The sequence below is a fragment of the Amblyraja radiata genome, chromosome 5 (assembly GCF_010909765.2).
Source record: "Amblyraja radiata isolate CabotCenter1 chromosome 5, sAmbRad1.1.pri, whole genome shotgun sequence".
Classification (NCBI taxonomy): Eukaryota; Metazoa; Chordata; class Chondrichthyes; order Rajiformes; family Rajidae; genus Amblyraja; species Amblyraja radiata.
The window spans coordinates 43,192,363-43,480,720 of NC_045960.1; the positions used below are offsets into that span (position 1 = coordinate 43,192,363).

At 42.6% G+C, this 288,358-nt stretch overlaps 4 protein-coding genes across 14 annotated transcripts; 1 reads left to right on the forward strand and 3 right to left on the reverse strand.

Annotated features, from left to right (window-relative positions):
- Window positions 1–13,584: 13,584 nt before the first annotated feature.
- ccdc25 (coiled-coil domain containing 25) lies at window positions 13,585–32,093 on the reverse strand. Of its 4 annotated transcripts, none has more exons than XM_033021097.1 (9): window positions 31,972–32,093; window positions 26,445–26,492; window positions 25,081–25,120; window positions 24,838–24,889; window positions 23,492–23,567; window positions 20,544–20,647; window positions 19,979–20,181; window positions 17,890–17,935; window positions 13,585–14,160 (listed from the first exon to the last, which is right to left on the reverse strand). In XM_033021097.1, exons 1-9 carry the CDS (start codon window positions 31,994–31,996, stop codon window positions 14,128–14,130), a joined length of 627 nt encoding a protein of 208 aa, XP_032876988.1. In that variant the 5' UTR covers window positions 31,997–32,093; the 3' UTR covers window positions 13,585–14,127. The 4 variants fall into 4 exon arrangements, with proteins under 4 accessions (XP_032876988.1, XP_032876989.1, XP_032876990.1 ...); XM_033021098.1 differs by having other exon boundaries at window positions 31,889–32,065; XM_033021099.1 differs by lacking the exon at window positions 31,972–32,093 and adding an exon at window positions 30,609–30,627.
- A 689-nt stretch (window positions 32,094–32,782) lies between these two features.
- Window positions 32,783–60,918, forward strand: esco2 (establishment of sister chromatid cohesion N-acetyltransferase 2). Of its 5 annotated transcripts, XM_033021089.1 has the most exons (12): window positions 32,783–33,523; window positions 34,789–34,842; window positions 36,983–37,047; window positions 39,466–40,474; window positions 48,092–48,158; window positions 49,756–49,813; window positions 50,975–51,101; window positions 53,897–54,028; window positions 54,563–54,652; window positions 56,615–56,758; window positions 59,092–59,276; window positions 60,536–60,918. In XM_033021089.1, exons 2-12 carry the CDS (start codon window positions 34,825–34,827, stop codon window positions 60,666–60,668), a joined length of 2,028 nt encoding a protein of 675 aa, XP_032876980.1. In that variant the 5' UTR covers window positions 32,783–33,523; window positions 34,789–34,824; the 3' UTR covers window positions 60,669–60,918. The 5 variants fall into 5 exon arrangements, with proteins under 5 accessions (XP_032876980.1, XP_032876982.1, XP_032876981.1 ...); XM_033021091.1 differs by lacking the exon at window positions 34,789–34,842; XM_033021090.1 differs by lacking the exon at window positions 34,789–34,842 and having other exon boundaries at window positions 32,783–33,470.
- A 1,514-nt stretch (window positions 60,919–62,432) lies between these two features.
- pbk (PDZ binding kinase) lies at window positions 62,433–78,026 on the reverse strand. 2 transcript variants are annotated; one of them, XM_033021096.1, is made up of 8 exons: window positions 77,940–78,026; window positions 76,482–76,590; window positions 75,656–75,755; window positions 74,741–74,883; window positions 74,088–74,257; window positions 69,375–69,504; window positions 66,143–66,304; window positions 62,433–62,800 (listed from the first exon to the last, which is right to left on the reverse strand). In XM_033021096.1, exons 2-8 carry the CDS (start codon window positions 76,540–76,542, stop codon window positions 62,598–62,600), a joined length of 969 nt encoding a protein of 322 aa, XP_032876987.1. In that variant the 5' UTR covers window positions 76,543–76,590; window positions 77,940–78,026; the 3' UTR covers window positions 62,433–62,597. The 2 variants fall into 2 exon arrangements, with proteins under 2 accessions (XP_032876987.1, XP_032876986.1); XM_033021095.1 differs by lacking the exon at window positions 77,940–78,026 and having other exon boundaries at window positions 76,482–77,050.
- A 23,263-nt stretch (window positions 78,027–101,289) lies between these two features.
- Window positions 101,290–202,821, reverse strand: scara5 (scavenger receptor class A member 5). 3 transcript variants are annotated; one of them, XM_033021104.1, is made up of 10 exons: window positions 199,733–199,982; window positions 191,367–191,510; window positions 182,863–182,994; window positions 162,732–163,406; window positions 153,863–153,943; window positions 143,054–143,158; window positions 139,016–139,069; window positions 121,245–121,436; window positions 120,269–120,325; window positions 102,914–103,037 (listed from the first exon to the last, which is right to left on the reverse strand). In XM_033021104.1, the coding sequence occupies exons 2-9, from the start codon at window positions 191,485–191,487 to the stop codon at window positions 120,303–120,305; spliced, it is 1,383 nt and encodes a 460-aa protein (XP_032876995.1). In that variant the 5' UTR covers window positions 191,488–191,510; window positions 199,733–199,982; the 3' UTR covers window positions 102,914–103,037; window positions 120,269–120,302. The 3 variants fall into 3 exon arrangements, with proteins under 3 accessions (XP_032876994.1, XP_032876993.1, XP_032876995.1); XM_033021103.1 differs by lacking the exons at window positions 120,269–120,325; window positions 199,733–199,982 and adding an exon at window positions 202,675–202,821 and having other exon boundaries at window positions 101,290–103,037; XM_033021102.1 differs by lacking the exon at window positions 120,269–120,325 and having other exon boundaries at window positions 101,290–103,037; window positions 199,733–199,981.
- Between the last annotated feature and the right edge of the window lie 85,537 nt (window positions 202,822–288,358).

Consider the following 288,358-nt stretch of genomic DNA (forward strand, 5'->3'; position numbering starts at 1 on the left):
TGATTAAAACAATTAATTGAATCCATTTTAGAATAAGGCTGTAACGTAACAAAATGTGGAAAAGTGAAGGTGTCTGAATACTTTCTGAATGCTCTAAGTGCTGGAGTAACTCAGCGGGACAGGATGCATCTTTGGAGAATATGGATAGGTGATGTTTTGGATCGGGACTCATTTTCAGACTGTGGGGTGAATAAAAGTGGGCTGGAAGAGAGGTGCGGCAAGACAAAGCCAAGGAAGTGATAGGTGGATACAGGTGAGGGGGATTTGATAGGCATGTGATTGGACAAAGGCCAGAGATGAAAAGACAATAGATAAGAATAGGAGAGCTGAGACTTGTGAAGCTGGTCCTAGTTGGTACAGAAACCGGGAGGCCTGGAAAAAAACTGTAAGCCATGTGGCACAAGATGATGATGCAGGCAATGAATATATACTGAAACATAGTGAAAATCTTTGTGTAGCATGCTACCTAGTCATATTGTACACTTACAATCAAATCATAGACATGTACAGCACGTAGTGCATGGAGGAAAATAACCAGAGAGCAGAATATAGTTACAACTACAAAAGAACAGATTTTAAAAAGTGCAAGGCTGCAATGAGACAGGTTGGGAGATTAGGACTACACCCTTAACATGGGAGCTCTGTTCAAGTCTGATAAAAGCAAGAAAGCTGTTCCGGAGTCTGGCGGAATATGCTTTCAAGCTTTTGTATCTTCTGCCTGAGGGAAGAGAGGAGGAACGACTGGACTGCAAGTGGTCCTTCATTATGTTGGCTGCTTTTCTGAAGCAGCAAGAATTGAAGATGGCTCAAAGGCTGGTTTGCATGATGGAATGTGGAGACAGATCTGATAGTGGGATTCAAGATGGGCACGTGGCTATGCAGGGAATGGAGGGATATGGATGACGTATTGGCAGGGAAGATTAGATAAACCTGGCATCATGATTGGCACGGGCATTGTAAACCAAAGGGCCTGTTCATGTGCTTTATGTTCCTGGGTTGTTTTCTATAGTACATCTGTACAAATTGGTAAGAGTCATTGGAGACATGCCAAATTTTCTTAATCTTCTGAGGAAATAAAGGCATTGGTGTGCTTTCTAGGCAGTAGAGTCAATGTGATTCTTCTGTGAGTCTAATGTGATTAGATCAGGACAAATCATTGGTGGTATCTCGGATATTGATGCTCTCAACCATCTCCACTTCATTGATGCTGACTGGGGCATGTGTATCAAGATTGAACATCTTTATCAGACAAACTCTCTCAAAAGAAGTTGATAGTAGCACTGTAGCAGGGTCTTAGTTTAGTAAATACACTGGAATACTGTTTAGTCCTACCCTGCAGAGCTGTGATCTATTATATTCTATTTGTTTTAAATGGTCTTTAAAAATGTAATTTCCTTTAGTTTGAGAATGCTCAATTGGCAGTTTACAAGGTAGCTTTTCTTACAGTTAGAGAAAGAAAAGGTGTTGCAGCCATACTACACTTGGGAATCATGCAATCCTCCGCATTGACAGTCAGGTTAATAAAAGGCTGAATAAATGTCCAACGGGAAAGAGCAGAGAATCAACATGTTCAGGATGTATGAGCAACTAAAGGAACATTGGTGATGAACGGACTTAACAACTTGTTTTGTTTGTATGCTTCCATGGGTTAATTGCAATGTATTAGTGGAGAGAATCACATTGATCAGCAGAGGGTTTGAATATTTATAAAACAAATAGTTAGATTCTTGAAGCAAGGAAGTAAAAAGTTACCAAGGTCTTATTAATTGAAGAAGCAGGTTTGAGGAGCTAAGTGTCTTGCTTCCAATTCGTGTATCATGATTTCTTTTCTTCCTGCTTATATTTATTACACAAAAAGGCACTTGCTAAAGTGCAAATTGCAACCATCTGCTATTATATTTACCAATCATTAAAACAAATGACATGCAGCCATTGTGTAAATCACATTGACAACGAGAACAAAAGGAAACCACGGATATGAAATACAAAGATTTTGTTCAAATAGTTTTGCAATATTGAATTCTCCTCCTGAATCATGCCCCAAAATTATTCTGAACCTTTCATCTTAATTGTCACTTGAACTATTATTGTCACAATTTTTAAAATCTTGGAGATTCAAACAAAATGTTTTAAAAAAGAACTTAAATCATGTATATTTGATCTCGTCAGAAATAGTACCCTACTGTGAAATTTGTCATTACTGAGACAGTGAAAATATTAAGACAAATTTTATAACCTCAAGACTGCCACCAGCAGAAACTTAATATTACTACAACCTCAATACTACGATTATGATTTCTACCAGTGCATATGTGAAGCTCATCTACTCAACTATTTGGGCGCAGATTCGCCAGGAATGTATCGTGCAAAGTTTTTGGGGGCATCTGCACTGCATGTTCTCAGCAAACTACGTTTTAGGAATGTTCATAGCTCTGATGCCCACTTAATAAGACTCTACTGACTGCATGCTTCAGATCTCATTGAAAAAATAGGTTTAAAAAGAGCAAAGATACTTAATCATATTCATAAAAACACATCCATGCACCTATACCCTGTACATGCCAGATTACCATTTATTGACTTTGTGGTTATTACCTAAGACACAGAGACTCTTGAACATGTTCTTGCATTAGATCTTTCATTGAATTCAACCTTGGCAGTTTCAACAAAATCTTCAATAGTGAACTAAAATGGTCTCTAATCTGAACCTTTCAACAATAAATAAATAATGTGAAAGCAACATGCTCACAAATATCAGTGTTTTATTTAAGTAGTATAATATTTGTTCTTCAGACACCAGAGAACCTGTGGTAGATAAGGCTGCAGAAACCAGAGTGATACAAAAAGGAAATGCAGATGCTGGTTTAAACCAAAGATAGAGACAAAAACCTGGAGTAACTCAGTGGGTCAGAGAGAATCTCTGGAAAAAAGGAATGGGGGACGTTTCGTGTTGAGACCATTCTTCAGACTTTCTCAGTCTGGTTTCAAAAAGCTGGAGTAATTCAGTGGCTTCTTCAGTCTGAAGAAGGGTCTCGACCCGAAACGTCACCTATTCCTTTTTTTCCAGTGATGCTGCCTGACCCATTGAGTTAGTCCAGATTTTTGAAACCAGAGTGATGTTAGCCTAATAAGCACCCATGGTCTTAACTTATCTACTGATGGACATTTGAGGTTAGTGGATCTTAAAAGGTGTGCATAGGGCAGGCAGTGTTGGGCTGAAGCTCATGAAGAACAAACTTGCAATATTATCTATCTGAGAGCAACTCTGACAATTTGATAACTGCTTATTTTCCAGAGCACAGATCAATTAGAGGAGGCAGGAGGTTTCCCCCTCTACCTGCCAACTGGGGCTCAGGGTGGCAAGGAATCATCCGTACTTGGAAGTCAACTGTTTTCTCTTTTTTTAAATTTTCTTTATTTGGCACATGTCCAGACATGCACAGTTCCAAGTTATCTGGAGATTTATGAATGTAATACAGGATTAGGTAAATTAAATGTCACGTAATACTATTAAATTGGTGTCACTCAATGTAAATGGGATGAATAATCCAGTGAAAAGGAGCAAGGTCCTGGCTAAACTGAAAAAGGAAAGGGCTCAGGTACTATTTCTTACAAGAAACCCACCTGCCTCAACAAGAACATGAGAAATTAAAACGCTTTGGCTTTAGAAATGCATTTTATAGTTCCTATAAAACTAGCCAAAAGAGGAGAGTGGCTATCCTTATCACAAATGCAATCCAATTTGAAAGCCATAAAGAAGTCAGGGACAAAGAGGGAAGGTATGTATTAGTTAAAGGAAAGCTGGAAAAAAGTAGTGACACTGATTAATGTATATGCCCCCCCAGAGAGTACCAAATGTTTTTTCAAAACTCTGTTTGACATTATTGCTTTAGAGACTGAAGGAATTTTGATATGTGGAGGGGACTTCAATGTGGTCATGAATCATAATTTGTATACAACAAGCCTAAAAAAAAAACCAAGATGCATCTGACCAAGTTTATTAACACATCAGTGCAGGAAATGGGCCTAATTGATGTTTGGAGAGAACTTCACCCTTTGGAAAGGGACGAAACACACTATTCAGTATCTCATTCAGTCTACTCCAGGATTGACTACTTTTTAATGAATACGGGTGAAAGCCACAGGATCACAGAGGGGTGCTATCGGGGTAAAATCGGGGTGCCAGATGTATCTGATCACAGTGCAATCAGCTTGACAGTACACCTGAATAGTAGAAAGAGAAATACTGTTTGGAGGCTCAATATGGGTATTTTGAATGGTAAGGCAAATGTGGAACAAATAAGGGAAGATTGAAAAGATACATAGAAGAGAATGATAACAGGGATGTGGATCCTGTAATACTGTGGGATGCTATGAAGGCAGTTATACGTGGAAAGATGATCGCCCTGACATCATCACAAAAAAAGGCCCGGCTAGCTATGTATGAACATAAAGTAGAAAAATTGAAATAATTGGAGAAAAACACAAACACGAGAATACAGAACTAGAAAACCAGAGATTCTGGATGAATGTTTGAATAAACACCCTAACACAGTCAAATTAATATCTTACATTTATAATACTTTTTTAGACAGTGAGAATCCGTCGATGGAATTATATAGACTAGCATGGGAAAAGGAATTAGCTCAACCCATAACTAAAGATATTTGGGACGAAAGCCTACAACATATACACCAATGTTCGTTAAATGCCAGACATTCTTTAATACAATTTAAAGTTCTACATAGACTGCATTATTCTAAAACAAAATTAAATAGAATTTTCCTAATATCTCTTCTATCTGTGAACCCAGGACTAGATGAATAGTTATGTTCTCTGACCTACGGACCTATCTCCGTAGTTGTATTATTGATAGTTTATCCTATTTTTCTAATTTCTTTCTTTCTTTATTTTTCTATCTACAAATATAAATAAATAATTAGAGGCAATGTTAATATGTAACCGATAAAGGAGGATCCCAGCTACTTTGGTAACTGGGTCCCTGGAAACCTGGATATTTAATATGTAACCGTTAAACAAAGTCTGTATTGGTTTGGACTATGTTAGCCAAGTTTTTAGTTTAGATACAGCGTGGCCCTTCAGCCCACCATGTCCATGCCGACCATTGATCACCCATACATTAGTTTTTGCCTACACACTAGGGACAATTTTTAACAAAGCCAATTAACCTACAAACCTGTATGTCTTTGGAATATGGGAGGAAATTAGAGCACCCCGACAAAAGGGAGTACGTACAAACTTTGTACTGACGGCACCCGTAGTCAGGATCAAACCCGGGTCTCTGGTGCTGCAAAGCAGTAACTCTACCGCTGCACCACAGTGCCGTCCAGAGGGTCATTGGGATCACCTAATGATCCTATTGAATGGTGGGAATCCATCAATAAATACAATTGCAATCATCTTTTGGACACTTAGAATTGCAAATCCAAATTTATTTTTACGTCAAATTGACAACATCTGAAAGAATGTGTTATTTCCAAGATTTATGAAAAGTGTGAGACATGCTATGTAGAAGAAAATCGAATAATTATAAACAGTCATCAAAGAATTGGGAAGTATTTGAACACAGTGCATAAAACCCAAGTGAAAATAAATGTAAAAACATTTGTATGTTCTGTGTACAACATGTGAATTCCAATAATCCTCATTGCAGCATTCCTGCTCAACTTCACATAAGCTGCACTGGCTTTGGAAGATAATCAGTTTGAATCAAGCCAAAAGTTCGAGATGGCAAGCAAATCATGGTAATAAATAGGAATGGATGGTTCGATGTGCAGGGTTGAGCACACAACATAACAAGTTGCAGTCAAGAGATTAACGGCACTTTATATTAACAAATTTCTGTGATCAATAATGATTTGATTTTCCTTTTTCTGGATGCTTTGTACATGAGTTTGACAAGAAATATATTACAAACTTATTAACATGATTATTAGCATAAACCTAACAATTCCATACAGTGTTATAAAGATCAACCAATAAAATAAAAAGTAATATATATAAAATTTAGAAATTTGCATTTTAATAAAATCTTCTAACTGTAGAAAAAGCCAGAATTTATGATGTAGACAATGAAGCTATCAGCATTCACTCTGAATGAAGGAAAATTGAGAGACTGGTGGAGTACACAGTTGAACATAAACATCCTAAAGTTGCTGTCACTGGGAATTTTCTTCTCCATGGGTCTCCTGGTGTGATATTGCTCAAGGCAATCTATATAGAATCTCATATGGCTTGAACCTCCACTCTAAATAAAATATTATTTCTGTATATTTGAAAGTGCTTCTGGTACCAGAGGAAATCTGAACCATGACCCCTGCTGAGGCTCTGTGGGAAAACATTGTAACTGCCAGTGAGATGTTGGCATAGATTGCCTTCTTGAAACATTCTGGTGAGACACCATCAAGGTGCTATTGAGTAGGGAATACCAGAACTCGGATGGCTTAGGTGTAAATTATAGGAGGAAGCTTCCTAGGTGCCTGCTTTTCTTGTCCTGCTAAGAGGCTGCAAAGTTGGAAGGTTAAGTTGTAGTAGTCTTGGTGAGCTACTGTTGTGTGTTTTATAGTTAACACAGTACAGCTACAGTGCAATGACAGTAGAGATGAACATTTAAAGCATTGTGTTCGCAATCAAGTGGTGGCTTTATCCGTGATGGGGAGGGGTGTCAAGCTTTTTGATCGTTGCTGGAGTCACACAGATCCAGACACGTGGAGAGCATTCCATCATACTTCTTGTGCCAAGTATGTCGTGGTAAATATTTGGGGAGTTAGGAGCATTTATGTAGTTAGCTCCATTTTTAGTTGACTTTTGCCTCTGGACTGTTAGCGGTGAGGACTTGTCAGTGGTAATGCTGTTGGAATCTATAAGTAAGAAATAACTAGTTGCTACAAAAAGCAATATAATCAAACCAGGTAAGTGTGATTTTATGAAAGGGATATCACTTGGCAAATTTCAAACAGGTCTTAGAGGATATAACAAGCAGTGTCGATAGGGGCAATGTGTGGGTGTTATGCAGATACAATGAACTACAGATATTGGTTTACAAAACAACACAGTGCTGGAGTAACTCAGGTCAGGCAGCATCTCTGGAGAACATAGATGGGTGATGTTTCGGGTCAGGACCCGAGAGTATTTGCAGAGGCATTTTATAAAAATATCACAGAAAAGACTAGTATACGAATGCTTAGAGTATTGGGGGAAGTTTGTGAACAGACTGAAGAGTGGTTATCACAAAGAGGGCAGAAAGTATGAATAAAAGTGTATTTTACAGACTGGACAGATGTATCTAGTAGAATGCCCAAAGGGCTGGTCCTTGGTCCTTAATTGTCTACCATTTGTTTGTGATTTGGAGGAAGAGGCAAGGTATCCAAGTTTGCTGATGAGGTGAAAAAAGTGCTGCCTTGAGGATATTGTGACTGATAAATAGGTTGAATGGGGAAACACATACTTGGTAAATAGTCTAATGTAGGAACATGCAAGGTTGTGAACTTTGGTGGGAGGAAACAAAAGGCAGATCAATATCTAAATGGAAAGAGATTGCAAATTAGTGAAGTAAGTGGAGACACAATGAAATGCAGGTGCTGGTTTACAGAAAAAAGACAAGGTGCTGGAGTAACTCAGCATGTCAGGCAGCATCTATGGAGAACGTGAATATGTGAAGTTCAGGGTCAGAACCCATCTTCAGACTGAAATAAGTGTATGGGTACAATTGTACAAGGTGTTGCTGGGGCTGCTCCTAAGCTGCATTTGGAGCATTGTGTGTAATTTTGGTCTGCTTATTTAAAACGGACATACCAGCATTTGAAGCAGTCCAGAAGAGATTCACGAGAATAGATCTTGGGATGAGAGAGTTGATCTATTGCAAACAGCCAAATTAGTTGAATTTTTAAATTCAACTTAGGAAGCTTAGGAAAATGCGGAGTGATCTTATTGAAACATAAAATTGTAAGGGGGCATTTCAAGATATACGTCAAATTGTTTCCACTAGTGGGAGGTGTCAAACAATGGGACATAGTTTTAAGGGGCTGTGTTTAAAACTGAGATGCAAATGGAAAAATATGCAGAAACTGGGGCCTGTTGAGGCCTGGGGCAGGTCGGCAGGTCACCTAATGATCATATTGAATATTGGGGCAGATTCAAGGAGCTGGGTGGACTACTCTCATTTTCTCGTCCATATTGGGTGACATGGACTGCTCTTTCTGATAAAGTAATGCTTGATTAGTATTTGGCCATATACACTCTCAAAATGAATAATGAATTACTGAAATGTCACTAGATATTTGGAAATATTTTGTTAAACCTGCAAAAGAAAACGATATTAACTCTGGTTTTCAATAAACCAAACTCAGGTTATTTCTTTTCCATTTTATGATGAATTATTTGGGTAACTTGCTATTTGTAAGAAATATTGTTCTATAATTCCAATGTATTAAAAAAAATATTCAAACTGATTCCAAAGTTGGTGCAATGGCCATATAATTACAGTGAAGAGTTCATACATGCCTAATGGTGTGTTGACGAAAGTAACAGAGTATAGGAAAGGGACAGAGGGATGACTTTTACTGTTAGTTTTAAACTTGAACTTCTCTGGATAGTATTCAGTTTGAGATCTTAATCTATAGAAAAAGCATTCTAACCATACCTTCAAACTTTCTTTTACTTGAAGTGTTTTGGTTTCTTCAAATTAAAACATGGCTATTGATTTTGGATAATCAGCCATGATCATATTGAATGGCTCGATTTTCCATGTGTCTATACCACAATGTTTCCACCTATTTTCCATGTTTCTATACCACAATTTTTGCAAAATGAGTAATTTTCTTGGCCCCTGCTGTGAGATACTGAAACTGATAGTGTAAATAGATTTTAGTAGAGTTTATTGCAAAGAAAATGTGTTTGATCTTGAGAACAATCCCGTGAGTGACTCTTAACTGCATATAATAGGATCTAACTAAATCTGTTGGATGGCTAATCCAGTGTGCCAGATCTTCTCAAGATGGCGCCTGCCTGCGGCGACTTTTGCGGAACTCCAGAACATAAAAGGCTCAATTACAACTTCCAACAACTCACCTGGTTCAGGAAGACAGAAATCGGTGCCATTTCGGACAAGCTGCTTGAGCACCTCAAGGCTCTCGCAATTTCGCGATCTCCCACAGCTGCAGGAGTCCCGGACTTTAAACGTTCCCACCTTGGCTGGAAATCACCCGACCCGATGGAGGAACGCAGGTACTGTACCTGGAAACCCCGGGATGACCTCCAGAGCCGACGGGCTGGATCCTCCAGGAACAACGGAGCTGGAGCTGCAGCTACCGACTTTGAGGGAACCCCCGTTCGTCCCGGAGCGAGAGCTGCCATCTGTGAAGGAATCCCCGTTCCAGCGCAGGTTCGCAGAAACAGCAGGTACAGTAAACACAGTACCTGGAAACAAAGGGGAAGCTTTCATTGTGTCCGGAAACGTGGCCGACGGGCGGGACTTCAGGTCAGACTGAAGTGCAGGGGATTTCGGCCCCCTCTCCCTACTATCCTACTGGCCAATGTACAGTCCCTTGAAAACAAAGTGGAGGACTTAAGGGCATGGCTGCTTTATCAAAGGGAGCTGAGGGAATGCTCTGTGTTCTGTTTCACAGAGACATGGCTCACCCCCAGCTCCCCAGACTCAGCGGTCCAGCCTGAAGGGTTCTCCATCCACCATATGGACCGTACACTGGCATCTGGGAAAGGGAGAGGAGGGGGCGTCTGCCTCTTGGTCAACTCTGAGTGTTGTTCAGACGTGGCAGTCCTATCTAACTCCTGCTCTCCGCACCTCGAACATCTGGCGGTGCAGTGCAGCCCCTTCTACCTTCCGAGGGAATTCACCTCCATCATCTTGACCGCGGTTTACATCCCACCCCAGCACTGGAGGAGCTGCACGCCGTGGTCAACAAACACCAGACGTCTTACCCCGAGGCATTTACCACCATTGCTGGGGACTTCAATAAGGCAAACCTAAATAAATCACTCCCTAACTTCCACCAACATGTCTCCTGCTACACCAGAGGACCAAACACCCTCGACCACTGCAACACCACCATCAAGAATGCCTATTGCTCTATCCCTCGCCCTCACTTCGGTAAATCCGACCATACCGCGGTGCTGCTTCTTCCTGCCTACAGGCAGCAATTAAAGAGCACACCCCCAGAGGTGAGGACAGTACAGAGCTGGTCGAGGGGGGGGGGGGTTTAGGGGGGAGGGGGGGGGGGGCAGAGGAACAACCACAGGACTGTTTGGAGTCTGTAGACTGGACAATGTTCAAGGACTCGGACTTGAACGAATACGCCACAGTCGTTACAGACTACATTAAGAAATGTGTGGAGGACTGCATCCCCACCAAAACCTTCCAAGTGTTTCGCAATCAGAAGCCTTGCATAAACTTTGAGATCCGCACTCTTCTGAAGACCAGACACCAGGCATTCATGTCTGATGATACAATGGTCTACAAGAAGTCCAAATACGACCTTGGTAAGGCCATCAAAAAGGTCAAAAGGGACTTCTGCTCCAAACTGGAGGATGAGATAGATGTTTGGCAGCTGTGGCGGGGCCTGAATGCAATCACCCCCTACAAGGCGAAACCAGGAGGCAGCTCGAATGTCGGCGAAACATCACTCCCTGACGAGCTCAATGCGTTTTACGCACACTTTGATTGGGAGAACACCGATGTGCCTTCCCGAGCCCCCATTCGCTGTGATGGTATTTCAGCCTCAGTCAGAGGCCGACGTCAGGAAATCCTTCAGAGGGGTGAACCCTCGAAAGCGCCTGGACCTGATGGTATACCCGGTCGTGTTCTAAAAACCTGTGCGGACCAACTGGCTGGAGTTTTTACAGACATTTTCAACGTCTCACTTCTGAGGTCCGAGGTTCCCACCTGCTTCAAAAGGGCATCAATAATACCAGTGCCCAAGAAGAGTAAGGTGACATGCCTCAATGACTATCGACCAGTGGCACTAACGCCTGTGGTGATGAAGTGCTTTGAGAGGTTGATCATGGCGCAAATCAACCCCTACCTCGACAAAAACCTGGACCCACTGCAGTTCGCTTACCGCCACAACAGATCAACGGTGGATGCGATCTCGCTGGCTCTCCACTCCGCTCTGGACCACTTGGACAACAAAAACTTATATGTCAGGCTGTTATTCATTGATTACAGCTCGGCATTTCATCCCCTTCAAGCTGGTTACCAAACTCGCAGAACTGGGTCTCTGCGCATCACTCTGCCATTGGATCCTCAACTTCCTCATTCACAGACCAGTCTGTCCATATAGGTGGAAATGTGTCAGACTCGGTAACAATCAGCATGGGAGCACCTCAAGGCTGCGTGCTCAGCCACCTGCTGTACTCGCTCTATACTCATGACTGCGTAGCCGGTCAAAGTGCGAACTCCATCATCAAGTTCGCTGACGACATCACTGTTGTGGGACGTATCACTGATGGGGAGGAGTCAGAATATAGAAGAGAGATCGAGCGACTGTCCATATGGTGCCAGCACAATAACCTGGCCCTCAACACCAGCAAAACAAAGGAACTGATTGTGGACTTTGGAAGGAATAGGATGGGGACCCACAGTCCCGTTTATATCAACGGGTCGATGGTTAAAAGGGTCAAGAGCTTCAAATTCCTGGGCGTGCACATCTCTGAAGATCTTTCCTGGTCCGAGAACACTGATGCAATTATTAAGAAAGCACATCAGCGCCTCTACTTCCTGAGAAGATTACGGAAAGTCGGTTTGTCAAGGAGGACTCTCTCTAACTTCTACAGGTGCACAGTAGAGAGCATGCTGACCGGTTGCATCGTGGCTTGGATCGGCAACTTGAGCGCCCTGGAGAGGAAAAGACTACAAAAAGTAGTAAACACTGCCCAGTCCATCATCGGCTCTGACCTCTTCCATCGAGGGGATCTATCGCAGTCGCTGCCTCAAAAAGGCTGGCAATATCATCAAGGACCCACACCATCCAGGCCACATAGATACAACAACCAGGTTCAGGAATAGCTACTTCCCCACAGCCATCAGGCTATTAAACTTGGCAGACAAAACTCTGAACATTAATAGCCCATTATCTGTTTATTTGCACTTTTATCAGTTTATTTATTAATGTGTGTATTTACGTATATAATGGTATATGGACACACTGATCTGTTTTGTAGTCAATGCCCACTATGTTCTGTTGTGCTGAAGCAATGCTTGAATTTCATTGTCCTATCAGGGACACATGACAATAAACTCTCTTGACTTGACTTCTTTGAGCTGACAAATGAGACCCATAAAGAACAGGCAACCAAGAAGAAAGATAAAGGCATTATTAAAAGTGGAGGAGGACAACCATCAACCATAGTGGTGCACAAGCTTACAGAGCGAATTAAGACTGAACAGTTAGAGTTTAGAAAGATGGTTGTGTTGTAAAGTACCTGAAATAGGTTTGCAGGTATGGGGAAACATGGATGAAGGGATGTTTGAGACTGTATCGTCAAGACCATGAATCCTCTTCCTTAAGAAATAGCCAGAAATATCAGTGGACAGCTTATTGAAGATAGTTAGCGTGGTGAAGGCTGTTGAAAAGGGCAAGGGAGATTGAAATGGCGGATTAGATTCTCCAACAGATAATTACAGATGAAGGAAGAAAACAATCTTGGACAGTAACCTAAATAAACAAAAGATTTTGCAACACCTTATGACAATGCTGGTTTCAAATAGGTTCTACAATTAAAAAAATTTTGTTCCATGTTTTACAATAAAAGTTGGCTTAATGTATAAATATGCACTGGCAATAGTCTGGCATCAACAAGAGACTTGTTTGTCTTTCTAGTAGGCATGTAAACATTGTTCAACTTGTTCATCCATGGCCAGTAGACCTGACCATAATTAGACTATGTAAAACCATACATGATTTCAAAAAAGTGTAAATTATGGCTCTAAAGACATTGCAGTTGTGTGGTGAAAATACTAGGAATCAATATGACCACTATGCAATAGTTATGGATATTCTGTTAAGTATTGGAACACAAACTACTGCATGTCAAATCTTACATGTACGCAAAATCCTATGTAGAGCCTTAATGCCCCCCAAAGAAATTGGGCTAGGGTTTCTCTATGATTTATTGAATCACAAAACATCCATGAAAAGCAGCTGGAATTTTGTGGAAGAAACCCAACAACCAATTAACACCAGGAAAGATCAAATACATCTCAAAATAGTTTTGTTTTGGGTGATCATTCTTATAACCGTTAGCCCTGAGTTAGGTTCAACAGAACAAGAGTTAAAATAAGATGCAACGTATGTACCATGTAACACATGGTTATATCATAGGATGACGATCAGGTGCAGTCTTGCCACAATAAGTCTTCTACTGTGGAGGGGAAGAGCGCATGCATCAAATGTACTGATTCTATGACAAGAAGCGTTAGTCCGGAGAATATTCATTCCTCAGTAACTTAGAAAAGCATACATTTAAGTAAAATATTGAAAGCCATCAAGTTAACCAATATCGATTAATCAATGACAGATGAACATTTCAGCTATAGGACACATTCTTTTTCATATCCTGATATTTATAATTAATGGTACATTTATACTTTTTACATAAATGCAGTATGATTTCAGTAGGTTACGTTCAGCATTGTACCTATTTGACTATTAAGCATAATCAAGTAGAAGATCAGAGACTTCCTCAAAGAAAACATTTCACTTTAGCTTTGTGCCCAGTACAAAATATCTTGTGGACATTGCCCCCCAAAAATTGACATTTTTCTTGAATGAGACTTCATTATTTTAATAGTTCATGTTTTAGGTATTTAAAAATTCCAGCAAAAGTGTTTCCAGCAATAAGCCATTCTCCTAAATAAGCATCCATACATTCCAAGCTCATCAAAATTGAGTTTGCCCATTTGAAATTCAATTGAATGGAACAAATGCTTACAAGTTTCATTTTCCTCTTAGAAGATCACAGGACAAGGCAAACATCTTGATACTCCAAAAAGATACTTGTCCCTCAAGCAGATGTCAAAAGCAAAAGGGATTTTGGCAGGCCTGAAAATCCTCCAATTTAAAATGTCTATCTTTTAGCAGTTAGTGGACTTTACATGAAATCATCAGAGTCGTAACCACAGTCCTAGAAAGAAAGAAAAATCAGAGAAATTATTTTCTTTACACAGGTCATTGCAAATTAATTTTCTACTTTAATTTCAGTTTGCAGGTTCAAGTGGCAGAAATGAGCAGAAGAAACACTTGAAATGATAAAGTGATAAGGAAATGTAATTTGGGTTCCCGACATTGAGGTCTGGCTGGCACTGGAGGTGACTTTTTGCAAGCTATCACGTTCAGATTCTCTCCTGCCATCAGTTGTAATCGTTATATTCCTACAAATCTCAATTCCAAGTCTACATTCTGTGTTTTTTCTCTTTTGTACTACCACAACACATGTATTACGTGTGTATTATAAGATCTGCCCAGCTGTTTCAATGTTGGCCAATTATACATGGGCATTGAAGATGGAGACAAAATGCTGAAGTATTGTAACTCAGCGGGACAGGCAGCATCTCTGGAGAGAAGAAATGGGTGACGTTTCAGGTCGAGACCCTTCTTCAGACTGAAAATCGGGAGTGAGGGAAACTAGATATGGAAGGGTACAAAGAACTTGTGAGATGTGAAAAGAACAGATCAAAGCAGATGATGATCAAGGAAGTACAATGGTTCATTGTTGGATGAGAGGAAGGTGCCGGTCCTGCTCTGCTGAGTTGCTCCAGCATTTTGTGTCCATCTTCGGTGTAAACCAGTATCTGCAGTTCCTTCCTATACATGGGCATTCATCTATTATCTTCCATGGTATTGATCAAATTGTCCTACATGATAATTGGTTGCGATAGCCTTAAAGAATCCTTGCAAGTTAATGGAAACAAAAGACTGCAGATGCTGGAATCTTGAGCAAAATACAAAGTGCTGGAGGAACTCAGCAGGTCAAGCAGCATTTGTGGATGAAAATAGACAAAGGAAAATTAAATGTGATCAGTCTAAAGGGTCTTAATTCAAAACTGTGTCTGTCCATTTCCCTCCGCCAATGGTGCAGAGTTTTTAGTTTAGATTAGTTATACAGTGCTGAAACAGGCCTTTCGGGAAATAGTAAGTGTAGCAGCACTCCAACATTATTAACCGCAGGACAATTGCACACTATATAATTCAATGGATATGGGAAAGGAAAAAATTAATATCTGGGACAATTTTCATTCCTTAAATGACGCAAGCATTGTCCTCATTATGGATATAAAAGTTCTCCGTCATTTTCACCACCTTCAACGTGACCCCACCACTCACCACATCTTCCCCCCGTCTGCTTTCCGCAAAGACCGCTCCCTCTGTAACTCCCTGGTCAATTCTTCCCTTCCCTCCCGCACCACCCCCTCCCCGGGCACTTTCCCTTGCAACCGCAAGAGATGCTACACTTGTCGCTTTACCTCCCCCCTCGATTCCATTCAAGGACCCAAGCAGTTGTTCCAGGTGTGACAGAGGTTCACCTGCATCTCCTCCAACCTCATCTATTGCATCCGCTGCTCTAGAAGTCAGCTGATCTACATCGGTGAGAGCAAGCGTAGGCTTGGCGATCGTTTCGCCGAACACCTCCGCTTGGTCCGCATTAATCAACCTGATCTCCCGGTGGCTCAGCACTTCAACTCCCCCTCCCATTCCGAATCCGACCTCTCTGTCCTGGACCTCCTCCATGGCCAGAGTGAGCACCACCGGATATTGGAGGAGCAGCACCTCATATTCCGCTTGGGCAGTCTGCACCCTTGCGGCATAAACATTGAATTCTCCAATTTCCGGTAGCCCTTGCTGTCTCCTCCCCTTCTCAGCTCTCCCCGAGCCCTCGGGCTCCTCCTTTTCCCTTTTCCTTTCTTCTCCCCGCCCCCCTCGCTCCACCCTACATCAGTCTGAAGAAGGGTTTTGGCCCGAAACATTGCCTATTTCCTTCGCTCCATAGATGGTGCTGCACCCGCTGAGTTTCTCCAGCACTTTTGTCTACCTTCGATTTTCCAGCATCTGCAGTTCCTTCTTAAGCATCATCACTATTCTTTCCAACTCACGCCACTCAAGAAATTCTCGCACACAATCTAAGTTACATTAAATCGATCAATTGTAATCATGTATTGTCTTACTGCTGACTGGATAGCATGCAAAAGTTTTTCACTGTACCTCGGTACATGACAATAACCTAAACTAAAGTGGTTGACTGTGAGACTGCACTTTCTCCATTGTTCCTATCAACATTAATCCCTCAATTAACAATTTTATGATCAGTCTGAAGGGTCTCAACCTGAAATGTTGTCTATCCATTCACTACATCAATGCTGCTTGACCTGCTGAGTTCCTCCACCCTTTTTAATTTTTGCTCAAGATTCCAGCATCTGCAGTTTCTTGTATCCTTAAGATTTTCCGATCATTTGCATGGCTGCTTGTTGGACTTCGCTACATGTACAAATTATCTGCCACATAGCTACTTTTAAAAAGGGGCTAATTTATCAGCTACAAATCTATGAGATCAACTGAAAAGGACTCGACCAGATCATTCAAATCATGCCAGCTACTGTCTTTGGAATTGCCAGCTGTCTGTTATATATAGCTCAGCCTCATCCAAACTCCCATTGCAATGAGGAAATCAGGAAGGAGTTTGATCTGCATCTGCCGCAGCATCAGACCTTTTATTCCACCACTGGACCTAGCATCAGGTCCAGGAACTCAACACAAATGGACTTAACACAAGGAGACTGATGCATTTTGCAGCCAGCACCTTAATTTCAAATAATGTGAAAGTGCATAAATTGGAATGTTCCACCAGAAAAAAAGTGCAATTATTCTTTTTTACTTACTTAGTTTTAATGGTCTGAACTATTTTTTAGAACTAAAAAGGTGTTATACAAATTTATTATTTTAAAGTTACTTCAACCTCTTGAATGTTTTTTAAGTATCTGTGACAGGAAACATCAAATTGTTTTTATACAAGATATATTACAAGATACAAGATATATTTATTTGTCACAAGTGCCAGATGGCACAGTGAAATGTGATCACAATACAATAAAATACAGAACACACCACACGATAGAGTTAAACATAAAACATCCCCACACAGCAGAATCAAAAGTTTCCCACTGTGCGGGAAGGCACCAAAGTCAGTCTCTTCCTAGATGTTCACCCATGGTCGGAGCCCTCCGCAGTCGCTGCTACAGGCAGCACACATCTCAGGCCCGCTCGCCGGGATGTTGGCTCTCCGACGTCAGGACTCGGAGAAATTGTCGCATCCCCACCAGGAAGCGATTAAGAAACGGTTTCCCCCCTCCCCCACATAGAAAAGCTAAAGTAACCCCAAAACAAACAGTTTAGACAAATTAAAATATAAAAAAGGGAAAAAATGGACAGGCTATAGGCAGTCGGCTACAAAGGCTGTAGGCTAAAGGCAGAGGCACCTTCAATGCAGTGCCCCTAGTGGTCTTATAAGGCATTTATGAGCAGAGGCACCTCAAAACCTACTGCCCAAGGCCCAGTAAACAACCTCATTAGGACCTGCGAGGCCGCACAATGTGAAAATAGTGGCTGGTTTGAACAAGATATAGCCCAATATATAAATACATTTCTATCTTTTTCTAACAGATTCAGTGTTCAACCGTAGCAACATATAGCAGATTTTGCCCTTTTTGCAGTTTTAAAAACATGATCTTTGACAAATGAATGAGTTGTATGCAAAAATTAAAGTACATTCATTTTGACCAAATGAACAATAAGAGACCCAAATTATTTTTGGGCTATGGTTTAATACGGTAATCTTTAACGCCCAATTAATTGACCTTACCTGATTGCTACTCATTTTTTCAGATTTCATAAGGGTAGAATAGCACCTAGGGAGTTAATACAAAACAGATTAAACATATTTTTTCAACTCAAAGTTAGAGCTAGTGATCAAGCATCACAAACCATCATCAGTCCCCACTCCAATATCCTTTTTTTATTCTTAATGACCAAATGACAATATTAGGTTTATTTTTTCACACATGGTATATTTTTAAAAATCAATAGTTTACCCCATTTCATGTCCAAGAGTAAAATCAAAATATTCAGACTCCTGAACAAAATGTATATACAGATGATACCTTTATCCCAGTTCACTTCCAGTTATTTTAAGCTATTAGGCCGTGGGCCGAGCATCAAAAATGTGTCTGGAATTTAACTTTCGTGACCCATGACTGGTATCTACTTGAAATCTGCAACAGATATAGATAAAATATAATCTTGCGAGTTTAGAAATCCACTCCTCTGTACCTTTGGTACATTACTTTCCTGACTTTTTTAATTAAAATTGTTGACCGATCTGACCTTTTTTTTAAAAATCTGACCGCTGCCCAGTTGCTGACGTTACAATAACAGTGAAATTTTTACATCTTCTGGTAGTAAATTTCCTTATGATTTCAAAAATCCAATCTATAAATTTGATCGATTATTTCCCGAGATATTTACTAAAATTTATCACCAAACTGACATTTAAAAAAAAATGAAGGTTGCCCAGCTGCTGACCTCACAATGCCTTTGCACCTGGCCTAACTGCCTCCTAACGGCACACGGTATATATATATATATATATATGTATATGTATATGTATATGTATATGTATATATATATATATCTATCTATATATCATCTATCTATCTATATATCATCTATCTATCTATATCATCTATCTATCTATATCATCTATCTATCTATATCATCTATCTATCTATATCATCTATCTATCTATCTATCTATCTATCTATCTATCTATCTATCTATCTATCTATCTCTCTATCTCTCTATCTCTCTATCTCTCTATCTCTCTATCTCTCTATCTATCTAACTATCTTTTTCTTCCAGATTCAGTGTTCAACCGTAGCAATATATAGCAGATCATTCCTCAGATATGGTGCACAAAATTGCTCACAATATTCCAAATGCGCTTTATAGAGCTCCAACATTGCACCCCTGTTTTTGTATACAAGCCCTCTTGAAATAAATGCTAGCGTTGAGTTTGCTTTCTTTATTACCGATTCGACTTTTTGAGAATCTTGAACCAGCACTCCCCAAGTCCCTTTGTACCTCCAATGTCTGGATTCTCACCCCATTTAGAAAAGTCTACGCCTTTATTCCTACTATCAAAACGCATGACTCCACACTTTCCTACACTATATTCCATCTGCCCACTCTCCCAACCTGCCCAAGTCCTTCTGCAGAGTCCCTGCTCCCCCTACACAACCTGCCCTTCCACCTATTTTCGTATCATCCGCAAACTTTGTCACAAAGCCTTTAAATCATTAATATACACCGTGGAGTAGCGGCCCCAGCACCAACCCTTGCGGAACTCCACTAATTACTGGCAGCCAGCCAGAAAATGCCCCCATTTATAAGCCTTTATACATTATCTATTTTGATACTTTCTTTCCTGAAAAATAACTAAACATGTCTAAAGTTTACCTATATTTCTGTTGTTGTATCTGCCAAGTTACAATTTCAATTTTATTCTGAATGACTGCATTCACATACAACACAATTCAGATACTTTAAATTTTGCAGTTAAAAAAAGCCTGCAACCTTTGCTCTCATGTAACTTCCTTTTTACCCTATTTTGATTTTCATTGTACTTATTGTTTACCATGAGCTTCATGCCAACTAAGAATTTCATTCTGAATCTGATCCAAATCTTATATTGGTATTAAGCCTCCCTATAATCTTATATTTACTAGCTACAATACTGCATCCATTATTTCCCCAGAGATACTGTTAATGGTTATATCTCTGTTTCAGCCATTGCATTATGCCGATTCAATGATGATTGCATGCAAAGGAACAATTCCTCCAAGTATAATTACATAAAGACAACATGAGTGCTTGACCACTATGTCCACACAAACCTAAGGTCTTCCATTTCTTTTCTCCTTTTTATCTCCTCCCTCTCCTTTCGCTTCATTTCTTGAACTTGCGCCTTTCTTTCATTTTGCTCGTCGCGGTCTCTAGATCCCTTTTCAGCTGCCAAATCTGGAAATCTTTCATCTTTGGTCTTCTCCAATCGGTTTAAAATTTCATTTATCTTTGTCTCTACTGCAATTACCTTTACCTAAGTGATAAAAATTAAATTGCATAATTAAAAATAATTACTCCATTGAAATTAGAGTAAGCCCTTCTGCCTTCTATCTTGATCCTCACATATCCAAAAATCAATTGATGTATTGAATATACCCAGCCAATTAAATCACAATTCAACTACTATTCCACGAAGAGTTAAGCTGAAATTTTATTTCTATTTAAGTACAGTAGACACAAAATAAATAATTCAATGGAACAATTCCTTATTTCAGAACATAAATATCTTCACAGCAGTTACATTTCTGTTTACTATTTATTTAAATGAAACCACTCATAAGTGAACAGTCAACCATGGGTTTAGTATTGCTCCTCTTGGTTCTGTGTCATATTTACCTCTTTTTGCCTGTGAAATCCTATTTGTCCCACATCCATATCACCAGTCTTCTTTAGATTAGACCACGGAGTGTACACAACATTTATATTGTTCATTTTGCTTCCTAATAAAACAAAATGTAAGCAATGATATGTATCAAAAGGCAAACAGCAATAATATCATTTATATTTTAGCAAGAGATCATCTTTACAATTGATCAAAAGCTTAACCATTTCTGTGATTCAGAACAATTATCATCAAACTATAAAGGAAGAAATATTTGACAAAGAATGATTGAAAGACAGATTATCCTATCAATACAAATGAATTGCAATATTCCCCTTCCAATATTAATCCACCATGGCAATAGATCTAATCTCATGTCCCCACCCAGTTCTTATAACTTGCCATTCCCTTTCATTCAATGACCAATTAATGATAACATTAGATATGGTCTTTGCTATAATAAAGGTTTATTTATGAAGAACTTCCAGGTTGATGAAGAGAGTGCGTTGCTGCGATTTAGATGTTTTAATAATATTATTTTAAGAATGGCAATATACCTAATAAAGTTTAAAAGGATAGTGTCGATTTTGGGAAGTGTAGCTAGTTGAGCCAGCCATCCAGGTTAAACAGGCATACTAAATTTAACACAAAAAAAAATCATTTTCATTATGTTTAAACCTGCCTCCCAAAATATAGCTTTACAAAAATAAACAAATAATCTAACTTAGCAATGACCACCAAACTAATTGACCACCATCTGCTTCACCTCAGAAGGCTGCAGAGGCCAAGTCATAGGATATTTTTAACGCTGAGATAGATTCTTGATTAGTATCAGGGGTTATGGGGAGAAGACAAGAGGATGGGGTTCAGAGGGAAAGATAGATCAGCCATGATTGAATGGTGTAGACTAGGCCAAATGGCCTAATTCTGCTCCTATCACATGAATTTATGAACCAATGTTCTTCGGTGAGGATATGGAAATAGGACCAGAAATAGGTTAATGCCCTTTGAGCATGCATCGCCGTTTGTCGAGACCGTAGCTGATCCTGCTTCTCAATACCATTCTCCAGCACTATTCAGATTAGTTTACTGACCAGGCAGGTTGAGCGAAATGGTTTTTAATGACAAAAAACAAACAGAAACCCGTAAAACCGCATACCCAGTCTAGCTAACGGACAAAGCTCCTGTCAATGGGAGGAGTGCTAATAACGAACTAAAAGCTCACGAACGAACCCCCGCGGTCACGTGACAGTGCCGACCAATGACAAGGGTTCTGACTTCCCAGCCCCACCACTAGGTGCCGCTACAAGGGTGCAATAGAATTTACAGTTCACATAAAGCTCATAGATTAAATAGAATACATATATAGTGATGATATTGCTCCTCAGAACTTGTTTCCCTCAATACCCAGAAATCCATAACTATTTTTAATGAATGTTGGCAAAACTTGCGACAGTCAGCATCTGTAGAAAAAGAAACAGTCATCGTTTCTGATCTGTGACCTTTCAGGAGAACTTGGAAAGAGAGGGATATGTGTTAATTTGCAATATGAGAGGTTGTGGTAAGATATGTGTGGGGAAAAAGGATATACAAACTAAACAGCAATTGAGTGAACACTTTGGGGAGCGTATGCATTGCGACTCAGAGGTTTTAATTCCCCATCTAATTCTTTATCTAGCCTTCTGCAATTTTCTAATGAGACTTAATGTAAAGCTGAAGAACAGCACCACATTTTCCATTTGAGCAATTAATAGACCAATACCAAACTTTACAACTTCAGATAACTTACCTTTTCTGTAAAAACTGGTCTGTTCTGCTGTAGGTCACTCATTTTAACAATGTCTCTTTCACTCTGCATTAGCACAGCCAAACCTTCTCCCTCTCTCATTGTCCTCATTGAATGAACTTGTCTGTAGCTTATCACCATGGAAACCCTAATTTCTCACAATGAGATATTACCTCTGTCCCACCCATCTTTCCCCACCCTCTTTAAAACTAACATATTCTCCCTTTCCTAGTTCTGACGAAGTCTTTAAACAGAAATGTTGATTCTATTTCCCATCCTACAGATGCGGCTGAGCATTTCCATAAAAAAAAAATTCAGCATAGTTAGAGTCATACGGCATGAAAACAGGCCTTTTGGCCAAACTGACCAAACTGTCCCATCTACACTTGTCCCACCTGCCTGCATTTGACCCATATCCCTCAAAACCTATCCTATCCATGTACCTGTCTAAATGTTTCTTAAACGTGCAATAGTATCTCCTTCAACAACCTCCTCCGGTAGCTCATTCCATACACTCACCATCCTTTGTGTGAAAAGGTTAGCCATCAGACCTATGTCCTCTGGTTCTCAATTCCCCTATTCTTGGCAAGAGATTCTGTGCGTCAACCAGATCTATTCCTGTCGTGATTTTGTACACCTCTAAGATCATCCTCCTGCGCTCCAAGGGATGGAGTCCTAGCCTGCTCAACCTCCCTCTATAGCTCAGGGCCTTGTGTCCTGGCAACATTCTCATAAATCTTCTCTGTACCCTTTCCAGCTTGACAACATCTTTCCTATAACATGGTGCACAGAACTGAACACAATGCCAGAAATGTGGCCTCACCAGCATCCAATTTAATTTTAACCAGCAAGAAACAGAGGGGCTGGATGCACAGGCCAATACCACCACTTTTAAGCTTCTCTTCAAGTCACACATTAACCTGACTTGGGAAATATATCACTGTTCCTTCAATGTCACAGGGACAAAATCCTGGAACTCCCTCCTCGACTATACTGTGGGAGTATTTGCTCCAGAAAGGCTATAGCTGTCTACAAAAAATGTTCACCACTGCCTTCTCAAGGGCAATTAGTGACAATTAATAAATCTGGCCTTGCAGGTGATGGCATTCCCATAAGATGAATATACAAAATAAAATATTTGATTTTGTAATGAGATAATTCCCATTTAATCATTACCTTGAATGCTATTAGCTTTAACTAGCTGAGCGCAGTCAATTAGTACTTCCTTTGGGATGGAATCAATCATTTGCCCCTAAGAGACAAAAATAAAAAAAATTATATTTTGTTTTTATTCTTCAAAAAGCTTCAGTAAAGTTCAATAGATTCTAAAGCAGAATATGTAAATAAAAGTTTTTTATAAACTGCATTACTGTCATTGTTCAAATGAAATTATCCCTTTGATGTATTGCGCAATGACATATTTACATGATTAAACTGCAGCAATTGACTTAGAATACTTCTTAATAGTCCATAAATTCTTATATTAAAAAGTTGCAATTAATGTTATAAATATATTCTTATTTTCCCAATTCTACTCTTCATGTTAAAGCATAATCCCAGCTGGATATGACTCCCTGTGTTTTAATCATTCTTAGATCGCTAAGCCAAAAGGCCATTCCTCAAGTTTGGAAATGTCAAGAGATATTGAAATTAAGAACTACAGCAATGGAGTCCAACATCTTTGCTCATACACAGTACACACTGTTAAAATATTATTTGAGTCTATACTTCTTACGGTATGCGTGAACCTCTGGATTCTCTATCCCATGAGGTCGTGAAGACAGAGTAATTGGAGCTATTTAAAGAGGGGGTAGATACATTTTTCAAAGATCGGGAAATGGGTACAGAAGAGAAGTTGAAGCCTGCGACAGGTGAGATTTAATCATACTGAATAGCAAGCTCGAGGGACCAAATGACCTACTACTTTCTTTTTGCTTCTGTTCCTGTATTCAGGTGATTATCCAGCATTAACAGATATAAATTAAAAACAGGATTGCCATTTCTCTTTATTATGTAAAGACCTGTCGACACAGTGGCACCAGTAAGAGAGCCACTCCTCTCAGCTCTGGCACCCTGGGTTCAATGGAAATGCTCAGCCTCTAGTGTGTGGCGAGAGGTAGAATATAAGAGGCAATTGATGGGAATGTGGCAACAATAACGTGTGTTAAGGTAGAATTAGTGAAAAGAAAAATGGATGCGTGATGATAGCCCAGACTTCGTGAGCTGAAGGGTCCGGTTCCATTCTGTCTTTTTCCATGACCCTAGGATTAAAACTGATTATAGCTCCCCACATTGCAAGATCAGCAATTTAAACATAGACCACCGGATAATAAGCCTGTGATAAAACATGCAACAGAAAATACAATTCAATCTAAAACTTGAAATTCATTCAACACAATGATATTGTAAAATGTAAATCGTAATATCTCAAAATTAGAGCAACATACATATTCTACCAGATAATTTAAAAGCATCTATTAAAAGCAAGTTACTTTAAAAAAGGTATTTAGTTCTGCCCATACCTTGTATAATCGAAGGTATACATGAGCTGAAGATAATTTATCTACATGAAACCTAAAAAGAGGAAAGAAATTGAAAATACAGCAGTAACCAAAACAAATAATGCATTTTACAAATTGGAGTTGCAAATATTAAATGCAAACAAAGGATTTAATCAGCAGATGTAAAATATTGTATTACGATTGATTCTTAATTTGGAAAGAAATAAGCAAAAGGACAACAAAACTATATTAACTGTAGCATACCATACATCTTCTGGCCATCCATACTTGATTAGGTCCTCATCTAAATTTAAAATAACAGATTACATAAATTGTAGAAATTAAATATTTAAAACAGCTCACTTATTCGGCATCAACTTGATTCAGACAATTTCCTTAAATGCAATTTAAAAATTAGAGACAAGTCTTGCGAATTGGCGATTACTATCGGATACACTCACATGAATCTCTAAATTCTGAAATAATTCATCACCCTCTATCATTAGGTATTGGTGTTCAATCTCAATTAATCTAAGGCAAAAGTCCACAATACACTAAAGCTTCTCAAAATGCAGCTGATTTGATCTGAATAGATCAAAATGATAGCCAATTGATCTATTCAGTGTACCTTCGAGGCTTAAAGGGCCTGCCCCACTTAGGCGATTTTTCAGCGGACTGCCAGCGACTGTCAAGTTAGTTGCCAGCTATCGCCTGAAAAACCGGGAACTGGAACAGCGACTGTCAGAGTCGAAGACGGACGGACCCACACACACCCACACCGCTTCCTTCACCAGCCCGTGTGAATTTTTTAAACAGCGTCCCCCGCCTAAAAAATTCACACGATGCAAAGCCAAGGTGATACAGACACACACCGCGATGAACAGGAAGGTTGGCGCTGTAAAAAGATGGCTAAATCATGGTGTACGTTAAGTCCTTTAAAAGAGGGGAGGGGGGGGGGCGGGAGGGGGGGGGGGCGGGAGGGAGGAGTGGAGACAACTTTTAAGAAGCCAGAGATACACGGCCGTGAAGCTCAGCGGACATTTAACATTACCGGTTGGTTATCCTTAATTCTGAAAGCTACTGCTTGCCTTTTTTCCCCCCAATTCACCGGTCAGCACCGGCTCCAACCTACAAGAACCTCTGCGAACCTTCGACCTCCTGGCAACCCACTAGGACCTCCTGCCGACCCACCTACAGCTCGAAAATTCTCGCTACTCTCCATGGCGGCTTCATTCTAGTCGCCGCTAATTTTTCAACATGATGAAAAATTCACGGTGACCATAATGAGGCCGCGACTAGTTCCCAGAATGCGGGAACTCCTCACAACCATGAAGGCGGCTCCCCGGCAACCACCCGCGAACATGTGGCGACTACATAGTCTCCTGCAGTCGCCTAAAAAGTCGCCTAAGTGGGACAGGCCCATAAGAGATACTTATCAAACTTGGCCTCAATACCCAGACTTCTTGTCCATTCTTAAACCTACAATGGCAGGCTATTCCAAAAACCAACCAGCCTCTCAACAATAATGTATTTTCTAGCACCTAAAATTTTAGACCTAAAATTTCTCTTGGATAGTGCGATTAAGCTTGTATGCATTAGCAATGAAGAGAAAAAAAGTGGTTACTTACTTTCATATTTATCTTTTCCCATGTATATTGTATATGGTGAAGATTCCACTGCAACAAAGTAGAAAATCGTTAAATTGTGGCAGTCCCTGGGGGCCACTACAAAATGGTAATTTATGTAGTACTAAAAATGAAAATCAGAAAAAAAAAATAATAATAATCGCAGATAACTGTCATACATACTAATTTCAAAAGATTAAAAGCTTCCCTACAGCATACAATCTGACTGAAGAAGGGACCCGACTCAAAACATCACCTATCCATGCTTTCCAGAGGGGTTTCGGCCCAAAACGTTGCCTATTTCCTTCGCTCCATAGATGTTGCTGCACCCGCTGAGTTTCTCCAGCATTTTTGTGTACCTTCCAGAGATGCTGCTTGATCCACTGAGTTACTCCAGCACTTTGCCATTTTCAGATAATATCGTACATGAATACAATCAAACTCAAATACAACAGGTCAAACAAGCAGAAAATTACCAGGCTGAAATACTGATAGATTTACGTGGAAAAAAGAGATTTGAAAGAGTTGAAAGATTTTATTTGATGATATTTGATCTTTATCAAGTATGCAAAGAGCTGTCATGCTCCACTGTCCACCAGCAAGGACATTTCAGCAAATCTACAAGATATGAGTGAGAACACATCTTCCTCTAATGTCCAAACCAGGTGAATCTTTGTGGGCATTGAACCTAAAGATTTAGATTACCCAAAGTCTTTTTTTTTTTTTAAGATTCAAAAAGGATTGAACTTTTGGACTCCCAGGTAACAGGCCAATAAAGACTTGAATGAGGCATGTGAAAGAAATGCCAATTCTGGAAACTTTATATGGTATTATGTACTCCTCTAACCTCATCTACAGCATCTGGTGTTCCTGATGTGGCCTCCTGCATAACAGTGAAACCAATCGTAGACTAGCCAACCATTTTGCTCAATACGTGCTGAAGAAGGGTCTCGACCCAAAACGTCACCTATTCCTTTTCTCCAGAGATGCTGCCCGACCCGCTGAGTTACTCCAACATTGTGTCAACCAATTACTTACCAGGCTTTGTCTGGCCCTTGCAACTTTCTTGCTGATCGCCCTACCACAATGTCTGAAGAAAGGTTCCATCCAGAAATGTCACCTACCATGTTCTCCAGAGATGCTGCCTCACCTGTTGGTTACTCCAGCTTGTTGTGTCTTTACTAGAGGTTATTCTTTGATTTTCTACAACGGCCGCAAGGCAGCACAGTGGAAAGCTGCAGCCTCAGAGACACAATGGCCCAGGTTTAATTCCGGCCTCCTATGCTATCTGTGTGGAATTTGCAGATTTTCCCTGTGGTTAGTGGGTTTCCTCCAGGTACTTCAGTTTTCTTCCATATTACAAAGACATGCAGATTAGTCTATTAATTAAACACTGTAAATTGCCCATTATATTTAGATGAATGGTGGAAAGGTACTTTGGTTAGTAGTTGATTAATACATGGGATTATTCTAAAACAGTGCTTGATTTTGATGTGGACCAAATGGGCCAAAGGGTGTAGGAAGGAACAGCAGATGCTGGTTTAAACAAAAGTTAGACAAAATGCTGGCGTAACTCAGCAGGATAGGCAGCATCTCTGGAGAGAAGGAATGGTTGACATTTCGGGTCGAGACCTTCTCAGACTTCTCAGTTATGAACACTGCCCAGTCCATCACCGGCTCTGACCTCCCCACCATCGAAGGGATTTACCGGAGGCCTTGCCTCAAAATGGCAGCCAACATCATCAGAGACCCACACCACCCTGGCCATACACTCATTTCACCCTATTCTATTGTGCAGCAGCAAGTAAGAATTTTATTCTTCTACCTAGGACATATGACAATAAAACACTCTTGACTTAAATGTTTCCATCCTTTATGACTCCATGAAGGTAAGCACAGGTTTCAGACTGTTTTGTTTACAGCCATCTTAACCAAAATACCTTCCAGCAACTTAACACCTACCTACACAAATGTATTCCTCTACTTCGGCAAGATCAAGGACAGAATAGTTACGCAGAACACCTGCGCTTGGTCTACAATGGCCATCCCAAGCTCTCACCTGCATGCCATTTCAACTCTGGCCTTCAGACTTCCCCTCTGCCAGGGTGATGCACATCATAAATTAAAAAAATAGCACAATATAGAGTACAACTCAATAGTAATGTCACTGAGTCACGGGTTAATGCAGCCCTTCAGCACAATTTGTCAATGTTGACCAAAAAACATAGAAACATAGAAAATAGGTGCAGGAGGAGGCCATTCGGGCCAGCACCGCCATTCATTGTGATCATGGCTGATCGTCCCCTATCAATAGCCTGTGCCTGCCTTCTCCCCATATCCCATCTCCCCAGATGCCCCATCTATGCTAGTTCCACATGCCAACGTTTAGCCCATATCCCGCTAAACCTTTCCTATCTATGCACCCGTACAAATGTATTTTAAAATGTTGTTATAGTACCTGCCTCAACTACTACTTCTGGTAGCTTGTTCCATATACCCATCACCCTCTGAGTGAAAAGGTTATCCCTCAGATTCCTGTGAAATCTTTTCCCCTCGCCTTAAAACTATGTCCTCTGGGTAAAGGACCCGGAACATTCGAAATGCTTGTGCTGGCTAAGCTGAAAAATATCACAAACTCCCTGCTGGACCCTCTGCAGTTTGCATATCGGGCCAATAGATCTGTGGATGATGCAGTCAACCTGGGCCTGCATTTCATCCTACAGCACCAGCATTTCATCCTACAGCACCTACACATATGCGAGGATGCCGTTTGTTGATTTTAGCTCTGCATTCAACACCATTGTACCAGAGCTACTACACTCCAAACTTTTCGAGTTGACTGTGCCTGAACCCCTTTGTCAGTGGATCACCAACTTCCTGACAGACAGGAAGCAGCATGTGAGGCTGGGAAAGAACATCTCGGACCTGCAAACATAGGGTTAGCATAGGAGTACTGCAGGGCGGCATACTCACCCCTCTCCGCTACTCTCTCTACACCAATGACTGTACCTTCACTAACTCCTGTCAAGCTTCTCAAGTTTGCGGATGACACGACCCTGATTGGACTGATCCAGGATGGGGAGGAATCTGCCTACAGACAGGAAGTGTCACAGCTGGCGTCCTGGTGCCATAGCAACAACCTAGAGCTCAATGCTCTTAAGACAGTGGAATTGATTGTAGACTTTAGGAGAGCTCCCCCTCCCCTCACCCCACTCACCATCAACAACACCACAGTCACATCTGTGGAGCCTTTTAAGTTCCTGGGAACCATCATCTTCAAGGACCTTAAGTGGGGGCTACCATCGACTCCACAGTCAAAAAGGCACAACAGAGGATGTACTTCCTGCGGCAACTGAGGAAGCACAATCTGCCACAGGCAATGATGGTCCAATTCTACACGGCCATCGTAGAGTCTGTTCTCACCTTCTCCATCATGGTCTGGTTTGGCTCAGCCACCAAGCACGACACCTGGAGGCTGCAGCGAATCGGCCGATCAGCAGAGAAGATTATTGGCTGCAACCTTCCCTCCATTGATGAACTGTACACTGCAAGGGCCAGGAAGCGAGCGGGCAAGATCATCTCTGACCCCTCTCACCCTGGCCACAAACTCTTTGAATTACTTCCCTCTGGAAGGCGACTCCGGACTGTCAAAGCTGCCACAGCCAGACATAAAAACAGTTTTTATCCATGAGTAGTTGCTCTACTCAACAGCCAAAAATCTGTAGCCTCCCTTTGATCTGGTATTTTGTTGGTTCACATGCTTGATCAATGGTGTTTTATCATTAATGTCTTATTATTATTAATGGTTAGTGTTTTCTGAGTCATTCGTAACTGTCACTGTATGTCATGTTGTTACTTGTGGGTGGAGCACCAAGGCAAATTCCTTGTATGTGAATACTTGGCCAATAAACTTACTTACATTCAACATATTTATTTTTCAATTTGTGATCACCCTTCCCCTGTGCTTCCTTCCCCTCCTTTCTTCCCTTTTCAACTCCTCTGGCTCTCCCGCTTTTGATTATTTTCCAATGCCCACTCCCCAACCCATTTGCCATTTTTGTCTTAGTCCTATCCATTCAAATACTTCTCACACACTGGATCCTCTCCCCTATCTGGTTCCATCTACCTTTTACTCCCTTGAATAATTCCTATTATCATCTTCCTTACTCATCAGATTCCAGCACTGGTAACCTTTATGTTCCCACTCATCACCCTCCAGCGAGTCTCTCCAACTTCATCCTTCGCCACTTTTTTTTCTTGTTGAAGCAAGGAAGTGCAGATGCTGGTTTACAAAAGAAGATACAAAGTGCTGGAGTAGGTCAATGGGTCAGGCAGCATCTTGCATAATTCACAACTCTTCAATCCTTTCACTCTCACCTTCTCTCTTTTCATCTCTGGCCTTTGTCCAATCATTGGTATCAAATCACCCCCCACCCCCAATCAGCCTGAAGGGTCCTGACCCAGAAAGGTGCCTATCCATGTTCTCCGGAGTTGCCTGACCTGGTGATTAACTCCGGCACTGTGTGTGTCCTTTTTTCGTTGTCTGCTTCCATCTGCCTTTGTCCATCAACTCCGCCCCTCCTAGCTGGCTTATCATCCCTCACTCCTTTTTGGTTCACAAATCGCAATATCTTTCCCTCCACTGACGTTGATTCCCCCCCCAAGTTCCTCCAGCAGTTTGTTTTATACTTTCTATTTCTATATCCCTTATATTCCTGGCAGCATTGAAGTGGAGTTCCAACCAAAAGGTATAACTCATTACCTATTACAGCATAGGTCTCAAGATTTGATTAATCAGTAGAAAATAATTGAGGTGTTCAAATATTTGAATACATCAACTCCATCTCTACTTCACGCTGCCTCAGAAAAGCAGCCAACATAATCAAAGACCTGTTCCACCCCAGTCATTCCTTCTTCTCTTGAGCCTATCAGGCAAAAGTTAAAGAAGCTTCAAAGCGTGCACCACCAGACTCAGGAACAGTTTACTCTCTGTTATCAGGTTTCTTTAGTGCTTCTACAAACTAGGGTACTGTCCGATTCACTTCTACCCCATTGTGGACTTTGTAATTTTGTCTATGGAACTATTGTGCATAGAAATTATGTTCTACACTTTCTATCTTCCTCTTTGTTCTCCCTATTGTAGATGATTTTGATATATATATGTGTGTGTGTGTATATATATATATATATACACACACACATACACACAAACAATATTATCTGAACATTGGATAGCATGCAAAACATAGATTTAACTCGCTGCACGTGGCAATAATAAACCTAACAAAAAGTACAAAATCTTGCCAGTTTACCTCGAGTCTATTGTTTAACTTCCTACAGACACAAAAAACAATAAAACAACTATGTAAAGATTCAATTCCAGTTACTTTAACCTCCACCAGCATTAGGCCGTGTTCAGTGCTGAGCTCCCACTCGCCATTGGGGGCCACAACAAAACATTTCTGAGCCGCTTCTGCCGACCGTGAGAGACGCAGATATACTGACAATGGTCAAACCATCGAGTACTCACCATTGCTGGTGAAATAATAAACCATTTCTACCGCAGCACAGCAAGCGCCAGCTGTCGTTACACAGGGTGACCAGGAAGTGGATGGCGAGCCACGTGACCGCCCACAGGAGCCTGGGAGATGTAGGAACATCCCCGCAAAGGGAAGAAAGCTGTAACCCTCACTCAAATAGTCATTACTGTTTATGCATATTTTTCATTTCTTTGTTCCGTTTTAGCATATCTTTCATTTATTTGTTTCTTTTTCGCATATCTTTCATTTCTTTGTAACTTTTCAAGATGTTTTTCATTTGTAACTTTTTTGCATTTCTTTCATTCATTTGTTCTATTATCTCTCGTTTCTCTCTCCCCTCTGTCAGAGCTGCCGCCTGTCCCGCTGTTACACCCCAAGCCCCCAGCGGTTTTGTGTCTATCTTGTCCTTCGTAATCTGAAACAATTGCATTGTCTTTTTTAGTCTTATTTGTATTCAAGAGAGCAGAGTTTAAAATGCACGTCACACATCTTCTCGTTTTCTCTTGTGCAATTGTCTCAATAATTATTTCTTTCTCAACTCAAATCACAATATTTCTCTAAAACCTGACCGTTCTTTTTCCATTTGTTTTATTTTTGTAATACATTAGTCTCATCCTAATTCAACAATTTCCCCATCCAATATCAGATTATTAAACGAAACAAAATGTGTAACATCAGGGGAGGGGAGAAAAGAGGCTGGCTGGGCCAGTCCAAAGCAAAGATCTTTTTCCGGAGCATCTTTGGTCCAAAGCTCCTATAGCTCAAAGATTATAGAGCGGAGCTGCTATAGGATCTCTGGGCCAGTCAGCGGGGCCCGGGGGCGGGTCCACGCGGAAGGCGCGCGGCTTGAACGCGCCAACTGCCAGCGCGAGAGATCGATCCAGGCCCGGAGCGGGAAAAACCCGGGGACAGCGGACAGAAGAGAGCGGGCAACCCGGGGACAGGAGCGGGCAACCCGGGGACAGCGGACAGAAGAGAGCGGGCAACCCGGGGACAGCGGACAGAAGAGAGCGGGCAACCCGGGGACAGGAGCGGGCAACCCGGGGACAGGAGCGGGCAACCCGGGGACAGGAGTGGGCAGAAGAGAGCGGGCAACCCGGGACAGGAACGTGGAGAAGAGCGGGCAACTGGGGGGGTGGGCAGAGATAGAGGCGCCAAGGGCGGTGTGAGCCTGGTGACCTGAAGGGAGAGAGAGAGAGACGACGAACACGGTGACCCGAGGAGAGAAGCGACAAGGCCTGGGTGAGCCCGGTAACCCGAGCAGAGAGAAAGGCGCCGAATGCAACATAAGCCCCGTGTCCTGAGGATGGCGTGAACCCAGTGCCCTGAGAAGAGAGGCGCTAAGCCCCAGGAGAAGGAGCCTGGTGACCTGAGAGAGAGGGCACCGAGGACGGGGTGAACCCAGTGACCCACGGAGAGAAGCGTTGAGGAAGTGAAGCCCCAGGAGGAGCCTGGTGACCTGAGGAGAGGGAGGGGACGTCAAGGAAGGGTGAGCCCGGTGAACTGCGGACGGAGAGAGGAGCTCAGGCTGTTGTGGGTGAGGTGAGGGCTGAGGTGCTTTGCTTTCCCCGCTGGGCCGCCCGCTGCAGCGATTGGGTGAAGTGTTGGGCGGGAGACCTGCAGCCTCCTGAGGCGCGCCTCACACGTCCTCCCATCCATCACTGCATTTTTGGCCGTCTTTTAGCATACTGCAGGTGGAAATTTTAAATTAAGTGTAACCTGTTGGAATAGTCACACAAAGCATCTTTAGGATACAGATGAAGAGTCCAGGACGTGCAATGCTAACTTTATTTATCTTTATTTAGGCGCTGCCAGACCTCTCGCGTATTCACATAATTTTATTTTTATTTCCGATTTCCAATATTTGCATTTTATAGATTAGTGAACTTGAAGGATAGCTGTTAATGGAGCTCGTGGGTAACCTTGTCAGGGAATTTACCGCGATCATTTCGGTTACCCTCTACACTTCATGAAGAACTGTCCATGTCCTCATCCGAAACTTGTACCTTATTAGATTGTGCCCCACGTGGGCAACCCTGGCCTCGCCCTATCAGATTCCCATTTTTCCAATCCATTCTCCCTGAATCTGTCAGCAATTTAAAACGAAACTAAATTGTCATCTCTTATTTCTAGTTCTAATGAAGTGTTTTTAATCTGTACCCTTTATGGGCCTGTCCCACTTGGCGATTTTTATTAGGTAACTGTCAGCGACTGTCATAGTCGTAGCAGGTCGCCGAAAAACCGAGGACAACCCACGACAGTACATTTGTCAGGAGAAGTCAAGCTACGCTCATTGGCGTCAAACCCACTATCGCCGAAAATTTTTCAACATGTTGAAAATTTAGCGCCGACCAGAAAGATGCTACCAATTTTTATACGACTGAGACTACTCCCGGCGAACATGTGGCAACAAACTAGTCGCCTGTAGTTGCCTAAAAAATCGCCTAAGTGGGACATTAATGTCTATGTGCACTTTGGACTGCTTGATTGGATTCATGTATAGTGTGTTCTTTGACTGGATAGCACACAAAAAATGTTTCATTCCACCATGTCAGAATAGTTAACAAAAACTTTCGGCAGATGTTGACTGACTGGCTGTGCATCATCAGCATTTTCTGTTTCAATTTCTGAATGGGCCTTCACAAAGATTGACATAAAGTGCTGGAGTAATTCAGCTAGTCAGGCAGCATCTCTAGAGAACATGGATAGGTGACATTTCAGGTGGGGATCCTGGCTACTTGTGTCTGTTTTTGTAAATCAGCATCTGCAGTTCCTTCTATATACTTGACAAATATATATTTTTTAAGAAGGGAAATTGGGATGATCCAGGACATTATAGGTGGATGAGCCTCAAATCAAAGGTAAGGAAGCATTTGGAGATTTGGGGTTAGGATTTATTTGCATTTGGAAGGAAATGGCTAATTGGGGATAGTCTACATGGTTTTACTCTGGGTGGGTCATGTCTTACAAACTTGAGTATTTTTGAGGAGATGACCATGATTTATGTGGTCATGGCAATGGAGGTTGTCATGTATTTCAGTAAAGCATTTGACAATGTCCCTCATGATAGGTTTATCCAGATTAAGGTGTGTGGCAACCATGGTGACTTGGTAAATTACTAAAAATGGCTTACAGAAGACTTGGTGGTGGTGGAAGGGTGTTATTTCAGGCTGTAGGTCTGTGACTGGTGGTGCTCTGCAGGAATCAGTGCTGTGACCTCAATTTGTGATTGACTGAAAATATGGACAGTGAAAGATGTCAAAGAATACGGCAGGATATAGATCATTGCAGATTGTTTAATCTGGAAAAGTGTGAGATGTTATATTTTGAAATGCCAATTTTAATGGGAAACTATACAGTTAATGGCAGGACCTTTAACAGCAACTTGGTGTCCATGTCCGTAGCTCCCTGAAAGTAGCAAAAAAAGTAAATAATGGTTAATAAAGGTGTATAATATGCTTGCCTTCATCAGACAGGGCAGTGAGTATAAAAGTCAGGAAGTCTTGTACCTTTATAAAACTTTAGTTAGGCTGCTTTTAGAGTATTGTGTGCCATTCTAGTTGCCTCTTTACTGGAAGGATGGGGAGGCTTTTGAGAGAGTGCTGCCTTTATCAGAGGATGTTAGCTCAGGGAGTTTGGACAAACTTGGATTGTGTTTTTTTTACTGAATCATTAGACTGAGAAAGACCTGATGGAACTTTAGTCCTATTCCCCATACTTTATATTAAAGTTTTGAATATTGTTACCTTTTCATTCTGTGATCTTTTCTGGTATCTCATGTTTAAATCTTTTACCAGGTTACAATCTTGGAACAACTGTAAAAAAAACTCGCAAATTACATTGCATTATTCCTCCTGGTCATTTAACATCCATGCAATCTTTGTTGTATTTGGACATGTCAATTTTCCCTAATACATCACTTTTGATGTCCAGCTTTGTTCAGTTGAGTGGTTCCAGCGAAAGGTCAAAAACTCTTATGAGCTTGTCCCACTTACGCGACTTTTTTGGCGACTGCTGGCACCTGTCATAGATCGTTACAGGTCGCCGAAAATTTTCAACTTGTTGAAAATCCAGCGGCGACCAGAACAAGGTACGACTCTTTGGGCAACTACTCACAATCATACAGGCTTCATCCCACGACATGTCGACGGGGTATTGCCTGTATGGTCATGAGTAGTCTCCTCATCAGCCTAAAGAGTTGTACCTTGTTCTGGTCGCCGCTGGATTTTCAACATGTTGAACATTTTCGGCGACCTGCAGCGATCTAAGACCAGTGCCGGCAGTCGATGAAAAAATCGCGTAAGTGGGACAGGCCCATTGGTCTCCATCATATCACAAACATTTGCTTTGTTCTCTCCCATCAATTACTCTGTCGTCTTTGCAACTTATAGCATGTATGATTTCTGAGTTTTTCTTTTCAATTCTAGTACAGGTCAACAACAGGAAATGTTGACTATAGATATTTTCTTGGTTTCCTCTTACTTTGACTGAACAAGAGGTATATACACAAATTTTCTAAAGAAATGAATCGAGAGATAATCCACCCAGTCCTGGGGATTTGTTATTATTTGGCACCATTATCTAATTTATTACATGATTTTGTAATTCTTAGTCCCATAATGATTCGGCATCAATTTTCATAGGATGTATCCTGTTGTGAATACTGAAGCAAAATAATGATTCAAATATTTCCTAAAATTTTTTTTAAATCACCTTTAACTGCTTTTAACATGATCACATTGATCTTGATCATTTTATTTCCATATTGATTTTGATGTCCATTACAAATGTTTAATGTTTATATTCTTTCTGTCCAACAGATGCATTTGACTTAAAAGTAGGCAGTAAAAATTTGTCAATATAAATAAAGTATTTCTAGAAATATAGATGATACCCAGTCACATTGAATGTTACTATACATAATATAATTGTGCTTGTTACTTCTTTCGCTCCAGCTGCTTTTGATTATGTAATTAATCATTAGTTTTCAATTTCTTTCAGTTCAAGAGGAAAATGTCTAAATACAATCCAAAAAAGAGGAAACTTAGTTCTTCTAAAGGTGATGGGTAAGCTGTGTTTTCTTTACATTGGGAGTACTGCACAGATACAGGCTAGCCAGTATTTATCCTCCATTCAAGCCTCTTGCTATCTTTCCTTTCAAGTAAAGGACAAATGGGAGATTCTGTGGCTGCAAACAAGACTCCAAAATGGTTTGTTGATTCCCAAGTGCCTGCATGTGGGATGCCTGAGCGGTTTCAGAACATTATTAAGGGAGAGTGAGTTACCAGAGGTGTGTGCCCTCATTGGTACAAACAACATTGCTAGAAAAAGGGATGAGGTTCCACAAAGTGAATATAGGGAGTTAAGCAGCAGGTTAAAAACCTGGACCTCAAGAGCTATAACCTATGGATTTGCTTGGTGCCACGTGCCAAAAGGAAGATGGGACAGTGAATGCATGGCTGAGGAGCTTGTGCATTGGCGAGAGATTCATGTTCTTGGATCGTCGGGATCTCCTTTGGGGCAGAGGTAAAGTGCAAGAGAAACAGATTGCAGGGGAAGAAATTGGTTTGAGTCCAGGTAAGGCATAGGGAAGAGAAGGGGAGAGAGAAAGAGGAGGTGGGGACAACACTGGAGTAGATGAGTTTAGAGGCGGTGTATGTGAACCTTTGTCTCACCTGGAAAGACTAGGAATGGATATTCCTGGGGGATCATCAGGTAAGGCTCTATGGTTGAACTCAGACTATGAAGAGGGTGATCACTTTGATGGGATTTTCACTATCTTTTATAGTTATGAAGTAAGATCAATATAATGGCAGTTTTTAAAACATTTTCAGTCATACAGTCAGAGATGATTTGAAGGTATAGCCTAACGCACTTACGACACACATAAGAGAGCAAAGATGAATCTTCCAGATGTCGTTTCTTGATTGATTGCTTTTTTATTGAAGTAATACAAAACAAAGAAATAACTCGTAACTTTCCGTTCATAATTGCTGTTCCATTCACATCATATAAATCACATAAAAGCTTCTTATAAAGGTATGTCGTCTCGTAACATGTGTGTCATGATCATGGTAGAAAACTGTTTCCCCCTCATTGTCCGACACCAAACTGAAACTTCTAATCTGATTAGACACTAACAAAAGAACACACCCCTACTACGTATCAAATCCCACCTACAAAAGTACAGGCAGATAAAAACTAAAACTAAAAATATCAGACATGATAATACTGACTTAAGCTTAATGGCTCCTACATACCAGCCCCTAATTGTTCTGTATATAACGAGGCAATTACCAATAAACATTAAAAAAGGAGCTATAAAAGCTTAACATATCTCCAAAAATAAAATAAATAAGCATTATACATTAGCATTCAGACTTCTTTAGCGATTCTTCCATCTTCACCTTCGCCTTCTAAAAGCAGACATATCTTGGTTATCGGTCTTACCAAGACGTTGTTCTTAGTCTGAAGTCGTACTGTCTGCACCAAACTCTTAACGTCTGGCATGATCTCCAGTATCTTTGCCATCAACCAAGAACCTAGTGGTGCAGTAGAATCAACCACCAAAACGATATCACCTGAAATTAAATTTCTTCTTACTTTCAACCGTCATTGTCATTCTTGAATTAGAGGCAAATATTCTTGTGTCCACCTTTTCCAAAAAAGATCTGCCGTATATTGTACTTGTCTCCATCTGCGTCTCATATAAATCTTTCACAAAGAGCCCAGGTGGCAGCATTGGAATAGTCTTCAACAGAAGAATATGATTTGGTGTAAGTGCTTCCAGGTCATTTGGATCATCAAAACTCCTAGTAATGGGTCAATCATTTAAAATTGCTTCAACTTCACAAAATAAAGTTTGCAATCCTTCATCGTCCAGAACTTGTTGTTTAAGAACAGAACTTAGCACATTCAGGGCTCAAAATTAGCAGTTGCCCGGGTGCCAATGGCAACCCACAGTCCCACCGGGCAACCTAAAAGCCATGCCATTTTGCCCGGCTTGGCAAGCACCCGGGACACCTGAGCGGGCCCCCTCTCTATCTTTCTCTCTCCGTCTCCGCTCGCTACCCGTGTCCATGTCTCGGGTCTCCGCCCGCTCCTCGTCCGCCGGCACGGCCGGCCGCCTTACACATGCGCACAACCACAGCCAGCACCAAAGATCCTATAGCGAGGATCTTTGGCCAGCACATCATCGGCCGTGATTGTGCGCATGTGCTGCCCTGCACACGCGCACTGCCACTGCAAATGGTCGGCGTCGGCCACTTTCTCCCTCTCTTTGTATGGTGGGAGATTTGGCCGCCATTGCTGTCCACTCGCCGCGACCGCTGAAAATCAACGCAGAATCACTCGTTCGAACTGGAGTAACTCCCTGGAGTAACTCTTGCTTCTTGATTTCCTGGTCCTCCAAAAATATAACTTGCCGGTCTGGGGAAATGTTTAGCTGTAAACAACTAATTTGTGTGTTTATCTGTATTTAAAAGGCAAGATTACACCCCCATCAACACTCCAATATCAGGAACAGCGGGAAGAAAAAGAATACTTAAGTTTGATGATGTTGACTGTTCATTAAAAATTACCTCGCCTAAGTTAACAACCTCAAAGTTAATACATTCTCAAAGTGATAGTAATTATAAAGAAAATATCATCAATTGTGCTTCAGACAATTTGTCTATTAATGAACATCAAGATGATTCACAGAAAACCTCCAGACTGACTTCTAATGAAAAGGACTGTCCATGCGAGTCTGTAATGTCTCCAAAGTCTTTTTACAGGATGGAAAAGCAGTCGTATCTCACCCCTCTTGAGAGAAAATTAATCAATCACAATAAGCTTCCTAAGTCGGTTGCTCCAACTCAACAATCTGAAATGGAGAGCGTAAAATATCAAGCAAAGGGAAAGATAGGAACAAAAGAAAGAATGTCAATTGTTTCCATTTCTAAAGTTCCATTCGCTTCAAAGGAATCACAAATAGATAAAGTCAAATCGAACGCTACTTCAAAACGGACCATTCTGAAAGATAGTGTGCATTACGGAACCATGGCCAAAACACTTACTTTTAGTTCAAGGATAAATGGTTTGAAGGTACAGCAAAGACCTAGAATTCAAAAAGGAGCAGCTTTCTTTTCTACTGGTAGAAAATCCCAGCCTTGCTTCAAAAAGAGTCTTCCAGAAACTAACAACAAATCGCTTTCATCTGATGGCGTAAGCCAACGAAGGGAGAGTAACGACAAAGACGAGTCCAATCTTAACAAACTTCTGACAGGTGATTACAGCAATAAATTGAATGAGAAGATCAATGACAACGCTTCTAGTATGAAAGCCAAACGAGGAAAAGTTGAAAAATCTACACACTTAACTGCACATTTAGTCAATGTTTTGCTTACTAAAGAATTGAAGGTGGTACTTCAGAGAATCGAAGTGAAACAATCCAATTATTCAACATTTGCAACCATGGAGAAGTCATTGCAACAGAAAGATTCAACGGCAGAAGTAAGATAGAGCCTGTATTAGATATTGTATCACATTTGCCTGCACTTAATTATTTCTAGAATATATGTTTGTTATTTCATAATCACTGAGTTCTTGCTTTTGTAGGTATCCTGTTTGTGCGTACAGAATGGTGTGAGTCAAAAGTGTTTATATTCATTAACTATGTTCCTGTGTACCATGTCACCAAAACCAGAGATGATAGATTAGAGGGCTCGTCTACGGAGGCTATTTGGGTGGAACTGAGAAATGGGAAAGGTGTAGCAACACTTATAGGGGTGTATTATAGGCCGCCTATTGGGGAGTGAGAATTGGAAGAGCAAATATGTAAGGAGATAGCAGATATTAGTAGTAAGCACAAGTTAGTGATTGTGGGAGATTTTAATTTTCCACACATAGACTGGGAAACACATTCTGTAAAAGGGCTGGATGGTTTGGAGTTTGTAAAATGTGTGCAGGATAGTTTTTTGCAGCAGTACATAGAGGTGCCTACTAGAGAAGGGGCAGTGCTGGACCTCCTGTTAGGAAATGAGACAGGTCAGGTGGCGGAGGTATGTGTTGGGGAGCACTTTGGGTCCAGTGATCACAATACCATTAGTTTCAATATAATTATGGAGTAGGTCAGAACTGGACCAAGGGTTGAGATTTTTGATTGGAGAAAGGCTAACTTTGAGGAGATGCGAAAGGATTTAAAAGGAGTGAATTGGGACATTTTGTTTTATGGGAAGGATGTAGAAGAGAAATGAAGGACATTTAAAGGTGAAATTTTAAGAGTACAGAATCTTTATGTCCCTGTTCGGTTGAGAGTCAGAGTGGACAGCTATCTGCAGAGCCAAAAGAGATGGGGGAGATATTGAACAATTTATTTTCTTCGGTATTCACCAAGTAGAAGGATATGTGAGGTAAGGGAAACAAGTAGGGTAGCTATGGAAACTATGAGGATCAAAGAAGAGGAAGTACTGACACTTTTGAAAAATATGAAAGTGGATAAGTCTCCAGGTCCTGACAGGATATTCCCTAGGACATTGAGGGAAGTTAGTGTAGAAATAGCAGGGGCTATGACAGAAATATTTCAAATGTCATTAGAAACGAATGGTGCCGGAAGATTGGCGTACCACGGATGTTGTTCCATTGTTTAAAAAGGGTTCTAAGAGTAAACCTACCAATTATAGACCTGTTAGTTTGACGTCAGTGGTGGGCAAATTAATGGAAAGGATACTTAGAGATAATATATATAATCATCTGGATAAACAGGGTCTGATTAGGAACAGTCAACATGGAATTGTGCCTGGAAGGTCATGTCTGGCTAATCTTCTTGAATTTTTTGAAGAGGTTACTAAGGAAATTGATGAGGGTAAAGTGGATGTTGTCTATATGGACTTCAGTTAGGCCTTTGACAAGGTTCCACATGGAAGGTTGGTTCAGAAGGTTCAATTGTTGGGTATTAATAGTGGAGTAGCAAGATGGATTCAACAGTGGCTGAATGGGAGATACCAGAGAGTAATGGTGGATAACTGTTTGTCAGGTTGGAGGCCGGTGAGTAGTGGGGTGCCTCAGGGATCTGTGTTGGGTCCACTGTTGTTTGTCATATACATCAATGATCTGGATGATGGTGTGGTAAATTGGATTAGTAAGTATGCAGATGATACTAAGATAGGTAGTGTTGTGGATAATGAAGTAGATTTTCAAAGTCTACAGAGAGATTTAGGCCATTTGGAAGAGTGGGCTGAAAGATGGCAGATGGAGTTTAATGCTGATAAGTGTGAGGTGCTACATCTTGGCAGGACAAATCAAAATAGGACGTACATGGTAAATGGTAGCGAATTGAAGAATGCAGTTGAACAGAGGGATCTAGGAATAACTGCATAGTTCCCTGAAGGCGGAATCTCATGTAGATAGGGTGGTAAAGAAAGCTTTTGGTGTGCTGGCCTTTATAAATCAGAGCATTGAGTATAGAAGTTGGGATGTAATGTTAAAATTGTACAAGGCATTGGTGAGGCCAATTCTGGAGTATGATGTACAATTTTGGTCGCCAAATTATAGGAAAGATGCCAACGAAATAGAGAGAGTACAGAGGAGATTTACTAGAATGTTGCCTGGGTTTCAGCACCTAAGTTACAGAGAAAGGTTGAACAAGTTAGGTCTTTATTCTTTGGAGCGCAGAAGGTTAAGGGGGGACTTGATAGAGGTCTTTAAAATTATGAGAGGGATAGACAGAGTTGACGTGGATAAGCTTTTTCCATTGAGAGTAGGGAAGATTCAAACAAGAGGACATGATTTGAGAATTAAGGGACAAAAGTTTAGGGGTAACATGGGGGGGAACATCTTTACTCAGAGAGTGGTAGCTGTGTGGAATGAGCTTCCAGTGGAAGTGGTGGAGGCGGGTTCGATTTTATCATTTAAAAATAAATTGGATAGGTATATGGACGGGAAAGGAATGGAGGGTTATGGTCTGAGTGCAGGTAGATGAGACGAGGTGAGAGTAAGTGTTCGGCACGGACAAGAAGGGCCGAGATGGCCTGTTTCCGTGCTGTAATTGTTATATGGCTATATATGTGTGTGGGTTAAATTGTTATCCCTGGTAATTTGGTTTGCTTCATTCAACATTTAGGATGAAACTAAACTAAGGGTGTAGCATATGTAAGTTATGGTTTAAGCATCACATGTTTAGATTTACTTAACTTTTAAGCATTGGGAAATTTTGGTTTATTTTATATTGTATCTTCAACCTCATTACTGAGGTTTGAGATTCCCACCTGCTTTAATGGAGCATCAATAATAATGATGCCCAAGAAGGGCAAGTGACGTGCTTCAATGACCACCAAACCGGAGGCACTAACATCCATGGTGATGAAGTGCTTTGAGATGTTGGTTATGGCACATGCCAGCTATCACATTGGCAAGAACCTGGACCCAATACAATTTGCATACTGTATACTGTACACAATAGATTAATGGAGGCTGTGATCTCTGGCTCTCCACTCTTCAATGAACTCCTTGGACAATATAAATACATAGAAAATTAGGGCTTTGTTCATAGTCAACACCATTGTCCCCTCCAAACTTGTAACTAAGCTTGGGGGACTGGGTCTCTGTGCACCACTTTGCAACTGGACCCTCTACTTCCGTAGGAACAGAACACAATCGATACAAATTGGCAACAACACTTTCTCCTCGATAACCATCAGCACAGTGGCAACCCTAGTCTGTGAGCTAAGTCCCCTGCTCTACTCACTCTATACCCATGTCTGTGTAGCCGGACATAGCACCTTTAAATTTGTCGACAACATCACCAATGGGTGAATTACAGGTAATGACATCAACTATATCGTCTGATTAAATGGTGCCACAACAGCATCCCTGTTCTCAACGTCAGTAAAACGTATGAGCTGATTGTTGACTTTGGAAGAAGGCCGAGAAACCACAAACCTGTCTTCATTGACGAGTCATTTGGTGGTGAAAGTCAACAGCTTCAAGTTCTTAGGCATGGATATCTGAAGATCTGTCCTAGATCATAAAGAAAGCCCATCAAGCCTCTACTTCCTTATAAAATTGAGGTGATTCACTATGTTGACAAACACTCTTGGGTATAATATGGTGTAATATACAGGTGTATGTTGGAGAGTATTTGACTGGTTGCATTATAGCTTGGTTTGGGATCTCGAATGCCCAGGAACGCAGGAATAGCCTAGCCACACTCTCGTTTCAATCTTGCCATCGGGTAGAAGGAATAGGAATCTGAAAACAGATGATCAGGTTGAGAAACGGCTTCTTCCCAACAACCATCTGGCTATTATTAGGGGTTTGCAATGAATTGCTGAAGTGACCACGAATAACCAGAGTCCAGCTACTATCAAATTTGTGAACAACAGCCCCTTATTAAGACTAAGGTGATGCCAAAAGACCCCCGAGGATCAGGACCAATTCGGAAGGGACACAACACGGGTGATTGGTTTTGGTTTTGAGCTAGTAAGAAGCGCCACAGAGAAGGGTCTTAACCCAAAACGTTATTCTAACTTTTTGTGTCTAGAAACGCCACAGAGGTTGATAGTCTTGTGTATATATAAGAAAGTATATTATATTAGCAAATTTCCAGATGACACAAAGCTGGGTGGCAGTGTGAATTGCGAAGAGGATGCTAGTAGGTTGCAGTGTGACTTGGACAGATTGAGTGAGTGGGCAGATGCATGGCAGATGCAGTTTAATGTAGATAAAAGTGAGGTTATCCACTTTGGTGGCAAGAACAAGGAGGCAGATTATTATCTCAATGGTGTCAGATTAGAAAATGGAAAGTGCAACGAGACCCGAGTGCCCTTCTACACCAGTCACTGAAAGCAAACATGCAGGTACAGCAGGAATTCTTCTTCTTCTTGCGTATGGCGTGCACAGCCTAAAGTTGTAGGACAACTTGTTCTATTTGATCTTATTTGATTGTTCATGCCAGGTTGATTGCATTCGTCGAAACAGGACGGACCACGTGAAGGTTGCAATCTCCCACCCCACAGCAGGCATTGAAGAAAACTAATGGCATGTTGGCCTTCATAACACGAGGATTTGAGTAAAGGAGTAAAGAGGTCCTGCAGTTGTACAGGGCCCTGGTGAAACCACATCTGGAGTATTGTGTGCAGTTTTGGTCTTCTAATTTGAGGAAGGACATCCTTGCTATTGGGGCAGTGCAGCATAGGTTCACGAGGTTAATCCCCAGGATGGCGGATCTGTCATATGAGGAAAGACTGGTCTTGAATTCACTGGAATTTAGAAGGATGAGATTGGATCTTATAGAAACTTATAAATGGGCTGGACAAGCTAGTGCAGGAAAAATGTTCCCAATGTTGGGGTGTCCAGAACCAGGGCCCACAGAATAAGAATAAAGGGGAGGCCATTTAAAACTGAGATGAGAAAAAACTTTTTAACCCAGAGAGTTGTGAATTTGTGGAATTCTCTGCCACAGAAGGCAGTAGAGGCCAATTCACAAGATGAATTTAAAAGAGTTAGATAGATCTCTAGGGGCTAGCGGAATCAAGGGATATGGGGAGAAGGCAGGCATGGGTTACTGATTGTGGATGATCAGCCATGATCACAATGAATGGCAGTGCAGGCTCGAAGCGCCAAATGGCATCCTCCTGCACCTATTTTCTATGGATTCTTCCGGAAGTGGCGGCGCTGTTGAATGGCTGCGGCTCGCCTGCAGTCTGTCTGTTTTTACTTTTTTGTGTTGTTTTTTTTGTCTTGTTTAGTAAAATTTTTGGTTATTAGGTTGTGTTGGGGGGGGGGGGGGGCTGAAACAGGGATTTCTGTCTCTCCCTTCGGAGGAATGCGACTTTTTCTTGTCGTATCCCCCTTCTCTGCCTCCGTCTGCGCTGAGGCCTAATGGCGGAGCTGGCGGCCTCCAACCTGCGACCGACCTCGAGGCTCCGGAGGTAGAGCCAGCCAGGACTCACCAACGCGAGGCTGGCCGCCTTCGAGCTGTGGCGGCGTTCGGGCAGCGGCACGACTCGGCGCTCCAGTGAGGGCGGCCTGGCGCGGGGCTGAGACGCTCCGGTGGCAGTGGCACAACTCGGCGCTTCGGTGAGGGCGGCCCGGCGCGGGGCTGGGATGGCGCTCCCGTGGGAGCGGCACGGCTCGGGGCTGGGACGGCACTCCGGTGGCTGAGGCGGCCCGGCGCGGGGCTCAGACGGTGCTCCGGTAGCTGTGGCAGCCCGGCGCAGGGCTGAGACGGTGCTCCGGTAGCTGAGGCGGCCCGGCGCGGGGCTGAGACGGTGCTCCGGTAGCTGAGGCAGCGATCTGAATCCGGGGCTCGGCCGCGGGCCAGTGGACAACATCGTCAGGAGCTCGCAGGTCACAGGCTGGTGCCTGTTTTCCGGAGCTCCCGCGGCAACAGCTGCGTCCGCTGGACTGGAGGGCGGCAGCTTCGACCACCCCGGGCCGCGGAGCTTGAACCGGCCCGTTCGCGGAGGTCGGTGAGCCGCAGGACTGACTTGCCATCGCCCGGTGGGGTATCGCCTCAGTGCAGAGGGAGAAGAGGAGGGAAGAGACAGTAACCCTAAGATCTTTGCCTCCATCACAGTGAGGAGGTGCCTGGTGAATTCACTGTGGTGGATGTTAATTTGTGTTTATTGTGTGTTTTGTTGTTTATTATTACATGTATGGCTGCAGGCAACGACATTTTGTTCAGACCGAAAGGTCTGAATGACAAATAAAGGATCTAAGTCTTCTATGGAAAGCCTGTGTAGTTCTTTTAGATCTTTTAGTGTGACAGGATTGGGCTTCTTTTTTCCTGGATATGTAACAACTGCAAGCTGTAAATAAAGAAACCTTGAAAGACATCACTTAACACTTGAAACCCACCACACAGCAGCAGAACGCTCACCGGATACGCTGCCGAGATGGCAAAGAGCTCCTGGGATGCACTGTAGCACCAAACAAGAATAGACCCGGCAGGCTGTCCTCAGCCACGTGTGGCAGCAGGCCTGGTTTGCCGCTGCAAAGAAGAAACTGGTGGGCCGCTATCTGCAGGCGAAGCTCGGAAGCCACCAAAAACTGGATGGTCAAGGAGAGCAGAGGACACGATGAGTGGGCCGCTAGGAGATGGACCGGGGTATTTCCTCCAGCGCCTTCAAGGTCGGCTGCAGGCAGTGCCCTCTGTGAGGAGAGGAACATTGTCAGTTGGCGGGCCGAGTTGGTCGAAGTCTACCGAGGAGGTGCTGCAGCACTCTGGGGCTTACTTCGGCTCACCTAGATCGGGGACACACCAGTACTCGGGGTCGCTCCAGTCCATCCAACATGTGCTTTGGATTTTTCTTCTTTTGTAAATGGTGCCAAAATATGATGACATGTGCAAGAATTTTACTGTGCAGTGCATGCGTGATAGTAAAACGCCATTGTATTCAAAATAAAAAATTGTGAGTGTGATTAAAAAGAGTGCCCTACTGCTATTGAAGATTTAGAACTACAAACTGTCTTGGTTGCACTTGGGACTTGTAAAGCATTGTTTACTAAACCAGCTTATTGGTGAGCTAAATATGAAATCCCAATCTTAATTGTAGAGATGGTCTTTCTCCAGAAAATTAGAAAGCTTGGTCCTGGAGGAATCAGAGCCTTGTGGCTGAATCCTCCTTCCACCTTTCAATTGTATATTAGAATGGTATATTGCTGAAAGACACTTGCTGGGAAGATTACCTACAGATTATCTAATCTTGCAATTTAGGTTAGGATAAACAATTGTGTTGGCTTCCTTCACCAGGCAGTTTGAAGTGTAGATGTAGTAGCTGGTTTGTATGGTTGGGCTTCATCCACAATTCTCTGCAATTTCTTGAGATCTTGAAAAGAGCAATTTTCAAGCCAAGCTGTAATGCATTCTGATAAGATGCATCTACCATGGGTCTATTTGACTGTCAGAAGTGGGTGCAGTATGTTGTTAGATTTAGACAATTTCACTTTTTTTTTTAAATCGTTTAAAGAATTATCAAGAGATGTATTAGAATTGGAGTTTGTACATGGAATGTACCTTTCATATTATCATATGCTGATTCCATTCATAAATTTTACACCTGAGCATGTTCAAATAGGATAGACTTAAAAAAACTATTGCTTTGTCACTATTTTATCTTGTATCTTAAGAATGAAAAAAATACCAGTTTGGAGCAAGAAGATGAAAGATCGCTTGGAAATACTGAAAAAAATAAAGGTGATTTTTTTTTTCATGCGATCGTGGAATCAGTGTTAATATTTCTTATCTTATTTAATGAGAATAAATTTATACTCTACATAATTGCTTGCCAAGACATCGAGTGAATAATGCACATTTCAGAAACAAAGCAAATGACAATAGACAATAGGTGCAGGAGTAGGCCATTCGGCCCTTCAAGCCAGCGCTGCCATTCAATGTGATCATGGCTGATCATCCCCAATCAGTACCCCGTTCATGCCTTCTCCCCATATACCCTGACTCCGCTATCTTTAAGAGCTTTATCTAGCTCTCTCTTGAAAGTATCCAGAGAACTGGCCTCCACCGCCCTCTGAGGCAGAGAATTCCACAGACTCAAAATTCTCTGTGAGAAAAAATGTTTCCTCGTCTCCGTTCTAAATGGATTGCCCCTTCTTAAACTGGCCCCTGGTTCTGGACTCCCCCAACATCGGGAACATGTTTCCTGCCTCTAGCATGTCCAAACCCTTAATAATCTTATATGTTTCAATAAGATCCTCTCTCATCCTTCTAAACTCCAGAGTACACAAGCCCAGTCGCTCCATTCTTTTAGCATAAGACAGTCCCGCCATCCCGGGAATTAACCTTGTAAACCTACGCTGTACTCCCTCAATAGCAAGAATGTCCTTTCTCAAATTAGGGAACCAAAACTGCACACAATACTCCAGGTGTGGTCTCACTGGTGTCTAAGTATTGTGGTTGTGAGCCATTAGAGAAAATGCATGGGTACAATATGTAGATGGCACCACCCAAAATTCCATACCTCTATTCAGAGTAAAATTGAGGATGGATTCATAATTGGTATAGTAAGATGGGCTTTAGTTTCTGGATAAGCTTTTAACATTGTTTGTAAACACAACAAGAAATGGGGCTATGAAGGAAGACAATCTAGGTGGCATAATCAAGCAAAGAATTAAGTGCTGGATGAGCTCAGCAGGCCAAGCAGCATCTGTGGAGGGAAATAAACAGATAACATTTTGTGTAGGACACTTCTTCAGTCTGAACTAGGGTCCCAACACAAAATATTATCAGTCCATTTCGCTCAAATGCTACCTGACTTACTGAATTCTTTCACCCATTTTTTATTTTGTTCAAGATTCCAGCATCTGTTTTCTTTGTCTGGCATAATTAAACAGTTGCAGGAAACCTGAAAATGCTGAAATTTGCAGACATTTATATTTCTGATTTAGAACTTCATTAGAACTGAGAACTGAGACAACCTAGTAGCTTAAAGCAAAAAAAAAACAGCAAGAAGATTATCATAAGAGAGAACAGATGTTTAAGTCAACGAGAGGAAACTAATTAATGGAATAATTTTCTGAATGCTAATGCAGAACTTTTGGATTATGTCAAAGATAGAAGTGTACAAAATATAGTGTCTCTAGTAAGTTGGAAAAAATGAAGTTTATTTTTAATTGAAGCATAAACTTTTCTTTCAAATTTAATTTAAAAAGCCTAATTTAAATTAAGACAAATTCTTTATAATTGTGACTACTGAAATGAAAGTATTGTTTTTTATGATTACACTATTATTTGGTCAGGTACCTGTGTTTTGAAAATGACCATCTTTATCTTTCAGGCTTGCTGTCGACTGCTGCTATCTATCCCATCTTTAGTATTCGTCCTGGCAGCAAAAGGTATGGATGGCAATAGGCCTTGAGTATGTATTCATGGCACCAAGCTTCTATATTGTTCAAATGATTTTGAATTATGAGATCTCCAGTCTCCACAATTTTATTGAAAGCATTTAAATAGGTTAAGTAGGCAGAGGCCAGAAAGGGAAACGTGATTACTCTTCCACTATGTCAGGAATGTTTTTTCTGGTCTTTATCAAATATATGCATTTGTTTTTAGAAAAATAATGAGGCCATATTCAATTTTGAAAAGCACTTAACTGGTGGGATGGCAGCAGGATCTTGGAATCCAGGTGAATAAAAAGTATGCAGGTTAATAAGGCTTTGTTTTCTTTTTAGAAAAGTAAAGCAAAGTATTATATTTCATTTTCACCAGGCTGATTTTTTTGATGCTACATGCACAGTAGCTTGATTAGATTATTCTTGGAGTGCAGGGGACAGTTTGGTTGCTCCATACTAGCAAAAATGATGTGCAAACATTGGCAACGGTGCAATAATGTAATTGGAATTTGGTGGAGAGAAGGGGAGCAAAGATGTAAAAAGATTGATCTTTTGAACTTTTAAAATAGCTATAAAATAGATTGACGACAAACAACGGGTGGTAAATCAGAGCACAGCCATGGAGATGTTTAGGGTTATTATTAACTGCCTCAATAATCTAATAGTTTAGTTTATTGTCATGTGAACCAAGATACAGTGAAAAGCCTTTGTTGCGTGCTAACCAGTCAGTGGAAAGCCAATATGTGATTACAATCGAACCATTCACAGTACAGATACATGATAAAGAAAAACATTTAGTGCAAGATAAAGCCAGTATCAAAGATTGTCCGAGGATCACCAATGAGGTTGATATTAGTTCAGGACTACTCTCTAGTTGTGGTTGAATGGTTCAGTTGCCTGATAACAGCTGGGAAGAAACTCGCTGAATCTGGAAGTGTGCATTTTTACACTTCTATACCTTTTTGCCAGAGGGGAGAAGAGAGATTGGCTAGGGTGCGACTTGTCCTTGATTATGCTGCAGCGTGAGGTATAAATGGAGTCAATGGAAGGGAGATTGGTTTGTTTGATGGTCTAGGCGGCATCCACAATTCGCTGCAATAGCAAAATTATTTTACTACAATGTTCATTTTCTTAGACGCCTCATTGTAATTTCTTTCTATTCAGATGTGAGCTACCAAAAGAAGAAACGACAACCATTGGACCCAGCAATTCTGTTTCTCTCCCCAAGTTGCCTTTACAGAAAAACAAAAAGAGAGATTTCGAAAAAGTACATAGTGATCAGTTAATAATAGTAAGTTGGAATTGGATTGATTTTATAGAAAGAACTAGCTAATGAATAACTTTATAATCTACTAGACCAAGTGCACACCCGTTGGGTCTGTTCCCCCAATGTGTGGTTGCGGGGGAAGTGGGGGGGGGGGGGTGGCATGCGGCGTCACACACACTAACTATCCCCCCCCGCACAAAACGCTAACTACCCCCCTTGATATTATATTAACATTATTAATTTGCTCCTTTTACCCCATAACCGCTCTATCCACTGACGCATAGCCCCCAACTCGCAGGCGCGTCTACAGAGGGAGGGGGGGGTGGTAGAGAGTGAGGGCAGAGAGAGAATGGGGAAAGACAGAGGGAGGGGGAGAGAGATGGGAGGAGAGGGGTGACGGGAAGGGGGTGGGGTGGAGGGGAGGGAGGGGGGGTGAGGGAGAGCGAGAGGGAGGAGAGAGAGAGGAGGGGGGAGGGAGACAGAGGGGGGGGGTCGCAAGGTTTATTTCAAAGCTCGCTTGCCTGCTCGTAAGATTTTTTCAAAGGAGTTCGGTTTGCAGCTGTGAGTGAGCAGCGGCTATGAACGGTCATCTCCGGATCTGCAGAACGCTCGTTCTTTCCAAAGATCCTTTAGCCGCTATGGGATCTTTGGTTATTTCTGCGCAATTTGAACAACGGGGAGGGGGGGGGGGTTGGAGCGGGCGGGCGTGGGGACACAGAGAGGGGCACACAGTGAAGACTCTGGAGTTCGGGGGGAGGAGCGTGTGTCGTCACACACACTAAGCACCCGCCCCCACAAACAGGTGAGAGTGTCTGCTTGAATGGAGAGCGCGTGCATCACAAACAGTCACACACACACACACACACACAGGCGGGAATTCTCCCCTGAAGCAGGTAGGTCGGGCAGAGTTGCTAGAAGTCGAAAAACTGCGGCTGCGGTTCTGGCAACAGCCGGAGTTCTGCTCTGTCTGGGGGGAGAGGGTGAAGGGAAGGATGGGGGAGAGAGGTGAAGTGGGGGGAGGGGTTGGGGGAGGGGGGTTGGAGTGAGCGGGCGGGCGGGAGTCGAGCTGCAGGAGGCGTGGCACGAGCGTACTTGACATGGTGCGGGCAGCGGGGGGGGGGGGGTGGGGGGTGGATGAAAGCCGGGCTGCCAAATGAAGAGAGAGAGAGAGAAGCGGCTTCTGACTCTAAACCCACAGCTGCAATGAGCACGCAAGGCTTCACGAGCTGCGCCAACAGTGATGATAAGGTTCAGCGCGTGAAGAGTCAATGCCCCGAGATGTGTAGAACAAAGAAGCTACAGCAGAACGGAGCTGTAGAATGTTTGTTCTGCAGAAGTTGCTCGATCTCTCTGTGCCTTTAATCCACAGCGGTGGGGGGGGGGGGCCTGGAGGCAGGTGGGCCTGGATTGGTCGGCATGTGGCATTGTGACGTCAAGCAGCTCGTGAGTCCGGTTTAGATTTTAAAATGAGTGAGTGTGGGGGAGGGGGGGGGGGAAGGAAGGATTTAAAAAATATCTGAAAATGGAATCTGACATACACCCGCACACGCACACACAGAGTTTTAATATATAGATAGATACTAAAACTCAACGTGTCTGTGAGCATGCGTGTCCGTCATGCCTTGAATTACGTCAAAACGGTACACGATAGCGCTACATTTTGTGGACCACCTTGCTCACCATTGTCCTGGGGTCTGGTGTATCAAGGTTTTCTTCAGATTGATGTTATATTTTACAAGTTATTCACATTTTTAATTTTACAAAATCCCAGTTTGAGAAAAAATTCTTCCATCTGCACTGGCAGTTAGCTATGATGTCACAATGGGATCTCATTTACATAAACTGCCCATCAACAGTGTTCCACCCATTGTAAGGAAAGTGGGGGCGGGGAGGAGGAGAAATGTTATTTAGACATTGTGTTTAGTGGCGGTGGGATAAGGGAGAGGTGAAGAGTAGGGGAGCAGGGAGATAGAGGGGGGGTGGGGGGTTATGGAGGGAGGGAGTGACTGAGGGTAGGGGAAATTAGTCCTTTCCAGGCATTTGAACTTTGGGGACAACCTGTGTGTATTGCCTTCATGCCTGCTGAGTACACGTTTGCAAACTTAGCCTTTGCAGAGATCAGTGGATCGATGTAAATGCATTTTTGATATTATTGACCATGTCTTTCGAAAATGTTGTAGCTTAGATTTTAGTGCCATTTCTCATAAATCAATGACACAATAGACCAAATGGTCATCACCTATCTCATGCATGTTTGTAAAATGTTCCCATTGCCAATTGATATTGAAAATAGGATATGCAGAATTTAGTGGTAAATGAGTCTAATACATACTGACATTATGATTACTACAGTTTCTTTTGGTCCAGAAACCATTTGTCAAAGAGACTAAATTTCTCGGTGGGGATTGAACTCAAAAGAATATTGTCAAGTTTAATTTGAAATTAGAATGCTGCCTTTTGACATGTGCTTAAAAACTGGGTCAATGCACATTCTATCTCTGTGTTAATGTGAACAGTTTAGTTAAATATTTTTAATTTAAAATTCAAATAAGTGATTTATTACAGAAGCTATTCATTGAGATAGTTCAGTTTTATTAATTAGAAACTGATTATTAATTAAATAATTTATTAATTAAAAGTTTAAATATAAACTTGCTCTTAAGGCAATCATACATTAAATATAAAAGGAAACTCTTCCAATTGTACCACTAACAAACTTTTAGGGCTATTTTTTTGCCTTGGGACAGTGCTTTAACTTCCAAGAGTATAATTTTCTAAGACCATGAGAGTAAAATTTTCTTGATGTTGTCATTTTGTAGGATGCGGGTCAGAAGCATTTTGGACCCATCATGTGCAAGTCCTGTGGCATGATTTATACAGCAGCCAATCCTGAGGATGAAGTGCAGCATATAAAATATCACCAAAGGTTCCTGGAAGGGCTTCGTTTTGTGGTATGAGTGATATTGTATTCAATCTCAAACTAGTTGAATGTAATTTTGTCCAAAGCTAATTTCTTCAAAGTATATCTGAAAGCTAAAAGTTATTTATTGACTTCCCAGGGTATTGCATACGGTTCCGGGTAACATATAGTCTTCATATAGCAATAACACATTTTTAAAATTCTCAAATCCCTCTCCTGGTATTCCTGCCATGGAATGACCCTGGTGGTGTAACTGGGTGAAAAATGGGGAAGGTATGTCTGCAGGAGATGATTAAAATCATAAATTCTGGACAAAGAGAGGGGGTACGTTAGCTATGTGAAGTACAAGACAATGCCTGAAATAGTTGAACTCTGTATTGACCCCAGAAGGTTCTAATGTGCCACATCTAAAGATGAAGTGCTTAGGTTGAGCTTTATTGGAATGGAAAATTCAAGAAACAGTATAAAATAATGTCACTTAGCTTGGGATGATTATTTTCTCTCATGAATTGATGAAACCTGAAATAAATGCACCATTACAGAATACTTCTTTTTAATACAACAGGGATGGAAGAAAGAGCGTGTTGTGGCAGAATATCTCGATGGAAAGATTATTATGATTCTCCCTGATGATCCTAAGTATGCTCTCAAAAAGGTAAAATGGTATAGTGATGGCTTTTTGAGCAGCATCCCCTATAGACCCTTCTGTTGGTAGGGAGATTAGTTCCTGTGGTGGACCAGGCGATGTCTACCACTCTAATCATAGAATGGTAGATATTAACACAGTACTCATAGATAACAATACAAAAAAAGTTCAATAGATTTTTAAAAAACTATTGTTTCAAAAAAAGCCCCAGCTCCCTTGTGCAACCAAGACAGTTTGTTGTTTAGTTGGTGTTTGCAGTGTGCTAGTGCCAGTTGTTGTGAAGAAGGGGTACTTGAGTTCATGGTTTTCAGACTCCTATACTTTCTTCCCAATGGTAGGAGTGAAATGAGAGCATAGCCATGGTGGTGTGGGTCCTTTATGATGTTGGGTACCTTCTATCGATCCCTTTGATAGTAGGGAGATCAGTACACATGATGACAAGCGATGTCCACTTTTTGTAATTGCCTTTGTTCCTGGGTGTTTGAGTTGCCAAAACAGGCCATGTTGCAACCAGTCAGCATGCTCTCTACCGTGCAACAGTAGAGGTTTAAGAAAGTATTTGACAACATGACAAGGAAGAGAATCTTGGTGAGTTTTATTTGTGAATGCATCAATGTTCTGGGCTCAGGAACGTGAAGCTGTTGACTTCACTGCCATTTCATTGATAAAGACGAGCTTGTGGATCCACGACTTTCCCCTCCTGATGTCAACAATCGGCTCCTTGATTTTGCTAATGTTGAGAGCAAAATTGTTCTGGCACCATTCAATCAGATGGGAATATAAAATTGCCAAAGTTAGTTATGTGTACGTTCATGAAATGCATTTTGAATAGTTTCCTAGTACACTACATTATGGACCAAAGCAGTGAAAGGACCATTTGGATTTGGACATGGTAATAGAGAGCATTAATTACCATGTCAGACAAAAGATTCTCTGAAGGGAAAACAATCATTTGAAAAACAGAACATTCAGTGATATAATGACACATTTAAAACTGAAACTATACTTAAATTTTTTTTTAAAGTTGCATGGGTATGAGAAGTGAGTTGTCTATCGTAGATTGTCAAGTTGGATCAAAAGTTTTGGAGGCCTTGTAAAGAAATGTCCTATCAATGGCTATTATCAGTTTATCCATGTCCGTATTCTAATCTGAATGGGTGGCAGGGTGGTGCAACTGGTAAAACTGCAGCAACCAAAGTTCAATCCTAACCTGTCTGTCTGGTGTTTGCATGTTCTCTTTGTGCCTGTTTGGTTTGAGGAGCAGAGATAAGATGATTTGTCAATCTTTTCCCAGGGGCGTCTAAAACCAGAGGGCATAGACTTAAGGTAAGAGGGTGAAGATTTAAAGGAGACCCGATGAGGGTATGTGGAAGGAGCTGCCAAGGGAAGTGTAAGAGGTGGATGCAATTACATTTAAAGTATTTATTCAGGTTCATGGATAAAATAGGTTTAGAGGGATATGGGCCAAACAGGCAAATGGGAATTGCTCATTTAGACAACTTGATTGTCATGGATGAATTGGGTCAAAAAGCCTGTTTCCTTGCTGCATGAAGTCTGGTAGAGGAGTTTAGGAGCCATAGTCACTCAGTAAAAGGACATTTAGAATCAAAATGAGGAGAAACTATTTCTGATGGATATGAATCTTTGCAATTAGCTTTCCCAGGTGTTTGTAGATGTTAATTAATTATGTTCAAGGCTCAGATCGTTCATTGGGTCTACAGCTATCCGTGGATTATGGTAATCAGGCAGGAGAATGGAGTTGAGTCCAAAGATCACATCTGCTCAGCAGGCTCACAGGAATTCCCCCAACTCCTATTTCTAGAGGATTTTGAAGATTAAACATGCTTTCAGGTTGAATGGTGATATGCAAGGATGATTATTCTTCTGAAAGCAAGGATATGAAGAGTAGGTCAAAGTTGTATGTTTCTATTTTGATGTATTCTCGCATAACATCGTGTGTGTCTTGAACAGGTGGAAGAAGTGAGAGAGTTGGTTGATAGCGAATTGGGGTTTCAACAAGCCACATTAAGCTGCCTAAGCCAAAGTAAAACCTACATGTTTATCTCTAATGAAAAGAAGATTGTTGGCTGTCTTATTGCAGAACATATCAAAAAGGTAAAGCTATTGCATAATATTGATCAAGATATGCTTATTGTACATTAGCTGTTCCACAGGTTTATAGATCTCATCTTCAGCACACTCGTATTCTTAACTTGATTATTCTTTCATTGTATGTTTTTTTAGGCTCCAGAAATTTGCAATTTCAATTCTCAAATGTAGCTATCAATATTCTCTGATTTTCATGATTACTAGTGATGTAGTCACTTATGTACTCTTCCACTCCTGCCAGCAGTCCAATTCGGAGTAACCAATCCTTGTTTATTCCCAGTACAGTTGGCTTATTTCCTGCTTGGTCATCAGTGATACTCAACGGATCCCATCCACCCATCTACTTTCCCCCAGTATATGTGTCGACTTCTGTCAAGGCACATTGGATGCTTGCAAAGATAAGAGCTAACAGCAGACTTAACAAAACAAGCCTGACCCTTGCTCATTAGACACTGTAAAGCTAAACAGAGTATGCAGCATGACAGTCTGCAAATAAAGGAACATGTGAAATTACACGTTTCACATGTGAAACACTGATTGTAAAGATAGTTACATACGTGTCAAGTGTTCATGTAAGCCAGGGGTCAGCAACCTTGTTCTGCATAGGGGCCAGGACGCATGTCTGTGAGCGGACGGCAGGCCACATCTATTACGTGTACACATGGATCCCGTCCCGGATGGCAGGCAACAAATAACGTGTTCACATAGATCCCGCCCCTTCGAGGACGCCATCCGGAGCACTGGCCCCAAATTACGGGCGCTCACGGACATGGTGTACCTACGGACCATTGACTTGGCTCTGTCCTGAAGGCAGTGGCTCAAATACTCACACTCGCTCTTCTCCGGCCTATTGACAACCCCGATCCCGCAGTGAAGCTCAGGCACAGGTGCGCAGCCATGCCGGTGGCTTTGCGGCTCGGCGGTTCTGCTATTGCGGCCACGGGCCCGAGAGGTACCGGTGATTACGGAAGTCTGCGAGTCGGATAATTACAGGGAAAAAAACACGCCTGCGGGCCGGATGATTTCGGGTTACGGGCTGCATTCGGCTCGCGGTCCATAGGTTGCAGACCCGTTTTGAGCATTAGGATGGGCGATTTGACATTCCATTTTACATTTGTTTTTTTTGCTTGAGATTGTGCTGTATGTAAATCATCTACATGAGTTGAGACTATTCTAAAAAAAAAATCGATCTGCTGGTTAAACCTTTGCGTTGCCTTCTAAGCTCCTGCCCTGTCATAATATTTTAGTTTATGGTTGTCCTGCATTCCAAGCCCAGCGTTTCAGAGTAATTTGTTATTAATTGTTGGTATGGTGATATATTCCAAATTTCTCTCTGAAACTAATCTTAATTCTTCTTTAGAAATCATGGTGTCTAAAATTTCCATATTTTTTCTTTCATAAAAATCAGGATTTTATGACATCTTGGAGTGATTAATGTATTTCTATCAAATACCTGAATTTGGTCATGGAGTAAGAGTGGACCAATATTGGAATGGGAATTGCACATAAATACTAAATAATTGATTTCCCAATGCTCTGTGACCTGATAACAAAGTGGTGACTGTGTCACGATTTAACCTCGAAACAAAAAATTAAATATCCTCCTGTCAACTTCTTGCTGTTCAGCCTATTAATTTGTTGGGTACATGGTTTTCAACACAAAAGTTAAAAATCTTCAACTGGATAAAATTACACAATAAACACTGGATAATGATCACAGAATTACACAAACTGTTTTTTACCTTCCCCTATTCAATATTAAGTAGAGAAATGTAATCAAGAGTCAAGAGTGTTTTATTGTCATATGTCCCAGATAGGACAATGAAATTCTGATTTGCTGCAGCACAGCAGAACATGTAAACATAATACACAATGGGAGAAAAAAACATTCAGTGTGTATATATACACATTCACATATACTCAATAAATAAACAAATATAGTGCAATAATAATAATAATAGTCTGTTATAGTTCAGAGCTTATTTGCTGTTGTGTTTAATAGCCTGATAGCAGTAGGGAAGAAGCTGTTCCTGAACCTGGTCGTTACTTTTCAGGCTCCTGTACCTTCTTCCCGATGGCAACTGTGAAATGAGTAGGTCTTTGATGATGTTGGCCACCTTTTTGAGGCAGCGACTTCGATAGATCCTGTCACTGGTGGGGAGGTCAGAGCTGGTGATGGACTGGGCAATGATCACAACTTTTTGCAGTCTTTTCCGCTGCTGGACTTTCAAGTTACCGAACCAAGTCACAAACCAATCATGAACACTTTGTGAATTACATAAAATGCATTAAGTTACTTTGAGTCTTCACCCTCCAATTTTTACGTGGTACTTTTTCAGGCCTTCAGGGTGCTATCAGAGCCTGCTGATCAGAAAATAACTGAGAACAATGTGCTATTTGAATATCGGCGTGCCTGGCAATGTGCTGCAAAGTCCGAAGAAGCTCTCTGTGGTGTGAGCAGAATCTGGGTATTTTGCATGATGAGAAGAAAGAAAATCGCCAGCAGAATGTTAGATGCTGTCCAGTAAGCAATTCCAATATTTTAAAATGTGGACCCAACACCAATAAATAAATCCTTTATTAATTTATCCTTGATGTAACTGATCTGAATTATCGTGCAGGATGTTGTCTAACTTCACTGATTGCAGTCTATGACTCAGAAACCTTTCTTCATTCACTAGTAGCAAAATAGGAAATCCAGTAGCTACCAGAATTGTTAATTATCTGTGCTTTGCATGGAGAACAATGATGATAGCTAGACAAGAAATGTAGTCAAGAAATGTAGAGTTGATGAATCTAGAAATTAGAGTAGACTCCTGATATCATAGAATTTGGAACCCAGTTTTAAAAGATCTGAGATAAATCTGAGATCTGAGCTGGGGATGTTAACAGCTCTTAGAGAAGTATGGTGTTGTTTGATAACTTTGCCTGTGTCCAGCCAAACCCAAATTATTCATTTCTTTTTTTTTTTTTAATATTTTATTTTATTAGAAGTAAGTACAGTCATATGGCACCAAAGTGCCTAATATATATTTTCATAATACATTTTATGTACAACTTCTTTTTTTTTTTTTGTTACACTGAAAAAAGATTAGAATAAGAAAAAGAAGTTAGATAGTAAAGGATAGAAAGATGTGAAATATATAGTGTGTGAAAAAAGAAAACGAGTAAATGAAAAAAGTTGAGAGAGAGAATAGAGAGAAGAAAAGAAAAAAAGAGGAGATCATTATTTATAGTCTTGACCAACCCTCGTCCAGTCCTGAAACAGTTATTTTTTACAATTGTGTTGCACCATATGATTCCAAAAAAACGACGAATGAAATTATTCATTTCTAAATGGTTAACTGCTGGAGTCCTAGCAAGCAATTTACAAAACTGCAACAGCACCATCTTGAGGCAATACGAATTTGCTACAGTATTTATGGCATAAGAAATTATTCAGTCTACACTGGCCTGATGAGTCATTACCCTAATCCCATTTCCCAGATCTGTAATTGCCTTGGTTTAAGGTAGTAATGGATAATCCAAGTACTTTGTGCAATGTGATGCTTGCTGCATGATCTTTTCCATACCTCGCACACAAATTGGGAAACTTGGATTTTTGCCAGTTATCTTAAATGTCCCATTATTATCCTTTGGTGAAGGGTATTGGTCATTCCTCTTCTCCCTGTCTGAACATTCATGTATTTTTCATCATTTTACAATATTTCCCATTGTAATCCTTTCTGATTATTTCACAAAAATGTTTTGCTAGTTCTGAACCAACTTGTATCTCTATTTTAGAAATACTTTCATATATGGAACATACCTGAATAAGAATGAAATCGCCTTCTCTGACCCAACACCATCCGGAAAGCTGTTTGCAACTAAATACAGTAAAACTCCAAACTTTCTTGTTTATAACTTGTTAACATGAAAAGTAAACTTGTTTTAGTAAATGTTGGCCTGTTGATGGTTTTGCTTTGCCTTTTAGTTTTTAACAAACTTCACTATTGTAAAATGTTTCTATAATGCTGTGCAATTTGCAAATTTGATCCAAGAACCATTGCAGCACTAACAATTGAAATAATATTCATTTGGATTTGTGAAAAGTTTAACTGATAATTAAAAGTATGAATGTGTAGTTGTCATTTATGAATTTCATCAATAAAAAATTATAGTTTGTATATGTCATACTTTTTCAAATATACAAACTTACAAATACTATATTTTTTCAAATATACAAATTCTTGAATAACTACAGGTAGTTCTGCTAAAACACTAGTTGCGTTCCGAAGAAACTTTGCTATATTAAAAATAATTATAAAAGCAAATAATGTGAAAAGGTGGTTGGGGCTAGAGTGTTTGACTCATTATTTTTCCCTGCTTTATTTTAAAGGTTTAATGTTTTTGTTACTGCATGCTTAAAAGTACAAAATGCTGCATGTTATATTTAGACTATGGTTGCACAAGTATAAAGAGGCCACTGTGTGTAAATATCCAAAGTAACTAAAATAGACTTCTACATGAGATTGACAGCCTGTGTTCATAAGAGAAAGATGTGTGATTAATGTAAGGGTAGTTCCTGGAGGAAATTGCAGTGTAACCAATTCGGCCTGCATAATAGTGTTCCCTAATTCAGCAATCCTGCTATATCCATTAACATTATGTAAACTATTTTGTAGTCATAGGTGCATTTCTATTCTCCTAATAATTGAATCATAAATTGTAAATGGCTGTTTAATATTTATGAAAACTTGTGGAAGATGGAAGTGAACAATTAAGGCATAAATAGTTTCATTCCAAAAAGTGCACCATGCTAATTATTCTGAACATGGGACATAAGTACAGAACCAACCAGAAACTGTCTTTGAACATATGAAGTTGAATTAATACATACAATGAAGTACAAATTTAGTGGGAGTGTTCTGACATGTAAATACCATAAGTGAGAACAAGTGTGGGTCATTCAGAAGGATCATGGTTGAACCAAGATTCTTAACTCTTGGTTCTTTTAGTAATTAAAGTGTGTCTTGCATGTGCAGAACTACACCCCTACAACTTTAGTATTAAATTAGAATCTGCATGAATTTGTTTTCACATCATGCCAGTGTAGTCTTAACATGGTTAACCTTTTGCTACAGCTTTGTCATCTTAGCCACTTTAGTGTATCATAGAAAAATGAACGTATTGCAAGCTGTCAGACTTCTGGAGCAATCATAATGGAAACTTTTGAGCAGCACGGTCTCTCAATTCTGCTTCAATAGTTGGTCAGTACGGGTGTCAGGTTATGGGGAGAAGGCAGGGGTTGGGAGGGAGAGATTGAATGGCAGAGTAGACGTGATGGGCCAAATAGCCTAATTCTACTCATATCTCTTATGGTCAGTAAACAATAGCTTCACATGAAGAATAGGCCTATGGAGTGGGAGATTAGTAACTGCTGTGTGATTTTCTTGAAAGGAACAGCTTTGAAGTTTGAGAACCAATCCCCGATTTAAAAATCATTAAACATGTGGAAAAACTGCTCTTTCAACAAGAGTATTAAACTTTAAGGTGGACACAAACTGGAGTAACTTAGTGGGACAGACAGCATCTCTGGAGAGAAGGAATGGGTGACATTAGCCTTAACATGTATTAAGGAATATTACATGTGTTAGTCCCGACCGGTATATTGAATTTTACTCTTTGCTTGAGAATGGTATATATGGATAATTGAGATTTTATTGTGATAGTAAACAAGGAATTTATTACAGCAAGATAAATAGTTAGAAATAAAGATTAAAATTACATCAAGGGAATGAATAGCAAGTAACAGGCTTTAAATCTGGAGGATTAAATTGGCAAAACAAGTGAGAAAAGCACTTAATTATTTCTTTTTGATCGTTGCCTCCAATGCTTCCACTATCTGTGCAGCTGAGGGACGTTTTTGAGGATCTTCATTTGTGCAGACCAGGAACAGTTCAATAACCTCCTTGTATGAATCATCTAGCTCCTCCATGTTGAGTGCAGGTCGAGTACCCAAAGCTGCATAATAAGTATCCTCATCAAAACTATCGTCATCAAAAGAGTCTACGGAGAAAACAAATTTATTTCAAAACTATGAACGCATGCATCAGGGTCACAAATAGTTTTATATGGGTTACATATAAGGAAATCAAATGACTTAAATCATATGAATTACTAAAGAGGTGGTATTGATGGTTTTAAAGGGCATTGAGGTTGATATATCCCCAGGGCCATACCAAATTCATCTTCCAACCGCAAGCCAGGAAGAAGGAGGTTGCCCATGTTATGCTGTAATTGTAGGGCAGAAATACAAGCCAGGGAACAATAGGCTGGCGAGCCTGACTTCAGCGGTGGGAAAGTAATTGGAAGGGATTAATAGGGACAGGATCTGCTGGCATTTGTACAGGCATGGAGTGATTAAGGATAGTCAGCATAGCTTTAAATGGAAGATTATACCCCTACGCCAGTTTTTGAAAAAGAGGTTACCAAGAGGATCTAGGGCAGGACAGTGGATTTCATTAAGTTGGAAAGGGTGCAGAAGAGATGCACTGGGATGTTACCTGGGTGTGAATTTATAGGGAGGCTGAACAGGCTGGGTGTAGGTGTACAAGATCACAAAGGGCTTTGGATAAAGTATTTTTCCCTGGGTAAACATAGAAAATAGGTGCAGGAGTACGCCATTCGGACCTTCCAGCCAGCACAGCCATTCAATATGATCATGGCTGATCATTGAAGATTCTAACACAAGGTGGCATAGGCTTCCGGAGAGAACATCAGGGGCAACTTTTTTTCTAATCGGAGGGTATCTGGTATCAGTTGCCAAAAGCTATAAAATTGAATTTTAAAAGACTGGACAGTGAAGGGTTCGGTCATTTATGAGCAAGATGAGGAAAAATTTCCTCACTCAAGGGTAGTGAATCTTTAGAATGTTCTATCCTGGAGGCCTGTGAATGCTTGATCATTGTTTGATAGTTGTTTGGACAGTCATGGAATCAAAGTATAATAAAGGAATAAGGATAGTGCTGGAAAATAGTTGAACTAGGTCATCACTTTCATAAATAGCAGAACATCAATGAATGAATAAATAAGTTTATTGGCCAAGTATTCACATACAAGGAATTTGCCTTGGTGCTCCGCCCGCAAGTGACAACATGACATACAGTGACAGGAATGACACAAAACATTAAACGCTAATAATAAAACATTATCGATGAAACAAGTGAATTAAATAAAATACCAGAGCAAAAGGAGGCTACAAATTTTTGGTTATTGAGTAGATGAGAAAAACTGTTTTTATGTCTGGCTGTGGCAGCTTTGACAGTCTGGAGTGGCCTTCCAGAGGGAAGTGATTCAAAGAGGGTGAGAGGGGCCAGGGATGATCTTACCCACTCGCTTCCTGGCCCTTGCAGTGTAGTTTGTCAATGGAGGGAAGGTTGCAGCCAATAACCTTCTCAGCTGATCGGACGATTCGCTGCAGCCTCCAGATGTCGTGCTTGGGGGCTGAGCCAAACCAGACTATGAAGGAGAAGGTGAGGACAGACTCTACGATGGCTGTATAGGATTGGACCATACTTGCCTGTGGCAGATTGTGCTTCCTCAGCTGCCGCAGGAAGTACATCCTCTGTTGTGCCTTTTTGACTGTGGAGTCAATGGAGCCCCCCCCCCTCCCCCCTCCCATTTAAGGTCCTTGGCGATTATGGTTCCCAGGAACTTGAAAGACTCCACAGATGTGACTGGTGTTATAGATGGTGAGTGTGGTGAGGGGAGGGGAGGGGAGGGGGAGCTCTCCTAAAGTCTACAATCAATTCCACTGTCTTAAGAGCATTGAGCTCCAGGTTGTTGCGATGGCACCTGGACGCCAGCTGTGTCACTTCCTGTCTGTAGGCAGATTCCTTGCCCATCCTGGATCAGTCCAATCAGGGTTGTGTCCGCAAACTTGAGAAGCTTGACAGAGGAGTCAGTGGAGGTGCAGTCGTTGGTTTAGAGAAAGTAAAGGAGAGGAGAGAGTACGCAGCCTTGCGGTGCTCCTATGCTGAAGGTCTGCGAGTCTGAGATGTGCTTTCCCAGCCTCACATGCTGCTTTCTGTCTGTCAGGAAGCTGGTGATCCACCGACAGGGGTTCAGGCACAGTCAACTTGGAATGTTTGGAGTGTAGTAGCTCTGGTACAATGGTGTTGATTGCAGAGCTAAAATCAACAAACAAAATCCTTGCATAGGTCCCCTGGTGGTCTAGGTGCTGGAGGATGAAATGCATGCCCAGGTTGACTGCGTCATCCACAGATCTATTGGCCCGGTATGCAAACTGCAGAGGTTTGTGATATTTTTCAGATTGGCCAGCACAATCAAGGGTCTTCATGACTACAGAGGTCAGTGCGACAGGCCTGTAGTCATTAAGATCAGCAATCCTTGCCTTTTTGGGTACAGGGACAATAGTGGAGACTTTGAAGCAGGCAGGGACAGTACAGGTTTGCAGGGACTGCTTGAAAATGTCTGTAGACCGGTGCCAGTTGTTCAGCACACAGCTTGAGAGTAGAGGGGTTAACATTGTCCGGTCCTGGAGATTTCTGGCTTTTCTGTCTTCTGAACAGCCTCTCCCACTCCTATTTTTATTGTTGATGATGGAGAAGTGATGTTGTGCAGCACGGACAGGGTGGGTAGTGAACGAGGCAGCAGTGTTTTGCAGTCATTGGATGTTAAGTGGTGATTGGAGAGGGGTGGGTGGGAAAGGGTCCAGTCTTTTTAAACTGGAGTCTTACTTTAAGGAGATGTGAAGTGATTGGGGAGGAGTGGGTGTAGAAGGGTCCAGTCTTTGCAGACTGGGATCTGGTTGTGGAGGGGGTACCAGGGTTATGTTTCTGCTTGTCAAACCTGCAGTAGAACTCATTCAGGTCATTGGTCAGCTGACGATTGTCCAAAGGGATGTGGTCTACCACTGCTCCAATCTCTTAGGCTGTTATTGAAATAATTTCCTTTGCTACAATTAATTGAAACTTCCAGATCATAAAAAGGGACCAAAGATAATTAAAATGTTGTTATTAATTGGTTGAAGATGGAATCTACATCTGGATACGAGATCTCGGGTTTTCTTTGAATATTGTCGTTATTATCTACCATTTTCAGTCGGCTAAAGTCTTCTGTAATACCATTCCCCCAGTATTGGTATAGAGTCTGTAGTTGTTCTGAATGGAGTGGAATTTGAATCTATTCCAAATTCAGAGGCAATACAAAATGGTTATAATTCTAATGAGATAATTGCAGGAAATCATCGAGCAAGCAATTTTCCCTAATTTACAGAAAATGGAAAACAAGACCTTGTACTAAATTTACAATCCAGTCTGAAATAACCAAATCATTCCACCTGGTTAAATTAATGACCAGGCCAGCAATAAACAATTGAAAACTTACCATCAGAAATATTTACATGAGGCATAGAAAGGGTCATCATTTCCCACAATGTAAGGCCATAGGCAAAGATGTCTGATTTGTCTGTAATTAGACCATTTTCTTCCAGAGCCTCTCTTGGCTTCCATGGTTCAGTCCCAATGTATGTTACATTTGGATCACTCACTAAAAATAAATTGAGAGTGTAACATTTGCTGTGGCTCTAACGTGAAGGAGTGAGCATTCAAATTGCAGGGCCAAAACTAGTAATCTATGGTACAAGTTCTTTAAAAAAGGCTTAATGTCACATATAATAGTTCTACAAAGATCAGCCAGTATTTGGAAAGAATGATACTGCAAACCCCAAAATAACTCAATTTGTCTAAACAATCCATGTGCCATGTTCTGATGCAATGTTCTGCTGACAACCCAGGTCCTACAATTCAATGGTGGTGTAGATATGGGGGTTGGGTGCTGCAAGCCAGCTGATCCGGGGTTCGGTCCTGACTACAGGTGCTTGCTGTACAGACTTTGTACGTTCTCCCTGTGACCTGTGTGGGTTTTCCCTGAGATTCCTCCCACTCTAAAGACGTGCAGGTGTAAGTTAATTGGCTTGATATAAACATGTAAAATTGTCCCTAGTGTATATAGTGTCAATATGCGTGGATCATTGGTCGGTGCAGACGCGTTGAGCCGAAGGGCCTGTTTCCCCAAACTAAAAAACTACACAAACTTAGGCTCTCAAAACTTTTGTTGCAATTGGCGTCAGTGAATGTGGACACCTGGGTAACATCTTTCAAACTGCCACACGCATGCAATGTGATTTGGCTTTTGTAAGTGGAAGCAGATACATTCCAGCAAGTCTTGATCATTCAAAAATTGTGGAGTGCTCCATTACTGATTTGATTGTGATTCCCAAACAATAAGAGCCCAGGGAACAAAAGTAATTCATGACTGTTGTCAGTTGACCCAAATGTATACAACTTGCACATACAGTGCCCTCCATAATGTTTGGGACAAAGACCTTTCATTTATTTACTTGCCTCTGTACTCCACAATTTGAGATTTGTAATAGGAATTTTTTTTTTTTAATCACATGTGGTTAAAATGCACATTGTCAGATTTTTTAAAAAGGCGATTTTTATACATTTTGGTTTCACCATGCAGAAATTACAGCAGTGTTTGTTTATACATAGCGCCCCCCCCCCCCCCATTTCAGGGCACCATAATGTTTGAGACACATGGCTTCACAGGTGTTTGTAATTGCTCAGGTGCGTTTAATTGCTTCTTACTACAGGTATAAGAGAGTGCTCAGCACCTAGTCTTTCCTTCACCTTTGGAAACTTGTATGGCTGTTTATCAACATGAGAACCAAAGTTGTACCAGTGAAAGTCAAAGAAGCCATTGAGACTGAGAAACAAGAATAAAACAGTTAGACATCAGCCAAACCTTAGGCTTGTTGAGCTTACTAATCGCAAAGGGACTGGCAGGTCAAGGATGACCTCCACTGCTGATGACAGAAGAATTCTCTCTATAATAAAGAAAAATCCCCAAACACCTGTCCGACAGATCAGAAACACACTTCAGGAGTCAGGTGTGGATTTGTCAATGACCACTGTCCGCAGAAGACTTCATGAACAGAAATATAGAGGCTACACTGCAAGATGCAAACCTCTGGTTAGCCGCAATAATAGGATAGCCAGGTTAGTTTGCCAAGAAGTGCTTAAAAGAGCAATCACAGCACTGGAAAAAGGTCTTGTGGACAGATGAGACGAAGATGAACATATATCAGAGTGATGGAAAGAGGAAAGTATGGAGGAGAGAAGGAACTGCCCAAGATCCAAAGCATACCACCTCACCTGTGAAACTGTATGGTCTGTATGGCTGCTGAAGGTACTGGCTCACTTATCTTCATTGATGATACAACAGCTGATGGTAGTAGCATAATGAATTCTGAAGTGTTTTGACACATCCTATCTGCTCAAGTTCAAACAAATGCCTCAAAACTCATTGGCCGGCGGATCATTCTACAGCAAACATAATGATCCTAAACATACTGCGAAAGCAACAAAGGAGTTTTTGAAAGCTTAAAAAATGGTCAATAAAACACCCAATCTGAACCCAATTGAGCTTGCCTTTTATATGCTGAAGAGAAAGGGACAAGCCCCCTAAACAAGCATAAGCTAAAGATGGGTGCAATACAGGCCTGGCAGAGCATCACCAGAGAAGACACCCAGCAACTGGTGATGTCCATGAATCGCAGACTTCAAGCAGTCATTGCTTGCAAAGGATATGCAACAAAATACTAAGCATGACTACTTTCATTTACATGACATTGCTGTGTCCCAAACATTATGATGCCCTGAAATGGGGGGACTATGTATAAACACTGCTGTAATTTCTACATGGTGAAACCAAAATGTATAAAAATGGCCTTTATTAAAATCTGACAATGTGCACTTTATCCACATGTGATTTTTGTCTATTACAAATCTCAAATTGTAGAGTAGAGGCAAATTAATAAATGATGGGTCTTTGTCCCAAACATTATGGAGGGCACTGTATTAACCTCTTATATACTCACAGCACTGTATTGTAAAGGAAATATTCTGTTCCTCTAGCTGTCTTGATTTGGAACTACAGTAGAGATGGATTACTGGTTTTCCATTTGAAAGAATGTTTGGAAAAGCTGCACCTCGGCAGAACATCATTGCAGCATAGAAAAGCTTACATGGCACATGAAGTGTTTAGACAAGTGGCGTTACAGTTTCATCAATCCCAGATTCAACCTGACCATTGCACCGTCTGTATGGATTTTACCATGTGGGTTGCTCCTGAATGTTCTAGTTTCCTCCAAACCACCAAAATATGCAATTAGCGTAAATCGGCCATTGTCTAAATTAAAGCCTGACATTATCAAAGTTATTATCCGCAAAGTATGTAAAATGTTATATTAATTCCGAGAATGCATTAAAAATTCAGTTTAATTTGTAAAGCAGCAAATAGAGTAAATTTAAAATCAATGAGGTTAGTTACTGACTTTCCATGGCTGCTGATTTCAAGAAAATTATGCTGCCAAGGTTAAGAAATTATTCTTACTGCTGTGTTGAAGCAATATTACCAGGAACTAAATGTTAATGTGCGGTCACTAAAACCAGTGACCCCCAGTGAAATCAAACACAGAAACTGATATGTTCACACCTATTAAGAATCACACCCCAAATTAAGCCAATCTACATGCATAATCTTCACATACCTTGCATGTTTTCGTCCAATTCGAGCGAAACACCTACATCACAGATCTTAATGGTCTCAAAGTCTTCCTTAATTACTATATTGCAAGATTTAATATCTCCATGTAGCAATTTCTTCTCATTGTGCAGGTACTGGAAATTACAAAATCAAGGTTTTAAATTCTTGAGAATTGTAACTACAAATAATCCCCCACCCCAGCAATCAGTAAAAAAGGGCTCCAACCCAAAAGGTTATCTATCCATGTTCTCCAGAAATACCGCACAATCAGCTGAGTAACTCCAGCACTTTGCATCATTAAAAAAATAAATAAATACAAAATGTTTTAAACAAAAGCGTCTTTGTACATTTTTAATAAAACGCACCAGCATGAAAAGTTCTTTATCTTGGCTTTAAGTAGCCATGACAGAAATGGCACCATTGTGGCGGCACCTGTTGGTGAGCCACACGCAGCACGAACCCTCAGCTCTGGAGGGAGGAGTCAAGTGTCTCGGTGACGGGAGGTACAAGTCACGGGGCTCCCCTGGGAGTATATACGGTCGGGCAACGCCCGTGCCCGGTTGAAGGAGTAGGGAGCTGTACTGTGAGAACCATTAAACACCGATTGATTACACAAACTTTGTGTCCTGTTTCATTCCTGAGTGGACATCTGTGAGTCCCGCCACATTGGTGACCCCGATGTCCAGAATTATTAGTCTGGAAGCGAAAATGCACCCTGCCACCGACCAGGCCGAAGTGAACGTGGTTGCCTTGAAGCTACCAACCCCTTCTGTACCTCGCAGCCGCAGTTATGGTTCTGGCAGGCCGAGTCCCAATTTCATATCCATGGGGTGACGTTCGGCGAGACCCGTTGTCACTACGTCGTGAGCACGCTCGACCAGGAAACAGACGGTTGGGTGGTGCCGTATCTTGACAATCCACCGGCGGTGAATAAATACGAAGGCCTCAAAGAGCTGCTGCTCTGTACCTTCGGGCTCAGCCGCCTGGAGCGAGTGGCACGGACCCTTAACATGGGCGGGCTCAGCGACCGGAGTGAGATGCGCACGCTCATGAGCAGCCTTGCCTTCTTTTCAAATACACGTTCCTCCAACAGATGCCACACGACATCCGCCTGCAGTTCACGGGGGGCGAGCTTTGATAACCCCCTGCAGCTAGCGGAGGGTGCCAACGATTTGTGGCTGGCCAAGCAGCAATAAGGGGGCGCGCTGGATCGAGTGTCCACAGCACCCTGGAAGGCGCAACAGACAACGTGCCCACCAAGAAGCAGATAAAAAGTGGTGCTTCGACCACCTGCGCTTGGCTTCAGCGGCCCGCCAATGCCGCCCATATATTTGTTTCCGTGAAACGCTCGGGACGGCCGCCTTTAATCATCGCGTTGGTCGGCAAGATTTATCCCCTGTATGCTTGGGACCGGCGCTTGGGGCCGATTCCTGGTGGACACAGGGGCGGAAGCCAGCGTTTTGCCCCCGTCTGGAGTGGACACGCGTTCTGGTAAGCGGGGGCCTGCATTGACTGCCGCGAACGACAATCTTATTCGTACTTATGGCGTCCGCATCATTAGCCTCATCTTTGGCGCGTGCCACTTCATCTGGTTGTTCACTATCGCTATCGCGGACATGGCCCAGCCGTTCCTGGGTGCAGAATTCCTGCGAGCGCAATCGCTCCTCGTGGATGTGAGCGGGCAATGCCTCGTCCACACTCCAACGTTGGAAGCTATTTCCTTGCACCTTACTGCGTCCACCGCGCCAATTCTCAACTTGGTGGCAACAGTGGAAATGTGTACGCACAAATACTGGCCAAATTCCCAGACATTGTGACCCCGTAGTTTGACATGACCAGCCCGAAAGATGGTGTGCTGCGCCATATACTCACTTCTGGACCACCACTCCACACCCGCACTCGCAGTCTGGCCCCCGACAAACCCCTGATCGCAAAGGAGGAGCTTTGAAGCATGGATGCCATGGGCATTGTCCGATGCTTCAACAACCCCTGGGCCTCCCTACTGCACATGGTGCTAAAGGGCTCCAGGGTCTGGAGGCCTTGTGGTGACTACTGCTGCCTTAACGAATCCACCATCGCCGATCGTTACCGCATCCCCCATGTCCAGGACTTCTCAGCCCATCTGGTCAGGGCTAAGTTCTTTTCAAAAATAGACTTAGTCCTTGGATACAACCAGATCCCGTGCGATCGGAGGATGTCCCGAAGACGGCAATAATCACCCCGTTCGGGTTGTTCGAGTTCCTGAGGATGCCCTTTGGCCTTAAGAACGCTGTGTAGGCCTTCAAATGCCTAATAGACACCGTGGGTCATGGGCTCGACTTGCTATACATCTACTTGGGTGACATCCTCGTGGTGAGTTGCTCGCGGCAGGAGCATTGTGCCCTCCTTCGTTTATTGGGCCTGGTCATCAACCCTGGCAAATGCCACTTCGGCCTCCGTGCCATCGACTTTCTGGGCCACCGGGTGACACAGCATGGTGCAGTGCCTCTACCGGACAGGGTCGAGGCAATTCACTAGTTCCCCACGGCCTTCCACAGTGCGGGGCCTCCAGGAATTTGTTGGGATGGTAACATTCTACCACCGGGGCCGGCTAGAATAATGCAGCCTCTCTTCCAGTTGTTGACTGGCAAGCGGCGAGAAGTACAGATTTGACAGGAGCACAAGGTTAGTATAGTAGAACTTCGATAATCTGGCACTTTGGGTATTTGGTGGTGCCTAATCTGCAAAATTTCTGGATTGTCTGTTATTTCTATAATTTTCGTATACATTCGATTTTCTTACATGCTAAACTGTTTGTGAGTGAACTTGGTGAGTTTAAAGGGAGTAGAAAACAAAGTCCATTGAGTTTCAGCTTTCAGATCAAACTCCAGTTCTGGCCTAATATCCACCATACTCTAGTCCCCAGATATGGTTTAAAACATTTTTTATTCTTAAGCATGGTGTTCCTACTTAAGACCACATTCCCAATAATGTAGTAAATCTGCCAAAAACACACGCTCACAGAAACAGGACCTGATAAGTGAACAAATACCAAACCATCAGAAAACATCACTAAGTTTGCAGATGACACTAAAGTGGATGGTATAGATAGCAAAGATGGTTACCAAAAATCACAGCAGGATCTTGATCAGTAGGACAAGTGGGCGGAGGGATGGTTGAGTGTAATGCAGGTATGTATAAGGTATTGCATTTTGGAAAGTCAAACCCGACAGGACCGTCATAGTGAAGGGCAGGCTCTGGTTGTAGAAAAGAGGGATTTAAGAGTGTATAGTTCCTTGAAAGTGGCATCACAGGTAGAGGGAGTGGTCAAGATGACATTCAGTACATTGGTATTCATCAGCCAGGTTACTAAGTATAGAAGTGGGGTGTTATGTTACATTTGTACAAGACATTGGTGAGGCCGCATTTGGAGTATTGTATTTAGTTTTGGTCACCCTGTTATAGGATGAATGGTGTTAAGCTAGAAAGAATGCTGAGAAGATGCGAGGATCTTGCCAGGACTTGAAGCACCTGAACTATAGGGAGAGACTGGGCAGACTAGGAGTTTATTCCTTAGAGCGCAAGAGGCCAAAGGGTGATCTCAGATGTATAAGATTACGAGGGGAATAGATATGATGAACACACACCCTAGTATTTTACCCAGACTAAAGGAATCAAGAACTAGAGGACATAGGTTCAAGTTGAGGGGGGCAAGATTTAATAGGAACCTGAGGGGCAACCTTTGCACACAGAGGGTGGTGGGAATATGAAAAGAGCTGCAAGAGGAGGTAGTTGAGGCAGATACTGTAACAACATTTGAAAAACATTTGGATAGATACATGGATAGGAAAGATTTAGATGGATATGGGCCAAATGCGGGCAGGTGGGACTAGTGTAGATGGAGTATCTTGGTCGGGTTGGGCCAAAGGGCCTGTTTCCATGCTGTATGACTAGTTTTTAGACATTCAGAGGCTGGATTATCTGAGTATTACTGTATGTACTATTATTGGAGGCAATGCAAAACATGTTATGGTTGAGGAGAGATGGGAGAGTAGAGGCAAACTACATGAAGTAATTAATCAACAATGAATGATTTCACACCACAGCAGTCTCATGTCACACTGGTCAAAATCAAGAGATATCAATCAATAATCCTTAAATCTCTCCAATTAATATGAATCATTTCAAGAATTCAATTCAAATAATCAGCCAAAATGTAGAGATGAATTAGGACATCAATATGTTGATATAACATCACTACCTTAAACGATCCATAGTGGTGGACACAGCCTACCACTGAAAGCATCTGCCTGGGGCGAAGCCTCAAGGTAGTGTCGATCATCAAGGATCCCCACCATCTTCTCACTGTTACTGCCTGGCAGTAGTCACATACCAACAGGTCAAGAACAGCTATTTTCCTACAACTATCAGGCTCTTGAAGCAACCCACATAACTGTAATCCTACCTCAGTACAAAACATTGCAGACCACCTCTTGGACATTTTTTTTGTGTGTTTTGCGCTAAGGTCTTTTCTTTTTCTTTTTTAACTTCTTGCAGAATGTGCGTAGTGCACGATTTATGTATGAGTGCTGGCTGAGTCTATGTGCCTGGATGCTACTACAAGCAAAAATGTAATTGTACCTGTACCTCACCATGCCTATGCTTATGACATTGAACTTGATTTGACTTGAATTCTTAAAATAATTTATCCAGTACCATAACTACTCCATTACAGTACCTTCAATCCATAAGCCACATGCAAAGCTACTTTAAAGATGGTAGAAGCAGGAAAAGGTGCTTTCCCATTTTCACTTCTTTCTTCTATCAGATCATACAGAGACTTCTCTCCTCCAAACTCCATAGCCAGACATGGTGTTCCATCATTGGCTTTCATAAAAGCTCGATATCCTGTGAAAAAAATGCTCGGCAAGATCAAACGTAAAATTCATTGTAGTTCTTACAATTTTATAAAAAGCAGACTGCTGTGAGACCGCCTCAGACTGAAGAATTACTTTACCCGGAGTAAATAAAATAACAGCTGAAATAAATGGGGATATTTAAAAATGAAACATTGACCCTATTAACAGTAAGAAAAGCCATTACGCAATAACACCCGTGGACACCATAACCTACATTTTGGTTGTAGTTATATGCAAACATAGCACTAGTAACACGCAGCCAATAGGTAACCAATGAGTGCATTACAGCCAGAATGGTACAATTGCAGGTAGCATGCAATTACTATCACAACCATGGTATACTATTTTCACAAGTTATTCTTAACGATGCTAATGGTGGCAAATTAATGTTCAATGTTATTCTTTTGAATAAACCACTTACTCAAATACGTACTATATTTTCCAGATATTATTCCACAATAATTAAACCTACCAACAATGTTAGGATGTTCAAGATCTTTTAAGCGTTTGGCCTCTATCTGAAGTCTCTCCAGGTAAACACTTTTCTGCTTCACATTACACTTGGTATTAATCTTTTTCACAGCCCATGGAGAATTTGATTTGCCTGTGGGGGATCTAAGCACAAAATACTTTATGAAAACAATACAACCTCACCAACACCATTTTGTATTCTATTTCCATCTTCAAAGCAAGGTATTATTGGAGGAGCCCAGCTCGCGAGAGACAAGATTTCATTGCTATCCATCAATGGAATCAATAAAAACATGCACATTGAACTTCAAAGGAAATATGGAATCAACATATAGGAAAGCAACTCGTGTAACACTTTGTGAATTACTTTTTCTCAATAATATTGAAAAGTACAAAATTTACAGAGTACAGTAAATTTTTGGATAGATAAGTAACAAGTGATATTTTAACTGGACCACCCATTTGCTCAACAAGCTCCCTTCACTTGTATTTGCCCTTCACTTGCTCGGCTTTGTCCTGTCCCCCTCCCTTACCTCTTTTCCATCTTCCCCCTCCCCTACTACAGTTAGTCTGAATGGACCAACCCAAATCGTTACTTGTCCTTTCCCATCTCAGATGCTGCCAGATCCACTGTTACTCCAGCAGTGTGTTACTCAAGATTCCAGCAGTTCCTTGTGTCTCCAGATTTATTATCCCTCTCAAAAATTGTCGCCCTTTTTAAGCATCACCCAAGTTATTTTAACTGAGCAAAGTTGATAAAAATGTGTGTTTTATTTTTAATTTTATTTGTGGATTATTTTCAACAGATTTTATATGCAGTTTGTTAACTGTAGGTACAGTTAGGTATTTATTTAGGCTTTAGATATTTTCTCAACTTACACTTCTAAAATATTTTTCAATCTTTTCATTTACTGACCTTTTCATGAGATAAACATTGACACCAGTGCCATAGCCCAGCTTCTTCATGAAGGGGGAAGCAGGAATGGACAGAGGAATACGATTGTCATCACTACAACCTAAAAACAGATCAAACAGCACATTTCATTGAAACATACCCTGAAATTTCAGGTTGAATGTTCATAAGTAACTTTTGAATTCTAATAGAGCCTTAATTATTTGTGCACCTTATAAATGGGCTCTATATGGACACACTAGCCGTAGTCCAACAATGGCACAAACTGACAGATTTCATCTCATCAGAAAGTCCCAAACTTTTGCATTTCACAATGCAGACATAAATCCAGGACTTACTAAACGTTGCCTATTTCCTTCGCTCCATAGATGTTGCTGCACCCGCTGAGTTTCTCCAGCACTTTTGCCAACCTTCGATTTTCCAGCATCTGCAGTTCCTTCTTAAACTCCAGGACTTACTAAACTTTCAACATTGAATGAAGTTGGCTTCTTGGCACAACCTGGCCTCTTGTCAATGTTACACATTATGTAATCAATCGTTATGGTTTCTACAATATTGATTTACTGAAGAACAATTGAATTGAAACTAGCAAATCACTAGCTAATAATTTTAGATTTTACCTTCCTCTTCACTCATAAAATCATGTTTACTAGGCCAAGAATTGATTTATTCTACTGTAGTTAAGACAGTTTTCCTTTATTGTGTGGTCAAAATCCTAGCAAGACGTCAAAGTTAACTCACTCATTCTCAGAAATGAAACATGCAGAACAATCTGACGTACAATACGTGTAATTATAAAAAACCTTTCGTTAGCCTGGTAAATTCTTACCTGAATGGGATTTTTTATGTTCCTGCTGGCAGGGAGATTTGAAAGGGCAGCCTTTATCCATTTTTGCTATTTCAAGCTGGAAGTTTCCCCACCAAAATAATTTGTATGCCTTTCAGACACCACGAAGATAGAGGACAAAGTTAGCAGTAGCTGAGGAAACATCACTGTTAAAGGTTTTGAATAACAATCAATAACTTGCCGAGCAATATATTACAGGGCATTGATACAGAAAATGCTAGGCAACTGTGAGAAGTTAACCGTTTTGTTCTCTACAGATGTCTAATATGCTATTTTGATTTTATTATCACATACATACACAGGCCATCTGTTAGACTTATTCATGCATCCTTCAGCTCAATTTAATTTTGCCTTGCAAGTACAATTTGATAACAGAGCAACAGGGCACTCAACATATGTGAATTATTGGGCTTAACAGGGTATCTCATCAGCCAATGTGTATACAGATTTGTAAAGTAAACATCCTCCCACAACACAATATCTATATGTGTGTTGATGATTCTTTAAATAAATATAAATAAATGCTATTAGAATTTCGACGTTCGTTTAACGTGCAAAGTACATTCGGGGAGGGGTATGGGATGCTGTTTTTTTTTTTGCCAAAACAAAAGACCAACCTACTCCTCCTCCCACCCAAACCCCCTTCTCCTCTCCCCCCTCCCTTCGTTCTAGCTTCTCCCTCCCACCCAGTCCACACACCACCGCCCCCCACCTTCCCCTCTTCTTCCCCCTCCAGTCCCACCGCTTCCCCTCCAGTCCCACTGCTACCCCTCCAGTCCCACTGCTCCCCCCTCCAGTCCCACTGCTCCCCCCTCCAGTCCCACTGCTCCCCCTCCAGTCCCACTGCTCCCCCCTCCAGCTCCCCGTTCCCCCCTCCAGCTCCCACTGCTCTCCCCTCCAGTCCCACTGCTCCCCCCTCCAGTCCCACTGCTTCCCCCTCCAGTCCCACCGCTCCCCCTCCAGTCCCACCGCTCCCCCCTCCAGTCCCACCGCTCCCCCCTCCAGTCCCACCGCTCCCCCTCCAGTCCCACTGCTTCCCCCTCCAGTCCCACCGCTCCCCCCTCCAGTCCCACCGCTCCCCCTCCAGTCCCACCGCTCCCCCCTCCAGTCCCACCGCTCCCCCTCCAGTCCCACCGCTCCCCCCTCCAGTCCCACCGCTCCCCCTCCAGTCCCACCGCTCCCCCCTCCAGTCCCACCGCTCCCCCCTCCAGTCCCACCGCTCCCCCCTCCAGTCCCACCGCTCCCCCCTCCAGTCCCACCGCTTCCCCTCCAGTCCCACCGCTCCCCCCTCCAGCTCCCCGTTCCCCCTCCAGTCCCACTGCTCCCTACCCCCACAGCAGACCTCTCCCTCTCGACCGGTTGACCCGTTTCTGCCTCTCCCCTCTCCCCTCCCCTTCTCTCCCGCTTCCTCTCCCCACCAACTGACCCCAGCGACCCCACCTCTTCTCTCTCTCTCGCTCTGTCTCGAGCCGCTCCCCGCTCGCGCCGCTGACAGTTTGAAAACCCGGTGCATCACGGGAACGTGGGGCAGGCGGCCGGCCGCTCGCCTCGCGCATGCGCCCGCGCCCGCGCCCCCTTGGCGCCCCCAGGCGGCGGCGAGAGGAAGATCAATGCGGCGGGACATGGAGCGCGGGAGTTATCATTCAGTGGCCGGGCAGCACCTGAGCTGCGGCCTCGGACCCCGCTACACACTGGCTGCAGGGGGTGGAAGAAAAAAGGAAAAGGCAATAGGTCGACATAGGCGGGGTGGGCAGATGCAGCGCTTCTGTTGTGTTGCTTCTGTCTAGTTGCACACAGTGAGCAAAGGAGAGGTGAATATTTAACATGAAGACACACACAAAATGCTGCAGTAACTTAGCGGGACAGGCAGCATCTCTGGATAGAAGGAATGGGTGATGTTTCAGGTCGAGGCCCTTCTTCGCATGTTCTGCACAGGTGCAGTGTTCCCGATTGGCATTTTCACTTTCAAGAACTTGCGTTAACCCCTTTTCCAGAGTTGTGAAATCCACCAGCAAAGGAAAATTAAAAGTTGCAGATTCGGCACCATCCGAGACAGCTGTAGTTCAAGCTCTGCCATTCACAGCCTACGGCATCTTGAATTGCCAGGTGGACTCATTCAAGTGCTCCAACATATCCAACAAACAAATAGGATTTATAATTGTTTTAAATAATTTTTCTGATTTAGTGCTGATCTATTTTTCGGATTAGTCTAAAGCACTAATTAGATATCTGTACTTTGAAAGCCATACGCAGCATTCAAAATGAAGCTGAAAATTAAATTCTGCGTAGTTCAAGCTTTCACTGAAAAATATATTTACAGTTAAGTCATCGGAGATGTTTTTATGAAATACAATATTCAATTAGCATTTTTAATACTGAGACAGAAAGATTTTTGTACCACTGGGAAATTCAGATTCAGATTCAGATTCAACTTTAATTGTCATTGTCAGTGTACAGTACAGAGACAACGAAATGCAGTTAGCATCTCCCTGGAAGAGCGACATAGAATATGATTGCAATAAATAAATCTTTTTACATGTATACAGACATAGTGTTTTTCCTGTGGGAGGAGTGTCCGGGGGGGGGGGGGGGGGGGGGGGGGGGGGGGGGTGATTGGCAGACACCGAGGTACATTGTTGAGTAGTGTGACAGCCGTAGGGAAGAAGCTGTTCCTGGACCTGCTGGTCCGGCAACGGAGAGACCTGTAGCGCCTCCCGGATGGTAGGAGGGTAAACAGTCCATGGTTGGGGTGAGAGCAGTCCTTGGCGATGCTGAGCGCCCTCCGCAGACAACGCTTGCTTTGGACAGACTCAATGGAGGGGAGCGAGGAAGCGGTGATGCGTTGGGCAATTTTCACCACCCTCTGCAGTGCTTTCCGGTCGGAGACAGAGCAGTTGCCATACCATACTGTGATACCGTTGGTAAGGATGCTCTCGATGGTGCAGCGGTAGAAGTTCACCAGGATCTGAGGAGACAGATGGACCTTCTTTAGTCTCCTCAGGAAGAAGAGACGCTGGTGAGCCTTCTTGATCAGAGTTGAGGTATTGTGGGTCCAAGAGAGGTCATCGGAGATGTTGACCCCCAGGAACCTGAAGCTGGAAACACATTCCACCTCCGTCCCGTTGATGTGGATGGGGGTGTGCGTGCCGCCCCTAGACTTCCTGAAGTCTACAATGAGCTCCTTGGTCTTCGGAGTTAAGGGCCAGGTTGTTGTCAGCGCACCATGCTGCTAGGCGCTGGAAATTGAGGGTCTCCATCAATTAAATTACATTTCTTACTACAGCTATAAGTTTAAATACATTTTAAATACAAACTTGTCTATGGGCTGTTCTATATATCTTCCACATTAGTCTCTTTAGAACCTGCTTCCCTGCCTGAAGTTTGGCAAGCTTTAACAAAGCAGTGTAGAAACGAGTCATAGAGTAATACAATGTAGAACAGGCCCTTCTGCCCAACTCACCCACACAGGCCAACAATGTCCCATCTACCCTAGCCCCACTTACCTGCGCTTGGTCCATAACCCTCCAAACCTGTCCTATCCATGTACCTGTCCAACTGTTTCTTAAACGATGGAATAGTCCCAGCTTCAACTACCTCCTCTGGCAGCTTGCTCCATACACCCACAACCCTCTGTGTGAAAAGGTTACCCCTCGGATTCCTATTAAATCTTTTCCCCTTCACCTTGCACCTATGTCCTCTGGTCCTTGATTTCCCAACTGGGTAAAAGACTGTGCATCTACCCGATCTATTCCTCTCATGATTTTGTATACCTCTATAAGATCTCCCCTCATCCTCCTACGCTCCATGAAATAGAGACCCAGCCTCCTCAACCTCTCCCTATAGCTCATACCCTCTAGTCCTGGCAACATCCTCGTAAATCTTTTCTGAACCGTTTCAAGCTTGACAATATCTTTCCTATAACATGGTGCCCAGAACTGAACACAATATTCTAAATGCGGTCTCACCAACGTCTTATACGTTATAGCACTTCTACTCCTAGATCCCTCTGCTCTACAACACTACCCAGAGGCCTACCATTTACTGTGTAGGTCCTGCCCTTGTTCGACGTCCCTAAATGCAACACCTTACACTTCTCTGTATTAAATTGTATCAACCATTCTTCCGCCCACCTGGCCATTCAATCCAGATCCTGCTGCAATCGTTCAAAATCAGCTTCACTATCTGCAAAACCACTAACTTTTGTATCATCTGCAAACTTGTTAATCTTGCCCTGTATGTTCTCATCTCATCTGAATATTGTTAGGTCTCTGTGCATGAACAACTTATTTACCACATTGCCTTACAAGGGACCATAGGTTTCCATATTCCATACTTCATATCTTCACAGTGTCATATGCCCAGGTCATGGAAGGATTATTTCACGTCTCCCACAAAGAGAGGCATAGCTTGCATCCATGCAAATTCTTATAATTTTACACTTGATTCAGAGAAAACGAATGAAGATTAAATTATTCTATGTCAGAACACGTTGTCCAACTAGTAGAAGAGGAGACAGACGCAAAATTCTGGAGTAACTCAGCGGGATCAGGCAGCATCTCTGGAGAGAAGGAATGGATGACGTTTCGGTCGAGACCCTGCTTCAGACTGATGTCAGGGGAGTGGACGGTACAAAGATAAAATGTAGTCGGAGACAGTTGGACTGGTTGGAGAACTTTGAAGAAGTTCTCTCGCCGACGAGAGTTCAGCAACATCTTCTCTCACTGTACCCCCTCTGTGATTCCTCATGCTCCGACTCAATTACCACGTTTTAACCCAGGCCCGCTACCACAGCCGCATTTGTTTTCTTGGTACTTGCCTGCGCCTCCATCTTCCACCTCAGGGATTCCAGCTCCGGTTCCAGACTTCCCAGTTCGGACCCAACTGACCCAACAGGTTCCGACAGTCGATCTGCCACTTTTCACAACAGTTCTCATTCCCTTGCTCTGACTCTCTGACTCCTGGCCTCGCTCACCCACACCTGCAACGGACCCCAACTGTAGTTCATTCTACGGTAGATGCACGGCATCAACAAGCACTTCCTTTCCTACCTGGACTCCACAAAGGATCGCAAGCTTGCTCGACTCCAGACCGGTCCCTCCGCCGACACTCCTCAACTCGACCGCTCGCAGGCCAGTGGCTGCAGTCCTGGAATGCGTCGCCTGCACGAGACCCGCAACGCCATTGCCACCACGTGAAGCAGCACCAACACTCGCCTTCTCTCCGACCCCTCACCGCTTTCCCCACCGATCCCAGGCCCGGTTCACCGAAGCTCCCGCTGCCGCCGACCTTCTCCACCTTCCCGGTGCTACAACCGCAGCTACCACCGACTCTCGCCTCCCGGGGCCGCTGCCGCCGACCTTCACCGCCTCCCCGGCCATCCGCTGACCGGGGCTACTGATGCTTTGCCTGTTGACCCAGACTGCAGCCCCCCGCGGGCCTCCACCAGCGACTCCGCCGACCCACACCGCTCCACCACCCACCAGCCATTGCCTTTCCTGAGTTCCAGGCTCAGCACCGGGCCCACAGCCTCCACGATGCAGACTCCAACACCATGTGGTCTGTATCTGTTGGGTCCGATTGCTCCTCTCCCCCCCCCCCCCCCCCCCCCCCACAAAAAAAACTTAAGTGTGGGTTCCACTGGTTCATCCCCCTCCCCTTTTAAACAGGTGGCCCCAGCTACTCCCCACCCATACAATAGTCCCCATGCTCCCCTGCTCTCTGAACACCCACTATCCCCCCCACCAGACATCGCCTCGGCCTCATCTACTCACCTGCCCTCCTCCGACCCCAACCCCCACCCTTACCTTGGCAGTTCACTCACCGTGCTCCTATGCTGTGAGTCCACCAAGTTTCGTTACGATCGGTTAAATGTCGTCAAAGTTAGCGAGGTTTAAAAATCTTAAAAACCGCGCATGCAAATACTCCAGCATTTTGTGTCTATCTTCAATATAAACTAGCATCTGCAGTTCTTTCCTACACAGTAAGAGAGGAGGGCAGACACAAAATGCTGGAAAAACTCAGCGGGTGAGGCAGAGAAGGAATTGGCGATGTTTCAGGTCGAGACCCTTCTTTAGACTGATGTCAGGGGAGGGTATAGGACAAGGAGACAATGGGACGAGTGTGAGAACTGGGAGGGGGGGGGGGGCGGAATGAAGAGAGAAAGCAAGGGCTACCTGAAGCTAGAGAAGTCAACGTTCATACCACTGGGGTGCAACTACCCAAGCAAAATATGGGGTGCTGTTCCTCCAATTTGCACTGGTCCTCACTCTGACAATGGAAGAGGCCCAGGACAGAAAGGTCAGATTGGGAATGGGAGGGAGAGTTGAAGTGCTGGGCCACCGGGAGATCAGCTTGGTTAAGACAGACTGAGTGGAGGTGTTCAGTGAAACGATCGCTTGGTCTCGCCGATGCAGCAGATGAGGTTGGAGGAGGTGCAAGTGAACCTCTGCCTCACCTGGTAAGACTGTTTGGGTTCTTGGATGGAGTCGAGGGGGGAGATAAAGGGACAGGTGGTGCATCTCCTGCGGTTGCAGGGGAAAGTGCATGGGGAGGAGGTGGTTTGGGTGAGAAGGGACGAGTTGGCCAGGGAGTTACATAGAAACATAGAAACATAGAAATTAGGTGCAGGAGTAGGCCATTCGGCCCTTCGAGCCTGCACCGCCATTCAATATGATCATGGCTGATCATCCAACTCAGTATCCCGTACCTGCCTTCTCTCCATACCCTCTGATCCCCTTAGCCACAAGGGCCACATCTAACTCCCTCTTAAATATAGCCAATGAACTGGCCTCGACTACCCCCTGTGGCAGAGAGTTCCAGAGATTCACCACTCTCTGTGTGAAAAAAGTTCTTCTCATCTCGGTTTTAAAGGATTTCCCCCTTATCCTTAAGCTGTGACCCCTGGTCCTGGACTTCCCCAACATCAGGAGCAATCTTCCTGCATCTAGCCTGTCCAACCCCTTAAGAATTTTGTAAGTTTCTATAAGATCCCCTCTCAATCTCCTAAATTCTAGAGAGTATAAACCAAGTCTATCCAGTCTTTCTTCATAAGACAGTCCTGACATCCCAGGAATCAGTCTGGTGAACCTTCTCTGCACTCCGTCTATGGCAATAATGTCCTTCCTCAGATTTGGAGACCAAAACTGTACGCAATACTCCAGGTGTGGTCTCTGGGGAGAGCAGAAAGGGGAGGAGATGGGAAGATATGGCCAGTAGTGAGATCCCTTTGGAGGTGGTGAAAATGTTTGAGGATTATATGTTGTATACGACGGCTGATGGGGGTGGAAGGTGACCGCGGGGCCTGTGGACTTTAACACCGTAAGAAGTGGGCGACTCGGGAGCTCCATACCACGGTTCCAATCCGTCCCGACGTCGGAGTTTCGATCATCCGGACGAGAGGGCCTGGACATCGGACCATCGGCAACGGCAATTGCGGAGGGTTCAAGGCCTCGACCACCGTGAACAAAGAGGAAGATGACTGAACTTTATTGCCTTCCATCACAGTGAGGGATGTTGATTCCACTATGGTGGATGTTTATGTTAAATTTTATGTTATGTGTGTATTATGTTCTTTTCACTTAGTATGGCTGTAGGGTAACCCAAATTTCACTGTACCTCAATGCTTCACTGTACCTTAGTTGGTTGTGACAATAAATGCAAATTTTAACTTGAGCTAGAGGGATTGTAAGTCCATGGAGAAGATAAGCCAGTTGGAAATTGTGCCAAGAGCACCTGAAGTGCCATGAATGTAAAAAGTGATTTTTTTAAATGACAAAAAAGCACTGGTATGCATGATTAATAAACATGTATCTGGGTACCATACATGTCCCATCACAAAGAAAAGCACTGGTATATATAAAACAACACTGTAGGTGATGGAATCTGAAGTACCAGCAAATACTGGAAACTCTCAAGAGATCAAGCAGTATCTGTGGAAAGAGAAACATTAGAGTTAACATTTCAGGTTCAGGACAGTGCCAAAGTTGTGAGTGTACAGGTACCGGACAAGGGGAGACAAAATAGAATCAAAGCAGAAAGAAATAGGTTCTGTGAAACAGATCAGGATGAAATAATAGGTCTCTCAAGGAAGTTGTACTTGTGGATCTTAGGAGGTAGAAGTAGTCTATGGTGCAGGTTGCACCAGTTCTGTTGATCATCATCAAATTATTTGGCAGTTGCCTGTTTTCTATGCATCTCAATGGTTCTATGGTACTTTATTGTCACGAGTACCCAAATACTGTGAAATTATTTTTTTGTGTACGGTTCAGTGACAATCCTACAAAACTATTCCTTAGGCACAGTGATACTAAGTATATGGTGTAAGATGGTAGACCACAATGAGTTAGTACACAAATTGCCACGGTTTAGATGCCATCATGCATGCTTCAAATCTGGAATTTTAAAACATATTAGAATCTTAACTTGGCCATAGAGGCCTTTGTCCTGGTGGCAGCACTAGGTTGGTGTTGCAGTGGTTATCCTGGCCAGGCAATGTGTTGATGTTCTCTACTGCTGCTCCACCACACCGTGCCATTGCAGACTGTCTATTCTGTACACTTGGCCACTTGGGAAAGTGCCCGATCTAATGGAGACCCAGGTTGCTTCAGGGAAATGGTATACATAGGAACTACACTCATAGATAAATGAAAATGTCTGCTAAAGATCCAGACAAGACACATACAGATACAGACAAGACAAGACACAGACAAGTTGGTAGATAATAAGGCTGAATGCCGTGGAGCGAAGAGCTACTAAAGAAATTAGGTCATTGACTGACTAGGCTCAATACTGGTATCACACTCTAGGTGGAGATAAAAAAGTGTTTGGTGGCATTTTTGCCTATTTGAGATAGAGATCAGTTCTAAAAATAAATGTGTATTTCTACAGTAACTTTTAAATGATTCGGACTTCTACTACTTAAATATCTTAAATAAGTATTGTGACTTGGAGGTAGACAAAAGTGCTGGAGAAACTCAGCAGGTGCGGCAGAATCTATGGAGCAAAGGAAATAGTGCCTATTCCTATTTCCTTCTCTCCATAGATGCTGCCGTACCCGCTGAGTTTCTCCAGCATTTTTGTCTACCTTCGATTTTCCAGCATCTGCAGTTCCTTCTTAAACATTGTGACTTGGAAGCAAACACGACAATCATTCTGTATCGGGAACATGTAAAGAACAATAGCATAAATAGTCGACAGTCTCTTGTGTCATTATTGAAGAAGATAATTTGGTCAGAGGAGTAAATAGTCATTGAGATATTTAATATTCATTATCCCCTGAACAGGTGAAAGGGACCTTGATTCAACATTAGGTACCATACCTCCAAAGTATTTCTTCAGTACGATAGTGGAGTGAGTTACTTGAGATTATAGATATTTATTCTGTAATATTTAGTTTTGTTAGTGTAAAGGAGTGATTACTGACACACTGTAAGCTTTACTGTGAGTTTAATATAGCACATGGCACACACGTCCCAGCACTGACTGCATCCAGCCTTCAGGCGTACTGGAACCTAGTGGGAGGAACAAAGGGAGGATACTACAGTTATACTAATATGATGGGGCGTGGTTAGTGGTGATGAGGTAACTACATTATAGGTTGCATGCATAACCCATCTACAGTTAGATACTGTTTAGTTGCATTTAGCAGTATACTAGACTAAGTGGGACCCATTGGGTCCCATATTCACACGGGAGGGCTGGTCCCCCGATGCAATATTCCACCTCTCCACCAATTCCAATATTGGTGGCCAGTGCGGGGGCTTTCTGGAGTGCTGGTATGGGTTCTTGGGGTGGCAGCTCAGTCCCTCAAGCCTGATCTGTTGGCAGCTCACTCATGGCTGGTGGGCTGGCAGTTGACTCATGACTATTCCTTGAAATTCCATTTCAAGCAGGGTGCAAGTCCACCAAATTCAAATCCATGTTCCTACCATTTCAAGCAGGGTGCAAGTCCACCAAATTCAAATCCAGTTTCCAACCACTTCAAGCAGGGTGCAAGGCCACCGAATTCAAGTGCAGTTTCATATCACTTCAAGCTGGATCCAAGGCCACCAAATACAAGTGCAGTTTCATACCACTTTCAGCAGAGTGATTGACCGGAAAAGGTGTGCCTTTCAGCGCGTGATTGACAGGAGAGAGATTCTCAACATTTTTTAAACACTAATAACACTTTTATTTTTCATTGATGGGAAGAATTCTCTGCACCTGCTCAGCGGAGGGGGGACTGAGTAAGATGGCCAAAAATCACAGCCGGAAGTGTAGCGTTTTATCTAAAATCAATATAAAGTGCAAACAGAAAGTGTAAACAGAAAGCAAGCCAAAGCACCCAAGCCACCATTTGCAGTAAGTAATGCCTTTCAATTTCAAGTCAAAGCATCCAAGCCACCATTTGCAGTTAGTGCCTTTCAACTTCAAGCCAAAGCACCCAAGCCACCATGTGCAGTAAGTAGTGCCTTTCAACTTCAAGCAAAACACCCAAACCACCATTTGCAGTAAGTAGTGCCTTTCAACTTCAAGCCAAAGCACCCAACCCACCATTTGCAGCGTAGTGCCTTTCAACTTCAAGCCAAAGCACCCAAAACAACCATTTGCAGTAAGTAGTGCCTTTCAACTTCAAGCCAAAGCACCCAAGTCACCATGTGCAGTAAGTAGCGCCTTTCAACTTCAAGCAAAACACCCAAGCCACCATTTGCAGTAAGTAGTGCCTCTCAACTTCAAGCAAAGCACCCAAGCCACCATTTGCAGTAAGTAATGCCTTTCAACTTCAGGCCAAAGCACCCAAACAACCATTTGCAGGCAGTGCCTTTTTACTTCAAAAAAAACATATTTTCATTTTCATACCACATTAAGGGTACTCACAGTTGTGTAGACATTTGTTCAGTGTCATTCAGAGCTCAGAGAGACGTGACCCTTTTTTCAGAGAGACGTGACCCTGGTTTCATCCATCTTGCAGACATTGAGTGAGGCACACCACTTCCTGGTTTTATAGTCCCTCCCCCTCCCTCCAGCAGGTGCAGCAGAGAGAATGGTGATTTTCAACTTCAAGCCAAAGCACCCAAGCCACCATGTGCAGTAAGTAGTGCCTTTCAACTTCAAGTAAAACACCCAAGCCACCATTTGCAGTAAATAGTGCATTTCAACTTCAAGCCAAAGCACCCAAGCCACCATTTGCAGTAAGTAGTGCCTTTCAACTTCATGCCACCATTTGCAGTAAGTAGTGCCTTTCAACTTCAAGCCAAAGCATCCAAACAACCATTTGCAGGCAGTTCCTTTTTACTTCAAACAAACCATATTTTCATTTTCAAACCACATTAAGGGTACTCACAGTTGTGTAGACATTTGTTCAGTGTTATTCAGAGCTCAGAGAGACGTTACCCTTGGCTTCATCCATCTTGCAGAGAGGGAATGAGGCACACCACTTCCTGGTCCAGCAGGGGCAGCAGAGAGAATGGTGATTTTTTAAAAAACATTAATATCTCTCTGATTTGTCATCGATGGTAAAAATCCTCCGCACCCGTAAGGCGGAGGGGGGCTCTGTGCGAGGTGGTCAAAAATGACGGCCGTAGGTGGCGGCGTTCTGTCGGAAATCGCAGCACAGTAGGCCAAAAGCGGTCAAGATTAGAGATTTAGTAATATAGAAAGTGCATTGTTCCTGGCATTAAGCAGCATTACATTGGCTGAGAAGGTAAATGCAGATCTGACAGTTACAATTATAGTGGAAAATCACATTTTCATTGTTTTATTGTGTGTTCTGCATCAGCTTTGTCTGCTCCACAAGGTAAATGAATGAGCCATTGCAAATATCAGTGAAAATGCTTAATGTTGATTGTTGTCATGTCAATGCAGTTGTATGAATTCCTGATCCATCTATTAATATTTACCCAGCTGTTTTACTTACTACAACCTTTTGAACAAGAAAACAAAAAAATCAGTCAAAGCTTAACGTGGGCAGTAGTTCTAAAATAAATCCCTGCCAAAAAGTTTATTTATGCCTGAACTTTATAAAGTGCCTGGTTCCAAACAAATTATCATTCCATAAAATATTCACCTCCAGAATATTCACCAACTTCATCAAAACTTTTCTTTCCGACATTCTGGGTAATCTTTAACACCACCGCCATGCGCGACTGCCCACGGGCACCAAAGCGGAGACGTGTAGGTGGCAATGTTCGAGTCGAGTGGTAATCTTGAATCAATATTTGTATATCAACTGAGAAATAAATATCTAAGTTGCTGCGCATTTACACTGAACCACTGTGGCAGGGCTTGCATGCTATGGTTTCCTGCAAGACGAATAATGAATAACTACAGTACATACAGTATATGTATCCCTTTGCTAATTTACATTTGAGTATAGAAGCCTATTAAAGCTGACAGTATAGGGCTAATTTTCTGAATTTGTGTTTACAATTATCATGGAATTCAAATGTTTTTTGAAGATAACCATTCCTCAAAGTGAATTAACATTTGTACATATTTCATAAAAGCATGATGAGCTTTTCGCTGAAGCCTAACATTATGCCAAAATTATTTTAGTTTATTAATGATAATATAGTTTGTGGCTTTTGTTCCGGCACTTCTCATGCAGCCTTAATAATAAACCAGAATACCTTTCTGTGAAGGTACACAAAAATGCTGGAGAAATTCAGCGGTTGCAGCAGCATCTATGGATCCTTCGCTCCATAGATGCTGTTGCACCCGCTGAGTTTCTCCAGCATTTTTGTGTACCTTCGATTTTCCAGCATCTGCAGTACCTTCTTGAATACCTTTATGTGAGATTGGTCAGTTCATGTTGTAACTTGAGTCATTTGGTTTTCTTGCCTCTGACAGAAAATAGCAGGTTCCAAGCCCAATTTAGTCCAACAAATTATTTTAGTACTTTCTTCAGAGTCATGTGTGTTTAATTGTCATATGTAGCAGCAACGGAACAATGCTAAGGTTCGAAGTTCCCACCTGCTTTACAAGAGCATTTAAAGCAGGTGGAGACCTCAATATAGAACATCTCACTATGTGTGCTGAGATTCCCACCTGTCCTTTTAAAACAGATGGGACCCTCAATCCATTGTAATGAGAGGTTGAAAATGTCCGCAAAACTCCAGCCAGTTGTTCCGCGAAGGTGAGAAGTACATCAGCCAGATGCCTTCCAAGGGTTCACCTTCATGAAGGATCATCTGACATCATCTGACATTGTCGTCAGGGACTGTAAGTACCTGAGAAGGTGTGTTGACGTTCTCCCTTTTGAAGCAAGCATAGAAAATATAGAGCTTGTCTGGAAGTTATGCCTCGTTGTTGATTACTTGGTTTTGCCTTGTAGGAAACCATGGCATGAATGCCCTGTCACAGCAGCTGAATGTTTATCTCATCCTCATCCCTTCCACGTGCGGCAGGATGGTAGGCGCTATGCCGCTTAAGAGATGACATACTTGGTTTGCCTATTTTAGGTGTTGTCAGCCATGCTGTGGCACCAATCCTCCCTACCTCCAACAACTTTTTGTAAAATTAAAAATGTTGAAATCATTCATTCAGTTTGTTTAGAGATACAGTGTGGAAGCAGGCCCTTCAGCCCACCGAGTCTACACCAACTATCGATCACCGTACATTAATGCTATGTTATCCCAGTTTTGCATCCTACTGACTAGAAGCATTTACAGAAGCCAATTAACCTACAAACCTGCACGTCTTTGAAATGTGGGAGGAAACTGGAATACCTGGAGAAAACCCACGAGGTCAGAGTGAGAATGTACAAACTTTCCACATAGGCAGGATTGAATCCTTAATTCCTTACTCCAAGAAGGTCAGAGCTGAACCTATTTGTTAATCTACTATGAAGTGAAAGTTGCAGCTTCAGTATATAAGTACATTTACAACAGCCTTGCAGCTAAAGCAAGCAAATGCTTAGTTTCCATCATTAGGAATAAAGGTCTATTTACCATAAATGGGTCAGTTAATTGCTCAACTTTCACCTGGCCACTAGAGAGCAGTATGATACACTATTAACAATAGTGGAACAACATACACTAAACATCTCAGAATATGACTAGAATCAGAACCAGAATCAAAATCAGATTTTATTTTCCAAGTGTGTTTTGCAACATATGAGGAATTTCACTGTTTTGTTTAAGAAGGAACTGCAGATGCTGGAAAATCGAAGGTACACAAAAATGCTGGAGAAACTCAGCGGGTGCAGCAGCATCTATGGAGCGAAGGAAATAGGCAACGTTTCGGGCCGAAACCCTTCTTCAGACAGAAGAAACTCAGCTGCACCCGCTGAGTTTCTCCAACATTTTTGTGTGCCCAGGAATTTCACTGGCCAGGACAGTCATACATTTAAAAGCAACAGACTCAAATACACATTTTAACATGAACATCCACCACAGTGATGGAAGCCGAAATAAAGTTCAAGTCTCTTCCTTTTGTTCTTCCTCGGGCGGGGGCCTCGAGCCCTCCATTGACGGTACGGTCTTAACTCCCGTAGCTGGCGGCGTTCGGGCCCTCCTCGTCGAGGCGCTAAGCTCCCGCATCGGGGGGTTGTCAGCTCCCCCGCGCCGGACGATCGAACCTCGCGTCGGGGCTGGACGAACCTTCTGCAGCGTTGGAGCTCCCGATTCAGCGTCTCCCGAGACTGCGAGCCCTTGATTGTAAGTCCGCGGGAGCGATCCCAGGCAAGGGATCTGCTCCGATGTTAATAAAAGGTGAAAAAACGAACAGACTGCCGGCAGGGCTGGCCAACTCCCCGGCGCCCCTGGTGGTCTTTTGGATGACAAATAATTAATAGTTGTCAAGGCATGGCACAATGTCAATCACCCCATGCATCCACAGCTAAATTAAACCTTTGATAGACACAAAAGGCTGGAGTAACAGAGCGGGACAGGCAGCATCTCTGGAGAGAAGCAATGGTGATGTTTCAGGTCGAGGCCCTTCTTCAGACTGAAAGACACTTGAAAGGGAAACAGGAGATATAAACGATGATGTAGAGAGATATAGAACAATGAATGAGATATATTCAAAAAAGTAACGATGACAAAGGAAACAGGCCATTGTTAGCTGTTTGTTGGGTGAAAACAAGAAGCCAGTGTGACTTGGGTGGGGGATGGAGACAGAGAACGCCGGGGCTACTTGAAGTTAAAAAAATCAATATTCATACTACTGGGCTGTAAGCTGCACAAACAAAATATGAGATGCTGTTCCTCCAATTTGCATTTAGCCTCACTCTGACAATGGAGAAGACCTAGGACAGAAAGATCAGTGTGGGAATGGGAAAGAGAATTAAAGTGTTTCGCAACTGGGTGATCAAGTAGGTTTAGGACTCAGCGAAGGTGTTCAGTGAAACGATCGCCCAGTCTACGTTTCGTCTCGCCGATGTATAAGTGTCCACATCTTGAACAACGGATATAGTAGATGAAGTTGTAGGAAATGCAAGTGTACCTTTGCCTAACCTGAAAGGATTGTCAGAGTCCCTGAACAGAGTTGAGGGACGAGGTATAGAGACAGGTGGTGCATCTCCTGCGGATGCAGTGGAAGGTACCTGGGGTGGTTTGGGAGGGAATGAATGAGTTAACCAGGGAGTAGCGGAGGGAACAGTCTCTGTGGAAGGTGGAAAGGGGTGGAGATGGGAAGATGAGACTAGTGGTGGGATCCCATTCGCGGTGGTGAAAATGTCGGAGGATTATGTGTTGTATGCAACGGCTGATGGGGTGAGCGGTAAGGACTAGGGGGACTGCCTCTGTTGCGATTAGGGGGAGGGGTAGCAAGGGCGGAGCTGTGGCGTACCGAGGTGACATGAGTGAGGGCCTCATCTATGATGGGAGAGGGGAGCCCCCATTCCCTAAAGAATGAGGACATCCCGGATATCCTGGTATGGAACACCTCATCTTGGGTGCAAATGGAGGAATTGGGAGTAGGGGATAGTCTTTGCAGGAAGCAGGGTGGGATGAAGTGTAGTCGAGATAATTGTGGGAGTCAGTGGGTTTGTAATAGATGTCAGTCGATAGTCTATCTCCTGGGATGGAGACTGAGATCAAGAAAGGGGAAGGAGGTGTCGGAGAACTTGTGTGCAGGATGGAAATTGGTAGTGAAGTTAATGAAGTCCATAAGTTCTGCATGGGTGCAGGAGGTGGCACCAATGGGTGCAGGAGGTGGCATCAATGTAATGGAGATAGAGTTCAGGGGTAGGGCCAGTGTACGCCTGAAGATTCAGATTCAGATTCAGATTCAATTTTAATTGTCATTGTCAGTGTACAGTACAGAGACAACGAAATGCATTTAGCATCTCCCTGGAAGAGCGACATAGCAAATGATTTAAATAAATAATAATAAGTGATAATAAGTGTCCGGGGGGTGGGGGGGTGATTGGCAGTCACCGAGGTACGTTGTTGAGTAGAGTGACAGCCGCCGGAAAGAAGCTGTTCCTGGACCTGCTGGTTCGGCAACGGAGAGACCTGTAGCGCCTCCCGGATGGTAGGAGGGTAAACAGTCCATGGTTGGGGTGAGAGCAGTCCTTGGCGATGCTGAGCGCCCTCTGCAGATAACGCTTGCTTTGGACAGACTCAATGGAGGGGAGCGAGGAACCGGTGATGCGTTGGGCAATTTTCACCACCCTCTGCAATGCCTTCCGGTCGGAGACAGAGCAGTTGCCATACCATACTGTGATGCAGCTGGTAAGGATGCTCTCGATGGTGCAGCGGTAGAAGTTCACCAGGATCTGAGGAGACAGATGGACCTTCTTCAGTCTCCTCAGGAAGAAGAGACGCTGGTGAGCCTTCTTGATCCTGAACCAGGGTTTGTTCAATGTACTCTACAAGCAGGCGTAGCTGCGGCCCATGCGAGTGCCCATGGAGATGCCTTTGATTTGGAGGAAGTGGGAATAGTTGAAGGAGAAGTTGTTAAGGATGAGGACAAGCTCTGCTAGGTGAGAGAAATTAGATGATTCTGCGGTCGAGGAAGAAACGGAGGGCTTTAAGGCCTTCATGGTGGGGGATGGAGGTGTAGGGTGACTGAACATCCATAGTAAAGATGAGGGAGTGGGGGCTCGGAAAACGGAAGTCATTAAAGAGGCGAAGGGCATGTGAGGTATCTTGGACATAGGTCGGGAGGGATTGGACCAGGGTGGATAGCAGGCAGGGTAGGCAAGGTAGGCAGTGCCTACCCTGACTAAAATTATAAAATTGTAATAATATATATATAAAACATATATAAACTGGCCATAAATAGTAAAGGCACTTGAGAATTATGCCTCCCTAAAGCGGCCTTTTCACGGGGCGACTTGACGCAAGAGTTAACCGGAGTTTAACATCGTGGGAACCTCGTGCGATAACAGTGCGGCATTCGTGGACCACCGTGGACCACCGTAGCGCTAACGGCAGGTCATCGTGTAACTTGGTCACTCGGGAGAAAATTCAAGAAAGTTTGAATTTCTCCAAGATTGACTTGTACACTTGTGGTTGAGTATTGCAACATTATATGAACGTAGTGGCCAGTGCGATATCCGTAATAACTCTTGCGGGTACCGTGGGAACTCCTGCGAACGGTGAACCCGGAAGCTGGACAGAGGGAACAGAAGGTGAGTAAAAATTATCTTATGTGGGATTGAATTTAAAAAATAAATAAAAATAAAGATTTGCATCCGCATATGGACATCAACTTATTCATGAGTTATGTTAATGAGATTCAAGAAAATAACTATAATCTTTAAAAGGGACTTTAAAAGGGACTTTACTGAAAGGTTACGCATTTTTATGGTCCGTGAGAAATTTTTCACATGTACTTCTTTGAGAGATACAGGTCGGAGTCCTCGGGTCCAGGGGTCCGGAACGCTACCAATCAATGTTGTACAGAGACCCGTGTAAGGAGTGAACTGTACATGCTGGTTTAAACCGAAGACAGACACAAAAAGCTGGAGTAACTCAGCGAGTCAAGCAGCATCTCTGGAGAAAAAAAGCTGATGTTTCGGGACGAGACACATCTTCAGACTCAATTCCGATTAGGCTGTCTGAAGAAGGGTTCCGGTGTTGGGGGAGTCCAGAACCAGGGTCCCAGTTTTACAGTCTACCGTGGGAACTCTTTAACTCAGTAAAGTAAAGTAGCCTTTATTGTCATATCAGCGCACAGGCAGCAGTTGACTGTTGCTCTATTCAGTTTCCCAGGGGGTCGGGACGGGACTGGAGTTGGGAGAGAAAGGTGGGGGAGTCGAGGGAGAGGAGGGGGAGACAGATGGGGGTGTCTTCATTTACTGACGGCGGGTGTCTGTCACTGAAACAGGCAGGTGAGATTTCACATCCACCTTGTGTGTGCCTCTCTCTCTCTCCCTCCCTCTTACACAGGCTGAGAGACTCTGCCTCTGTGAGTGTACGTCTCTTTCTCCCCCTCTCCCACACACAGTAAGACCGAGGTAATGTGCTCAGTCCATCTGTGTCTCCCACATACACAGTAAAATATGTCTCCAAATGAGCCAATTCAACCAAGGGAGGATATATATAGTGTGTGAAAAAAAAAGTTACATCATTTGTGTCACGTGTAGTTCACGATGTTCATTCAAGATTTAACGGGAAAGCTCGGGAAACGGACAAGTCACTCGCACAAATAGCAGAAATGCCGAGTACCGTGGGAACTCTTTATCTACTGCCGTTATATCGTGCGAGACTCGTGCTGGACCACGACCTCTTCACTCTGGTGACATCTTGCGTCAACTCGCCCCGTGAAAAGGCCGCTTAAGAGATCGATCTGTTAGGAAGGCATAATTCTCCCGTGCCTTTCATCAGCAGTACGTTTTAAACGTGGAAGTATGTGCTACTCACGTGCCGTTGACGCTGCTTCAAGCCATCAGTGGGAACGGTCCGTAAAGGCAGCTGAAATTCTGCCTTTACACTGTGGACTGCGTGCATGTGCTGCGCTGCGCAGCGCAATGCGCATGCGCACCAGCCTACTGCGCATGCGCATGCGCAAGTTTCTTGGCGGGATTTTCAAAGATGGATAGTAATTACCTGAAGAGTTTCTCGAAGCAAACTTACGAGGAAAAAACAAAATAATTAAAAATGGCAAACCAATGCCGGACCTTAAAGAACTTCAACAGCGCAAAGGAACAAAAATAATGAGAACATTTAAAGCAGCTTGGTACAACAGGAAAGAGTGGCTATGTGGTTGTACTTCAACAAATAGATTGTTTTGTTTCGCGTGCCTGTTATTTTCTGTATCTAGTGGAACTGTATGGGTAGCAGGTGGATACAGTGATTTAAATAAATTGCCTAATGCTTTAAACAAGCACGAGAGATCTGCTGCGCATTATGAAAGCCAAATAGCATTGATGATATTTGGGTCTACACGGATCCACTTGCTCATAGATAAGCAGAAGCAACTTAGCATTGATATTCACAATGAAAAAGTTAAGGAGAACAGAGAGGTGCTAAAAAAGTTAATATGTGCTACTTACTTTTTGATCAGACAAGAACGTGCTTTTCGCGGTGATAATGAAAACAAAGAATCGCTAAATCGTGGAAACTATATTGAGTTACTGGAATATACAGCAACATTTGATGAAATATTGGCACATCATTTACAGAGTTCATCCGTTTTTTCTGGCATTTCTAACAAGATACAAAATGACTTGATTGAAGCAGTAGGCACAGTTGTAGAAAATAATATTAAAGAAGAGATCGCAAAAGCCCCAATCATTGCCATAGAAATGGATGAATCCACTGATATTTTAAATACAGCTCAGTGCTCTACAGTATTCCGGTATATATTGGACTGAAATTAAAGAAGCATTTATAGGCTTTGACAAACTTAAGGACAGAACTGCTACTAGTGTAACAGGATGCAAATAAATATTCTTGTGCTGAGAAACTTGTAGCACAGACATACGATGGAGCAAAGGTAATGGCATCAAACTTAAATGGTGTTCAAGCTAAAGTAAGAGAAAAGGCACCATCAGCTTTATTTACCCACTGCTATGCTCATAAGTTGAATCTTGTTCTGTTTCAGTCAGCTAAATTCATCCTGAATGTACAGGCCTTTTCAAGACCACTGACGCTCTTGCCTCATTTTTTAGTCATTCTACAAAACAAACTCAATTTCTTGATGAAATAGTGCAGAAACGCATTCCAAAGGCAACACCAACCAGATGGACTTCTAACTCAAAGCAAATCCAAACTATTTTGCAATATCATGGAGACCTCTATAAACTTTTTGACAGCATTAACAGCAATCCTTTATTGTGGGATCCTGAAACTTTGGTGAGGAGCAATGGGCTTTATGCTTTGCTAACGAAAGATTCTACATACTTTCTTCTTATGGTTTATAATGACATTTTCATTAAAACGGACACTCTCAACAACATTTTGCAAACTAAAATGATAGATATTCATTATTGCATTGAAAGAATCATTGAAACAATACATTCGCTTGAGGATCTATGCCAATATTTTGATGACATTCATGAAAAGTTTGAAGAATATTGCAAAGAAAATGACCTGGCTGAATCAAAATCTCGTTCAAAACGTCCAATTAAAGAAGAGAGAGCACGAATATTTGATCTGATATTGGTTGATATATTGATGCATATGGAAGCAAGATACAGCGACTTCAAAAATTTACAATTCATTTCCTTAGTGGATGGAAACAAGTTTCAAAAACTTGCTTGTCAAATTGATCAGGAGGCAATAGAAAGTTTAGAAAGAAACTACGGTAACTTCTTTGATGTCATAAGACTGAAAGCGGATCTAGCTGGAATTTATAATGCACAAGTGTTTTGGGATAAATCATTTAAAGATTTACTTGTTTTTATATTTCAAAATGCACTGGAACAAACGTTCCCTGAAGCCGTGAAGCTGCGACAATTAATTTTAACAATTCCTGCTACATCAGTTTCTGTTGAGAGATCATTTTCAGCTTTGAAAAGAATTAAAAGCTTCACCAGGAATAGAATGTCCAATGAAAGGCTTTCATCACTTGCTTTAATTTCTATTGAAAAGGAAAGATTTACTCAGATGGAGCAAAGTCCCACTGCTAATTTCTATGAAAAAGTTATGGATATTTTTGCTGCAAACAAAGAGAGAAGAATAGATTTTGTGTACAAATAATATGGTAAGTAAATTTATTTGAGCTATATGTTTTAAAATACTTTATTAAGAGATAGGACCTATTGAAGACAAATTACTTGATAAAAGTCGAGAGAACAATCTGCGCATGCGTGGTTTCCACGATTTAAACAAAAAGCCGACGACAGTTCACCGGGGAGGGAACAATGTGCGCATGCACGGTTTTCAAGATTTTTAAAAAAAAACGACAGACAGCTCACTGGGGAGAGAACAATCTGCGCATGCTATGTTTCTATGTCTCTATGTTTCTATGCGCAGTTCCCACGATTAAAAAAAAAAGACGTCTGACAGCTCACCGGGGAGAGAATAATCTGCGCATGGCGGTTTTCAAGATTTTTAAAAGCCACTGCCTACCCTGGCTAATTACTCACGGCACGTGCCTGGTGGATAGGAAGGAGTCGAGGTATGTGGAAATCATTTCAGTGGGACAGGTGCAGGCAGAAACAATGGGTCTACACAGGGTAGTTGTGTTTATGGGTTTTGAGGAGAGGTAAAACCGGGCTGTGCGGGGCTGGGGAATGATAAGGTTGGAGGCTGTGGAAAGCAGACATCAGGAAGTGATTAAATCAGAAATGGTTTGTGAGATTAAGGCCTGGTGTTCATCTGTGGGATCATGGTCCAAGGATAAGCAGGAGGAGGTGTCTGAAAGTTGGTGCCTGGCCTTTGCGTTGCTACAAAGGGCAGCACAGTGACGCAGGTGGTAGAACTGTTTGCTCGCAGTGCCAGTATCAATCCTGACTTCGGATTCAATCCTGACTTCGTGTGCTGTCTGTGTGGAGTTTGCACATTCTCCCTGTGGCCGTGTCTGTTTCCTCCAGGTGCTCCAGTTTCCTTGCACATCAAAGACGTGTGGGTTTGTAGGTTGAATGGCTTCAGTAAATTCCCATAAATTTCTGTAAAATAGTGTGTTGGGAATAAATCCGAAAGTGGGATAACATAGAACTAGTGTGAATGGGTGTCCGATATTCAGCGGGGACCCGATGGGCCGAAAGACCTGTTTCCATGCTGTAGCTTTTGATCAATCAATTAAAAAGATGGCACTTGAGTCACCTTGACCTTGTGTCTCTTTGTTGGGAGCACATTGAAGCTGACTGGAAACAGGTGGGAAAGTGCATCATCTACCATATTATCCAACCACTCGCTGCTAGACGTGATAGAGTGTGTGGATCCCACAGTGGCAACATTGACTACATCAGAGCCCACAGAGCTGGACTGGAAGCAATTCAGCCACAATCCTAAGAAGACATAGAGCAGGTAGTGCTGTGGGCAATTGTACTGCTAAACAAGATGAAAACAATTTAAAGCGGAGATTGATAGGTTCTTGATTAGTGAGGGCATTGAAGGTTACGGAGAGAAGGCAAGAGAATGGGGTCGAATGGGGAAAATAGATCTGCCACAATTGAGACTCAATGGGTCGAGTTTCCTAATTCTGCTCCTATATCTTATGATCTACGGTATTAGTTTAGAGATATAGCGCAGAAACAGCCCCTTTGGCCCACCGAATCCGTGCCGACCAGCGATCCCCGTAGCCAGTTAGCGTATAAACCTGCACGTCTTTGGGATGTGGGAGGAAACCGGAGCTTCCAGCAAAAACCCACGCAGGTCAAGGGGAAAACGTACAAACTCCATACAGACAGCACCTGTAGTCAGGATCAAACCTATGTCTCTGGCGCTGCAAGGCAGCCACTCTACCGGTGTGCCACTGTGCCAACGGTTTTTGCTCATTCATAACCATTTCATTGTGGTGCTCAATATCTAAATGGTGCTCAATATTTATGTGGATAAATGTGAGGTTATACACTTTGGTAGCAAAAACAGGAAGGCAGATTATTATCTAAATGGTGTCAAGTTGGAAAAAGGGGAAGTACAACGGGGTCTTGGGGTCCTTGATCATCAGTCAATGAAAATAAACATGCAGGTACAGCAGGCAGTGAAGAAAGCGAATGGCATGTTGGCCCTCATAACAAGAGGAGTTGAATATAGGAGGAAAGAGGTCCTTCTGCAGTTGTACAGGGTACTAGTGAGACCTCACCTGGAGTATTGTGTGCAGTTTTGGTCCCCTAATTTGAGGAAGGACATTCTTGTTATTGAGGAAGTGCAGCGTAGGTTTACAAGGATAATTCCCGGGATGGTGGGACTGTCATATGTTGAGAGAATGGAGCAGCTGGGATTGTATACTCTGGAATTTAGAAGGAAGAGAGGCGATCTTATTGAAACATATAAGATTATTAAGAGTTTGGACACACTAGAGGCAGGAAACATGTTCCCGATGTTCTGGGAGTCTGGAATAAGAATAAGGGGTAAGCCATTTAGAACGGAGAGAGGAAACACATTTTCACACAGAGAGTTGTGAGTCTGTGGAATTCTCTGCCTCAGAGGGCGGTGGAAGCCGGTTCTCTGGATACTTTCAAGAGAGAGCTAGATTGGGTTCTTAAAGATAGCAGAGTCAGGAGATATGGGAAGAAGGCAGAAACGGGATACTGATTGTGGATGATCAGCCATGATCACATTGAATGGCGGTGCTGGCTCGAAGGGCCGAATGGCCTACCCCTGCACCTATTGTCTATTGTCTATAGTCTATTGGTTCAGAATTTCAACATTCAGTTAAAAATGCATTGAATGTACAGTATTTATTTTAAATGAACCTTTAAACTTTCTTGGTGTTGCAAAATTGTCAGCTTTCAGAATAATTAGAGAGGTATGCCAGCCCTAGAGGGAAAACGGAGAAAGAAGTTACATGGTGAACTCTCACCCAGAATCAAAAACAGCCTGGAGCAGCGGTAGAGGATTGTCGATGGTAACTTGGAATATAAATATATGGTCTTTTGTTTTGCTATTCATTATTTGGAGAGTCCAGGTCACACAACATTGTCATTGATCTTTTAAAAACTGTTTGGACATCTGTTAAAGCATAGCAACGGCAGAGGCTCATTTAAATAACGAGCATAGTGTGAATCTCAGGCCATTTCAGACCTCCCAATTTGGACTTTCATTCTATGTGTGAGAAATGTTGAGATCTGCTTAGAAGGGTCAGTAATGAGTCGTGCAGCAAAATTCAGGCCTCCGGTCCACTTGGCCATATCCATGTGGCCTTACAAGTAAATATCTACACTGATCCAACATTTCAGCACTCAGCCCATAGCCTTCTGCATTGTGCTGTTTCGAATATTCATCTAAATACTTCCCATGCACTGTGTGAGTACTTGCCTCTTTCACTCCTTCAGGCAGATTTCAATTCTGGGTGAAAAAAGTATTCCTGAAGTCCTCTTGAAATTACCTGTCCATTACATCAAAATTATGCCCTCGAGTCATAGACATATCTGGAAAATTAACCCAGTCTATTCAGTCTCTTGAAGGGGCTGAAACGGTAATGAACTCATCTTAAGACAGGAGACTCTCGACGTGGCTAAAATGCCCTACCCCTGCTATGGCCTAACACGTGTTTTACAAGTGTGGTACCATGACCTTATTCATGTATCTTATCCCCTAACTAAGTATCTAATATGTCTTCTTCACCACCTTATATGCAGCTGCCTTCAAGGATTCTTGGACCTGCACAAGGTTCCTCTGGTCCTCAGAAATCATATCTAGCCTTTTTGAAAGAGAATTAAAAATCACTTTTTATTAAATGCATTTATTATTTTACATTATATTTCTACTTCCTGCAATTATCTTATTTTTGCAATAATAGAAACAGAAAGCCATCAAAATAAGTGAAATTTTATTTTGCATCACCTGAGGTAAGTTTCTAAGCAAATTGTTAATCTGTGCTCAGTGGCTTGAAACAAAAACAATGTTACACAGGGACTGTAAAATACTTTAGCTCTCCAAACTAAAAAAAAATGAATGAAAAAGGCATTGGATTGAAGTGAATTTGGTTCAGTGATCCCAGACATAGATAAAAATGGAGAGACTTGGCTTGGATTTTGGATCCTGAATTCATGTCTGCCTAATGAGACCAGTGACAGAACTATGTAAATTGGACTGTGGCCTCATCATGGTATTAATTGTAAGGTCAGGCACCAGCCACACAAATAAATTGGACATCAGTCAGTCAGGACTACTGGCAGCTCTCCTTGACTTTAATCCATGGCTATAACATGAGGGCAAAGGAAGCACCTTCTCCCCAAAAGCAAAGACATCTATTGTATCTGGCATCCTCCACAAGATGATGTTGCCTGGAATGTCAAGGGACTGGATTTGTTTTCTTTGTAAAAGTGGAAAAGCCTGAGGAGGGACCTGATAAAGAAATATAGAATTCTAAGAAACATAGATAGATTATTTCCAAAGCTGAATTTAAAATGGTAAAAGGTAATTGTTTCTATTGCTTCAGATTTAACTTAGTCTGCTTTATAATTTCCCTGTTCAAGTATGGAAGACCTGTACCTTGCAGATTCTTCTTGAAGAAGGAATGACATTTATGCAATTCTGCTGAGGAAGGCTTGTTTGAACCATTGCACTTCATTCTTTAGTACCACCTACCTTGATGGGGAGTCGGATGGTTAGGCTTGATCATAAACTAGGCAATGGTACATAACAAAATGACGTTGAAAGTATAGGGAGATTATGAAACGGACTAGGTTACATCTGAAGCAATGGAAACAATTAATTGCACCTTATTGTCTATGACAATAAACTAATCTGACATTACATTGAATTTTATAATGACATGGAAATAAGTCGTTTAGTCCATCCTGGCTGTCAGAATAGTCCCATTAATCCCATTCCTCTACTTATGGCCTGCAACTAATCCCATTCATATGTCCATTAACCTCCTTCTGATTCACCTACCATCCATCTACACCATTAACCAGTCAATCTACTGGTTTTGCATTGGGATGTGAGAGAAAACCAGAGTACTTGCGGGGGAAATTCACACAGTCACAGTAAATGTGCAAACTCCATGCACCGGAAGTCAGGATCAAATATTGAATGGCCCTGTAATCCAGCATATACATTTTAGTGGAGCACAGCATAATAGCATTGATTGACAGTGGTAATATTTATTGTATTGTTGATTTCAATATCCAGGGCTGCAACATGCACAATCAAATTTTGGGGTCTGTGTTCTTCAGTGCATAAAATAATTACAAGACAACTAACAATATTTATTATAATGTTTCATCTTTTTCCACAGATAATACTGCTAAATATATATGTTTTCCACAGATGTTGTGGCATAAAATGATAGAACTATGGAAAATAGAGAATAGGTGTACTTTTTGTAATTTTTTTAATAGGTGGAAATAAATCCAAGCAGAAACAAACTCATTTAAAATGATGTCCTTCAAATGATTAAGGGTTCCCTTTTCAAATCAGTCAGCCTTGCATATAAGCCCTGCATCTTCTGCATGTCCACAGTTAGTCTTCCCCCATCCTGAGAATTTGCACTGAAGAATTGTGTCCTCTGTCCCGGTACAGGCAACATCATCCATCCAGATTAGCCCTGTACCTGCAAACAAATAATCAGTTCCTTTTAGTTATTTTGCGGGATTTATTTTTTAAATATTCTATCATTAAAAGTTGTCTATTCAGGCATTCAGCTAAATCGAATGAGACTAATTTGCACCTGATACACCAGTGTGAACAGCTCTAAAGTTCGCACATCTTTCGCATTTTCTTTAAGTTAAAACGTTAGATGTCCTGCTTGTAGTTGGCTGAGTTCGCAAAAGATCTAATGTTAGTGTTTCTGGTTCAAAGTGCTGATTGTTTAAGCACTTGTGCCAGATTTAAGACTCCAGCATATTTGTCTGAAACAAGATAAACAATGAATTGAATTTGTTCAGTTGTCCAAAGCCTAGTTCAAACATTTTTTGGAAATTACAAACTTTGCACAGTTTTGATGATTTCAGTTTTAGGCCAAAGTTTTGTTGCATAATTTCTAGTTTTCTATTGAATGCTCGTGTTTACCGATCACAAAGCAATTTGACAATGCATCATATGGTGAGTTAACTCAATGCATGTGATTGTTGAATTTGCTCTCATTATCAAAACTTCCCAAGTGGAACCAATTTTAATTAATTCCAAATTACTTACATTTTGGCCAGTTTGCCATTTACTGTAATTACTTTTCTGAGCCTGATTAGTAGAAGCAGTTGTGGCCCCACACACAAGGATCCAATATGCCTCCACACAAGTATATTTAGTTTCCTAAGTCACAGCGAGTTTACTGCACACCCAATGCTTCCACAGCACCATCACCAACATCATCTTACCTCACACGTGAGCCCCCACCATGAATAACCATATAGTGTGCAAACTAGATACCACTATTTACATAAAAACATTATAAATGGAGAACGTCATAACTTGCACAGCAAGACCAGGTCTTTTTTAATCACAAAAAATATTTGAAGGCATGTAAAGTTTGAAGTAATCTAAAGAAATGTGCCCTTTTTGGAGGCCACATTTGCAAAACGACTTTAATTTGAAACCTGCAATCAAATAAATCATCTCAAAGTTGATGTCAGAACAGTAATCTTGAGTGTAGCATTCACAGAGTGTAGACTTCGGTCAAGTAATAATGTATTGATTGAGTTCAGATTGACATTTAACATATCTTATTCTTTTAAATTGCAATGTTAAACATGCAAACAAGGTCACACTGCATGAACCAGATACCTGAGAATATAAAACTGAGGCCCTAAATGAAGCATGATGCATTTGCCATTATGTGAGTGCAGCATATACAGAGTATGAACCTTGGTGAAGTAAGGGCAAAGGACACAAAATTCAATTTAATCATTATTCTGACACAGTTATGGCAAGACAGGTGTGATATACGGGAGCTGATAGAATTGATGGAATGTTTGGTGCAGTTGGTGTCCTCGGTTTAAGGGACTTCAACTGGGATTAATAAATTGTGCTGTGATGCACCAGGAAAGGTGGAATTGCTGCTTGGATACTTTCACTTGCAAGTCGTCACACCCCTTAGATTACCCGCTGCAGAATTGGCCAGGCAAAAACAGGAAGACATGACATTGACTGAGGCAGGTATAAGAATCCAAACGGTAGTGTTGCAGAAGTGTCAACCGTTACACTTGTCCACCGGTTGAGATTATCTTTCTGTCTTATGTGGAGGCTGCAGGTGAGTGAGCAAACTGACTACAGTGGACATCATGCAAATCGGGAAAGAAGAGGCATGTGCTGGTAATCGGAGCCAGTGCAGTTAGAGGCATAGATACCTTACTCTACACCCATGTGTTGCTTGTCATGTGCTTGAATGGACGGAAATTGGATTAAATGGGAAACACTTAACTGCTGTGGTCCATTGAAGAACTGATTTCATTGATGGAACAAAGAAGGAGATTCTGCTATTGGCAAATGAGCTTCAGGATCCAAATTAAAAAGCATAACTTCTTGGGTGATAACCTCTGGATTACTATACAAGCCATTGGCCTATCATACGTAAGATCAGAAAATTAAATGCATCATTCAAAGACTTGCGTGGAACAAATGGGGAAATGGTGGTTCTGTAGAAGGAAATTTCTAGAAAGTAAAAGGGAAAGGAAAAAATAATTGTTTAGGATCATGAAACATCTGGAAGGGATGGTGCATACAGACATAAAAGTATGCTTCCAATGAGAAGTGTACGTGAATTACTGCTTCACCTGGAAAAACTGCTTGCTGAACTCCAGGATCCATGCACCAGGGTTGGTTATGAACCCAGCAGGTGCCTTCTCTTAGCCCAGTTCTTTCCGGCTTTCATTTTAAACTCTACAGAAATATCCACAGCATCTCAGATTCACTGTTCTGGTAAGGCATTGGTATTGCTAAGTTTCTACTCCATTCTCATTTCAAAGTTGATTCCATTCTTCACATACATATCCTCCTGCTAATCATCGGGAACTCTTCAATGGTTCAATGGTACGTATTGTCACATGGACCTCTGTACAGTGAAATTCCTTTTTTGCAAACAAACTATACATAAGCACAATCATATCGAAGTACAAGAATGTAAGAATAGTAGATTACACTGAGGCAATACACAAGAGTTGCTGTGTTTCTGATGCCAACTTGTATCCTTCTCCACTTCCTACATGGTGGAACTGGTATTGTGCAGTTATTTTCAGCTGGAGGCTATTTGTTTTATTGCCTGAGAAGGCGCCAACATCCACAACCCATCACTGCTGGAGATGACAGTCAGCATGGGGTTCTGAATGTATGACCTCCTGACTCGGAGAACTAACACTATGAAAGAATGATTGAGCACGGGACAGCTGAATTCACATTACTGTGATATAGCCTAGCCTAGATGTTGCAATATATTGTGAAATTGATGGGAAATTATGGGCAGGATGCCCACGACTCCCTGCTGTGTGCTGCTGGTGGTGAGACTCCCCATCAGCAAAGTGAACTTGGACAATCATCTTTAATGTCACAGTAAAGCTACTAAGACATTTATATAGGATGCTCCATGGTGTCTGGAATCCTGTTCAAAGTCTCAATTAAATGCAGACATCTGCATTTAATCACAATTTCCTTAAAAGTCTTACAGCCAACAAATACGTATACTATCTCCCTGACAAAGACATCTGTGTAGCAAATGGATTTTTTTTTTTCGAAGGGGAAGTAAGATGTTTTTGACATATTTTAAATAGCTTTCTCTGGTAGTGTTTCTTCAGTCTTCTGTTTCAAATAAACTATTCTCTGGGAAACATTTGAGAACAGTTTCACTTAATACAGTAAAATAACATTTTTTTGCTTCCTTTTTGCAGCATATTTCAATTCATATTAAATGTAAAGGTCAATAAATGGCACAAAACAAATTTTTGCAGAGAAGTATTTGTTCCATATGGAGATGAAAGGGCAGAAATCAATACTTGTTCCCACACACTATCCACACTGTGGTGTGTGTCTAACGTGTGCTTCTGAATTTAGGCACTTTGTGGAACCAAGTTTTGGGAGAAAAATAAAATCCACGTATGCTTCCATAGCACATTTTCAATGCATGTGACAGAAGATGAATTATGGTGTTCATTTTCTTTCATCAAACTGAAAGCTATATGCCAAGTGTATTGCATTTCAGTTATGAAGATTAATGGAAACATGATGAGAATATGAGTAATCATATGACAGTCTGCCCTTTATATTGCTGCCTATTTCTTAGAGAACGTAAGAAAATATTAGACCTCAAATTATCATTGAGTTGGCCAACTGATTGCTTCAGGGCAGATATATCTGAACTTTGTCTGTGTGGTGTCTCAAAGAATAAATAAAGATAATTGCTGTAATATGTGGCGGAAGGAACCGAAGATAGGCACAAAAAGCTGGAGTAACAGTCAAAGCTGGAGTAACACAAAAAGCAACGAAACAGGCAGCATCTTTGGAGAGAAGGACTGGGTGGCGTTTCGCATAGAGACCCTTCTTCAGACTGTAATAATATTGGGTGAGTAATTTTACTGTCCATTAAAACATGGAAAAAAAAGTAAGGTCTTGTTTTTGTGACGTCCTTCTTTAGTCTAAGTGCAGGCAGGGTAGCAGTTTGAGTGCTGTTATGCTTTTCCTGCAGGACATGGGAAGTCAGGGAAACTTCCACAGTCCCTCAGGACCACACCCATGGGAAGTGTGGTCAGTGCAGCTTCTGCCTAACTGAGGGAACTGGAGCTATCGCTGGGCGACCTCAGGATCATCCAGGAGAATGAGAACTTCATAGACAGCTCTAGTGAGATTGTCACACATAAGGCGAAGGCAGAAAGTAGATGGGTGAAATTAAGAAGGGTAAAGTGAGTTAGCAGTGGGTGCAGGGATATCCGATGTCTTTTGGATACAGTGAGGGGTATGATCGTGCAGGATAACATAGAAAACATAGGCAATAGGTGCAGGAGTAGGCCAATATGGTCATGGCTGATCATGGCTGTTCCGGCTTTCTCCCCATATCCCTTGATTCCATTAGCCCAAAGAGCTCTATCTAACTCTCTTGAATACCAGTGAATTAATTGGCCTCCACTGCCCTCTGGCAGAGAATGCCACAGATTCACTACTCTCTGGGTGAAAACGTTTTTCCTCATCTCAGCCTTGAATAGCCTTCCCTTTATTCTTAAACTGTGACCCCTGGTTCTGGACTCCAACAATATTGGGAACCTTTTTCCTGCATCTAGCCGGTCCAATCCCTTAAGTATTTTATATCAAAGTAGCAGCAACCATATCTGTGGCATTGAGTCTGATTGTGATGCACAGCAGGATAGGGTGAAGTCAGATGGGGATATGTTCATAGGAGACTCAATAGGTGTTGGACAGAATGGAATTCATTATGCGTATCCAGGTATGCCCCCTTAATATAGAGAGCCCTACTAGAGAGAGTGCAACACTGGACCTCTTCTTAGTGAACAAGATAGGGCAAGTAACTGAAGTGTCAGTGGAGGAGCACTTTGACTCCAGTGACTATAATTTATTAGTTGTTTTATGGTGAACGAGTGGATTGAGCCACAGGTTAAGGTGTTAAATTAGGGAAGGCCAATTTTGAGGCATTAGGCAGGAACCTGCAGAGGTCAATTGTGAAAGTTTGTTTGCAAATGGAAGTATTTCAAAAAGCGATATATCAAGAATACAGGACAGTATTTTCCTGTTAGTGTGAAGGGCAAGGCAGGCGAGTTTCAGAAACCTTGGTTGAGAAAAGTTGTCGAGGATCTGATAAGGAAAAAAATGGAGACATTTGTCAGATTTAGGCTGTGGAAATCAAGCAAATCTCCTTGCAATGTAAGAAGTATAGGATCATTTAAGAAAGCAATCAATAGGGCAAAAGGAGGCCTGGAAATTGAGTTGGCAGGCAAGTAAAGGAATATCCCAAGAGATTCTACAGATATATTAAGAGTAAAAGGATAGCAAGTAAAAAAAATGTCCCTTTAAAAATCTAATATGGTCATCCTTGGATAGAACCACAAGAGATGGGGGAGATAAGATCATGGAAGCTAAGGAATTGAGTCATAGGAGTTGCAGTGTCTTAAACAAATTACCAAAGAAGATTTATTGGTAATTTCAAAGCTAATAAAGGTAGAGAGGTTTCCAAGGCCTGACCAAGTATGTCCTTGAACCTAGTGAGAAGCTAGGTAAGGCATTGTGGAAACCTTTGCAGAGATATTCACATCAACATTTCCCACAGGTGAAGTTCTGTAAGACTGGTGGGTGACTAATGTTGTACCATTAGTTAAGAAGGGCAGCAAAGGCCAGCCAGGGAACTACAGGCCAGTGAGCCTGACATCAGTGCTGTGGGGTGGGATTCTTAGGGACAGGGTCTACCAGCATTTAGATAAGCAGAGACGGATTTGGAATGGTTAGCACAGCTTAGTGCATGGGAAATAATGTCTTGTGATGGCTGAGAAGTGCCTGAGGGTGCTGAACCATAGTTACTGTTCAAGCCATCACAAATTTGTAGCTAATCAACCTTCACAGGCCACCCTCTTCCTCACATGTTTTTCTTCTACATGACAATATCCAGATTGTTCAAATGGATGTCTCTTACATGTCCTTCCACTCATCAAACTGTACCATTTCCTATTTCAGATGCACCAGGCATGCCTAATAGTATAAGGAACAAACAGGAGCAGACCGAAGATGGACACAAAGTGCCAGAGTAACTCAGCAGGTCAGGCAGCATCTCTGGAGAAAAAGGATGGGTGATGTTTCGGGTCAGGACCCTTCTTCAGACTCTGAAGAAAGGACCCAACCCGAAATGTCACCCATCCTTTTTCTCCAGAGATGCTGCCTGACCCGATGAATTACTCCAGCACTTTGTGTCCATCTTCAGTATATACCAGCATCTGTAGTTCATTTCTACAAAACAGAACTAGACCATTGGATCCTTGCGATTGCTGAACTCTGACATTGTTCATGTGGAGTTTGCACCACTCAAGTGCCCTCAGGATAATTTCTTGGTCCTCGCTATTTGTTTTCTGTCTTAATGACTTGGAAGAGGAGGCAGAGTGTAAGGTTGCCATTGACACGTAAAAAAGTGGAATGAAGATGCATTGTTGCAATGAAGATGTTCGTTCACTGTTACTCGATGTAGACAGGTTGAGTGAATGAAATAATAGTTGGCAAATGGAGTTTAAGACAGGAAAGTATGAAGCCATGTACTTCTGTAGGAGAAGTCAAACAGCAGACCATTGAAAGCAGAGATATTGGAAATGATTGGAGGAAGGTGAGATCTAGGGGTTCTTGTCCATGAATGCCAAAGGATAGCATTGCAGGTGAAGCAATCAGTTAGGAAGAGAAAAATGGCACATTAGCCTTTATTGCAAGAGTGTTGGAGATAAAATAAAATAAAATATTGTTACAATTGAATCAGGATACTTAGTGAGGTAAAGTCTGAAGAGCAGTGCATAATTTTGCTCCTGGTATTTAATTACCATTGTAGGGAGTCCAGAAGAGATTCTCTAGAGAATTCCCAGGGTACAAGGATTGATCTTTCGTGAACAGCTAGACCTACCTTTTTTTGAAGCTTTGGAGAATGACGGCTGATCTTATTGAAACATGTAAGACGATCTGGGAGCATGGCAGGGTAGATGTTAAGGTGATTCAATGAGCAGGAGAAACTCAAATAAAGGCTCATATTTGCGAGAATAAGAAGTAGTCATTTAAAACTGTCTATAGGTCTACGGTTCGCGAAATACTTGTTCTTGGAGAAGATGGTGAATCTCTGGAATTTACTACCTTGGAGGGCAGTGGAGGTTTGATCACAACCAGTACTTAGTGAGGGTGGATATGTTTTTGAAACATCAGGGAATTAAGGGCTGCATGGAACTGGCCCAGAAATTGAGTTAAGGTCTGGGGAAGATCAGCATTAGAGTCATAGTCATAGAATGTGGAAACAGGCCCTTCGACCCAACTTGCCCAAACCAACCAATATGCCCCATCTACAATAGTCCCACCTGCCTACATTTGGCTCATATTCATCTAAACCTATGATAGACACAAAATGCTGGAGTAACTCAACGGGACAGGCAGCATCTCTGGAGAGAAGGACTGACTGACGTTTCGGGTTTTCATCCTCCTGTGCTACAAGGACCCGAAACATCACCTATTCTTTCAGTCGCCTGTCCTGTTGAGTTACTCCAGCATTTTGTGTCTATCTTCGGTGTAAATCAGCATCTGCAGTTCCGTCCTACACATTCCCTCTAAACTTATCCTATCCATGTACCTATCTAAATGTTTCTTAAGCATTGTGATAGTAACAGCCTCAACTACCTCCTCCGGCAGCTCATTCCATATACCAACCACCCTTTATTTAAAAAAACAATGCTCCCCAGCTTCCTATTAAATCTTTTCCTCCTCACACACCTTTGTCCTCTGTTTTTATTGATTCCCCTACTCTCAGTAAATGGCTCTCTGCATAAATACTTTGTCTATTCCTCTCATAATCTTACACACCTCCATAAGAACACCCTTCATCCTCCTGTGCTACAAGGAATGAAGTTCCAGCCAGCTGAACCTCTCCCTAAAGCTCAGATCTCGAGTCCTGGCAACATCCTTGATCATATTGCCATGATCAACAGGCATGATCCTATTGAATGTCAGGCCAAGTTTTAGGTGCCAGATGGCCCACTCCTGCCTTTATTTCCCTGTGTTCATACATACAGTGATATATTTGCACCGTCCTATTGTTCTTATATTCATCATTGCATTTGTTGTGTACAAAATGTATTTCTTGTTTCCTCCATGAGCTTCAAGCGAACTTGATATTTCACTGCACCCTGGTGTATATGGCAATAGACTAATCAGAATCTGAACAACTAATATTGTCTGGCTAATGTGAGAAATGTTGCCAGAGCCTGCCTGGAAAGTCATCCAAGCCATGTTTACTGCTGTGGGTGTCATTGACATGGGGCGATGGTCTACATCCAGCAACTAACATAACTCTCCCACTCCCATACAAGAAAACAAAGATTTCTGGGATGTTATTTTATCAAGGAATTTAGCGACAGGTCCTAATTTGTAAACCATATGAAGACACAAGGAACTGCAGATGCTGGAATCTTGAGTGAAACAATGTGTTGGAGTAACTCAATGGGTCTGCCTCCAATTCTGGAGGGAATGGACAGGTGACATTTCAGTCTGTCTAAAGAAGGGTTCTGACCCAAAATATCACCTGCCCATTCCCTCCAGAGATGCTGCCTGATGCATTGAGTTACTCCAGCATTTTGTGTTTTACCTTATGTTTTGTGGAGTGGAAATAAAAATCTTCCAGGATGCTTTTTGGTTTCTCTAATCTGATCCATTTCATATATTTTTTATATCTTCCAGAATTTAAAAAAAATATATTCTTCTTTATAGCACAGGCATTAAAGGCTTCCTATATGGAAATTATTTGTTGGGGTTCCAAATTTTGATCTTCACTCAGGAAGCTTATCTAGTGAGGCTAAAGTCTACAATAATAACAAATTTGTCCAGGGAAAGTCATAAAAGGAAGTTGACAGATTAAACAAAGTGTTCTCTTGGATATGCCATCCATCACAGGGTCATACAGCAAATTATATTTTCCATAATTGGATAAATGGTATGAATCGAAGAATTGGTTATGTTTAACTACTTCACATTTACAGTTCAGTTCAGTTTAGTTTACTGTCATGTGTACCAAGGTACAGTGAAAAGCTTTTGCTATCCTGTCCTTCCAGAGCCGCTGTCTGAAAAAAGCTCAGAGAATTGCTAAGGACAAACTGCACCCCCTCCACATATACCTGGATCTCCTGCCATCAGGCAAGAGATATCGAAGCATCAAAGCCCGGACTACAAGACTGCTAAACAGCTTCCGACCACAGGCTGTGAGGCTGCTAAACAGTCACTCTGTACTCACAGTCACTTGATTCTGCGGCTGGCACGGACACTTTAATAACTGGCACTGGCCACTTTAATAACTGGCACTGGCCACTCAAATCAGCTGCCCCGGACATTTTTATGATTGGTTTATTGTATTTTAACGTTGTGTTTTACCTGCTTTTAACTATTTATTTATACTGTTCCATCAGGGACTGGATTGTTTTTAGTGTTATTATGTGTGAAACGTTTTAAATTTCATGTGCGATGCTCCGCTATTCCCTGGGAAACGTCTCTTCATTTTGCACTGTACAACTGTTGCTTGCAAGATGACAATAAAGGTTGATTTGATTTGATTTGATTTGATTTGATTTGATTTGACATGCATTGGGCTAGGTTTATATCAGGCAGTTGTTGGTACTAGTGGTTTAGGTGGGAGACATTTGGAAGACTCCCTGGCCTGATTGTTGTTCACAAGATTATTTCTCTCCTAGAGAATGGCTAATAAATCCACGATTAAAATCCCATCCAACGTTGCAAAGCCTTCCATAACACAGACAGCTCAAAAATACATTCCCAGCAACACACGACAAACATATTGCAGTCATTAAGGCCAAAGCTGAAAGGAGTCTACGTGTTGGAATCACAATCCAATCCTGCCTCTGAAATTAAATATTACAATAACATACTGCAGCTTTATTCAGTTAGGAATGCAGACTGTGACTATTTCCTCCACTGAAAAAAAGGAAAATGGGAAAAATATCAACTGGCTGTAGAAATCCAAAAATATTTAAACATCAAAAGCGGAATAGTGCTGTAAAATGTGAACAATAATAAGATTTTTTAAATCTTCTCGCCAGTATTGGAACACCACTTTCTATCAACTTCCTCGCAATTTATAGATCATCTTTGAAGCTGACTTCTCACCTACATAGGAGCCTGCCATGAAACTGGACCTTTGAAGCCCTCTGTAAACGGCTAAAGCTGTGCGTCTGGATCAGATTGATGCAAAATTACTACTCATATTTTGTACAGATGTTTTCTTTTCTGGTCCATTAAGTTACTAGTCATTTCATTTTCAAACAAAGTTGACATAGCATCCGTGGATTAAAGTGCGCAAAACACATTCTAGTATACATTTGTAAACTGACCAGATGCTAACAATTACAGGTTAGTTTTCATTTTAGTGCATGAGATGCAAGAGAAAAAGAATTGCAGTGCTCTCCACTGCAAATTATTGTGTTTAATCAGATCTTGGGAAATTATTAACCTACTTTATTTGATTTTGTTTGGATTTTCTGTGATCACTGCATTCAATTGTCATCATATAGTATTTTGGCACATCTGCTAATTTACTGGAAAGTATAAATTTTCCCAACTGTTTTGAAGCAGAAGTGGAGATCAGATCCAGGCCTACCAGGTAATAGATTCTGAGATAATTGTAATGTCCTGAAAATTCCATGTCCTGAAAGGTTTGTTTTGCAAGCATCCCATATGAAATGAATAGTATCTCATTCCTTCACAGCTATGAGGGTTAATAGTAAGATTAAACGAGAACTTACTAGTTTCAAGTTTGATCGTTATTTTATGAGGAGTAACGTTGAGGGAATACGTGAAGAACCCCGCCAGGACGCATGCGTGTCATTCTTCAAAGCAGCGGTGTGAAATCACAGATAACTGTAATGACTAAACATAGTAAGATTAGAGAAGAGATACCAGTTGAGTATATGATCAAGGGTGGGAGAGGAGGGCACGTATTCCCTCAAAGTTACTCCTCATAAAATAACGATCAAACTTCAAACTGGTAAGTTCTCGTTTAATCTTACTATTTTACTTCGGAGTCACGTGAGTGACTACGTGAAGATTTTAAAGCTCTGTGATTTCATGCCATGGAAACGAGTCCATGCATCACATATGCCTTGATTATGGGGAGAATAGAGTTAACATCATTAGACATTAATACGATATTGAAACCCAACGATAAATATATTAACACCAATTATTGCCCCTATTTATGAGGTAAATTATATTACAGAACTTAAATTTGTTTCTGCAAATGTTCCAGGTTCAATGACTGGTTTGTTATAAAGTCGTTGGAAAGTTTCCTCCGTTGACCATCCTGCTGTCTTGAGGATTTGGTCCATAGGAACGTCCAACTTCATAGCTGCCGATGTAGCTGCAGCCCTGGTGGAGTGAGATTTAAAAATGCTAGTGTCTACTCCAGCCTTTATTAGGACCTTTTTTAACCATCTAGAGATGGTCTGGACTGTCATTGTTTTGAGTGGCTGTTTGTAGCTGATTAAAGTGACATTTATTTCCCTCTGATGATCTTAGTATACTCCATATATAATAGTAAGTGTGTTACAATACAGAGACGACCATCTGTCGGGTAGGCCCTGAATTCTGTTTTTAGGCCTGCTGACCCCTGTCTGTTCTGTTTGACTATTTCATTGATGTGAAAAGTTATATTTCCAGATGAAATAATCATGTTGTCCAGCCTTAGTTTCTGTAGTGACTGGACCCTTTGTGCCGTGACCAAGGCCATCAGCATGACTGTTTTCATAGTCAATTTCTGTAGGGACAGAGCTGTAGCTGGAGACCAGTTTCTGAACATGGTCAGTACAATGCTCACATCCCATATTTGGGAGTACCTGGTTCTTGGGGGATTAATATTAAAATGCCCCTCATGAGTTTGGTTACCAGGGTGTGTCCCAACAGAATGCCGCTCTGTTCCTTGCCACAGGTATGTTGACAGAGCACTTCTGGCGCAGTTGATGGCACTATGACTCTCATCGTAATGGAGGCTTGCCTGGAATTGCAGAACAGACGGGATGTTCATAGATCTGTGGGTGATGTTTATTGTTGTGACAGTACTTCCCATTTCTTGATGACACCAAGTACTGTTTTTTGGTGGACTGTCTGTGGGCCGCTGAAATAATATCCACTGTTCGGGCCGTCAGTCCCAGGTGTAGTAGAGGTGCTTTCAACTCTATAAATTAATAGGTTTATATAATTATGACATGGGTAACTACCCTTTGTTGCAGGAAGAACCAGTAAATTAGGTCTATGATGGATGGTGATGCATGGTTCTAATACCATGTCGTGTATCACCGGGACCCATGGTTGAGTAGGCCAATCGGGTACTATCAAAATAGCAGACGCGGAGTCTACTGTATATTCCTAAATACCCGACTGATGAGGCAGAAGGAGGGAATGCATAAATAAATAATCCCCCAATGCAGCGAAAATGCATCTGTACCACTGCCCCAGGTTCTGGTTCCCATGAACATAATTCGATAACTGGTGAGAGCATGGATGCGAATACGTCGATATCTGGTGTTCCATACCGTGCTGTAATTTCAGCAATACATTTTTTATCCAACATCCATTCAGTGTTTTCATAGAATTAGCGTGACCTGTTGTCTGCCACTAAATTCAGTTTACCTGGTAAGTAGGTAGCTGATATCCAAATATCTCTCTGGATACACTATTGCCAAATTGTGTTGGCCAGATTGTCACATGATGTCGATATGTTTCCACCCATATGGTTGATATATGCTACCACGGTGGTGTTGTCAATTTGTAGTCTAACATGCTGGTGATATAACCCAGAACAATATTACTTAAGGCCATGGAATGCACTTAACATTCCCAGGTAGTTTATGCCCAGTGTTTGTAATAATGATGCCTCCTGTGCATTCCATCTCCCCCACAGCTGGAGATGGAATTGGTAGAATCCCATCCAAGTGTACTGGCATCAGTATGTAGTTCCATAGACGGGTAGCTGATAATGTTTGGATCGGAACAATGCCTAATGTTATATTTCCACCATTTTAGTTCCATTGTGGCCTCTGTTGGTAGCTTCATTGGTCTGTCAGAATGACCCCCATAATTTATGAGTGCACGAATGTTTGCCCTCTGTAATTTTTGATAATGTCAAGGTCCGATTTGTGTGGCTGGAAACGCAGCCACTATAATGCCAATTATTCTTGCTACCAGTCTGATGGATGGTTTTGTTTTGCTGCAAGCCTCCATTAAGGCTGTAACCTTTTCTTTCGGCAAAGTCACTGACATGTGAACTGTGTTAAGGGTGTACCGCAGATGATCCATTGTGTTAAATAATATCTGTGGTCACCTCTAATGGGTACTGTATAGTACGAAAGTATTCAAATTAGTCAAATCTATGATGATGTGGCAACCACCATCTAGTTTATGATAAAGATTTTGGACACGAATTCCTGTGATTCGTGTTGGATATCCTCCATTACTCCTTTTTTATATGGGCACTGTAGTTCAGCATGTGCTTTTGATTTTGATTTTTTTTTTTTTTTTCTTTCTTTTTTTTTTCCTTGCCTGTAAGCACGAACATTCGGTTCGGTACATGCTGAACTGGAGGATTATGTTTTGTATAAATTCTATGGTATAACCCTATACTTCTGAAAATATAAGTGTCGGTAGTTAATTTATTCCATGCATCCAGATAGAATTGTAATCTCCCACCAACCTCGTAAGGAACCAGACCCACCTTCCTCCATGGTTACTATTAGTAGGTTTGTTACTTTTTCGGCATCCTCCGTGGACGTTGAGGTGCCGGTGTCTGGATCTGTAGTTGGGTCGGTGTTGAGGGTTAGCGCATACCCCAGGAAGTAGTTTTTAGACGTTGCTTTAATGAGCCCCAGGGTTTTCCCTCTTTGTCAAGTTCTTTTACCTGTTTTGATAAGTTGCCTCCAAATAGTAATATTGGTGGTTAGGAGGTTCCAGGTTTGCATAGGCCTGCAAATTATGGTCTAAAGCTGGTTGGATGGCACTTCTTCCTAATGCTGTTTACTCGTATTGGTAGTTGCAAAATAAAGCCAGTGCATCCTGGTGACCTTGTGTCATGTCTTTTTTGTTTATTGTGCGGGCGAAACCCGTAATTCCCGCTGTTAGGACTTTCAGAACTTTCTGTTGTTTCAAGTCCCTGGCTCTGCCATGTTTTCAAATACACTGGTTGACACTGGGAACATTCAGTGTTTTGCAGTTCCCTGATGGTAAGTGTCTTCCAATAGGTTTTCTTGCACCCCATGTGCACTAGGAGTATGTTCTGCACCCCTCTTCAGGTTCAGCCCAGAATTGACCCCCTGTACTCCCCTCTGATGAGGGAGAAACACTGTGCAGCCCTACAAGAGGTACTGCTGTAGGACTTACTAGCTGCCCCCTGTGACTAGTCTCCATCTCCCGGAGCCTGCCACTTACCTGCTCCAACAGCCGCTCCAGCTGGCTCCAATGCTCTCGGGCACTGGCCACTCGCTGCTGCTTCAGTTCCTACAGCCGCTCCAACTGGCTCCAATGCTCATGGTCACTGACCGTCGTGGCTGCTCCTGAAGCCGCTACTCCTGAAGCCGCTCCTGCTCCAGTTCCTGCAGCCGCTCCAACCGGCTCCAATGCTCACGGTCACTGGCCGTCGCAGCTGCTCCTGAAGCCGCTCCTGCTCCAGCTCCTGCAGCCAGCCCAGGATTGACCCTCCGTGCTCCCCTCTGATGAGGGAGAAACACTGTGCAGCCCCACACGAGGTACTGCTGTGCGGCTTACTAACTGCCCACTGTGGCTAGCCTCCATCTCCCGGAGCCTGCCACTTTGGAGTATTTCCTCTAGCAGCCGCTCCATCCGGCTCCAATGCTCTCGGGCACTGGCCGTCGCGGTTGCTTTTGAAGCTGCTCCTCCTGCAGCCGCTCCAACCGGCTCCAATGCTCACGGGCACTGGCCATCGCGGCTGCTTTGTTCCCCGCTCCCAGCCGCTCCAACCGGCTCCAATGCGCACGGGCACTGGCCGCTTGCGGCTGCTCCTAAAGCCGCTCCAACCGGCCCCAATGCGCACGGGCATTGGTCGCTCGCGGCTATTCAGAGTCGGACTCATCGGAGTCAACGACTCTGTTGGTTTTTTGCTTCGCTCTACCGCCCGGCCGTGGCCGGTGCGGGAGCGAAGTCGGGCACAGCTGTTCCCATTACGGGAGATTGGCGTGCCGTTGGCTGCTGCTGCCGGCTGCCCGCAACTCCGCGGTTCTCCCCCGCCAGCTTTCCCGCTGCCTTCGTGGATCTAGTCCATGTCTCCACCTGTAAGGTAAGTGGAAGGAACGCAGAGTCTCCTTACCTGCTGTTCCCGGCTTGCAATTTTTGCCGCTAAGGGGAACGTTGTTTCCCCTGCTGTGACTCGTTGCAATGCGTGTAGCGATATGACACGCATGCGTCCTGGCGGGGTTCTTCACGTAGTCACTCACGTGATTCCGAAGTAAAATCCACTTTATTGGACTTATCTTAGTTGCAGTTTATTGGTGCTGCAGGTGAAATGTCAGCTTTGACAAAAAGTGGGAACCAATGGTAGACTTGGATGCAGTCCATCATTCGCTGGTTGTGTGCAGAATAGATGCACAGTTGACTGCCTCGGGGAATCTGGCAATGCATGCGTGATCTGATGGTGATAGTCACATTCAAATCGACACAGTATAATTGTTCCTTTCCCAATGAGGTTGCAAACCACAGAACATGTATGTACTGCCATTCCTACATTTGCTCTGTGCAGTTTATTCGTACCAAGCGGTGGCTCTTGTCTGCTGTCTTTTTTTAGAAACATGTCTATAAGTTTGAATACATTCATAGTGCATAATTATTTAAAGCTGTCAATGTAATAGTTTTATCATTATGGTATTACCATTGAAGGCTGGGCAGTGGAATGAAAGCAGGAAAATTGGATTAGGAGGCAGAGATCAGCCATGATTGATTGGTGGAATAGTCAATGGGCCGAATGGCCTAATTCTACTCCTACACTTGTGAACTGTGAACTAGTGAACTGGTAACACTTTCAGAGAGCCAGCATTGACAAAGTGAATCGGTGGCCCGCTGAGATACTCCAGCATTTTGTGTCTATCTTGACAAAGTGAATAGTCTCCTTCTGAGCTGTACATATTTGTGATTGAAGGTTTATTTCTACCTGGAATTGATCAATGACATACATATAATATTAGAATTAAGCAATAATCAGTGCAAATGGGACAATAAAACAAGCATCCCATCTCTTACTGCTATCTGCAATGGCAAGGTATCAAATGAATTATAAGTGCCATTAACAAACTGCTTGACTTTGGTCTTCATCACAACCTTTGACTTCCCATCACAACTACAGTCATGTTTCATTCTCACAAATCATGTTGCAGGAATGGGAAAGATAAATTCATGAAGATTTGTTCCTCTGGATTAAAGATGAATATGAAGTAAGTCCCCTGCAAATATCATGCTTGCTCTGCAATCTGTAAGTCCTGACATCTAACTGAGTCACAGAGAGAAATAAAGAAAGAGGCAGGGGGGTATGTACCTACTTTGAATTTTGAAATCTGACAAAGTCTCTATGAGGGAAGTAGACGAGGCTTGGAACAAAATACAGATGGATGTAGGTGAAGTATATAAACTTCTAGCTTGAAGGCAACCTCCTCAAGCACAAATGGGAAGATGAAGAAAATAAATGATGGTAAAATGAGGTTAAGTGCACTTCTGGTGAACATTTGAAAGAAAAGCATGAATAGAAAAAGATGAGAAAAAGGAAAGCTGGTAAAAATGTAGATGATAGGAGTGAGAGGGGATGGGAGTAAACATGAATAAAGGAGTATAGGGAACATGTGCTGTAGTATGTTCCAGTTTATGATTATGCTGCCTCCACCAGCAAGGAATTCAGTCTACAACCACCAGTGCCTTTTTTGTGCAAAATAATATGGCAGCCACCTGCTCCCACTTGAAAGAAAAGCAGAAATAACAAAGGATAAAAAAAAGTTAAAAAAATAAAATCCAGAATCAATGAGAAAGAGCGAAAGCAAAAAAGTTAGAGGAAAGAGAGTAAAGAGGTAGAGGCAGGTCAGAAAACATTCCCTAACTTATTATGAATGCAATGTTTTGGTAACTCACCCATTGGAATGTAATATATACCAGCTGGAAAAAGTTATGTCCTGGCTCCTTCTGAGACTGAAAAGGTAATTCAAAGTCAGGCCCCATTCCGGTAAGGGAATAATAACACAAGATTCCAACCAAAAAAAGCACAGCTCAACATGTGCGAGAAAAGTAATGTGACCAACAAAGAGGCCAAGGGGACATTGTACACCTTCCTCAGGAAATATTAACACGGAAAGCCAATATAACTACAGTGGAAGAGAAAAAGTTCTGATTAATCTTACCCTGTGATTCTACCCTTGAGAACACAAGCAATGATTTTGGTCCTGAAATATTCACGTATTGATGTAAGTGTTAAAATAAAACATGACATATGATCAGAGTAACGTATGCTTCTAAAGCTATATTAGAGAAAGACACAAGTCCATTAATATGTAAACTGATGCAAGTTGCACTGTTTTTGTTTAATTAAGAAAATAAAAAAATACAACTGCATTATAGTTCTACAACAAAAAAATCTACGCAGATTAAGTTTTCTGTAGTTGGGCTAATATGATCACTTGTTTCAGAGGGTTTTTTTATGCTACAGTCAAATCCTTTACCCATGCAGGCTGCTGTGTCCAATGATAGTAAAACCAACGAAACAATGGTTACTTCATTCTCATCAGAACAAAATTGATATGAAGTAAAATCTGGATTACAAATTAGATGCTGCTCAAAACACAACAGCTAACAAGTTAACATCTTAAAGTCGCATACCAATGGTATTTAGTGGGAAACGGGGGGGGTTTATCCCTGGAGAAACGTGACTCCTCTGATATTGATGGTACTGTGGTATGGGAGAAGGCCATGGTCTCATTTGTTGGACTGGAATGTGGATAGATACTTAACTGGGTTCCACACCAACTTTCACACCCATCCAGACTGTATCATTATATGTTGCTCAAGCACAAGAATGTTTTGTTATTTCAAAAACAAAATATAAAAAAGTTACCTTGTCCAAACTTATTTGCTGTATAGGTTTCAGAAACCTCTTTGTAGCCAAGCATCTTGCAGACCACTTCTCCATCCAACTTGTCCCACTTATCATCACACACTGTCCCCCAGAGATTGTCATAGAAAACCTCCACCCTGCCTTCGTGAGGTCCTGTGCCATTCACCAGTCTTACCACAGGTCCAATTTCTCCTAATGAAAACATGGATTAACAAAATGATTAAAAGCCAACCAACATAAACAAAGCATAGGCATCTGATTGTTGCAAAGAAATTGAAGATGCATTGGACGTAATTTCCCAAACCTTCTGAACCATAAATTGTGGCCTTGGATTGAACATTTGGAACTCTCACTCCATTGGGTAAGAATGAATGGAAAGAAGATAGAACCCAAATAATTTTATTGCTGACCGCTGAAAATATCTTGAGAGGAAGTTACTGGAATTTTCTTTGGAAAAAGAAGAAGTGAACATTTGAAAATTTATTAGCAGATCATAGACTCGTGGTTTAGTTATTATTGAATTCTTGAGAAGGTTAAAGACACAATAGATAATTAGTAAAAGTGAAAGCATGCAGAATAGGAGGAAACTTCAGGCCTGATTGTTGTTGATCGGAAGATAAGAGGCTAATACACTCGCAGACTTATGAGCGTAATACAAAAAATTGACAAAATGTGCAAAGTACTGCTGGAAGTGAACATAACAACATACTTGTAAACTTTATAGTTATCACCAGAATTACATTGTGAAGGAGGCTCTCGGTGGACAGTGCAAAAATAATGCAATGAACATATTCATAGGAATTGATCTACACTGGACTATTCGAGTGTAGTTGTGGTAAACAATTCATGGTGTTTGATGATGAAATTTCCAATAAATAATATTGACACAAAATCTAAGAATTATAGTTTTAAGCTACAATGCATAATGTGGGAAGCAGGCAATATTACCTGCAGAGAAGACATTTACAGCCTTTTTCCAAGAATATTTAAAGCAGTATTTGGAGATTATTTACTATTTTTCATCCATCTAATCTTTTCCTATCCATGTATCGGTACAACTGTCTTTTAAATGCTGTCATAGTACCTGCCAGCACTACCTCCCCTGACAGCTCATACCGTATATGTACTGCAATCCAAAAGAAAAAGTTTCGCCTCGTGTCCCCCATTCCCCTCACCCACCTGTCCCCTTGTTCTTGATTCCCCTACCCTCGGTAAAATAACATGCATTTACCCTATTAATTTCCCCCATTATTTTATTCACCTCTCTAAGATCACCCCTCAGCTCCTATGCTCTAAGGAATAATGTCCTAGTGTGCCCAATCTCTCCATCTAGCTCTGGCCCCTTGAGTCCTGGCAACATCGTCATAAATATTCTCTGCTCTCTTTCCAGCATAATGACATCCTTCTTAGAGTAGGATGGCCAAAATTAAACACAATACACCAATTGCAGCCTCATCAACATCTTGCACAACTGTAATGTCTCAACTTCTATACTCAGTATCCTGACTGATGAACGTCAATGTACAAAATGCCTTCTTTACTACCTGTGGCACCACAGTGTGTACTTGCATTCCTCAATCCCTCTGCTTTACATCACTCCTCATGTCCGTACCATTCACTGTGAAATTTCTGCTCTGGTTTGACTTTCCGAAATGCAACATCTCATTCACTTATCTGCATTAAACTCCATTAGCCATTCTTCAACTGACTTGCCCAGCTAATCAAGATCCTGCTGCAATTTTTGATAACCATTTTCACTGGCTACAATAGATGTGTCATCTGTAAACTTACCAATCATGCCTTGTACATTCTGATATAAATTGTTGATATAAAGCACAAGCAGCAATGAGCCTAGCACCAACCCCGATGCACATCACTACTTACAAGCCTCAGGCTGTTGTTTATAAAATTGTTGATGGCAAGAATATTCATTGAGAGATGTGCTCATACAAAATCATTTATTACTAGATCTGTTTGCACCTGGCTGTGTATGTGAAGACCAAACACTGAAGGGCTTCTTTAAATGCCTTGCATTCCTTGAGATCACACTTGGAGTATTGTGCACAGTTCTGCTTGCCCGCCAAAGGAAGGATGTCATTAAACTGGAAACAGTGCAGTAAAGATTTATGAAGATGGTGCTTGGAATGGAGGGTTTGAGTTATAAAGAAGGGGTGGATAAGCTGGGACTATTTTTCCTGGAGATCAAGAGGCTGAGGGTTGAGAGGTATATATAACCATGAGGGACATAAATAGATGGTTAACATATCTTGGTTGGCACACATCAGTTGGGGCCATGTACCAGGTTCTGTGCTGCAAAATTCCATGACCTCGACTCGACAATTCCAGTTGTCTGTGTCGGTAATCTCCACCAATAAATCAGCATTTGGATATGTTCTCTGCTTCTGCCACCATTCATTGCCTTTGGCACTAAGTGTTTTTAGAGAGCATCCAGTCCAGGAATGGACTCTCATATTAGGCAGAGGTAATAGAGAAAGTAAAGGATATGTGCGCACACATTCTTGCTGTCCGAGCACGACGTGAGGAGGGCTCTGACACGGGTGAACACGAGGAAAGCTGCAGGCCCCGATGGCATCTCGGGGCGAGTACTCAAGTCCTGTGCTACGCAGCTAGCTCCGGTGCTCACTACAATATTCAACCTCTCCCTGGACAAGTCCGTGGTCCCTGCCTGCTTCAAAAAATCCATCATTGTACCGGTACCAAAAAATGCCTCCCTAGCCTGTCTGAATGACTACCGTCCGGTGGCCCTTACCATGGTAGTCATGAAATGCTTTGAGAGGCTGGTGAAGAAACACATCTGCGCCTTCCTCCCTCGGAACATTGACCCGTTGCAGTTCACATACCGTCCGAACAGATCCACGGACGATGCGGTCTCCCAGGTCTTGCACACCGCTCTCTCCCATCTGGACAGCCAGAAGGGGGGCTACGTGAGGATGCTGTTCATAGACTTCAGTTCAGCCTTCAACACGATAGTCCCCACCAGACTGGCCGGGAAGCTACTGGAATTGGGGCTCAACACCTCCCTGTGTGCCTGGGTCCTGGACTTTCTCACCGCCAGGCCCCAGGTAGTCAAGATGGGAGGAAATACATCGAAGTCCCTCACCCTGAGCACAGGATCGCCCCAGGGTTGCGTCCTCAGCCCCCTATTGTACTCCCTGTACACACATGACTGTGTGGCTAGGTTCAGCTCCAACTCAATAATTAAGTTTGCTGATGACACTGTGGTGGTGGGCCTGATCTCAGACAACGATGAGAAGGCCTACCGGGAGGAGGTGGCTGATCTGGCACTCTGGTGTCAGGACAACAGCCTCCTCTTGAACATCAAAAAAACGAAGGAGCTGATCGTGGACTTTAGGAGGGCACATCATCCAAGGACGTACACACCATTGAGGATAAATGGGGATCCTGTGGATAGGGTGAGCTGTTTTAAATACCTGGGAGTCCACATCTCTGAGGATATGACATGGATAGCACACGTCTCAGCACTCGTGAGTAAGGCAAGGCAGCGCCTTTACCACCTCAGGCAATTGAGGAAATTCAGAGTGTCTCCGAGGATCCTCCAGTGCTTCTACTCAGCGGCTGTGGAAAGCATCTTGTCCGGAAATATTACCACCTGGTTTGGGAATTGCTCTGCCCAGGACAAGAAGGCTCTGCAGAGAGTAGTGTGTTCGGCCAAACACACTATGGGAACTTCACTCGCCCCCCTGCAGGAACTATACATCAGGAGGTGCAACTCCAGGGCCAATAAAATCATGGGAGACCCCTTCCACCCCTGCAACGGACTGTTCCAGCTGCTACGGTCAGGCAAACGCCTCCGTTGCCATGCTGTGAGAACGGAGAGGTTGAGAAGGAGTTTCATCCCAGAGGCCATTCGAATTGTAAACTCCTATCTCACCAGGGACTAACTTTACTGAACCTTTTTCCTTCCGCCCACAATATTTAATATGTAAAAGAATATGCGATTCTGTTTGTAGTTTGTTTGGTTGTTTGTTTGTTTGTTTGTTTGTCTTTTTGCACAAAGTCCGCGAGCATTGCCTCTTTTCATTTCACTGCACATCTCATATGTGACGAATAAACTTGACTTGACTTGGATAGGTCCACTAGAATACGCACTGGTATGAAGGCACTCCAATATGAAGAAAGACATGAAAAATCAACGATTTCAACAGAACAGAGGGATATTCTAGGATAATTTGAAAAGAGAACCTCAAGATATAAAAAGATGGGACATATTAGATTTTTTTTAAAGCAATGGGGAGAATTTTTACACATGAGTTGGTTTGGGTGAGATGGAAACATTTTTTTAAATCGCAGGACCCACTTCACGTAGGTTGCAGCCTGTCCAATTTCATATTAGAATTAAGTGTGTCACAGTCGCCTAACCAATTTTTAAGAGGTAGGGTGGCTAACTACATGTATTATGAGGCTGAGATTTAATTTAATCTAAACACAAAGTGCTGGAGGAACTCAGCAGGTTAGGCAACATCTGGAGAAGGAATGGATGTTTTCGGTGGGATTAGTCTGGAATCAGTTGGAAACCATGTAAGGGAGAGGTGAAGGGCAGATGGAATCAGATGGGTAAGAGGTTCCATTGGCTAAAGTGTGAGAGTAGCAGGTGGATGGAACCAGGAGGGGAGAGGTGTTAAAGTTTCATAGCCCAAAACCACGCATCCCTGCTGTGAAAACCTACCCCTATCATTATAGAAGTCAATAATATTGCAGTGATTAACAAAGAGATCTAGAAACAAATTAAATATTAAATCTTAATTTTAGAAACCGGAACAAGTACATTTCATAAAGAGTTTTATGAAGCTGTTGAATTCACTGCTGGAGTTAGAAATTGAAGCAAAGGCTTGAAATGTAATGCCCCTGTCCCACTTAGGGAACCTGAACGGAAACCTCTGGAGACTTTGCGCCCCACCCAAAGTTTCCGTGCGGTTCCTGGAGGTTTTTGGCAGTCTCCCTAAAGGTCGAAAGTGGTTTCCGCTTCTTCTATGTTCCGGCGATTATTTCAATCATTATTGAAGGTGGTTGCCAGAGGTTGCAGGTGGTTGCCGGAGGTTGCAGGTAGTGGAAGGTAAGACCGTCCACTACCTGCAACCTCCGGCAACCACCTTCAACTAGCATCGCAATCGGCTTCGACTAAAAAATCACCGATTTAAAATGGCAACCTATTTTTAGTCGCAGCTGGTTTTGAATTTTTTGAAATAATCGCCGGAACATAGAAGAAGCGGAAACCACTTTCGACCATTAGGGAGACGGACAAAAACCTCCAGGAACCGCAAGGAAACTTTGGGTGGGGCGCAAAGTCTCCAGAGGTTTCCGTTCAGGTTTCCTAAGTGGGACAGGGGCATTACCATTTAATAACAAATGAAATAGATGGGTTCAAAAGTAAATGAAACGGAGCAGCAATATGTGCAGCACTTATACAATGAATGTGTGCTACTACATACAGTATGTGCAGAATAGACTGCAACATATCTGGATGGGCCAAGATGTACAGTAGCACAATGCTTACGTTGCATGACTAGGAATCTTGTTCTGGGTGTATTCAAACACCACACATTTAACATTTTTAGCTTTAAAGATAAAAGCTACCAAAAATGATCAGGAAACTGACTGCAGGAAAAAATTACCAATCTCTTTAAGGGAAAGAAAACATTGGCCTACAGATTATTTCATGCCTGGAAAGGGATTATGTATTTGAAGCAAAGCTGTGTACAATACTGGGAATGCTGTTAAACTCTGACTTCAGTGGTAATTGAAGGCAGGAGTTTCAAAACAATAGTTTGTATTTTTTTCTAGTAGAACAGCACAAAGAGACGAACTAGCGGTACTTTTTCTTAAATAGACAACAGACAATAACCATGGCGCAGGAGTAGGCCATTCGGCCTTTCGAGCCAGCACTGCCATTCAATGCGATCATGGCTGATCATCCACAATCAGTACCCCGTTCCTGCCTTCTCCCCATATCCCCTGACTCCACTATCTTTAAGAGCCCTATCTAGCTCTCTCTTGAAAGTATCCAGAGAATCGGCCATCACTGCCCTCTGAGGCAGATAATTCCACAGACTCACAACTGTGTGAAAAAGTATTTCCTCATCTCCATTCTAAATGGCTTACCCCTTATTCGTAAACTGTGGCCCCTGGTCCTGGACTCCCCCAACATCGGGAACATGTTTCCTGCCTCTAGCGTGTCCAAACCGTTAATAATCTTAGATGTTTCAATAAGATCACCTCTCATTCTTCTAAATTCCAGAGTATACAAGCCCAGCTGCTCCATTCTCTCAGCATATGACAGTCCCGCCATCCCGGGAATTAACCTTGTGAACCTACACTGCACTCCCTCAATAGCAAGAATGTTCTTCCTCAAATTTGGAGACCAAAACTGCACACAATACTCCAGGTGTGGTCTCACTAGGGCCCTGTACAACTGCAGAAGGACCTCTTTGCTCTTATACTCAACTCCTCTTATTATGAAGGCCAACATGCCATTCGCTTTCTTCACTGCCTTCTGTACCTGCATGTTTACTTTCATAGACTGATGTACCCCCAGATCCTGTTGTACTTCCACTTTTCCCAACTTGACACCATTTAGATAATAAACTGCCTTCCTGTTTTTGCTACCAAAGTCGATAACCTCACATTTATCCACATTAAACTGCATCTGCCATGCATCTGCCCACTCACCCAACCTGTCCAAGTCACCCTGCATTCTCATAGCATCCTCCTCACAGCTCACACTGCCACCCAGCTTTGTGTCATCTGCAAATTTGCTAATGTTACTTTGAATCCCTTCATCTAAATCATTGATGTATATTGTAAATACTGTAGCTGCAGTCCCAGCACCAAGCATTGCGGTACCCCACTAGTCGCTGACTGCCATTCTGAAATAGACCCGTTAATCCCTACTCTTTGTTTCCTGTCTGCCAACCAATTTTCTATCCATGTCAGCACTCTACCCCCAATACCATGTGCCCTAATTTTGCCCACTAATCTCCTATGTTGGTCCTTATTAAATGATTTCTGAAAGTCCAGGTACACTACATCCACTGGCTCTCCCTTGACCATTTTCCTTGTTACATCCTCAAATAATTCCAGAAGATTAGCCAAGCATGATTTCCCCTTCGTAAATCCATGCTGACTCGGACCGATCCTGTTACTGCTATCCAAATGTGCCGCTATTTCATCTTTCATGATTGATCATCTTCCCCACCACCGATGTCAGGCTAACTGGTCTATAATTCCCTGTTTACTCTCTCCCGCCTTTCGTAAAAAGTGGGATAACATTAGCTACCCACCAATCCACAGGAACTGATCCTGAATCTATAGAACATTGGAAAATGATCACCAATGCATCCACGATTTCTCGAGCCTCTTCCTTAAGTACCCTGGGATGTAGACCATCAGGCCCTGGGCATTTATCAACCTTGTCCCATCAATCTACCCAACACCATTTCCTGCCTAATGTGGATTTCCAGTTCCTCCATCACCCCAGATCCTCTGGTCACTAGTACATCAGGAAGATTGTCTGTGTCCTTCTTAATGAAGTACCTGTTCAACACATCTGCCATTTCCTTGTTCCCCATAATAAATTAACCTTTTTCAGTCTTCAAGGGTCCAACTTTGGTCTTAACTAATTTTTTCCACTTCACATACATAAAGAAGCATTTACTATCCTCCTTTATATTCTAGGCTAGCTTACCTTCGTACCTCATCTTTTCTCCACGTATTGCCTTTTTAGTTGCATGGGCGACAGCATTATGTTCTATACTCACATGTTGTACTTGCATTGCATATAGCACATAGTTAAAAATCAGTGCAGCATGGTAAACCAATAAATATTTTTTCAGGGTTTGCTGTAAGCCGTCATGCAGCACAGATTAGATCTTATGTAATCAACGCAATTATAGGCGTTCCTCTGTGGGTCCAGTTAATTGATCATTAGGGAGAGATAGTCATGGGAATAGTAACGCTGAGTGTTGAGTAGGTTGGATTATGACTTTCAGAATTGGTTTAAGGCACAATTTGTCACAGAGTGTCGGTAGTTAGAATCATTATCAGATAATGTGAAGAGCGATAAGATTGAAATTAGTTGCAAGGGTTTAGAGGTTGTGGTTAGTAAAGAGGATTGAGTGGCCTGATGGAGATCTGTTCTCATCCACATGCCACAAGTGTTCAGAACAATTAATGAGGTGGTTTCAGGCATCTTCACACATTGCTGGGTATCACTATGTATTCTTCACAACCTCCATAAGTTGGCAGATTCATAGACAGAAAATTGTAAACTCCACAAACCATGCTCTTTTAGCAAAAACGGTTTCATTGGTTATATCATATTTTCACATTGTTGTTGCACCATACAAAAGGATTTCTACTCTCACACCAATGCTTGATTTAGCTATTCCCTGAAGATCAGCTGTATCAAACTGCTTTCATGGAAAAAACAGTCCAACACAATTTTGAACAATGTAGGGTTTGTAATATATGCTAATTGTGGCAGCAAAGTCCACATTAAATGTCATAACGCCTAGATAATTATGTCTTGAGAAATTGCTGTGGACATTAGGGGCCGCATGGTGTCGCAACAGTAGCATTCCTGTCTTACAGCGCCAGAGACCCGGGTTCGACCCTGTCTATGGGTGCTCTCTGTACGGAGTTTGTAGTCCATATAGGTTTATAGATTAATTGGCATTGGTAAAAATTGTAAATTGTCCTTAGGGTTTTGGATAGTGCTAGTTTACAGGTGATCAATTGTCGACGCAGACTCGGTGGGATGAAGAGACTACTTCCGCAATGTATCTCTAAACTAAACAAAAAAACATTACTTCACTGCTGTGGAGATGCTTTTTACATCATGGTTTAAGTAACACTTCCAGTAAAATAAATCTGGTGGATTGGCAATGACTCTGATGGACAGTCAGAGCACCTGTGTGCCTCTGCATTTTAGTTTCCATCACTGCAGGAAGTATAGATATCTAGCCAGCTGAATGGCCCATGCATTTTAGTGCTTCGATAACCTTGGTTGTATTACCTTGTTGCATCTTAACCTTGGTTGTACATTACCAATAATCACAACAGATTTTAAAAAATGATTGAACAAACCAAAGAAAATAATTATTTTTACTGGACAGGAATTTTATGGAATTTGATGGACATGCTTAAAAAAAGTGAAGAAAAAGCTTGAGTTTACATTATTAGTTATCCTGTAATGCTTTACTCAACAGTGATAGATTTTGAAGAGTGCTTACTGTGTATAAGCAAATAACTGTATCGCTCTGCTTTTTGTGTTGTTAGTCAAAGTAAGCAAGTTGGCCAAGATAATAGCAGAACTTTCAGCTCCTTTTTGATTTGTGCCAAGAGATCCAGCCTTGGTTTATCATTCCTTTAGAAACATGGCACCTTTGATAATACAGCACTCTCGTTGTACAACAGATGGATTATTTGCTTAATCCATATTGGGAATTTAACTCACTCTCAGACAAAATTTAGAATAGGCAGGTATTTCATGTACTGCAGAAAAATAGGGTTGGGAGGGAAAATAGATCGCCCATGATTGAATGGTGGTGTGGACTCAATGGGCTGAATGGCCTAACTTTTTTCATATGTCTTTATGTCTGTTACCTACAAAAACATGCTGACTGCATGAATGGAGAAATAGCAAAGATTATTTTGAATAAATAAGCTTAATTCAAGTTTAATTTATCAAACCGATTTATGTCTAATCATTGCCATGACTCATTATTGGGCATGTGCCAGCTGATCCATGCTTAATGACCAGGCTAGAAGACCTATGTGAACTATTTTGATTATCCAGGCATTCCAGCCTGTGTTTGTGGGTTATGATTTATGACTAGCAGATGCAAATGCTGGGCCGTACTTTAATTTACAAGCTAAAGCAGAATTATGGGACCTTTCAGATAATATCACAATAGAAAAACCTGCACGTCACTTTACAAGTCCAGCCAAAGTAGGCGGAAAGGCATTGTAATTGAACAAATAACAGTCAATATGCATTCATAGTCCTCACAATAGAATGTAGAGAAGTAAGAAAGCAGCCTTTAGAAAAAGTATATAACTACTTCCACATGTATCGTGCCTTCCATGTTGGAATACTGCCAATCTAATCTAATAAAAATACTTCAAAACATTTGCTCCAATATTGTTCCTGTTTGGTGACTCCCACTGCATCTTTGTTCAGGATGAGCCACCATAATCTTGTAATTATTTTTTAAAAGAAAATAATTAGCGTTAAATCATACAGGACAAAAAAGTTGCTTGATTGGGGTTCCTAACAATGGAATTAAAACTAATTATCTCAATAATTGGTGCACAATGGCCACATCCCACAGCATTCACTGGCAAGAAGGAACGACATTGTTAAAAAGTCATTGTCTTCAGATCCCCATTCAAAGATCACGCACATCATCATTCCTTCTTCGGTTTTGGATCATAGAAATTCCTTTCCCATCACAATAAATCAGAATCAGAATGAGAATGCTTTATTGTCATTGCATGTGTCACATACAACGAGATTACCGTGTCTCTCCATTTAAAAGAACTTCAAACATTCACATACTCATACTTTTTACACTCCCTCCCTCCCCAAACCCACCCATGGATTCACATTTACATAAATTAACACTGTCTCCCACCCCCCCTCCTTCCCCATAACCTGCTCCCGAGACAGAGTTCAGTTCCAAGATTGCTGATGGGTAAAAGCTGTTCTTGAGTCTGGCAGTGCGTGACTTTAGCGACCTGTACCTTTTGCCTGAGGGCAGCTGTGTGAAAAGGTGGTGACAAGGATGTGTAATGTCTTTCACGATATTACAGGTCCTGCTGCGGCATCTGGAGTGGTAAATGTCCTCCAGAGGGGGCAGGGGGAGTCCAATGATACCCTGGGCAGTTTTTATCACCCCCTGGAGAGCTGCTCTGTCAGCTGCTGAACAGTTCCCAAACCAGGCAGTTATGCAGTAAGTAAGTATGCTTTCTACCGGACAGCGGTAGAAAGACTCCAGCAGTTTAGCAGACAGATGGGCCTTCCTCAGTGTTCTGAGGAAGTAAAGTCTCTGTTGCGCCTTTTTTACAACTACAGCAGAGTTCACAGACCATTTAAGGTCCTCACTGATGTTGATCCCCAGAAATTTAAAACTAGGCACCCTCTCCACCTCCTCGCCCCCTATCTCCAGTGGCCTGAGCTCCGCTCTATGTCGCCTGAAATCAGTGATGATCTCCTTTGTCTTTTTAGTGTTCAGAGAGAGATTGTTGTGAGCACACCACTCAGAAAGTCTGTGCACCTCCTCTCTATAGGCGACCTCGTTCCCATTTGAGATGAGCCCCACCACGGTTGTATCGTCCGCAAATTTGCGGGGTGATGGGGCAAGCAGTCATGTGTGTATAGGGCGTAGAGGAGCGGCCTGAGCACACAGCCCTGCGGTGCTCCTGTGCTGAGGGTCAGGGATGTCGAGGTGTAGGGTCCAAGTCTCACCGTCTGTGGGCGTTCATTGAGAAAGTCCAATATCCACCGACACAGTTGACTGCTGAGGCCAAGGTCTAGCATTTTTGTGATCAGCTTGCTGGGTATGATTGTATTAAAAGCTGAGCTGTAATCAACAAAAAGCATCCTGACATATGACCCCTTCTCCTCTAGGTGTTGTAGTGCAGCATGGAGGACAGTGTTTATGGCATCCTCTGTAGATCTATTAGCCCTATATGCATACTGGTGTGGGTCGAGTGAGGGGGGGAGAGATAATTTAAGGTGACCTAGGACCAGCCTTTCAAAGCACTTGGAGACTACAGATGTAAGAGCAACGGGCCTGTAGTCATTGAGGGAGTTGATGTTTGTCTGCTTGGGCACCGGGATGATAGTGGTGGTTTTCAGGCACGCTGGCACGGAGGAGTGTGCTAGGGAAAGGTTAAAAATGTCTGTGAATACCCCAGCGAGCTGGTGAGCACAGTCCCGGAGCACCCTGCCTGGGATCTCCTCCGGGCCAGCAGCCTTACTAGCATTAACAGTTCTCAGGGCCCGCTTTACCTCCTCTAACTGGAGGGTAAGTGGCTGGTCAGCAGGGTCCAGTTGGAGAGAGGTTCTTTCATTCGGACCTCTCTCGAAACGGGCAAAAAAGTGGTTGAGCTCCTCTGCCAGCGATGTATTTGCAGCTGTCGGTGGGTCCCTGCTGCCCCTGAGGTTTGTTAGGTGATGTATTCCCTGCCACATGCGTGCTGTATCCCTGGAGGTGAAATGGTCCTCGATCTTCTCCTTGTAGGACATTTTAGCTGATTTAATGCCCCGCTTAAGGTTGTGTCTGGCAGCGCTGTACAGTTCTTTGTTGCCAGATTTGTGGGCCAAGTCCCGCTCCTTCAGAAGACGCTGGACCTCCGTAGTCATCCATGGTTTCCTGTTCGGAAAGACACGGATGCACTTGTTGATGGTGACACATTCCACACAACATCTGACGTAGAAGAGTACTGCTGCAGCGTACTCTTCTAGGTCCTGGTTATAAAATAGACTCCAGTCTGTGCTCTGAAAGCAGTCCTGCAGTTGTAAGGTTGCATCCTCTGGCCAAGTTTTAATGATCCTGGTAGTGGGTTTCTGCTTTCTACTGATGGGGATGTAGGCTGGGATTAACAACAATGACTGGTGGTCTGACTGTCCAAGGGGGGGGGGGAGGGGTAAGGCTCTGTAACCTTTAGGAATGTTAGAATAAACACAGTCTAGTGTGTTTTCCCCTCGAGTTGGGCATTTAACATGTTGCACAAACCGTGGCAGTACTTTCTTTAAGTTGGTGTGATTAAAGTCACCATCCACGATAAAAACCCCATCAGGATGTGAGTTCTGTTGTTTGTTGATCACATTTAGCAGGTAGCCCAGTGCTACATTAGCTTTAGCCTCCGGAGCTAAGTACACGGCTGTAATAAAAACCACAGAAACTCTCTTGGGAGATGATAGGGTCTGCATTTAACTACCATCATTTCTAGGTCTGGTGAGCAATGTCTCTCAGTAACAGTAGCATCCGTAGTCCAGTTATTGTTCGTAAAAACGACCAGGCCCCCCCCACCCCCGCATTGTTTACCTGAGGCTTCGGTTCTGTCGCTGCGGTGAGTAGCCCGGCCCGCTAGCTCGATAGCAGCATCAGGTATTCCAGGATGGAGCCAGGTCTCACTGATTATCAGAACACAACTATCCTGGATAGCTGATTGTGATGATAAGCAGAGTCTTAGTTCGTCCACCTTGTTGTTAAGAGACCTGGCGTTGGAGACAAAGAGGCTGGGGAGTGGTGGTCTGTGCGGATTCCTCTTTAGCCGAGTTAGCACGCCGGCTCTACGCCCTCGCTTCCGTTTGCGGTCTCTCCGTCTCCTGCGGTGACTGTTGGGGGAGGTTATCCATGGGGACCCCGGTGCTCTGCTGATCTCTGCTGGAATCTCGTGTGTATGTTGGAAAGTACACAAAACCCCCAGTTGTTGCGTCGTTCCAATAAAAGTTAGCGATTCTCGGTTGAAGTGAATCGTGTTTGGTCTACCCTGGCACAATTCCCACCAAACAAACAGAGATAAGACGAAAAAACAGTTCAATCTAGGAGAGCTCACAGCCGCAGCGTCCTGGCGCGCAGTCATCTTGCTTGAGAGGCAGAGGCTCAAGAGGAAAGTCCACAATGACTTATCGAGGAAAGAAATGATAGAATAGGGCCAACATACATTTATGCCACCAGCAACAAGGCCAGAAAGCAGAGTAATAACAAAGCAATAATGGATATATGAATAAGCAAGAACAAAGCATAATAGCAAATGACTCAGTTGGATAAGGATATATATCTGAGTAATTTCATGATCAAGAGAACAGAAAACTTGAATGTCTTCAGGCAAAGTATTGAAGAGTTTAGACCAGGTTAAATATTTAGCTAGTCACAATGATCACTAATGGTGGTTATTGATTTTAGTTTAGTTTAATTTAGAGATATAGCGCAGAAACAGACCCTTCGGCCCACCGAGTCCGCATTGACTAGTGATCCACGCAAATTAACACTATCTTACACACACTAGGGACAATGCCAAGCCAATTAACCTACAAACCAGTACGCCTTTGGAGTGTGGGGGAAAACCAAAGATCTTGTAGAAAATCCACGGGGAGAACGCACAAACTCCGTACAGGCAAGCTCCCGTAGTCAGGATCGAAACCAGGTCTCCGGCGCTGCAAGTGCTGTAAGGCAGCAACTGTACCGCTGCAACACCTTGGCCGCCCATTATTACTGATTATACTGATTGATGGGCAAAACTTGGCTCAGATCATTGAAGTCAAACTGGTAAGGGATGTTCAGGATGGAAGCTTCAAAATCATGCTTATACAGACTATTGGGAAAGTACGCAAAAATGGTGCACAGATATTACAGATACACTCTGTTAATTTGGCATCTGATTATTTGGAAATCCTGATGGTCCAGCATTAGACAAAAGAATAAGAATGTACAGTCATCGCTGGAGTTGGGGTCCAGAACACCAGGCATCAGGAATGGAGCAGGTTTGTGGCAGGGAATCAGGATACTGAGTCTTTGAATATTTTTTATTGGGTTCATCGTAATGTGTACCATACATCTGTGTAACACGTAATAATAGGAGCAACAACTAATAACAGCATCTACCAACAACTAGAGAGCAGTTCTGTGCTACTATCTACCCCATTGGAGACGCTCAGTCTATTATTTATCAGACTTTACTAGACTTTGTCTTGCACTAACTGTATTCACGTTACTCCCTTTATCGTGCATTTGTATACTGTGGATGGCTCGATCGTAATCATGTCAAGTCAAGTCAATTTTATTTGTCACATACACATACAAGATGTGCAGTGAAATGAAAAGTGGCAATGCTTGTGGATTGTGCAAAAAAACAGACAAAACAGGATAGAACAGAATCAATAATTACATATTTGTGAGAAAAAAAACAGCAATTTAAAAAAGACACAACACAACAGTAAATTGGTACAGTAAATTAGTCCCTGGTGAGATAAGAGTTTACAGTCCTAATGGCCTCTGGGAAGGAACTCCTTCTCATCCTCTCTGTTTTCACAGCATGACAGCAGAGGCGTTTGCCTGACAGTAGCCTGTTGCTGGTGTGGAAGGGGTCCCCCATAATGTTGCTGGCTCTGGATTTGCACCTTCTGATATACAGTTCCTGCAGAGGGACGAGTGTAGTTCCATAGTGCGTTCGGCCGAACGCACTACTCTCTGCAGAGCCTTCTTGTCCTGGGCAGAGCAGTTCCCAAACCAGATTGTGATGTTTCCGGACAAGATGCATTCTACAGCCGCTGAGTAGAAGCGCGGAAGAATTCTCAGAGAGACTCTGAATTTCTTCAGCTGCCTGAGGTGGTAAAGGCGCTGCCTTGCCTTACTCACCATTGCGGCAGTGATGTCCATGTCAGATACTCTGAGATGTGGACTCCCAGGTATTTAAAGCAGCTCACTCTATCCACGGTATCCCCATTTATCTTCAGTGGCGTGTACGTCTTTGGATGTTGTGCCCTCCTAAAGTCCACGATCAGCTCCTTAGTTTTTTGACATTCAGAGGAGGTTGTTGTCCTGATACCAGAGTGCAAGATCAGCCACCTCCACCCAGTAGGCCTTCTCATTATTTTCGGTGATCAGGCCCACCACCACAGTGTCATCAGCAAACTTGATTATAGAGTTGGAGCTGAACCTAGCCACACAGTCATGTGTGTACAGGGAGTACAGTAGGGGGCTGAGGATGCAACCCTGGGGGGATCCTGTGCTCAGGGTGAGGGTCTTCGATGTATTTCCTCCCATCTTGACTACCTGGGGCCTGGCGGTGAGAAAGTCCAGGACCCAGGCACACAGGGGGGTGTTAAGCCCCAATTCCAGCAGCTTCTCAGCAAGTCTGGTGGGGACTATCGTGTTGAAGGCTGAACTGAAGTCTATGAACAACATCCTCACGTAGCCCCCCTTCTGGCTGTCAAGGTGAGAGAGAGCGGTGTGCAGAACCTGGGAGACCGCATCGTCCGTGGATCTGTTTGGGCTGTATGCGAATTGTAGCGGGTCCATGTTGCGAGGGAGGAAGACGCTGATGTGGTTCTTGACCAGCCTCTTGAAGCATTTCATGACTACCGAGGTGAGGGCCACCGGTCAGTAGTCATCCAAACAAGCTGGAGAGGCATTTTTTGGTACAGGTACAATTATGGATCTTTTGAAGCAGGCAGGGACCACGGACTTGGCCAGGGAGAGGTTGAATATTGTAGTGAGCACCGGAGCTAGCTGAGTATCACAAGACTTAAGGGCCTGTCCCACTGTACGAGGTAATTCAAGAGTTCTCCCGAGTTTCCCCTGATTTGAACTCGGAGAATTACGGTAATAGCCGCACGTAGGTACTCGGGGCTCTCGTGGACATTTTTCAACATGTTGAAAAATCTTCACGAACTTACTGCGTTTCCCGAGTACCTGCCGTTAGCGTTATGAGCCACTAAGAGACATCCCGAGCTCCGACGTACCCGCTATGTACATTCTACGTACTTACCACGAGTTTGATTTTTTTTTAAACTCGGGAGAACTCTTGAATTACCTCGTACAGTGGGACTGGCCCTTAAAGTACTCACCCAGATATGCCATCTGGGCCTCCAGCTTTCCTCGTGTTCATACGTGTCAGAGCCCTCCTCACGTCAACTATGGCCTGGCATCCGGAAATATGGACGTCTACAAGGAAGAGTCCTACCGACTGCGAAGGGCGGTGAAGGATGCTAAATTGAGGTATGTATTGTCTTTTTGCTGACTAGTTAGCACAGTACAAAAGGTTTTCACTGTACCTCAGTACATGTGACAATAAACTAAGCTCAAACTCAATTCAATACTCCAGAAGTTCTGCTAGTCCAGCGCGACCAAAGTTTTGCAGGTGCTAGATTACTGGAGTTTTACTGTACAAATATAATGTTCGTATTCATTTCAAGTGAAGTAAAAGCAATCTACTATAAGCCTTAATTTTTCCCAAGAGCCAGGTAAAGGAAAAGTTAGGAAAAGTTAGTTAGATTAGAAGAAAATGGAGCTCAAATATAAGATGTTATAGTACATAAAGCAGACAAAGCTGTTTGACTCTTGTGATTTCAAGGTGTCAGTAAACCAGGTCGTGGACAATGAACTGTACCCATTATCTATTTCTATTGCAGGAGTTGGCATGAGCCAAACTTTTCATCAAACTAGATCTGCCATACACAAATGCTCAGATGAATGTGGGTCAGGAGATTCAGCAATATTTACTAATTATGCTTGTACTCATACACAACACTAAATTGTGCATGAAATTATTACCAAAGACCTACCCAGAAACTAGAAACAAAACATTAGGAAACATTATCAGAGAGAGTGGGATAAACAAGATGCATATATTTTAGCAGTTCACCATGTCTCTTCACAATTCCTTGGAAGAATTTTCAGTTATAATATAAACCCACACATACTTAAAATATTGGAAAAAACAATAACTTTTATCTGTATAGGATTTTTCATTGTCTTCTCTAAATATGTGCTGCAGAAAAACAGTACATATTGCTCAAGAATTGTGTGGCCAAGGAACAAAATGAACTCTTTTTTGCCTACTTACAAAAGAAGGTGTAACTAAATTACGCTTATTTGAGAAAAGTACCAATAAACATTTGGTAGCTAGGCACAGAATCCTAACATTTAATTATACAAGTAATGCCCCAACACAATATCATCGCCATTTACTAGCTTTAAAACGATCTGCTCCATACTCACCATTATCTCCTTTCTCACCCTTTTCTCCTTTTCTTCCTCTTTCACCTCTGCGACCTTTTTAAAAATAATGACATTACATACATGTTAGTGAACAAATATATCCAAAGAGTAAACTGAATTTGAAAGTCTCAGCCTATCCATCCTCACCCTATAACTCACGCCTGAAATCCCAGGTAACATCCTGGTGAAATTATTTTGCACTGTGCCCACTTCTAAAGTAATGCACAAAATATTGTATTGGAACAGAACTTGCTATTGAACAACTTTCTGACCATAAACCTTTGTGACGCCCAACTGTCTGATGGAATCCCTATCCTAGAGGTGGAGACCTGGTTTGGCAGCAAGGCTTGTGCTACATAATGTACTGCAATGTGGAATAGAGAGGTTAAAATCAGGTGCCAGTGTGTCTGACCTCTCACTCTGCCACTGTTCTCAGCACTCAGTCCAGATCTGACCTGAGGGGCCAGATGCATTTTCAATTAAAAATAAAACATAAATTAAAATTAGGGTCTTCGTAGGAGTTGCATGATTTTGGATGTGGATCTTCCCTACTGGATATGATTGGTGATGTGTGATGCCTTTCAGTGGCCCACATTGTTCACTGCAGGCTGCTTCAAACCTACTTTCCCATACATCGTGGCAACCATATCATAACAACCGTCCCTCATCTCATAATCCAGCCAGCCACCAATCCGCTGATCCAAAGTGACCATTCAATCTCCGTCACGATCTCATCCATGATCATAAGTTAATAAGGTCATAAGTAAAGGAACAGAATTAGGCCATTTGGCCCATCTACTCCGCCATTCAATAATAGCTGATCTATCTCTCCCTCCTAACCCCATTCTCCAGCCTTCTCCCCATTAACCCTAACACCCATACTAATCAAGAATCTATCTATCTCTGCCTTAAAAATATCCATTGACTTGGCCTCCACAGCCTACTGTGTTAAAGAATTCCACAGATTCACCACCCTCTGACTAAAGAAATTCCTCCTCATCTCCTTCCTAAAGGAACGTCCTTTTATTCTGAGGCTATGACTTCTGGTCCTAGACTCTTCCACTAGTGGAAACACCCTCTCCCCATCCACTCTATCCATGTCTTTCACTATTCACTATTCCCTCATCCTTTTAAACTCCAGCGAGTACAGGCCCAGTGCCGTCAAACACTCATCAATGTTAACCCACTCATTCCTCGAATCATTCTTATAAATTTCCTCTGGACCCTCTCCAGAGACAGCCATCCTTCCGCAGATATGGAGCCTTTTCCTGGGACACCTACTTGTAACCTCCAACTACCAAGCCTATCACTGGATAACAATCCCTGTACTACCAGCTGCCAAACCATCCCTCAACGCTTGTTCCCTCATCATCAATCTCACCCATTAACCATCAAAATCCTCTGCAGATATTAAATGTACCAGCCAACCAACAATCAGAACTTCTGCCTATCAAGCTGTCCCTGTGCCTACCAAATCTGTCCCCATTTACCAAGCAAACACCTAGACAATCGATGTTTCTGTCCACGGCCGACTGTTGGTCAGTCCTCAGCATTGATCATTCCCAATATCATCTACAAGAACACTACCTCATACTCTGCCGGGATAAACTACAACCCAATTGTATGAACAATTAATTTTACAATTTTAGGTAACCTGCACGTCCAGTTTTGCTTTCTCTCACCTTTTGATCCACCTAGGGTTTCCCACACTTACCAAACCCCCAGCTTCACATTTTCCTGTTACCCGGTTGTATACACCTCCCCCCACCTGGTTTTGTCTGGGTATCACCCACACACTTAACCTACTGGGTCTCCTATTCGAACCTCCAACTGGTTCCATCTGCCCATCTTCCTCCCCTTTTACATTTACTAGCTTCTTTACTTATTATATTCCAGCATCTGCAGCCTCTTATGCATTCACTCATTACCTTCCAGCGTCTATCGCTAGCTCCTCCTGCCCTCTCCCATCCTGGCACCATCTGCCCCCATTTTTCTCACTTCTTTTTTCCCTTTGGGGTGGGAGATTGCAATCTTCACATGGTCCATCCTGTTTCGACCAATGCAATCAACCCGCCGTACACAAACAAATAGATCAAATAGAACAAGTTGACCTACAACTTTAGGCTGTGCACGCCACACGCAAGAAGAAGAAGACTCTCTCTTTATCTGTCTCTGCCCATCACCCACGTTACACTGAGTACCAACTCCACAACACCTGCCCCTTTGTCTCTTCCCATTTGGCTTCATCTACCCATCAACTCCCCCATCAGATTATTTTGAGCAACTTTGGCAAGATGGAAGAAAGACTGACAAGAAAATTGGAAGAAGATATAAATCTTCTGAATAACAAAAAGGTATAAATAAATTACGACAACACCAAACAATTTAGCATATAACATGGCAACTTAAACAAAATAAGGTCAAATTGCTCAAACCTTGAGCAAGTTTACAGACAATAAAAGAAAACTTGCTTTTTTAACAGGGGACTGGAAATGTAGCATAGACTCGAAAGTAGGTAAATCATTCAAAACTGAGATCTTAAAAAGATTCTTAAAAAGAAAGTGGATTAGATTTGTTGAGGACGTGTTTGTTTATGTTTCTGTTCAAGGGAAATGTATTTTTTGGTGTAGATCATCAAGATATTGTAAGGTGAAGTGGGTAATAACATTGATGATGGAATTAATTTTCTATTAATGTACACCAAGTACAATGTGATAGGTTCCACCACTTTTGCATTTCATCTAAATAATAGTCAGGAAGCCATACTGTACAGCATACAGAAACGGCCCTTTGGCTGCACTCGACCTTGCTGACCATGATGACAATTTACATTAATTTAATTTGCCTCTACTCCATGTCCACCCATGCATCTGCCAAAACACTGCCATTTTATGTGTCTACCACTTCCAACCATACAATTCCAGTTGGTTCCAAATAACCACTGTCATCTGTTTGAAAATCCTACCCCTCAGATCTCCTATCAATATTTCCCCTCTGTCGTCAAGTTTTAAACTCTCCCACCCTATGAAAAAAATCTTTGCCTGTCTACCCTATTTGTGCCTGAATACAATTAACATCTTCTTGGATGGCCAGCTGAAAATGAAATTTTCAGTTATAATATAAACCCACACATACTTAAAATATTGGAAAAAACAATAACGTATCTGTATAGGATTTTTCATTGTCTTCCCTAAAAATGTGCTGCAGAAAAACAATACGTATTGCTCAAGAATTGTGTGGCCAAGGAACAAAATGAACTCTTTTTTGATACCTCCAAAAAATGGTGTAACTAAATGACGCTTATTTGAGAAATGTTCCAATAAACATTTGGTAGCTTGGCACAGAATCCTAACATTTAATTATACAAGTAATAGAAACATAGAAACATAGAAATTAGGTGCAGGAGTAGGCCATTCGGCCCTTCGAGCCTGCACCGCCATTCAATATGATCATGGCTGATCATCCAACTCAGTATCCCGTACCTGCCTTCTCTCCATACCCTCTGATCCCCTTAGCCACCAGGGCCACATCTAACTCCCTCTTAAATATAGCCAATGAACTGGCCTCGACTACCCTCTGTGGCAGGGAGTTCCAGAGATTCACCACTCTCTGTGTGAAAAAAGTTCTTCTCATCTCGGTTTTAAAGGATTTCCCCCTTATCCTTAAGCTGTGACCCCTTGTCCTGGACTTCCCCAACATCGGGAGCAATCTTCCTGCCTGCCTGTCTAGCCTGTCCAACCCCTTAAGAATTTTGTAAGTTTCTATAAGATCCCCTCTCAATCTCCTAAATTCTAGAGAGTATAAACCAAGTCTATCCAGTCTTTCTTCATAAGACAGTCCTGACATCCCAGGAATCAGTCTGGTGAACCTTCTCTGCACTCCCTCTATGGTAATATTATACAGTTAACATCTTCTTGGATGGCCAGCTGAAAATGAAATGTCCTCGTTTGTGGAATATTCTTGGAGAGCTTCAATTTCCTTTTAAAAATGAATTGGCCGATTAATGAAACTCAGGATAATGCTTGAATAGTAACATACCGTATGATCCTTTTTGTCCCTTGACAGAAAACCCAGGTAGTCCACGCTCTCCAGAATCTCCTTTGAGTCCCAGGGATCCAGGTAGTCCAGGGATACCAACAATCCCTAAAAAGAAAATATGACTCTAGATGAGTAATATCCACAGGTTACATTTCCCTCGTGAAATATATTAAAACCTGAGAAAATTACAAGAGAAAACATATAAGGTGATTGAATTTTTGAATGCTGCAGTAAAGACTCAACAAAAATAAGACAAACACATTGTGCCAAATATATTTTCTGAATAGATCTTTGGTATCTAGCATCATACTAAAATAAACCCATTATACTTGAATAATGTACTCAAGTTGTGCTAAATTACCCTAATGAGCCTGCCAAACCTACTCACCACAATAAGAAACTTCTGCAGTAAAATATAAGTGCTGGAGGAACTTAACAGGTCAGGCAAAAGTGGGTAAAGATCAGTTACCAAATAGGCTCATGATACGTTAAAAGGAAAAGTCATCATGGCTAGATCGGATTTGTCTGCAAATATTATATTAAAAAGAAGGATATATTAGGCAATTACAGGCCAGCCAGAATAATGCCATTGTTGGTGGCTTTCAGAACCAAAAATTTGATAAGATATCTTAACATGTTAATATCTATTTGGACATATTAACGTGTCAAGCATGCACTAAGAAAGGAGATGCCAAAGCAGCAGGACTTTGGAAGTGGATTACAACACTTTGCTGCTATCATACTTCATGTTTGGTGCATATGATCAGAGATGATTACAAAGCCAATATTGTGATTGATTAACATGACATGAGATTTTGATAAAGTAATTGAAAGGATAGATGAAGGCAATGCAGTTAATGTTATGCAACTGGACATTAAAAGGGTATGTGATAGGGACAACTTATTACGTTTGCTTTCCCATGTGCTAAAATTTGCTGTAACAACATGGAATCAAATTTGACTGAAGATGGAGAGTTGTAATGAAAGGGTGTTCTTGGGTCTGGAGCAATGCAGTGATGCCCCTAAGGTTCAGTATAAAGACCATTGTTCCCTTTATAGTAATGATTTAGAATTAGGGCTTTAGTGCACAATTTCAAAAACTGCAGCTCGCATGAAATCTGGAAGTATAGTAATCTGTGAGAATAATAGGATGGGATTTCAAGAGGACAAATACTGGTAGAATGGAATTTAATTTAAGAAATTAAATTCTATCCATAGATGGAAGAGGTGATACATTTTGATTGTGGGTGGCACAGGGGCACAGCCAGTAGAGCTGCTGCCTCATACTGTAGCTAGAGAGGTTCAATCCTGACCAGTGCTGTCCACGTAGAGTTTGCACATTCTCCCTGTGGTTTTCCTTGTTTTGCTCCAGTCTCTTTCCACATTCCAAAGACATGCATGTTGATCAATTAATTTGCCATTGTATTGCCCTTGCTGCATCGGTACACTGTAGAATCCTGGGGTACTGATGGGGATAAGTAAGTGACAGGGAAATTCAGTAGGGAACAGCATTGCTCTCGGAGCCGGTATTTGCGCGATAGGCAAACTGGCCTTGTTCTACGACTTGAAGACATAAAATACGGTAGAAGGAAAGGTGACCGTTCTCACAAACCATGTGCTACAGTTTTAAATTGATTGCTATAGCATACGTTTATAAAGATTATAACACCGAAAGTTATTTTGTACAGAGGATGGTGATGATCTAGAATTCACTGCCTGATGGTTTGTGGGAAAAATAATGGTTCAGGGGTAATTAGATAGACATTTGGGGGGGGGGGGGGGGTGGACAATTTGTAGATCTATATGGATGGCGCAGGGCAAGACATAGCTTTACAATATTTTACTGGTTAGGGCGGCTCGGTGGATTGGAACAGAAAGAAGCACAGTAGTGAAAGAGGAAAACCTTTGCACATGAGAGGCTGGTATTTGGAATGCACTACCTGATTGGATGAAGCGCATGGACCCAAAGAGCATTCTTTGGAGAAGTCTGTGGGTTAACGTATGATGAGCATTTGACGGCACTGGGCCTGTACTCACTGGAGTTTAGAAGGATGAGGGGACACGTCATTGAAACTTACCGAATAGTGAAAGGCTTAGATAGAGTGGATGTGGAGAGGATGTTTCCACTGGTGGGAGAGTCTAGGATAAGAGGTAATTGCCTCAGAATTAAAGGACATTCCTTTGAGAAGGAGATGAGGAGGAATTTCTTTAGTCAGAGGGTGGTTAAATCTGTGGAATTCTTTGCCACAGGAGGCTATGGAGGCCGTCAATGGATATTTTTATGGCAGCGATAGATAGATTCTTGATTAGTACGGGTGTCTGAGGTTATGGGGAGAAGTTAGGAGAATGGGGTTTGGAGGGAGAGATAGATCAGCCATGATTGAATGGAGGAGTAGACTTGATGGGCCGAATGACCTAATTCTGCTCCTATTACATGACCTTATGTCCTTATGACTTGAATAAATATTTGACAGAGAGGAAATGTTGATAGGGGTAGAGTGCACCATATTGAAGTAACTGGATCGCTTTCAAAGCTGGTGCAGACTATATGAGCCAAGTGCTTTTGTTCTGATTTGTGATATAGTATGTTTACAAATATTAAGGTCAATTTAATATTAAGTTAAATATTGATATAAACTCTTGTTTGTGGAAGAGCAATAGCTTTAGATTTCACTTCTTATCAATTCAATGTGGAATTACCTATATTTTGGTGTTTCATGTTTGTGGAGAATTTTATCAGCAATAGCTCTTTCTGAAGCACAAATCAATCACAAATCCTCTTCCCTTACTTAGTGTCATCGTTGTAAAAATCTTCAGAAAGTACACTCCAAACTCCAGCCACATCGCACAAAAAGCTTTTCTGCCTGGCTTTAGTTTCAAGCATAATATAAGTCTATCTTTGTCAGAGGATTGAAAAGTCAAAACATTCTACTTATAAGCACTGTATAAACAATTGAATTGCGCACTCTTTAAGTGAGTCAGAGGACCTGATTGCCTGAAATAAAATAGCCTCTGCCTAATCCCAGAGACCAATCGTAAATCTTTTCTGTGCCCTCCCTCACACTCTCAATATGGTGACAACCACCAAGTGGGAGAACAATGGAAGACCCGACATGGGGGAAACTGCTGAGAATGAAGGAGGACCACAAATGGAACGTGTTAAAAATGGTTTGTGTAAAATAGGATACTTTGTAACCTTGTAGGTGCCCTTTATGTGGTGACTCTTTGCATACCTTGGGTGTGCAAAACAAAGAATATCACTGTGACTTGTCACGTGACAATAAAGCATCATTCATTCATTCATTTTCGTTCAGAGTCACGTGAGTGACTACGTGAAGAACCCCACCAGGACGCATGCGTGTCATATCGCTACACGCATTGCGAAACAGTCAGGCGGGGTGGAACGACGTTCCCCCGCAGCAGTAGTTTTAAAATCCGGAACCTGCAGGTAAGAGTTATTCTGCGGTCTTTTTGTGTTTTCCCATACTGATTTACAGGTGGGGAGCAAATGGACAAGTCGAAGAAAACAACGAGGGCTGCGACAAAGCTGGTGGGGGAGGACCGCTTGGAGTAGCGGGCAGCCAGCAGCGGCCAGCGGCACATGAATCACCCATAATGGGAACAGCTGTGCCCGATGTCGCCTCCGCACCGGCCAGATCCACTCCACGGCCGGGCGGTAAGGCAAAACAAAAAACCAACAAAGTCGTGGACTCAGATGAGTCCGACTTTGAGCAGCCGCGAGCAGCCAGCGACCGTGAGCGCTGGAGCCGGATGGAGCGGTGTGTGGAGCACTTGCTCCAACGTGACAGGCTCCGGGAGATGGAGTCGAGTCACTGTGGGCTCTATGTAAAACCCACAGCAGCACCTCTTGTAGGGCTGCACAGTGCTTCTCCCTCGTCAGAGGGGAGTACTGGGGGTCAGTTCTGGGCTGATCCTGAAGAGGGGTTTGCAGAAGAGAAATCAAGTGTGCAGGAGGTGCAGGAACGTGAAAATCTACTGGACATGGTGTCCAACTTCATACAGCCAGACCAGACTGGCCAAAACCTGGAACAAAAACTAGCTGCCAGTATAGATTATATGTCCTTTAACCAGCTACAGGAACAGGCTGTATTGGACACCACGGCAAGACACTTGGCACCGTAACTGTATATCCCTGAATGTTCCTGTTGTAAATAATTGCATATGGAAACATATCGGAGTAGGATTTAGAGGCATGGATGTCAAACTCCAAAAGGTATTAAAGCTCCTAACAGCGGGAATAACAGCTTTCACCCGCACAGTAGATGAGAAGGACATGTCGCAGGACCAACAGGATGCACTGGCACTGCTTTGCAACACACAATATGAAATAAACAGCATCAGGAAGAGTGCCATCCGACCTACTTTAAACCCGAAATTCGCGGGTCTTTGCAAACCTGGAAACGTAAAACCACCAATTCTACTATTTGGAGGTGACCTATCGAAGCAAGTCAAGGAGCTCAATGAGGAGGCAAAAACCCTAGGGCTCATAAAAGGGACTTCATCAAAAACCTACTACGGCCATAAACAGCACCCACCAGTAGAACAAGACAAACTGGTGAAAGCTCGAAGGTCCGGTACACCGAACATGAGTCTTTTTTAGGCCATGGCCCAGGCCGGCCTTATAACATATAATATAACCATATAACAATTACAGCACGGAAACAGGCCATCTCGACCCTTCTAGTCCGTGCCGAACACGTATTCTCCCCTAGTCCCATATACCTGCGCTCAGACCATAACCCTCCATTCCTTTCCCGTCCATATAACTATCCAATTTATTTTTAAATGATAAAAACGAACCTGCCTCCACCACCTTCCCTGGAAGCTCATTCCATACAGCCACCACTCTCTGAGTAAAGAGGTTCCCCCTCATGTTACCCCTAAACTTCTGTCCCTTAATTCTCAAGTCATGTCCCCTTCTTTGAAACTTCCCTACTCTCAGTGGGAAAAGCTTATCCACGTCAACTCTGTCTATCCCTCTCATCATTTTAAAGACCTCTATCAAGCCCCCCCTTAACCTTCTGCGCTCCAAAGAATAAAGCCCTAACTTGTTCAACCTTTCTCTGTAACTTAGTTGCTGAAACCCAGGCAACATTCTAGTAAATCTCCTCTGTACTCTCTCTATTTTGTTGACATCCTTCCTATAATTAGGCGACCAAAATTGTACCCCATACTCCAGAATTGGCCTCACCAATGCCTTGTACAATTTTAACATTACATCCCAACTTCTATACTCAATACTCTGATTTATAAAGGCCAGCACACCAAAAGCTTTCTTTGCCACCCTATCTACATGAGATTCCACTTTCAGGGAACTGTGCACAGTTATTCCCAGATCCCTCTGTTCACCTGCATTCTTCAATTCCCTACCATTTACCATGTACGTCCTATTTTGATTTGTCCTGCCAAGATGTAGCACCTCACACTTATCAGCATTAAACTCCATCTGCCATCTTTCAGCCCATTCTTCCAACTGGCATAAATCTCTCTGTAGACTTTGAAAATCTACTTCATTATCCACAACCCCACCTATCTTAGTATCATCTGCATACTTACTAATCCAATTTACCACACCATCATCCAGATCATTGATGTACATGACAAACAACAGTGGACCCAACACAGATCCCTGTGGCACCCCACTAGTCACTGGCCTCCAACCTGACAAACAACCATCCACCATTACTCTCTGGCATCTCCCATTCATCCACTGTTGAATCCATCTTGCTACTCCACCATTAATACCCAACCATTGAACCTTCTTAACCAACCTTCCATGAGGAACCTTGTCAAAGGCCTTACTGAAGTCCATATACACAACATCCACTGCTTTACCCTCATCAATTTTCCGAGTAACCTCTTCAAAAAATTCAAGAAGATTAGTCAAACATGACCTTCCAGGCACAAATCCATGTTGACTGTTCCTAATCAGACCCTGTTTATCCAGATGTTTATATATATTATCTCTAAGTATCCTTTCCATTAATTTGCCCACCACTGACGTCAAACTAACAGGTCTATAATTGCTAGGTTTACTCTTAGACCCCTTTTTAAACAATGGAACAACATGCGCAGTATGCCAATCGTCCGGTACTATTCCCGTTTCTAATGACATTTGAAATATTTCTGTCATAGCCCCTGCTATTTCTACACTAACTTCCCTCAATGTCCTAGGGAATATCCTGTCCGGACCTGGAGACTTATCCACTTTCATTTTTCTCAAAAGTGTCAGTACTTCCTCTTCTTTGAATCTCATAGTTTCCATAGCTACTCTATTTGTTTCCCTTACCTCACATAATTCAATATCCTTCTCCTTGGTGAATACCGAAGAAAATAAATTGTTCAATATCTCCCCCATCTCTTTTGGCTCTGCAGATAGCTGTCCACTTTGACTCTCTAATGGACCAATTTTATCCCTCGTTATCCTTTTGCTATTAATATAGCTGTAGAAACCCTTTGGATTTACTTTCACCTTACTTGCCAAAGCAACCTCATATCTTCTTTTAGCTTTTCTAACTTATTTCTTAAGATTCTTTTTACATTCTTTATACTCCTCAAGCACTTCATTTACTCCATGTTGCCTATAATTATTGTAGATCTCCCTCTTTTTCCGAACCAAGTGTCCAATTTCCCTTGAAAACCATGGCTCTTTCCGATTTTTACTATTTCCTTTCAACCGAACAGGGACATAAAGATTCTGTACTCTTAAAATTTCCCCTTTAAATGTACTCCATTTCTCTTCCACATCTTTCCCATAAAACAAAATGTCCCAATTTACTCCTTTTAAATCCTTTCGCATCTCCTGAAAGTTAGCCTTTCTCCAATCAAAAATCACAACCCTAGGTCCGGTTCTGACCCTCTCCATAATTATATTGAGACTAATGGTATTGTGATCACTGGTCCCGAACTGTTCCCCAACGCATACCTCTGCCACCTGACCCGTCTCATTTCCTAACAGAAGGTCCAGCACCGCCCCTTCTCTAGTAGGTACTTCTATGTATTGCTGCAAAAAACTATCCTGCACACATTTTACAATCTTCTTGGAAGATACGCAAACCTCCAACATCAACCAAACCACAAACCCAGACACCGGCGCCTCAACATCAACGAAGGATTTACAAAAATAAGTAAACCTGCCACTGGTAACTATGGAGGTAGGTGGGTCTGGTTCCCTACAAATTGCAGGGAGCATGGAGGTTGGGGGGAGATTACACTCCTTTCTAGATGCATGGAGTATGTTAACTACCGACACTTATATTTTAAGCAGTATCCAGGGATATACCATAGAATTTATACACAAATACAGCCCTCCAGTTCAGCATGTACCGAACCGAATGTTCGTACTTTCCGGTAAAGAAAAATCAGAAGCACATGCTGAACTGGAGCGGCTTTACGCAAAAGGGGTAATTGAAAAATCCCAACACGAACCGCTAGAATTCGTGTCCAATATCTTTACCAAAAACAAAAAAGATGGTGGTTGTCGCATCATCATAGATATGACCAAATTGAATACATTTGTACAATATATTCATTTTAAAATGGAAACCTTTGTTACTGCAAAACAATTGATTTCCAAAGGTTACTTCATCGCTAGCATCGATTTAAAAGATGCTTACTATTCAGTGCCTATACGAGGTGACCACAGACGTTACTTAAAATTCAACTGGATGGGACAGCGCTGGCAGTATAGAGCGCTGCCAAATGGGTTAACATCAGCCCTCAGGCTGTTCACAAACATTTTGAAACCAGCCCTAGCGTTTCTACGAAAACGAAAACACATGGTCATGGCATATCTAGATGACATACTTATTGTGGGCAAAACTTTGGAATTGGCCAAACAAACTGTAACAGCCACAAAACAGTTATTTGAAAAACTGGGGTTTATTATCCATCCAGTTAAATCTAAATTAACGCCTTCCACTACTATGGACTATTTGGGGTTCACCATTGACTCAGTTCATATGTCGGTGACTTTGCAAAGGGAAAGGCTATAGACTTAATAGAGGCTTGCAATAACCTCATTGACATCAGTAAACCGTCCATCAGATTGGTAGCAAAAGTAATTGGCAAAATGGTGGCTGCTTTTCCAGCCACACAATTCGGACCTTTACATTACCAAAATTTACAGAGAGCAAAAATACGAGCACTCAAAATTAATGCTGGTCATTTTGACAGACCAATGAAGCTACCAATCAAAGCTATAATGGAACTAAAATGGTGGATAGATAACATTCGGCTTTGTTTCAATCCAATCATTATCAGCAACCCTTCTATGGTGCTACAAACTGATGCCAGTGCACTTGGTTGGGGTGCCACCAATTCCATCTCCAGCTGTGGAGGTAGATGGACTGCACAGGAGGCATCATTGTTACTAACACTGGACATAAACTACCTGGAAATGTTGGGTGCATTCCATGGCCTAAAGTCATATTGTACTGGGTCATATCACCAGCATGTTAGACTACAGATTGACAATACCACCATGGTAGCATATATCAACCACATGGATGGAAACAAATCGACATCATGTGACAATCTGGCTAATACAATTTGGCAATGGTGTATCCAGAGACATATTTGGATATCAGCTACTTACCTACCAGGTAAACTAAATTTAGTGGCAGACACCAGGTCACCCAAATTTAATGAAAACACCGAATGGATGTTGAATAAAAAAGTATTTGCTGATATTACAGCACGGTATGGAACACCAGATATCGATCTATTCGCATCCAGGCTTAATCACCAGTTATCAAACTATGTTTCGTGGGAACCAGACCCTGGGGCAGCGGCGACAGATGCATTTTCGCTGCATTGGGGGAAATTGTTTATTTATGCATTCCCTCCTTTCTGCCTCATCAGTCGGGTATTAAGCAAAATACAGCAAAACTCTGCGTCTGGTATTTTGGTAGTACCCGATTGGCCTACTCAACCATGGTTCCCTGTGATACTCAACATGGTATTAGAACCATGTATCACCATCCCGAATAGACCAGATTTATTGGTTCATCCCGTAAAAAGGGATAGCCACCCATGCCATAACTATATGAATTTATTAATTTGTAGAGTCTAAAAATACCTGTACTACAGCTGGGACTGATGGACCGAACAGTGAACATGATTTCGGCGGGCCACAGACAGTCCACCAAAAAACAGTATCTGGTCTATATCAGGAAATGGGAGATGTATTGTCACAGAAACAGCATCACCTACAGATTAATGAACATCCCGTCTGTTCTGGAATTCCTGGCAGGCCTCCATTATGATGAGGGGCTCAGTTATAGTGTCATCAACTGCGCCAGAAGTGCCCTATCAACTTATCTATGGCAAGGAACAGAGCGTCAATCTGTTGGGACCCACCCACTGGTAACAAAACTTATGAGGGGAGTTTTTAATACCAATCCCCCAAGAACCAGGTACTCTCAAATATGGGATGTGAGTATTGTCCTGACGATGCTCAGGAATTGGTCTCCAGCAACAGCTCTGTCCCTACATAGACTGACATTAAAAACAGTCATGCTAATGGCTTTGGTCATGGCACAAAGGGTACAGTCGTTACATAAATTAAGACTGGACAACATGACTTCTTCATCTGGAAATATTACGTTTCATATTTATGAAATAGTTAAGCAGAACAGACAGGGATCAGCAGGCCTCAATATAGAATTTAGGTCTTACCCAACAGATGATCGTCTCTGTATAGTAAGACATTTGTTGTTATACATGGAGAACACGAAAATCATCAGAGGCAATGAGAAGGCACTTTTAGTCAGCCACAAGCAACCACACAAAAAAGTGACGGTCCAGACCATCTCAAGATGGCTGAAACAGGTTCTAATACAGGCTGGGGTGGATACTAATATCTTTAAATCTCATTCCACCAGGGCTGCAGCTACATCGGCAGCTATGCAGTTGGATGTACCAATGGACCAAATCCTCAAGACAGCAGGATGGTCAGGGGAAAAAACATTCCAACTATTTTATCATAAACCAGTCATTAAACCTGGAATGTTTGCAGAAACAATTTTAAGTTCTGTAATTTAATTTACCCCATAAATAGGGGCTATAATTTGGTGTTAATAAATTTTCACGGATTTCAATGTCGGATTCATGTCTAAATTATGTTGACACAATTCCTCCCACAGTCATTAAGGCAGATGTGATGCATGGACTCGTTTCCACGGCATGAAATCACAGAGCTTTGAAATCTTCACGTAGTCACTCACGTGACTCCGAAGTAAAATAGTAAGATTAAACGAGAACTTACCAGGTCGAAGTTTGATCATTATTTTATGAGGAGTACGTTGAGGGAATACGTGCCCTCCGCTCCCACCCATGATCATATACTCAACTGGTATTTCTTCTCTAATCTTACTATGTTCAATCATTACAGTTATCTGTGATTTCACACCGCTGCTTTGAAGAATGACACACATGCGTCCTGGCGGGGTTCTTCACGTATTCCCTCAACGTACTCCTCATAAAATAATGATCAAACTTCGAACTGGTAAGTTCTCGTTTAATCTTACTATTCTTTCATTCATTGGATGAGGCTAGACCTGCACATTATATACATATTATAAAGGTCCATTGCTGCTTTCATACTGTGTGCCTCTCTTTCTCAAGCCCTGAGTTACGTAAGCTTTGTTAATCACCTTGCAAGTTTGGAACTTGCTTTTGACACTTCAGTGATTATTAATTGCTAAGAAATTTTGCAGCAAATTTAGGATGAATAAATCTTCAACAACATACTATTGAATAAAAGCACTTTTTAAAAATTAAACTCACCATCATGTCCAGGTAATCCATTTAGTCCTTCATGTCCCGGAAATCCTTGATCACCTTTGTCACCTTTTGGTCCAGGGGGTCCTAAAAAATTGAGTACTCAGTCAACCAATTGTAATGTAATAGTTTGACCACTGGAGGTAATTTTATTTCATTAGGAAATACAAGTACGTTAAATCTGACCGATATTTTCAAAAAGAAAAGTTCTTAGGTCTCATTATGTTCACAATCTCTACATTTATCCGATGATGTATTCCAGTAAACCAATGTCATATAAACTGAGAATTCTCATATAATGAAGTTTGCAAAGTTCCATATGCAGTCAACATACACCGGGTAATCAAGGAACATTTGCACCAATGCTATTTGAACAAATAATAATTGAATACCTTTTTTCTTTACTTTTTCTTTACTTTGACAACATTTAATGTTTTTGCCCAAACAAGGAATATTAAAGACAACACAGTAAGGCACTTTCTAAATCTTAGTTTATGTTCTTTACATGGGACACGGTTATATTATAATCTAGACCAGTTTCTATATATTCATCCTACATTATATAGCATTAAAGCAGTTGTAATACCTTCCATATTAAATTAAATATTTTCATTTCCACAACTGTGTATGCCACCAGTTAATCTATTAAACCATTCTATTATAGAATTTATACATGGCATCCATGGTAGAATTTGTGCTGCATTGTTTGTCAGTTTTACCACTTAACTTTGGTGTGGTCAAAAGGGCTTTTGGCACATTGGCCTTCATTAGTCAAAGCATCGAGAATAGAAGTTGAGAGGTCATGTTGCAGTTATATAAGGCATTGGTGAGGCTGCATTTAGAGTATTGTGTTCAGTTTTGGGCACCATGTTATAGGAAAGATGTTGTCAAGCTGGAAGGGATACAGAGAAGATTTATGAGGATATTGTGAGGATTCGAGGGCCTGAGCTATTGGGTGAGGTTGAACAGGCCAGGACTCTATTCCTTGGAGCGCAGGAGGATAAGGGGTGATTTTATAGAGGTGTACAATATCATGAGAGCACAGATGCACAGAGTCTCTTGCCCAGAGTAGAAGCAAGAACCAGAGGACATAGGTTTAAGGTGAGGGGGGAAAGATTTAATATGAACCTATGGAGTAACTTTTTCACACAAAGAGTGGTGAGTGTATTTAGCAAGCTGCTGGAGGAGGTAGTTGAGGATGGTACGATCGCAACATTTAAGAAACATTTAGACGGGTACATGGATAGAACAGGTTTAGAGGAATATTGGCCAAATGCAGACAGATGGGACGAGTGTAGATGGGACATGTTGGCCATGATGGGGCAAGTTGGGCTGATAGGCCTGTTTGTACGCTGTAAGACTCCATAACTACGAATCTTTGTCTCATATTTTTGCCAAGTTTGTTTTATTGCCACATTTTGTGGGTCTGGAGAACGCTGAGCCTCCATGTCTCATCATCATCCAGCTCAATTTTATGACGTACTTGGCAGTGTTAGTAATTACCAAGACACAAGGAAACAATGAACAATTAAGTTTATAGAATATTCAACACTCAAAGGTATTTATTTGTCTTGTGTAATAGTTATGAACCAGAAAAATAAAATTGTTACTTGCTACAAGTTTACAGGCACATTACATGCAACACAACAATTAAAAATAAATAGACAATAAATTTTCAGTTATTCTAAATAAACTAGACCATGACCGTGCAATAATCAGTACATAGAGCAATCATAGAAGAACAAAGTCCATAGGCCTGAGGTAGGGTTGTGATTAGGGTTGTGATTAGGGTTGTGCAGTGTGATTCAATAACCTAGCGGTTGTCAGGAGGAAGCTGTTCTTGAACCTGGATGCAATGTTTTCAGAATGCTGTATCTTTTTTCCTGCTGGTAGTAATGAGAAGAGAGTGTGGCCAGGGTGGTGCGGGTTCATAAGTGATAGGAGCAGAATTAGGCCATTTGGCCCATCAAGTCTACTCCGCCATTCAATAATAGTTGATCTATCTCTCCCTCCTAACCCCATTCTCCTGCCTTCACCCTGACACCCATACTAATCAAGAACCTATCTATCTCTGCCTTAAAAAATATCCATTGACGGCCTCCACAGCCTTCTGTGGCAAATAATTCACCACCCTCTGACTAAAGGATTTCCTCCTCATGCTCTTCCTACAGGAATATCCTTTAATTCTAAGGCTATGACCTCTGGTCCTAGACTCTCCCACTAGTGGAAACATCCTATCCACATCCACTCTATCCAAGCCTTTCACTATTTGGTAAGTATCTATGATGCCTTCCCTTCATCCTTCTAAACTCCAGCGAGTACAGGCCCAGTGCCGTCAAATGTGTCATCGATCATCTTTGATGATATCCGTTGCCTTCTTGAGGTAGCCTTTCCTGTAGATCATGAGACATTCCTGTAGAATGGGGACATCAGAACCTGTGACAGACCTGGCGACATACACCACTTTCTGCAGCCTCAATCATTCATGAGCGATTGACTTTACAAACCAGGCCGTGATTCACCCAGTCAGTATGCTCCGATAGACTTGCCAAATATCCTCGAACTTCTGGGGAAGTAGAGGTGTTAGTGAGCTTAAATCAATGAATTAGGCCGAGGACAGATCATCAGAGATGTACACACCCAGGAACTTGTGGAATCCTTCTACTGCCATCCTGCCAATGAGCACACGTGCGTGGCCCTTCAGCTTTCCCCTCCTGAAGTCAACAATCAGCTAACATTTAAATGTAGAACCAGCATGTTTTAGTTAAGATAGAGATTAAGAAATATATGAGCAAGAATCCACAAATCAAGATTTTTTTTTCTGTTGTCTTTTAAAGGAACAGGTCATGTTCAAACACTTGGAGGCAGCAGTGTCACAGCTGTGCTTAGTTTGTGATAGTACATGCCGATATGGCGTAACAGCACCTCTAAAAAGATATACGTCTTTATTTAATTACCTGGCCATGTGACCCAATGTGTGTAGCAGCGCCTTTTTGTCTATAAAGAAAGCGCTGGTCAATAGGAGATACGATCTCACGGGTAGTCCATTGGCACTAGACTAGTTGGAGTATTAAACCATACGCGTCACGCTGTTGTTCATCGACTATTGCTTGGCGTTCAACACCAACATCCCTTCCAAGGTCAGGGAACTGGTTCCCTGCACATCCCTTTGCAACCGAATCCTCAGTCTCATCATCAACAGAACACATTTGGTATGAATTGGCAAGACCCTTCCTCCTTGATAACCATCAGCATAGGGGCTCCTCAAGACTCTGTGTTCGGTCCCTTGCTCTACTCGCTCTATATCCATGAACCTGTAGCTGGACAGTTCCAACGCTATCTTTACATTCGCTGACAGCGCCACCATTCTTGGGTGAGTTACGGGTAATGATGAGTCAGAGTATAGGAGGGAGATTGATCGTCTGATTGTTTGGTGTCAGAACAACAGCCTTGCATTCACAGAACTAAAAAGCTGTTTATGAACTTTAGAAGAGAAACCAAGTATCCTCAAATCTGTCTTCATCGAAGAGTTGTTGGTGGGGAAAGTCCACAGCTTAAGTTCCTGGGTGTGCATATCTCTGAAGATCTGTCCTGGAGTCAGCACATTGATGCAATCATAAAGAAAGCCCATCAACGCCTCTACTTCCTTAGAAGATTGAGAAGATTTTGTATGTCAATTAATACTCTCTGGAACCTCTACTGGTGTACAGTGGAGAGCATATTGACTGGTTGCATCGTGACCTGATTTGGCAACTCAAATGCCCAGGAATGAAGGAGATTACAAAAAGTGGTGACCACTGCCCAGTCCAATACTGACCTCCCCACCATTGAAGGAATCTATGGGAGGCATTTCCTTAAAATGTAGCTTCGTCAAGGACCTACAACACCTGGACATGCTCTCATCCTACTCCTGCCATCGGGAAGAAGGAATAGGAGTCTGAAAACCAGGACATCTAAGTTCAAGAATAGGGTTTTCCCAACACCATCAGACTATTGATTACTACAAACTCCTATTAAGCTTCAAATTACAAACTATCTTGGTTGCATTAGGCATTTTGGGCTTTTATTTGTTTTGCACTATATTGTTTTTTATTTATTGAACATTTTTTAGTTTGTTTGTTATGTTTTCTATTGAGTACTGTATTTCCAAACCTGTTGTGCTGCTGCAAGTAAGAATTCCATTGTTCTGTTTCAGTATGTGTGACACTCTTGACTCTTATGCACAACTATAGAGCTGCTGCCTCACAGCTTCACCAACCTAGATTCAATCTAAGCCTCCAGTGCTATCTATGTAGTTTGCACTTTCTGCTGTGACCATGTGGGTTTTCTCCAAGAACTTTGTTTTCCTCCACATCCCAAAGATATGCAAAGTGTTATGTTAAATAGCTACTATAAATTGCCCTTGGTGTAAAGATGAGTGGGCGAATCTGAGAGCCCAGCTGATCAGAATGTACAAAAAGTAAAATGGGTTAAGAGTATGGTGAATGTTAATGGGCACTTGATGGTCGGTGCAGACTTGATGGGCTGCCACTTGTGCTTTATAGTAGTGGCTGCGAGTTGTTGTCTGCTTCTGAAATTAGCATTGGTCATAGTCATAGATGGAAACAGGCCCTTTGGCCCAACTTGTCCACACCCTTGCAATAGTGCCTGCCTCAATTACCTTCTCCGGCAGCTTGTTCCATACACCCACCACCCTTTGTGTAAAAACATTATCCCTTGAGTTCCTATTAAATCTCCCCCCCCCCCCCCTCCCACACCCCCACACACACACCTTAAACTTTAAACCTTGAACTTTAAACATCAATCCTTCTGTTCTCAAGCTGTATTTATACTATTCTTCAACATTGCAATGTAGTTGGATGTATAAAGTCAGGTTGCTTTACAAATGAAGGATTATTCATCTGCACTGACAGATGACTTTAATGTGGCATTGAAGAAAGTCTAGGACAGGATATCTGTCCACATTCCTTTCTGAATGCTCAGCAAGACGCAAGAGGAAATGTATTTAAAACGGCTAAGATAACTTCAGATAAAAGACGTGCAAATAGAAGACACTTGAGGTAAAAATTGAAGACACTTAAAACTCAAGGTAAAGGAATCGCTAGGAGGTAGTAACCATAATATGATAAATTCTAATCTGCAATTTGAGAGTGAGAAGGTTAAATCAGAAATGTCAGTGTTGCAGTTAAACAAAGGGGCCTATGAAGGCATGAGAGAAGAGCTGACCAAGGTCGACTGGAAACGGATCCTAGCTGAAATGACAGGAATGAACAGCAATGGCAGGAATTTCTGGGCATAATCCTGAAGATGCAGGATCATTTCATTCCAAAGAGGAAGAAAGATTTTAAGGGGAGTAAGTGACAACCTTGGATGACAAGAGAAGTTAGGAATAGAATAAAACTAAAAGAAAAGGTGTGTAACATAGCAAAGAGTAGCGGGAAGCCAGAAGATTGGGAACTTTCAAAGGGCAACAGAAGGTAACAAAAATGGCAATACGGGGTGAAAAGATGAAGTATGATGCTAAGCTGGCCAAGAATATAAAGAAGGATAGTAAAAGCTTCTTTAGGTATGTTAAGAGAAAAAGATTATTAAAGACAAATATGGGTCCCTTGAAGGCAGAAACAGGTGAAATTATTATGGGGAACAAGGAAATGGCAGAAGAGTTGAACAGGTACTTTGGTTCTGTCTTCACTAAGGAAGAAACAAACAATCTCCCAGATGCACTAGAGGACAGAGGATCAAGGGAGACAGAGGAACTGAAAGAAATTGATAAGGTCCCATGCAGGAGATTAGTTGGCAAAATTAGAACACATGCTATTGGGGGTAGGGTATTGACATGGATAGAGAATTGGTTGGCAGACAGGAAACAAAGAGTAGGAATAAATGGGTCCCTGTCAGAATGGCAGGCAGTGGCAAGTGGAGTGCTGCATGGCTCGGTACTGGGGCCGCAACTATTTACTATATATATTAATGATTTAGATGATGGGATTAAAAGTAACACTAGCAAATTTGCAGATGACACAAAGCTAGGTGGCAGTGTGAACTGCGAAGAGGATGCTAGGAGGTTGCAGGGTGACTTGGACAGGTTGAGTGAGTGGGCAGATGCTAGGCAGATGCAGTATAATGTAGATAAATGTGAGGTTATCCACTTTGGCGGCAAGAACAAGGAGGCAGATTATTATCTCATTGGTGTCAGATTAGGAAAAAGGGAAGTGCAACGAGACCTGCGTGTCCTTGTACACCAGTCACTGAACATAAACATGCAGGTACAGCAGGCAGTGAAGAAAGCTAATGGCATGTTGGCCTTCATAATGTGAGAATTTGAGTATAGAAGTAAAGAGGTCCTTCTGCAGTTGTACAGGGCCCTGGTGAGACCACATCTGGAGTATTGTGTACAGTTTCCGTCTCCTAATTTGAGGAAGGACATCCTTGCTATTGAGGCAGTGTAGCGTAAATTCACGAGGTTAATCCCCGGGATTGCGGGACTGTCATTGGAAAGATTGGAAAGAGTGGGCTTGCATTCACTGGAATTTAGAAGAATGAGATGGGATCTTGTAGAAACGTACAAAAATTATAAAAGGACTGGACAAGCTAGATGCAGGAGAAATGTTCCCAATGATGGGGGAGTCAAGAACCAGGGGCCACAATCTAAAAATAAAGGGGAGGCCATTTAAACTGGGATGAGAAAAACTTTTTCATCCAGAGAGTTGTGAATTTGTGGAATTCTCTGCCACAGAAGGCAGTAGAGGCCAATTCACTGGATGAATTTAAAAGAGTTAGAGCTCTAGGGGCTAGCGGAATTAAGGGATTTTGGGAGAATGCAGGCATGGGTTACTGATTGTGGATGATCAGCCAGGATAACAATGAATGGCGGCGCTGGCTCGAAGGGAAAAATAGCCTCCTCCTGTTTATGTTTCTATATTCAGCAGGTTAGGCATCAGCTGTGCTGAAAGGTCAATGTTCTTGATATATTCAATATTTAACGAAACTATCACCGCTACAAGGCCGCTTGCTTTTGTAATAAAAGCGTTCTTATATTCAGCAGCAGCAGCTTTGGACTGGATCTTGCTGGCAAAAGCCTGCTGCTCACAAATGCCACCTATAGTTAGTTACCCATGTTACCTCTGTTACAGCCATTCATATAATGGAAATTCCATCTTATCCAATTTAGTAATCATGACCCAAAAATTCAGAAATGGGAATATAATTCGCTCTCATGGAACCTATGTGAAAAATATATATAAACACTATTATGTTTTTAACTTGCATTTCCTGGGGCGTGTCCAGGTGATTCACCAATGCATTATGGAAAATTGCAATGTTGATTGTTTTATATGAACACAACACTCCCTCCTCCTGCCACCTAACATGGTGGCCGCCTGTACACATGGTCCTAATGTGAACAGATAATCCGGTCCAGCTACAAAACCTTGTCCACAGCGTTGCTCGCTCTCCAATCTATGAGGAGTTTTAAATGTTTCAGAGAATTGTTGCAAATATTGAAGCAAATAACCTTAAAACATTAAAATTATAATTTTATTTCACAAATTAAGAACTCAGGCAGCACGGTTGCGCAGCGGTAGAGTTGCTGCCTTGCAGCACCAGAGACCCGATCCTGACTACAAGTGCTGTCTGTATGCCGTTGGTACGTTCTTCCCATTAAACATGTGAATTTTCTCTGGGAAGCTCCGGTTTCCTGCCACATACAAAGATGTATAGAAAGTGGCTTGGAATAAATGTAAAATTGTCCCTAGTGTGTGTAGGATAGTGTTAGTGCAGGGATCGCTGGTCCGCACGGACTTTGTGGGTTGAAGGGCCTGTTTCCATGCTGTATCTCTAAACTAAACTAAACTAAAATAAACTAAACTAAATTAACTGAAACGTGTAATAAAAATATTATACTAAACCAGTGATAAAAAGGAGCTCAACCTCTCCTTTACAGCCCTACAATTCTCATTGAAATCACTTCTTCCATTAGAATCCCACTCACAAATACTTTCCTTCTCTGGATTGCCTCCTCTGACATTCTGATCATTGGTCACTTTGGCTCCCAAACATCACCTCCCTTTGTTAGAAACTTTGTTAGAGCCAAGAGTGGTGACAGAACAGCATAGAATCCATCAGTGCACCAGGTTTACACTTTAGACTTTGGACATGAAGCGAATAAACAGGCTCTTCGGCCCGTCAAATCTGCGGCAACTAGTGATCACCCTGTACACTAGCATTATCCTACACACTAGGGACAATTTACAATTTTACCGAAGCCAATTAACCTACACACCTGTACATCTTTGAAATGTGGGTGGAAACCGGAGCTCCTGGACAAAACCCATGCTGTCACAGGGAGAGCGTGCACACTCCGTACAGACAGAACCTGGGGTCAGGACCGAACCGAGTCTCTGATGCTGTAAGGCAGCAAGTCTACCTCTGTGGCACTGTGCCCCCCTCTGAGCTGCATTTGTTTACAGATTATGGGACTCATTGGGTGTGGCTTAAACCTACCTTTTCTGATGCCAAGCTTGTGTTAACCTGTTGGTATAATCAAGTTTCTAGAACAATATTTACTATGGTTAAATCGTACAGGTTGCCCTCCTTTATTTGAAGATTGACATGACTAGGAGCAGTAATACCTGTGGTTATATGTCAATAAAAGGCTTCTTAACAGGTGCTACATTCTGACAATGCAAAAAGATAAACTCATTATGCAAGATAAATTAAGAGAAAACAAAATTAAACTAAATGATTCAGAGAATACAATAATTACAGTAATTTGAAGATATATATTTTAAATAACTTGATTATCGCTTACTGTATCCAAACTTCCATTACAAGCATTCTTTAAGGATAAGATCAAAAGGGATGAGATCAAAATTACCTTGCGCTAAAGTAAGGTTTTTCAATGTAAGGGAATGCTCCCAGTCCTTCAGCCTCAGATCCTCTGTGACATTGTTGAGCATGGCTACCTCCTGTTTCAGTTGCTTCTCTGTGTTTTGCTGAACAACCTTCAAAATCTTCGCATCTTCTGACACATTTGCCAAACGTATTTGAAATAGCTGAAGTCTCGTGTGTTGGTTGCTAATATCCTCTGTGAAGGTGCTGTTGACTGTAGTAAGTGCCCAACGCGCCTCCTTCACCTGCCTACTCAGATTTCCTGCATTTGACGTTAACTGTTTTAAGTTTGCCTGTTGCTTTTGGAGTGTATCCTGTGCACTACTTAAACTTAGAGACAAATTGTATATTTCTTGTTGGTTTGTTGAACTAAACTGCTGTAAATCATCTTCTAAATCATTCACAGATGCATTAATGTCATCCATGCGTGCCTCAAAGCTCTGCAGCTTGGATTCCAGTCTCTGAACAGACTCGCTCAATTGAAACCATAGGACTGAACGATTCCGGAAAAGTTCATGTAGTTTCAAAATATTATCCATGACATCTTCCTTGGATGCCTTCTGCTCCATTGTTTGACGCATGTCTTTGAAGCCTTCACCTAAGGTTGTAATGTTGTCTGTCAATATTTTCCAATCAACGGGTGAGCGTTGATGTCTGGGAACTGAAAAAATATAAATGTAAACATTGCAGGCAAACATCTTGCACTCTTTAGATCTAATCTCTTTTGAACAAGGTTATGTTTGACTCCATTTAACGTGAGCAATTTGCAAATCCTTGTTTACCAGCTCTCCTAAACATTCAATCAGTCCTAGGATGTGTACATTGGATGTCACATGTTAAAATTCCAACTGCAAAACGTGCTAAATATTGGGCCTTTAATGTTTGGATGAGGAATTTAACAGGCAATTTGGTACATTGGTTAGCAAACATATCTGAATCAAATACGAGCATTTTTAAATTAAATGTAACTTTATCTTAAAACAAGTGGTCACAGACTTATGAAAATGTACAGCCTATTCAAGGTGACCTATTCAATTGCAGTAGTTATTCTTTAACCGTTCAATTTAAAAACATGGATGGCACAGTGGCGTAGTGTGTGGAGCTGTTGTTTCACAGCTCCAGTGACCTGGGTTCGATTCTGACCTCCAGTGCTGTCTGTGTGGAGTTTGCATGTTCTCTTCATGACCATGTGGGTTTCCCACAGGTCTTCTGGTTGTCCCCCACAAACCAAAGATGTGAGGGAGTAGGTTAATCAGCCACTATTATTGTCCTTAGTGTGTACATGAAAGGTAGAATCTGTGGGGAGTTGATGAAATTGTGGGGGGAATTAAAATGGGGTTAATGTAGGATTCGTGTAAATGATTCGTGCAAAGGTTGGTGGGTCAAATAGCTTATTTCCATGTTATATGAATCAATGTTCTAGCATTTTCATGGCTTTTCTCCTTATGCAGAGATATTGATGCTAGAAGCCCCTGAAAGTCAAGGGATAACACGTCACATAGAAATGTGAAAACATGTCAGTAGTGACAGCATGAATGAGCTAATAATATTTCAATGTGTCCATATATTCACATGCATTAAGAGCCATGAGTTCCAAAGAATTTGAAAGCAGATTCATTCTAGTCAAGGAACCCAGCACAATTGCAGGTGTTGGGTTTAGGTGCAGACGTTGGAGAACATTAGTATTTACCAGTATTGTGAAATGGACAAATAACAATTCAATAGATTGCTTTATAGAGTCAATGAGTCATACAGCATGGAAACAGGCCCTTGGCCCAGTTTGCTCATATCTACCAAGGCCCCATCTACACTAGTCACACCTGCCTGCATTTGGCCCATTTCCCTCTAAACATTTCCTATCCATGTACCTGTCCAAACGTCTTTTAAACATTATAGTTTTTACCTCAATTACCTCCTCCGGCAGCTAATTCCTTACACCCACCACCCTCCTTGTGAAAAAGATGCCCCTCAAATTCCTATTAAATCTTTTCCCTTTCACCTTAAATCTATGTCATCGGGTTCTAAATCCCCCTACTCTGGGTAAAAGACTCTGTGCATCTACCCTATCTGTTCCCCTCTTACACACCTTTGTAAGATCACCTCTCATCCTGCTACACCAAGGAATACAGTCCTAGCCTGCCCAACCTCTACCTAAAGCTCAGGCCTTCAATATCCTTGCTTAACAAAATCCTTCTTGTAGCAGGGTGACTAAAACTGAACACAATATTCCAACTGTGGTCTCACCAGTGCCTTGTAAAGCTGCAACATAACCTCCCAATTTCTATACACAATACACTAACTGATGAAGGCCAATATGCCTAAAACCTTCTTGACCACCCTAACTACCTGTAATGCCACTTTCAAGGAAATAGGTACCTGCACTCCTAGATCCCTCTGTAATACAACACTCCTCAGCGCTCTGCCATTTACTGTGAAGGTCCAGCCCTGGTTAGATTTCCCAAAATGCAACACCTCACATTTATCTGCATTAAACTCCACTAACCATTCCCACTTGCACAACTGATCAAGATCCTGCTGTGATAACTATCTTTGCCATCTACAATAAATCCACTATTTATTGTCCAATAATTGCAAGTCCATTTTGCACTGCTGGCCAAAAATATATGTCGATTGCAAATGCTGTAAATTGCATTCAGACACTTTGTGGAACCAGGTATATCTTTTTGAACAATAACAGCAAGCACAGTTGGGAGGGTATGGCATGTGTATCATTGTTTTCCATTTATATAATGGGCCACCTCTTCCATATAAAGTGATATCATGCAGAAACTGCCAGCATTTCTTTGGTTAGGTGCCCCTAATTTTTTCACTTTCTCATTATTTCACATAGTTGTTAGCTACTCTTTGGGGGAGTTTTGCAGATTGCTCTCTAATTTTAGGCACAAATGTGTGCAATTCCCCAGAACTAATATTGTGAAAGTTGCCCACTGAATTTGTGCCATGCAGCGAAGGACAATGATAAATATTAATGGAGTTAGATTTTTCTTAATTAAATATTATCCAAATAATCTCAATTGGTTAAAGTAGTTTTAGCTGCTTTAACTGACCTAATTTTATTAATTTTTAATAACTTTTTAATTGGCTTAGATATAAAAAATAAAAAAAAATAATGAATATGCACATTCATAAGCATCATTAGTCTTTGAAGACATTGACAGCTAGCTGAGCTGAGGACAGGGCTGCCAAAGTTTGTTAAGGTTTTTTGTGGTTTGGTTGCGATGTGATGGCTTACTCAACAGAAGGCTTCACTATTTAGGATCTGCAGGACTCTACCTATTAGATTGACTGGTAAATCTGCAAAAGGTAAGGATAGACATAGAAACATAGAAAATAGGTGCAGGAGTAGGCCATTCGGCCCTTCGAGCCTGCACCGCCATTCAATATGATCATGTCTGATCATCCAACTCAGTATCCTGTACCTGCCTTCTCTCCATACCCCCTGATCCCTTTAGCCACAAGGGCCACATATAACTCCCTCTTAAATACAGCCAATGAACTGGCCTCAACTACCTTCTGTGGCAGAGAATTCCAGAGATTCACCACTCTCTGTGTGAAAAATGTTTTTCTCATCTCGGTCCTAAAGAATCTCCCCTCTATCCTCAAACTGTGACCCCTTGTCCTGGACTTCCCCAACATCGGGAACAATCTTCCTGCATCTAGCCTGTCCAACCCCTTAAGAATTTTGTAAGTTTCTATAAGATCCCCCCTCAATCTCCTAAATTCTAGCGAGTACAAGCCAATGTGCTTATTGCATCATCCAAAGATGATGTGATTATTGCATCATCCAGCTGCCATTGTGGGCAGCTCGACACTGACAGTATGCTAGGCCATGAAGTGTGTGTAAGATTTCAAAATGGTAGATCTGACAAATTATCACGAAGCAAAAGGAAAATTGTAAGAGTAGTGAGCAGGCCTGGAGCCTAAAGAAGGCTTCTCAAAGTCGCCCTTTGAGAAAATTAGTGAACAATTAAAATGATCCCTTTCGTAATATAGAAGAAGAGAAAATGTATTCAAATCCTGCTGCTCTCAGAAAAAAAATCATTATAAAGGCAGGATTCATTTTTGTCGTGTGTTAGGAATGTTTGAATATAAAATAAACTGAAATTGATTCTGTTCAGAACTGTAGTTCGGCCACATCTGGGACACAAGGTATAATTTTACAAACTGGTGTGAGACTAAATTCCCAATATACATTCCTGGGACCATGATTCATTACATTATCCCACTGTGTAGAGTTTTACATTGCTCATATTAAGAGGTACATGATATCTCAAGCTTAGATGCAGCACAGATTTATGAGGATTAGGGCAGGGTGAAGGGGTGAACAGTTACAGCTATTATATTTAGTAAACTGAGTGAACATATAATTACACTCTAATTTTCATGAGCAGCCAAAACAAAGAAACCACAATCTCAAGATAAGCTGCAGAGAGCTGAATAATAAAATGTTTTGTGGAAAGATTTATTGGAATGCTTTGGCACAATGAAGTAAATGCTAAACTTCACCAGTGTGCTCTAGCTACAGAATCATATTTACCTAACTACAAGTTACAAAATTACAGTTTTAATTGATGAGTCCCCAGGACAATAAGTAGAACATTAGATAAGCACAGAAGGTACACAAAAGGCTGGAGAAACTCAGCGGGTATAGCAGCATCTATGGAGCGAAGGAAATAGGCAACGTTTCGGGCCGAAACCAGCACATGTTGAATACAATTACAGAGGTATTTTGCAACATTGATGTCAGTAACTACCATCCACTATTTAACAGAAGAATTGTGATCATGACAGAATCTGGTAATGGTAAAGCATTACATCTTTCCATCTAACTGCACTGATGGACTTCATGCCATTATTTATTCCTCATTACCTAACCCTTATCATACTGTAGTAATTTTGGACCTCACCAGTGTTAATAAATCTTTCCCAATGCATAGTGTTCAATCGAGCTGCAGTTGACCAGTTTTTTTTAATACAACAGTTCCCTTTATCAGTTCCCTGTCCCTTGTACTCAATGTCCTTTGAGATAAAGCCAATAGTCTATTATAGTTTGCTTACTTTGGCTGCTCATGAAAATTAGCGAGTGTATCATACTTCTTGGTTATTTCTATCTTTGCACTAGGTTCTGTGATTTTCATTCATGATTATGATTAAAGGGCGGCACGTTGACTTGCTGCCTTACAGCGCCAGAGGCCTGGGTTTGATCCTGACTATGCGTGCTTGCCTGTATGGAGTTTGTACGTTCTCACCGTAACCGGCGTGGGTTTCCTCTGGGATCTCTGGTTTCCTCCCACATTCCAAAGATGTGCAGGTTTGTAAGTTAATTGGCTTGGTATAATTGTAAATTGGCCCTTGCGTGTGTAGGATAGTGTTAGAGTACGGGGATCACTGGTCGGCGCGGACTAAGTGGGGGGAAGGGCCTGTTTCCGTGCTGGATCTCTAAACTAAACTAACACCCAAAATTTTCTTGCCCTTCCACTTCCCTATGGGGTCTTACCCTATAGGGGTCTGGTGGCAAAATGGATAGCCAGGTGTGCCATCACCTGTCCTTCAGGATGGCTTGAACTTTTGCATTCTCTCAGGCCTATTGAGGTGAGAGTGTCTGACAGCTGGCAATTCCCTTTGGAGCTGATGGTTGTCAGTTAACACAAGTCAGTTTAATGTTGCCTATATTCAAAACACTTAATTTGCTTCAGTCACCAAGGAGAAAAATAACCTAGTTATTTAAACTCTTAAAGTAAGTTGAATGTGTGTTCAGCACATAAGGTCATAAGGTCATAAGGGATAGGAGTAGAATTAGGCCATTCAGCCCATCAAGTTTACTCCACCATTCAATCATGGCTGATCTATCTCTTCCTGCTCAGATTCAGATTTAGATTCAATTTTAATTGTCATTGTCAGTGTACAGTACAGTGTACAGTACAGAGACAACAAAATGCTAACCCCATTCTCCTGCCTCCACCCCATAACCTCTGACACCCGTACTAATCAAGAATCTATCTATCTCTGCCTTGAAGATATCCACTGAATTGGTCTCCACAGCTTTCTGTGGCAATGAATTCCAGATTCACCACCCTCTGACTAAAGACATTTCTCCTCATCTCCTTCCTAAAACAACGTTCTTTAATTCTGAATGTGGTTGGATGGCTAGGTTTCTGATTTATTTTAATGCTTCTATTATATTTTAGTTTTGCAGATTAGGAGCAATTGCTTTCCCATTCCGGGATTCCTTGTAGGTTTGTAATCAATAGATTCTGATGGTTGATTGCTTGCGATGGAAATTGGAACGCTGTTTTAATTAAGTGTGCTTTTTATATTGGCTACAGTTCTGTTAATTTCAGGAACTTTGCGTTTTTTTCAATATCATGTTTTTTTTCCATGAATTGAATGAGTTGCAGCTTCAACAAAAATGTTGCCATCGGAGACATCACCCTGCCTTTCGATGTTCAAGCTTCACAGTGAATGGCGGTGCTGGCTCGAAGGACCGAATGGCCTACTCCTGCACCTATTGTCTATTGTCTATTAATGCATTGTAGTTTCAAAATTTGAGTTGAGATTCTGAAATTTTCTAATCATATCTAATCTGCTTTGCTTTCAATCAACATTTGAGGATGATGTATATTACTTAAATGGAAATATGTTGATATGGAAGATGTATGAAGTTGTTCAAATCAGAAACTGGAGTAATAAGGGTAAAGAATTGTCATATTGGACAGCTACAATATCTGCTCAGGCAACTCCTGCTCTTTAATTCTGAGTAGGAAGGAACTGCAAATGCTGGTTTACACTGAAGATAGACACAACATGCTGGAGTAACTCAGCAGGTCAGGCATCATCTCCAGAAAGATGAAAAGAGTGACATTTCATTTCAACTCAATTTTTTTCTCTTCATTCCTTCTCTATATTCATAAATATCTTTGTCAGAGGAGCCGACTGGTGATACTATAGATTGAGGGGATGAAGTAACGCAAGCAGGAGAAACAGTACAGGGAATAATTTTCTCAGACATTACCAGTTTTCATATGTTATTGAATTTAAATAAAATTAAGTTAGACAGTAAAATATATCTATACATTGAATTTTGAAGAACATTGAATTCTCCACTTTTATGTAACTACAAAACCCTCACTCTTTCTTCTTCCCCCACACCACCCCTCTTATCTCAAGCCCCTCCCCTGTGCCACACCTGGGCTTGCACATATTTCTCCCCTCCCCCTCCCCTTCCACTCACATTCTTTCCCCTAGTTTCACAATTGGCAATTCTTCAATCCTTTTCTCTCACACCTTGTGTCTTCATCTCTGGCCTTTGTCAAAACGTCTTCCTATCAACCCCTCTCACCCGTATCAACTGTATCAACCTAAAACATGTCAGGCGTTGTTCTGCCCCTCCTCTCTTTCAGCTTTCTGCCCCCCCCCCCCCCACCTCACAATTAGTTTGAAAACGGGTCCGGACCCGAAACGTCACCCATCCATGTTCTCTAACAATGCCTGACCCACTGAATTATTCCAGCACTTTGCATCATTTTCAGTAAAATATATTGCTGGTTAGGGTAATATAATTAGTGGCACTAGTAGTCCACTTTATTCTGTTTCAGGAACACAAAACTAAAGATAGACACAAAATGCTGGAGTAACTCAGCGGGACAGGCAGCATCTCTGGAAGGAATGGGTGACGTTTCAGGTTGATACCCTCATTCAGACTACTTGCTCCATGAGCCAGTACGATCGTGCCTGACCCATATATTGGTCTCGACTCTTCTTTCCTGACTGTTTTTTATAACCTTTGAATCTGTTATGGTCCAAAAATCTGTCTATTTGTAGGAGTATGTTCAGCGACTCAGCCTTCACTGCTCCCTTGAGCAGGATTTCCAAAGATTTATGAGGTACTGAAAGAAGAAATTCCTCTCACCTCAGTATCAAGCAATCCATAAAAGTGAATGCGCTTTTGGAGAGGTTCCATGCGCCACATCAGAGATGCTTGAAACGAGTCTCCCTAACATGATTTTCTAAAAATAATTGGGCAGGGAGGGCCTAATTTTTCTCTCAGGTTTCTTAAAGTCTTGAATATAAATGGATAAAGCAATAAAGAAAATCCATAGAATTTTGTACTTGGCGAACAGGGGCACACAGTAGAATAGCAATGATAACGTTATATAAGACACTAGACCAAGTGGGATCTGTTGGGCCCCGTTTCCCCAATGCAATATTCCACCACTCACCCGTTCCCCCAACGCAACCCGTTCCACTAACACAATATTCTGTCACTCACCCATAACCCCCAACTGTGCAGGCGCGGCTCATTTGCCCTCATCCCCCAACAATCCCTCCCCCTCCTCTTCACCCTCCCTCTTCACCCTCCCTCTTCCCTCTTCTATCTTCTCTCTTCTATCTCCTCTCTTCTATCCCCTCTCTTCTATCTTCTAACTCCTCTCTCCTTTCTCCTCCTCACCTCTCCCACTCCTTACAACAATATAACAAATCTCTCATTGCACTGCGTGGAACACTGTTAATGGGCAGTTTATGTAAATGAGATCCCATTGTGGCATCATAGTGGCTAACTGCCAAACTGGCACTGCAGTGTTCAAATGATTCTTTCTCAAACTTTCTCAAAAATGTGAATAACTTGTAAAATATAACATCAATCTGAAGGAAACGCGATCCACTACACCACAAGTCCACGAAGGTGGTGCAATAATTGTAGCGCTATCGTGTACCGTTTTGGCATAGTTCAGGTCATGAAAAGCTGACAAACAAACACTCAAACTCACTGACAAGATGAGAGTTTTAGTAATATATAGACAAAAGATAGATAGATAAATACCTGGCCCCAGTGAGGTTGGTGTTTGGGTGCCCCAGTGTAAAAAGGATATTAAAACCACAGGGAGCTGACAATCATTGGAATGCAGTTGTCTCCTGTTATGCATTGTTAACATTAGAAAGTGATTTTGTTTCAGCTGTAAGTGTTTATGTCATTTAAAGAGGAAATTAACTTTTTCTAAGCTGTATAACTACAGTATCTCCTGTTCTTATTTCTTACATCCTCGTGATCTTAAACTGGAAACTAGTCATTTTCAGCTGTCTGTGATATTTGTGCCTTGACTATCATGGCAAAACAACCCACTCCAAATCAGCCATCATTAAGCCAGAGACTGAGCATACATATATACTACGCCCATTTGTTTTCGGTTTCATGTACATAATCACCCTTTTTTAAATGTAAAAGTAGTTATTTTTGTGATGTTATATGCCAACATGCCTTAAAAAGTTAAAAACTAAATTTAATCTTTTTTAACATTTTATTACAAAAGGTTACTACAGTTTAAAAAACAAAATGTATTAATTAAAGCAAGCAGTCAGGCCCTTAAACAGCTAATAGGCATTTTTTTCTCAGACAACTTTGTTCTCATCACTCCATCATGGGAAAACATAATCCAAAAAACATTCCTGAATTCCAAAATCAGATCTCTCATTATATTTCAGTTTGTCATGAAATTCCTTATTGAATAATTAAAGGTGGAGGATAGATTCCGTGAAACAGCTTCTTGGACAAATTTCCTGTACCTATTCCAGGATGCTGGTCATCTAATGACTTCTAATGATGTGTCCCGCTGTTTACTCATTGTACAAGTGCTTTCTTGGCATGGGCAACCATCATTCTGCCAGTTTTACAAAGTTCACACTTTATTAAATGCAGGTCTAGAACATCCAACACACGAGAGCTGAGAGCCTTAGAAGATTCTACCAAATGTGTAATTTAGTAACAAATACACAGCATACTCTGTGTTTGAAATTTTGTCCTATTACAATCAATAGACCTGAATTTTGATAGATGAGTACAATCTGCAGCTTATTTAAAATGTGACTGAGGACAAATGTCAGGAATGAATGTAACCCTCAATTTACCAATTGAATGGAAATAATCTGTTTCTTACTGTTAAGGGTGGTGAACTCCTCTTGGAATGATAACTATAAGTAATACCCAAAGCATTAGGGCAATCGGGTTGGTACAGCAATGGTCCTTTTCACTCATATCCCTCATTGTCAGTGATGGGATGCAGCATCTAAATAGCACAGCTAATTGTACGTTTGAGTTTTAGATTCACGAGTTCAGAACAAGGTGGATTTAAAAGGAAGTGGTGGTCACTGTGAAGTTAATTGGTGCGTTAAGTGGTTAGTGCTAAGGTGGAAGAGAGAATCTGAAAGCTCAGTAAAATCATTAAATAAGTGACATGCCTCTTGGGAGTTCATTTGGTTGAATGGAGAAACTATGATTTCGACATGGGTTGCGGATCAGATTTTAGGTATTTAAAAGTGATCTATAGCCATAATTTTGGTTAATATTCCCCTGTGGAACTCGATAGCATGTGGATGGTCAAAAAGCCTACGGGTTATCAATTAGTCTCATTTCCCAGTAAACTGTTTAGCTCTGAACATATGGGTTTATTCAAGAGTTTATTTTTGTGTTAAAGGTTCAGGAGTTTCAACATTTTCACTTGTTTGCCTGTGAGGAGTTACAAAATCAAAATTCTTTAGTGAGGTTATAATTTCCCATTCAGTTCTGTTACAGTCACCAAGGACCAACTCACAGCAGCCAGCATTGATTTAATTTGTGATTCATGAAGTAATGACTCATTTCTAAGATGTGAGCCAGATGCAGCAAGTTTTCCTTCACTAAAAGATTTTTGCTTGGAAGGAATAAACAACGAATTGCTTGCCAGTAGTGACATGAATGGAGATTTTATGTGACACGACAAATGTCCAAATATTACTTTTGATTTGGGCGGCACGGTGGTGCAGCGGTAGAGTTGCTACCTTACAGCACTTGCAGTGCCAGAGACCTGGGTCCGATCCCGACTACGGGTGCTGTCTGTACGGAATTTGTACGTTCTCCCTGTGACCACGTGGATTTTCTCCGAGATTTTCGGTTTCCTCCCACACTCATAAGACGTACAGATTTGTAGGTTAATTGGTTTGGGTTTGTATGCTTGGTATAAGCATAAATTGTCCCTAGTGTGTGTAGGCTTGTGTTAATGTGCGGGGATCGCTGGTCAGTGTAGACTTGGTGGGCCGAAGGGCCTGTTTACGCACTGTATCTCAAAACTAAACTAAACTAAACTAAAAATCACACAAGCTGAATTTCAAATACAAATGTTGCTGAACGATGTGAGTCAGAATCATCAGGTTTCAACCCTTAATCTGGATCACCAACCGCATACATGTCTTGCTTTTAAAGGAGAACTAGAGGTAGATAGCCAACATAAATGGAGTTATTTCTCACAACTTGGTACCTTCTATCCATGAGATCGCAACCCATACTCTGGTTCATAGGATAAGCATACCAATTTCCTTCCAACTTTGATGTCAGGAATCAAAACATTGGGTTGAACTGATCCCATGACCTATCATTCATAATTGGAATTGCTTGGATCAACACCCCTTCCCCCCCGACCCCTGCACTCCACACATTACCTGAACCTGTAATTAGCTCTTGAATGCTCCTCGTCTGAGCAGAAGCCCAATCTGCTCATCAAACTGCAAAGTTTAGATCACTTGGAAAACTCAGATTTATTGCCTAGAACTCTGGCGGCACAGTGGCGCAGCAGTAGAGTTGCTGTCTTACAGCGCCAGAGACTTGGGTTCGATCCTGACTACAAGTGCTGTCTGTTTGGAGTTTGTACGTTCTCCTTGTGAATGTGTGGGTTTTCCCTGGTTGCTCCGATTTCCTGCCACATTCCAAAGATGTACAGGTTTGTAGATCAATTAGCTTCCGTAATATTGTTAAATTGTCCCTAGTGTGTCGGATAGTTTTAGTGTATGGGGTGATTGTTGGTCAGTGCGGACTGTGTGGGCCGAAGGGCTTGTGTACGTGGTGTATCTCTAAAGTCTAAAGTGTAAACGCAACTGTTAACTACCACTGTTTAGTGGCGGGTATATGGCATGAACCACCAGAGGTTGTAGATGAGGCAGATACAATAACAGTTAAATACATTTGGACAGAATATAGATAGGAAAGGGATGGAGGGATATGGACAAATGTGGGAAATGTAGAAACAAGGAACTGCAGATGCTGGTTTACAGAAAAAGACACAAAGTGCTAGAGTAACTGAGTGGTTCAGTCTGTGGAGAATATGGATAGGGGCATCTTGGCTGCCATGGACAAATTGGGCTGAAGTGTCTGTTTCTATACTCTATGACCCTATGATATAAGATAGCCTGCTATAGTTTAACATGTGGTTGAATGGATATAAAAAATCATCTGTAACATGTTAAACTAGATGGCAGTTCTTAGAATTTCACCATTAAATTTGTCCAACTCAATTTCTGAGTATAACCTTCTCTGCTTGAATGTTTCCTTCACTGCAATGTTAATATTGGCAATGATATTAGTGCATAAAAGCATGGGCTATGCAACCAAATAACTAAACTATTAGCTTGTCCCTAATGTAACTGATATTGTGGATTGGTCACCTATTATGTAAAGCGTGTAATTTTCAGTTCTGTTTGTTTTCACCTGGGGCAGATTTGAGATTCTCAATTAAATGTTTGAGGATATCAGAGACAGAGAATGGATGGAAAGATGTCAAATGTGATGCTGCTGAGACAGTCAGAAATGAGAAGATTTTGTCCAGTCAAGGCAGAAGAAAAGTAATAGGGCAGAAATGTAGGGGACAGGAAAACTTGGAAGTATTGGGAGTCCACTCAGAAGAAATGTTTGGTGGGATTTCATCTGTAGCAGGGGAAAGGGCAGAGGGAAGTGATGGTAAGTTAGTGAGTATGGCACAAAATGCAGAAAAGAGAGGAGCTTTTAGTTTTAGTTTTAATTTAGTTTAGTTTATTGTCAAAGTTTTTATGTTGCATGCTATCCAGTCACGGAAAGACTATACATGATTACAATCAAGTCAACAATTTTGTGTACCTTCGATATTCCAGCATCTGCAGTTCCCTTTTGAACACGAATACAGTGTATAGATACAGGATCAAGGGAATAATGTTTTGCACAAGATAAAGTCCAGTAAAGTCCAATTAAAGATAGTCCAAGGGTCTCCAAAGGAGTACATGGTAGGTGATGGCGGCTCTCTAGTTTGTGATAGGATGGTTCAGTTGCCTGATTACAGTTGGGAAGAAGCTGTCCCTGAATCTGGTGGTATGCATTTTCACACTTCTGTACCTTTTGCCTGATGGGAGAGGGTGGAAGAGGGAGTGTCCGGGGTGAGATTTGTCCTTGATTATGCTAGTGGCCTTGCCAAGACAGTGGATGTATCAGAAGACCAACATCATCTGCCAACATTTTCACTAGCCATTTCCATTAGCCCCATTTCCTGCAACTATCAAATAGTTTGTCAGCTGGAATGTACTGTGAAATGCCTTTTGTAGCCTAAATTCTTTGCAAGCAGCCCAAGTCTTAACAATTGAATGCCAGTCCTTTTCCATCTCCACTCTTTGATAGGGTGATCAGCTCAAGGATACAAACGTCTAAATTATTGTTTTTTAAAGTTCTAGACCTCTGTGGCCCTAACACTACTAAAGATGGGGCCTCCGCGATATTAATGCTGTTAGATATTACACTGTTAGACTTCCTCATGTTGCAGAATGTCTTTGCTCAGCACTTGTCCAGTGTGAATGTGCTTGCCATTTATCAGCACCTGCCTGACGGTTAGCCAGAACATGCATGAATTATCTCCATATGCGAGGAGCTGGAAATAGAGTAAAATATTGTTCATTCATCAGTGAACATTCCCTCTTCTGGGTTTTGTTGGAGGGATGCCATTGATGGAGCAGCTGAAGATAGTTTGGCCCAAAACACTTCCCTGAGGAGCTACTGAAATGTCATATAGGGAGCACAGAACATAGGGAAGTATCATGTGGGAACGGGCCCTTCAGCTCACTATGTCTGCGCCGAACATAATGTCAAGATGAACTAATCTCATCTGCTTGCGCATGATCCACATCCTTCCATTTTCTGTACATCTATCTAAAAGCCTCTTAAATGCTGCGATCGTATCTGTCTCCATCACCACACCTGGCATCGCATTCCAGGCACCCACTACCCTCTGTGGAAAAAACTTGCTTTGCATATCTCCTTTAAAGGTTGCCCGTCTCACCTTAAAGCTATGCCCTCTAGCCTTTGACATGTCCACCCTGGGGAAAAGGTTCTGACTGCCTACCCTACCTATGTCTCACATAATTTAATATGCTTGTGTCAGGTCTTCCCTCAATCTCTGGAGTTCCCAGAGAAAACAACCCAAGTTGGTGGGTTGTTCATTTCCAACAACCATAACAATCACTCTACATGCAAGGTATAACTCCTCTCTTTCTCTACTGACTCCAATTTGCAGGGCTTCTCAATTTGTACACTGCCAAATGTTGACTCGTCATCAAGGGAAGTCAATCTCAGTTCTGCCTTAAAATTCATTTTGTTTATCCATAGTTGTACCAAGGCTGCAAATAAACCTGGAGTCAAATGGTTTTAGTAGAACCTTAATGGAGTATTAGAGAGCACATTATTGGTCAACAAGTGCCACTTGATGGGCTACTGGCAATACTTTTCTTCACTGATGATTATTCAGAATTATCTGTATATAAAAGGCAGAGTGAATTCCATATAGCCTGCTCCAGCTTAATCAGTCTACTCCCAATGCTCATTGGAGTGAAATAAAGGTTTGTCAACAACTCCATCAGGTCGCACTTGTAATGGATGCAAATATAATGGAATAGGGTGGCACAGTGATGCCGATGCCTCAGAATGTCTGGTTTGATCCTGGGCTTGGATGCTGTCTGTGTGGAGTTTGCATGTTCCCCCTGAAATCCTGTTGGTGTCCTCTGGATGTTCTAGTTTCCTCTTAAATCTCAGAGACATGTAGGTTTGTAGATTAATTGGCCTCTGCAAATTGCCTTCAGTGTAGAGAGTGGATGAGAAAGTGTGATTACATAGAACTGGTGTGAACGGGTGATCGACGGTCGGCATGGAACAGGCAGGCTGAAGGGTCAGTTTCCATCCTGTACCTTTCAATGAGTTGATTGCAACAGAGTTAGTAAACCATGGTAAAATGGTGCAAGTAAGGAGAAAAAAATGATTAGGGAATAGATTATGTGTAAAAAGTAAATGTATGCACATTATGGTTGATGTCAACTGCACAAATTAGCCCCATTATAGTACGATATAAATTACTGAAATGTATGAAGTTATGTGGTAATTCTTCAAAACATGTCTTAAATTCTTGGCCCTGTTGCATAATTCAGTCACATTTTTAGCTGCTTGTTTGGAATGATCAAGGCAGTGGAAACAATGAAATGGCATTTGAGAGAGGGTGGTTCTATATGGGACTTTTTTGTGCATTCCCATTCTTGTTATTATATTTGGTGTCTTTTGTGGATGTGCATGAAAGTATCCATTGGCAGGTGGGATGTCAAGAGAAATAGTTTCAGCCTCATTGATTGATGCTCAGTGATTTACTTGTGTAATTTTAAATACTGCAACGTATGATCATTCCGGAAAACATTGCACTGTGTTTATTCCATCAACACAAAGAGTTTTACATGTTAAGGGCTTGTCCCACCAGCATGCGATAGCATGCGTCTAGCGTGGCCAAACGTGGTCGCTTGAGGCGTACGGCCTCCCGGAGCCGGTCCCACTTCGATCGGCGGAGGCGTATGGAGTTGTACGGGGCTGGTCTGGACATTGCGCGGGCCTCCAAAAATCTTGCACTCTCCGAAAATCCCGCGCGACAACGGCCTGTCGGCCCGCATCCGAATTGAGGCCATACGCAGTCCCGCACAACTCCATACGCCTCCGTGGTTCGAATTGGGACCGGTCCCGTGAGGCCGTACGCCTCAAGCCACCATGTTTGGTCGCACTAGACGCATGCAATCGCATGCTGGTGGGACAGGCCCTTTACTCCGGGTGCAAAGTATCAAAGTATTCTTCCCCCCCAGTCAAAACGAGTATGTTAGAAAAACAGCACTAGAGGTATCAAATAAAATGCAACAAGTGCAAAGTAGATGAATTCCCCATTGTGTTCACCTCAAGAGCCAGAACTATTAAATTCTTGTGTTCTGCATCCTGCCCTATTCTTCCTCAGAGGCACTCATCTCATTCATATATGAGCAAGTAACATTATTTCCCGGGTAGATGGGTAGAACTGGCCAGATTACTTCTCAAGAGATCATGGTGTGGGATAATATATAGTAACAAGGATGGAAGATTGGCTAAGTCGCACATTGTGTAGTGATAAGGGGGTCGTTTTTTATGTTGGCAACCAGTAAATCAGTGAAGTGTCGCAAGGATTTGTGCTGGGATCACAGCTGTTTATAACATATATTGATAATTTAGAGGAAGGAAGCCAATGAGCTGTAGCCAAAGCTGCTGATGGTACAAAAGTAATAGGCAAAAGCAATCTGTGAGAAGGATACAAATACTTTCAGAAAGATATTGATAGATGAAGTGAGTGAGCAACAAATTGGTAAGTGGTACAGAGTATGAGAAAGTATAACATTGTTCACATTGGAAGAAGGATTATAAAACAGTTTATTGTTTAAAGGGAGGAAGAATGCAGAATGCTGCAGCACAAAGGGGTTTGGAGATTCACTTACAAGAAACATAGAAAACCAACATACAGATTTTGGACACAAAGTGCTGAGTGTGTCAGCGGGTCTCTGGAAAACATGGATAGGTGTAGTTTTGGGTCAGGACCCTTCTTTCGACTGCTTGTGGTGGTGGGGTGGGAAGAGGAGCTAGAAGAGAGGAGGGGCAGGACAAAGCCTGGCATGTGCTAGGTAGGTACAGGTAATGGGGAGCTTTGATAGTTAGATATTTGGACAAAGGCCAGAAATGAAAATGAATCATTAGGATAGATGAGGTGCGGTTGTTGAAGCCAGGGAAATTATTATAGGTGGGAGGGGGAAGAAGGGAAATGGTTGTGAGCCCAGGTAGGGTACTGGGAAGAGAAGGAGGTAGGTTTGTAGGTTAGTTACCTAAAATTGCAGAATTCACTGTTCATACAATTAGGGTGTATACTCAAACCGAATATGAGGTGTTGTCTCTCCAGTCATTCTGTGGCCTCACCCTGGAAATGGAGGAGAAACATAGAAAATAGGTGCAAGAGCAGGCCATTTGGCCCTTCAAGCCATCTATTCAATAAGATCACGGCTGATCAGGAGCACAGGAAGGTAAGGTCAGTATGAGAATGCGAAGGGGAGTCGAAATGGTTAGTAACCAGGAGATCAAGCAAGCCTTGGTACACAAAATTGCTGGGGAAACTCAGCGGGTGCAGCAGCATCTATGGAGCGAATGGACAGATGCTGATGGATCCTTGATGGACCGAATGCAAGTGTTCGGCAAGACAATCGTCACGTTTATGCCTGGTCTTGCCGATGTAAAAGAGGCCACATCAGGACCACTGAATGCAGTAAATGAGGCTAGAGGAGATGCATAAACCTTTCTCACCTGGAAGGACTGTGGGGTCCCTGGATAGGTGAGCGATAGGGACAGGTGTTAGATCTCCTGTGGTTGCAGGGGAAAGTACTTGAAGAGGGAGTAGGTTAGGTGGGAAGGAATGGGTGAACCAAGGAGTTGTTGTGGAGGGTGCAGTCTCTGTGGAAGGCACAATTGGTAGGGATGGGAAGATATGACTTGTGGTAGGATCGTGTTGAAGGTGGTGGGAATGTCAGGGAATAATGTGTAGATGAAGAGGCTGGGTGAAAAGTAAGGATGAGGGGAACTCTGGTCCAGGGGAGTATGAAGAAGGGTCTTGACCCGAAATGTCACCTATCCATGAATCTCTAGAGAACATGGCGAGTTACCCCAGTAGTTGGTGTCCTTCGGGGAACTCTATTCTTGTCCATCTGGAGAAAGGGGAAGCAAGAGTAGAATATGGGCACAGAGGAGATGTGGGTGATGGATCCAAATACACACTGGCACCATCCCCCCAACTCTTTCTCAGCTACAGCAGCAACTGCATCAGGACTGCCACCTGTACCCCTACAGGATTTCATTAACATTTACCACTAACCTACACCCTGCTTTTAAATTTACTTGGACCATCTCAAACACCTCCCTATTCTTTCTTGATCTCTTTGTCTCCATCACAGGGGACAGATTATTGACTGACATCTACTACAAACCCCCAGACTCCCACCCTGCATCTTGCAAAGGCGCTATCCCCTACTCTCGGTCTCCGTTGCATCTCCAAAGATGTGTTTTTCCAGTCCAGGACATCTGAGATGTCCTCTTTCTTTAGTAAACATGGTTTGTCTTTTCCTGACATATGTGGATCCCTCGCCCGTGTCTCCTCAGTGTCCTATAGTTCTGCTCTCACTCCCCCTCTGTGTCCACATATAAATGTTGGAAATCGGAAAAACTAATGGAATGTTGGCTTTTATTTTAGGGTATTGTGTTGAAGTATAATAGTGAGGATGAATACTTAATTGTACAAGGCACTAGGGAGACCACATATATGAATTATGTTGATCCTCATATTAAAATATATATATATATTCTCATTAGCAGAAGTTCAGAGAAATGTTGTGAGGATATTGGAACTACCTTCAGAGGAACCATTGAATAGATTGGATCTGTAGAATAATGAGATTCTGAATGGGTTAGACAAGGTAAATAATACAAAAGTATTTTCCGTTGTGAGAGAGTCCAGGATGAAATGTTGGGTCTCAGAGTTAGAGGATACACAATTAAGACAGAGATGCAGAAGAATTTCTTCTCTCAATAGATTGTGAGGTTTTGGAATTCATTGTCCCAAGATGAATCCTTAAATATGTTCAAAGCGCATTTAGATAGATTTTTAATCAGAAAGGGAATCAAGAGTTATGGGTAAGTGTTTGGAAACTGGACGTCAAGAAATTGAGACGCGCGAGATTGCAGATACTGGAGTCTTGAGGAAAATACAAAGCGTTGTAGAAACTCAACAAGTCAGGCAAGATCTGTGGAGTGAAATGAATGGATGAGGATTTGAGTTAGGAACCTTCTAAAGTCGTTTCATGTCAGTGATATACAAAGATATACAAATACATTTATGAAATTTCCTGTATGTACAGTGGACTCTGAGGTTTTTAAAATGGGTCTTGGATTCTAAAGTTACATCAATACACAATCTTGGTGATCTAATCTGATTGTAATTCTTATGTTAGTATGTTCATAGCAGATTCCCAGTCTGCTTCCTATGTTACACTGTCATCATCATTTTGATTTTCATTCAGGAGTATTTAGAACAAAATTAAAGTGACAGTTTAATCGCAGCTACATTATACAATCACATAAATGACAGTTTTGTAGTGTTTATAAAACATGTGGCACCATATATTTCCTGAAGAAGGACCCCGGCTTAAAACATCACCTATCCACATCCTCTAGAGATGCTGCCTGAGCAGCAGTTACTCCAGAACTTTGTGTTCTATGCAAGATTCCAGCATCTGCAGTTTGTTGTCTCACTATATATCTTATACTAATTGTGTTCTATGAACCGTTACCTTTGTCTAATAGTTTAGTTTGGTTTATTGACACATGTACTGAGGTACAGTGAAACGCTTTTATGTTGGGTGCTATCCAGTCAGTGGAAAGACAACACAAAATTACAATCAAGCTGTCCATAGTGTACAGATACAGGAAAAAGGGAATAATGTTTAGTGCAAGATAAAGTCCAGTAAAGTCAGATTAAAGATTATCCGAGGATCTCCGATGAGGTAGATGGTAGGTCAGGACCGCTCTCTCTCTAGTTGTTAATAGGATAGTTCAGTTGCCCGATAACAGCTGGGAAAGAATTGTCCCTGAATTGGAGTTATGTGTTTTCAAGCTTCATTACCTATATCATGATGGGAGAGTGGAGAAGAGAGAGTGTCTAGGGTGAGACTCATCCTTGATTAAAAATTTACTATTTCATCTTGAGAGAACATTTTCTGCATTTTACCTACTTTTTTTTCAGGTATGTTTTTCAATGTATTATAACAATTCAGAAGTTGCCTATTGATACATTAAAGTATCTTATGTTCACGCCAAAAGTTGTGAAAGCTAGTATTTTTTGACTGAACTATGTTTTTAAAAATGTGTTAATAATGATTCAGTACAGCAATCAGATAATATATGTTACCTGCAACAATGATAATTCCAATGCAAATGAGGAAAACGAGAAGATACAGGACAACTATTGCACATTTGATGCCTCCCATTGAGCTCCATCGGTTGCAGATATTGCTTGGTGTCCTTCGTCTCCCAGTTGGCCCTAAGCAAAATAAAAAGTATAGTTACTCTTTTATCCTCTTCCCACATGTATGCATTGCAAAAAGTACTGCACAAATCGTGTTAACAGTGTTAACGTGTTTATGCACTAAAGTCTATTTTCAAAGCCACCATGTGCAATGAATGCTGAAAAATATCAGCATGTTGAGGAAAGAAGTTTGTGTTGAACGTATGAATTGGCTAAATTATGGTCATTATTTCAAATAGCCTCAATGGTTTAGTTTTGGGAAATGTTTCTTTACCAGAAACAGCTTGATTACTCAATAAGGAAAAATATTCTTGTCACAGAACCAAGTGTTCTTGATGGGGTTTTTTTACAGACTTTGGTGTTTCCGCATTGCGGCACAGGTCAGGAATGGTCTGAAGGTTATTTAAAATTCCTCTCCACTGCTGGATTCCACATTAATTCTCGAGGTGGAACTCAAACAAGTGAGCTGAGGGATGCACTTTGCACCTGGCCTCTCAACCTTGCTCCAACCATAGCCCAACTGTGAAGCGCTGTCTCAGTAATCTTTATGGGGTCACTGGTCTAGAATGAAAAGACAAGTCGTAGTAAGTGTCCACTTCTACTCATTATTTTTATTAATATTAATATTGTAATTAATTTTATCAACTAAATGTATTTTAAAATAAATTCATTATTTATGGAGGGTGAACATGAGACAGGAGCTGAGCTGAACACAATCCAGCAGAATATTACAATATTGGGCACTTATTCAATTATACTTTATCCTTTTAGTGTTCTGTTGCATATATTTGGAGTAAATTATTTTGCTTCCATAGCAACTAGGAGGATTTCATTCTTTGTTTTACAAAAATACAGCACCACAGCACAGCTGTTAATGAATGACACATTTAAAGCCTTTTGTAAATTGATTTTCCAAGTCCTCAAATAAAACTGCCAGCTCGAATACGGCAGCAACAAATTAAAGCAGGGTTCTTTCGTTGTGGGTTACACAGACTGTGACAATATAAACCAATGTGCAGTTTTTTCATGTCTGAATGCGGTTCGTACGTAGCAAGAATTTAACTAGTTGAGTCTAACAAAAGATAATTCAGGTCGGGGTTAATACCAGGACCTTGATGTACACTCCTGATACCCTGTTGATGACTGTCAATATTTTTATAGTTGTAAACATTAGCAGGAGACATTTTCCTGGCAATAGAGGCAACTTTCAGCATTTTCTTTTCACTGAATGGCAACTACAACTTGGCAGGAATGCCTGAATATTCTAAGACCGCAGGTAATGTGATCGTTAACAGAGAGATAATTAACAGTCTGTGCTATTACCTGAGCTTTGTGGCTCAGTGTAATGGAACACACCTTTCCCAACTTGCATATTGTCAGTGACAAACTCCATTGGATCAAGCGGGGCACTGCTCATTAATGGCGCTGAGATTGACAAATGCATTTGTGATTTGAAGTCAATAAAGACTGTAAAGGATTGATGTTTTCCTTTTCCGGCATTTCTTTTAATGTTTCCTTCTTACTCTTACCAGAGCAACAAATAGAGATTGCAAGAACGAACATTTCAATGGAACCAGTGTGATTATAATGAACGTGCATTATTTGTGCAGTTTGAAGAAGTACTTCAAGTAGTTTGATAAATTATGGGACAGTTTACAAAGTCATCATTATCCCTGTCATCTGTTGGAGGCAGCATGATTTTTCCATGAAAACATCTGCCTATAGTGAACAGACGTATCTGGGAGTAAGTCCAGAGAAGGTTGAAGCATTTATTCATGAGGACGTAGCTTTGGGGAGCCAAGAAACTTATTCAGGCACATTTCCAAGCTATTTTGAACTATGTACTCAAACCACCACTGAGAACAAGATTCCTGCCCACAAAAAGCGATCCTTAAACACCTCAGTCGTTTGTACTTCTGAAAGAAGATCTCTAGATAGTGTTCAAATATATGGAACCTACTTGTGTCATGTGAATCTGCTTCCCTTTGCTTTCATGTGCACATCATTTAATCTTAAGTATAAGTTCTTCCAAGCAATTCTTCAAATTAAAAAAAAGGACACAGGAGGTTTCAGTGTGACGACATTGGAATAGATTGCACCACCTACTCTAACTATCTGCTTTCAAGGTGGTCCTGGATCTAGCTGGGCAAAGCTCATTGGTCTTGGTGTTTTTATTTGGCATATCAACCATTGTTACATGGGTATAATGGGCGATGTGAACATATTTGTTCTTGTAACATGTGCGCCATATGCAATATCAGTTTACAACCAATAATTATTGCTTTCATGCTGTTATCCCTTTGAAGTCAAAGTTATGTGCTGAACTGCTCTCTATACACCAATAATGGGCATCAAATTCTCCAGCGTCTGTCTCTTTGGATTGTTGCCTAATGCTGAGATCTTTCATAAAACAGGAATCTTTGTTGATACAATAGTTTGAATTGCTGACTTTTCCAATTTGTTAGAGAGTGAATGAGGGGGATACTGGATTGTGCTGTCAGATGTGCTGGTTGATTAAATCATAAAATGTAGATGCTATGCCTGAATCAGAATGCAGAAAGACTACCTCCCTTTGACTTAACACGCCGAGAGAAAATAAGCTGTGTGAGTCGCTTGCGATAGACAATAGCAGAACAAACAAAGCTTCCTAAGCTGTTGCATTTCCAGGCAAGGTAACTGTCTAAAGAATGGAAAGAGTGGATAAAGAGCTTGTATTTGATACAAAATCTTTCACAGCAGATAATCCAAAGCAAACTGAAGTAAGATTGTAATTGCATTTCTTTGGTCACAAGGGAGACCTATGTCATAGCATAAAATCCTTAACTGAAGCCTTGGAGAATGCATTTTATACTAGACTAAGTGGTACCCATTGGATCCCAGCATCACACGGGAGGGCTGGTCCCCCAATGCAATATTCCACCTCTCCACCAATTCCAAACCAAAGGCAACACAGCTTTAGCATTTCCAAACCAAAGGCAACACAGCTTTAGCATTTCCAAACCAAAGGCAACACAGCTTTAGCATTTCCAAACCAAAGGCAACACAGCTTTAGCATTTCCAAACCAAAGGCAACACAGCTTTAGCATTTCCAAACCAAAGGCAACACAGCTTTAGCATTTCCAAACCAAAGGTAACACAGCTTTAGCATTTCCAAACCAAATTTTCAAACCACATTAAGGGCACTGACAGGTCAGTAAAACGACTCACAGTTTAGTAGACATGTGTTCAGTGTTATTCACAGCTCAGACTGAGAGATGTGACCCTCCCGCTCCCCCCAACTTGCAGAGACTGACTGAGGCACTCAACACTTCCAGGTTTTATAGTCCCTGCGGAAGGGGTGTGGCCTTCAGGAGAGAGAATCTCAACATTTTTAAAACACTAATAACTCTTTTATTTTTCATCAATGGGAAAAATCCTCTTGTCCTGTGCAGTGGAGGGGGACTCTGAGTAAGATGACCAAAAATCACTGCCGTAAGTGGCATCGCTTTTTCTAAAATCAATATATAGAACAACAGGAAGTGGTCAAGATCAGACTTTTAGTAATATAGATATAACAATTACATGATAACATAAATGGTAATGGTAAAACTACTGTTAATGCTTCTTTAACTGTAATTGGGAATAGGTTTAATCCATTGATACTTTCTTAATATCAAATAATTGTAATTTTGTAGATTTATTGGACTTCCTTATGAGGGAATGGATTATTAATGGAATTCTGAGGTAACACCAACTATGTGTGATGGCATTCATTTCAATCAATATATAGACATAGAAAGCATTAGCGATAGCCTAGCTATGTTGAATGGCCAACAGACAGAAGTACATAATGCAGAAGAGGGAAAGATCTTACGAAGTTTGCTTAATTGTTGCAATTATAGTGGATAACAACCCGAGTAGCCAAGAAAGAATTGGTCTGTAGAATGGGGGTTGGAAAATCATTTCAATAAACATTGCACAAGAAGACATCAAAAGCCCATGGGATAGATGAGGTAGACCTGGAGGTAGTGACAATGTCAGAATTAGAATATCAGTTGAAAGCTATGGGCTCAGGTCAATTATATGGAAGAAAAGCCCATCAGATTAATTTATGCTAAGATGCTGAGTCAAGAGCAACCAGGGAGACTGCTAAAGATGCATAATGTCATTCTGAAGCAAGTATTTAGCTTAATGGTGGTGGTATTGAAACCAATGTGTTATGTACTATCGATGTACATAAAGGCTGCACTTAAAACATTGTGGGAGACACTCTTTGAAGTTGGTGAGCCAAATGAATAGGTCATCCTGCACCTTCTGTATTATTCCCAGAAATACCTGCCATTGTTGTTCCACTGGCATCTCTGATAGGGCCCCTTTCCAGTCAACTTTGGCCAGCTCGGCCCTCATGGCTGCATATTCCCCTTTGCTCAACTGTAATACTGACACTTCCGATTTTCCCTTCTCCCCCTCAAATTGTAGATTAAAACTTATCATATTATTGTCACTACCTCCTAATGGCTCATTTCCTTGAGTTCGCTTATCAAATCCTGTTCATTACACAACACTAAATCCAGAATTGCCTTCTCCCTGGTAGGTTCCAGTACTAGCTGCTCTAAGAATCCATCTTGGAAGCACTCCACAAACTCCCTTTCTTGGGATCCAGCACTGACCTGATTTTCCCAGTCTACCTGCATGTTGAAATCTCCCATAACTGCCGTAGCATTACCTTTGCGAAATGCCAATTTTAACCCGATTCAACTTGCACCCTATATCCAGGCGACTGTTCAGGGGCCTGTAGATAACTTCCATTAGGGTCTATTTACCCTTACAATTCCTCAGTTCTATCCATACTGACTCTACATCTCCTGATTCTATGTCACCCCTCTGAAGGGCCTGAATTTCCCTCCTTACCATCAGAGCTACCCCACCCCCTCTGCCCACCTGTCTGTCTTTTCGATTGGACGTATACCCCTGAATATTCAGTTCCCAGCCCGAGCCCTCTTGCAGCCATGTCTCTGTAATTCCCACAACATCATACTTGCCAATTTCTAAAGGGCCTGTCCCACTTTCCTGAGTTACTCACAAATTCTCCCGCGTTTTCCCCTTGATTCAAACTCGGAGAATGTCTGTAGCGAGTCCGTAGGAGTCCGTAGGAATCCGTGGATATATCGTAGCAGCTCGTTATGCCAGCCGTAGGTACTCGGGGCATCAGGTAAGTCGGGACGTTTTTTCCAAAAAAAGTCCACGAGTAAAAAGATAGTCGGGAGGAGGAGTTCGCAGATCACAAAAATCTTGATTTTTTTTTAAGGTTCTTTCAACTCGGCAAATGACTCGGGAAAGTGGGACAGGCCCTTTACTGAGCCTCAAGCTCATCCTCTTTATTTCTTATGCTTCTCTAAAATTCCATCAGCGCTAGCTCAGTACTGGAGGGGGAGAGTGGACTCTATGGTGGATGTGCTTGAGAGGCATATGAGGAGCAAGATGCTGGTCATCCTCGACAACTCCGGGCACCCCCTCCATGAAATTCTGGAGGGTCAAAAGAGCACACGGAACAACAACTGGCTCCTCTCCCTGCGCTGTAGAATCCTTCACCCCTGCAGCCATTAGATTTTATAATACTGACCGCTAGGCTGTATGGGGATGCTTTGCATTGTTAATAGCTAATTATTTGGTCTTTTTAAGTATTTATTGCTTTCAGGTATTGTCCATATTGTATATTATGTATTTTGTGTCAGCTTTTGTTCTGAATGTGTGGGTTTGTTGGTTGTTGGCTATTGGACATCTGAATTTCCCTGAGGGGATCAATAAAATATTGATTATTATTATTATTATTATTATTGTTGTTATCAAATTTGTGAACTTAAGCATAAGAAGGTAAGAAATGGAAATGGGGGTAAGCCATAAAATTCTTCAATCTACTGCATCATTCATTCATCATCATCCACTTTTGCCCATTCAATTTCTTTATTGTTTAAATAAAGTCCAAGTTCTATGAATCCCAGCCTTGAATACACTCAACAGATGAACATCCACCAACCTAGGGGGGTGCTTCATGTATTTGCTGTACCTCTCATCTCAATCCCAAATACCTAACCCCTTTTCTAAGATAATTGATTGTGGTTCTTGATTCCCAGCTTGTGATAACAGCCAGCGTCTCTCCAAATCGTGAATGTCATGGTGAGATTTCCCCCCCTCCCCTCTCATTCTTCTGAAACATCACTAGTAATCCAATCTTCGTATATTTCTCCTCATTGAAAAAAATCCTCATTCCTGAAATCAATCTAGTAAACCAGCACTGTACTGCACAAAGTAAGAACAAAAGTAAGAAAAGTGGAGAACAAAACTGCAAAATATTCTGGATCTGAGCCCAGACCTTTCTTGGCCCTTAGTAATTTGTTGCAAATGTTGCAGAGTTGCTGTGTACACTAAGAGTCATAACTGTGGGTAGTCTGCTCTTGCCACACTGTAAATTGAGAATGAACACAATGAGACATAATGTCCTGTGGAGATGCTAAACTGAAGCCCCATCTCCTCTCCTTTGTTTCCATCTTGAATATGGACAGGAAGTTTTGTGTTGCACCTTTGCCAATATTTACTGCTCTATCAACTACAATATGAATGAGTAGAGAAATGTTTCAGTAACCTGGCATGCTTGGGACTTTGGTGGTGCCACATTAGCAACATTTATGGACTATTGGATATTATTTCTATTCAACTCACATTACACTTTCAATTTACATTGATGCACAATATTATAATACATTTTCCAGTGAAATTTTCCCGTGAAATGTAATTGGAGTGTGGGAACCAGGGACTCTGAGCGGGAACGGAGTATAGTACAGTAACTGGGGCCCTGGAGAGTGGACGGGCAGCAGAGCAACATCATATGTTGAGTCGGATGCAGAGGGTTTTAGATAGGTACATGGAAGTGCAAGGAATAGACAGGATATGGAACATGTACTTTGATATTGATTTGTATCATGTTTACCGAGGTACAGTGAAAAGCTTTTGTTGTGTTCTAACCAGTCAGCAGAAAGAAAATACATGATTACAATCGAGCCATCCTCAATGTACAGATACATGTTAAAAGGAATAACATGAATAACGTTTAGTGCAAGATACAGTAGAGTCTGGTCAATTTATTCTATGTTCATTATGATTGCCGAATGATCAGATGGTGGATTATTAATTTTTCTGAACCAGGTAACATTTACAAGAATTTGCTGTGTGGGGTTCATTTTTTATGTTCCAACATTAACCGCAAAGCAAAAGCAGTTCACTAAGTTGTAAACTCTTTGGATGGCCTAAGGTCATAATAAGAGTCTCGTGATTTATCCTATTTCATATCGTCTTGCATCCTTAAGAACATTGCTTGACCCTTAGTTTTCTGCAACAAACTTCTGTCATTTGGTCCAAACTCTCCTTTGACTGAAACCTTTCATACGTTGGGAGCTGCTTACTCAGTTTCCAGTCCATGATAGTTGTAGTTTCTGCATCACTGTCTCTCACAATGAAGATGAGCAGTGGAAACTCAGCAGTAATTTCATACTAAATTGTTCATTCTTAATTACCTGCTGAAGGGGCAAGTGGAATGGGCACACATGCCAGGATTTTCTTTCAAAACCATAGTTGTGGAAGTAACTGTCATAATTAAAGGAGCTCTAAAGGAAGTGTGACACAAAGTGCAGAAGCAATTCAGCAGAAAGGCAGCATCCTTGGAGAGATAGGGTAGGTGATGTTTCAGGTCGGGATGCTTCTACAGACTGAAAGTGGGGGGTGGGGAGGGGAGGGGGGTGGGGTGAAGAGCTGGAGGCAAGAAAAGACAACGACCAATCAGGGCCAGCCACAAATGACCTCAGGGGGGTGATGCCTGCATTTGTGGCCGGCCCTGATTCATCCAGGTCTTTTCTCAACCCTCCCCCTTCTACTTTCAGTCTGAAGAAGGGTCCCAACCTGAAACGACACCTCGCCCATTTCTCCTGAGATGCCACCTGACCTGCTGAGTTACTCCAGCACCTTGTTTCTATCTTTGGTATGAACCAGCATCTGCAGTTCCTTCTTCCTAAAGAAAGTGTTTTTACTTCATTATCAACAGGATGTGAACATGTTTAATGCAGTAAATCTGAACCAGGAGGAAGTACTCTTCCATTCAACCACATTTACAGAAATCACCATGAGCTGGGGTGTGAGATTGTAAACTTCACGTGGTCCACCCTGTTTCAACGAATGCAATCAACCTGGCATGCGTGGCATGCATGCATCATGAGCTTCAAAGTCTTAACATCCACATAATAGTTTAAATAACAAGCTAAGTGGGGAATGGAAAATGAGTACTCCCTCACTCCCGCAGTGAAAACAATGAACCTTTGCCACAAATTTATTTTACTTACAAAATAAATTATACTTACTTTCTTCACAGAGGTTCAACTTTGAAAGGTTTCTTCCAACAAATTCATCAAGTGATTCTTCAAACATTGACCCGTTCTCCTGGAACTCATTTGCGATCAGAGGCAGATCTTTGTTCTCCATTTATACTGAACAGTGGACTTTACCTAAGAAATGCAGAGATCAGTTATTCTGTTGTACAAATAAATATTTTGGTTTTAGAAACCGTACTAAGTCTTGTTCATGCTGAGGCAGCATTGTATTAAAATAACTTTGGAATTTTGTCCAAAAGTGATGAAGAGAATGCTGAGATTGTAACCATTAATGAAAGAAAATAAAGAAGAGAAATGTATAAAGCATTTTCTCCAAATAGCATTCTCAATAGCACAATACAATTGTCTAAATTTTGGAGATTTTCACAGTATAAACTTCCAGGAATGAAAAACTCTATCCAATTATAGGTATTTCTACATGTGATCCAATGTGAGCCTGAGCTATAGGGAGCGGTTGGGCAAGCTAGAACTTTATTCCTTGAAGCGCAGGAGGCTGACGGGTGAATGTGTAGAGATGTATATAATCATAAGGAGCACAGATAGCATGAATGCAGTGTCTTTTTCCCAGTGGAGGAATCAAGAACCAGACTGCATAGTTTTAAAGTGAGTCATCGAGCCATACAGCATGGAAACAGGCCCGTCTGTCCAACTTGCCATGCCACTCGTCTCACCTGCCCACGTTTGGCCTATATCTCTCTAAACATTTTTGGCTCTGTACCTGTCCAAATATCTTTTAAATGTTGTTATCGTATCTGCCGTGAGAGGGAAAAGATGTAATAGGAACCTGGGGGTGGGTGGGGGGGAAGGGAATCCAGGGGGGTTGGGGGTAACGTTATGGGGAGAAGATATGGGGGGGAAATGGATTGGTTGTTTCACATAGAGGGTGGTAGCCAGAAGATGTAGTTGAAGCATGGACGAGATATTTGATAAGGAACATGGAGAGGGAAAGCTAAGAGGGATATGGGCCAAATGAGGGCAAAGGGTAAATGGGGTATCTTGGTCGGCATGGACGAGTTGGACCGAAGGACTTGTTGCCCTGCTATATGGCTTGGTGACTCGAATATTTCAATATCGCATTTATTTGAAGAATTTATAAATAAATCAAGGCATGCAGCTGCTTGCTTAGGAATTCAACTTTAACAATCTAACTTTTTTTTTGGAGATCAGTTCTTTTGTACTCTTTTTCTCACATTATATTTCTTAGCTGAAAAGTTAGTCCCAGTGCACCATTGGGTCAAATTCCATCCAAATGCTATTGCTCAGCATGAGTGAAAACAGCATATAAACTATCCAACTTTTTACATTTCTCAAGTACACCACTGTCATTTTTACTGAGAATTTCCAGAACTTTGTTTTTGTTGCAAGGTCATGTTGTTTATAGCCATTGCAAGAAAATAACTTCATAAAGTGTAAACCCATTAGCTAATCAAATAAAGAAACAGTGTTAGAATTACTAATGTGGAGCATGTAAAGTATTTTAACTGAAAACATTTTGGGCCATTTTCCAACATAAGTATACATGTATGTGAAGGTGTTATTTGGCCACTTTACATACTCATATAAAAACACAATCTGGCGGTTAGAATGCAGATGAGTTGTAAAATTATACAGTGGGAGAGGTTCCTCATCAGTCACTGCTGCAATGAACATCTGTTTTACGTCAGTCTTTAGCCTAGCGTCGACTAGTGCCTGGCTGAATGGAATAGCTCATAGCGAATATTTGTCTAATTAACAATGATGCCCCTTCAACTGACTTTCAGAATATCGTTATTCATTACATACACTGAAACTGTTTCATGTAAGTCAAGTAAAAGGGAAATGCGGCAATAGAATTCCCCTTCAGAGAGTACAGAGAAATATTTACTCCAGCTATACAGGAATGTAGTCATCTTCCAAACAGTCACATGCATCTCCATTCTCCTAGTGAACTACAGCAATAACATTACCCCCCCACCCCCCACCCCATTTTTGATGACAACTTATAGCTGCCAATTGGCCTTTGCAGTCAAAAGACTTGGATAGGTGATCTTTGGTAATGAAATTATTTCCTTGCCAGCTTCCTCACAGAAGCCAACTGAAGATGGCGCCTGCCTGCGGCGACTTTTGCGAAGCACCAGAACATAAAAGGTTCACCTATAACTTCCAACAACTCACCCGCATGAGGGAAACGGCAGAAATCAGTGCTGTTTCGGACAAGCTGCTTGGGCATCTGATGGCTCTTGCGATTTCGCGATCTCCCGTAGCTGCGGGAGCCCCGGACTTTAAACTTTCTCACGCTCGCTGTAAAACTCCCGACCCGATGGTGGAACGCAGGTATGGTACCTGGAAACTCCGGGATGACCTCCAGAGTCGACGAGCTGAATCTTCCAGGAACAACGGAGCTGGAGCTGCCGACTTTGAAGGTACTCCCGTTCGTTACGGAGCTGGCGCTGCCGTCTGTGAAGGAATTCACGTTCCTGCGCTGGTTCGCAGAAACAGCAGGTACAGTAAGCACAGTACCTGGAAACAAAGGGAAAGCCTCCATTGTGCCAGGGAAACGTGGCTGACGGGCAGGACTTCAGGTCAGACTGAAGCGCAGGGGACTTTGGCCCCCTCTCCCTACTACCCTACTGGCTAATGTATAGTCCCTTGAAAATAAAGTGGAGGACTTAAGGGCAAGGCTGCTTTATCAAAGGGAGCTGAGGGAATGCTCTGTGTTTTGTTTCACAGAGACATGGCTCACCCCCAGCTCCCCAGACTCAGCGGTCCAGCCTGAAGGGTTCTCCATCCACCGTATGGACCGTACACTGGCATATGGGAAAGGGAGAGGAGGGGGTGTCTGCCTCATGGTCAACCCTGCGTGGTGCTCAGACGTGGCAGTCCTGTCCAACTCCTGCTCTCCACACCTCGAACATCTGGTGGTGAAGTGCCGTCCCTTCTACCTACCAAGGGAATTCACCTCCATCATCCTGACCACGGTCTACATCCCACCCCAGGCAGACGTCCGTCTGGCACTGGAGGAGCTGCACGCCGTGGTCAACAAACACCAGACGTCTTACCCCGAGGCATTTACCACCATTGCTGGGGACTTCAATAAGGCAAACCACAAGAAATCACTCCCTAACTTCCACTGCTACACCACCATCAAGAATGCCTATCGCTCTATCCCTTGCACTCACTTCGGTAAGTCCGACCATTCCGCAGTGCTGCTTCTTCCTGCCTACAGGCAGCAATTAAAGAGCGCACCCCCAGAGGTGAGGACAGTACAGAGCTGGTCGAGGGGGGGGGGGGGGGTTTAGGGGGGAGGGGGGGGGGGGGGGCAGAGGAACAACTCCAGGACTGTTTGGAGTCTGTAGACTGGGCAATGTTCAAGGACTCAGCAACGGACTTGAACGAATACGCCACAGTCGTTACAGACTTCATAAAGAAATGTGTGGAGGACCAAGTACCTACAAAAACCTTCCGAGTGTTTCCCAATCAGAAACCTTGGATGAACTATGAGATCCGCACTCTTCTGAAGACCAGACACCGGGCATTCATGTCTGATGATACAGTGGTCTACAAGAAGTCCAGATACGACCATGGTAAGGCCATCAAAAAGGCCAAAAGGGACTTCTGCTCCAAACTGGAGGATGAGACAGATGTTCGGCAGCTGTGGCGGGGCCTGAATGCAATCACCTCCAACAAGGCGAAATCAGGAGGCAGCTCAAATGTCGGCGAAACATCACTCCCTGACGAGCTCAATGCGTTTTACGCACGCTTTGATAGGGAGAATACTGATGTGCTTTCCCGAGCCCCCATTCGCTGTGATGGTATTTCGCAGTCACAGAGGCCGACGTCAGGAAATCCTTCAGGGGTGAACCCTCAAAAAGCTCCTGGACCTGATGGTATACCCGGTCGTGTTCTAAAAACCTGTGCGGACCAACTGGCTGGAGTTTTTGCGGACATTTTCAACCTCTCACTTCTGAGGTCTGAGGTTCCCACCTGCTTTAAAAGGGCATCAATTACACCAGTGCCCAAGAAGAGTAAGGCGACATGCCTCAATGACTATCGACCAGTGGCACTAACACCTGTGGTGATGAAGTGCTTTGAGAGGTTGATCATGGTGCAAATCAACTCCTACCTCGACAAAAACCTGGACCCACTGCAGTTCGCATACTGCCACAACAGATCAACGGTAGATGCGATCTCGCTGGCCCTCCACACTGCTCTGGACCACTTGGACAACAAAAACTCATATGTCAGGCTGTTATTCATTGATTACAGCTCGGCATTTAATACAATCATCTCCTCCAAGCTGGTTACCAAACTCGCAGAACTGGGTCTCTGCGCATCCCTCTGCAATTGGATCCTCGACTTCCTCATTCACAGACCACAGTCTGTTCGTATTGGTGGAAATGTGTCAGCCTCAATAACAATCAGCACGGGAGCACCTCAAGGCTGCGTGCTCAGCCCCCTGTTGTACTCACTCTATACTCATGACTGCATAGCTGGTCAAAGTGCGAACTCCATCATCAAGTTCGCTGACGACACCACTGTTGTGGGACGTATCACTGATGGGGACGAGTCAGAGTATAGAAGAGAGATCGAGCGACTGTCCATATGGTGTCAGCACAATAACCTGGCCCTGAACACCAGCAAAACCAAGGAACTGATTGTGGACTTTGGAAGGAGTAGGATGGGGACCCACAGTCCCGTTTATATCAATGTTGATATATCGTTTATATCGATGGTTGAAAGGGTCAAGAGCTTCAAATTCCTGGGCGTGCACATCTCTGAAGATCTTTCCTGGTCCAAGAACTCTGATGCAATTATTAAGAAAGCACATCAGCGCCTCTACTTCCTGAGAAGATTACGGAGAGTTGGTTTGTAAAGGAGGACTCTCTCTAACTTCTACGGGTGCACAGTAGAGAGCATGCTGACCGGTTGCATCGTGGCTTGGTTCGGCAACTTAAGCGCCCTGGAGCGGAAAAGACTACAAAAAGTAGTAAACACTGCCCAGTCCATCATCGGCTCTGACCTCCCTTCCATCGAGGGGATCTATCGCAGTCGCTGCCTCAAAAAGGCTGGCAGTATCATCAAGGACCCACATCATCCTGGCCACACACTCATCTCCCCGCTACCTTCAGGTAGAAGTTACAGGAGCCTGAAGCCTGCAACGACCAGGTTCAGGAATAGCTACTTCCCCACAGCCATCAGGCTATTAATCTTGGCTTGGACAAAACTCGGAACATTAATAGCCCATTATCTGTTTATTTGCACTTTATCAGTTTATTTATTCATGTGTGTATATATTTATATAATGGTATATGGACACACTGATCTGTTCTGTAGTCATGCCTACTATGTTCTGTTGTGCTGAAGCAAAGCAAGAATGTCATTGTCCTATCAGGAACACATGACAATAAACTCTCTTGAATCTTGAATCTTGAATCTAGTTGGTACGATTAGATTTTTTTTTTGCATTTTCCGCACAACACATTGAAAGAAGCACATCTGTGATCCCTAATGATTTGAAGATGTTGTGTGTTTAAAGGCAGGATTATGATCAGATTTTGGGCACAGGTTCAAAAATACCACAGCCTCTAGAGCCACTATTCCTCCTCCCCGCACCTCCCCCCCCTCATCTCCCCACCAAATGTACTCTCAAGTGCAAATCAACCAGGATCATTATTACACACTTACCCTAACAGGCATTTGCAAGTTTGAGTTAAATGTAGTATCATGAAAGAAAATCACGGTGAATTAATCGCGCTGATGCAAGAGAACAGCATTCCTTGAAAAATATCTGTTTATTCAATAGTTTTTATTTTATATCATGCTAAGAGTTGATGCTTGAGAACTTCCATGTCGAATCTCAGCCAGTACCAATTACCTCCATTTGTCCAATAATGAGGTTAAAAAAATCTCAAGAGACCTCTTAGCATTTTCGTTCAAAATTTGATGCCAAACTAAATAAAGAGATATTCTAAATGGGGAGAGAATCCTGAAATCGGAGGTGCAAAGGGACTTGGGAGTGCTTGTGCAGGATTTCAAAAAGGTTACGATACGATATGATATGGTACAATAGAACTTTATCCCTTGAGAGAAATTGATCAAGTCTGCAAGTCGAATCGGTAGTAAATAAGGCAAATGCAATGCTAGCATTTATTTCAAGAGGGCTAGAATACAAAAAACAGGGATGTAATGCTGAGGCCCATTTAGGCGCTGGTCAGGCCGCATTTGAAGAAATGTGAGCAATTTTGGGCACCATATCTGAGGAAGATTGGTGCTGGCCCCGGAGAGGATCCAGTGGAGGTTTACAAGAATGATCCCAGAAATGAGTGGGTTAAAACATGTTTGGTCAAACAGACTTAAAGCGGGGTGGGGTGTGCAGATTAAATAAGAGAAATCCTAAACTGAAGTCCTAATTTGAGGAATGGCATTCTTGCTATTAAGGGAGTGCAATGTAGGTTCACGAGGTTAATTCCCGGGATGGCAAGACTGTCATATGATGAAAGAATGGAACAACTGGGCTTGTATTCATTGGAAATTAGAAGTATGAGAGGGGATCTTATAAAAACATATAAAATTATTATGGAATTGGACACGCTAGATGCAGGAAACATGTTCCTGATGCTGGGGGAATCCAGAACCAGGGGCCACAGTTTAAGAATAAGGGGTAGGCCATTTAGAATTGAGATGAGGAAAAACTTTTTCACCCAGAGAATTGTGAATTTGTGGAATTTGTGGAAGGCAGTGGAGGCCGATTCACTGGATGCATTCAAAACAAAGTTAGATAGAACTCTTAGGGCTAGTGGAATCAAGGGATATGGGGAGAAGGCAGGAACGGGGTACTGATTGTGGATGATCAGCCATGATCACATTGAATGGCGGTGCTGGCTCAAAGGGCCAAATGGCCTACTGTCTATGGATCTATGTATCTATGTCTTAAACAACTGAAGGTATGGCCTTCAATGAGAGAGCAATTAGATTCAGTGGTTAAATATAAAGCAAGAGGTGGAGGAGTATAGAGATCTACTGATCTTCTGATTGCTATCTACTACAGAGAAAGTATTTGAGAGGAAACAGAGAAACTGGGGTGTATTTCTGAATCAATTAAACCTTTCTGGCATTGCCGCATCTATTGCTCCTCCCATCCCTTCTATTATTCCACATTCACATACACCATTTGATTTAAGACCAAAAAATCAGAGGACACAAGAACAGAATTAGGCCATTCAGCCCATAGAGTCTGCTCCACCATTCGATCATGACTGATCCATTTTGCCCTCACAACTGCATTCTATTACCTTCTCTCCATAATCTTTGATGGTCTTACTAATCACGAACATATCAATCACTTTTTTTTTTTTAAACAGTGATTTGTCCTCCACAGCCATCTCTACCAATGAATTCCACCGATTCACTATCCTAAGAAATTCCTCCTAATCTCCAATCTAAAGGTACATGCTTTCCTCGAATGTTTCCAACTATCGCCTTTATTTGTCTTGTACCAACTAGCTATTATTTGATTATACGAAGCCCTAACACAATCATGAGCCTTGCTTTGTACTGTTGTCCGCACTTTTACTGGCTTTATATTAGCTTAAATATTCGTTACCAATAATGATTTCCAGGTTTAACATAAGGCTATTCACTTAAAACGTTAATTCCACTTTTCCCACTCCATTTAGGCTGCCTGAATGCTGATAGTTTCCAACATTCTCTTTTTTAAACTTTTTTTTCCTTCATTTTTTTCTAGCCTAGGTAAAAATGCAACAAATTGCACCATCTAATTGAAATGAGCTGCCTCAGCACTAACTTTGGATTACGCTTTAAACTAAGAATTCCCCTGGGGTCACTCATTGCTTCTCCGATGTTTGTGAAGATTATGAAGTTGGTCAATACTGCACTCAAACAGTCAATATGCCGTTTTCAGATGTGTTTCATATTTTGTTCAAACAATCAGCATAGAAAACTTCCCAGCCATGTTTTAAATATTTGCTCAGGTTGAACAAATCAGTGACAGCTCATGTGGTGCATTCACCCAGTACACTGATTCCATCATGCAGAGAACAACATTTACACTATCGGGAGGACATAGTCATCCAAAACTTGATACAAGCATAACTTCCCAGCTGGAAAAGACAAAATCCCTGAAGGACCCCTTCAAAGCAATCCGTGCTGTCCTTGAATGCAGATACTTACAATACTTTTTGTTCATAATAGCTATATTTTTCAATAGCAAGAAGCTGCTTTTCATGCCCTCCATCAACATACTTATAAATCAATAATCACAGTTCAGTTATTGATTTCCTACCATATTCTTCATATTAAAACAGCCCATCAGTGATTATAAAGTTGGAATGACTTACCTTTGTGTTAAAGAATCCTTGTTTTTTCCTTGCAGTGATAGTTAAACCAATGTTGCGTCATTTAAACTGAAGTACAGTAAATGCAAAAGTCATTTAGCTGATTCACATTATTCTATCTTTGAACATTTTTTTTCTGTTCCACAAGGTGACTTGGACCTGGTCTGTTATGAAACACAATGCATGATACTACTATAACACTGTACCAGTGCTGTCACACTAGAGTGGTTCTGTTCTTAATCCAAAAAAAACTCTTCCTGGAAATTGTGAAATACTGGGAGGTGGAAAAGATTTAAGGGAGGAGACAGAGTCTGCATCAGGCATGTGTTCCAAGTGTTTTGCAACTCAAGATATTATTACTACAAATGTTAAAACATCATCATTTCTGACTGGGAAGTGTACTGGTGTTCCCTGCTGATGCTGTTTGTCATGGATGTCTGATAATCTTATTAAGTAACAATTAAAATAATACTTAATTCAGGTATGCACAATACAAAATACTGCTGCATTTCCCTGTTTCTGGAATGTTGGGGCCAACTAGTATTGCTGGCAAAAAGCAGAATATGATATTAATACAGGCTGTAACGCTAACCGCGCTGCTTATTATCTGCCTATAAAAGTAATTTAACATGCTGCTGCTTTCCCTATGTTTTGGGTTGTTAGGAATTACTTTTGTGGTATAGTCATCCCATGTAGTTAGAGTAACCTTCCTTGTATTTCTCCACAAATTGTGTATTTTCCTTCTGTAACCCGAGACTCATTGCTTTTGCCATCTGTCATTAAACATCCACCATCTGCTTAATTTCTTATTTTTCTTTCTTAAGGGCCTGTCCCACTTTCCCGAGTTATTCACGAATTCTCCAGAGTTATTCACAAATTTCCCCGTGTTTTCAAACTCGCAGAATGTTTGTAACGAGTCCGTAGGAGGCCATAGGAATCCGTGGATATATCGTAGAGGCTCGTTACGCCAGCCGTAGGTACTCGGGGCTTTTTTTTACTAGTGGACATTTTTCATCAAGCTGAAAAAACGTCCCAACTTACCTGATGCCCCGAGTACCTAAGGCTGGCATAACGAGCCGCTACGATATATCCATGGACTCCTACTGCCTCCTATGGACTCGTTACGAACATTCTGCGAGTTTGAAAACTCTGGTGAATTTGTGAATAACTTGGGAAAGTGGGACAGGCCCTTTAGCACTTTGCAGTCATGAATTATGCATTAGATTTCTAACAATATGAAGGCAGCAAGCAATCTTAAAGCACATTATTACTCTTAAGATTGAAATAAATAAACATGGCTGGAGTCAAAGAGCTATACAGCATGGAAACAGTCCCTTCAGCCCAACTTGTCCAAGCTGACCAAGTTGGCAGGAGGGCTAGTCCCATTTGGCCCTTAGGTCTCTAAACCTTTCTTATCCATATATCTGGACAATTCCATTTTACATGCTCTGTGGACAAAGCCAGTGCTGAGTTATGGTAATCGTTTTTTGATGGCAGTGTTCAGGTGATTGGGGTGACATATGCAAGGAGGTAGCAATATCAACAACACATTCAATAAAAAAGCTCAATAGACTGTTACTCTCATTTTGCGCCTCTTAGGAATGTCACCATGGAGTTTCTGGAACTTAAACTCCAAGTTTAGTCCAAGATAGCTCGGAATCACTTGAGACCAAGCGCACAGAAAAGCACAGGACGGAATTCAAAAGTGCCGGCTATCGTCTTTTGAAGCAGATTAGTGGACATATGGAGGAGGTGATCTACAATGGAAACAAGTTGTGCTCTAATAGCAAATTGGCTTTTATGTCAGTCTGATGTCACACAAGTCACAACATTTCATTGCAGTTTGAACATTGATGAATTACACCACTGATGTGGACACATCAGGAATAGTTGCAGGTACAGATAATTGGCATCACCGACCCCTAAACTTTTAAACTTGGCAATCACTCTGTCTTCTTTGTCATTAATGATGTATTACAAATAATTTGCTGAACATTAAGGACCTTGTGAAGTATGTGCCACATCTCAGTCATGGCCACTCTAGGGAAGGATGCACCTCATCATTTGCCTCCCATAATGGTTTCAATTTTACAAGATGCATTTTTACTGCTGCATTAGCTTGTCTCCAATAATTTCTGTGCACAGGTCATCCAGATCATCCTGTCCTCCTCTGTTCTCTTGTCCTCCTGGGATTAATCCATTCATGGTTGTTATAACTATAATCCCTGTTTAAAAATACCTATTTACCATTAAAGTACTGATGCACTGATACTTTAAATACTGTTTGTTAAGACCACTCATTCTAATACCAGTAGTTTAAATTAAATTACTTTACTGTGCATCAGGGAAATACTATACATTTCTCATTTAATGCAGAAACAGCAATAAACACGTTGTTTTATTTTCTTGGTTAAAATTTATTTGGAAACATACATTTCAAAGAGTACTTGGCCTGAACATGCAGAAATAGGCTGTTAATCCTTTCTCCCTAATTCCATCACTTTTGGATTCCAAACTGCATTTTCTGGTTAAACTAATGAAGTCGGGAATGTGAAACCATTTATGATAATCCTGAGAACTACAAAGAGCAGCAGGTACTGCCTACACACATACACCAGTAAACATTTTCTAAATTCATTCCAGTGCAAGAGAGGATTTTCACATAACTTTTATAACTGAGTTAATCCATCCCAAGCGCATTCCAATATAATGGTGCTAGTATAAATGTAATTTAATTGAATCAGTGTGTGTGTGTGGTTAGGGAGAAAGGCAGCTTAGAGTAATTGAGCTACAGCTGGGTAATGTACTGAAAAAGAAATGCAAGCCAAGCCTCACACAAATTGACTTCATTTAACTCCTTTGTTACCCTAATGCATTTTGTTTACATTTCATTTTGAGCACAACATATCCATACTTGTTTCACTACTGCCATTGAAGGGTCTTACCTCTGTTGCAATACTGTGTCCCAGAGATTCCTTCAGCACAGCCGTTCTTGAATCAGTAACTGCACTCAAACACCAGATTTTGTGAAATCAAATAATGCAGAAGATGACTGCTGAGATGAGCCCTACCCTGTAGCTGGACACCTCTTTTCAGATAAACCCCTTTCTGGTTAATGCAGTAGTGCTGTTGTCATTGTATCACATTTAATTAAAGGCAGACTTGTTAAGCCACATCTGGAAAATATGATGCTGATCCATTCTATAATATGAATGTTTGCCCTTTGGCCATGGGATGAATGAATTTTACTACATTATTATCTCTTAGGCAGCAGGTGCTTAGATTCCTGGTGTGTCGCAAAAGTAGTATTTTCCAGTGTGGTCTGATTTTAATTCAAATTCAATAATTTGAGCCTTTGTTCCTGGGATGAGTCTGCATACATCCAAGAGAGTCTTGAGGTGACTAATTAGAAAACAACAGCCCTATCCTGGCACCGACGGCTTTTACGTTTCCCCGAAGGGAGAAGATTCTTCAACTTCTGACATGAATGACAAAGCACATCTGAGAGGAAAAAAGGAAGTGACATCTTCACCTTCTTCATCTGGAATGTCAGTGTGAAACCTCAAAGGCAAGATGGGAGGAGGGCAAAATGGCAAAGAAAACAAAAAAAAGACCCTGGTGCATAATAACATGTCTTCTTAGAAGATTTATCCTGGAGGCAAGACAACAGTAAGTGCATGGCAAAAATATAACACCATCTGCACTTATCTTCTCTGTTCATGCTGTGAGCAACCCTGGGGATTAAAACCAATGCACACTATGTGTGTGTGTTAAACCAGGAGAATTTAATATACTGTAGTTAAAAGATGAAAACAGAATATGATGGAAATATTCAGCAAGTCAGGATGAAAAACAGAGTGAACGTTTCAGGTTGAGGACCCTGTGTCAGAACTGGGAAGGAGAGAGTAGGGCCAGTAGGAGAGTGAACCGGGGTAATGCCTCCAGAGCCATCAAGCTTGGCTGCAGGAAGCCATTCACTCCAGGGCACCAAGATGGCCAGGCGAGCCGACTGGACTTTGAAAAATGGAGCCAAAAATGGCAGCATTCACATGTGTAGTATATGCAAAAATAATTTCACTATTGCACTATTGCCTATTGACTATTGAAGAAGTTTATTACACAACAGGGAGGGTGGGAGGAGGGGGAAGTCCCATAAAGGACGAAACCATCAAGACAACATGGTCTTAATCCTAAATTATAAACAGGATTATCTGGTCTATGATTGAATAAGACCATTTAGAGAGTAAGAACTCAGACAAAAGAATATAGGTTGCAGAAGCCAGACCAGATAGATCTGCTGGCTGGTACGGGTAGGCTCGTTCACCACCCCCAGAGAGAATTTTTTTTTAAATAAACAAAGGAGCTGAGCGGAAATCACAGATTGGCAAATGATAGAGGCAGAGGTCAAGTTACCTGAAGTTTTAGAATTTGGTATTGAGCATTGCCAGGTTGAAGATGAGTCCCTATTGCTCTTGCTTGCAGATTTGGGCCTCACTGTAACAGCACAGGAGGCCACACTCTGATAGGTCAGAATGGAGAATTAAACTGTTTTAAATTTCCAGCATCTGCCTAACTTTTTGATTTTCATTTTTAGAATGTAATATTATCCAGTGTGGCCTGCGGCAGCGTCATATGTTCTATTGATGTTGAATGGAAATTTCACTATCAATTTGCTGATTTGCTCATAAACTTCCAAACTCCAGTATAAATTTGGCAATGAAACAAGAAAAGCTCTGGAACATTCTAGGCAATAGTTTTAGTATTAGTTTTTTAGTTTTAGAGATAAAGCGCTGAATCAGGCCCTTTGGCCCACCGGGTCTGCGCCGATCATTAACAATATCCTACACCCACTCGGGACAATTTGTTTTACATTTACCAAGCCAATGAACCTACAAACCTGTATGTCTTTGGAGTGTGGGAGGAAACCGAAGATCTCGGAGAAAACCCACGCAGATCACAGGGAGAAGGTACAAACTCCATACAGACAGCACCCGTATTCAGGATCGAACCCGGGTCACTGGCGCTACATTCGCTGTAAGGCAGCAACTCTACCGCTGCGCCACTGTGCTCACCCTAGTAGGTTCCAGGGGTTTTTCAAAAATTAAATGGATAGGCATGGATTTGATTTTATGAATGATGTTCCTGCTGCCCAGCAGCAAAAGAGCTACATTTTACATAAAATTAAGCAGATAAGATAAATGAATGTTAATTGGCAACAGCATTTAGTTAAAAGGGTGCCATGGGATCTCCTACTTCAAATGAATCATTAAAACAAAGCTTGTTTTAACATGCATAAAAGGTGACTTAGCTGTCAGTGTTGCACTGTCTTGGTGGTGTAAATCATAAGCTCGTAAGTGATAGGAGAAGAATTAGGCCATTTGGCCCATCAAGTCTACTGGGCCATTCAATCAATGCTGATCTATCTCTCCCTCCTAACCCCATTCTCCTGCCTTCTCCCCATAACCTCTGACACCCGTACTGAAGAATCTTCTTAAAAAACAGAAAAGACTGCAGTCTCCAGGCAGGTCTAGCAGCACCTGTTCACAGAGAAATCAAATTAACTGAAGAAGAGTTCCGTCTGAAGATTGGTTCTGACCTGAAACGTTACCTATTCCTTTTCTCCAGAGATGCTGCCTGACTCTCCAGCACTTCGTGTCTATCTTCAATAGAATTAACTTTTCGAGTTGATGAACTTTCATCAAAACTTCCTAAATTACATGCGTAAGCAGGACTTAAGCCTCGGATTAGGCTCTGGGTTGAGAGTTTTGCTGGCATTGGCAAACTCATACTTATGTAATTATTGAATGCTCCAGGCAGCAAACAGGTTTTTTTTTTAAGTCAGTTAAGAATGTCCTGTTTCTCCCCATGTAATCTGACTTTTGTGCCCTGTTCTCATGGCCTTTAGTATTTCACCTTTTCAAACAATTCTTACATCTCCTTTAAAGAATTTGCAGATCCTCTTTCAGCCACAAATTCCACACCCCAACCGCTTTCCTGAAAATGATTTTAATTTGTTTAGTGGGTACATTGTGAAATGAGAAAGCAACGGACCTGGAATTATAAAGGGCCTGGCACATGCACAGGGATCCTAAAGTTCTCTATAAAACTTCCAAAAGACGTTGTAACTGCAATGTAGAAAATACAGCAATAATTTCAACATAGCTGCGTCCCATGGTTTTTCTACAGCCAAAAAGGTGCCGTTGCACATATTATTCCTTGCTGCTGATGTCTATGGTGGATTGTCATCCTAATAAGGACCTGATAACCGACTATAAATAATAAATATTATTTTTTAAAATTTAAATAATACTTAAATAAATATTAGTTTTGGAGCGTTAGAAATTCTAAAAATGTGAAAATCTAGTTTTTAACTTTTTAGAGGAGCTGCTATGCCATAACCCTTCCCGAAACGTCACCCATTCCTACTCTCCAGAGATGCTGCCTGTCCTGCTGAGTTCAGCATTTGGTGTCAATCATCGGTTTAAACCAGCATCTGCAGTTCCTTCCTTGGCTTACAGTGCTGTAAGATGGTGGCAGCAGCAGGAAAAGGCATAATCTTTTAAAAACTGCCCTCCAACCTGAGATCTTAGATGTCCTATATGGTATTTAGGTCTTCGTCATGACACTTACTATCGAGCACATCATTCTCAGGAAAAGAAGGGGCTCACAATCAATGAATATTTCTGCAAGGTTGTGTATAACTGTAGTCACTCTCCACCTCTGTTATTCATCAGTGTAAAGGAGAAGGAGCAGGCTGGGGCTGGAGACTTCCTCAGCTGAAAGACTCCTGGGCTATTACCTCATGGTTAGGAAATAGATAATGTCCCCACTCCCCAGAGTACAAGAGCTCTCAGCAGGCATTCCTCCTCAAACATATTTTTCCTACTCAGGCAATTACAGAATTGAGGATGACTTGCTTCCACTTCAGTTCCGTGTGTTCCCAGGTGGATGAGGAGGCCAGACTGAGATCTACAGACTATGCCACAGTTAGGGCAGGAAATACCCAATAGAGCAGATAGGTAGAAAGGAACCGTTGATGCTGGTTTATACCATAGAGAGACACACAGTGTTGGAGTCCCTCAGCGGGTCAGGCAGCATCTCTGGAGGGAAAGGTTGGGTGACGTTTCGGGTTGAGACCCTTCTTCAGCCTGATGCCAGATGGGTGGATTCTTTGGAATGTGCTGAATCTGCCCACTGCTTGAACCTGGCACCTACATGCTGTTATGGAGAGAGTCAAAGTGTTTAGCAGCTTCTCTAATGCTTCTGGGCAAGTTTCAGCAACAGGTTTGGGTCAAGGTATTCCAGGAGCCGGTGAGGATGATAACTTTTTTTTAACAATTGTTTTGAGGAAATTCTTGAAGTATTTCCTCTCCTCGCCTGCAATGTGTTTCACATGACAGAGCTTGGTGCGAGTGCCAGTTTTGGGAGCCCAGTGTCAGCGATGCTGACGGCGTGGCTCACCCAGTGAGGCATTTTGAATGTGATCAAGGCACCAGGCTGATGGTGTATTTTGTCATTAGGCCTGTCCTCATGCGAGGTAGCTCCTGAGTGACTGGAAGTGGTTCACAAGGGGCGGCACGGTGGTGCAGCGGTAGTGTTGCTGTCTTACAGCACTTGCAGCGCCAGAGACGGGGGTTCGATCCCGACTACGGGTGCTGTACGTTCTCTCTGTGATCGCGTGGGTTTTCTCTGAGATCGTCGGTTTCCTCCCACACTCCAAAGATGTACAGGTTTGTAGGTTAATTGGCTTGGCTTTGTATACTTGGCATAAGTGTAAATTGATAGGGTTAATGTGCGGGGATTGCTGGTCATAACATGCTACAATTAAGAAGTACAGTGCAGTCCCGCACTTAGGTCTCTCTGCCAGCACCTCCCAAACCTGTGATCTCTAACACAAGATGTTGGAAATATGTTGGCATGCTGGATCAGGTGCAGAAACGATTTACAAGGGTGTTGCCAGGTTTCAAGGGCCTGAGCTATAGGGGGTGAGGTTGAGAGGGCTTGGACTCGATTCCTTAGAGCGCTGGAAGATGAAGCGGATAGAGGTGTTTAAAATCATGAGAGGAACAAATTGGGTGAATGCACAGAATCTCTTGCCCAGAGTTGGGGAATCGAGAACCAGAGGACATAGGTTTAAGGTGAGGGGGAATGAATTTAATAGGAATCTGAGGGGTAAAGGTGGTAGGTATATGCAACGAGCTGCCAGCGGAGGTAATTGAGGCAGGTACTACCACAAGCTTTAAGACACGTTCAAACATGAATAGTATTATATTCCGGATGGCAGAATGAATAACAACATACACGCAGGCTGCCTGGATCACGAGAGAGATTTATTACCCAACATTCCCTACTTGTATACAACACCAACTCATTAACATATACATGAATATGCATGAATACATTACACTGCTCTCCTTTTTTTAAGTATTAAATCTAAGTACACAGTTACAATTTTGTTGTTGTAATACTTGATTTAAACCAGTATTTATGAAATCTTAAATGATAAACATAATATATTTATTTTACATATTTACACATTTTCATTTTACTTATACAGTAAATTACTTAACTTAAAAACCTAACCTGACCACTGGTTTACGGATCCTGACTGATCGTCTAACAGTAACAGGTGTAACAGGTTTAGGTGTTGACTCAACTGTAGGCTTGTTTGGCTCGGTTTTAGTACCCTGACTTTGACCAGAGGAATCTGTTTCTTTGTCTGTACTAACTGAACTTTGTGTTTCAATCACAGTGGTCTCTTCCAACTCACTTTCAGATAAAGACTCAGGGATTAGGACTTCATGCTCAGTTTTTGGTTCATCTTTGGCTGGAATCATTTGATCAACATCAACACTTTTGATCCTATCTCCACCTTCAACTAAGTATCTTTTTGTTCCACACACTTCCACTATTTTCCCAACATCCCATTTGTCTCGACTGGACTTGTTGGGAGGACTAAGAACACGAACCTGCTCATCTGGCTTGAAGTACCTCTCCTTTTTGTGGGAATCAAAATAGCGTTTTTGACTTAACTTTTTTTGTACAACTCTCAAAGCCAAATTGGGTTGAACTAGACTTAGGCGTATTCATAGCCTTCTCTTCATCAACTTCTGCAGGTGAGTAACCCGTTGTTGTGTGTTGTGTTGTTCTGTAAGAAACTAGCCAAATGATGTTTCATGCTGAGCTTTGAACTAACCTGCAAAACCTGTTTCTTGAGAGCATCTTTGACAACTCTAACAGACCTTTCCACTGCCCCGTTGGAGGCTGGATGGTATGGGGGAACAAGTGTGTGTTTTACACCATTCCGCTGCATGAACTCTTTGAACCGTTCTGAACAAAATTGAGGCCCGCTATCAGAAACAAGTTCTTCCGGTAAACCATGGCATGCAAAAATTGATCTCAACTCATCTATGGTACACTCAGTAGTAGTACATGACCCCATATGCTTAACCTCAATCCATTTGGAATATCTACTAGTACCAGAAAATGATCATTTCCCTTTTCACAAAAATCTACATGAACTCTCTGAAAAGGTCTACTTGGCCATGACCAGGGTTGCAGTGGTGTTTTTGGTGGTTTACTCCGGCAATTTTGGCAGATGCTACATTTGCTCACCAGTGACTTGATGTCAGGGTCAATACCAGGCCAATACACAAAACTTCTGGTAATTGACTTCATGCTTACTATGCCAGGATGTTCGGCATGAAGTTCGTTCATAATTTTGTTTCTCAAAGACTCTGGTACAACCACTCTGTAACCCCACTTAATGCATCCCTGCTCACATGATAAATTCATGGCGTCGATTATGGAAAGGCCTCAGCTCTGAGTTCAGAACTGAGTTCAATCCATTATCGATATCTGTCCATCCGTTCAATGTCTGTTCATAGACCCACTTCAGCACATTGTCTTTCTTTGTTTCTGCTGCAATTTCTGTTGCAATCACTGGAAAGTCTTCATCTACACTTCCCACGTCAGAGTTATCATGGGGCAACCGGGACAACGCATCTGCAACTGCGTTGCACTTGGAGCTTCTGTACTCCACCTTGTAGTCATACTGGGACAGCAAAATTGCCCAGCGCTGCATCCTTGATGCTGCCATGGAAGGTATAGCTGACTTGGGACCGAGTATCACTAGTAGTGGCTTGTGATCAGTTACTAGGGTGGTCTGCCGAGATGAAACTGTTGGAATTTCTTGATTCCGAACACGATGCTGAGTGCTTCCTTTTCTATCTGTGCATAATTACGCTCACTCTGTGATAGGTTGTGGGATTCAAAAGCAATAGGCTTTTTCTGTCTGTCATTCAATGCGTGGGAGATCACTGCACCTACACCATAACTTGAAGCATCACAAGTAAGTTTCATCTCGCGTGTCGCATCGTAGGGAACAAAGAGTTTGTCACTTGTCAAGTTTTCCTTGCAGATGTCACATGCACGTTGCTGTTCCTTTCCCCACGACCATTTCACATCTTTTTGTAGCAGATGATGTAGTGGCTTTAGCACAGTTGCTAAATCTGGAAGGAATCGTGCATAGAACTGCACCATCCCAAAGAATGATCGTAGCTCTGATTGTTGGGTTTTGGAGCATTCACTATTGCTTCAGCTTTCGCCTTCACAGGGCGAAGTCCATTGGCATCTACTTTGAGTCCAAGGTAGACCACCTCTGACTGCGCAAATGCACATTTATTTTGTCGCAGTTTGACATTGAGGCAGTTGAGTCGCGTGAGAACTTGCTTGAGGATCTCCAGGTGTTCTACCATGCCCTCTGTAAATATCAGTAGGTCATCCTGGTTGCACACACAGTGCGGAATGCCTTGTAACATTTTGTCCATGACAGACTGAATTTTTTTTATGGAGGATTTCACACCATAGGCAGCTTTGTATATGAATACAAGCCCTTATGTGGGTTGATAGTCAAGTACTGCTGAATTTCCTTGTCGACATTGAGTTGGGCATAAGCGTGAGACAAATCCAGTTTAGTGAAGACTCTTACTCCGCTAAGTTCTGCGTACAGATCTTGCGAGGTTGGTAACGGATATTGTTCGTCATCAACGGCTTGGTTGATTGTGACTTTGTAGTCGCCACATAGTCAAACAGTTTTGTCGGCCTTGGGTACGGCCACAATTGGCGTTGCCCAGTTACTCTGGTCTGTCTTCACGAGTTCTCCATTCCGCTCTATCCTGTTGAGTTCTTCCTCCACTTGTTGCTTTAGTGCACATGGTACAGGTCTTGGTCGACAATACACAGGTTTCACATCTTGCTTAAGTCGAATGCAGAGTACCCTATTATTCCCGTGTAACTGTCAGCAAATATGTTTGCATGTTTGCTTATGACGTTATCAAGATGTGATTTGGACAAATCGATGCTGAAAATGTTCTTCCAGTCTAATTCTATTCTACTCAACCAATCCTTTCCAAGGAGGGTTGGTTGATTTCTGTAGCTGGCTACTATGATGGGCATTGTTACTGACTGACCATTATGCTGAACTTTACAGTTCATTTGTCCACATGTCTCCAAAACTTTGCCCGAGTAGTTTCTCAGCTTGACCTTACTCTCAAACAATGGTATCTGTGGGAACGTTGTTTCGTACAGGTCTTGACCGAGCAATCTGCTGCCGTGTCAATACACATATCGATTAACTGTTCATTAATCAATAGTTTAGTTTGAAACTCCTTGCCTTGGCTGGTTGTAGGCTTATCGATGTTGGTTGCATAAATGGTGTACAACCCTAGTTCATTCCCATCTGGGTTCACCTCCAAGTTGTGAACTCCTTTCTGGTGTTGTTGCTTGTTTCCCGCAGGTTGTTGGCTTCCTGTTTTAAGCTTGGCCCGACATGCTGAGGCGATATGGCCTTTCTTCTGGCAGTTATAGCACTTGGCCATTTTGAACTGACAAAATTGGGATGAGTGATTACCGTTGCAATGATAACAACAGGCTGAACTCAGCTCCCCGCCATACTCTTGTTTTGGTTTAGCGCCTCTTGGTTTGACCATAGGCACTGCCTTGTGACTGTAAACGGGCACTGCAGTCCGTGGTGGGTGAAACTCACGAGCATTCTTTGATGCCATCTCCATTGTGGTAGCAATCTTGCATGCTTTCTCGAATGTGAGATCTGGAGTGTTCATGAGTTTGGACTGAATTCGTTCATCCACTAGACCAGTGATTCCCAACCTTTTTTAGCTCATGGCCCCCTTGGGATCTTTTAATTTTTCTGTGCCCCCCCCCCCCCCGACATTATTAACAGAAAAAAAGTACAATATTATAATACCTTCCATAAAAATATCAGTGTCTATTAATTGCACATATATTCTCTTTTATTCTTCCACAAACATCAAAAATATTTCAACTACATAGATTTAAATATATTAGAACTGAAATTTAGAAGGCAACAGGGTGGTAGCTCTGTGGCCCCCTTCATTTAACCTGTGGCCCCCTAAATCCAATTTTTTTTCTGTGGCCCCTCTGAAATTTGCCATGGCCCCAGGTTGGGAATCACTGCACTAGACCACAAACAAATCTGTCGCGTAGTGCTCGTCCGAGAAAGGTTCCAAAGTTACAGTGCAAAGTTAAGTTTTTCAAGGCAACAATGTACACATTGATTGTCTCATTCTGCTTCTGGTTTCTAGTGCCAAATTTATAGCTTTCTGCTATTTCCAGAGGTTTGGGGTTGAAATGCTCCTCCAACTTCTTCATAATGTCATTGAATGGCACGTCTTTTGCCTATAAAGGCGCAAGACGATTCACGAGTGTGCCGTACACTTCAGGACCGATCTCCGTGAGCAGAATCGCTTTCATGCGTTCGCAAACGGCCTTATTTGTTTCAGTCACTATCTCTCCTTCACCACTAATCTCCATTGTTGTTTGCCGTGAAAAACATGTTCGCTCTCTCCATATAGGAACTGAATGACTCTCTACTCTTGTCAAAAGTGCCAAGGTTTCCGATGTAGCCCGTGGACGTGGCTATCATGTTGTACTCTTTTTTTTTTAAAGTCCGTTCAAAAACCCCGAAATCCTGTCTGTTCTGGTGTAACAATTCACTTAAAACTTAGCTGTACAAAGGCTATTCAGCTTGAGGAATTTGACAAATAAACTCAGTCTAAAATGTTATACAATCCCAAGGATGACATCTTGCCACGTAGACACAACATAGAGATAGCCTGACAAACTCTCGATGATTTGTACAGCTGATGTTTTAAACTACAGTCCCCTGCATAGAAGGATCTGTGGCCTATCGAGTCCAGCTCGCAAACAACTGCAACACAACTCCGTATTTACTGTTTAAAATGTCAAACAATACGGCGTGTTGCAAACTCTATCCCATCCTCGTCGCCAATTTCGTTATATTCTGGACGGCAGAATGAATAACAACTTACACGCAGGCTGCCTGGATCATGAGAGAGATTTATTACCCAACATTCCCTGATTATATACAACACCAACTCATTAACATATACATGCATATGCATGAATACATTACAAATAGGATAGGTCTATTGGGATATGGGCTAAATGCAGGCAGGTGGGACTGGTGTACATGAGACATGTTGGTCGGTGTGATCAAGCCTGTTTCCATGCTATATGACTATGACTCTATAACACCAAGAATGACAAGGGCATCAGGTGCATGGCTATGCCATCTGGTACAATTCTCCACCAAGTCGTGCATTATCCCACTCAGAAATAAGTGATAATCCTTCATTTTTGTGGGCATCGCATTAGCCAAATATTACTGTGGGAGTGTGGGAGTGTCTTCACCAGAACCACTGCAATCGCTTCCAGTAGGCAGCTTAGACCCTTGGCTGTGAAAGCCAATATCCTGAAAGATGAATACATTTAAATAAACAGTCAAATTAAGGCCTATCTCCAATATGCCTCTGTTTAATTTACTTCAATAAATTGTAATGGTATCTGATTATGCACAAGGGCGGCACAATGGCACAGCTTGTAGAGCTGCCCTGAGACATGGGTTCCATCTGTGTGGAGTTTGCATGTTCTTCCTGTGACTGCAGGTTTCTTCCGGCTGCTCTGGTTTCCTACCACATCTGAAGATGTGCAGATTTGTAGGTTAATTGGCCATAATGTGTAGGGGGTGGATGAGAAGGAGGGATAACATAGCACTTATGTGAATGGGTGATCTAGAGGCAGCGTGGACTCGATTAGTCTGTTTCCATGATGTTTCTCCAACTTAATCTGCAACTGTGATCTGTATTGTGTAGCTCAATGGTTGGGGTCTGTGAAAAAGTGGTAAAGTATTCTTCTTCTTATCGAGTCCACACACAAGATTAGAAGTTGTTCAGCCAGAGCTGAACACACTTCTCGGCATCTGCACAATGGTGTCTGTCTTGCGCTTCTTGTGCTTCTTGTGCGTGGTGGTGGAAAGATTGGTTGAAACAGGGCCGCGACGTGAACGCTCTTTCCTTGGCCCCGGTAAAGTATTGAAAAGGGGAGATAGAGGAGATAGTCAATGCGATTAAACTATGGCCTGCAATGGGTGAAATATTAGCAATAGTTTGTATTTCAGGATGATAATAGGGGTTGGACCCTAAAATATCTAATCGTCCAAGTGGCAAAAGGAGAAAACATCATAAAGTTAAGCAGAGAGGATTGTTCATAAGTTCTAGGAGCAGAGGTAGACCATTCAGCCCGTCAAGTTTACACCATTCACTCATGGTTGATCTATCTTTCCCTCTCAACCCCATTCTCCTGCCTCTCCCGATAACCCCTGACACCCTTACTAATAAAGAATTTGTCAATCTCTGCCTTAAAAATATCCATTGACTTGGCCTCCTGTTAATGGCTGTCTGTGCAATGAATTCCACAGATTGACCACCCTCTGACTAAAGAAACTCCACCTCACCTCCTTTCAAAAGGCACATCCTTTTATTCTGAGGCTAGGGCCTCTCATCCTAGATTTTCCCAGTGGTGGAAACATCCTCTCCACATCACTCTATCCAGGCCTTTCACTATTCACCATTGAGCAATAAGCAAAACACATACAACATAAATCTAATCCGATCCATTAAAGGCACTATCTTCATGCTCCTTGACAGTTTTATTTCATGGGTGAATTTTACTCAGTAATGCAACAACATCCCCCTCCGTTAACTATCTGTTCCTCTTTATTTTACTAGATCGTAGTCAAGGAGGACTCTCTCGAATTTCTAAAGGTGCACAGTAGAGAGCATACTGACTGGTTGCATCGTGGCTTGGTTCGGCAACTTGAATGTCCAGGAGCGGAAAAGACTGCAGAAAGTTGTGACCACTGCCCAGTCCATCACCGGCTCTGACCTCCCCACCATCGAAGAGATCTATCACATTCGCTGCCTCATAAAGGCTGCCAACATCATCAAAGACCCACACCATCCTGGCCACACACTCATCTCACCGTTGCCATTGGGAAGAAGGTACAGGAGCCTGAAATCTGTAACATCCAGGTTCAGGAACAGCTGCTTCCCCACAGCCATCGGGCTATTAAACACGACATCAAACAAGCTCTGAACAATATCAGTCTATTATTATTATAGCACTATATCTGTTTATTTATTGTGTATATATGGTCTATGATCTATAGACACGCTGAACTTTTATCTTCAGTTTTGTATTATGTTTACATATTCTGTTGTGCTGCAGCAAGTAAGAATTTCATTGTCCTATCTGGGACACATGACAATAAAACTCTCTTGACTCTTGACATTATATGCTTGTAATTTTTTTTATGCTATGAAATTTTTTATCGAAGTCTCGTGACGAGACTACGTGAGGAACCCGCCAGCCCGCATGTGTGTCAATACGTCGACACATGGCGGGGATTCGAAGCAGTTTGAAATTGCTCCGGCAGGTAAGGGATTTTTGTTTCAGGAACGGGCCGCTGCTCCAAAAATAGGTGCAGCGGGCCCGGAGAAGCTGGCACGGCCTGTGCAGCTACCGCCGTGGAAGCTCCATAAAGGAGCAGGAGGCCAGATCCAGTAGGCTGACGTTCAGGCTCCGAGAGAGAGCAGGCGGCTGGTCACAGAAACTGCCGGGCACGGCCCGTACAGACACCTCCGTTTTGGGGCTCCAAGGGAGCAGGCGACTGGTCGCAGAGAAGCTGGCGGACGCAGCCCGTACAGGCACCTCCGTTGAGGCTCAAAAAGGGAGCCAGCCAGATTGGCTGTAGGAAGCAACACCTGGCCCAGAGTTGCGTTATATTCCTCCCCCCTAGACTCCGTTGAGGCTCCAGAAGGGAGCAAGCCCGGACTCGGAGTCATTAGCATGCGCGGCCTGTCCAGTAAGTATATAATAGAATTGTGCTCCTGGCTCAGGAGACACTTACAGGCTGCTCCAGTCAGATGCCTGTGGAAGCAACACCTAGCTCAGGGTTGCGTTATAGATCTCCCGCTCAGAAGAGAGGAAGCAATACCTGGCTCAGGTTTGCGTTACAATATCTCCCGCTCGGAAGAGGGGAAGCAACACCTGGTTCAGGGTTGCGTTATTATATCTCCCGCTCAGTAGAGGGGAGTGCTGGAGATTATTACATAGGTAACTCCGACTATGGGGATATCGACAAGGAATTCGAATCCCCTGAACTTATGGGGGATATGCTGCCGTTTAATCATATGAAGGAGTTCCGGCTCTTGTCACATAATTTGCCATCCCTTCGGGGATAGGAGATCCACTGGAGGAGATCTGGCTAAGAGCATCGGTGATTTAACTTCTCATCAGCTAAGGAGGGGGATATGCTGGATACGGCTGGGAAATATGTCAGTCCAGATGAACTGCCTGACTTTGGATGTTCCAAATGTCAATCTTACCATTTGGGATATCTCAGTGGTGATACGTGGGCAAAGAATTAAAATTTCAGCGTATCCAAAGACTGTTCGCTGATGTCATTGCAGCATTTGCAAGGGTAGTAGATGGGTTTAGCTTTCGGTAGAGCAGAAGATGCATTAGCACTTCTATGTAATACACAGTTGGAGTTAAATTGCCTTCGCAAAATGCTATAAGGCCTGAGGTAATTCCTAAAAATATTGCTCATTTATGCCGAGCCAGCAGCCTGCAATGTATCTCTTCAGGGAGGACTTATGTTAGCAAATTTAAGACTTGCAGGAAGAATTTTAGGCGGCTGCAGGGTGGTAGAACCATCCTATGTGGGTAGGGCTTCAGTATTCCAGCGGGCATATCGCCCCTATATATAACTAATGGCAGGAATCGTTATCTGAGGCTGGTTGGAACACCAGGCCTACTCAATTCAGACCTAGCCAGAGGCCTTTTTACGGGCCAGGGCCATCGTGCTCACCTTGATGAAGAGAATGTGTTGCGCACACTGGCGACTGAGATAGGTCGTTCCAGGTAGAGGACTGCGGCAGCAATTCCTGGTTCAGGGTTGCATTATGATATTTTCCACTTTGAGGGTGACTCTGACTGTGAGGAGTTGACAGGGAACTCCTATTCCCACACCAAGTGAATGCTACGCTTCAATTCTAGTCGCATAAGGATCTGATGTATGTTTTGATTCTGTCAGACACTGGAGGTTTCTAGGTTAATGCCATCATTTGTGTCAAAATGAGTCGAAAGGCTTTAACCCCAGAAGGTTTTTAGATTTCTCAGGGAAGGATTCAGCTTGTACAAGGTCAGTAGAGGGTACTTCTGTGTTATATGCAGTCTAAACTCAATTGTGTTAGGATGGTATAGGCCTGAGGCCTACCCAATTTATGCTAAATTTTCTCAAGAGAAAGAGGCTGCGGTGGGTGTGGTAATACACCCTTTGGGGGTAGACTTCCGTTTACCTGCATTAGTTTCACCTCTACCTAGTGAGTGGCAGATACTGCTCCACGGAGGCTGGTTGAAGCTCCAGGCCTACACTACTTCAAAACCAGAGGGCTTTTATTCGCAGGTTCAGCGCTCACCATGGTTGCTGTACTCTCCTCATATCCAGTATTGTCCCCAGCGGGTCATGATGTCTGTGCAAGGGGACAGAGCAAAGTCTCTGTTAGTCTTCTGCCTGAGGCCAAGGATCTTCTCGGTGGTTTTTATAGCAAGTCCTTTCTCAGAAACTGCCTTGATCTCATCTTCAGTCATCATCTGTCTCGTCATCGACAGCAAAGCAACAATGAGGTGGAGGTGGTTTGAGTATGTGAATGTTATTACATTAGTCACATGAGATCTGCTATCGATATTCAAGTCGGGGATAGGTGAGACGGTTCAACAAACAGGTGGGGACAGATAACCTTGAATGTTTCCAGTTTACAAATCATATCCGATTATAAGATTCAGTTTCTGGTTGATTATTCCTCCGCGGCAAAAGAAGCCAACATTTCTTTACTTATGGTCAATAGAGGAAACTATGCTATCCAAGTGGAAACAGAGACATCTCACAAAGGATGAGTAGTCTACCCGAGAACAAGAGGGGTATATTTCTAATATTTTCTCAAGGTTGAAGAAAAGTGGAGCATGCCAAATCAGGCTAGGATTTAGCTAGTCTGATCATGTGGTTGGTTAACCAGTTTAAGATGGATAATTGTCATTCAGCAATTTAGCTGATTCAGAGAATTTAGGGCCTCAGTCGATCTTGAAGATGCATATTTTTCCATATCTATACACAAGCGGCACAGATATATCTAGTGTTTTTTATGACAAAGCCAGTGGCGGAAATTTTAGGCTCTACCTAGGGGTTGACTTCAGGCCTAGGCTATTTACAAAGATTCTAAAGTTAATGCTGCCCTACTCAGATCTAAAGGGCATTGTGTCATGGAGTTTATAGACAACATGCTTTTGTAGCTGATAAGACTCAGGGGTTTTTATCAGTAGATGCCTCTTACGATAATTAAAGATGAGGCGACATGAATTTTAATAGTGCCAATTTGGCATATTCATCCACGCCTTCCATTGTAAAGGCGGCTGAAAGAAGCTCCTACTTACTCATAGACTCGAGTGGTGGCCAGTTCAGCCGATTTCTCGTGCAGCTAGCTCTGCATGGTTGTATGGGAAGTTTGTGAAGAGACACATGTGAGCTGCTTTTAAACAGAGGTAGCAGAGGTTTGTGGTTCTTTCAGTTTGGGCTTAGAGAAGCGATTATGTTATAGCACAATTGACACTGCTCGTGCTGCTTTGTCGTTGTATCTAGTACTATAAGTGGGACAATAAATGATTGGTTATTCACCCACTGCTGACTAAGGTTATGGAAGGTGTCTTTTATATGAACACTCTAAAGCCTAGACTCAAAGTAGTGTGGAATGTGTATCAGTAAAAATTATTATGCAGATATTCATCAACTGTATTCCTAATATTGGAGCAGTATCTTTTAAGTTAATTATGCTTTTAGCAACTGATTTCAGCACAAAGAACACAGTCTTTATTCAATCTCCGGCTGGATCTCTGGGTCATATCTGACATGAGGGTAGCTTGTTTTGGGAATGATCTCATAAAACAAAATGGGCACGGCTGTGTACAATTTGGAGTTGACAGCATTCCCACCAGATCGGAGATTGGGGGTGTTTATTATGTATACACTGAGCTTACTGGTACCTATGAGATGAGGGATAGTTTTCTTCATTGTTATTCAATAGTTTCACAAGAAATTGCTGGTGCAGACTATCTCAACGTGAATAGAGTGTAAGCAGCCAGTAGCGGGAGTGAATTCAAATAATTTCAAGTCTCACTATACCGGGGGGGGGGGGGGGGGGGCTGGCGCATTAGCAGCCAAAAGAATGGATATTCCCCTTTGATCATCTTGCAACAGCAGGAGGCTCTCATAGTGCACTTTCAGAAATTATAAAATTGCATAAAACATGTCTGGATAATTGCAGATAGAATTCTGAACAGTGTTGCATGAGTTATTGTCTAACTCAAAGCCAATTGGGACTGTGGTCCGAATAAGGGCAATGTACATGTATGTAAAGTTAGCATCATGTTATTAATAGCCCATGTCTTTTTTACCATTTATGGTTTATCTGTTTAGTGTTTTTCACATACAGATTGGTTTACTACATGAAACCACAGAGCTTCGAAGGCTTCACGTAGTCTCATCACAAGACTTCGATATAAAATAGAAAGACTAAACGAGAACTTACCGTTTGAAGTTTGATCTTTATTTTATGAGAAGTTGGAGTGAGAGACTACGTGCCCTCCACTCCCAATCCTGAATCTCATAAAGATCATTCGGTAAGTCAAGCGTTATTAATCTTGCTATAGTGTAAATTCATGCAAGTGGTCTGTGGTTCCATACAGTTGCTTTGAAGATTGACGGGCATGCGGGCTGGCAGGTTCTTCGCGTAATCTCTCACTCCAACTTCTCATAAAATAAATATCAAACTTACTTCAAACGGTTAGTTCTCATTTAATCTTTCTATTATATAGCATCATTGTTTTAAGTAACAGGTAGACAATTCGACAATAGGTGCAGGAGTAGGCCATTCGGTCCTTTGAGCCAGCACCACCATACAATTTGATCATGGCTGATCATCCACATTCCTGCCTTCTCCCCATATCCCCTGATTCTGCTCTATTTAAGAGTACATGGACAGGAAAGGTTTAGAGAGATATGGGGCAAATGCGGGTAGGTGAGACGTGTATAGATGGAGCATCTTGGTCAGCATTAGCAAGTTGGGCCGAAGGGCCTGTTTCTATGTTATATGATTCTATGACTCTAAGAGGTGAAATTGTTCCATTTCGAGACATATGACAATAAAGCACTCGTGATTCTTGACTCTTGATCTGACGATCTTGTTAGAGCATCCTACCCTCATGCTTCTCACCTTCCACATTTTTTGCATTATTGGGATGGATTAGTCATGATCCTAACATTGATGGAAAGGATGCCTCATGCTGTTCAAACAGATGACAGACCCTTCCTCAGACCTACTTGTTATCAACGGTGTTATCTACTCAGTATCAGGCAACTGAACCTTCCTACCAACAACTAGAGAGCAGTCCTCAGCTACTATCTACCTCAATGGAGACCCTTGAGCTATCTTTGATCAGACTTTACTGGACTTTATCTTGCACTAAATGTTATTCACGTTATTCCCTTTATCATGTTTCTGTACACTGTGGATGGCTTGTTTGTAATCTTGTATTGTCCTTCCGCTGACTGGTTAGCACGCAACAAAAGCTTTTCACTCTACCTCGGTACACATGACAATAAACTAAACTCAAACTAAGCTAACTAAAATAATCAACGTTATCAATTATTAAGGGCTATGATTATTGACATTGTTCTTAAAAACGTATACCATTGTCCAAATGAGTTTTGGATACAAAATACATTTTCTTTGTCTATGTCTTTGTCTCACATAAGGTTGTTCTGCAAATTTGACTTTTTGCCTCGTGGTGAAATCCACAGATGTTTTGGGAATGGGCATCTTCTCCATGAGTACCTTACTGCCACTGTATTGCAGTATCTGTTTTACTTGCTGCCCAGCAGGGAAGAAAATGCTGGCAGACACTCCAATAATCAACAATGCATACCAGTGGCCTACAAAAGAAAATTCTCTTAAAGGACCATTTCCGTCTCAAAAATGTAACTTTTTGTTGACATTCCCAACTCATGCTTTAATATCGCTCCTGGGAATGTCAGCTTGTCTTTCACTGCCGTGCAATTTCACTGGAATGTTACATTCTAAACTACTCAATGGTGCCCAGTGTTCCTTTACTCTGCTAGATGTTGAGATATTTCCAATACACATCTCAGCTTATGGCTCACTAATAAGTAACAAGATATTTATGGCATCCACAGCATGGCCTTTAAGTAGTGTTATCTTCCTCTTCAAATGTGTATTTTTCTTCTTTTTTCTCCTTCCTCCTTCTTCCTTCTTTTTTCTGCATCACCTTAGGATTGAGAATGGGTTACTTGCCCTTGGGTTTTGTGGGTTCTGAGGTGGCTGATGCCAATTTGGGAACTGCAAACTGTTCCACTGGTGAGGCATATGGTGTCTGATGGGATAGATGCCAGGGCGATTTGAGAGGAGGGGGAGGGCAGCACAGTGGCGTGGTGGTAGAGTTGCTGTCTCATAGCGCCAGAGACCCGGGTTCGATCCTGACTACGGGTATTGTCTGTACGGGGTTTGTACTTTCTCCCGGTGACTGTGTGGGTTTTCTCCGGGTGCTCTGGTTTTTCTCCCACACTCCAAAGCCCTACAGATTTGCGGATGAATTGGCTTTGGTAAAAGTGTAATTTGTCCCTAGTGGGCAAGTACAGGGTGATCGCTGGTCGGTGTAGACTCGGTGGGCCGAAAGGCCTGTTTCCTCACCATATCTCCAAAGTTAATCAGACTAAAGTAAAGGTCATCCACTCCTGCTACCTCTGTGTGCTCCTGGTGCATGGCCATAAGGTTTTAAATATCATCCCAAATGCTCCATTTTCACTTTGAATGATCATGGGTTTGTAGTTTCGAGTTGGACTATAGACTTTAGAGATACAGCTTGAAAATAGGCCCTTCGGCCCACCAAGTCCATGTCAACCAGCGATCACCCCATACATTAGCACTACCCTATACACTAGGAAGAATTTACAATTTTACCAAATCCAATTAACCTACAAACCAGTTCAGCAGGAAACCGAAGCTTCCGGAGAAAACTCATATGTCATCAGCACAGGGAGAACATACAAACTCTGTACACACAGCACCCTTAGTTGGGATCAAACCCAGGTCTCTGGCTCTGTAAGGCAGCATCTCCACCACTGTGCCGTCTAATCTATGGGTGTGTTGTTTTTCAAGATAGCTCTGAACGCATTCTTGAATCTTTTTTTCTTTCAACCTGGTAATCTTCTCCCATGATAGAGCTCAGAATGAAGTTTAGAATGAAGTGTCTATTTTGGGAGTGGTGTTGGGAATACAAACAACATGATCTGCCGAGTGTTTCTGATGGTTGCAATACAGGCCACAGAGGTGGCAATGTTGGCCTGAGAAAGGACACTGATGTTGGCCATCTTGCCATTCCTGTTAGTTTGGAGGATTTTGTTGAGGTATCATTGGTGTGATGTGCCCTGAGTTGATGATTCAGGTCTTAAAATAATGTTGGAGTGCAGAGATTGCTGCTGCCCACCAGGCCATACAGTTTGTGCCTGGTCTGAAGTCTTGATCTCAAGTGCCCATCTTTCAATTGACCCCAGCTATTTTGGTCATTGAAGGCAGTGATTAATTTTCATCATCAATGTCTGTCTTCACTGAGGTGACTCCACAGATATGGGATAAAATGGTCTCTGTTTTCCAGAATCTTGCCATGACCCTTTTTTGATTTCTTTAACTGAGGGGAAACCTGATAGAAATATATAAAATTATGAGAGACCTGAGTGGTGTAGACGGTCAGAACCTTTTGCTCAGTGTGAAACTGTCAAGACTAGGGGGCACATCTTAGAGGAGAAAAGTTAAAGGAGATGTGTGGGGCAAGTTTTTTTTAACGTAAAGAGTGATGGGTGCCTGGAATGGACCATCAGTGGTGGTGGTGGAGGCGGATGCGACAGTAGCACTTAAGAGGCTTTTGGAGGGCCACAGTTATGCAGGGAATGAAAAGATATGGATCATGTGCAGGCAGTGAATGTTGGCTTCGTGTACAGCATGGACAGTGTGAGCCAGAGGCTTTGTTCTAGTGCTGCACTGTTCTATGTTCGATGTTCTGGAGGATAGTGTGATGCAACTGAGGTAGGATGGTCCTTCAGACTTTGAGAGTGAGACTCGTCCTCTCACATGGTTGAGTCAAAGAGTTGATGATGGTGTGGCGCTCGGCCATTGGGTGTGCACGAGTGCAAGTGTCGCCTGCTTACCTGGTAACCTTGGTTCTAGTATGTAATCGCAGGTTGAATAGCTTCATATGAATTGTGAAGATTAGCTCTACTCCCACGGGAAGCTTTTAGAAGGTAAGATACAACATTGCAGCAAGAGTTGTAGAGAAATGTGTCTGGTCAATGTTTGACACCTGACTTTACAGAGCACATTCTATTGTAGACCCATTGGTTAATATTGTGGCCTGCATGCCACCATAGTTTAAGTGTAAGATGGAAATGAATTTGAGTAGGGTGTTCCACACTCCTCGAACAATGGAGTCAAAAGCTTTGGTGAGGTCAACAATGGACTCTGTATTGTGGCTGGTGTTGCTCCCTGTCCTGAAAGGAGCATCCAATTCCAAACTAGTGCTCTATCCATATCTCAGTTCAGCACAAACAACAAGTAAGACTATCATTCAGTGCAGAGAGATTATTTGCATTTGTACCCTGCCCTTTGCAATTAGCCCCTTCAAATATAGTTTGCCAAGTTATTTGTATATGTCATAGAGTCATACGACATGGAAACAGGCCGTTCGGCCCAATTTACCCACACTGACCAATATGTCCCATCTACACTAGTCCCACCTGTCTGCATTTGGCCCATATCCCTCTATACCTGTCCTATCCGTGTACCTGTCTAATTATTTCTTAAACATTGCGATGGTCCCTGCCTCAACTGCCTCCTCTGGCAGATAGTTCCATACACTCACACCCTTTGTGTGAAAATGTCTCAACAATCATCAGCCAAGACAAAAAAATAAGGTAGTATGGTCTCGGAAATATATTATGGGGTCTGGCAATATCTGGAGTAGTGGTTGTGGAAGAAGCAAAAAGGGTTTATGGAAGCATGTTACACATAAAAACATTTCAATATCATGAATGGGCGAGTCATCAATGTCTTGCTGTTGTTGAAATCTTGACTCTGAGTTAGACTCTTAACATACACACATAAAACACAAGGCCGTCAGACTGTATTTTATTTTACTTGCATGTAAGCGGAGAGTGCCTAGTCAAAGGCTAGGCTAGCAACTCTGAAGGTTAACGGTAATTGCAGCATATTTATACACTCAAATAAGTAAGTTCCATGTATTCACAAGCAATGGTTCCTCTTAGGTGCCATTATTAAAGCTGATAAGTATTTTCTTATGTGATAGGAGCAGAATTAGGCCATTCAGTCCATCTAGTCAATTCTGCCATTCAATCATGGCTGATCTATCTTTCTCTCTGTTTGGTAAGTGGACTGCAGGGGTCGCAGGTGAGTGAGCACCAGCCTCTCCAGGGACTTCATGATGTGTGAATTCAGCGCCACCGGTCTGTAGTCATTGGAGGAGCTGGGGCACAAACTCTTTGGTACAGGAACCAGGCAGGATGTCTTCCACATCACAGGAACCCTCTCCAGGCTCAGGCTCAGGTTGAAGATTTGCTGGAGTACTCCGCACAACTAGCAGGCACACACCTTGAGTACCCTAGGGCTGACAACATCAGGACCCGTGGCTTAGCCTGGGCAGAGTCTGCTCATCTCTTTCCTCACTTGCTCAGCCTTGATGGTCAGGTGCAACAAAGAAAGAGCATTATAGCAGCAGGAGTATGATTACATATAAGTATTTTGGCACTAATTCCATCCATTAGAGAAGTGATCTTTCTGGTACCGTGTCTGTGTGGTTCCACTCTTATTTTAAGTACAGATGCCCTTTGTGTTTCTTTCCAATGCAAGATGGGGTTTTTTTTTGTTCCTATCTGTTACCAGGCAACTGAACCATCCTCTCATCTACTAGCGAGCGGTCCTGACCTACCATACCTCAATGGAGGTCCTTTCTTCTTCTTCTTAAGCCTTTTGCTTCTCTAGGGAGCATAGGTCATTGACAAATGTCCTCCACCTCACTTGGTTGTTCCCTTGGACTGACAATAATTGGATTTTACTGGACTTTATCTTGCACTAAACCTTATTCCCTTTATCCTGTAACATGGGGACAGCTAGATTGTAATCATGTATTGTCTTTCCGCTGACTGGATAGCGCTGAACAAAAAGTTTTTCACTGTACCTCGGCACACGTGACAATAAACTAAACTGAACTAAACTCCTATTCTGCAGACTTCTGAAAGTGGCTTGGCCTTATTTCCCATTAACCTTTGCAAACTATGCTGTCCATTTTTCTAATTTTCTACACTGTGTAATTTGGAGGTTTGGCTTCATCTGATAGTTATCGTGTGTTCATGTGTGTTCTTTTGACCCCTTTGCTTCAAGTGGGTTTGTTTTAAATAGATTAATGACAGTTTTGAAATAGTGCACAGAGGGCATTTTACACAATATTATTTACAAGGAACTACCGAAGAAAACAAATTCCTTTGCAGTTATGAGCAGGATATTGTGTTGCTACCATTGCTAGCTTATGATTCATCGAACATGACAGGCAAACATAAACATAAAACCTCAGCAATATCGGCTAAGTTAAGGACCAGATGTAGTAGACTTCTACAAGCCAGGTCTTCTGGGTAATGAAATAGAATTCAACATTCCTTTAAAACCTGAACTCAAATGGGGAAATTTGAACTCACATTCCATTGTTTACAACTATTGCACTGCATGTGCCGGAAGTCTAAATCAAAACAGAAGGCACTGAAAACACTCACCACTTTATTTTTTTTTAATGTGACCTCCCTCTTTTTACATATAAAACAATATAAGAAAACGCGCAAGCGGTATGATTTGAGAGACTTGTTTTTTATTATTCAAGGGTCTCTCATATGCCACCACTCGTATAGCTTCTTATATTGTTTGACTTTCCTACATGCATGACAATAGACAATAAACAATAGGTGCAGGAGTAGGTCATTCGGCCCTTCGAACCAGCACCGCTATTCACTGTGATTATGGCTGATCATCCACAATCAGTACCCCGTTCCTGCCTTCTCCCCATATCCCCTGACTCCCCATATCCCCTGACTCATTCCTTTCATTGGCTTTCCATTTAATCAGTTCTTTGGTATTTTTACTGTTTTCTTCCTCAACTCTTAAAAGCTATGAAAATCAAGGACCTGTCATTGAGCTCTGCAACATTTTAGCCAATACATAATTTAATTGATCATTTCCCCTGCCTTCCTGCCACTAAGGTACTTTTTGATCTATCTTGCCATTTTTCCCTGGATCCGAATGGGTTTTATTTCCCTGATCAGTCTGGTATGTGGGTCTTAGTCAAATAACTTAGACCCGATTAAAAACAACTTAGACCCGATAGCTACCCTCTAAACCATCCTGGTTATTTCCTAAAAAAATTCAGCCTCAGTCAGATGGAAACTTTTCATACCAAATCCATGATGCCTACCCTTGGTAAACCCGTCAAAATGAATTTCTACCCCACCATCAATATTAAACTCTGCCTTAAAATAAATGCAGAAAATGCTGGAAACATTCCACACGTCGGGAGACATCTACAGAAAGAGACACAGAGTCAATGTTTAAGGTCAAGACATTTTGTCGGGACGGGACAAAAGAGAAAGCAAGCTCATTTTAAATTGCAGCAAGGGAGGGGAAGGAATAGGAGAATAAAAGGGAATAACTCTCAATGCGTGAGCCCAGAGTTGCCCAGTTTACAGACAATGGGATATGTTGATTCAGTTGTTGCTGAAATCTGAAACCACGATTCTGGACACACCCAACAGATCAAGCACTGCTGATGAAGAGGGAAAACTAAGTTGATATTATATGGATAACTGCAGCAGAACTAATACGTTCTGATCCAAACAGGAAAAGGAAGTTACCTGAATTTGTTGAATTCAGTTTTGAGTTTGGAGGGCTGCTACAGTACATGCCCAGATGAAAGATGAGGTCACACGAGCAACTGCAGGTGAGGAATTTATAATGTTTCAGAACGAGACCCTGCATCAGTCCTTCCACAGATGGCAGCTCGCCCCAGCGTTCCTCCAGGAGTCTATTCTTTGAAAGATCAGGTGCTAATCCACAGCCACAGACAATCAGGTGAGAAGTAAATTAAACTGACGATAAGACATTTGTACAGGTAGATGGATAGGGATGGATTGTTCATAAGTTCATGTCATAGGAGCAGAAGTAGGACATTCGGTCCATCGAGTCTACTCCACTATTCAATCATGGCTGATCTATCTTTCCCTCTCAACCCCATTCTCCTGTCTTCTCCCCATAACCCTTGATGCCCTTTCTAATCAAAAACATGTCAATCTCCACTTTAAAATTACCCAATGACTTGGTTTCCACTGTCGTCTGTGCCAATGAATCCCACAGATTCACCACGCTGTGACTAAAGAAATTCCTCCTTATCTTCTTTCTAAAGGTACGGATTAGAGGGATGTGGGCCAAACTTAGGTAAAGGGACCAGCTTGATCGAGCATGTTGGTTGGCATAGATGAGTTGGATCCGGGGGCCTGTTTCTGTGCTGTATGACTCTATAGGGCCTGTCACACTTGGGCGTCATTTGCGCATCATGCAGGTGGTGCGCGAAGATTTAGTGAATCCCAAAATCCTGGTGCGCCGCGCGCGACCGCGCATCACTGCCTACGTCACCACGCACCATGAGTGCGTAATGCACGCCATGTGCGCATCACGATGCCCGCGTCGTGCGTCGTGACGCGTAAATGATGTCGCGTAAATGACGCCCAAGTGGGACAGGCCCTTATGACTTCAGGTGGAAGCTTAAGGTTGCCTTTGCAAACTGAATGTAAGGCTTCTGCAAAGCAGTCACCCAATCTACTCTTGACCTCCAGAGTAGAGATACATCATGAGCACTGTAAACAATGCACTAGATTAGAAGAAGTGTAAGCTGTTTCACTTGAAAGGATGGTTTGGGTACCTGTATGGTGGAACAGGAAGCAAACAGTAGGAATAAATAGATATATTACTTGGTAGCAAGCCATGACGAGTTGGGTGCAACAGGACCAGTACTTGGGCCTCAGCTACTCACAATGTATGTCAATGATTTGTATGAGGGAACTAAATGAAACATCTACATTTACAAATGATATATATATAAGTTGATCGAGTGGGCAAGTTCATGGTAACTCTCATCAGAGTTTTTGACTTATTTATGCCTCTCCTAATTCTATATTTTTCCATCAGGTCTCCATCATCACCAGATATGCTGCCTGTCCCGCTGAGTTACGCCAGCATTTTAGGTCTCCCTTCAATCTCCGATGCTCAAGAGAAAACAACTTAACTTTGTACAATCTATCCTTTTAGGTACAAACCTTCTAATCCAGACCTATTCTGGTAAACCTCTTCTGCGCCCTCTCCAACGCCTCCACATCCTTCCTGCAATGGAGCAACTGAAGGAAGAGGGGTCTCGACCTGAAACGTGACTTATTCCTTCTCTCCAGAGATGCTGTGTGACCCACTGAGTTACTCAAAAAATGTTGTGAGGAGGAAGGGTCTCGACCCGTCATCACTTCTTCCTTTTCTCCAGAGATGCTGTCTAACCTGCCAAGTTACTCCAGCTTTTTGTGTCTATCTATGGAGCGACCAGAACTGCACACAATATTCCAAATGCAACCAAACCATTTTGCAATTTAGATATGGCCTCCATGTACTCTTATGATAGACGCCCAAGGTTTTATATGGCCTTGAGCCTCTATCATAAAAAATATTTGCCTTCTCCATTATTTTATTAGTCATATATCATTGATTCTTCCAAGAGAGAACTAGATAGGACTCTTAAAGATAGCAGAGTCAGGGGATATGGGGAGAAGGCAGGAATGGGGTACTGATTGTAGATGATCAGCCATGATCACATTGAATGGCGGTTCTGAAAAAGCTACTTACTTAACTACTAAACCAGGTTCGCTTCTTAATAAACAGACACCACACAAACTGTTTGGTAGACCAGTTCAAAACTTTACTTAACATCGGCCGATGGAAGGGAGCGAGAATTCCAGTCAAGTGACCAATACAGACACTTGACCGTCTTCCGTCCCCTTCTCTGAACAACAGAATTACATTGCCTTAAATAGGGTTTTTTTGTCCCCTTAGCACATTTCACAGACATTAGTCATGGTCAGAGGTACAGGAAAAGGTTTCCACAGAATGCATCACATCAAAGGCCTTTTGTTTAAATAGTACGATAACATTGGCCATTTGGTTTACGACATTTTATCTTTCCACTTCCCTGTTCCTCTCTCGTCCTTCATAAACATTGGCTATTTGGATAATACCATTTTATCTTCACAGAGATCACCCTAGCTCTTTCGCTGCTTCCTCTCTGTCATTTGGTCCTTCATAAACATAGGCCATTTGGTTTTTGGCATCTTACTTCAAAGATGTGACTAGCTGTTTCTTTCTCTGTCACTTCCTCACTTGGGAGACAATGTTATAGGATTTATTATCCCACACACCCGCAACCTGAGGCAAGCCTAATTTGAGACTAAATATAAGCTGTAAGCTAGCCCAGAAGCCAATTTAATATCTTCTTATATTTTAACTAAAATTCAGCTTCATCATTCCATCCTTTTATCAAATTTTTGATAACAACTACAGTCCTTGCTGAGTACATACGAAAGACCATAAGCATCTCATCAGACAAATTAATAGTACACTAGTAACACAATCATTTCATAGTGGACAATCGTTCCACAAGTCCCTCCAAACATTTTAAATGGCCACCAACCTCCCCCGGACGTGACACTAAGATACTACCATAGGACAGGAAAAGGATCATTAAAATTGCTCAGCCTTTATTCGGCTTCGCTTGGAATTCCCCGTGTGCTGGTGTAACTGGTTCATGCTTCTCTTGTGTGGCACTGCATTTGCAACATAACAATGCCTGTCACAAATATACTGTTTCCTAAAAATACACCAGTGCCTTGGTTGTGGCAAAAACAGGTAGATTTAACTGGCCTTTGCAGACCTCTTACTGTCTGTAGTCAGGTATCTTTGCTGCGCTTGTCATGTTTGACTTCAATCTTGTTTAAAAGGTGTGTACCATCCTTTGAATGTGGGTTAGTCCACAAGCTTGCCATTCTGAAGAAAGTTCAGTCCATGTGGGCTGGGCCACCCCAGAATAAAGGGAGCATCAATAGCCCATCGTCCTTGTTTCCACAAACTGTTCACAGTCAATCAAATGTATCCAGCGACGATGATCTTCAATCTTTACAGCAGTTCATGTTGTTAGCAACACTTGGTTGTTCTTTTCAACACAATCTCAATTTCTTCTTGTCCCAGCACCATCATCGTATAGCTTTTATGGCCTTGGTCACTGGTTTCCAGCAAAAACTCCTCCAACCTGGGAATGTAGATCAGGCAAGACATGGGTTAATTGCCGTCCATACATAATTAGTTAACTGCCCAGGGCCTGTAAGTGGCTTCCCCCCACTCTCCAGGGGGTGGTGGACACAGCAGCTTTTCCTGTATCAATCTTGTTCCCAGCTGAGTACCTTCAGCACTTTTGTCTTCCTTTGATCTGCCAGTATCTCAGTTCCTTCTTAACACTTCCCTGTGAATTTATTCTTTAATCCGATTATATCCGAAGAGGCTCTCTCCACCTAAATATTCAATTCTCCAAATATGTTCTCTTCCCCAATCTACTTCCCTCAAACCCCCTTTTGTAAGTCATAAGACAATTTTTCATCTACCTAATTTCCCTCACACAGCACATGCTTCAACATCTTTTTGTTTGCTTGAAAACAGTAATCTTGCTTCATTTGCATTTTAAAAGACAACCTCTGTTATCATATCAAAACAATCTTTCCCACTCAGAATCAGTAATCAATAATACATTTTCTTTTTCTCTGTAATTTTGACATTTCCAATCTCATTTAACACTTTAATCGGGATGAGTTTTTTTTTTTAAAAACTTGGTTCAAAAGATTTATAATCAACCAACACTTTATCATTCGAGTATAGCTCCGCCCCCCATTCATGCCGGTTTCTTAACGGAGCACACCATAAACTGTCCATTTGCATTTTAAAGGACAAACTTCTTAAAGCGACACACAACTTTGCTCATTGCTTTGAATTTCACACATTCCACATACAAAAAACATTGCTTTACAATCAGTACATATACAAAAACATTGTTTTACCAGCAGTATATAATTTCATCTTCAAAGACGTCTCTTTGTAATTTACTTTCCCTTTTTCTGACAAGAGTTCTGTTTACCAAAATCCTGGTTACCTAACCCTAATTGGACATTGATCCAGATCATGATTAGTCAGACTCCCCTTGATTTTTCAGTCACCCTAGCTCTTTCCTCATTTCTCCATCAAATTTCCCTTCATCCCCAATTTTTTTATAACATAGTTGCCTGTCAGAAAAAGGATTTACCTCCGGGGTAATTTTGTTTTGCAATCCCCATTGACTCTTTCCACCATCCCAGATGCCTGTGGGTGGTGTACACAGTGAAATTGCTGTTGAATATTACAATGTGCACATTTTTCCTTATTAATAGTGGCAATAAAATGAAGACCATTGTCTGAACTTATGGCAGTAGGTAGGCCAAACCTGGGAATAACTTCTCTTAACAACAATGTTACCATAGTTACAGCAGTATTATTAGTTGTTGGTAGAGCTTCACTCCACCTGCTAAATAAATCTAAAATCACTAAGCAATATTTATAACTCTGAGCCCTTGGTAATTCAATAAAATCAATCTGTATGCATTCAAACGATCGTGATGACATTGGCGTCACCCCTGGGGGTATCTTAATTGATTTGCCTGGATTATTTTGTTGGCATATTTTACATTCAGAGGCCTGCCACCACATTTCCTTTGTTATCCTATCATTCCCTCCTTACCAGCATGGGTAAGACGAGTAAAAATGTATCGAATACACCAACTTGTCCAAGCGGGGTGTGCTGAATCAATGGCACAGCCCTCTTGTTTCCATAGTTATTATTATATATGAGAGGCGTCCCTCTGTAATGTACATACCTCCTTCATGTTTGGCAGGACCGTTCTATTTGCTAGCATCTGTTTACGTGCTGTCACTACGCATTTGGATGTACAGGCTGCTTGCTTGGATACATTATCAGCAACCTATTGCCTTTTGCTATAGGGTCCCCAGCACCAGTGTGTGCAGTACATTTAACAATGACCAGCTGTTCTGGTAGCATCAATGCGTTAAACAAATTACGCACAGAAAGGCATTCCCGTGCTCCCAATCCTGGGGAGCTTTGTAAGGTCAGAACTTCAAGGTATAGGGATGTTACTGACGGAACTGTCCCAGGTAAAGATGCCATTGCTACTGGTAGGGCATAGGTGGACATGTGGACATCTCCCAAAATTATCTAACTCCTCATCTTCACTACCAAATAGGGTCGTCGTGCCAGACATGAAGTCTCCTCCAGAGGATTTACCAGTACTGGGTTTATTTTTACTAACCATCACCTGTTTCTCACCTCCTGTCTGTCTTTTAATTATTTCCTCTTGTTCCTCTGCCCACTGGCATTCTAGTTGCAATACGTTCCATCCTTTCCAAGTTCTATCCTTGTTTCTTAACTCTATCCCCTTCTGACATGCAACATCCATCCAACTTCAAACTCTATACTCTCCTCATGCTTCTTCACTGCGTCTGCGTCCCATGTTTTAATTCCTTTCTTCCATTTCTTTCCTGCCTTCCTTTCCCATATAAATGTCTCTACATTCCATGTTCCCCCTACTGGCCAGGCTTCATCCCCTAACCGTTTGGTCAACTTGTAACTTAACATTCTAAATTTCTTATTATACCTAGGATTCAAATAACACATATGTTGGACTGTTATCCAGAGCATTCCTCATATATAGATAGAGAGAAAGAGAGAGAGAAAGCAGACTTCTTAATTCCGAATCGTTCCAAATATATCAACCAGGCTGACTCGCTACTCGAGACCCCAGTTTCTCAATTTGGCTGACTTTTTAATTCTTTAATATACGACCCAAGTGTCTCAACGAAGCCGACTCGCTAACCAAGACCCCCGTTTCTCAACCTGGCAGACGTCTTATCCCTTAAAATAAGCCCCAGGTGTCTCAACGAAGCAGACCCGCTATCCGGGACCCCCGTTTCTCAACCTGGCAGACTCCTTAACTCTTAAAATAAGCCCCAGGTGTCTCAACGAAGCAGACCCGCTATCCTGGACCCCCGTTTCTCAACCTGGCAGACTCCTTAACTCTTTAATATACAACGCCACTTATTTCTCAATCCGACAACTCTTCGGATGTCTCAATAAGCCAGACGCAAACCTCAACCCCCGTATCTCAACCCGACAAATCACGGATATCTCAACGAGGCTGATGAGCCCTTAGTAGAGAGAGAAAAATAGAAAACAAAGAGAGATAGAAAGAGAAACCGCTCAAGTCCTTCTTAAAAATATACACAAGCCCTTCTTAAAAATACATGCACAATGCTGTCTTAAAAATTCATACACAATCCCTTCTTAAAAAAAAAATATAAAGCCCAACTGGTCTTACCTTTGTCTGTTTCTAAGAACCTCGGCAGGGAACCAATTCAATGTCTGATGAAGGATCACAGATGTTCCCGGGAGTTTCTAGGGAGTCGGTCAGACAAGGGGGCCGATAGAGCTCAGTTATCTCCCTTCCAATCCCGGCAACCTCTGCAACCTCTTGCACAGTCAGCCGTTGATGTGGTCCCAGCGAGGCCTGCCAAAAAAACGCCAATGAAAAAGCTACTTACTTAACTACTAAACCAGGTTCGCTTCTTAATAAACAGACACCACACAAACTGTTTGGTAGACCAGTTCAAAACTTTACTTAACATCGGCCGATGGAAGGGAGCGAGAATTCCAGTCAAGTGACCAATACAGACACTTGACCGTCTTCCGTCCCCTTCTCTGAACAACAGAATTACATTGCCTTAAATAGGGTTTTTTTGTCCCCTTAGCACATTTCACAGACATTAGTCATGGTCAGAGGTACAGGAAAAGGTTTCCACAGAATGCATCACATCAAAGGCCTTTTGTTTAAATAGTACGATAACATTGGCCATTTGGTTTACGACATTTTATCTTTCCACTTCCCTGTTCCTCTCTCGTCCTTCATAAACATTGGCTATTTGGATAATACCATTTTATCTTCACAGAGATCACCCTAGCTCTTTCGCTGCTTCCTCTCTGTCATTTGGTCCTTCATAAACATAGGCCATTTGGTTTTTGGCATCTTACTTCAAAGATGTGACTAGCTGTTTCTTTCTCTGTCACTTCCTCACTTGGGAGACAATGTTATAGGATTTATTATCCCACACACCTGCAACCTGAGGCAAGCCTAATTTGAGACTAAATATAAGCTGTAAGCTAGCCCAGAAGCCAATTTAATATCTTCTTATATTTTAACTAAAATTCAGCTTCATCAGTTCTGGCTCGAAGGGCCGAATGGCCTACTCCTGCACCTCAGATTCAGATTCAGATTCAGATTCAAACTTTATTGTCATTGTGCAGTGTACAGTACAGAGACAGCGAAATGCAGTTAGCATCTCCCTAGAAGAGCGACATAGATGCAGTTAGCATCTCCCTAGAAGAGCGACCAATTGTCTATTGTCTATTCCCAAGAGCAAATGAATATATTACATTTTCCCAACGAAACTTTAAGAACTTCCTTAAAGCATTATCTCTGTCCCCCTGGAACTCTCTTTTGGGGAAAGAATTTAAAACAGTGTTCCATTTTGAGGGAACTTTCTCTGTCCTCCAGGATATCTATTGCTGGAGAGAAACTTGAAGCAGTGTGCAGGCTTTGGGAGGTCTAGAGTCAGCCATGTGGATGAGGTGGCCCACTGGAGGTGGCAGAATGTGGACACAGGCTTGATGCTAGACCTGGTAGGACTTGAGAAAAATGCCAGTGGATTTGAACGGTGCCAAGGAGGCAGTGGTGCTGGTATTCTTACAGTGTTTGGTGATAGTTATTGAAGGTTGCTGTGGTTTCAAGGGATGGGGAGCCCTTCTGTTGGTAACCATGCGCTCAGCACTGGGTTTGAGGCAAGGGTTCACAACCTGGGGTAAATTTACCCAGAGGGTAAATTTCGCCTACCCAGGGAGTAAATTTGTTGATTCTGGATTTGTACGTATTTTTTCTCATTGACTGACTGTGTTTGGTTCTGGTATACCGGTATCTGTTCATCGTTAGTTGTTCATAAATAAGTGAAATAACATTGTTATGTGCTATTAAAGTTGCCAGGGGTAAATGTGATGAAAAAGGGTGAGAACCCCTGGTTTGAGGTCTTTGTATTGGTGCCTCACTCAGTCAAAGGCCGTAATAGCACTTTGAAGGCAATTTTGTCAAGGATGTCTTCCTTTGCTGAGATGTGGCTTCCAATATATGGAAAATGATCAACATTTTCCAGGCTACAATTCTTGATCTTTATTGATGGGAAGGAGGTGTTGCAACTGTGACTGACTCACTGGAGACTGAAGCTGGTAAATAAGAAAAGGTCCTTATTCAACATATGTAGACCTTCCATAAAATCCATGTCTCCCTGCCCATTCTTAACAATACAGTAAAGGTTTATACTTTTTGAGTACAAACAATTAACTTCAGTTCCAATTGCTGTAATTAGCTACTTAACTTTAACACTGGCTGACTGGCAACTTTGCAGAACTACACATTTACAATGGGAGTACATCCCCTTTAAATATTTGCACACAACAGACCCGCAAAATATACTAACTGTTGTTACAGTATTAAGGGACGGCACCCAAAAAACAAATCGCTAATATTTTAAGTGACAGAACAGACATACAATACAATACAATACATAGAAACATAGAAACATAGAAAATAGGTGCAGGAGTAGGCCATTCGGCCCTTCGAGCCTGCACCGCCATTCAATATGATCATGGCTGATCATCCAACTCAGTATCCTGTACCTGCCTTCTCTCCGTACCCCCTGATCCCTTTAGCCACAAGGGCCACATCTAACTCCCTCTTAAATATAGCCAATGAACTGGCCTCAACTACCTTCTGCGGGAGAGAATTCCAGAGATTCACCACTCTCTGTGTGAAAAATGTTTTCCTCATCCCGTTCCTAAAGGATTTCCCCCTTATCCTTAAACTGTGACCCCTTGTTCTGGACTTCCCCAACATCGGGAACAATCTTCCTGCATCTAGCCTGTCCAACCCCTTAAGAATTTTGTAAGTTTCTATAAGATCCCCCCTCAATCTTCTAAATTCTAGCGAGTACAAACCGAGTCTATCCAGTCTTTCTTCATATGAAAGTCCTGACATCCCAGGAATCAGTCTGGTGAACCTTCTCTGTACTCCCTCTATGGCAATAATGTCTTTTCTCAGATTAGGAGACCAAAACTGTACGCAATACTCCAGGTGTGGTCTCACCAAGACCCTGTACAACTGCAGTAGAACCTCCCTGCTCCTATACTCAAATCCTTTTGCTATGAATGCTAACATACCATTCGCCTTCTTCACTGCCTGCTGCACCTGCATGCCTACTTTTAATGACTGGTGTACCATGACACCCAGGTCTCGTTGCATCTCCCCCTTTCCTAATCGGCCACCATTCAGATAATAATCTACTTTCCTGTTTTTTACACCAAAGTGGATAACCTAACATTTATCCACATTATACTGCATCAGCCAAACATTTGCCCACTCACCCAACCTATCCAAGTCACCTTGCAGCCTCCTAGCATCCTCTTCACAGCTAACACTGCCCCCCAGCTTCGTGTCATCCGCAAACTTGGAGATGTTGCATTCAATTCCCTCGTCCAAATCATTAATATATATCGTAAATAGCTGGGGTCCCAGAACTGAGCCTTGCGGTATCCCACTAGTCACTGCCTGCCATTGTGAAAAGGACCCGTTTACTCCTACTCTACAATACACTACAATTTATTTGTCATTTGAACCCCATTGAGGTTCAAACGAAATGTTGTTTCTGCAGTCATACACACAAGAAAGAACCAAGGCACAACACAATTTACACAAACATCCATCACAGCGCATCTCCTCCTCGCTGTGATGGAAGGCAAAAACTTATCTCTCCCCTGCACTCCCCATTCCCCTCCCGATGTCAGAGTCAAAGCCCCCGGCGGGCAATGGTAATTGTCCCGCGGCCATTAACGCCGCGCCGGGTGATGCAAGGCCGCGCTCCGGGTCTTGTTGTTGGAGCCCCCGGCGGGCGCTAGCAAAGTCCCACAGCCATTCCAAGCCGCGCGGGGCGGTGATGTAAGGCCCCGCTCCAGGTACTCTTCAACCCCGCAACTCGGGCGGGTGAAGTCGCCGTTGCGGAAGCCCCGAAAAGCGGTCTCCCAGCAGGGACCCGCGGGCTCCCGGTGTCACTGTCCACCAGACCTGCGGTAAGCCTCCGAATCTCCGGGGTCAGGTCGCAGCCGAGCGCCACCACAGCTCCACCCGCTTCGAACTCGGCCAGCTCCACAATGGTGAGTAGGTCCGCAGCTCCGTGACTGGAGCCCCAGGTCGTTCCTGCTGGAGGCCGCTCCATGGTGCTAGGCCCCAACGACAACGGAGACCCGACAGAGAAAAGGTCAGGTTTTCCGTGCAGGGGATAGATTTTAATAGTTTCCCCCACCCCCCGCCCCCCACCCCCCGCCCCCACACACATACCCACACACATACACAAAAATAAATATTAAAAACTACATTCAAACGAGACAAAAAATAATAAAAAGACAGATGTACTGCAGAGGCCGCTGCGACGTGAGTCGCGCCGCCCACCGAACATAGAGTCAATAAGTCATATACGATAGAAACAGGCATTTGGTCCAACTCGCCCATGCCGACCAAGGTGCCCCATCTGCACTAGACTATCTACCTGTGTTTGGCCCATATTCTTCAAAACCTTTCAAATCCATGTACTTGTCCAAATGTCCTTTAAATGTTGTTATAGTACCTGCTTCAACTATCTCCTCAGGCAGCTAGAGGATTCCATGCACTAACTACCCGTTGTGTGAAAATGTTTCTCCTTAGGTTTCTATTAAATGTTTCCCCTCTCACCTTAATCTTTCCTCTATCCCCTTATCATGTCCTGAACCATGCCTTTAATGAGGTATTCACATAGGAGATGATCCCTTAATGCCCTTTCTGATCTAATCATGAGGGTTTCATTGAGGGCCAATTAGTAAGAACATTTGCTGCACCTACTGTCTTCCACTATAATGGTGCAGGATCAGAATGTCCTACATCCGAGGATTGCTTTCTGTATTGGAAGCTAAATTGTAAATGATTTTTTTTTAAAGACTGGTTTTCATTTTAACTAATGCCTGTTATCCACTTAATTCCATAACACAAGAATAATATCTACTGGGCAGATGGAGGCACAGTGGACAGGTAGATGACATTGGTCATCTAGGTGTTTTCTGCAGAGTGCACAATCTCATATACTTCAGTGAAGGAGTCAACAATGGCTTGGAACTTGGTCTCCAGATGTACACATAGGCAATTATTGTCCACTTCACAAGCTTTGCAAGCTACACAAATGCATTAAGGCACAATATGTACACATCATAAATCTTCAAACTCCTGTTACAGACTGCTTTACTCAGGTAGCACCATTATTAAATTGTCACAAAGCAGATACATTGCACAACTTTCCTGTCCAACAGAATCACCTATGTTCCAACATATAGATCCACTCCACTATGTCCTTTTTTAAATAAATGGGGAAAAAATGTCAATGCTTCTTTTATATTTTCAACACAAAGATACAAGTAAAATGTGCACATTTCACAAATTTATAAAAGTTTTTCTCTTTTAAGTGAACAACTAGCTTCATCCAGTCACAAGTCTTGGAATATTTCCAATTGCCTTACAGGTTTTGGTGTTGAATCAATTTTTGGACAGGTTCTGGATTTGAACTCAAAGAAGGTTCTGTTTCTTTGTCAGCCATGTTTGGAGTTGGTACTTCACTTGGATTGGATCCAACTCATTTGATCTGTCGCCACAAATACCTCTTGGTTTTGTAAACCTTTCCTGTGATTGCTACTGAACACTTGACTTATCGTGTATGGCTAAGAATACAAACACACACATTTTGCTTGGAACTATATTCTTTCTGATTAGTATGAATGTAACTTTTTTAAACTGAACACCTTGCATACAACTCTTGAAGTCAGCAATTAGTGTTTTGATCAAGATTCCAGCATCTATAGTTCCTTTAGAAACATAGAAACATAGAAACATAGAAACATAGAAACTAGGTGCAGGAGGAGGCCTTTCGTCCTTTGAGCCAGCACCGCCATTCATTGTGATCATGGCTGATCGTCCCCTATCAATAACCCGTGCCTGCCTTCTCCCCATATCCCTTGACTCCACTAGCCCCGAGAGCTCTATCTACCTCTCTCTTAAATCCATCCAGTGACTTGGCCTCCACTGCCCTCTGTGGCAGGGAATTCCATAAATTCACAACTCCCTGGGTGGAAAAGTTTTTTCTCACCTCAGTCTTAAATGACCTCCCCTTTATTCTAAGACTGTGGCCCCTGGTTCTGGACTTGCCCAACATTGGGAACATTTTTCCTGCATCTAGCTTGTCCACTCCTTTTATAATTTTATATGTTTCTATAAGATACCCCCTCATCCTTCTAAACTCCAGTGAATACAAGCCTACTCTTTTCAATCTTTCCTCATATGACAGTCCCGCCATCCCAGGGATCAATCTTGTGAACCTACGCTGCACTGCTTCAATCACAAGGATGTCCTTCCTCAAATTAGGAGACCAAAACTGTACACAATACTCCAGATGTGGTCTCACCAGAGCCCTATACAACTGCAGAAGAACCTCTTTACTCCTATACTGAAATCCTCTTGTTATGAAGGCCAACATTCCATTAGCTTTCTTCACTGCCTGCTGCACCTGTAAGCCAACTTTCAGTGACCGGTGTACAAGGACACCCAGGTCTCGCTGCACCTCCTCCTTACCTAACCTAACCCCATTGAGATAATAATCTGCCCCCTTGTTTTTGCCGCCAAAGTGGATAACCTCACATTTATCTATATTATACTGCATCTGCCACGCATCTGCCCATTCACTCAACCTGTCCAGGTCACCCTGCAACCTTTGGTCAGCCCATGAATTTAGGTTAGTAACCAATAACCGTTGCAACTCCATGGCTATTTTGACAACACCTCTCACTCGACTTCTGGTTATGCTTTCTATAATACTCAGGAGGTTTCACCATGAGAAACATTTTCCCCTCTGCTCCCCTCACAGCATTCCAAAGGGATTGCAAGGATTTTTTGGCTTTTTGTTACTACTTAGTTTAGTTTATTACTAGACTAAGTGGGACCCGTTGGGTCCCATGTTCACACGGGAAGGCTGGTCCCCGGACACAATATTCCACCTCTCCACCAATTCCAATATTGGTGGCCAGTGGTGGGGGGGGGGGGGGGGGGGGGGGGGGCTTTCTGGAGTGCTGGTATGAGTGTTGTGGGCTGCAGGGACTCCAGATGGCTAGAATGGACATTGTGGGCCAAATGGATTATTGGGGTGGCAGCTCAGTCCCTCAAGCCTGATGTGCTGGCTGCTCACTCACGGCTGGTAGGTTGGCAGTTGACTTGCGCTTATTCCTTGAAATTCCACTTCAAGCAGGGTGCAAGGCCACCAAATTCAAGTGCAGTTTCCTACCACTTCAAGCAGGGTGCAAGGCCACTGAATTCAAGTGCAGTTTCATACCACTTCAAGCAGGTGCAAGGTCACCAAATTCAAGTGCAATTTCATACCACTTCAAGCAGGGTGCAAGGCCACCAAATTCAAGTGCAGTTTCATACCACTTCAAGCAGGGTGCAAGGCCACCAAATTCAAGTGCAGTTTCATACCACTTTCATCAGGGTGCAAGGCCACCACATTCAAATGCAGTTTCATACCATTTCAAGCAGGATGAAACCACCATAAAACCACACAAAACACCACACTCACAGTTTAGTAGACATTCAGTGTGTTCAGTTGATTCACAGCTCAGACAGAGTCGTACCCTCTCCCTCCCCCATCATGCAAAGACTGAGCCACACCGACACTTCCGGGTTTTATAATCCCTCCCCCTCCCACCGTAAAAGGTGTGGCCTTCATGGCGTGATTGACAGGAGAGAGATTCTCAAAACTTTTTAAACACTAATACCACTTTTTTTTTTAATTGATGTGAAGAATCCTCTGCACCTGATGAGCGGAGGGACTGAGTAAGATGGCCAAAAATCACAGGCGCAAGTGGTAGCGTTTTATCTAAAATCAATATACAGTGCAAACAAAGAGTTGTCAAGTTTGACCAAACAACAATTTGCAGTGCCTTTTACTTCAAACCAAACCCCCCCCCCCCCCCCCAAAGAACCATTTGCAGTGCCTTTTACTTCAACCCAAAACCCCCAAACAACAATTTGCAGTGCCTTTTACTTCAAAACCACACTCACAGTTTAGTGGACATGTGTTCAGTGTTATTCACAGCTCAGACTGAAGACGTGGCCCTCTCACTGCCCCCATCTTGCAGAGACTGACTGAGGCATAACACTTCTGGCTGTTTTAGTCCCTCCCCAAGTCCACCAGCAGGGGCAGCAGAGAGAATGTCAACATTTTAAAAACATTAATAACTCTTTTATGTTTCATCGATTGGAAAAATCCTCTGGTCCAGCTCAGCGGAGGGCGACTCTGAGCGAGATGGCCAAAAATGACGGCCGTAAGTGGCGGCGTTCTTTCGGAAATCACGAAACAGTGAGTCAGAAAGTGGTCAAGATCTAAGTTTTAGGAATATAGATTGTCATGTGTATCAAGATACAGTGAATCTCCTTTGTTTGCATGCTATCCAGTCAAAGAAGAGACAATACATGATTATAATCATGCCGTCCACAAGTACAAGATTAGTCTGATAAAGTCCAATTAAAAGAAGTTCAAAGATCTCCATGCAGGTAGATGGTAGGTCAGTTGAGAGGACCGTTCAGTTGCCTGATAACGCCCGATATTGTCCCTGAATTTGGAGGCGTGTGTTTTAGAAACATAGAAACATTCGGCCCTTCGAGCCAGCACCGCCATTCATTGTGATCATGGCTGATCGTCCCCAATCAATAACCCGTGCCTGCCTTCTCTCCATATCCCTTGATTCCACTAGTCCCTAGAGCTCCTAGACCCTAGAGCAAAGTTTTCAAACTTTGAATCTGGAGGTGTGTGTTTTCAAAAGTACAATTACTTACTATTGTTATCAAATGAAGTTAAAAATTATGAATATCTCCTCTCTGTAGGTTTAAACTGACACATGAGTTTCACTTTTGTTGAATTGGCACACTGTCAAACTGCAACATTTATTTTGGCAAATTTAAAACGTGGTTATTTTACACTGACAAAAGAGTGGTGAGTGATAGTGTTTGCAATGATAATAGTTGCTGAACTGAATTTTGGTGTAGTTCTCCATTTGTGATCTGTGCATGCAGTAAACTTTCGTTAAATTATAATGTCTTACTTTTAATTGTCTACTGTATATTGTGTTATTACTCGCGAGCAAAGCACCAAGGCATATTCCTTGTATGTATACATACTTGACTAATAAAATGTATTCACTTCAATTCAATTCCATTATTATGGACCTCTTCATAATGGATTTTGGTTATAGAGCATGGACCTACCGACCTTCAAGGCCAGGCCAGGCCAGGCCAGGCTGCCAACGCCACCCCACCCTGCACCGCCTCTAGGGCCACTTCCAGGCTGGCCTGCCAAAGCCGCACCATCAGGACGGGCTGCCGATGTCAGTTGTCACCGCCTCACATGCTGCTTCCAGGCCAGGCCAGACCTACTGCCGCCACCACCGGCCCACACAGCTTCCTCGGCCGCTTCCAGGCTGCACCTGCTGCCGCCAACGCCAGGCCAGTCTGCCGAAGTCGGCCCGCACCTCCTGGGCTACTTCCAGGCCGTGCTTGCCATTGCCACTCCTACGGCCATCACTGACCCTTACCTGCACTCTGGCCACATGTGGGCTGGGGCTTCAGGCCGAGAGTCTGAAGGGGAATCTCAACCCAAAACATCACCTATCTATGTTATCCAGAAATGCTGCCTGACTTGCTGAGTTACTCCAGCACTTTGTGTCCTTGTGTGCATTAACCAGCATCTGCTAACTATACAATGATAATCCCATACTTGGTTATAGAAACATAGAAAATAGGTGCAGGAGTAGGCTATTCGGCCCTTCGAGCCTGCACCGCCACTCAATATGATCATGGCTGATCATCCAACTCAGTATCCTGTACCTGCCTTCTCTCCATACCCCCTGATCCCTTTAGCCACAAGGGCCACATCTAACTCCCTTTTAAATATAGTGGGCAATCACCAATAACCGACACCATTCTCCCCCCACGGTCTGATATAATAAGAATTTACTGTTTAGTAATCACTTATAATGAACAAAATTCATTAGCATTCTTGAATGCCATTTCCATTGACACAGTATTTTTAACTGCAGGTTTGAATGTCATGGTTTTTGTGCTCAATAGATTGGACTGAATTTATTCATCAACTACACAAATCTAAGACACAATCAAAAAGGACAATAGAAGTTTTTTAACAAAATAATCGATTCAATCATTGTCTCAGTTCCTTTTGCTTACAAGCAGAAACTGAAGTGGAAGAATCCGGTACAGAAAGTGGTACAGTGCTGATCCAGAGAAACAGATGAGACCCTTCACAATTGCTACATGGATCAGTGGACTGATCCATATCCAAGGATTCTACGGCTAACCTAGATGATTATGCCATTGTTGCCATAGATTTCATCAGCAAGTGTGTAGGCTGTGCACCAAAGAAGACAAAACTTGGCTGAAGAAGGGTCTTGACATGAACAGTCACCCATTCCTTCTCTCCAGAGGTGCTGCCAGTCCCGCTGAGTTACTCTAGCATTTTGTGTCTATCTTCTGTTTAAACCAGCATCTGCAGTTCCTTCCTACCCAAGATAATACTTGTGATCCCCGTACAGAAACCATGGATGATCCATGAGGTTCACTTCCAGGTGAAGTCCTAAACAAGAAATCTTCTGCTCATTGTCCAAAACATACAGGTTCAGGCTTTTTCCAACAGATTTGGATAAACATAAGTTTCTTGTTTATTCTTCAAATGCACAGAAATTGTACTTTACACTACTCTGATATTCTAACAGCTGAATGGATCTGCAACAAAAATTTATGAAAATAGACAAGAGTGTTTCATAAACAGATCCTTGGTATTTTGCACAAAGAATCTTCTGCTGAAAAAGGACTGACCTGTTTCCATTGGGAGTAACATTGAGCTCACAATTGCCAGTTCATATCAGCACAGAAACACATCAGACACTAAAATACACTCCCACAGAAGCTGTAAAATAAGTGTCTTAAAGGTTGTTGTGGTCATGAGAGAGGGGAGCCCGGCAGTCTCCTATACGTCTGAAAAACCCTCCTGTGATGTTCTGACCTGATCAAGTCCCTGAGCACAGTTTCCCCATGGGGTAAAAGCACACAACGTGCTTGAGTAACTCAGTGGGTCAAACAACATCTTTGTAGAACATGTTTAGGATTTGGGTCAGGTCCCTTCTTCAGATTGTACCCCTACCATCTACATTAAGTCTGAAGAAGGATCCCAATCTGAAATGTTGTCCATCCATGTTCTCCAAATATGCATTTGTGCTCTTTTATGTAGTCCAGCATCTGCAGTTCCTTGTTTCTACCACTGTGGGCTGTGGAGTGAACAAGGAGGTAGGATTCATACATGCAGGTCTCGTGTGAATTGTATGAAGAGAGGGAACAAAACTTGATGTATGCTATTATCCAATGTTATGTCAGTACTGCTTTCCCTTCCAACATGGCTTGCCGATTTCCTTTACTAATGTTTCTTGCAACCAGCGGGTACCAACCGGCTCAATTCTAATATTACAAGCCATCTCTAGCACTACCATGGGCTTATTTCTCCAATTGTGTTTTGCACTAATGTAATGAAATGGAATACCTTATTATCACATGTGACAAGTCACAGTGAAATTCTTTGCTTGTATACCCAATATCTACAAATAGTATACATTGGGTATACCACAGTGCTGACAAAGTTACAAAGTACGCCAGCTCCACCTTTTGTTTCCCCCCCCCCCCCCTTTCATGGTGGTTCCCCCACACCAAGTCCTCCATTGTTCTTCGCCCCCATCGCAGCAGTCCCCCCACACAGTCATCGACCATTGACTGTGGGTCGACCCGCGAGGCTTCACCGCAGCTGAGAGACTTCACCACTACTGAGGTCTCACCGCTGCCGATGCCCCACTTCACATGTTTGTCTTGTCCGTCGGTCGCCACTGTCATCGGCCGCCACACCGACCTCTCCACAGCGCCGCCGAGTCTTGTATTACAATGCCTTGTATTAACACCTTTTTCATTGTCTTGAGTAATGTATGAATAATTTATGTTTAGTTTAGAGTTTGTGTGTGTTGTCCAAGATTATGGGCCTGCGATGCTGCTGCAAGCAAGATTCTTGTTGTACTTGCACCTCATCACCCTTGTACGTATGACTAAAAACTAGACTTGACGACTTGTTGGACTACGTGCTTTAACCAGAAAGTTGCCTGGGATGGCATTCTCATTGCCAATTAACAAAACTGTCACAAATGCGTCAGAGTATTTATAAATATATTGTTTATTTGCGAGTCAGAATTGCACATGTTGAGACCTGCCACAGTACATTTCTTCCAGTCATCAGCATTGCAGCATAGTCACAAGACTGACATACCACAGGATTGTAGTAAATCACTGATATAACCACACTGCAGGTTTAGTGGCCTGTTGTTATTCATTCTATTCCATTTCTCTTTTTAGAAACAAATGCACTACATTAGCAGATTCTGACACCGGCTGTGGAGCCACAGTTCAAGGAAAATAACAATAAGAAATTCCGCTCGCTACTCCTTTAATATTCTCAACAAATTGAGAAGTTTCTTTTCAAAAATGCTTAATATTTCCTCTAGAAAAGATACAAAGTAATGGCCCTGTCTCACGGTGCGAGTCCACCCATGAGTGATCCCGAGTTTAAAACAAATCAAACTCGTGTTAATCACGTAGAATTAACGTAGCGGGAACGTCGGAACTCGTAACGCTAACGGCAGGTACTCGGGAAACTTGTTAACTCGTGAAAATCTTTCAACATGATGAAAGATTTCCACGAGTCAAATTTACTCTTGAAGTAAAAATGTTAACTTTTAAACTCGTTGTAAGAACGTAGTAGCCCGTGAGTTTACCGTAGTGACTCGTGAGTCTACCGTGGGCACTCTTTAACTCAGCGGGACAGGCAGCATCTCTGGAGAGAAGGAATGGGTGACGGGATAACTTTTCCAAATTTCTGCTGCGTCTTTGTGTTACTCCAGCACTGTGTTTTCACTTTTTGTCAGCCAGCATCTGCCCTTTCTTGTGTATGACATTATTTGTATCCATGGCAGTTGATTATCGCTTCCTTCAGTTTTCTGGTTGGGACCCTTTTTCAGACTGATTGGGAAGGGCCATGAGGGGGGTAGAATGCTGGAAGAGCAGAACAAAGCCAGGCAGGTAAAATACAGGTGAGGGGAGGGGGGTTAATGGGCAGATGGTTGGTTATCTTTTTTGTAAACCAGCATCTGCAGTTCCTTGTTTCCACTTAATATTTCCTAATTTGCTTAAAACCCCCCCATTATTTCACACACTTCCCCCATAGTTACAATGGCTGTATTACACCCCTTCCCCCATCTCCTCCCACCAGCCTATGAGAAAAACAAACAAAAGCACTCACTTGGAAATAAACCCATTCTTTGAGTGCCGAGAGGAGATCTAACAGAGTCTGAGGGGAAACCTGATATAAGTTTGTAAAATATAGTTTGAGGGTCTCCAATGAGGTAGATAGTAGTTCAGGACTGCTCTCTGGTTGTTGGTCGGATGGTTCAGTTGCTTAATAACTGTTGGGAAGAAACTGCCCCTGAATCTGGAGGTGTGCGTTTTCACACTTCTTTACCTTTTGCCCGATGGGAGAGGGGAGAAGTGAGATGTTCTTCACCACCTGCGCAAGATGAATATACAATCTCCCATCTTTAAGATACACTGCAACAAATCACCAAAGTTCTTCAAACAACAACTCCTAAACCAGTTTTCTACCATCTAGAAGGAGAAAGGAGGCATATGCCAGGGCGCATGACCTCCAAACTCTCTTCCAAGTCACCTACTGAACAGATATTGCTAATCCTTCATTGCTGCTTGATTAAAATCTCAGAACTGATACTCGGTATCACTTTGGAAGTATCTTCACCACAAACTTGCAGACATTTAGAGGTTGGCTTATTATCATTTCATTGAACTTAGTTAGGGAAGAGCAATAAATGCTGGTCTTAATGGCAATGCTCATAAGTTGTGAATGAACATTACAAAGTTTTTATTGTAGCTTTGAGTTCCACCAATATTGAAGTTGCCTCGAGCAACTATCTCTACTTTATGCATTTTGCCAAGGTAATATTGCCTTTCACCGTGTATTTTTATTCTCTATCCCTCCCTAACATAATTGTCCAAATCTTCCTGATGACTTAAGACATTGCAATGTGGCAATTATGTGGTAACAGGGAAAAAAAGAGAAAGGAAGTAAAGGTGTGAATGACTAACGTTAAGTTTATCTGAACTTTCCGGTGGTTCCATTATTGTCACAGAGTTAAATATACTTCTCATAACTCTACCCTCCGGTCTAAACCTGTGACAATTGTGATGTTCCTAAGTCAAAGGTTGCTTTGATACTACTGCCTGAGACTTAGACATAATGCCATTGATGGTTTGTTGATTTATTGCTGTTAAACTAATTCAATAAATATACTTTTAAAATCTGTTTAAAAAAATTGACAACCTGTGCAACCATAATTGGGCCATAAATATGCACCAGGGGCTATGAATCACTGTTCAATTAGTGCATTCAGTATCGCTACCTATTTACGATTATATTTATATATCCAGGCATTCTCTGTGGAACAGCAGATTTGCTGACGTATTAAACCAGCAGAAACTTTCATTAAAGAAAAAGATTTAGATAGAAGAATGTTGATTCAAAATAAATGATGTAAGCGAATGTATAATATATAATGGAAAATATAGACATGCTGAATTATTATTTTACATCATAGAACATAGCACAGGAACAGGCCCTTTGGCCAACAGTGTTCACACTGAACATGATGTTAAGTTCAACATCTCTTCTGCTGTACATGTTCCATATACTTCCACTCCCTAAATATCTATGTTCCTATCCAATAGTCTCTTATATGCAACTGTCATATCTGCCTCAGCTTGTTCCAGGCAACAATGAACTCTCAGTGTAATAAACTTCCCTCGCTTGTCTCCTTCCAACTTTGCCCCATCTGACCTTAAAGTCCTCTGGTCTTTGAAATTTCCACCCCGGGGAAAAGTTCTGTCTGCCATGAGGTTCTAACATCCTTTCACCAAATATTGTCTCTGGCTCCATTATAATTAGACCACCCATGTGACCCTTGCCATGCCAGAGCCCAAGGAAAGCAAAATAGCCAAACAAAATCTCGATATGGAGGAAACAAGGCTGATTAAATTCAGCACAGGAAATCGAATGGCAGGATTCTAGCCCAAGTCCATTGTCTTCCAGAGCCCAACAATAAAATGTCAGAGTCTAGCAGAAATATGAACTAAGAGGATTGGGGGAGTCCAGAACCAGCGGTCACAGTTTAAGAATAAAGGGTAGGCCATTTGGGACTGAGATGAGGAAAAACATTTACACCCAGAGAGTTGTAAATCTGTGGAATTCTCTGCCACAGAAGGCAGTGGAGGCCAATTCATTGGATGTTTTCAAGAGAGAGAGAGATTTAGCTCTGAGGGCTAAAGGAATCAAGGGATATGGGGAAAAAAGCAGGAACGGGTTACTGACTTTGGATGATCAACCATGACCATATTGAATGGCAGTGCTGGTATGAAGGGCCGAATGGCCTACTCCTGCACCTATTTTCGATGTTTCTAGGATGTCAGTCATTTAGGGGCGGCATGGTGGTGCAACAATAGAGTGCCTTACAGTGCAAGTGACCCGGGTTCGATCTTGTCTAAAAGTGCTGTCTGTACAAAGTTTGTACATTCGCCCTGTGACTGCATGGGTTTCCTCCAGGTGCTCCAGTTTCTTCTCATGTTCCAAAGACGTACAGGTTTGTAGGTTAATTGGCTTCGATAAAATTGTAAAACCTCACAAGTGTGTAAGGATAGTGCTAGTGTATGGGTGATTGCTGGTCAGTGCAGACTGGATGGGCTAAAGGGTCTGTTTCCGTGCGGCAGTCTAAAGACATTTTACTTCGGAGTCACGTGAGTGACTACGTGAAGACCCCGTCCAGTACGCATGCGTGGCATATCGTCTATCGCATTGCGTGATGACTGGCAGGGTGATGTGATTCTCCTGCCAACAACAGACCTGAGGTAAGTTTTTAAAATATTTACAGGTTAAATCTTCTTGCAGGAACCTCTACTTAGAGGTCCTGCTTAAAGTCCGGGGCTAAGTCGGGACGGAGGGGAAACCCCAGTCTCGAACTTCAGGGAACCCCGGTCACGGGGAATCCCGCCCACGGACCTAGACGCTCGGAACCGCGGAATGCGGGTAGCGAGCGGCGGTAAATTCACCATTGAGCCGCTGGCAGCAAACCAACGGTTTCATATAGTGGAGAACCCGCTCGGGAGACCGTGGGACGCGGGGAGCAGACGGCTGGGATTCGCCTTCGAGCCGCTGGCTGTGGAGCCAGCGGCTTCATATTGATGCCGGGGAGAGCACCTACATAGCCGCCCCGGAGACCGCGGGAAGCAGACGGCGGCGGATTCGCCTTCGAGCCGCTGGCTGCGGAGCCAGCGGCTTCATATTGGTGCAGGGGGCACCTGCATAGCCGCCCCGGAGACCGCGGGGAGCGGGCGGCGAGGATTCGCCTTTGAGCCGCTGGCTGCGGAGCCAGCGGCTTCATATTGGTGCAGGGGGCACCTGCATAGCCGCCCCGGAGACCGCAGGAAATGGGGAGCGGACGGCGGTGGATTCACCTTCGAGCCACTGGCAGTGGTGCCAGCAGCTTCATATTGGTGCCGGGGACACCGGGACAGCCGCTCTGGAGACCGTAGAATACGGGGAGCGACCGAGAACCCGCTCTGTAGACTGCGGGATGCGAGGAGCAGACGGCAGTAAGTCACGCAAGACCTCACATCTTCAACGGCAGCACCCCTACGCACCCACCAGCAAATCAAGATGAACTGAAGCTGGTGAAAGCTTGAAGGCCGTACAACCAGGACAAAGGTCTTTTTTAGGCCACAGCCCAGAACGGCCTTCGTTGGAAGATGCGCCAACCTCGTACGCGAGTTCCTCTACCTCCAGGAGCAGATGTAATCATGCACACATGTTTGAGGCAGCTCCTGGTCGGGTTGCATAAGTCCTCCCATTCGGATAAAGGTATGGAACCTCATCGATGATGTCTCCAGTCACGGATACAAGTTGGTAATATTAAACTGGTTTGAATATTTACAGTGGTTTGGGATAACACTAGATTAGTTTATACTGCACACAGGTATGGTTGGAGTTGCCTTTCAAGACAAGGCTCACAAGAATGGGATGTGGACTGATCATTGTCAACAGCCTCAAACCGCATGTGCAATATAGACTATTCTGAATAACTTCCATGTGATCATTTCCACTCACAGGGTTGAAGATCTTTGAAATTTAACTGGATGAGGCAACGATTCACTCAGTAGCGTTACAATGGGCTAACTCCAGTTTCCAGATTATTTACCAAATCACTACTATCAGTGCTTTGACTGCACAGAGCTAACAAATAAGTAGCATGGCCAATCTGGATGATATTGAACACACTGTATTTTACTAAATTAGCCTTATCAGCCACATAGCTATATTTGAGGAATTGGTTCACACCCGTCCAGTTAAATTTAAATTAAGTTGATACCAACTGAAACTATTGATTGTTGGGATACAATCATCCATTTATTGGTCTGGGATCAGCTCAGAGATAAACATTAGACCTCTGCTATTTTTAGCTGAAACAATCAAAGTCACTATGATGGACAGCTTTGCTCCACTAAAACCTCTTATCCGTAAATCTTCAGTCATTTCCAAACTGATGCTATTGCCCAAAGATGGGTAATTTACTAATACCATCTCTAGTTACGGAGGCAGATGGGATTAGCATGAGTTATCAAGTGTTCAGTCATGGTATCAACTGCCAATGGACACTAGGTGCATTCTGGGCATTAAAGAGTGTGTAGATATGCATATAAGGCATGCACAAGTCCAAGGTGATACACTTTGGTGGTGGTATATGTTAATCACAAAGGTACAATCAAATCAAAGTATCCGGTGATAGTTTTACCAAACCACATTTAGCACTGGTGTATTATTATGCAAAATCAATGACACACAGAATTAATGTGTGATCACAAAGTATTTAATGACAATGTGGATTGATGGAACACTAACTATTGAGTTGCTTGCATCCAGTTTCAATCAACACAGAACGAGGCATACAGTGGCGAAGGGTGCATTCTCGCTACACTAGGAAGGAATGTTCTTTTATGTCTTCCTCCATTTGGCCTCAATAGACGGGTTTTGCAAAATTTAGCAAGATTCCCGCTTCCGGGTTTTCATAGTGCCTACCTGGGTTATACACCTATGGCTCCTGCTGAGGCGAAGAATGAACATAAAACATGGTTAATTCCGGATAAAAAGATGCTGGTTCAGTTGTGATGTTGAAACCATCCTCTGCATGATATAATCAATCATAGACTCACAGACTCTGAGAGATCGTTTCTGCGGCTTGGGTTGTCAAACCATGAGCGTTAGAGTGCTCAGTATAGATTGCAGGCATAGCACCATATAGCAGCTATCTGCATAGGAGATGGGAAGCATTGTTTATGCTTCCTTACGTTTAACACGGCACGGATGACTGACACATTAAAATTCAGTTTTATGGGATTATAACATTAAGTTACTATTCCATTACTGTGCCTTAAGTACCTACTAATCATTTGGCTGATGAGTACATAAACCACTCTGTCCGGTTCTCACCCTCTGATATCCAGAGAATGAAGGTACCGTCAGCTTAAAACCTCCCAGGTTTAGGGACGCAGAGATATGGGTTGTTAACATTGTACTACGTCACTTCACCGATGGGCACCAGCAACATCCCTGTCCATGGTCATATTCACGTACTAGTGATTACGCCATGGCACTGAGTTCAGCGCTATGGGTCCAGTCATTGCAACACTGGATAGGATGATCATATCTGCGGGCTATTATAACATGTTTGTTTATGATTAATCAAGCAGATTAGACAGGGACATAAGACCAAACTAGATGTTGCATATCCCATGGACCTTGGGTTGCGTGTGATCACGCATTTACACCAGTATGTCAAGGTTCCTAAGAGCTTTATAGACTGACAGCAATATTATAAGTTACATAAAATCTTGTTAGAAGGTATCACTACGAACCTTCTCCAGATGGTTATATGGGTCTGGCATATACAGGAGTGTACATTGACATTGAGTCTCACTCCACCAGGACCACTATATCTCAGCAGCAGGGATGGACCACATCCTAGCGGTTGCAGGATGGTCAAACTATTGATCTATCCAAATATTCAGAATACACCTATTGCCAGAACAGGGGTATTTGCCAACTCTATGTCAGGTATGGTTCATACTTCCTCCAGGTTGAGGTAGGTTACTATTGCCACTATTATTCATTTATAGCATCAACATGTCTATATCTATGTCATGTCTGAATGCATTCTTAATGCTCACTCATCATTGGCCTACTGATGCAGTGTATGACGCCTGGACTTGGTTCCACGGCATGAAATCACAGAGCTTTAAAATCTTCACGTAGTCACTCACGTGACTCCGAAGTAAAATAGTAAGATTAAACGAGAACTTACCAGTTTGAAGTTTGATCTTTATTTTATGAGGAGTAACGTTGAGGGATTACGTGCCCTCCGCTCCCAGCCCTCTATCATAAAGTTCAACAGGTATTATGGTTCTCTTATCTTACTATGTTCATTTCAACAACTGTTTTCTGTGATTTCACACCGCTGCTTTGAAGATTGACACGCATGCGTACTGGACGGGGTCTTCACGTAATCCCTCAACGTTACTCCTCATAAAATAAAGATCAAACTTCAAACTGGTAAGTTCTCGTTTAATCTTACTAGTTTACTGGTTTACCTCTGATACATGGCAATGGTTGTGAAGGAATGCTCATTGTTCCTGCAGATTCAGAAGGGAGGCTTGTATCATGTAATTTACAGTGCAGCCATTCGTTTATAAAGCCTCTGGTTTAAAATCACCAATTTGTCAGTCTAAAGGGAGCAAGCAGCTCCTTACAATCTTTGATTAGAGTGAGGGCTATTCACAATGAGAACTGAAGTAGTAATTGAGCATGGTTACACAAGCTCATACTGCCATGCTGTGCAGTGCAGGAATGATCCACTACATACTGTAAATACATGGCAAATTGTTAATGCAAATTTCACCTTCAAACAAGCAAAACTACAAATAAATGATCCAAAGTCCCATTTGTCAGGCTCAATAAAGACTGAAAAAGATGGAAAATGACTTCACAAAAATGAAGATATGTAAAAACTAATCATCAGTTTCATCTTTCTTTGTAAGCACAGGAGTAGGACAGCACAGGAATAACCCCTTTGGCCGACAATGTCTATGCCAAACATAAATGCAATGCTGAACTAATCTCCTCTGCTTGTACATGATCCATATCCCTGCATATCCATGTGCCTATATAAAAGGCTCATAAATGTTACTATCGTATCTACCTCCTGGCGGCATGTTCCAGGCACGCACCTCTCTCTTTAAAAAACATGCACAATAATTCATCCCCACTGTTATCAGGCTTCTGAATGGTCCTTCCATAAGCTAAGATACAGTCCACAATCTCCATTGCGAATGTCATTGTGGACATTGGACCTTGTCTCTGGAACTCTTAAGGGGCTGTCCCACTGTACGAGCTAATTCAAGAGCTCTCCCGAGTTTAAAAAAAAATCAAACTCATGGTAAGCATGTAGAATGTACGTTGCGGGTACGTCGGAGCTCGGGACGTCTCTTAGTGGCTCGTAACGCTAACTGCAGGTACTTGGGAAACGCGGTAAGCTCGTGAAGACTCGTGAAGATTTTTCAACATGTTGAAAAATGTCCACGAGAGCCCCGAGTACCTATGAGCGGCAATTACCGTAATTCTCCGAGTTCGAATCAGGGGAAGCTGGGAGAACTCTTGAATTAGCTCGTACAGTGGGACAGGCCCTTTAGGCTACAATGCTGAGAACTATATTCTGCACTCTGTATCTTTCTCTTCCCACTTCCTATTGTACTTGAGTTTGGTTTGTAGAGCACCAGTTCCATTGCCAAAGTCCAATGTCCGCAATGGGATGAGGTGAATCGGACAGTATCTTTGCTTACGGGTTAGTCTCATTCAGAAACCTGATAATAGAGGGGAAGACGCTGTTTCTGGGTATGGTGGTGATGCATGAAGGATCACCATGTCAGGTATCATAGAAACATAGAAACATAGAAAATAGGTGCAGGAGGAGGTCATTCGGCCCTTCGAGCCTGCACCGCCATTCAATATGATCATGGCTGATCATCCAACTCAGTATCCTGTACCTGCCTTCTCTCCATACCCCCTGATCCCTTTAGCCACAAGGGCCACATCTAACTCCCTCTTAAATATAGCTAATGAACTGGCCTCAACTACCTTCTGTGGCAGAGAATTCCAGAGATTCACCACTCTCTGTGTGAAAAATGTTTTCCTCATCTCGGTCCTTAAAGATTTCCCCCTTATCCTTAAACTGTGACCCCTTGTTCTGGACTTCTCCAACATCGGGAACAATCTTCCTGCATCTAGCCTGTCCAACCCCTTAAGAATTTTGTAAGTTTCTAAAAGATCCCCCCTCAATCTTCTAAATTCTAGCGAATACAAGCCGAGTCTATCCAGTCTTTCTTCATATGAAAGTCCTGACATCCCAGGAATCAGTTTGGTGAACCTTCTCTGTACTCCCTCTATGGCAAGAATGTCTTTCCTCAGATTAGGAGACCAAAACTGTACGCAATACTCCAGGTGTGGTCTCACCAAGACCCTGTACAACTGCAGTAGAACCTCCCTGCTCCTATACTCAAATCCTCAAATCCTTTTGCTATCGTGCGTGTTACACGTTTATTTGTGATTCATTTGCTAAACTCCTCAGGGCTAGGATTGTTAGGTTCCAAAGGAATAGATGCTAGAAATTTATTTGGACATTTCAAAAATGCAATTGGAGATCATTTGAAACTCATGGTCGCTACATGTCCGTTGGTGGTTGCCGGGGAGTCGCCTTTATGGTCGTGAGGAGTTCCCTCATTCTGGGAACTAGTTGCGACGTCATTATGGTCGCCGTGAATTTTTCAACATGCTGAAAAATTAGCGGCGACTAGAATGAAGCTGCCATGGAGAGTAGCGAGAATGCCCTAATGGGTTGCCAGGAGGTCAAAGGTTCTCGGAGGTTCTCGTAGGTTGTAGCCGGTGCTGACCAGTGAATTTCATTGGCTCATTGGGAAAAAAAGGTAAGCAGTAGTTTTCAGAACCAAGGATAACCGACCCGTAATGTTAAATGTCCGCCAAGCTTTACAGCCATGTATCTCTGGCTTCTTAAAAGTTGTCTCCATTCCTTCTCCCGCCTTTCCCCCCCTCACCCCTCTTTTAAAGAACATACACTGTGTTTAGCCATCTTTTTACAGCGCCAACCTTCCTGTTCATCGCGGTGTGTCTGTTTCACATTGGCTTTGCACCGTGTGAATTTTTTAGACAGCGTTCCCCTGCTTGCTCTGTCCCCCGCCTGCATAGCGGGCTGGTGAAGGAAGCGATGGGTTTGTGTGTGTGTTCCACTCTGACAGTCGCCGTTCCAGTTGCCAGTTTTTCAGGCGACTGCCGGCAACTTGAGAGTCGCTGAAAAATCGCCGAAGTGGGACAGGCCCATCAGCTTCCACGATGTCATCCATCCCATCGGGGGAGTCCAGGACAAGGGGTCACAGTTTAAGGATAAGGGGGAAATCCTTTAGGACCAAGATGAGAAAAACATTTTTCACACAGAGAGTGGTGAATCTCTGGAACTCTCTGCCACAGAAGGTAGTTGAGGCCAGTTCATTGGCTATATTTAAGAGGGAGTTAGATGTAGCCCTTGTGGCTAAAGGGATCAGAGGGTATGGAGAGAAGGCAGGTACAGGATACTGAGTTGGATGATCAGCCATGATCATATTGAATGGCGGTGCAGGCTCGAAGGGCCGAATGGCCTACTCCTGCACCTATTTTCTATGTTTCTATGTTTCTATGTTTCTATGTTGTATCTTGTAGGATTTTCATTTTTATTAATTTTCCGGCATAAATCTCTTCTGAGTAATTTCAGCCATAGTGCAACGTGCAAAGATCGAACACACCAGAAATTAGATTTCATACACTTTGAATGCATAAAAAGGGTTCTGCATTTAACGCTAACGTCTATAAGTGCAAATGATGCAAGGACAATAATGACTATGCCAGGGGCTATCACACCCAGAATTTTTCTGTTCAAATTTTGAAAGAATGGGAGTTCCCTAGAAATTGGCGCAAAGGCAAAAGTGATTATCTAACTGCTCGACTTTCTTGGAAGGCAGTTGTTATTTACTCACAGACACATTTTTACCACTCTCCTTTACCTGAAACTGAGCTTGTTAATGTGCTTGCAAAGAAACATTTCTTTCCCCTTGTTGAGATTCCAAGCATATGTCATATTCATGTGAATTGCTTTACCCAAAAAACTATTTGGGGTCATGGCCACACTTATCTGGTAGAAGATACGGAATCTTGAAAGCTTGAAAGCATGCACCATCATACCTCCTCTGACAGCTCGTTCTATGTACCCACAATATGAAAAATTGCACCTCGGGTTTTTAAATCTCTCTCCTTACAATGTAAATAAATGTCCTCTGATTCTTATGCCCCTGTCCCACTTAGGAAACCTGAACGGAAACCTCTGGAGACTTTGCGCCCCACCCAAGATTTCCATGCACTTCCCGGAGATTGCAGGTGGTTGCCGGAGGTTGCAGGTAGTGGAAGTAGGTAGGGAGACTGACAAAAACCTCCGGGAACCGCACGGAAACCTTAGGTGGGGCGCAAAGTCTCCAGAGGTTTCCATTCAGGTTTCCTAAGTGGGACAGGGGCATTAATGTCCCTACTCTGGTTAAAGACTGTGCATTCACTCTATTCCCCTCGTGATTTTCCACTCGTCAGTAAAATGACCCCTCAGCCTCCTGCGCTCTAAGTCCTAGCCTTCCCAACCTCTCCTGACAGCTTGGATCCAAGAACAGCCAAAATCCTCTTGAACCTTCTCTGCAGTCTTTCCAACATTGATATCCTTCCTCCATAACAGGGTGACCAAACATAGAAACATAGAAAATAGGTGCAGGAGTAGGCCATTTGGCCCTTCGAGCCTGCACCGCCATTCAATATGATCATGGCTGATCAAAGTTGATCACAATGCTCCAAATCAGGCCTCATCAACATCTTGTACAAGCTGTAACATAACATCCCAACTTATATACTCAATGCTATAATACTGGATGCAATGTCAGTATCTGTGTTGGTGACCAGAAGTGTTGAATCGAGTGAGGGCAGCTGGTAGAGCCGTTGCCTCACAGTGCGATAGACCCTTGGGTCCAGTCTGTGTTGAATTTAAATGTTCTCTCAATGCTAGCGCGTGTTTCCTCTGGATGCTCCAGTATTTTTCCCCATCCCAATGATGGGTGGGTTTGTGGGTTAATTGCCCCAACTGTGTGGGGAGTGGATGCAAAAGTGGTATAACATAGAACTAGCATGAACGGGTGATTGAACGGGTGACAGCTGCGCACTGTGGGGTTATCCAGTATCATTTTTGGAGACCAAGGTCATTTAGGTTGAAACGGATGGCTGAACTAGGTTATCCAGTGAAGAAAATAAACTGAACGTCTTGAAATGGGAGTACTCTTTTTATCTTGCTGAAAGTGAAAGGACTGACAAATTTAAAAGGAAATATGGCAGATGTGAGTACTAATCCCATTGCCATAATTTGAATATGTTTTTTTGGAAATAGACAATAGACAATAGACAATAGGTGCAGGAGTAGGTCATTCGGCCCTTCGAGCCAGCACTGCCATTCAATGTGATCATGGCTGATCATCCCCAATCAGTACCCCGTTCCTGCCTTCTCCCCATATCCCCTGACTCCGCTATCTTTAAGAGCCCCTATCTAGCTCTCTCTTGAAAGTATCCAGAGAACCGGCCTCCACCGCACTCTGATGCAGAGAATTCCACAGACTCACAACTCTCTGTGAGAAAAAGTGTTTCCTCGTCTCCGTTCTAAATGACGTGCCCTTTATTCTTAAATTGTTGTCCCTGGTTCTAAAATGTATAGCAAAACACATAATTGACAGAAGATAGACACAAAAAGCTGGAATAACTCAGCGGGGCAGGCATCGTCTCTGGAGAGAAGGAATGGGTGATGTTTCGGGTCTTTCAGACTGAAGGTCACGGGAAAGGGGAACGAGAGATATAGATGATTATGTAGTGGGATATAGAACAATGAATGGAAGGTTCTCTTCAATGGTAAAACAACTGTCCTTTCTTGCACCAAACCTGTTCCAACCAGTCCTACCACAACATGACCACCTGACCTCAAAGGCTGCCCACGAATCAATCCTGATTGTGACCGGAGTACAATAAATGGTAGCCTTCTCAGGAAAGTGTGAAACTTTTTACATAATCTGGAAAGCTAAATTAGAGAATTACCTGATGCTACTCTTGTTTGCATGACAAACTGTTCAAAGTCTTCTTCAATTGAACCTGATAATTAGATTTGAATTTCAAGAATGCTAGGTTGAGGCAAATACCTAGGAGGTAATTCAGCAATGTGACAGCAAGGTTTGATACAAAAATAGAACAAACTGAGATCAATATCTATGATTATCATCCGAGTTCATTGTATGCACCATTCCTTGTAGAGCAGCTGATGGCAATTTGATGAGTCATTTTGTTTTGCACGAGCATTTGACATTTTGATTTGTCCATTTTATTTCAGTCCCTTTGTGTTCATAATACCTTAATTAATTAAGCAATGTTTGGCATTTCTCGAGTGTCCTGGTGAGCCGTGCGTGCGGCGGGAGTGCGGGCCCGATCCACCTGCTGAACAACCGCGCCACTGACTGGAAAGCCCCACAGGCCTCCCAGGGGACAGTGGAGAAGCCGAGTGGTGATGGGAACCTCGACGGCAATGGGAGCCTCGGCGGCAATGGGAGCCTCGGCAGCGGTGGGGCCTCGTGATTGACCCGCGATCAGCAGTCGATGAGCATAAAACCTCTTTACACCTTTTCCAAAGCCTCCATATACTTCCCATATTGAGGCAACAAGAACTGCACACAAAACTCTATATACGGCCTATCCAAAGTCCTATAAAGCTGCCTCATGACTTTCTGGCTCTTATACTCAATGCCCTGATCAATGAAGGCAAGCATAATATATGCCTTCTTTATCACTTTCCAGTCCTCCTGAACCTCGCCTGTGGCGAGAGAAGACACAAAGATCTCTGCCAAGGCTCCTGCAATCTCTTGCCTCTCTCAAAAACTTGAGAAAGATTTCTCCACCTCAATGCTGTTCAAGAGGCCCAGCACCTACTCCTTAATCTCAAACCGTCCTTGAATGTTAGTATACCCCACACTGATCCAACTGTCCTCCAAGTCCTTCTCCTTGGTGAAAACAGATGTAAAGTGCTCGCTTAGTACCTTGCCTACACCCCCGCCTCCAAGCACAATTCCCTCCTTTATTCTTGAGCGGACCTACCCTCTGCCTGGTTACCCTTTTGCTTTTAATGTAGGTATAAAAAGCTTTGGGATTTGTTTAAATTCGACTCACCAAAGCCATTTCATGGCCCCTTCTGGCCCTACTAATTGACCACTTGAGTTATTTGCTCCTTGCTTTATGTTCCTTAAAGGCCCTGTCTGATTTCAGCTTCTTAAACCTTGTGTATATACTTCCTTTTACTTTATGACCAAATTTACAACCTCTTTCATCATCCATGGATCCCATACTCTGCCATCCTTATCCCTTCTCCTTACAACAACATGCCTGAACTTTGATCAACTGGCCCTTAAACAACTCCGATCTCTCAGATGTGGACTTACCCAATAGCAACGGCTCCCAATATAATCTGCCTTGGTCCAATTTAGTTCCTTCTCACATGGTCCATATGTACCCTTATTCAAAGCCATCTGAAATCCAATGTAATAATAATAATAATAATACATTTTATTTATGGGCGCCTTTCAAGAGTCTCAAGGACACCTTACAAAAATTTAGCAAGTAGAGGAAAACCATGTAAGCGGAATGAAATAAATAGTAGAGACATGACTAGTACACAAATTAAAGACATAATTCAATTCAAAACACAATATGAGGCAATTCAAGCACAGATGAAAAGGGAGGGGGACGTGGGGCTAAGGATAGGCAGAGGTGAAGAGATGGGTCTTGAGGCGGGACTGGAAGATGGTGAGGGACACGGAATTGCGGATCAGTTGGGGGAGGGAGTTCCAGAGCCTGGGAGCTGCCCTGGAGAAGGCTCTGTCCCCAAAACTGCGGAGGTTGGATTTGTGGATGGAGAGGAGACCGGCTGATGTAGATCTGAGGGATCGTGAGGGTTGGTAGGGGGAGAGGAGGTCAGTGAGATATGGGGGGGCCAGATGGTGGAGGGCTTTGTAGGTGAGGATCAGGATTTTGTAGGTGATCCGGTGGGAGATGGGAAGCCAGTGAAGTTGTTTGAGGTCTGGAGTGATGTGATGCCAGGATTTGGTGTGGGTGATGAGTCGGGCGGCTGCGTTCTGGACCAGTTGGAGTCGGTTGATGTAGGTGGAGCTGATACCAAGGAGAAGTGAGTTGCAGTAGTCCAGTCGGGAGGGGATGAAGGTATGGATGAGTCTTTCAGCAGCGGGAGGTGTGAGAGAGGGTCTGAGTTTGGCGATGTTGCGGAGGTAAAAGAAGGAGGTTTTAATGACATGGCGGATGTGAGGCTCAAGGGAGAGGGTGGAATCAAAGATCACGCCAAGGTTGCGGGCCTGGGGAGATGGGGAGACAGTGGTGCCATCGATGGTGAGAGTGGGGTTATTGATTTTGCTGAGTGTGGATTTGGAGCCTATGAGGAGGAATTCTGTTTTATCTCTGTTGAGTTTGAGGGAGTTATGTTGCATCCAGGTTTTTATAGCTGACAAACAGGAGTTGATATGGGAGAGGGGGGGGGGGTTGTGGGGGGATTTGGTACCAAGGTAGATCTGGGTGTCATCGGCGTAACAGTGGAAGTCCAGGTTGAAGTGGCGGCGTATCTGACCAAGGGGGAGGATGTAGATGATGAAGAGGAGGGGGCCGAGTACGGAGCCTTGGGGAACGCCTTGAGTGACTGTGGCTGTAACGGAGGTGTGGTTATGGAGAGAGATGAAGTGGGATCTGTTGGAAAGGTAGGAACAGAGCCAGCTGAGTGCAGAACCTTCAATGCCAAGGTCCCCAAGTCTGGTAAGCAGGATGTTATGGTTCACTGTATCGAAGGCTGCACTCAGGTCGAGGAGGATGAGGATGTTGAGGGAACCAGTGTCAGCAGAGGTGAGGAGGTCGTTGAGGACTTTGAGGAGAGCAGTTTCTGTGCTATGGAGGGGGCGAAAGCCAGATTGGAGGGGTTCAAATAGGTTATACGCAATGTAGTTGTGATCACTGTCTCCAAATGTTCTTCCACTGAAACACCAGTCACCTGTCCAGGCTCATTTACCAACACTAGGTCCAGCATGTTTCCTTCTTGGGTTGGAAACCCTCTTGAAAACACCCTGCAAATTCTATCCCTTCTAAAGCGTTAGCATTGAGCACTGAGCAAGTCCCTGCTAAGTCAATTCTGTTGATTTGGCATCTTTTAGCAATCTGTCTACATATTTGTTGTTCTATCTCTGGCTGGCTATTGGGGGAGGAGGATGAGGGGGTGGGGGTGGTGGTGGTAGTGGTGGTGGTGGGGGGGGGGGGGTGTAGGGGGGGGGGGGGGGTAGGGGGGTTGGGCTATAGTACAATCTCATTAGAATGTTTCCACCTTTCTTATTTTTGAGCTCTACTCATATGGCCTCAACAGCCGAACCCTCCAGTATAATCTTCTCAGTGCTGCCGTGACATTCTCTTCAATTAGTGAAGTTACTCCTTTGCCTCATGTCCCGCCCTCTCTATCACATCTGAAACATCAAAACCCCAGGATATTGAGCTGTCAGTTGTGTCCATCTAACAACCACATTTTCACAATGGCCACAACATCACAGCCCTAAGCACTGATCCAGGTTCTATAAAGCGGCCTTTTCACGGGGCGAGTTGACGCAAGATGTCACCAGAGTGAAGAGGTCGTGGTCCAGCACGAGTCTCGCACGATATAACGGCAGTAGATAAAGAGTTCCCACGGTACTCGGCATTTCTGCTATTTGTGCGAGTGACTTGTCCGTTTCCCGACCTTTCCCGTTAAATCTTGAATGAACATCGTGAACTACACGTGACACAAATGATGTAACTTTTTTTTTCACACACTATATATATCCTCCCTTGGTTGAATTGGCTCATTTGGAGACATATTTTACTGTGTATGTGGGAGACACAGATGGACTGAGCACAGTCAGGGCCGGTTTTAAGCCGATTTGACCGATTGCCCCCAATTGGGCCCCGCGCCTAATGGGGTCCCCGCACTAATGTTCCGTATTTCGTACGGAAATACGAATTCTCCTTGTTAAATAAAGATTATATTTTTTAATTCGCCATGCGGATTTTTTTTTTAAACGACAATGTATAACAACCGCTGCACGGCCATCAGACACAAACGATTTGTTAACTAGTACTGTTAGCACTTCTTAACATGAAGTTGTTAACAAGTTGTTATATCAATCTGCATCCATCCACATTCCTCAGTAAATGTTATTGTGTTTTGAATGAGTATTAATGACGCCGTGTTCCTTTTTATAAAATTCACGCGGCGTCATAAATACTTGTTTCAAACACAATTACATTTACTGAGGAATGTAGATCGATGACACATTGAGAATTTCTTTAAACTCACCATCATGAGTGAGGGCCCCGGACCGCGAGAAGGGGCTTCTTCCTGGTGGGCAGGTTAGTCATTTTCCTACCGACCCACGTTGTGTCTCTCTGTGCTTTGCTCTCTCTCTCCCTCCTTCTCTCTCTCCCGCTCACCATCTCGTCTCTCTCTAGCTCTCCCACTCCCTCTCTATCACCCTGTCTCCTCAGCATTCCCGGAATCATTGACGTTTAGCGGTAGACAAAAATGCTGGAGAAACCCAGCGGGTGAGGCAGCCGCCTTGACCGCTGAGTTCCTCCAGCACTCTGTGTTTTTTGTTTGGCTCTGAAGTTGAAGGTGGCTCAGCGGGATGGGCATGGGCTCTGGGGAGAGGGTTGCGTTTCTGGTCGAGACCCGTCTTCAAACAATCACAAGTACTCTCACCGACGAGAGTTCAATTCAGTCTGAAGAAGGGTCTTCTCTCCAGAGTCGCCGCGCTGCCTGTCCTGCTGAGTTACTCCAGCTTTATGTCTATCTTCAATTTCAGAGAAACACAATTTCTCACGGGGGGCTTATAACGTCTCTAAACCCCTCTGGGACCCTCTGAACACCTCTAAACCCCGTCTATCCCCCCCCCCCCCCCCCCCCCCTATTTCCCTCTACAACACTTCTGAACACTTCTAAACCTATCTGAAGCCCTCTAAACATCTCTAAACCGTTTAAACCCCTCTAAACTAGGAGGCTACAAGGTGACTTGTATAGGCTGGGTGAGTGGGCAAATGCATGGCAGATGCAGTATAATGTGGATAAATGTGAGGTTACCCACTTTGGTGGCAAAAACAGGAAAGTAGACTTTTATCTGAATGGTGGCCGATTAGGCAAAGGGGAGATGCAACGAGACCTGGGTGTCATGGTACACCAGTCATTGAAAGTAGGCATGCAGGTGCAGCAGGCAGTGAAGAAAGCGAATGGTATGTTAGCATTCATAACAAAATGATTTGAGTATAGGAGCAGGGAGGTTCTACTGCAGTTGTACAGGGTCTTGGTGAGACCACACCAGGAGTATTGCGTACAGTTTTGGTCTCCTAATCTGAGGAAATACATTCTTGCCATAGAGGGAGTACAGAGAAGGTTCACCAGACTGATTCCTGGGATGTCAGGACTTTCATATGAAGAAAGACTGGATAGACTCGGCTTGCACTCGCTAAAATTTAGAAGATTGAGGGGGATCTTATAGAAACTTACAAAATTCTTAAGGAGTTGGACAGGCTAGATGCAGGAAGATTGTTCCCGATGTTGGGGAAGTCCAGAACAAGGGGTCACAGTTTAAGGATAAAGGGGAAATCTTTTAGGACTGAGATGAGAAAAACATTTTTTACAAAGAGAGTGGTGAATCTCTGGAATTCTCTGGCACAGAATGTAGTTGAGGCCAGTTCGTTGGCTATATTTAAGAGGGAGTTAGATGTGGCCCTTGTGGCTAAAGGAATAAGGGGGTACGGATAGAAGGCAGGTACAGGATACTGAATTGGATGATCAGCCATGATCATATTGAATGGCTGTGCAGGCTCGAAGGGCCAAATGGTCTACTCCCGCACCTATTGTCTATGGTTCTATGACTGCGTCCAACTGCTGTCTGGTTCGTTGATCGGTTTGCTAGATGTGAACTATTTTGGGAGAGAAAAATGCTCACGGCAGACCAAACGTGTTAAACAGAAATTGGTCAGATATTGAGCTTTACACAGTGAGAAATCATGTGAAATAATCACTGAATTTTAAATGAATGTACCTGCATATTATACTGTTTAGTTTGGAGATACAACCAGATAGTCTGGTTGATACAACCAGATTAGTTTGGAGATACAACCAGATAGTCTGGTTGATACAACCAGATAGTCTGGTTGATACAACCAGATTAGTTTGGAGATACAACCAGATCCACTGAGTTCGCACCGACCCGCGATTTTTGTTACAGATTTGACAATTTTGTTTGGCGGCCAATCAATCGTTGTCTCTAAGGGGGTTGCATCCAATCACCAACCAGCTTGCTTTAAAATTCCCGTCCAATCACAAATAGATCTCCTCCCGTCCAATCAGCCGCTGTCTCCAAGGGCATTGTGTCCAATCACATAATGCAGTTTAATGGTAATTAGCTGCTACGGTAAAGGTTGGAAGCAGCGGAGCTACTGACAGTGAAACGGGAGGGAGCGGGAGAGATTCACACAGTGTAGAATCCATCACACCCTAGTGTACAATTTCATAATATATACTAAATAACTGGGCTGACACACCTTGGCTGGGAATCTGGGGTTCACCAAAATTGTTCCCAATTGGGCCCCGCACCCCCTAAGGCCGGCCCTGAGAGTAGGGGCCCCGCCATCAGTTTTCTAATTGGGCCCCGCAATTCCTAGCACCGGCCCTGAGCACAGTACCTCGGTCTTACTGTGTGTGGGAGAGGGGGAGAAAGAGACGTACACTCACAGAGGCAGAGTCTCTCAGCCTGTGTAAGAGGGAGGGAGAGAGAGAGAGAGGCACACACAAGGTGGATGTGAAATCTCACCTGCCTGTTTCAGTGACAGACACCCGCCGTCAGTAAATGAAGACACCCCCATCTGTCTCCCCCTCCTCTCCCTCGACTCCCCCACCTTTCTCTCCCAACTCCAGTCCCGTCCCCCTGGGAAACTGAATAGAGCAACAGTCAACTGCTGCCTGTGCGCTGATATGACAATAAAGGCTACTTTACTTTACTGAGTTAAAGAGTTCCCACGGTAAACTGTAAAACTGGGACCCTGGTTCTGGACTCCCCCAACACCGGAACCCTTCTTCAGACAGCCTAATCGGAATTGAGTCTGAAGATGTGTCTCGTCCCGAAACATCAGCTTTTTTTCTCGAGATGCTGCTTGACTCGCTGAGTTACTCCAGCTTTTTGTGTCTGTCTTCGGTTTAAACCAGCATGTACAGTTCACTCCTTACACGGGTCTCTGTACAACATTGATTGGTAGCGTTCCGGACCCCTGGACCCGAGGACTCCGACCTGTATCTCTCAAAGAAGTACATGTGAAAAATTTCTCACGGACCATAAAAATGCGTAACCTTTCAGTAAAGTCCCTTTTAAAGTCCCTTTTAAAGATTATAGTTATTTTCTTGAATCTCATTAACATAACTCATGATTAAGTTGATGTCCATATGCGGATGCAAATCTTTATTTTTATTTATTTTTTAAATTCAATCCCACATAAGATATTCACTCTGTGATGCTGGGCCCACTTGGAACATTAATAACTGTCTATTCTTATCTGGTGTCAAACTAGATGAGGAATGACATTTCAATCATTCATTCAGGAAAATTCATTTCATTGTATGTGATGAATAAAACTGATTGACTGATTGATTGAATACATGTTGATGCACTATGGAACTCCTCACATTTTTCAACGTAAGCTATAAACCTGTTGATGTGTTGAGCATTTCTAAAGTTAACAAAGCTCTGGGGAAGTTGGCACTGGGGGTGGTTTATATGAAGGTTTAACAGCAAAATAAAAGAGACTCAGTGGTAATGTCATGAAACAGATATAGTTGGAAATAATGGCATTTATACATTATAATTTTAGCATATTAGTGAATACCTGATTTTTATTTCTATTTTTGATTCATAAACAAGGAAACAGCTCAGTTTCACCCGATTGTCACGTTAAAGTTGTATTCTGTTGAAACGGGCATGACATTTTTATATCCCACTTCCTGAATGGTTCGAAACACAGTCACTGCATGCCTGATTGCTCATCAACAAATTAGGTAAACAGGTTCAGTCACTTGCCTTATGCTTTTATCACAAGCTGAGAGGGAGTTTTTAAAGGTATTTGAAATGAGAAGTTTTATTTACAGTGATTAATTGATAGCTGGAATTTGCTGACAGAGCAGATAATGGAATTAGATACAATCACCACATTTAAGAGATATTTAGCTAGTCACTTGAATCAGCAAGGTATACCTGGCACAGCAGTAAAGTTGCCTTACAGCACCAGGGACCCGGGTTCTATCCTGACTACAGGTGCTGTCTGTATGGAGCTTGTATGTTCTACCCGTGACCTGCATGGGTTTGCTCTGGGTGCTCCGGTTTCCTCCCAAACACCAAAGACGTAGAAGGTTTGTAGGCTAATTGGCTTGCTAAAATTGTAGATTGTCCCTATTGTGAGTAGAATCATGTTAGTGTGCGGGGATTGCTGGTCGGCGCAGACCCGGTGGGCCGAAGGGCCTGTTTCTGCATTGTATCTCTGTTAAACTAAAGTAAACTGAACAAAAAGCTTATGGACCTATTGCAAAAACATGAAATTGGTGTGAATGTGCCAAAAAGGTCAGTATGCCTGTGAGGGTTCAAAGAGCCTGTTGCTGTGCTGCATAACTTGACAGAAATCTAAACTATAAAAAAGGGAAAACTGGGAGGAGGAGGGTGATACTTAAAGATGAATGGAAAATAGAGAAGAGACGATTTAGAACCCAATTCAATATGTGTCGTCAAACTGTAATGAAAGGTATTACCTGCCTCCAAGTTAAAGGGGGAGGAGTGTTAGGTATGGGATAATTAGGATAAGTAATTGGTGTCTTGTGGTGTCTGGGGCAAGTATGCAGGAGCAAAAAAGACAAGGTGGCGTCCTGCAGTAAAGAAGCTTGTATGATTCCTCCCGTGTCCGAGCCTTTATTCAAGACTGTTCAAAGCATCCGAATACACAACAATTGGCGACGAGGATACAAGAACGAAAATAAGAACAAGGCCAGCAAGAAGAATCAAAAACAAAAGTTAAAAATAGAAGTAGTATTTGGAAACAAGTGGAACAGCACCAAGCCAAATGGTTTTGAATTGGCGCCAAAAAGAAAAAAGGTAGGAACGGGAAGCAATAGCTCAGGGAAGAGCTAGGAAAACAAGCAGGGGCAGTAAGGGTCACCAAGCACGGTGTCAGCTTACCTGGAATGTATCCAGGGCTGTGCAGCCCACAGCCAAGCCCAAGCAGCAGCCACAGATGTCGGGTGGGGGCCTAGTACCGTGAAGGCCACGGACAGGTCCAGAAAAGCCACCGACAAGAGGCTGAGTCTTCAGCCCAACTGGGAACAGTCAACCCGGTGGGGGGAGAAAGCAGAGAAAGCCTGGTCGGGAGCAGAGTCAGCCCGACCGTGAACAGAGAAGCGGAGATAAGCCGAGTTCCGCCCGGGGCTTTAAAAAAGGGCACACAGCACCGGAAGCGAGGACAAAGACGGAAGTTGACTTGCGGCTAAAAACTTGAACAGTATAATCTAAGAGACTGTCCTAAAAACTGCCGCGATCGCCAGCGAAGGCATGCAGGACTGATTATCTACAGCACCCGATTGGCAGCCAGTTGTTCACCTGCTAAAAGACTAAACTGTTAAATACCTTAAGACCTACAACATCCAAATGCCTTCAAAGTAATGGCTGAAGCAATAAATCAAGTGAAACTGTCAATTAATTGCTGAATCTGCCAAAATAAAAGGAGAAAAAAAAAATGGAAAAGAAGTGGTCATTGAGTGAAATCCAGTTCATCATTTCGGGGTGGATGAATCAAGTTCAAGTTCAAGTTCAAGTGAGTTTATTGTCATGTATCCCTGTATAGGACAATGAAATTCTTGCTTTGCTTAAGCACACAGAAAATAGTAGGCATTTACTACAAAACAGGTAAATGTGTCCATATACCATGATATAAATATATACACACATGAATAAATAAACTGGTAGTGCAAATAACAGAAAGTGGTTGCTAATAATCAGAGTTTTGTCCGAGCCAGGTTTAATAACCTGATGGCTGTGGGGAAGTAGCTATTCCTGAACCTGGTTGTTGCAGTCTTCAGGCTCCTGTACCTTCTACCTGAAGGTAGCAGGGAGATGAGTGTGTGGCCAGGATGGTGTGGGTCTTTGATGATACTGCCAGCCTTTTTGAGGCAGCGACTGCGATAAATCCCCTTTCAGATCCCTTTCAAGCGGGGAATCTGCACAAAAACATTAGAAGACTTGACAATATGTGTGGTTGCAGAATGAAAAGGCATGGCAGCTAATAGTTGGAGAGTGGAAGGGAGGGTACATGTTAAACCAGAGTTGGTGGAAAGGTGAATTCAGTGATTGGAAAGGGCTGTAGTTTATCATGTTATGGGCCTGTCCCACGTCGGCGACTTTTTAGGCGACTGCAGGAGACTGCAGTCACCACATGGTCTCCACATGTTCGCAGGTGGTTGCCGGGGAGTCGCCTTCATGGTCGTGAGGAGTTCCCGCATTCTGGGAACTAGTCGCGGCCTCATTATGGTTGCCACAAATTTTTCAACATGTTGAAATATTAGCGGCGACCAGTATGAAGACGCCATGGAGAGTAGCGAGAATTCTCATGCCGTAGGTGGGTCGCCAGGTGGTCCTAGTAGATTTCCAGGAAGTCGAGGGTTCTCATAGGTTGTAGCCAGTGCTGACTGGTGAATTTCATTGGCACATTGGGAAATAAAAATGTAATCAGTAGTTTTCAGAACGAAGGATAACCGACCGCTGATGTTAATGTCCGCCATGCTTCATAGCCGTGTATCTCTGGCTTTTTAAAGGTTGTCTCCACTCCTTTTCGCCCCTCTCCCCTCATCTATTTTAAAGGACTTACTTGACCCTTCCCGTACACTGTGCTTTCCCCGTCTTAATTACAGCGCCAACATTCCTGTTTATCGCGATGTGTGTCTTTATCACATTGGCTTTGCACTGTGTGAATTTCACTCAGACCGCACTCCCCCCACTTGCCCTGTCCCTCGCCTGAAAAATTGCCTGAGTGGGACAGGATCAGGAGGTGGATAAGGGAGTGATAAGGCAATGGAAGGACTGAACCACAAGGAATTAAATAGAAAGTGTTCATGGTCCAGGAACAGGAGGTGGATAGATAACAAGGAGGTGGATAGATAACCAAGATATGAGATGAAGTAACAGAAAACAGCATTGCTTTGTATGAGCTGAAGATAAAGGTCAATGGACAATGATAGTTTCGACAGAAGATACTGCAATTTACAGGAGAATTGAATTTTGATATGGGTGAACAAGCAAGATTAATGGAGGATAGACACAAAAAGATGGAGTAACTCAGCGGGACAGGCAGCATCTCTGGAGAGAAGGATGGGGGACGTTTCGGATCGAGACCCTTCTTCAGACTGATTAGGGATAAGGGAAACGAGAGATATAGACGATGATGTGGAGAGATAAAGAACAATGAATGAAAGATATGCAAAAAAGTAATGCTGATAAAGGAAACAGGCCAATGTTAGCTATTTGTAGGGAGAAAATGAGAAGCTTGGGTGGGGGAGGGATAGAAAGAGAGGGAATGCCGGGGCTAACCGAGCTTCAAGCCACACTAGTTTCTCGCTTTCACCCTACAAACAGCTAACAATGGCCTTTCCTTTATCATCAATACTTTTTTGAATATTTTTTATTCATTGTTCTTTGCCTCTCCACATTATCGACTATATCTCTCATTTCCCTTATCCCTAACCACTTAAGAAGGGTCTTGACCCGAAACATCATCCATTCCTTCTCTCCAGAGATGCTGCCTGTCCCACTGAGTTACTCCAGCTTTTTGTGTCTATCTTCGGGTTAAAACAGCATCTGTAGTTCCGTCCTACAGATTAATGGAGAAAGTATGGTGGTTAAATGGGGAAACAAAAACTCTGAGCTTGTGGGGGAACTATCTCCAATCTACCAAATTCCAGACATTATTGAGTAGGCAACAGAATCGGCAGCCAACCCACTCCCACGATGTGTGAGTGAAGCATCAAGTGAACCATAAAATATGGGTTGAACAGTGTGTTTCTCAGCTGTAAATTCAACCTAAACTCACCTCCGATCTTCATGTTTGATCAATGAGTCAGGCATTGAACATCAGCAGCACCACATTATTGAAGAAAACAATTGCATCTGAAGCTTTGTGGTTTGGGAATTGCCCAGAATGGATGAGCATTCTATTGCCTACAATTGCCATGAAATTAATTTTTTACTAAATAAACTGTGAACAGAATTGCTGGATCTACTTTCAATCAAAGAAATGTTAAGTATGCAGATATTAGCAAACTCCTTGCGTTAAAAAAAAAAGTACTGTTTTTTTTTGTAACCTAATAATGGTGCCAGAATAGCTCATTAATATTGTAAACAAAATACAAGTTCTCATATCATCAGTTTTATTTTTCTTTGCACATCTGAATTGAGAACTTCATATTGCTTTAATTAAAAACATTCTTTTGCATTTGGATTTTGTTATGTTTGGAAGGTTATTTTACTTCCTTTTCGAAAATTTAGTCTTTGATAATTTTTCTTTTGACTGTTTGGTACCTGATTAACATAGTGTAATGCAAGCCATGAAACAGATGATTACAAGAACCAGCATCATTCTTCGTCTAAATCTGACCTCTTACGCCAGCCTCCTGAATTGTTTGAAAAGAACTTTAAAAATAACATGCAATTGAAACATTACTTTTCATATTTTTGAAACCACCTCTGTACATAGTTTAGTTTGGTTTATTATCATGTGTACTGATTTACAGTGAAAATCTTTTGTTGTGTGCTAACCAGTGATATGCAGTAAAACTGTGATAACCCCATATTCTTGGGACACTGGTAGTAAAGGACAGGCAGATTTACGAAGAGGAAATCATGCTTGACTAATCTTCTGGAATTTTTTGAGGATGTAACTAGGAAAATGGACAAGCGAGAGCCAGTGGATGTAGTGTACCTGGACTTTCAGAAAGCATTTGATAAGGTCCCACATAGGAGATTAGTGGGCAAAATTGGAGCACATATTATTGGGGGCAGGGTACTAACATGGATAAAAAATTGGTTGAAACAAAGAGTAGGGATTAACGGGTCCCTTTCAGAATGGCAGGCAGTGACTAGTGGGGTACCGCAAGGCTCGGTGCTGGGACCACAGCTATTTATAATATACATTAATGATTTAGATGAAGGGAGTAAAAGTAACATTTGCAAATTTGCAGATGGCACAAAGCTGGTTGGCAAAACTGTGAGGAGGATGCTATGAGGATGCAGGGTGACTTGGACAAGTTGGGTGAGTGGGCAGATGCATGGCAAATGCAGTTTAATGTGGATAAATGTGAGGTAATCTACTTTGGTGGCAAAAACAGGAAGGCAGATTATTATCTGAATGGTAGGCAAAAAATGATGGAGAAACTTGGCGGTGAGGCAGAATCTATGGAAAGAAGGAATTGCAACATTTCGGGTCAAGACTCTTCTTCAGACTGATGTCAGGGGGCGGGAAAAAGAAAGAAAGTAGATGGAGACAATAGGACTTGTGGGAGAACTGGGAAGGTGGAGAGGAAAAAGGGATAAAACAAGTGCTATCTAAAATTAGAGAAGTCAATGTTCATACCACTGGGGTGTAAACTACCCAAGCGAAATATGAGGTGCTGTTCCTCCAATTTACGCTGGGCCTCACTCTGCCAATGGAGGTGGCCCAGGACAGAAGGTTCAGAGTGGGAATGGGCGGGGGAATTGAAGTGCAACCGGGCGATCAAGCTGGTTAAGATGGACTGAGCAGAGGTGTTCAGTGAAACGATCGCCGAGCCTGCGTTTGGTCTCACTGATGTAGAGAAGTTGACACCTGGAACAGCGGATGCAGTAGATGAGGTTGGAGGAGGTGCAGGTGAACCTCTGCTTAACCTGGAAAGACTGATTTGGTCCTTGGATGGAGTCGAAAGGGGAGGTAAAGGGACAAGTGTTGCATTTCCTGCAGTTGCAGGGGAAAGTACCTGGGGAGGGGTGGTTTGTGTGGGAAGGGACAAATTCACCAGGGAGTTACAAAGGGAAAGGTCTCTGCGGAAGCCAGAAAGGGGAGGAGATGGGATGATGTGACTCCGTAGCTCCCTGTGGAATTCTCTGCATCAGAAGGCAGTAGAGGACAATTCTCTGGATGCTTTCAAGAGAGAGTTAGAAAGAGCTCTTAAAAGTAGCAGTCAGGAGATATGGTGAGAAGGCAGGATCGGGGTACTGAATGTGGATGATTGGCCATGATTACAGTAAATGGCAGTGCTGGCTCGAAGGGCCGAATGGCCTACTCCTGCACCTATTGTCTATTGTCTATTTCCTGGACTATCAAATACTATTTCTATTAATAACACAATACGCTTACACTTTACTTTTTTTTAGATGCTACACATTAGTATAATTAATTTTTCAGCGAAAGCAGCAAGTTTACATGGAGTGTGGTAACTAGGTCCTGCATGTGTTTATTAGGAGTGTGGGAATCATGGCCCCAGTGTGTCGAAAGAGAGTACGGAAAATAGCATCCCATTGAGATTAAAGGAAGCATGTGAGCAGAGGCCCAGGTGAGTTTAGAGGGAACCAGGACCCCACTGGGTTTAAAGAATGCTTGGGAAAAGGGCTGTAGCAAGTTTAAAGAGAGGATGGGTAAACAGTGCCCTGTTAAACCAGATGCCAAAGTATAGGATTTATAAACAATGGTCTAGTGAATTAATAGAATATTATTGTTAGCCTTAATTCTCTGACCAATGCTTATAATTCCTACTATGAGAGAACGGTAAATAAGCTTTGATCTGGGGAGGGATTCAGTTAGTTTGAATGCATTTATTCACGATTATTTTTTAATAGCTGCAATTCTTAAAGAGATCTTTAAATTGCTGTATTTATAAGAACAATTCTGAGTGATCTTTAGCATTGTAAAGCCTTGGCTAACCTTGCTATGGAATCCCCAGTGGAACGTGCTTGGAACAATACAATTGCTGATCAGTCTGGAATTAATCACTACATCAGGGAAGTGGAGAAAAATGGTCCAGAACTAATCCTTGTGTATTTACCCAACAAAAGCACAGATGGCAAACTTAAGAAATAGCTGCACTATTGTAACTTGAAAAGTTAAAGTTCTTGTTCCCATTTGATAAACTAACTCTTGTTGCTAAATTGTGTGCACAAGTATTTCATTACAAACCAAATAGGAAAGGGAGGCATGGTCCAGAAAAATATGTTTAAACAGCTTAACAGAGAAGTCACGTATTATTTGGAAGATTTTTAGCATTTGGCAGGATTTTGCAGTGAATGTGCATTGACGAAAGCTAACATCATCATTCACAGCTTGTAAAACATAGGAACACACCATTTGGCCCAACCAATGCATGGCATTTATTATCCACTCAAACTTCCTCCTATTTCAAGATTGTACTATATGTGTGACCCCCACCCCCCTCTCCGTCCCCTTTCCTTTTCCCCTCTAGTGCTTGCGGAGGCCAAGTCAGCAGATAATTTTGAGGTGGAGTTTGAAAGATTCCTGATTAGTACGATAACCCTGAGAGGTTATGGGGAGAAGGCACAATAATTGGGTTAGGAGGTAGAGATAAATCATCCTACATCTTATGAGTACTTATGAACCTCCCTTTAAAGATCACTACTCACTCTGCTTTCTTCCTGACAGTGGGTTCCATGTTCTCACCACTTTTTACATGAAGGAGTTTCATCCTTAATCTCTGTCGGATTTCCTGGTTACTAACACATGAATTGCCTCTTCCTCACCAGTGGAAATATTCCCTGTGTCATTTCATCATTTTATAGGACTATTTGTTCAACCGTCAGCTTTGTATTTTTAAGAGACAAAAAGAGTCTGCTCAAACTTTCCTCATATATAGATTCCCTCATCATTCTGGTATAATCCTTACATATCTTTTCTGCACATTGTCTCTACATCATACTTATAATATTGTGACCAGAACTGTGTACTACAGTAAGTGCCAAGTATAGCCTAACCAAGGCTCAACACAGTTATAACGTTACTGCCCTAATTTTAAATTATCTGCCTCTTGAAATAAATCCTAATGCTTTCTATGGTCTTTCTAGCTTGCTGCACTGTGCAGTGGTTGATGTATTTGTACTCTGAGATGCCTTTTGTTCATCCACTCAACCTGGACTTACATCTTCCAAATAATAAGAGACATCTCCATTATTTTTCCTAAAACATACTAGCTAGTATGTATCTGTGTTGTAATGTCACTGCCACATTTTTGCAATGTCCTCTTGGTATCTCACAAAGTGCTGGAGAAAATCAACGGGTCAAGCAGCATCTGCGGAAGTAATGGACAGATGGCATTTTGGTTCAGATCCCATCTTCAGAAAAAGGGTCTCAACCCGAAACCTCACCCATTCCTTTTCTCCAGAGATGCTGCCTGTCCCACTGAGTTACTCCAGCTTTTTGTGCCCATTTTCAGACTGATTGGAATAGGGGGGAGAAAACTGGAATAGAGAGGTAGGGGTGGGGCAAAACCTGACAATGGATAGGCATAGGGTGGATTTGACAAAGTCGAGAGATGAAAATGAGACAAAAGGGTGCCAGATAAGGAGAGAACAGGAGGAGTGAAATGAAATTCTTGAGGGAGATATATTAGTGGAAGGAGACAGGGGATGGGGGGGAAATATCCATCATCTCTTTCCTGTGCACTCACTCACTTCTTCAACCAGTTCCCCCCTCCCATCCCCTTCTTCAGTCAACCTGTTCCTTTCCCCTGTCTTGTATACTCACCTCTCATTCCTAACTCCCCAATTTCCGTTTTATCTCTCCTCTTTTCCTTCTGTGGAAAACATGCCTCTGAATGAGGGGAACCATGAGCTCCTCGAAATGCAACAGACATCAAAATATTGAACGAAGTTGATGAGGTAAAGAATTATCCCCATTCGCTCATACACTGTGGCCTAGCTTTGGCATTTTGGCAGCAGAATACATGGCACAATGACCGAAACCTTGCACAATAGATGCCAGTACAAATTTCCAACCCACGATTCTTCAAATGAATACTAATAAATACATTAATAAATTATTACTAATTAATAAATACTTATTAGTCATTTTGGACTTTCAAAACACCTCTGTTTAGGTACCTCATAAAAATGTTATTAAATTAAATTCAGGAAACAGTCACGTTGAGTTTAAAAGCTTAGGAGTCAAATCTCTGCTGTTTGAAAGGAGAATCAGAACCAGATCTGCGTTGAATGGAAAAGGAGTGTGGAAAAGAGAGTCTGAAGAAAGGTCCCGACCCGACACATTACCTATGCATTTTCTCCGGGGATGCTGTGGAAAAGGGTCTGGGTGGGTTTAAACAAGCTTTAAGTTTAAACAGAAGAGCTGAGAAAATAAAAGAAGTTCCTTCAGGGTAAGTAAAACATTTGGTAATCTAATTGTAATTGTATTTGGGATATTTTTTTATCTGTTAGCTTTGGTTAATCTTATAAATAGGGTCATGCCTCAGACCCGTGGAATGTACATCCTGTGCCATCTGAGAATTTCGGCATGTTTCCCATTCGCTGGACATTCCCAGATGGTCGACTGGACAAGCTCGGGCTCCAGGTTCCAGAGCTTGAGCAACAGCTAACATTAGGACAGAGTATCCTTCAGGCTGAGTGTTTCATGGATAACACATTTCAGGAGGTGAAAGAGAGCACACAGAGAAGGAATGGGTGACTGCCAGACATACAAAAAGGTGAGGACCAGATTTCCCCTGGGAACAACACCAGGGTGAAAACATAGCATCATAGTTCATATTCTCAGGTATTTGATTCCTTGTTCGTTACTCTTCCAACAGAGGAGACTTGATCTGCTGAATGCTTCTAGCATTTTCTAGTTTTAGCCAGACATCCTGCCAGTTATTTAAAACTAGTTTTTCTCTACCAACCTGTCCGGCTGGGTATTTAATATAGCTTAGTTTAGTTTATTGTCACATGTACAGTGAAAAGCATTTGTTGCGTGCTAACCAGTCAGCGGAAAGGCAATGCATGATTACAATCGAGCCATTTACAGTGTATAGATACGCGATAAGGGAATAACTTCTTTGCTTCGGCTTCTCATCCTTCGTCGCCACGTCCGCACACGGCTGGAACATTCTTTGGTGTTTCATGTTTATAGAAACTGCTGCTTTCTACACCTCACAGTTCCAGCATTGTTTTTTTTTCCTTTCTAGTTACACGCCCCTAGAATGATCACGTGATCAACAAATGTTCATCACGCTCTCCTCAGGCAGTTTTAGTGTTAACAAAGAGTCCCAGCAAAAGAATGTCATCTGTCCATTTCAACAGATGCTGCCTGATCCACTGAGTTCCTCCAGCACTTTGTGTTCTACTCAAGGTTCCAGCATCAGCAATTTCTCAAGTCCTCATTTTACGACTCTACTACAAAATCTCTTAAAATTATATCCTACTTTGTGAAAGATCTCCTCTCTCCAACGGGACTTCTGTGAGACCCTCCCTCACGGCTCCCCCTCTATCGATAGTGCTGCTGTCCTGCTCTCTAACCACGTTCTAGCAATGTTACAAAATTTTGAGATTTTAAAAATCAAGTCTGTAATTTATCCCATCAGATAAAGCATAAAAATAAGTTTAATTTGACACCTAATTCACTTTCATATCTCAAGTATTTAAAAAGTTATGGCCATTTTCATACTCGGAAATGAGCATCTTGTTCCCTATTGATTTTCTATGGACATAACAAAAAAGTTGTGATCGTGAACAGTCAAAAGCCCATAACTTTCTTAAAAATTAAGAGAACTGAATGAAATTTTCAGTTATCATAGATTGAAGCATTCTGAAACAAATATAAAATAATCTTACTTGGATGACCTGAAATTAAAGCATATAATTAGTTAGTTACCTAATTGTAGCTAATTTCAGACTTCAATTACTAGATCTAAACATCTATCCATTTCTTAATAAATGATTAACATTTTTAAATAGCCTAAATGTCCAAATAATATTCACAAATAATTCACAATAAAACATGATTTTTAAATCTCATTTACATTAATTTATAGGCCAAATGGAAGGAATTTAGTGTTCAATTGCTGTAAATAAATGCCCATTTAAATCAGCTTTCCAGTGGGTCCCTGTGGAACGCGCTGGTTTAGAACGTTCACATTGCGGTAGATTTGTGCCCCAAATGCCCAGAAAAATACTGCGCGATATAATGGGCCCAAAATGAGCTACTCGCAATATTAATCTTTGTATAAAGGGATCTTTAGAAGCCCTTTTTAATGTAAAAATATACAACCTACCTTCTGTGGTTTGCTTTATGAGACCCTGCGGTTGCTGGCGGTCGCGGGTTTAGAGATTGATTTTTAAACTACTATAACTATTATTCAAGGCCTTTAAACCTAATAATAGCTTTTGCGACGGGGTCTTCCAGCGATTTTTCGTTAATAATTAACTAGGCTGAACATCTTCGATTTGAACAGCCTAGAGAAAATCGCGTTTTAAACCCGCCCCCTCTAAACGGCGCCAAAATCGCGCACACCCGCAGCGGCAGATTTTCAAAGACGCTTCAGTTAGGCTTTGCAACATACATACACGTTCTAACCCAGACTTGCTACTACAGCCACGTGTCTTTCCTTAGCACTTGCTTCTGCCGCCATCTTGTATCACGTGGCTTCCAGCTCTCTTTCCAGGCCTCCCAGGTCAGGTCCAACCAGGATCTAAGGTACCTACAATCCGTGCACCATTACTCAGAACAGTTCTCCCTCCGTGCAATATGCTCCACACTCTCCTCCATGCGACAGTACCCTCTGGCCCTCACTCAGTCGTTCCCACAGCTCCAGGCCTCACACTCCCAGCAGTGCCATAAACCTCTACACCTTCAACCAGTGCTTCTTCACTGTATGACTCAACCACGCTCCCAAATGCTCCCAGGATAGAGACTCCCACCAATAGATGCCACGTGCCCGACTACTTCCTCAAAGTTACCCTCGACGCCATTACTAGATCCATACGCTGGATTGAGCAGGCCCCTCAGCGCCAAAGACATGGGATCCAGCCACCTCTCCGGCTATATCTTGGACGGGGCAAGCAGTCCCACCGTCTTCAGCTCCACCCTGGCCGCCTGCAGTTCAGGATCATGACTTTGTCGGCACCTACGGCTCCCCCAGCAATTACAGGCCTGGTGTATCGACACTGCTGGGTCCTACAGCTTCTGAGACCATTGACTGTGCTGGCTCCACTGTTCCCTGGCCACCTCTGGAAACTCTTCATATCGACACCGAAGATAGACAAAAAATGCTTGAGTAACTCAGAGGGTCGGGCGGCATCTCTGGAAAAAAGGAATAGGTGACATTTTGGGTCGACTGAGAGTCAGTCGGAAGAATGGTTTTGATTTTTGATTTGATTTGATTCAATTTATTGTCATTGCACTTTTCAGTGCAACGAAATGGTTTAGCCTGCAGTCATAACATAGAATAGTAACTTTAAACGAGAACTTATAAGTTTGAAGTTTGATCGTTATTTTATGAGGAGTAACGTTGAGGGATTACGTGAAGAACCCCGCCAGGACGCATGCGTGTCATTCTTCAAAGCAGCCGTGTGAAATCACAGATAACTGTAATGACTAAACATAGTAAGATTAGAGAAGAGATACCAGTTGAGTATATGATCAAGGGTGGGAGCGGAGGGCACGTAAATCCCTCAACGTTGCTCCTCATAAAATAACGATCAAACTTCAAACTGGTAAGTTCTCGTTTAATCTTACTATTTTACTTTGGAGTCACGTGAGTGACTACGTGAAGATTTTAAAGCTCTGTGATTTCATGCCGTGGAAATGAGTCCATGCATCACATCTGCCTTGATTATGGGGAGAATAGTGTTAACATCATTAGACATCAATACGATATTGAAAACCGAACGATAAATATATTAACACCAAATTATAGCCCCTATTTATGGGGTAAATTATATTACAGAACTTAAAATTGTTTCTGCAAATGTTCCAGGTTCAATGACTGGTTTGTTATAAAATCGTTGGAAAGTTTTCTCCATTGACCATCCTGCTGTCTTGAGGATTTGGTCCATAGGAACATCCAACTTCATAGCTGCCGATGTACCTGGTGGAGTGAGATTTAAAATGCTAGTGTCTACTCCAGTCTTATTAGGACCTGTTTTAGCCATCTAGAGATGGTCTGGACTGTCACTGTTTTGAGTGGCTGTTTGTAGCTGATTAAAAGTGACATTTCTTTCCCTCTGATGATCTTAGTATACTCCATATATAATAGTAAGTGTGTTACAATACAGAGACGATCATCTGTCGGGTATGCCCTGAATTCTGTTTTTAGGCCTGCTGACCCCTGTCTGTTCTGTTTGACTAATTCATTGATGTGAAAAGTTAAATTTCCAGATGAAATAGTCATGTTGTCCAGCCTTAGTTTCTGTAGTGACTGGACCCTTTGTGCCGTGACCAAGGCCATCAGCATGACTGTTTTCATAGTCAGCTTCTGTAGGGACAGAGCTGTAGCTGGAGACCAGTTTCTTAACATGGTCAGTAAATGCTCACATCCCATATTTGGGAGTACCTGGTTCTTGGGGGATTAACATTAAAATGCCCCTCATGAGTTTGGTTACCAGGGTGTGTCCCAAGAAAATGCCACTCTGTTCCTTGCCACAGGTATGTTGACAGAGCACTTTTGGCGCAGTTGATGGCACTATGACTGAGCCTCTCATCGTAATGGAGGCTTGCCAGGAATTCCAGAACAGACGGGATGTTCATAGATCTGTGGGTCATGTTTATTGTTGTGACAGTACTTCCCATTTCTTGATGACACCAAGTACTGTTTTTTGGTGGACTGTCTGTGGGCCGCTGAAATAATATCCACTGTTCGGTCCGTCAGTCCCAGGTGTAGTAGAGGTGCTTTCAAACTCTACAAATTAATAGGTTTATATAATTATGACATGGGTAACTTCCCCTTGTTGCGGGATGAACCAGTAAATTAGGTCTATGATGGATGGTGATGCATGGTTCTAATACCATGTCGAGTATCACCGGGACCCATGGTTGAGTAGGCCAATCGGGTACTATCAAAATACCAGACGCGGAGTCTTGCTGTATATTCCTAAATACCCGATTGATGAGGCAGAAAGGAGGGAATGCATAAATAAACAATCCCCCAATGCAGCGAAAATGCATCTGTTGCCACTGCCCCAGGTTCTGGTTCCCATGAACATAATTCGATAGCTGGTGTGAGCCTGGATGCGAATAGGTCGATATCTGGTGTTCCATACCATGCTGTAATTTCAGCAAATACATTTATATCCAACATCCATTCAGTGTTTTCATTGAATTTGCGTGACCTGTTGTCTGCCACTAAATTTAGTTTACCTGGTAAGTAGGTAGCTATATCCAAATATCTCTCTCTGGATACACTATTGCCAAATTGTGTTGGCCAGATTGTCACATAATGTCGATTTGTTTCCACCCATATGGTTGATATATGCTACCACGGTGGTGTTGTCAATTTGTAGTCTAACATGCTGGTGGTATAACCCAGAACAATATGACTTAAGGCCATGGAATGCACTTAACATTCCCAGGTAGTTTATGCCCAGTGTTTGTAATAATGATGCCTCCTGTGCATTCCATCTCCCCCACAGCTGGAGATGGAAATGGTAGCACCCCATCCAAGTGCACCGGCATCAGTTTGTAGTTCCATAGACGGGTGGCTGATAATGTTTGGATAGGAACAATGCCTAATGTTATCTTTCCACCATTTTAGTTCCATTATGGCCTCTGTTGGTAGCTTCATTGGTCTGTCAAAATGACCACCATAATTTTTGAGTGCTCGTATTTTAGCCCTCTGTAATTTTTGATAATGTAAAGGTCCGATTTGTGTGGCTGGAAACGCAGCCACTATTATGCCAATTATTCTTGCTACCAGTCTGATGGATGGTTTTGTGATGTCAATGATTTTGCTGCAAGCCCCCATTAAGGCTGTAACCTTTTCTTTCGGCAAAGTCAGTGACATGTGAACTGAGTTAAGGGTGAACCCCAGATGATCCATTGTGTTAAATAACATCTGTGGTCACCTCTAATGGGTACTGTATAGTAAGCATCTTTTAAAACGATGCTTGCCATGTAGTAACCTAGGAAATCAATTGCTTAGCAGTAACAAAGGTTTCCATCTAGTAATGAATATATAGTACGAAAGTATTCAAAGTAGTCAAATCTATGATGATGCGGCAACCACAATCTTGTTTACGATAAAGGTTTTGGACACGAATTCCTGTGATATGTGTTGGGTTTCCTCCATTACTCCTTTTTTATATGGCCACTGTAGTTCAGCATGCGCTTTTGATTTTCCTTTGCCTGTAAGCACGAACATTCGGTTCGGTACATGCTGAACTGGACGATTATGTTTTTGTATAAATTCTATGGTATAACCCTATACTTCTGAAAATATAAGTGTCGGTAGTTAATTTATTCCATGCATCCAGATAGAATTGTAATCTCCCACCAACCTCGTAAGGAACCAGACCCACCTACCTCCATGGTTACTATTGGTAGGTTTGTTACTTTTTCGGCATCCTCCGTGGACGTTGAGGCGCCGGTGTCTGGATCTGCAGTTGGGTCGGTGTTGAGGGTTAGTGCATTCCCCAGGAAGGCCGTTCTGGGCCATGGCCTAAAAAGACCGATGTTGAGTGTTCCAGGCCTTTGAGCTTTCACCAGTTTGTCTTAGCCGACTGGTGGTGCATAGGGGTGCTTTTTCTGGCCGAAGTAGTTTTTAGACGTTGCTTTAATGAGCCCCAGGGTTTTACCCTCTTCGTCAAGTTCTTTTATCTGTTTTGATAAGTTGCCTCCAAATAGTAATATTGGTGGTTTGGAGGTTCCAGGTTTGCATAGGCCTGCAAATTAGGGTCTAAAGCCGGTTGGATGGCACTTCTTCCTAATGCTGTTTACTCGTATTGGTAGTTGCAAAATAAAGCCAGTGCATCCTGGTGATCTTGTGTCATGTCTTTTTTGTTTATTGTGCGGGCGAAAACCGTAATTCCCGCTGTTAGGACTTTCAGAACTTTCTGTAGTTTCAAGTCCCTGGCTCTGATTGAGGCTCCAACGTGTTTTCAAATACACTGGTTGACACTGGGAACATTCTGTGTTTTGCAGTTCCCTGGTGGTAAGTGTCTTGCTGTGGTGTCCAATAATGCCTGTCCTTATAGCTGGTTGAATGACAAGTAGTTGATACTTGCAGCTATTTTAGGTTCCAGGTTTTGGCCAGTTTGGTTGGGTTGAATAAACTGGGACACCATATCCAATAGGTTTTCTTGCACCCCATGTGCACTAGGGGTATGTTCTGCACCCCTCTTCAGGGTCAGCCCAGAATTGACCCCCTGTACTCCCCTCTGATGAGGGAGAAACACTGTGCAGCCCTACAAGTGGTACTGCTGTAGGACTTACTAGCTGCCCACTGTGACTAGTCTCCATCTCCCGGAGCCTGTCACTTTGGAGTATTTGCTCCAACAGCCGCTCCAACTGGCTCCAATGCTCTCGGGCACTGGCCACTCGCGGCTGCTCCAGTTCCTGCAGCCGCTCCAACCGGCTCCAATGCTCACGGGCACTGGCCGTCGCGGCTGCTCTTGTTCCCCGCTCCCAGCCGCTCCAACCGGCTCCAATGCTCTCGGGCACTGGCCGCTCGCGGCTGCTCCTGAAGCCGCACCAACCGGCCCCAATGCTCACGGGCACTGGCCGCTTGCAGCTATTCAGAGTCGGACTCATCGGAATCAACGACTCTGTTAGTTTTTTGCTTCGCTCTATCACCCGGCCGTGGCCGGTGCGGGAGCGAAATCGGGCATAGCTGTTCCCATTACGGGAGATTGGCGTGCCGTTGGCTGCTGCTGCCGGCTGCCCGCAACGCCGCGGTTCTCCCCCGCCAGCTTTTTCGCAGCCTTCGTGGATCTGGTCCATGTCTCCACCTGCAAGGTAAGTGGAAGGAACGCAGAGTCTCCTTACCTGCTGTTCCCGGCTTTCAAATTCTGCCGCTAAGGGGAACGTCGTGCCCCCTGCTGTGACTCGTTGCAATGCGTGTAGCGATATGACACGCATGCGTCCTGGCGGGGTTCTTCACGTAGTCACTCACGTGACTCCGAAGTAAAATAAATAACAAACACTCAACACAGTTTAAAGTCCCAAAGTCATTGTCTCTTCCCTCCTTGCTCTCCCTCTGCGCTGAGGCAATCCAAGCCTCTGATGTTGTGACCCCGCCGGGTAATGGTAAGTAAGTCCCGCGGCTGAATCTGTGCTCCGCAAACGGGCCGGTTCAAACTCCGCGGCCCGGGGCGGTCGAAGCTGCCGAAGCTGCCACCCTCCAGTCCAGCGGACGCAGCTGTAGTTGTGGGAGCTCCGGTAAACAGGTCACAAACCTGTGACCTGCGAGCTCCCAATGATGTCGTCCACTGGCCCGCGGCCAAGCCTCCGAGGCTCCAAAGTCGGGTCGGACGTTGGGTCGCCCCGCAACCACAGTCCCGAAGTCGGCCAGCCTCGCATTGGTAAGTCCTGGCTCTGCCTCCGCAGCCTCGAGGTCGGTCGCAGTTGAAGGCCGCCAGCTCCGCGATAGGCCTCATCGCAGATGGACACGGAGACGGGGGATACGGCAGGAAAGGTCGCATCCTCCCCGAAGGAAGAGTCAAAAAACATGTTACACCCACCCCCCCACACATACACAACTAAATAAACCGAAATAAACTGTAAAAACGGGACAAGAGAAAACGCAGCTGCAAGGCAGCGCCGCCACTTCCGGAACGTCACCATAGAGTTACTCCAGCATTTTGTGTCTATCTTCAGTGTAAACCAGCATCTGCAGTTCTTTCCTCCACACTTGATACGGACACCATTTGATCCCATTTCCCTTTCTCTAATGCTAACCACACCACTTCTCTTACCCCCCTATTCCTACACCGGCCCGCACACCCCCTCTCCATTCAGCCTTCCTCCCCTCCCATCCCCCTTCAGGGCACCCCTGAGCCACCCCCCATCCCCTTCAAAACCTGAGATGTGACCCCAGCCCCATTCACTATTGTGTTTTTACCATCCCTGATTACCCGCTCCCCAATGCTGAAAGTCCTAGAGCAGAGGCCTTACCCTTGTACCTCTGTGCCCACACCTCAACAAGTTCCGAACCCACCATGATGTCAGGCTCTTCTTAGAAACATAGAAACATAGAATTTAGGTGCAGGAGTAGGCCATTCGGCCCTTCGAGCCTGCACCGCCATTCAATATGATCATGGCTGATCATCCAACTCAGTATCCCGTACCTGCCTTCTCTCCATACCCCCTGATCCCTTTAGCCACAAGGGCCACATCTAACTCCCTCTTAAATATAGCCAATGAACTAGCCTCAACTAGCTTCAATCTCCTCCACTTCCATGTTTATTTCTTTGGCTAGGAGTCCTCGTCCTGCAGTGACGATCCCTTCCCCTGCCTACACCACCTCCTCCTGAACTTCCTCAGCCAGCCTTCTGCCCTCTCTCATCTCCAACTGCTGCCACAACATTGACTTTCTCGACTTCTCATCTCCCCTTACCCATACCAACCTCACCCCTTCGAACGTGCAGCACTCCACGCACTCAGTACCAATCCCACTATTGTCATCCAACCCATTGTCCAGGGAGGTGCCATTGCAGGTTGACCTCTACCATGGTCAGGTCTCAGTCCTCATACCATGACCATGACTATACCGATGAACACCAGGCCACCATCACCCATACCATCATTGATCTTACCACCTCTGCCAATCTCCCCTCCGCAGCCACCAACCTTACAGCTCCCCGGCTCCGTACTGCCCAATTCTACCTCCTTCTCAAAATCCACAAGCTGGACTGCCCCAAAGTCCCATTATTCCTGCCTTCTCTTGCCATACGGAGCTCATCTCCAATACCTTGATTCTATTTATTTCCTCATTTATCCAGCCTCTTCTGATCTACATCCAAAACACCTCACATGTTTATCACAAGTTCTAAAACTTCCAATTCCTAGGCACCCACCGCCTTAGCTTTACCATGAATGTCCAGACCCTGTAAACCTCCATTGCCTATCAGAAAGGTCTCAAGCCCTTCAGTTGTTCCTCGAACAGAGGCCCAACCAATTCCCCTCTACTAACACACTTCTCCTCCTGACAGATCCTATCCTCACACTACTCAACTCCTGACCGCTTATATCTTCACATAAAAGGTGTAGCCATGGGCACCCGTGTGGGCCCCAGTTATGCCTGTTATTTTGGTTGGTTTTGTTGAACACACCTTCTTCCAAACATTCCCCAGCACCTTTCCCCAACTCTTTCCACCCTAGAATTTGAAGACAAATCCCAACCCAAAACATCATTTGTCCATTCTCTCCAAAGATGTTGCCTGACCTGCTGAGTTCCTCCAACATTTTTTTTTGCACAATCATTTGCCCTGTTCTCACTCCCCTTCCCCCTCTCTCGTTAACTTGGTTTCTTGTTTTTCTCGTTCTGCAGATGAGGCATCAGCTGAAATGTTAACCCTGCCCCTTTTGTCATTGTCGCTGTCTGGTCTTTTAAAATATTTGGCACTTCCTCTTTTTATTTCAGTCCAGCACCGTGGTGGGAAATCTGAAAAAGCTGTTCTGTGAACCTTGCAATCAAAGATTATGATCTTCATGGGACTTTCATAGCCAATATTAGAGTGACGCACCAGGCTGTATTAACATCAAAATGGAGTGATTTTCACGCCAAACCGCTTGTGAAAAGCAATCATCCCGAAATGTTTACTGTTTGTTCACAGATGTTAGTTGACGTGTTAGATATTGCCAGAATTTTGTTTTGTATGATAGCTAATTATGAATTTAACTGCTCAGTACAGGATGGAATCTAATATTATTCTTGTGTAGGAAGGAACAGCAGACGCTGGTTAAAACCGAAGATAGACACAAAAAGCTGGAGCAACTCAGCGGGACAGGCTGCATCGCTGGAGAGAAAGAATGGGTGTCGTTTCGGGTAGAGACCTTTCTTCAGACTGAATGTCATGGGAAAGGGAAACAAGAGATATAGAAGATGATAGAAACATAGAAACATAGAAATTAGGTGCAGGAGTAGGCCATTCGGCCCTTCGAGCCTGCACCGCCATTCAATATGATCATGGCTGATCATCCAACTCAGTATCCCGTACCTGCCTTCTCTCCATACCCTCTGATCCCCTTAGCCACAAGGGCCACATCTAACTCCCTCTTAAATATAGCCAATGAATTGGCCTCGACTACCCTCTGTGGCAGAGAGTTCCAGAGATTCACCACTCTCTGTGTGAAAAAAGTTCTTCTCATCTCGGTTTTAAAGGATTTCCCCTTATCCTTAAGCTGTGACCCCTTGTCCTGCACTTCCCCAACATCGGGAGCAATCTTCCTGCATCTAGCCTGTCCAACCCCTTAAGAATTTTGTAAGTTGATGTAGAGAGAGAACAATGAATTAAAGATATGCAAAAAAGTGACGATGATAAAGGAAACAGGCCATTGTTAGTTGGATGAAAATGAGAAACAGGTGTGACTTGGGTGGGGGAGGGATAGAGAGAGAGGGAATGCCGGGGTTACTTGAAGTTAGAGAAATCAATATTCATACCACTGGGCTGTAAGCTGCCCAAGCGAAATATGAGACAATGGAGAGGACCGATGACAGAAAGGTCATTTTGGGAATGGGAAGGGGAATTAAAGTGTTTAGTAACCGAGAGATCAGGTAGATTCAGGCTATCACCCATTCCTTCTCTCCAGAGATGCTGCCTGTCATGCTGAGTTACTCAAGCTTTTGTGCATTCATTCACAAAAGCTAAATGAGCCACGAACATAGCTTGCATGTTTGCCCACTGGCAATGCAGACATGCCATTGATCTGAGTTTGTATTTGTGGGTGGCTAAGATGAGAATTTTACTGACGACAATGGATTATTTTTAATCATTTTCCTTTTGAACCTAACTAGATGCCATCTTTGGATTATGAACTTCAGACTTATGGACATCATGTACATATATAGACAATAGACAATAGGTGCAGGAGTAGGCCATTCGGCCCTTCGAGCCAGCATCGCCATTCAATGTGA

Coding starts and splice junctions, on each gene's coding strand:
- ccdc25 (XM_033021097.1), bottom strand. CDS start 31,996: ATGGTTTATTATTTCACCAGCAATG. Junction 20,182..20,543: donor GATTTCACAGGCAAAAAGAG/GTAAATATGACA, acceptor TTTATCACTTAG/GTAAAGGTAATTGCAGTAGA. Junction 14,161..17,889: donor AAAAAATGAGTAGCAATCAG/GTAAGGTCAATT, acceptor CTTTCTTTCTAG/GACTGTGGTTACGACTCTGA.
- esco2 (XM_033021089.1), top strand. Junction 51,102..53,896: donor ATAGTGATCAGTTAATAATA/GTAAGTTGGAAT, acceptor GTCATTTTGTAG/GATGCGGGTCAGAAGCATTT. Junction 56,759..59,091: donor TTGCAGAACATATCAAAAAG/GTAAAGCTATTG, acceptor GTACTTTTTCAG/GCCTTCAGGGTGCTATCAGA.
- pbk (XM_033021096.1), bottom strand. CDS start 76,542: ATGGATAAAGGCTGCCCTTTCAAATCTCCCTGCCAGCAGGAACATAAA. Junction 74,884..75,655: donor AATGTTTATCTCATGAAAAG/GTCAGTAAATGA, acceptor TTTTGTGCTTAG/ATCCCCCACAGGCAAATCAA. Junction 74,258..74,740: donor TGAACATCCTAACATTGTTG/GTAGGTTTAATT, acceptor TTTTTTTCACAG/GATATCGAGCTTTTATGAAA.
- scara5 (XM_033021103.1), bottom strand. CDS start 191,487: ATGGAGAACAAAGATCTGCCTCTGATCGCAAATGAGTTCCAGGAGAAC. Junction 182,995..191,366: donor GTTGAACCTCTGTGAAGAAA/GTAAGTATAATT, acceptor TATTTTGCTTAG/GGCCAACTGGGAGACGAAGG. Junction 121,437..139,015: donor GGGTGAGAAAGGAGATAATG/GTGAGTATGGAG, acceptor TGTTTTCATTAG/GAGAAATTGGACCTGTGGTA.